At 41.1% G+C, this 269,169-nt stretch overlaps 1 protein-coding gene across 2 annotated transcripts; it reads right to left on the bottom strand.

Moving 5' to 3' along the window:
* Positions 1 to 84,155: 84,155 nt before the first annotated feature.
* Positions 84,156 to 222,168, bottom strand: LOC118905182 (prolyl endopeptidase). 2 transcript variants are annotated; one of them, XM_036871667.1, is made up of 15 exons: positions 221,909 to 222,168; positions 216,672 to 216,746; positions 195,729 to 195,862; positions 194,470 to 194,600; positions 191,755 to 191,964; positions 187,678 to 187,799; positions 169,042 to 169,147; positions 153,537 to 153,815; positions 149,392 to 149,589; positions 143,818 to 143,921; positions 104,388 to 104,524; positions 103,139 to 103,233; positions 99,326 to 99,457; positions 88,351 to 88,507; positions 84,156 to 84,895 (listed from the first exon to the last, which is right to left on the bottom strand). In XM_036871667.1, exons 1-15 carry the CDS (start codon positions 221,951 to 221,953, stop codon positions 84,601 to 84,603), a joined length of 2,220 nt encoding a protein of 739 aa, XP_036727562.1. In that variant the 5' UTR covers positions 221,954 to 222,168; the 3' UTR covers positions 84,156 to 84,600. The 2 variants fall into 2 exon arrangements, with proteins under 2 accessions (XP_036727562.1, XP_036727563.1); XM_036871668.1 differs by having other exon boundaries at positions 153,537 to 153,728; positions 221,909 to 222,164.
* Between the last annotated feature and the right edge of the window lie 47,001 nt (positions 222,169 to 269,169).

The raw sequence follows: 269,169 nt of genomic DNA, 5'->3' as shown, positions 1-269,169 counted from the left end.
GTTCATGGTAGGGGGCGGAGACCAGAGTTGCCCTTTTCTCTCTGTGCTCCTCAAATCACTTCATTGGTTGCAAATTCATTCATTCAACAGATATTTATGAAGTGCCACCATGTGCCAGGCACAGTTAGTTCTGGGTGCAAATGGGTGCAAAGCCTTCATTATGGCTCTATGGTACATAGCCATATGTACCGGGAAAATATACTCAGGAAAAAAGTAGATTAGCCTTTAAATGTATTCTGCCTACATTTCATATTTTTAAACCTGACTCAAGTGACTTGATATAGTTGCTTTAATGTATGGGATTAGTGAATAGGACATGTCTCATTTTCTGCCTAATAGGTAATAGTTGGAATTGAGGCACAATGCAAAGAGAAAAATATATTATGTAAAAGTATCTCACAATAGTAAGCCCTATGTTAGGGCTTGTTTTTGCTAAGATTTTAATTAAGAAAGCACATTTTAAAATTCAGTAGCCTTAAAGGATTTTTATTTATTTATTTTCTTAATATTTATGTATGTAAGTATGTATTTATTATTGAGATAACATTGGTTTATAACATTATTTAAGTTTCATGTGTACAACATTATATTTCTACTTCTGCATACTCTACAGCTTGCTCATCACCAAAAATTTAGTTTCCATCCGTCACCATACAGCTGACCCCCTTTACCCATTTCACCCTCCCCCTACCTCTTCTCCTCTGGTAACCATTACTCTATTCCTTAGAGGATTTTTAAATCACAGATTATCTCTGTGTTCCAGAAGGGAGAATTAGTGTTCAGAGTTAGGAGAAAAATGGAAAGTTGCTGAAAAGTAGAAACACAAACGAACTAAAGTGAAGAGAAAACAAGAGGATAGAAGTGTGGATTCCTCTGTAAGGACTTTGCATTTTGTATTGACTATTTTTAAATATTATACTACATTCCAAGCACAATTCTATTAAGAAATTGTAGGTGAAAACTTTATTGTTTAGATGTGCTGGTCTTTTAAAATTATATCTTCCATAAAGCTTAGTAGAATGTTTGTATTAGTATCATCTTTAATAAGTTACAAGACTGAAAATTACAGAACTAAAAAGGTTAGTAGACCTTTACAGAAGGTCATCAAAATGAAGTGTGGCTTAAGCACAAACTCTAAACAGTTCTAAAAGTAGACAGATAATTTTACTATTGGCCTGGTGATGAGGTGTGGTAGGCCATTGTTGAATTTTCAGATTAACAGAGCCCACAGGGACCTTATAAATCTAGAGGCTTATCATTCATGTCAATTTTTGTAAGTTCTTCTTAGGTTTTAATATTAACCATACCTCTGAGGCTGTAATCAAGATGATAAGATGATCTAGCTGAGGGACTACCCTGGTGGTCCAGTTGTTAAGACTCCATGCTCCCAATTCCGGGGGGCTGGGTTTGTTCCCTGGTCAGGGAACTAGATCCTGCATGCCGCAACGAAGATCCCGCATGCCGCAACTAAGACCCGGCACAGCCAAATAAATAAATAAATAAATAAATAAATAAATAAATAAATATTAAAAAAAAGAAAAGATGGTCTAGCTGATTTTGATGTTCCTGAATCACTAGATTTTTTAGCCTTTTTTTTTTTTTTAAAGAAAGGGAAAAGAAAATATCTGACTCTTTAAAAGTGCCATACTGGGGACTTCCCTGGTGGTGCAGTGGTTAAGAATCTGCCTGCCAATGCAGGGGACATGAGTTTAAGCCCTGGTCCGGGAAGATCCCACATGCCGCGGAGCAACTAAGCCCATGCGCCACAACTACTGAGCCTGCGCTCTAGAGCCTGCGAGCCACAACTGCTGAATCAGCATGCCACAACTACTGAAGCCCGCGCGCCTAGAGCCCGTGCTCCACAACGAGAGAAGGCACCGCAACAAGAAGCCCACACATCTCAACAAAGAGTGGCCCCCACTCGCCGCAACTAGAGAAAGCCCGCGTGCAGCAATGAAGACCCAATGCAGCCAAATAAATAAAATAAATATATAAATAAATTTTTAAATTTATTAAAAAAAAAAGTGCCATACTGGATTGGACCTGGAGGAAGTGTCAAGTAATTCCTGTCCAGATTGCTTTCAATAAGTGAGATGATGCAAATTAAGTCCTTAGCACAGCATTTGGCACATAAGCTATCTCATTATTATTGTTACTATTATCCATATCATAGACTATTATATAGCTGAGTTTTATAAGGAAAAGATATACTATATAGTAAATTCATGATCTTTTAAAATTTATTATTTATTTATTTATGGCTGTGTCGGGTCTTAGTTGCGGCACACAGGATCTTCGTTGAGGCATGCGGGATCTTTCGTTGTGGCACGTGGGCTTCTCTCTAATTCTGGTGTGCAGGTTTTCTCTTCTCTAGTTGTGGCATGCACACTACAGTGTGCGTGGGCTCTGTAGTTTGTGGCACGCAGGCTCTCTAGTTGAGTCATGAGAGCTCAGTAGTTGTGGCGCGCGGGCCCAGCTGCCCTGCGGCATGTGGGATCCTAGTTCCCTGACCAGGGATCGAACCCGCGTCCCCTGCACCGTAAGGTGGATTCTTTACCACTGGACCACCAGGGAAATCCCTTCTTTATTTTAAATTGAAGTATAGTTGATTTACAATGTTGTGTTAGTTTCTGGTGTACAGCAGGGTGATTCAGTTATACATACATATACATATTCTTTTTCATATTCTTTTCCATTATGGTGTATTACAGGATACTGAATATAGTTCCCTGTGCTATACAGTAGGACCTCGTTGTTTATCTGATCTTCTCTATATTGTTTATCTTATTTTATACACTTTTCAGTTTTTTCCTTTTTTGTATTAACTATATTGTATGTATAATCAGGAAAAAAAAGCAATTAAAAGAAAAAGAACCCTTTAGAAAGAGCAAGGCCACAAGAAAGGATCTGACTTTATTGTGGACCAGGGATTTGAGTAATTGGTCTCTTTCACAGGCCTGTTTATACAGAGGGATGGGCTGGTCTGGTGACCACAGGTATATGGCACCGGCCATCAGGAACATTCCCCTGATTACACCCTATTACGTCCCACCCCCCTGGGCCCTGTGCGCGTCCTCTAGGCCAGGGGTAGGCGTGGATACTCCCTGTTGGCCGTGGAGCCGGTGCCCTTGGGGCCGCCTGTCCAGCAAAAGTGCCTGTGGAGCCGTCACTTTTCCCGTGAATCTGGTGTCTGGGCCTCATTTCCCCATCATTAAGTGAGAAGACAGTAATGTCTGGTTCCCCTTTAGAGAGGCATTCTAGGAATCAGCTGAGTAGTGTCTGTAACTAGCTGGTGGGCGAAATCTCTCTAGCTTTGCTCCATTTATTAGTGATGTCCAGGGTGGGTTCCTAGAACTGTGGATGGAAAGGACTCTCGGGAGGCCCCCTTCCAGCCCCTCTTCAAGGAAGGCTGCAACCAAGCCACCCAGCCTGCCAGGGTGCTTCTTCCCTGGCTTCCCTGCACAATTTATTTATGGCTCTAAAACCCAGCAGAGTCAGTAATGTCCTATCTCTCTTTATATCTTTCCACTCTTAAACTGCATCCCTATTGGTTCTATCTTCAAACGGGTTCCTTAGTCTTCTTTGGACTTCCTCCAACTTCTCTGCATTCAATGCGAGAAGCTCTAAACTCAACCTTTCCTCCAATAGATGCTAAGCAGTCTTGCTTGAGCAGAGTAAAGGACAATTTGTATCCTTCAATGTCATACAAAAGTTATTCTCGGCAGAGGGAACATGTGGAGGGAAATTAGGGGCTTCGGTGAGCTGAGATCAAAATTCTGCTCCACAGCCCACCTGCCAGTGACCACAGGCGAGTCAGTTATTTGCTTTGCCTCAGTCCTTAGAAGGTGAGAAAGGAATACATACTAATACATCATAAGGCTACTGTGAAGAGTAAATGAGATAGTATATATAAAGTGCTAGGTTTATGTTGTGCATGTTTTTTTTCATATGAAAATGGCTTAAGTACAAGTCTGTTTCTTCATCTGGTGTTCAGCAGAAGAAATGTCATCTGCTCCAAAGCTGGAGAAAAAAGTGACTATAGTGGATTTACTGACAAACAGAACTATCCTGTGCTCTAAGAGATGTTCAAGAGTAATTTTAACTATGTTTAATATTTGCCTTAAATGCTGATTTTAAAGCCAAGCTCTATGATAAGATCCAACTTCCTTGAGTAAGTGTTTACCTTACAATTTTATAGTTCTCAGAAGTTTACAATGCAGTTCCGACAACTCATTTTTTTTTTTTTTTTTTTTGCGACAACTCACTTTTAAAAGCTTAGTGATTTTGGAATCATTGGCCCAAAGACAGATAACTTAATACTTATAGTCCTCACGAAGGAATAGCTTGATTTGGAAATATCTCCTTTAATTCCCAGAAATCCCTATGAAATAAGAGAAAAAAACATATATGAGCAGTGTTTGAAGTAGTCAGTGCATAAGAGATAAAAGGTATATCCCCAGCTTTGTAGGACAGAGTAAAAACTGTGTTGCAAATAAGACAAAATCCCACAGATTCAATAACAAATAAATGAAGAAAAAAACCCCAAACCTTAACATGTTTCCCATATGTCCATCAAGATAAATAACAGGTAACAACTGCTTTTAATTTAATAGATGAGACACTGTTTTAAGCAAATTGCATGTATTAGATGTTTAACCCTCCTATGAATTTATGGACAAGTATTGTTTCCATCCTCACTTTCTAGGTAAGGAAGCTCAGGCATGGAGAGATTAAGTAATTTTTGCAAGGTTTTACGGCACACGTGGCAGAGCTGGATTCAAATGCAGGCAGGGGGTTCCAAGAGGCCACACCTTCTGCCCCTGTACCACCTGCTTCTCTTGAGTGTCGCTGGCTGGGAACTACTGGCACAGCCCAGTCTTTATCCCTAACTGGGGAAGCAGTTGTAGTACAGTACTTAAATGCACATATTTTGGTGTCTAAAAGATTCCTCTTTTAATCCTTGCTCCACCACTTAGTGGAGAAGCAGGAAGGGAAGTGATTGCCTTCCTTGCTCCCTCCATCTCAAACCCTGGCTGGTAAAGAAACTGAGATCTAAAGGATTTACATATTTAAAATAGAAATCAGGTTCTATACCCAAACACTGAGTTGTTTTGCCACCTCTGAGTCAGCTTGCCATAGTCAAATCATCATGCATTCAGAAAGCTTCCTATACATCAGCTGTCTCAGATGCACTAAGTGGTGTTTGGTTGTCTTGTTGTTGTTGTTTTTAATAATCTACTATGTATACGTGGATAAGGTAGTGTGAATTACAGAGAAAGTTAGTGTATTAACACCTTGAGTTAATTAATTCAAATAAGATAAATTGTTACTATTTTTCTCTGATTTGGTGCCTAACCTTCATTATCACTTGAAGTGTAAGTATTACATTGATTTAATTGTTAAGCAGCTAGTAGGTATGGTTACCACTTGTTGAATACTTACTTTGTGCTGGGAGCTTTACTTACATTATGTCATTCAATTTCTCAGTGAGGTTGGTAAGTATCTTTACCCCTCATTGTTGATGGGACATTGAGGTATAAAGCAGTCTCCAGCAATTAGCTTCAGTTCCCATTATAACCTAGAGTGATGGAGACAGTGTTAAAACTTTGAATCATTCTGATGCCCTCATGTGCATATTTACCACAATTTTCTACTGCTTCCCAAAGAATAAAGGCAAGGCTATATATAGCTTCTGACCTGCTACACTACAGCTTTAAAGGTCAGTATCTATGGAATGTGTATTTTTTTTAAACATCTTTATTGGAGTACAGTTGCTTTACAATGTTTTGTTAGTTTCTGCTGTATAACAAAGTGAATCAGCTATACATATACATATATCCCCATATCTCCTCTTGCGTCTCCCTCCCACCCTCCCTATCCCACCCCTCTAGGTGGTCACAAATCACTGAGCTGATCTCCCTGTACTATGCGGCTGCTTCCCACTAGCTATCTATTTTACATTTGGTAGTGTATATATGTCCATGCCACTCTCTCACTTTGTCCCATCTTACCCTTCCCCCTCCCTGTATCCTCAAGTCCATTCTCTAGTAGGTCTGCGTCTTTATTCCCGTCTTGCCCCTAGGTTCTTCATGACCATTTTTTTTTGTTTGTTTTTTAGATTCCATATATATGTGTTGGCATATGGTATTTGTTTTTCTCTTTCTGACTTCACTCTGTATGACAGACTCTAGGTCCATCCACCTCACTACAAATAACTCAATTTCGTTTCTTTTTATGGCTAAGTAATATTGCATTGTATATATGTGCCACATCTTCTTTATCCATTCATCTGTCAGTGGACACTTAGGTTGCTTCCATGTCCTGGCTATTGTAAATAGAGCTGCAATGAACATTGTGGTACATGACTCTTTTTGAATAATGGTTTTCGCAGGGTATATGCCCAGTAGTGGGATTGCTGGGTCGTAGTTCTATTTGTAGTTTTTTAAGGAACCTCCATACTGTTCTCCATAGTGGCTGTATCAATTTACATTCCCACCAACAGTGCAAGAGGCTTCCCTTTTCTCCACACCCTCTCTAGCATTTATTGTTTGTAGATTTTTTGATGATGGCCATTCTGACCAGTGTGAGGCGATACCTCACTGTAGTTTTGATTTGCATTTCTCTAATGATTAATGATGTTGAGCATCCTTTCATGTGTTTGTTGGCAATCAGTATATCTTCTTTGGAGAAATGTCTATTTAGGTCTTCTGTGCATTTTTAGATTGGGTTGTTTGTTTTTTTTGATATTGAGCTGCATGAGCTGCTTGTATATTTTGGAGATTAATCCTTTGTCAGTTGCTTCATTTGCAAATATTTTCTTCCATTCTGAGAGCTGTCTTTTTCATCTTGTTTATGGTTTCCTTTGCTGTGCAAAAGCTTTTAAGTTTCATTAGGTCCCATTTATTTATTTTTGTTTTTATTTCCATTTATCTAGGAGGTGGGTCAAAAAGGATCTTGCTGTGATTTATGTCGTAGTGTGTTCTGCCTATGTTTTCCTCTAAGAGTTTTATAGTGTCTGGCCTTACATTTAGGTCTTTAATCCATTTTGAGTTTATTTTTGTGTATGGTGTTACGGAGTGTTCTAATTTCATTCCTTTACATGTAGCTGTCCAGTTTTCCCAACACCACTTATTGAAGAGGCTGTCTTTTCTCCATTGTATATTTTTACCTCCATTATCAAAAATAAGGTGATCAAAGATAAGATATGTGCGTGGGTTTATCTCTGGGCTTTCTATCCTGTTCCATTGATCTATATTTCTGTTTTTGTGCCAGTGCCATACTGTCTTGATTACTGTAGCTTTGTAGTATAGTCTGAAGTCTGGGAGCCTGATTCCTCCAGCTCCATTTTTCTTTCTCAAGATTGCTTTGGCTGTTTGGGGTCTTTTGTGTTTCCATACAAATTGTGAACTTTTTGTTTAGTTCTGTGAAAAATGCCATTGGTAGTTTGATAGGGATTGCATTGAATCTGTGGACTGCTTTGGGTAGTATAGTCATTTTCACAATGCTGATTCTTCCAATCCAAGAACATGGTATATCTCTCCATCTGTTTGTACCATCTTTAATTTCTTTCATCAGTGTCTTACAGTTTTCTGCATACAGGTCTTTTGTTTCCTTAGGTAGGTTTATTCATAGGTATTTTATTCTTTTTGTTGCAATGGTAAATAGGAGTGTTTCCTTAATTTCTCTTTCAGATTTTTCATCATTAGTATATAGGAATGCAAGAGATTTCTGTGCATTAATTCTGTATCCTGCTACTTTACCAAATTCATTGATTAGCTCTAGGAGTTTTCTGGTAGCATCTTTAGGATTCTCTATGTATAGTATCATGCCATCTGCAAACAGTGACAGCTTTACTTCTTCTTTTCCAATTTGGATTCCTTTTATTTCTTTTTCTTCTCTGATTGCCGTTGCTAAAACTTCCAAAACTATGTTGAGTAATAGTGGTGAGAATGGGCAACCTTGTCTTGTTCCTGATCTTAGTGGAAATGGTTTCAGAGTTTCACCATTGAGAATGATGTTGTCTGTGGGTTTGTCATCTATGGCCTTTATTATGTTGAGGAAAGTTCCCTCTATGCCTACTTTCTGGAGGGTTTTTATCATAAATGGGTGTTGAATTTTGTCGAAGGCTTTTTCTGCATCTTTTGGGATGATCATATGGTTTTTCTCCTTCAGTTTGTTAACACGGTGTATCACATTGATTGATTTGCGTATATTGAAGAATCCTTGCATTCCTGGGATAAACCCCACTTGACCATGGTGTGTGATCCTTTTAACGTGCTGTTGGATTCTGTTTGCTTGTATTTTGTTGAGGATTTTTGCCTCTATGTTCATCAGACATATTGGCCTGTAGTTTTCTTTCTTTGTGACATCTTTGTCTGATTTTGGTATCAGGGTGATGGTGGCTGCGTAGAATGAGTTTGGGAGTGTTCCTGCCTCTGCTATATTTTGGAAGAGTTTGAGAAGGATAGGTGTTAACTCTTCTCTAAATGTTTGATAGAATTCATCTGTGAAGCCATCTGGTCCTGGGCTTTTGTTTGTTGGAAGATTTTAAATCACAGTTACAATTCCAGTGCTTGTGATTTGTCTGTTTATATTTTCTATTTCTTCCTGGTTCAGTCTTGGAAGGTTGTGCTTTTCTAAGAATTTGTCCATTTGTTCCAGGTTGTCCATTTTATTGGCATAGAGTTGCTTGTAGTAATCTCTCATGTTCCTTTGTATTTGTGCAGTGTCCGTTGTTCCTTCTCCTTTTTCATTTCTAATTCTATTGATTTGAGTCTTCTCCCTTTTTTTCTTGATGAGTCTGGCTAATGGTTTATCAATATTGTTTTTCTTCCTAAAGAACCAGCTTTTAGTTTTATTGATCTTTACTATTGTTTCCTTCATTTCTTTTTCATTTACTTCTGATCTGATCTTTATGATTTCTTTCCTTCTGCTAACTTTGGGTTTTTTGTTCTTCTTTCTCTGATTGCTTTAGGTGTAAGTTTAGGTTGTTTATTTGAGATTTTTCTTGTTTCTTGAGGTAGGATTGTATTGCTATAAACTTCCCTCTTAGAACTTCTTTTGCTGCATCCCATTGGTTTTGGGTCGTCGTGTTTTCATTGTAATTCGTTGTAAGTATTTTTTGATTTCCTCTTTGATTTCTTCAGTGATCTCTTGGTTATTTAGTATTGTATTGTTTAGCCTCCATGTGTTTGTATTTTTTACAGTTTTTTTCCTGTAATTGATATCTAATCTCATAATGTTGTGGTTGGAAAAGATACTTGATACGATTTCAATTTTCTGAAATTTACCAAGGCTTGATTTGTAACCTAAGATGTGATCTATCCTGGAGAATGTTCCATGAGCAATTGAGAAGAAAGTGTATTCTGTTGTTTTTGGATGGAATATCCTATAAATATCAATTAGGTCATGTGTCATTTAAAGCTTGTGTTTCCTTATTTATTTTCATTTTGGATGATCTGTCCATTGGTGAAAGTGGGGTGTTAAAGTCCCCTACTCTGATTGTGTTACTGTCGATTTCCCCTTTTATGGCTGTTAGCATTTGCCTTATGTTTTGAGGTGCTCCCATATTGGGTGCATTAATATTTACAATTGTTATATCTTTTTCTTGGATTGATCCCTTGATCATTATGTAGCGTCCTTTTTTGTCTCTTGTAATAGCCTTTATTTTAAAGTCTATTTTGTCTAGTATGAGAATTGCTACTCCAGCTTCCTTTTGATTTCCATTTGCATGGAATATCTTTTTCCATACCCTCACTTTCAGTCTGTATGTGTCACTAGGTCTGAAGGGGGTCTCTTGTAGACAGCATATATACAGGTCTTGTTTTTGTATCCATTCAGCCAGTCTGTGTCTTTTGGTTGGAGCATTTAATCCATTTACATTTAAGGTAATTATTGATATGTATGTTCCTATTACCATTTTCTTATTTTTTTTTTTTTAAAGAGCCATGTGGAGAGGGCTGTCTTTTTTTTTTTAAATTTATTTATTTTATTATTGTATTGTTTTGGTTGGGTCTTCGTTTCTGTGCGAGGGCTTTCTCTAGTTGTGGCATGCGGGGGCCACTCTTCATCACTGTGCGTGGGCCTCTCACTATTGCGGCCTCTCTTGTTGCGGAGCACAGGCTCCAGACACACAGGCTCAGTAATTGTGGCTCACGGGCCCAGTTGCTCCACAGCATGTGGGATCTTCCCAGACCAGGGCTTGAACCCGTGTCCCCTGCATTGGCAGGCAGTCTCAACCACTGCACCACCAGGAGGTCTCTGATGGTCCAATGTCCTGAGCTCGGCTCTCCCACCTCAGAGGCTCAGGCCTGACACCTAGCCAGAGCACCAAGACCCTGTCAGCCACACGGCTGGAGGATGGGCAAGTCAGAAAGGAATCAGGTTTCTGGCTCTTGGATGGTGGCCAACTTGGGATTGGGGCTCCACAGCTCCGCCTCTGTGGTTGGCCTGGAATATGTATTTAATAATGAGTTTTTTACAAAATTTTCATAGTTGTTTATCCCCTGCATCTCCAAATTTATCTCTAATCTGGTAGATTCCATACTCTTATTCTCACTAAAAAATCTTCAAACTGAAAAAACAAAATGTCTCTCTCAAAAACTATTATGCAGAAAGGAAGGAAAATCAACTGACACTTTGTTCAAATGTGGACAAAAGATTAGCTCTGATTAACTCAATCACTGGCTCTGAGTTATTTCACAGTAGCAAGGACAAAAATTCTTGGCTCTGTTAATCGCATTCAGATGAAACATCAAGTTTTATAGAAATTACCCCCATATCGCTGCTTTTTTTTGGCACATTAATACAACTAATTCATCGGCAGAATGAGCAAGCCATTCTTGCAACAGACCAGAGCTTCCTTTGATGAAACAGAGCCACCACAAGCTGTTCTCCGGAACCTGGGAAAGGATTGTATCAGTCTGTGTTGTACATGTTTTGCTTTTGAATTCATTTGGCCACCAGTGATCATAATAGCTGTTCAAGGCAATAGGAAACCAAGTTACAGCACATCAGTGCCAGGTTCTTGCTGGTTTATTTTTCAAATATGCTATTTCTAAATTACCTAATTAACACACATACACATTCACATACCATTTCAGGCCATATGAATTTCTTCATTGTGTGACCTGTTCACTAACCAAAATGGATGATTGAGAGAGGTAAACACAAATGAGCCAATCCACAGTGGAAATGGGAATCAAAGCAACTGATCTGAACTTGGGAGGCTCCTATTTCCTCTCCATCTCAAAGGCACACACACACATGGGTCAGATCTGGTTGCCATGTGTATAGACAGTGAACAGCAACCAGTTTTTCAAGAAACACCAATTCCCTCTTGAGCAAAATAATAACAACAACAACAAAAACCAAAACCCCCTCCCAGAACTTGTCACCATGTATATAGCTCTATGACACATTTCCTTTTAGGAATATCTCCTACAGCTAGGTAATAAAGTATATATGGTGCATGATTCCCCCGATGAATTGGGCTTATTGGTTTAAAGAGTAAATTGATCTTTGGGACTACGGTGGAGAGGTCCTTTCTGGAAGCTATATTTACATTTCTGAGCTTTAAGGATTGGTTCCTATGGACTAGGGTTAACTACATTGTACACTTGTGTTCTAGGAGGGATGGGAGAACTTGGCCAGAGTCACAACAGGAGGGTATGAGAAGCTGAGCTATCACAGTTGCAGGAAGGAAAGAGGTGGACCTAGGGACTTAAATATACTCAAACATAAAATTGTCTTTCAGAGGGTCCTAGGTATAAAATGCTTGAATTAATCCTACTTAAACCATGTAGAAAAACAAACATCTACCAGACAAAGGAAAAGTCATGAAAATTCATCTAAACAGCTAAAAAACAGAATGTGTAGACTCCCTCTCAATTGTGGCTATTTTTAATCCACCCATGATGGCTGGTTATTCAGCTCCTTTGGCATTCATTCCAAAAACCTCTTTTGTTTCTTGATCTGCACAGAGAAGTCAATTTGCAATGACAAACTGACATGTTAAACACGAATCTCAAATTTAACTGAAATTATTTCATGCCCCCATGAAGCATAATAATCCATTATTTTGTTTTGTCTTGACTATGGAAGGGCAAAAGAAGCATAACTTTAAATTCAAAAAAAAAAAAAAGCTCTTAAACTCCTTTTACCTTGTCAAAGGCATGGGGAGGATGGAGGTTGAGTATTTCCATTTAGTGATTGAGCTACTTGAGAAGATAAATTGGGTGAGACCACACAGAAAAATCCCCATTATTTTGTGCCCTTTGGACATGCTGTGGCTCCCTCCCAGGAGCTCACAGCATGCCCCTTCTGAATTAACTGAAGTGACTGAGTGTATGCCAAAATATGCTCTGAGTAACATGTCCCCACAGAGATGGCTGTGGTGTGACTGGCAGCAAGCCAGGGTTTTGTCCTCCTTTGGCTCTAGCCTCTCCACCCCAGGCTGGGGAGGCCCAACTAGTGAGTGAAGAAACAAAGAAAACACTCCATTTTCTTGTGGAAGTGGAGTGAGCCAGGGAAGGAGCCTCCTCCTCCACTCAAAGAAGGCTCTTTCAAAAGATGAGAACTGCCTGCTTTCTACCTGGGACAGAGGATCTGGTGCAATTAAACATTCAATTTATAAGGCTTTTACTTTCATCACTTTTAAGCCTCACCATAAGCTAGTGAGAGAGGTAGGAGTGGGTGAAATGCAATACATAACCCTGCAATTTGTTGAGCCTGAACCATGGGCTAGGTACTCTGCTGGGATCATGCACACAAAGTAAATGTAATGAGGTCCCTGTTCTGAAGGGAGTGACATGCATTCTAGTGGGAAATTGAGACTGGAAATTGTACATGAAATTGTTGTCAGTATTGGTATCCTAGGAAGAGGCTGTTTTGAACTCAAGGATTCAATCTTGGCAAGAAGATTGCAGGGGTGGGTGGAGGGGTGTTTGGGATATTTCATACCAGTAAAATGATTTGCTATATGTTTTAGTAATCAGTATACATAATTTTTTTCTTCCTATCCATTTCATTCTAAAAAGTATTTGAAGAGTTCCTCCGAGATGACAGCATAAGAAGACCTTGAACTCACCTCCCATGGACACACTGATTTTACACCTACATACAGAGCAATTTCTCCTGAAGAAGAACTGAGGGCTGATTGAACAGCTTCTGCACAACCGACAATAGAGGGACCACGCAGAGACAGGTAGGAGAGATGGAGACACGGTATCAATGGGACCTGTAGTAGGGATGTCACTGAGGAGCCCATGTGCCCTGGGGAAGAGCAAAAAAAAAAAAAAAAAAACCCAGCAGTTTAAAGGGCACCTAGACTATACATGAGAGAAATCCACTTACAAACCCTAGAGCATCTGCCGAATGGGCAGGGAACTTCTGGGACTCTCTCCAGGGTAGGAGGTGCCAGAGATTGCCATTTTTGGCAATCCCCCTCCACCTTGATAGTGTACAAGGGAACATGGTCCACTCATCTAGCCGGCATACCAAGGCTGCCCTAGTGCACCCCAGGTCCTTGGCCTACACCTCCAGCCATCCCTTCGAGGTGGCTCCAGCTTAGCGCACCCTGGGCACCCCACCCACACCTGCCCCAGGAAAAAGTGCAAAAAACACAAACACATGGAAGCTAAACAACATGTTACTAAACAACCAGTGGGTCACTGAAGCAATCAAAGAGGAAATAAAAAGATACCTGGAGACAGATGAAAATGGAAACACAACAATCCAAAATCTATGAGATGCAGCAAAAGCAGCTGAAAGAGGGAAGTTTATAGTGATACAAGCCTACCTCAGGAAACAAGAAAAGTCTCAAATAAACAACCTAACCTTACACCTAAAGGAACTAGAAAAACAAGAACAAACAAAACCCAAAGTTAATAGAAGGAGAGAAATCACAAAGATCAGAATAGAAATAAAAGAAATAGAGACTGAAAAACAATAGAAAAGATCAATGAAACTAAGAACTGGTTCTTTGAAAAGATAAACAAAATTGTTAAACATTTAGCTAGACTCATCAAGGAAAAAAAAACAAAGAAGGCCCAAATAAATAAAATCAGAAAAGAAAGAGGAGAAGTTACAACTGACTCCATGTAAATATGAAGGATCATAAGAGATTACTACGAACAGCTATACACCAATATAAAAGACAACCTAGAAGAAATGAATAAATTCCTAGACATGTACAATCACTTAACAGTGAGTCAAGAAGAAGTAGAAAATATGAACAGACCGATTACCAATAATGAAAATGAATCAATAATCAAAAAACTCCCAACAAGCACAAGTCCAGGGCCAGACTGCTTCACAGGTGAATTCTACCAAACATTTAAAGAAGACTTAATACTTATCCTTCTCAAACTACTCCAAAAATTGTAGAGGAAAGAATACTCGTTCTACAAGGCTAACATTACCCTGGTATCAAAACCAGACAAGGGCACCACAAAAAAAAAAAAAGAAAGAAAATTATCGGTCACTATCACTGATGAACATAGATGTGGAGATCCTCAAACATTAGCAAACCAGTTCAACAATACATTAAAAGGATCATACACTATGATCAAGTGGGATTTATCCCAGGAATTCAAGGAAGTTTCAACATTTTCAAGTCCATAAATGTGATACATCACATTAATAAACCAAAAATAAAAATCATATGATCATCTCAATAGATACAAAAAAGCATTTGACAAAATTCAGTATCCATTTAAAGTAAAAACTTTCAACAAAGTAGATATAGAAGGAACATACCTCAACATATTAAAGGCCATATAGGCATACCTTGTTTTATTGTACTTTGTTTCATTGTGCTTCAGAGATATTGCATTTTTCACAAATTGAAGGTTTGTGGCAACCTGGTGTCAAGTAAGTTTATCTGTGCCATTTTCCAATAACATTTGCTCACTTCATGTCTCTGTTTCACATTTTGGTAATTCTCACAATATTTCAAACTTTTTCATTATTATTATATTTGTTATGGTAATCTGTGATCAGTGATCTTTGATGTTACTATTACAAAAAGATTGCAACTTGCTGAAGGCTCAGATGATGGTTAGCCTTCTTTAGCAATAAAGTATTTTAAAATTAAGGTATGTACACTTTTTCAGACATAGTGCTATTACACACTTAATAGAGTACAGTATAGTATAAACAGAAATTTTATAAGCACTGGGAAACAAAAAATTTGTGTGAGTCACTTTATTGTGATATTTGCTTTACTGCAGTGGTTTGGAACTGAACCTACAATATCTTTGAGGTATGCCTATGTATGACAAGCTCACAGCTAACATCATACTCAATGGTCAAAAGTTAAAAATCTTTTCCTCTAGGATCAGGAACAAGACAAGGATGCCCACTCTCGCCACTTCTATTCAACATAGTACTGGTAGTCCTAGGCACAACAGTCACACAAGAAAAAGAAATAAAAGGCATCCAAATTGGAAGGAAAGAAGTAAAACTGTAACTATCTGCAGACGACATTATGCTATATATAGAAAACCCTAAAGCTGCAACCACAAAACTATTAGAATAAATGAATTTAGTAAAGTTGCAGGATACAAAATTAATATACAGAAATTTGTTGCAGTTAATAATGAACAATCACAAAGAGAAATTAATAAAATAATCCCATTTACAATTGCATCAAAAAGAATAAAATACCTAGGAATAAACTTAACCAAAGAGATGAAAGACCTGTACTCTGAAAACTGTAAGACATTGATGAAAGAAATTGAAGACAACACAAATAAATGGAAAGATATACCATGCTCATGAACTGGAAGAAATAATATTGTTAAAATGTCCATACTACTCAAAGCAATCTACAGGTTCAATACAATCCCTTTCAAAATACCCGTGGCATTTCTCAGAGAACTAGAGTAAATAATACTAAAATCTGTGTGGAACCACAAACGATGCCAAAGCAATCTTGAGAAAGAAGGACAAAGCTGGAGGCATCATACTCCTTTATTTCAATCTAAACTACAAAGCTATAGTAATCAACACAGCATGGTACTGCCATACAAACAGACACATAGATCAATGGAACAGAATAGACAGCCCAGAAATAAAACCATGCTTATATGGTCAATTAATCTACAACAAAGGAGGTAAGAATAAACAATGGAGGACAAGACAGCCTCTTCAATAAACAATGTTGGGAAAACTGGGCAACTACATGCAAAAGAATCAAACTAGACCACTTTCCTACACCATATAAAAAATAAACTAAAAATAGATTATAGCTTAAATGTAAGACCTGAAATCATAAAAATCCTAGAAGAAAACCTAGGCAGTATGCTCTTTGACATAGGTCTTAACAATGTTTTAAAAAATCTGTCTCCTTAGGCAAGAGCAACAGAAGCAAAAATAAACAAATGGGACTGCGTCAAACTGAAAAGCTTTTGTGCGGCAAAGGAAACCATCAACAAAATGAAAAGGCAACCTACTGAATGGGAGAAGATATTTGCAAACAATATGTCCTTTAAGGGTTTCATATTCAAAATGTATAAAGAAGTCATACAGTTCAATATAAAAACCCAAATAATCCAATTTAAAAATGGGCAGAAGAGCTGAATAGACATTTTTCTAAAGAAGACATACAGATGGCCAACAGGCACATGAAAAGATGCTCAACATCACTAATCATAAGAAAAATGCAAATCAAAACCACAATGAGATATCACCTCACACCTAATAGAATAGCTATTATCAAAAGACAAGAAATCACAAATGTTGGCAAGATTGTGGAGAAAAGGGCACCCTCATGCATTGTTGGAGGGATATAAGTTGGTACAGCCACTATGAAAGGCAGTGTGGAGGTTTCTCAAAAAATTAAAAATAGAACTACCATATGATCCTGAAGTTTCAGTTCTGGGTATTTATCTGAAGAAAACGAAAACAGTGATTTGAAAAGTTATATGCACCCCAATGTTCACTGCAGCATTATTTTACAGTAGCCAAGATGTGAAAGAAACCTAAATGTCCATAGATAGGTGAATAAATAAAGAAGATGTGAGATATATGTATATATATATATATACACACACACAATGGAATATTACTCAGCCATAAAAAGAATGAAATCCTGCCATTGCAACAACATGGATAGACCTGGAGGGTATTATGCTAAGTGAAATAAGTCAGAAAGAGAAAAACAAATATCATATGATTTCACTAATATGTGGGGGAAGAAAACAAAACAAACAAACAGAAAACATAAATAGACTCATAGATACAGGTAACAAGCTGGTGGTTTCCAGATTGAAGGGGGTAGAGGGTTGGGCAAAATAGATGAAGAGGGTGAGGGGTACAGACTTCCAGCTATAAAATAAATAAGACCTGGGGATATAATGTACAGCATAGGAAATACAGTCAATAATACTGTACTAACTTTGTATGGTGACAGATGGTAACTAGACTTATCATGGTGATTATTTTGTAATGCATGAAAATATCGAATCACTATGCTGTACACCTGAAACTAACATAATATTGTAAGTCATTTATACTTCAATAAAAAAATAAATAAAAATAAAAAGTATTTGAAGTGTCTTCAAAGATAAAAGATAAATATGAGAAGTATCCAAATTATCTAAGAAGTTGTATTAAATTTATGTTGGCAATGCTGAATTCACTTTTTAATTTTTTAATTAACTATGGAATACATCAAAAAATATTTATAAAATATTTGTCATCCCTGGGAACTTAAAAAATTCTTTTATGAAATATACACAAAAATTAAGAGAAAGATATGATGAACTCCTATACCTACCACCCAACTCCATCAATTATCAACACATGGTCAGTCTTGTTTCATGTAACCCTTATGTACACCATTATTTCAAAGGAAGTTACAGAGTTCATATCATTTCATCCATAAATACTTAAAAATGTACCTCTAAAAGATAAGGACTTGTTTTAAACTTAATACCAAGGTCATATCTAAAATTAACAATATTTCTTTAGTATCATTAAGTATTTACTTAGAGCCCTTTATAACAAATATAGCTGCTGCTGTGGTTATCTATTGCTGTGCAACAAACTACCCCAAAACCTAGAGGCTTTAAAGGAGAACCCATTATTCTCTCTCATGTAGGAAGGTTTTTAGTCATTGAGTCAATTTCTTTGGGAGGGTTCAGATATTTCTTCTTGAGTCAGTTTTGGTAGGTTTTAATTTTCTAGGAATTTGTCTATTTCATCTAAGTTTTAAAATTTACTCTCATAAAGTTGCTCATATCTTTTTAGAATGTCTATAGTATCTGTAGTTATGTTTCCTTATTCATTTCTAATATTGTTTATTTGTACCTCTTCTCTTTTTTTCTTTATTAGTCTCATTAGAGGTCTGTCAATTTTATTAATCATCTCAAAGAACCAAATTTTGTTACTTTTCTCTATTGTAAGTTTGTTTCCTGATTTTTAATTTCTGCTTTTATCTTTATTATTTCTTATCTCCATCTTTCTTTGGATTTATTTTGCTGTTCTTTTCCTAATTTCTTAAATTGGAATTCTTTGTTCAATAATGTGTAGCCTTTTTTCACTCCTAATCTGTGCAACAGAAGCTGTATATCTCTCTAATTATTGTTTTAGCTGCATGCCAAAAGCTTTGATATGCAGAATTTTCATTATTGTTTAGTTCTAAATGTTGTCTAATTTCTTAATTTCTGTTATAATTTCTTCTTTGAATAATTGATTATTTAGAAGTATAGTTCTTTATTTTCAACTCTGGGATATTTCTGGTTATTATTTTGTTTTTGGTTTCTAAACTTTGTGGTCTGTCTAATACCATTCCTTTGAAACTTGTTGAGATTTATGGACTAGTATGGGGTTATTTTTTATTACAACTATTTTTTCTTCTTTCACACATTGGCAATTGTCTTTGCCATCCCCTGGGAGATAGGGGTTATTCTAGTTCATCCTTCCATTGAGGGTGTACGCTTTGGGTCCTAGCTCTACTGTCTGTTCAAGCCCTGGGTTTTATCTCCTCTAGCCCAGCCCCAGAAGGCTGTACATATCAAAGCTCCTGTTCATCTAGTTCAGTGCCTGCCCTCAAGATGGAAGCAGCATCAATGTTCTCTCCTCCCTGCATGCTCTGCTTTTGTTGTTTTTTTCTTTTTTATGGAAGTATGGTTGATTTACAATGTTGTGTTAATTTCTGCTGTACAGCAAAGTGAGTCAGTTATACATACATATACATTCTTCTTTATATTCTTTTCCATTATGGTATATCCCAGGACATTGAATATAGTTCACTGTACTACACAGTAGGACCTTGTTGTCCATCTGTTCTATTCCCTTTTAGTTTTTGACCTGAGTATTCCTTACAGTCTATTCTAGCCAGTTTGTCAATGCATTTAAGAAGATTTTTTAAAAATAAATATTATCCATCACTTTTCATTGGTTGTGAACCTAGTCTGCATACATCCATCAGCAGAAGCCTATACTGACATCTTATTTGACTACTGTTGAATTCCTGTAACATGTAGTAAGTAACATGTTCAAAGAGGTCAAGGATTGGCCATTTCTTGACGCAATCACTAGAAATACTGTTAGGGAAAAATTTAACAGGATATGTAGAGCAAATGTTCACAAGTATTAACCAAACATCGAATAAAAAAAATACACACTGAAAAGAGAAAAATGATATATTTTTAAGTTCCATTCAGAGTCCTCAGAACTACAGCCAATAAATCTGAATAATTCTGAAATGACCCCCATATGTTTGCTAAAAAGATACATAGGAGTGTTCACAGCAGCATCTCTCCTGTCAAAAATTAAAGAAAAAAACAGCAAATAACTATCAATGGTAGGATAGATAAATAATTTGTGGAATGCTTCATAGCAATGAGAATGAACAAACTAGAACCCCATGCAACTATATACATGAATTTCATAAATATAGTGTTGAATGAGAGAAGCTCAATACAATAATATATAAATTTGTATGATTCTATTTATATGAAGTTCAAAAACAGACCAAACGAATTTATTGAGTTATAATTCAAGGTGGTTGTTACCTTTGAGAGAAAATTAGTGAAAGGGATGGGCACACGAGGACTTCTGAAGATCTAGTCGTGTTCAGTTTCTTAATCTGAAAGCTTGTTACATAGGTGTGCTCATTTTGTGAAAATTAGTTGAAATGTACACTTTTAATGTGTGCATTTTCTGTATATATACATCAATAAAATTTTACATTACAAAAAATCCAAAATGAGAGATAAAAAGCCATGAATTTATTTGAGAAATGAAATATCCACCTGATGCTGCTCTTGATTTTTTACAAAAGGATTGTGCTAATAAAGTGTTAACATAATGACATTGTAGCTGTTTAATGACTTCTGGAAAGCTGGGGACCTTGATCTTGAGAAGTGAGAATAGGAAAAATGGAGATATTTTTCTTCTAAGTGTAGGAAAACACTGCTTTCCCTAGACCAAGTTATACTGTAGAATTGTGAAGAGCTTTTCCTTTTTTTTTTCCGTTAAAAATTTTTTTTATTGAAGTATAGTTAATCTTCAATGTTGTGTTAGTTTCAGGTGTACAGCAAAGTGATTCAGTTATTTATACATATATATATATACATATATATATAAATACACACACATATCCATGTTCTTTTTCAGATTCTTTTCCATTATAGGTTATTATAAGATATTGACTATAGTTCCCTGTGCTATACAGTTTTAGAGTGGTTATGTTTACTGATCACCTGCAAAATTCTTGGACATTTAAAAATCTGTTCTTGTGAGCCAGTACAAAAAGGCTCCAGCACAGAAATCCCTTTTCTACCCCTAAGCAGCTGTGTGTGACCTTAAAGAAATTACTTTACTTATGGAGCTTTAGTTTTCTCATCTGAAATATATAACATGTTAGGTTATTGAAAGGATAAAACATTTATGGCCACGCCGAACAGATGGTTAGATCTCTTAGATGGTTAGATGGTTAGAGCTCTTCTTAGTACATCAGAGGTCTGAGCCATGTATTAATCTTCTTCTTTGACAGTTGTCCTCATTCTACTCTAAGCCTGTTTCTTCAACTGTAGAAAGAGAATACATGCCTACCACTCTGACACCTGGTAAGTAATCTTTTGATTATTAATAGTATTATTAAAATATTGTCAAATAGCAAGTTTGGTTCTAGTTGTCTTTCTTAATTTCTGCAGTGACTTATCATCTGAGTGCAGTTATTTCTGTGGGAACCCTAAATTATTCCTCTGTGTCTACCATAAAGAAAAATCTAAGTGGCTTCCATTTTCTGCCTTTGGCCTCTCTGTAAAATCTTCTTTGCCACCAGTAAAGCATCATTATCTTACTAAGAAATGCAGTGGGTCATTTCATTGTAGATCTATGGTTTGCCTTGAGCTAGGGAAAAATTCCAAGTTCTCTAAGGAAGAATTCCAGCTCAGCTTACTTGCCAAAACTTGTCAGTAGATTCGTGGATTCTTTATGAGCAGAATTTTGGTTCCTCATTTTAATTTGTGCCCTAAATTTAAACATAGATTGTCCCTTATTCTGTTGTTTGTCAGGATTCCTACATTTTTCATTTTAAACTCATTTTCTGCATTGTAGTTTTCCATTCTGAGATGGAGATAAATCATATTGTCCCAGCCTGTTTGTAGTGTATTAATCATCCAGTTCTCTTCAATGGGTTTTCACATGGTTGCCCATTTTACATCTGTTCATTCCTTTCTTTTTTTTAATTTTAATTTTAATTTTAATTTTTTTAACATCTTTATTGGAGTATAACTGCTTTACAATGGATTAGTTTCTGCTTTATAACAAAGTGAATCAGTTATACATATACATATATCTCCATATCTCTTCCCTCTTGCGTCTCCCTTCCTTCCAACCTCCCTATCCCACCCCTATAGGTGGTCACAAAGCACTGAGCTGATCTCCCTGTGCTATGCGGCTGCTTCCCACTAGGTATCTGTTTTACATTTGGTAGTGTATATATGTCCATGCCACTCTCTTACTTTGTCCCATCTTACCCTTCCCCCTCCCTGTATCCTCAAGTCCATTCTCTAGTAGGTCTGCGTCTTTATTCCTGTCTTGCCCCTAGGTTCTTCATGACCATTTTTTTGTTCTTTTTTAGATTCCATATATATGTGTTAGCATACGGTATTTGTTTTTCTCTTTCTGACTTACTTCACTCTGTATGACAGACTCTAGGTCCATCCAACTCACTACAAATAACTCAATTTCGTTTCTTTTTATGGCTGAGTAATATTCCATTGTATATATGTGCCACATCTTCTTTATCCATTCATCTGTTGATGGACACTTAGGTTGCTTCCATGTCCTGGCTATTGAAAATAGAGCTGCAATGAACATTGTGGTAAATGACTCTTTTTGAATTATGGTTTTCTCAGGGTATATGCCCAGTAGTGGGATTGCTGGGTCATATGGTAGTTCTATTTGTAGTTTTTTAAGGAACCTCCATACTGTTCTCCATAGTGGTTGTATCAATTTACATTCCTACCAACAGTGCAAGAAGGTTCCCTTTTCTCTACACCCTCTCCAGCATTTATTGTTTGTAGATTTTTTGATGATGGCCATTCTGACCGGTGTGAAATGATATCTCATTGTAGTTTTGATTTGCATTTCTCTAATGATTAGTGATGTTGAGCATTCTTTCATGTGTTTATTGGCAATCTGTATATCTTCTTTGGAGAAATGTCTATTTAGGTCTTCTGCCTATTTTTGAGTTGGGTTGTTTGTTATTTTGATATTGAGCTGCTTGTAAATTTTGGAGATAAATCCTTTGTCAGTTGCTTCATTTGCAAATATTTTCTCCCATTCTGAGGGTTGTCTTTTCGTCTTGTTTATGGTTTCCTTTGCTGTGCAAAAGCTTTTAAGTTTCATTAGGTCCCATTTGTTTATTTTTGTTTTTATTTCCATTTCTCTAGGAGGTGGGTCAAAAAGATCTTGCTGTGATTTATGTCATAGAGTGTTCTGCCTGTGTTTTCCTCCAAGAGTTTTATAGTGTCTGGTCTTACATTTAGGTCTTTAATCCATTTTGAGTTTATTTTTGTGTATGGTGTTAGGGAGTGTTCTAATTTCATTCTTTTCCATGTAGCTGTCCAGTTTTCCCAGCACCACTTATTGAAGAGGCTGTCTTTTCTCCACTGTATATTCTTTTTTTTTTTTTTTTTTAATTTATTTATCAGTAATAGTGGCTCACGGGCTTAGTTGCTCCGTGGCATGTGGGATCTTCCCAGACCAGGGCCCGAACCCATGTCTCCTGCATTGGCAGGCAGATTCTCAACCACTGCGCCACCAGGGAAGCCCTCCACTGTATATTCTTGCCTCCTTTATCAAAGATAAGGTGACCGTATGTGCGTGGGTTTATCGCTGGGCTTCTATCCTGCTCCATTGATCTATATTTCTGTTTTTGTGCCAGTACCATACTGTCTTGATTACTGTAGCTTTGTAGTATAGTCTGAAGTCCAGGAGCCTGATTCATCCAGCTCCGTTTTTCTTTCTGAAGATTGCTTTGGCTATTTGGGGTCTTTTCTGTTTCCATACAAATTGTGCAATTTTTTGTTCTAGTTCTGTTAAAAATGCCAGTGGTAGTTTGATAAGGATTGCACTGAATCTGTAGATTGCTTTGGGTAGTAGAGTCATTTTCACAATGTTGATTCTTCCAATCCAAGAACATGGTATATCTCTCCATCTATTTGTATCACCTTTAATTTCTTTCATCAGTGTCTTACAATTTTCTGCATACAGGTCTTTTGTCTCCTTAGGTAAGTTTGTTCCTAGGTATTTTATACTTTTGGTTGCAGTGGTAAATGGGAGTGTTTTCTTAATTTGACTTTCAGATTTTTCATCATTAGTGTATAGGAATGCAAGAGATTTCTGTGCATTAATTTTGTATCCTGCTACTTTACCAAATTCATTGATTATGTTCATTCCTTTCTCATACAAGATGCACAGCCTACTTTTATTTTCTATTTCTTTATAAAATCTGATGTAAAATAGTGTATTTTTCCCCAGTACATTTCCATTGGTTGAAGATTTATCAGAAATTATTTGACTCCATAATTTCTATTTACATTATTTCTTTGCATTTCATGATATTTTCACCTCCCAAACCCCTAAAGGAAAGCAGCACCGGCAATGACCTCTCAAACTGATTTTCTCAAGTTTTCCTTCTTAGAGCTTAGACAGGTCTCACATTTCTTCAGGGCAGAGATTACCTGTTTTATTTATCATCTAATCCATGGGTAAACCTAGTGATTCTTTTGCTATGGTAGGATATAGAGAGGAATTTATTTGCAAGGCGAATAAAAAAATACTGAACTTTTATACTCTTAAGACAGGACGTTGGAAGAAACTTATTCTTCAAAAATATATATCTTTTCTGAAGGCTCAGCTACTCCTGAAGTGAACATAAATTATAATTTTTACTTTAAAAGTAGAGTGAAGATTAAAAAACCATTACTAAAGTCTTGTATAGACATTCTGCTACTGCCAATTACATTACTTTAGTCGTATGATAGTAACCATGACATCATCGGTATAATCTAATATTCCTTTGCATTTGGAGTTATATTTTGACAGTGACCTTTATCTGTGTTTTTGAAAAGATAGATAAAAAATTTCTGCTTTTTCCCCCACAAGCATTTGAAGGCGATTACTGGTATATTTCAACACATATTGGTATATATGTTGTCATTGAAGTAGACGGTGAAATTAGAAAACTAACTTTCAAGTGCTCCCAAACAGTATATCTGTGTTTCACATGGCTGGGATTCTTAATTTTCTCTGCTCTTTCTCTTTCCCTGGTTCTCCAACTTTCCTCTTAAATGTCAGTTCCCAGGGTTCCATCTTTGGTCCTTTTTCTTCTCATGTTATACACTCTGCTGTGCCTACTATCATCACCACCACCCACACTCCTCAACTCCCACATTTCCATCTCCATCTCACTTCTAAGCCTCCCTTTCTCTATCTCCAACTGCTGGCTAGCCCTGGAAGATGTTTCCCCTTGGATCGCAGTATCCAGGAATAGGTGGTTCTCGGAAGCCACCGACTTGCTTTTAACTTAGGGTCTCGATGAAACGTGTGCTTGATTGTGTTTCTCTCTGTTTTGCCACTAGGAAGCTCAGGGAAGATTTGGTGGCCTATCCGTAGCTGTTGTTTAGGGTCTGCCTTTTACTTTTTGTGTATTAACCTCACCTCTGTCTTAATTCTCTTCACCTCAATTTTTCACCTAGTTGTTTTTATCCTGCTATAATGTATGTATTTATATAGCCTTGGTTTGGAATAGTCAAGGTAAAGTAATATGTTGTGATTATATATATAAATACATCCTTTCTGAATATCTCCACCTTGATGGTCCATGTGGGTATAACAATGTCAACATGTTAGAAATATATCCTCCCCCTAACATTCTCTGTCATGAACTAATCCAACTAGTTTCCCAAACTAGTAGTAATCTCAACTTAATCTTTGACTCTTCTTTCTCTCTTTCCCATCATCACCTCCAATTAGTCACCAAAGTCTCCCAGTTTATCAAGAGATTTCCTCTTCATCCCCACAGTCACTGCCCGACTGGACTATTGCAACAGTTTCTTGCCACCTCAGTTGGTTCTGTGTTCTGCTTCCAGAACAACCTTCCTAAAATATATATCAGATCCTATTAGTGCCCTATTTAAAACCCTTCACTGTCTCCCCATGGCCCATAAGATAAATTCCAAACCACTTTGTATGATGAACAAGGCTCTTCATGATTTGAACAGTGAACTCTTTCCTCTCCATAGTGGGAGCTTATTCTCCTTTCTAGGGGGTCCACCACTCTCTGTGTCACCATTTGATCCAGGTTGGATTCCCTTGGAAGCAGAGCCTGAGACACATAGAATTGGAGTGCAGGAGTTTGATCAGGCCATGGTCTTGGGATCACCAAGATAAGAAGGGAAAAAAGCAGAAAGGGGCTGAGAGAGAAGTCGGGCTGTGACAAGTGATATGCTGAAGCCAGCTTGCATGGAAATCGGCAGATGCTGTAAATCAGGGCTTTCCCTCCTCCCCCAGAGAACCCGCTTACCAGCTCACCTCTGGTTGCAGTGCAATCGCAAACAAGGCCTCAGCTGAACCCACAAAGTGTTTGAAAGCTGGGAAGGCCCTTCAGGGTTGTCCTAAACTTGAGGTGAGGGAGCTGGGCATCTATACCCCTCTGTTATCAGTCACTGGATGTGGACTTTCTCTGGAAGGGGGCATGACCTTGGGCAAACTCTCTTTAGCTGAGGCAGTTCCGAAAGAGGGCTGACAGCTGAAGGCTGTCTGTAGGCACCTCCCCGGCAGCTGGGGCAGCAAGTCCTTCAAGAGAAGCTTGCCACACGTTCCCTACGGCCTCCGCATTTGCAGCTCTCTGAGCACCACTGGCTCTGCTGGGTGGGGAACCACGTGGCAGAACGCAGCTCACGTTTAAGATTGGCCTTTGGCTCTCATAGGCTGGCAGCTGTAACAGGTAAGGGAGTCGTTTGACAAAGTCAGATGGAGCCCCTGGTTTTTCCTCCAACCCTTGAATTAGGAATTTAAGAATTATGGATTGTCTCCTTCATTTTTTTTTTTAAGATAATTATTTTATTTTATTTTATTTATTTATTTATTTATTTATTTATTTATGGCTGTGTTGGATCTTCGTTTCTGTGCGAGGGCTTTCTCTAGTTGCGGCAAGTGGGGGCCACTCTTCATCGCGGTGCGCGGGCCTCTCACTATCGCAGCCTCTCTTGTTGCGGAGCACAGGCTCCAGACGCGCAGGCTCAGTAGTTGTGGCTCATGGGCCCAGTTGCTCCGCGGCATGTGGGATCTTCCCAGACCAAGGCTCGAACCCGTGTCCCCTGCACTGGCAGGCAGATTCTCAACCACTGCGCCACCAGGGAAGCCCTCTCCTTCCTTTACTAAGCTATCCACCGCCCAAAGTCCTTTAATTCATCAGCTTCTTCATGTTCTTTTACGGCAGCGGTTCTCAACTGGGGACAGTTTTGCCATCCAAAATTATACCACAAAGTTGGTCCGGTGAGGACACTGCCACTGGCACCCTGAATACTGACTTGTACACCCTGTGCCTGGGACAGGATGCTGCATCCCTGGTGCCGAGTAGCTGCAGCCCCTTAGCACTGGGTGCTGCGGACACTGTGCTGGCGCTGAAGACAATCTCCTTGCTGTTCCTGCTCCTCTCTGTCCCCTGTGTCAAGGTCTGGAGCCCGTATATCGAACCTTTGAGGCCTGAGATGTTAACTGCAAAGACAGAGAAAGTGTTTAGATGCTGGAGAGCAAAATACCGACTTTTAGGTGAAAAAGGTGTGAATTCCTCCTGACCTTTGCATATATTTCAAGCCATTTTATCATAAACATCTCCAACAGCAAACGCTTGGATGTATGTAGCTCTCTGTATTTTTCCAGTGCATTACCTCAGGTTAATTTCTGACCCTGCCGTAACTGCTCTCTACTTGATTACACACACACACACACACACACACACACACTCATACCTTGGTATGATAGCCTGGTTATTATAATTACTTTCTCAGTATAAAAATAGGTGTATGTCCCCTGAAGATCTTACCTTTGTTATTCAAATTCATTTCAACATGTGTTAGCAGTGCCAGAATAAACAATGCTGGAAACAGTTTCCTAATGAAGTAAAGCTAGACAGCGTGACTTTTCATTTCTGTCTTTGATTAATTGTGTGCTTGTCTCCTCTTTTATGAAAGATAAATCCACATGTAAAGCTGTATCAAGGCAGAAAAACAAAGTCTCTTTTTTTAAGAGTTCTTAGTTCTAGTGTGACATTTTTTTTTTTCTTATTGTCACTTGATGGATCTTTTCGTTCACCTTTTCTGACAACATCCAAGATGAAAAGTTCTGTGCTTCATAGGTGAGCTGATGATCCCCTGACAGGGCTCTGCAAAAGTTTCTGGTTAACCTGTCGCATAAAATACCAGTATTGTCTGGAAGACTCAGAAATTGCCAGTGCAGTAGGGCAATTTTTTAAAGTGAATTTAATGAGCCATTCTAAAGGAAGGATCCAGAGGCAGGTCCATTTTGACTTTCACATAAAGACCAGGGTCAGCCAATTTGCCTGTCACTGTTGGAGATGTTTGGGGATGTTGGTAAGAACCCATTTTACAAGTTAACATCCCCAAACATAGTATTGATTTTTCATTGCTGCTTAAGGTGTCTCTCCATACTGTCATCTGTCATCATTCCGGGTTTATAGATGGAGAAACTGACTAGGAAAAGCAGACCACAGACTCAGAATTAAAAGTCAAGTATGAAAACAAATGATCAAATAAAAACCCAAGGCTTTTCCAGTGCAGGAAGGCGGGAGGGGAATCCTTCCCAGTCAGAGGCGGGCTGTCACAATCCCCAGTTTCTTAACTCATCAGAATGGTGCACTTTGTTTGTCTCTTTTGTTTTTTAAATAAACTTTTAATTTTAGAATAGTTTTAAATTTACAGAAAAGTTGCAAAGATAGTACAGAGAGTTCCTATTTGCCCCACACCTGGTTTCCCCTGTTGTTAACATCTTATATTAGTATCGTACATTTGTCACAGTTAATGAGCCAATACTGATATATTATTATTAACTAAAGTCCATATAGTTTATTCAGATTTCCTTAGTTTCTTATAAAATATAATTGACGTATACGATTATATTAGTTTCAGGCATACAGCATAATGATTTGATATTTGATATATTGCAAAACAATCACAATAAGTTTAGTTAACATCCATCACCATACATTTTTTTCTTGTGGCGAGAACATTTAAGATCTAGTTTTTAGCAACTGTCAAATATACAGTACAGTATTATTCACTATAGTCACAATGCTGTACACTACATCCTCATGACTTATTATTTTATAACCAGGTTGTTGTGCCTTTCGACCTCCTTCACCCATTTCACCACTGCCAACCCCTGCCCCTTGCAACCACCAATCTGTTCTCTGTATCTATGAACTTGTTTGTTTTTTCCAGATTCCACAAAGGGAGATCATTTGGTATTTGTCTCTGTCTATTTCACTTAGCATAATGCCCTCAAGGTCCATCCATATTGTCACAAATGGTAGGATTTCCTTCTTTTTTAATGGCTGAATAATATTCCATTGCGTGTGTGTATTATATTTTCTTTCTCCATTCATCCATCAATTGACACTTAGGGTGTTTCCATGTCTTGGCTATTGTAAATACTGCTGCAGTGAATATGGGGGCATGTATATCTTTTCCAGTTAGTATTTTCATTTTCTTCAAATAAATATGCAAAAGTGGAATTTCTGGATCATATGGTAGTTCTGTTTTGAATTTTTAGCTTGATTTAGTCCTACTGGTTTATTTTTTCTTTTGTTATCTTTGCTTTTGGTTTCAAATCCAAAAAAAATCATTGCCAAGACTGATGTCAAGTAGCTTACTGCCTATGTTTTCTGGTTTCAGGTCTTAATTTTTGTGTACAGTGTAAGATAGTGGTCCAGTTTCATTCTTTAGTGTGTACCTGTCCAGTTTTCCAACACCATTGTATATTCTTGGCTCCTTTGTCATAAATTAATTGACCATGTATGCATGAGTTTATTTCTGGGCTTATTATTCTGTTCTACTCATCTATGTGTCTGTTTTTTTTATGCTAATACCGTAATGTTTTGATTACTATAGCATTGTAATATAGTTTGAAATCAGGGAGTATGATGCCTCCAGCTTTGTTTTTCTTTCTCAAGATTGCTTTGACTATTCAGAGTCTTTTGTGGTTCATTACAGATTTTAGGATTGTTTATATTTCTGTGAAAAATGCCATTGGAATTTTGACAGAAATTGCATTGAATCTGTAGATTGCTTTGGGTAGTATGGACATTTTAACAACTTAATTCTTCCAATTATGCTTTTTGTATTATGTATGAAACAAATCATCACACTCTAATTCATGTAGATTGTCTCCCATGAAGAAATGTAAAGCAGGATCAGGGGATAGAGTGACAGGGACCATTCTAGATAGGGTGATCAGGAAAGGGCTCTCTGAGGAAGTGAGGCGAGACCTCTATGAAGATCTGGGGGAGAAAATACCAGGCAGAGGCAAGAGAGGGCAGAGGCAGTTTATTTCTGAATGTAGCATATGTGATTCTTAGCAACTATGGTCCAGTCAGGTTTGGATTATGGATTCTCCAAATAATTGAACATAACATATATTCAGACTATAGCCACACGTGCCCACACACACATGCACGCACACACACACGTGCATGCAGGCGCACTCTTCTGTCAAGATGCCAACAAGTAACATGAATTAGCTAAATGGTTCTCAAACTCTAATATAAGTGAGAGTCACCTGGGGATCCAGGTAAAAATGAAAAGTGAACCCTGCAGGATGGCTGGCAGGCTGCCAGGCATTCGGTTAGCTCTCACTTTTCATTGTAGTCATCAGGCTTCAACTTTCTCTGAGCTTAGTTTTAACTTTTTCAGTAAAGGATAGTTTGCTGCTGTGGATCCAGGAAGCAGAGGGTTATCACAAAAAGAGCTAAGGGTCACTTCCAGCTGGAAAGAGCAGATGAAGTCATTGGAACAATTTTTCCACTGAAGACAACTACAAAATCTGGATGAAATTTTTAAAAAATGTTAAAGCATCATAGAGATAAATGATTGTAAGGATTTACTAGGCCAGATTTTTGGAGAGGAAAGTGGAGCCTCTTCAACTCTCAGTCTTCTGTCCTCAGTCTGGAAGAAACCACTAAAAATGATCTTATGACAGCAGCGAGATGGTGGGAAGGAGTATCAAAAATTTGAGTCTAAAAAAAAAAAAAAAAAAATTTGAGTCTAGTACCTACCAGCATTAGAAGCTGCTGACCCCCTCCCCCAGGCCCCGGGTTGGGACTGCAAAGGGCTACACCATGGAAGTGCAGCTATACATGGCAGTCCATGGGCTACTAGCAGCCTCGGGGGCTGGCAAAAGAAGTGCTTTCTAGAGGAACAAAACATCGTTGTAGGTCCAAAGTAGTTCTGTAACTATTTTTTTTTAACACAATGCCCTGCAAGACAAAAACAAAAAAACCAAAATCATGGTCAATCCAACCATCTGGACATTTTTATACTGATGATACTTAGATGCATCTAATCAGAATTCAGCAGCTGACTGTTAATAGAGTAGAAACTACTAAGTTTACTACATTGTATTACAAGTCAAAACAGGAACTGGTCAAACAAATAAATTTTGTCCAATGGATAGTAACTTGGCAATGAAAAAGAACTACTTTTTCATGCAAAAACATGGATGACTTTCAGAAAGATTAAGCTGAGCAAGAGAAGGCAGCCAGGTACTGTACCTACGTATGGTGCCATTTATACGAAATTCTAGATAATGCAAAAATAATCTATAGTGGCAGAAATCAGATTACTGGTTACCTGGAGCCAGGGGGAAGGGGAGACTAAATGCAAAAGGGCATGAGGAATACTTTGGGGTGATGGAAATGTTTTATATCTTGATTGTGGTGATTGTCACATGAGTATATGTGTTCGTCAAACTCATCAAATTTTACACTTAAAATGGATGCATTTTATTTTATGTAAATTATACCTTAACAAAGTTGATTTGGAAAAGATATTAAGTCCATCTCACCTAAAACTTTTATTCTATGTACTTTTCTCATCTAAACAATTCCAAGACTCATTTAATATAACGATGATTATTGCATTATTTGTTAAAAATGTGCTCTTATTTACTATGTGTGGTAGTACGCCCAATAATGATAATAATATTATTAGCCTTATTTTATTAAACTGCTACTCATGTTATTTAGTAAATGTCTTCTTTAGGATCTGCCTGATATGAGCATCCACACCTAAACATATGCTCCTGAAAGCCTTCCAACAAAACTTTCTCATTGGTTTATTCTTATCTGCTAAGAAACAATAGAGAGATGTGATAAGTTTCATAATTTTAATACACTATGAAATATACAAATGTATATTTAAATGTGCATTAAAGGAGTCGGGCAGATTGGTGAATGCTGATTTCCATTCAGCATTGGTTGGTTATTATTACAAATGATAACTTATTGAACGTAAGTTCTTTTTCTTATTACAGCTAGGATTAGAATTACATTAACAAAATAGGACAAAAAGGGGAAAAAATGGATAGAAAAAACCCAAATTAAAGTATTTATATTATGAATCTCATAGTAAGAAATAAAGTATGAAACAAACCTGGCATTTCTGAGAAGTCTTGGAAATCACAATCCAAGCTAGCTGATTCTCTTGCTCCCGTTAACAAGCCAGTCACTTTCTGCACTCAGATCGAGAAAGTCATTATTTTTCTTTGTGGGCTGTAATTCTGCTGATGCTGGTGCTCTTGTTATAGCAATCCTGTAACTCAGTTGGCTAGGATGGATTTGTAGACTCTGGGTCTTTACTGATAACCTTTACTGACCTTGTAAGACTCACAGATCCTTATTATGGCAGAAGTCCAAAGTGCTTCATGAATCAAAATGTTTTGGCACAAACATGTGATTCTGAGTACACTAAACTGAAAAGAGCTTGCTATGCAATGAGAGACCACGCTACTTAAACCAACAATTTTCCTTGAAAAGCTCAGTGTTAAATACGCACATGAACGTTTGTTCTCCAGCAGGGCACATCTAGCTCCCTACTCCTGCATCCTTTGTACTCCAAGGAAATTAAGGCATGTCTTGAATTCTGATAATGCCTGAGTCAACACAAAAAACACTAAATCTTATACATATCTGTGCTGACATAGACTGAGATCCTTTCCAGCTCTCATAGCAAAATTGAATCCCTGCATAAGAGAATTGTATGCAGTAAGATGTAATCTCTTAAATCTTTTACCGAGGGTTTCTTAGCATTAATTCAGGAGAATTATGTTTGGGGAATGTGAATATGTTAGTGAAGAAAATAATGTTATAAAACCCAGAGAAGCAGCTTTTTATTGGCATTCATAAAACCAAATCCTTATTTCTTGGAAGACCAAAGCTAATGATGACATTCCCTATAGTAACTTCATCAGTAAGTCCATAAATTTCCTTGAGTGTCCACCCATGGTGTTGCGAAGCCTGTTTTATATACTCTGGAGCACTAGGAGAGGAAACACTGGAGGAGGTGTTTTGCCCTCAAGTTATGTAAATTTTAATTAGTATTAAATGAGAAACATAAAAGAACACAATGTGTGTGTATACACACATATCTACATTATCTATCTATCTATCTATCTTCATCATCATCTATCTTCTGCAGCTAAATACAGAGATTAACTAGGGGTGGTGGTTGTGTTTGGGGCAACGGGGAAGTAAGTGGATTAGAAAGTGCAATTAACACAATTTAAAAAAAAATCTCAGGCTTCCCTGGTGGTGCAGTGGTTAAGAATCCGCCTGCCAGTGCAGGGGACATGGGTTCGATCCCTGGTCCGGGAAGATCCCACATGCTGCGGAGCAACTAAGCCCGTGCACCACAACTACTGAGCCTGCACTCTAGAGCCCGCGAGCCACAACTACTGAGCCCACACGCCACAGCTACTGAAACCCACACGCTCTAGGGCCTGCGTGCCGCAGCTACGGAGCCCATGTGCTGCAACTACTGAAGCCCGCGTGCCTAGAGCCGGTGCTCTGCAACAAGAGAAGCCACTGCAATGAGAAGCCCGCGCAACACAACGAAGAGTAGCCCCTGCTCGTCGCAACTAGAGAAAGCCTGTGCGCAGCAACGAAAACCCAACACAGCCAAAAAAAAAAAAAAATCTCTGCTAGTACTGCCATAGTCGTCTACTTCTTCCTTTTTAAATAAGGGGCTTAATTTGATCATGTGTTAGACATTGAATAGGCACAGGTAACTCCTCCTGCAACAAGAATATAGAAAGAACTTGTTGTATGTGAGTCCCAAAGGACTCACTTGGATCTTCAGTATTCCCCACCAAACTTTTAATTTTAGAGGAACCATAGTCTGAAGTTGACATAGGCAAAAGAATTTAGGATATCTTTTAGTGTACTTGTTTGTTTTTGCCAAGGCCCGTTACCAGTCAGGGTCTGAGACCAAGCTGATATCCCAAGGAGGGCCCTCTGGCACTTGGTACTCACCGCCTGTCTTCATAGGGCCATCTTACAGGAGACTTGTAACCCTTCTCTGCCTCCTAGTCTTCATCAGGAATATCCCAGGCCATCTGTACATGTTTCCATAATCTTGAACCTTGAAAAAATAGGACTGAGGTCTCAATCTTTTCCCTCCAGAAGACTTCTTATCTCCTATGAAAATAACCACCTCTTTTAAAAAAACTTCAGGCCCATGGAAAAGAAAATAAAAAAGAATGTATATATGTGATAACTTGAGTATATGTGTGTATAACTTTGCTGTACAGCAGAAATTAACACAGCATTGTAAATCAACTACACTTCAATTAAAAAAAAAAAAAAACTTCAAGCCCCATGTAATAATTAATAGCAGTGGAGAGGTATATTACATGAAGATACCTGCATACTCACCAGACCCTTACCAAACCAGAGACCTGTTAAATCTGCTCATCTAGATCCCCTCCACCTCGCTCAAACAGGGAGTATAACTCAGGGAAGTTGAAGATCAAAATATAAAGCTGCCTGCTACATGTTTTACCTGAAAAAAAAATTAAGATATGCACTCGAGCGCATATATATTCTCATTTACCATTAAAATACTCTTTAAAAATTTGTTTACTCTCTCAAATATGTAAGTAAAATTGACAGCTTAGGAAAGGCCCTATGTTTACTCTGTGGTTTTGCCTAAATCCTCATCCATTGTCAATGTGAGTATGAATACTTAAGCTTGAAAAACATGGAAGTGATCATTGACTTGCAAAAAGTACAAAGCAAGTGCTTTAGAAACTCATGGGAGGAAAAAATAATTTGTTTGGAGAATATTCAAGGCAAACGATGGAAAAGTTTTCTTTTTTTTTTTTGGCTGCGTTGGGTCTTTGTTGCTACGTGCAGGCTTTCTCTAGTTGCAACAAGCGGCAGCTACTCTTCATTGCAGTGCACGGGCTTCTCATTGTGGTGGCTTCTTTTGTTGCAGGGCACCAGCTCTAAGCGCGTGGGCTTTAGTAGTTGCAGCACACGGGCTCGGTAACTGTGGCACGCAGGCCCTAGAGCGTGTGGGCTTCAGTAGCTGTGGCGTGCGGGCTCAGTAGTTGTGGCTCGCGGGCTCTAGAGTGCAGGCTCAGTAGTTGTGGCGCACGGGCTTAGCTGCTCCGCAGCACGTGGGATCTTCCTGCACCAGGGATCAAACGTGTGTCCCCCGCATTGGCAGACGGATTCTCAACCATTGCGCCACCAGGGAAGTCCGATGGAGGAGTTATTTTCCATCGCGGCATCAATGGCATAGACTTGAGCCAGCCATGCACACGTATGTTTGATCTGTGTAATGCTTCTCCCTTCCCAATCCTTCTGCATACGTTTCAAGATGGCAGTTTGAGTTTTCAAAGAAGGTCAAGGGATGGATATGATGAAGGGTGAGTTGTTGAAAAAGAGCAAGTTGTATTTGTAGAATCGGAGACTGTTTGGGCTGAATTATGTCAGGTTTATGATGTCAGGTTAAAGGAGGGGTGACTCTCAGATGTCAAGGGCACAGATGATAGAAACTCTCCTATCACACGAGTCTTTGTGAGAAGAAAGACCCTTTCTCCCACCACAGAAATCAGAGTGCAGACCTTCTTTCTGCTTGCTTTCATAACGAGAATACAATATCTACTTATCTCTCTTGTGATATTGTCAGCAATTGATAGGTACAAAATAATGGGTCCATTATTTTATGAGAGATTGTGAAATGGTGATATTCTAGTTCTATAATTTCTTCATCATGTTTTAATTTACATAATGCCAATTTTTTTGCTTCTTCATCCATTTGGTTACCCTGTGAATTAACTTTGCTCCCTAGAAGCCAAAGCTTGAGGCAAAGTTTGCATGCTAGAGTTTTATTGGGAGATGCGATTCCAGGACAGCACAATTGAAGGAGAAAGAGAAGTGAGGCAGGGAAGGAGGGAAAACAACTGCAAAGTGGCATGTTCTAGAGCTGGCATAGCCTCACAAAAATACACAGCTGGTTGTTTGATCACATAGGATGTCTGCCAGAGAGCAGTGTGAAGCACTACGTCTTGGAACAGTCCATAAGGGAGAAAGGGAGGCAAACCTATCTGCTGATGGTTTCCCTTATCCTGTCTCTCGCTGGTCAGAGTTCAAAGTTCACTTCAAGGGACGTTAACTCCTCTAACCTTCCAGGTTGACCTATCAGACTGCCCGAGGCAGTGTTTGGGGAAGCCAGAGGCCATACACTAATGTTTAACACAGTATCTGGGTCCAGAAGCAGTGGGACGAGCCAGCCTCTTTATGCCCATCCCCTCAAGTTGGACCTGGGCATCAGAGCTGCTGCTGCCTCCACAGCAGCAGGCATGACAGCTGCCGTGCTCAGAGCCCAGCTCTTATCTCAGGGGAGGCTGAGACAGTTAGCAGTGTTAGGAGAGCATGCAACAGTGGTAGTAGTGGGGATGTCCACCGAAGAAGTGGCCAAATCTCAGGGGCAGGTGGGCTGTGCAAATACGGGGAGGTGCATGAACTCACTTTTGTATGCTCTGAGGCCTACTTCATACAAACAAGGCAGGATAAATGCTTGAATTTTTCCCTTTCAAATCATTTTTCAGAGTAGTGACTTGGTTCCATAGGTCCTCCAAGGGTGACCAGTGAGGATTGTAAATTTTGTTTTGTTTTTTAGGAGGGTGGGCATATTATTACAAATCCACGGATTTTTAAAAAACTGAGTTGATTTACTTCAATCCATTGAAATTTGTATTTCACATAAATGCATATCTTATAAACGTCCAAATTGTCCCTTCTTTGGCCAGTGGAAGCCCTTTCAAGTTGCTTCCTGACTTCTACTGACATATTTCTGCACGTCTTTGAGAGTTTCTTTGCTTTCTGGCGTGACCAGGTATCTTGTACATTTCCTGCCTCAGACCTGGAATCAGCCATGTCTGCAAGGAGCCCTGGTTCATATTTGTGGGAATAATATTCAGAGCCACACTCTGGACACTAGGGATAAAGTAGCAGAATATTGAAGGTAAATATAAGTGTTAGGAAAATTTTATTAAATAAAAAGCAACAAAAAATAAAAAAATTAGATTCTCAAAAGGAAAACTAAATTTTTGACAAATGCAAGTAATGGAAATGTATATATATTTCAAATCTAGAGGAAAATTCAAAATTTTACTTCAGTGACTTGGCAGACTCCTATTTAAAGACTCATTAAGGAAAACCTTTCATTCAGTTAATCAAACAAACATTATTTGGGTACTTTCTGTTGCAAATTTTTAGGCCCTCTGAATGCTCATAGGTTTTTAAAAAGTGTACCTGGTCCTGAGAATGGAAGCTTGAAACTAGCCAGGGACCTTTGTATGTACATTTTACAAAGGAAGCTCTCTTAAATATAATGGTTAAGTATAAATGGGACCAGGGAGAATGGGGTGAGGGGAGCAGAGAGAATTAATTTATTTAGCAAACAACCATTTACCTTCTATGTGCTAAACTCTGCCATTGAGAATTCAAAGGTGAATTTAAATATAAGATTTATCCCTTTAGGTATTTACAGATAATTTGAAACTAAAAGAAGAAAATAACTAATTAAAATACCATGTTTTAACTAGTAACTGAGCTACTAACTTCCAGAGACTGAGAGGGAGAGACCTACAGCCAAGACAGAGTTGGGGGAAGGCTTCTAGGAGCAAGAAGCATTAAACTTGGGCTTGAAGAATGACTTCGCCAGATAGAGAAAGGTTGTGGAAAAAAGAACATTCAGGCTATAGAAAAAAGCATGTGCAAAGCCAAAGAGATGGGTAAGGGAATGGTCCCAATGGAATGGCAAGATGTTCTGCGTGTCAAAAACAGAAGAGAATGTGGAGTAGGCCTGCAATGAAGAGAGCAGAGGGGATTGAGTCTGGAGTTGAATAGAAATAGTCAAATTGCGAAGGGGTTATACATCATGCTAAGCATTTGAACTGTTTAGTTAATTAAACAAGATTGAGTTTGTGTGAGACGTATCATTTCAGAATACAGTTTTGTCATTTCCTTCGTAGATAAGATGTTGACCTTAAAACAAGTTTCAAGCTTAGCCGGAGGGGGCAAAGACCACAGTGTTCTGAGCAGGCCAGGGGGCATTGGGAGGACCGGGGCTCAGGTTGAGGGTATGGGGAATGTAGGTGGGAAGTGGCTGCTCAGACAGCCAGGAGGGTCCCAGAGCTCCTTACTGTAGCTCTAATTTCATGACTGCAATTCCTCTCTTGACTTTCAGTCTTGACCCCATAGTGACTTTTCCTTAGGAACTCTTTCTTTCTTAGTTCCTGACTTTGCTGATGATTTCCGAGTGGCTGAATCCTCTAAGGACAGGGATCTCTAGTTAGTAGTGGGAACTATCTTTGGGTCCTGAAGTCTCACCTGGTAGATCTCTAAGTTGATAAGAGTGCAGGGTCCTGACAGGGTTTATAAATTGATCTATTTGGAGATAGGAACTTCCATGGGAGTTTGAAATAAGGTCTGACAAGTGAGACCCTGTGGAAGGTGTCACACTAGTTGTATTAGGATAAATCTAAACTTCAGTAATAAAGACACTCCACAATACCATGACTTTAATAGTGATAGTAATAATGATAATAACAATAATAAAATTTCTTTCTCTCTCTCACTAGTAGTTTCAAAGTGAGTGTCGTAGGTCAGTGGGATCACTCTGCTCAAGTGAGGACCCAGGTTCCTTCCAAGTCATGGCTCTGCCATCTCTTGGCCAGTGTGCCTCAAACTTTAATGTGCATATGAATTCCCTGGGGATCTTGTTAAAAATGAAGATTCCGTTTCAGTAGGTCTGGGGTGGGACCTGAGATTCTGCGTTTCTAACAGTTCCTAGATGATGCAATGCTGCTGTTCCCTGACCAGACTGGAGTAGCGAGACCCTAGGGCATTATCGTTGTCTGCATGGTCAACGCTGAGTCACTGCCACAGTCAGGGTCTAACCTACCCTGAAAAGGAGATGCGGCGGGAGGGTGGAGGCTCCCTTGACGACCTGGAGGTGGCACACAGCACTTCCGCTCGCGTTTCCGGGATGAAATCGTAGTTACATGGCCACACCTAATGGCAAGGATGTCTTGGAAATGTAACCTTGCTGGGCAGCCATGTACCCAGCCACAGTTCTTACTTTTGGAGAGCGGGAAGCAGATGTTGGCAGACAACTCCCAGTCCCCGCCACATTCCTCTATCTCAAGTCCCCTCGTGCACCTCTCAGAGGCTTCTGGTGGTCGCCCAGTAATGTGAGGTGTACTCAGGGAAGCGTCCGTGATGCTTTCCAGACAGCACTTCACAGCATTCTTTCCTCCGGCACATTCTTGAGATATCCTGCTCTCGGAATTTCCTGGGTACAGAGGTTCTCTTTCTACCTTCATGAGTTTGGAAGTGAACAAGATGACCAAATGATACCTCTTCAAGATCTACTTGTTTAAGGCTTCCTGTTTTTGTGAGGATAAATTGACGCTTCAAACCCAGTATCACATTCTACCAGCAAAGACAATCTTGCTGGGCTGGATCAACTGCGCTGCAGGCTTTCCCATCTGATGAGTGAGATACGATAATAAACGAGTGGAGGCCACTGGCAAGATGCATAGGCAGCCTCAGAGTGAATAATAACCACAGTACATTTGTAATAAAGCCCCAGTTCATATGCAAGCAGACAGCAACATTAGATGGTCAAATAGCTCAAGGATACTGAATGAAAAACTTACTGTTCATGAGTGATAATATTTGCCCTTCTATTTTTATTTACCTGATTGAAAAGTATCTGGCTTATTCACTGAAAGAAATTTTTGCTTCCTGATACTCTTCTCGATATTCAAGCAAGTGAAGTAGAATTAACTGTTTTAGCCAAAAGGCTAGAAGGGCAAAGAATGATTGAGTAAGCACTCCATGGCTGCTTTAATGTGTCCTTAATAAATGTGTAGGAAGAGATACTAAGCTGCTCTCTGAAAAAAAAAAACTAAATGTGTATATTCTCCCCTCAAAATACAGGCCTAGGGAACAATGAGCCCTTAGTTGAATTTTCTCCTCAGCATGACGTTTCTCTGTTATCGTTCATTGAAATGAAAAATTCCAAAGTGAGAAAAAAAAAAAACGGAATATTATTCTCGAAATCAAATAAGGCTACCATGTCCTTCCATTAGCCCCAACAGTTGCTTCCAATTATTGTGAACAGATTTTCTCATTTGTGCTTTTTAGAGAAACAATATTTGAATTTCAGGAGGAAAGCTGAGAATTGAATCATGTTATATACATGCTCAAGACTGTAGCAGCAGTCCAGAAGAGAAGGAAAAATTCTCCCTGGATTCTGACTCAAAAGATAAAGATTTAAACCCTAGCGATTTAGTTTTCAAATAATCGTGATAATGATTAAAATAGTGATGACCAAGATGGTGGTGAGGATGATGATAGCCAGCCTCTGTGGAGTGCTGACTGCAAACGTGGCACTGTTCCAGTGCTTTCCATGTATTAACTCACTTAATCCTCATAAAAACTCTTTGAGGCAGGTCCTATTATAATCCCCACTTTATAGTTGAGAAAAACGAGGCACAGAGATGCTAAATGATCTCCCGGGGTCACACACCTACTGTAGCAGACACCGTTCACGCAAGATCTGTTTCTTCTTTCTGGGCACGTAGCCAGCTGACATCTCCCAGCCTCTTTGCAGGAAGATTGGCCACTGGACTAAGTACCAGCTGATGGAATATGAGTTGATGTGTGCCGTTTCTAGACTAAAGCTTTTTAGAGGCAGGAGTACCCCCTCCATGCTCTTTTACCATGTGCCTGCTGGAAGAAGACTGTGCTGAGGCACTGGGGGATGGCAGAGCCACAAGTAGAAGGGGACCGAATCACTCCCACCCATCAGGGACACCCTCCTTGGAGTATCACAGAGACGAAAAACAAGCTTTTACTCTGTCTGAATCGCTACACCTTTGAGCGTCTACTTGTTACTACAATATAGCCAGCCCCGGTTAACACCCCAGAAAGTGGTGGAATCTGGATTTGAATCCAGGCAGTCTGGCTGTGTCCTCACCCTTGGTTAAATCACTTAACTTCTCAATTTGAAAAATGGGAATGATTGTTACAACCTGTCTCTCTTAGCTTCCGAGCTAGTGTCCTGCAGTCTCCAGTAGAAGACTGAGTTCTGGGTAGCTCCTGAGGAAATCTGGGACAGAGTCAGCAGTACCCTAGGCAAGGTGTTCTGCTTGGTTTTGGCTAATAGTCTACCCAGGATCAAGCCTTGTCGTAGCTAGGGCCAGGATACTCTTTCTGTGGACCTTAGTCATCAGCTGGGCTCCTATAGGCTCCACGAGGCTCTTTCTGTTGTTCACCGTCTTCAGATGAGATGTCTTCTGGTCCAGAGCAGACCCATCTCTTCTCTGCAGTGTGCGCTGTGGCTCTCCCTCTAGGGCGTTTGCCTTTTAACAGTGCCAGTTCTCCTAACTGCAGTCCCCCTTACTGTAGCTTGTTTCTATTTCCCATCTATCTGCCGCTGAGATCCCAGTGTGACATAAACCAACTTGCCTAACTTTTCACCCTGATCGTATTTGCCCTGCCTTACCTGACAGAGTTATTGTAAGGATGAATTTAAGTGTATAAAATTTGTTTCAAATGTGTGGTATAAAATTAGGTATTATTATTAACATGTTTAAATCTTTAATTATCAAGTGAGAGAAGCAATTTTATTTTGTTCAACTAGATATTAGTTGAAGAAATGGCCTAAATATTTTTTAAACAATAGTTAAAAATTTTTTTTATTGAAGTATAGTTGATTTACAATATTACATTAGTTTCAGGTATATAGCATAGTGGTTCAGTATATTTACAGATTATACTCCATTAAAAGTTATTACAAGACAGTAGCTATAATTCCCTGTGCTATACAATATACCCTTGTTGTTTATCTATTTTATACGTAGTAGTTTGTATCTCTTAATCTCATGCCCCTAATTTGCCCCCCACCCCTTCCCTCTCCCCTTTAGTAACCACTAGTTTGTTTTCTATATCTGTAAGTCTCTTTCTGTTTTGCATATACATTCACTTGTATTATTTTTTAGATTCCACATATAAGTAATATCATACAGTATTTGTCTTTATCTGACTTATTTCACTAAGCATAATATTCTCTAGGTCAATCCATGTTGCTGCAAATGGCAGGATTCATTCTTTTTATGACTAGTATTCCATTGTATATGTAGACCATGTCTTCTTTATCCATTCCTCTGTTTTTTGTTTTTGTTTTTGTTGGCCATGCTGCACGGCTTGTGGGATCTTAGTTCCCTGACTAGGGATTGAACCCCAGGCCCTCAGCAGTGAGAGTGCAGAGTCCTAATCACTGGACCGCCAGGGGATTCCCTATCCATTCACCTGTTGATGGGCATTTGAGTTGCTTCCATGCTTCCATGTCTTGGCTATTGCAAATAGTCCTGCTATGAACATTGGGGTGCATGTATCTTTTTGAATTTGTGGGGTTTTTTTTCTAAATATATACCCAAGGAGTGGGATTGCTGGATCATAGTTCTATTTTTAGTTTTTTTAAGGAACCTTCATACTGTTTTCCATAGTGGCTGCACCGATTTACATTCCCACCAACAGTGTACAAGGGTTCCCTTTTCTCCATATCCTCTTCAACATTCGTTATTTGTACACTGTTTGATGATAGCCGTTCTAGCCAGTGTGAGATGATACCTCATTGTGGTTTTGATTTGCATTTCTCTAATAATTGGCCATGTTGAGCATCTTTTCATATGCCTGTTAGCCATCTGTATGTCTTCTTTGGAAGAATGTCTATTCAGGTCTTCTGTCTTTTTTTTAATCAATTTATTTATTCACTTATTTTTGGCTGCGTTGGGTCTTCGTTGCTGCACACAGGCTTTCTCTAGTTGTGGTGAGTGGGGGCTACTCTTTGTTGCGGTGCAAGGGGTTCTCATTGCGGTGGCTTCTCTTGTTGTGGAGCACAGGCTCTAGACACGCAGGCTTCAGTAGTTGTGGTGCATGGGCTTAGTTGCTCTGTGGCGTGTGGGATCTTCCCGGACCAGGGCTCAAACCCGTGTCCTCTGCATTGGCAGGCAGATTCTTAACCACTGCACCACCAGGGAAGCCCTTCTGCCTTTTTTTGATTGGGTTGTTTGGGTTTTTTGATATTGAGTAGTATGAACTGTTTGTATATTTTGGATATTAACCCCTTGTTGGTCATGTCATTTGCAAATATTTTCTCCCATTCAGTAGGTTGTCTTCTCATTGTGTCAATCGTTTCCTTTGCTGTGCAAAAGCTTTTAAGTTTAATTAGGTCCCATTTGTTTATTTTTCCTTTTATTTCTTTTGCCTTAGGAGACAGATCCAAAAAATACTGCTGTGATTTATATCAAAGAGTGTTCTTCCTGTGTTTTCTTCTAGGAGTTTTATGGTTTTGGGTCTACATTTATGTTTTTAAACCATTTTGATTTGTTTTTTATATGGTGTGAGAAAATGTTCTAATCTCATTATTTTATGTATAGCTGTCCAGTTTTCCCAGCACCACTTCTTGAAGAGACTGTCTTTTCTCCATTGTATATTCTTGTCTTCTTTGTCATAGATTAATTAACCATAAGTGCATGGGTTTATTTCTGGGCTCTCTATTCTGTTCCATTGATGTATGTGTCTATTTTTGTGCCAGTACCATGCTGTTTTATTTACTGTAGCTTTGCAGTATAGTGTGAAGTCTGGGAGAGTTATACCTTCAGCTTCTGCATCTCAAGGTCAGGTCTTTCCCCTGGTCCTTGCAGCCCCAGATCCAGTGCCATGCAGTGGTGTGGAATGAGCTGGGCTTGAGTGTTTGCTCAGCTTGGGTTAGGGTGCACAGTGAGGAGGTTGCAGAAAACCTGGCAGCTGCTAGGGTGGACCTCTCTCCATCCTGCACTGGGGGCAAGTCAGCACCTGTGCACTCCTCACAGGAGTCCAGGCTTCTCCAACCTTTCTATCTGTCACAGTGGTCCTCTTAGCAGCCAAGGGGGTTTGTCTCCTCTGCATAGGACTCTAGGACTGGTATGCCCAGTCTGTGGCTTGACCTGCTCACACCCGAGGGTGGGTGTCCACCAGTGCAATCTCCCTTTTCCTCTGAGTCCCCTCCCAGAGGCACAGGTCCCAACCTCATCATTTTTCTTCCCTTCCTACCTGATAATGTGTATATCTTTTTTACAGCCTTGGTTGTACAGGAGTCCTTCTGCTAGTTTCCAGTTAGTATTCAGTGAGAATTGTTCCACATGTAGATGTGTTTTTGATATGTTTGTGGGGGAAGTAGAGCTCCGTGTCCTTTTACTCCACCATCTTGATCTCCACCTGTAGTTTTTAAAATTTGATTTTGCAGGTAAAATTATTCACAATACGCTATGTGTTGTAAGAGAGTTTTAGAAAAAATTAGAGTGAAAAATGAAGGTGGTGCTGGAGAATGGAAGTAATTACCAATGATCACAATTGAGAAGTGTTAATAGCTGCAAATAACACATTCATTAGCAATTCTTAATGGCGAAGACTGCTGGTTCCTTTGCAGTTTCTTTTATGCTGAATTATGGCACTGAAGCAAACTGTTAATTACAGAAGGCTGAGATATAGCCTTCTCAGCGCTGACCTGTAACTTTTATTTGCTCATCTTTGGCAGATGCTGTCCCAGGGCATCACAAGATCTGCCCATGGAGATGAAGTATTTCTATAATATTTATTTTAGTTGTTGAGGAGAAGGCTCTCTTCCAGATCCAGTCACCCTGGTCGATTTCAAAGAATCAGGTTTCAGCTTCCAGGCAAAGCAAATTCAGAATAAATGAAATAAAAGCAGCAGGATGTAGAAGACATTTTTATTTGCTTGAGTCAGTACCCAATACATTATATATACTATATATATGTGTGTGTGTATATATATGTATAAAACAATTTTAGATTTATGGAAAATTGCAAAGGTAGAACAGAGAGTTCTTATACTCTTCAGCAGCTTCTCCTAATATTAACATCTTATATAGCCACAATATATTTGTCAAACTAAGAAAGTAACACTGGAATACTATTAACTAAAGACTTTATTCAGATTTCATTAGCTTTCCCACTATTATCCTTTTTCTGGTCCAGGGTCCTATCCAAGATATCACACTGCCTGTAGTTGTAATGTCTCCTTAAGTAGTTGTAATGTTTCCTTAATCTCCTCTGATATGTGACAGTTTCTTAGTCATTCTTTGCTTTTTATGACCTTGATAATTTTAAAGAGTACTGGTCAGGTATTATTTTGTAGATCGTTTCTCAATTTTTTGTTTGTCTGATATTTTTTCATGACTAGACTGGAGTTAGGGGTTTGGGAGACAAATACTACAGAAGCAAAGTGCCATTCTCATCACATCATATCAAGGAGTGTATATGATGAATTTGACTTATAACTGGTGATGTTAACCTTGATCCTCTTGAGGCAGGAGATAGATGGGCTCCAGGCTAGACATTTACAACTGGCCTCCTGTTCACACTTCCTGGGGTGAGAAGAAGATGGACTGCAGGCTGGACAGTCATTACCAGCCCCCTGTTTACATTTCCTGAGGCAAGAGACAAGCAGGCTCTGGACTACGTATTTATGACCGGACTCCTGTCTATATTTTGAGATCTGCACTTCGATATAAGAAACAACAGGAATAGGGTAGATAACCAGACACTGGACACTCTTATGGCAGGGACAGAGAGGGGCTAAACCCTGTTAAAAGATCAAGAGGTCATACATTTCCCATGCTTGGGGCAAGGGAAACATTGCACATGTGCAGAAAGGTTCCTTGGGGGTCAAAAAGGAGGGGTCACCACCCCATAATATGTGTTGCTAAGGCCATCCCACAGGCCTCTGGGCTGTAATCCATCTTGGAAAAAAAGCTGTGCATGCATGTTGGGGAAGGCCCTAGAGCGGGTCAGGTGTGGAAAAGGAAACCAGATAATTGGCCAAAGGTAAACAAAGACCTGGAAGAACTGCCCTATATAAAAGAATTCACTGCTTCTTTACTGCACTCCTCCTCATTAGGGGGGACACCCACACCCTTTCTCTCCGTGTGCATCTCTGCCTTGCTTCTGTCGTAACTAAACAAACTGTTTCTCTGTGTGCTCTCCCACTTGTTGTGCTATGTCTCTAATAATAAACTTTGTACCTGTTTTTACAGTTCTTGCCTCCGTGAGAAATGCATTTTTCACTGGGGGCCAGAGCCACGGGGTGTGGTGGTTCGGATTCCTGGTTTTCATCCAGGCTACCCAGGTTCAATGCCTGGGCAGAGAATTAAGATCTCACTTCACGCCACCACTCACTGCTGCCTCTCCGAGATCAATCTGGCCAAAGTAGTGTTTGCTAGGTTGCTCCACTGTAAAGTAACTCTCCCCACCTTGCCCTAGTCTATCCTTTGGAAGCAGGCTGCTAAATCAAGGAGGAAAGAACATTAAGCTTCACCTGCTTGAGGATGGAATATCTACATAAATTATTTGTAATTATTTGTAAGGGGGATTTGTCTCTTCTCCCACATTTATTTCTTCAATCATTTATTTATACCAGTATGGACTCGTGGATATTTATGTAATAATGTGGATTATAATCCAATGCTGTATTATTTCTTTCATTGCTCAAATTGTTCCAGCTTTGTCCATTGGGAGCTGTCAGGTTTACTCTTGAATCCCTTTGACATTCCCTGTCTTTTTTACTTTTATTTATTTATTTATTTTGAGCAACTCCATCTTTTCTGGCACTAAAAGAATCATCCCAGCTTATCTTGTATTTTCACATGCCCTACAACCAGCCATTTATTCAAGAAGCTCTGGTGTCTTTTACTGGAGGATCATATCTTGCATTTAATACTAGTCTGGAAGTTTTAGCAGTGTTCTCTGTGCAGAAAACTTTGGCACAAAGTGGATTGACCTTGGGCCCAGACTGAGAATTAAAGTACATTACTATCGGGACTTCCCTGATGGTCCAGTGGTTAAGAATCCGCCTTCCAATGCAGGGGACGCAGGTTCAATCCCTGGTCGGGGAACTAAGATCCCACATGCTGCGGTGCAACTAAGCCCGCGTGCTCCAACTACTGAGCTGGCGCACCTCAACGAGAGAGAGAAAACCCGCAAGCCACAACTAGAGAGAAGCCCGCGTGCAGCAAAGAAAGATCCTGCATGCCTCAACGAAAATCCCGTGTGCTGCAACTAAGACCCGATGCAGCCAAAAAATAAACAAAATAGTGAAATAATAAATAAATCTTTAAAAAAAAAAAAAAAAGTACATTACTATCAAGTGGCCCTACAAGGGACTTCTGGACATGGATCCAGAAGATTGGATATCATGGGTGAGGTGACAGGGATACCTGTTCTTGGCCTTTCAGATTTAATGCAGAGAAAATTGAATCCTTTTGCCCAATCTCTCAACAGGAATTGGGATGCCTAAGTCAAATATATCTATATGCTTTTTTCGTTGTGATCTATGATTGTTAGTTTTCCAGAATTCATCTTAATGCCTCTATTGCCAACAGTTGTTTCAGTTAGAAATCTCTTTGCTCAGTCGTAAATAGTTGTTGGAAGTTGTTGTCTGTGGATGTTGTAAATAAAAAATAGACTGGAGATGTCCTGTGCAGATTGTATATTAGAGAAAGGTTGAGTAATAGTGAATTGTCTTTTAGTAGCAGAGAGATGATACTGAAGAAAAGTTGCTGACTAGTATTAATAAGTAAAAGACTTTGGTCAGAATATTCCTTAAAAAAAGTCAAACTTACCAATTTTGTAGCAGGATAACCTATTGCTATACTATTTTTATGCTTTATTCATACTGTTGTAGAAGATTCAAAGAATAAAAGATTAATTCCCACTCACCCTCCCCTGATATTGTGATATGATAAGAAATATACATTAGGTCTTTGTGCTCAGTCCCAGGCACAGAGCTCCTAAAACCCTTGGAATTTCCTGAGTGATATGGTGTCTTTTGTTATTTATAATAAGCCCCTTTCAACCACACTAGGGTTTATGCTAATGAGGTGATTCCTGGAGGGTGACAGCTGGTCGTCAGAGATGCCAAGCAGGCTGTTAGAGAGATAGAACTTTCAGTCCCATCCCCTGACCTCTCAGGAGGGCAGAGGAGCCGGAGACTGACTGAATCACCAATGGCCAAGGATTTAATCAATCATGCCTATGTAATGAGGCTTCCACTGAAAACCTAAATGACGGGGTTTGGAGAGCATGCAGCTCAGTGAACACATCCATGTGCTGAGAGGTTGACACAACGCAACTTCACAAGGATAGAGGCTCCTGAGCTCAGGACCCTTCTGGAGCTCACCTTGTGTACCTCTTATTTTGGCTGTTCATCCGTATATCCTTTATAATAACCTAGTAATAGTAAGCAAAGTGTTCCCTTGAGTTCTGTGAGCCATTATATTAAATTCTTGAGCCTGGGGAGGAGGCTGTGGGAACCCCTGATTTGTAGCCAAGGTGGTCAGAAGTACTGGAGGACTAGGACTCGTGATTGGCATCTGAACTGGGGGCACTCTTGTGGGACTGAGCCCTCGACATGTAGGGTCTGATGCTAACTCCAGACGGTTAGTGTCAGAATTTAGTTACATTGTAGGACATCCAATTGGTGTCCAGAGAGTTGGGGAATAGATTGGTGTGGGTAAAACAAAACAAAAACAAAACTCACACATTCGGTATCAGAGTGTTGTGAGTAAAGAAACAGTTTTTCTTTTATCCCCCCTTCTTCTGTCTACTTCCTTAACACATACACATGCACATGTATACACACACACACACACATTCTCACCCCCATTTATTAGATATTAGATCTTTGCTCTTGTGCTCTGGCATCCATAGCCCCTGAAAGGAATGAACAGTTATTAGGGACTGAGGACCAAACTCTGAGGAGCAAGGATTTCATCTAATTGTCTGAAAGGGGGAGGGAGGGTGTTCCCTTCAAGAAAGAAGAGGCTGGGATGGAATCTCTAGAAACTATATTTTTCTGGAATTGTCTGAACTTTGGCACAGGGAATGGGAGGGAGGGAGTGGAATGTCCGTATCTCAACTTGTGGACGGCAGGAAGCACCACTGAGAGCGACACGACTGAAAAGTGCCTGGGCCACAGGAAAAGAAGCAGTAGTGAAATTGCAGCAGCCACAGAATGAGAGCTTCTTTCAGGGCTCTTTCGTAATCCTAGGGAGAGCAAGGAACCTCAAAAATGACAACATATATCAGCCTTGGTGAATGATGGATGTGGACCAGAATTGCTTTGATAAGAAAAGTAAGGAAAAATTACGGCATCTGAACTGTAAGAATGGCTATCATGACTCACAGGGTTCAGCTCATAGTTGTACTCATGACTGTGATTTACTACAGCAAAAGGATATCAAGCACAGTCCGCAAAGTGAAAAAGCGCATGAGGCAAATCCTGGGAGACCAGGTGCAAGCTTCCAAGGGTCCTTTCCAGTGGAGCCAAATAGCAAGTGCTTATTCTCCCAGCAGTGAGTTGAGACAGCACATATGAAATGTTGCAAACCAGGGAAGCTCACTGGAGACTCAGTGTCCAGGGTTTTTAATGGGGACACTCTCTGCCTGGCAGATACTCAAATCCAGACTCCCAGAAGGAAAGTATGTGTTCATCACAGACCACATTGTTTGTACAAATAGTTTAGTCACAGTGAGACACTCACTGTTATTAACTGATAAAGTTAATGGTGGGAACCCTCCTGAAATCTAACTTCCCAAACAGCAGCCAAGGGCCAGCTTTGTAAGCAGACCTTTCAAAAGATATCATCAGTTCTGCTACATGAACTCTTTTCTGCACAGCATGATTTTAGATTCTGTTTAGGTAGGACAAGTTGATAGAAGAACCTTTGTACTACTCTTCCTTCAGAATGTATGGATACCATTGGTGGTTTTGACTGGCCCTTTGTCTCACTCGTACCCACAGGATTTTTAATTTATGGAGGTCACTGAGTGAAAACAGAGAGGCGAATGCCATTGAAAGAAGAATTTTTAGGGAGTTCTCTGGTGGTCCAGCGGTTAGGACTCAGTGCTTTCACTGCCTTGGGCCCGGGGTCTATCCCTGGTCGGGGAACTAAGATCCTGCAAGCCACGTGGTGCAAACTAAATAAATAAATAAATTTAAAAAAAGAAAGAAGGAAGAATTTTTACAGTTCCCAAGAGAACTGTAAAGGGGCATGCCATACCATGCCGGGCCACATGGAGAAGTACCAGGTCTGGTGAGGAGGCAGGAAGAGTGAAAAGAAAGCATGGCCCAGAGCTTTTATTGTGTTTCCTGCAGGAAAGGCATGGCAGGGTGGGCAAAACAGCTTAGGATTAGCTAGTTTGGATAATGTCAGTGGGCTCTGGGCTCTGAGTTGGTCTCCGGTTTTCTGGTACCTGATCCTGGATTGATTTAGAGAAGGGGAAATCTTGGCTTGGTGTATCAGTTAGATAAAGGTGGTTGTTGGGGATATGGACTTGGGATTGGTTGGTTTGTATATGAAAGGCATGTGTGCAGGTGAGTTATTCATTATCTCTAGGAAATAGCTAACCCTAGGAGGGAACATTCTCTCCCCAGCCAGCAAGCCCCCTAAGATGTCAAAACATCATAAAATTAAAAAAAAAAACATGATTAACTACACCCTTATTCCAAGTTCTTACTCACACAACAACCATGAGATCATTTACAGTTAGCCCCATCTATCTCTATTGATCAAGTGTCCACAAATAGGCAGACCCGCTTACAAAGACCAAAAGCATTGTTGGTACAGTTTGTGACAACTGGGACTTGTCACAGACTCTTAAGGAAAATGATTTATGAACATTCAAGGAAATGTTTTAGGAACATTTGAGAAGATTGTTGGCAAGAGAGAAACAGAGGCATTCTAACTGGGTAGAAGATCTGTTTTATGAGAATGGGAAAGTCATATGTGAATACTGGTTAACTGTTTGGTTTGCATGAACCAGAGTATAGATTGAGATAAATCCAGATGAGTTGGGGCCGGGGGGAGGGGGTTGTCACTGGTTGTTTTTAGATGTGTGAATTGAGAAGCAACTGGAAGTTACCCTTTTTTTTTTTTTAAACAGGCATCTATTTTTTTTATTTCTAATTTTTAAAAATTTATTTTATTCATTTATTTTTGGCTGCGTTGGGTCTTTGTTGCTGCGCGCGGGCTTTTCTCTAGTTGCGGTGAGCGGGGGCTACTCTTCGTTGCGGTGCGCGGGCTTCTCATTGCGGTGGCTTCTCTTGTTGTGGAGCACGGGCTCTAAGGCACGCGGGCTTCAGTAGTTGTGGCTCTCAGGCTCTAGAGTGCAGGCTCAGTAGTTGTGGTGCACGGGTTTAGTTGCTCTGCGGCATGTGGGATCTTCCCGGACCAGGGCTCGAACCTTCGTCCCCTTCATTGGCAGGCGGATTCTTAACCACTGTGCCACCAGGGAAGCCCAGGAAGTCACCTTTTGAGTTGGAAGATGAAGTGTTCAAAATAGTATGTGAGAAAGAGGAGTCTGAGGGTGAGGTATTGAGAATGATTAAAGAAGCCTAGGGGTAGCTTGTAGGTGGGAAGGTCAGTAACGAGGCTTATAGGGAAACAAGCCAGGAACAAATAGGGGCTGGGTGTTAAGAATAAAGAAAAGGAAGACAAATCCTCCAGTCTTGGCAATGTAAAGGATGGATGACAAAAAGGTGGAAACAACCCAAGTGTTCATCAGCAGATGAATGAATAAACAAAATGTGGTATATACATACAATGGAGTATTATTCAGCCATAAAAAGAATGAAATTCTGATAAATACTACAACATGAATAAAACTTGAAGACATCATGCTAAGAAATAAACCAAACACACAAAGGACAAATGATGTATGATACCACTTACATGAGGTAACTAGAATAGGCAAATTCATAGAGACAGAAGGCGGAATAGTGGTTACCATGGGGCTGGTGGAGCAGAGGGAAAGGGGAGTTATTTTTAATGGATACAGAGTTTCTGTTGGGATGATTAAAAAGTTCTGGAGAGAAATAGTGGTAATGGTTATACAACATGTGAATATACTTAATGACACTGAATTGTACACTTAAAAATGCTTAAAATGGTAAATTTTAGGTTATGTATATTTTACCAAGATAAAAAAAAGAAAAGAAAAAAAAGAAACACAGTTGAATGAATGGCATTTGAAGAGCGACTCTTGAGATGAGAAGCACAGGGAACACGATGGGTAGTGGTAACTCTGAGAGAATTGGGAATTTGATGGTTGGTAGAGCTGATACCCAGGTCATAGACTCTGTATCCATATGGATCTATCAGCTTTCTCTAGTGCCTGGGCACTGAATGCCCCGTTACGCCTGTGTGAATGAGTACCGTGTGAATGAGTGGTTTGGGTCCAACGAAGATGGGAGGGAGTACTGATAGAACAATGTAACTTTATCAGAGCTACTGAAAAATAAAATAAATGCCTTATCACAGTGAATCAGGAGATTGGTCTGTGTGTGTGTGTGTGTGTGTGTGTGTGTGTGTCTAACATAGAAATACTACCATTTATGGTAGTAATAAAACCACGGGGTATCACTCGAAGAACAATAAATCAAAGGACTTGCTGTTTTTTTGGAAAGAGCTCTAGATCAGCCATCCAGATCTGTGAGTGCTAGTTCTCTCTCTGTCTTAACTGCTTGACCTTGGACAAGTCACTTGCCCTCTCTGAATCTCAGTTTCCTAAATTGTCATTCATTTCCATCCAAAATAAGGAAGTTATTCACTTTATTTATATTTTTTAGTAGTTATTGTTAAAAATTTTAATTTATACTGTTAATTTTGTCTAAAACTAATCAGAATCTCCACCTTTGGGGTTGGCACTGTTGATAGCCAACCCAAAGGCTTATCTTCATATCTTACTTGTCATAGAGTTTGGCTCCCAGTAAGCTGTTGAAAATACTAGATGCTCACTTTGCCAGCCTATCTTCCATCAAGAACATGAGCATGTGACAGAATTCTTGCCATGGGACTGAGGGGAATCCTGCTGTCTGGGAAAGGTTTCCTACCTGGAAACAAGAGACATGTGAGGATCAATGCTGCTGTCCCTCATCCATGCCACTCTTCTTCAGTCAGATACTATTACCTCTGCAGCAGCCATCCTACAATCCTGAAGAGACAAGTTGAAGCAAGCCAATACCCTGAGGACTGCACATGGTAATTTGGAAAGAGTCTGGATCCTCGGAGTCACCCTTGAGCTACTGAAAATAACCTGGGACTGTCTTCCTTGGAACTTCTTGTAATGATCCCCTTAATTTAAGCCACTTTTGGTTGGATATTATGCTTTTTCCAGAAAGTATTCTACATGATACAATCTACTTCCTGAAAAATATAAGAACCTTATAAAATGGAAGCAGTTCAAATACGACTTCAATACACCCCCATTAAGTCTACCAATCTGCTCCTCTGTGTACCCACCCCCTGCTTCCCATCTGTTACAGTGGACGAGCCGTCCTTGCTCCTGTGTAAAGACTACGCCTCCATCTGTATGTGGATCCCATCCTCTTCTGCTACTCAAGGACATCAGTCTCTTTCCTCATTGTCCATTTTTTCCTCTCTTCTGGGTTATTCCTATCAACATACAAATATCTCCCATTCAAAACAAAACAGAACAAAAACGAAACAAAACACAACAACAATCTGCTTGACTCCGTCTCCCAGGACAGTCACTACTCCATTTCCTTACTCACCGTTACGCCAACATTCTTTGAAATATTTCTCTATACTTCACATTCTCCACTTACGCTCCTCTCTTGAGACCACTCCATTCAGGCTTTTGTCTCTGCCACTCTTCAGAGGCACTTAGCAAAGTCACCAAAGACCTCTGTGTTACCAAATCCAATGGCTAATTCTCAGTTCACATGTTTTTTCACCCAGCAGGAGCATTTGATACAATTGTCTCTCTTTGAAAGATTTTATTCACTTTTGGCTTTCACGGTTCCCTTCTCTTTTGTTTGTCTTCCTACATCCTGGGGCTCCTCTTCAGTCTCCTTTGAGGGTTCTTTTCAACTTCATGACCACTAAATGTTGGAGGGCTCAGGGCTCAGTCTTTAGAACTCTTCTGCTTCTATCTATATCCCCCAAGTGATTTTATTTAATTACACATATACTACAACTACATATCTCAACTCAGAAAGACAGCTCAGTATACCCAACTGTCTAGTAGACATTTAGGTTTGGTTGTCTAAAGGTCATTTCAAATTTAACATTGTTTAATAGTATACTCTTTATTTTCCTCTTAAAAATGCTTTTTTCCATTCCTTTTCCGTTTCAGTAAATGGTCTGGCCAAAATCTTAGAGTCATCTTTGACGCTTTTTTTTTAAAAAAAAGCAATATCCAATCAATCAGCAAATGCCTCTTGGTTCCACTTCTTCTGCTACCATCTTTGTCCAATCTACTATCAATTCTCACCCATATTATTGCAACAGATTCTAAATCAGTTAAGATTGTATCTGACTATGAGCAAATTGTTCACAAAAGTACTCTTTTCTTGGACTAGGATTGTTCAGATAGTAAAGGGTAGTTAATGCCGAATCAGCTGGATGTAAGATCTCTTTCCCAGCATAATCACAGTAAGGATTTTTTTTAAAGCTTTTCACTAGGAAAGTTTTCTTTTTCTTTTATTTTTTTATTGAAGTGTAGTTGACTTACAGTGTTGTGTTAGACAACAAGGATTTTTTTGGGGGGGGCCGCGCTGTGAGGCTTGTGGGTTCTTAGTTCCCCACCCAGGGATTGAACCCAGGCCAAGGCAGTGAAAGTGCCGAGTCCTAACCACTGGACCGCCAGGGAATTCCCCAACAAGGATTTTTGATTGCTTCTCTTTCCTAACTCTTTTCTTCTTTCTCACCTTTGTGAAATAAGGGAAAGAAATGCTAGGCCTACTCCTCATTTTTCCTGAAGGATTGTTCCTAATTCTTAACCTTGCTTCACCAGGACAGGCCCGTGACCTCCCATTTTTCTTTCCACGTATACAGTGCTACAAAGGGTGCTGCTGAAAAAGGTCTTGGTTTGAGCCTGCTATTTCCCACCTTTAATAAACCTCAGGGGAGCTGAAATTGCAGGAAGCAGCAGGCAGTCATAGCCTGACCCTTGCTTGGCCCCTCTCAGAGCTGAATACCATGGCACTCATTAAATATTCAGCAATCTATTCCCAGTTTAAAACAAACAGAGGTGATCTTTTCAAACCCTCTAGTGGGTCTGCATTACAACTGACGAATGACTTTCCTGCTCATTGAACATTTAGGCTCTTCCTGGGCTTGGTGCATCTGCCTGTAATCGTGACAGCAGATAGAGTACAGCCATGTAGACTCCTTCTTAATGCAGGAAAACTCCCATCGTATTCTTATTGATGATTTTTGGCAAAGATGACAGGAAGGAGGATGGAAACATCAGGAAGATAAATAAGTCCTCTAAATTCCAGCAAGTGGGCACGTGTTCTCAAGAAACAAGTGTTAGAGCTATTTAATATGTAGGTTGTTTGATATTATTATCAAACATTATTACCATTACATTATTACCATTATTACCATTTATTTCACTTTTGAAAGGCATCCTCTCTTGCTCTGTAATCTTGATGAAAGCATGAGGGATTTCTAAGAGCTTCGATAAAACCAGTCATACACTTAACGCTAATACTCATGATGACCTAAAAGACACTAAAAATTTAAGCTCTTCTGGTACCTTCAGCTTGCTCCTTTGCATTTGGAGCTGTTTGGCCCTCCTAAATTTTACCATCATTCTTTGAAGATTATTATTTTGTCATATAATTATTTTAAAAGCCCATCTGTGATTTTAGTTGTAAACTGCTGCTTTTGTAGCGTGTATTCAATGTCCCCAAATAAGTGCTAAGTGCGCTGGGATTTCAAAGAGCCTGTATTCCCACTGAACTAGTTATATAATAATGAAACTAGTAACTGCTGTATATTTGTGAATTGCTTTAAAATTGTGCTCACAACTCTTTTTTTTAATTTATGAGACAACTTTACATTTCTTCTTCCACCCCTAAAACCAATGAAAATTTAAAAGATGTTAAGTATGAAGGAATTCATGTTAAATGTAAGGTCTCAAATTATTTTGTTTCTTTTTCACTTTCTTTCCCTTCCATCAACTTTTTCTTGCACTATAGCCTCTTCCTCATGATCCCATAGAGCCAGCTTCAAAAAGGCTTTGTACATAGATCAAACTCAAATGGAGTTTGAGCTCCATTGTTTGCTCAAACTCTACCTTGGAGAAGGGGTTTCTTTATTGGTTTAATGCAGTTTGTTATAGAAGGCATTTCATGGGATAACTCAGCTTTGGCCTAATTTTTCTGCTTTCTGCTGATTCTTAAATATCATTTAGTAATGACATTTTCAAGCTGAACCTGATCTCAGAGATTTTCTAATCTAACTTCCCTATTTTATAGATGTGAATCTGAGGTCTAAATAGGCAACATGCACTGCCGGAGGATTGTTTCAAGTACTTCTCAATTTTCTCAATCTATTCTCTATCCCATGAGATAAGAGTTTCTTATTTGTCCTCAGCTCCCTGGCCTTTATGAAGCTCCACTTTGCTCCACTTACCATGACCTTTTCAAGGGCATGCTTTTCTGGGTTGTACATATCTTTCTCCCCTTCCATGGTATCTCTCCAGCTCCATCACTTTGTGTCTGGTGGGGGCCGGTGGGGGATGGAAGTTTGACCCTTGACAACCAGATCTTGTCATCTGCCTTAAACAAATTTATTAAACCAAGAAGAAATCATGTGTAAACAATTCCCCACTTCCTCTGATGGTAGAGTAAAGAAATGTTTTCTGAGTCTCTGTCCTCATTTCATTGAGCTGGCGACAATTTTCTATCCATCAAATCTCCATACCTTGTTCCGGTGAGCCACATATAACTAACACACAGAAAGTTGACGCTAAGAAATTGCTTAGTTTGTTTTGTTCTGCTTCCTTCAGTTAATGTCCAAAGTCACCATTCAGATGCTATCCTTTCTACTTCAGTTTTATGCCACAGATTTTATTTTTCACGTTCTTTCTATTTAAAGTCTGTGGCAAGAATTTTCACTGGCCCAGCTCCCATGCATACATCTTCAATGAAGTTCCATTTCTCTACTTTCTTTCATGGTCTTTTATTTTGCTTTGTTGACTCTTGCTTTACATTCTCTGGGTTATTGGATCCGAATGGCAAACCAGAACACCAAGTATTCTTTTGCATGGAGACATAAAACACCCAGAATCAGCATCCTCTTCCCTGGACAGGGCTAGCTAACCCTCCTGGCGTGCCTTTTCTAGACTTTGGGCTGAACAACAGTTTCCTAAGCACGGTACTCCTCACTGTCAGATTATGGTTCAGTGGAGTAAAGTACATTGGCCACATTCCAGGCCCAGAATTGTGCCCTGGTCACTGTGATAGGGCATTGCCAGCTCCCAGCACATGAGGTGAAACAAGAGACCCTTAGGTATTTGTTTAAGTGGATCTATTTTAATTTCCAAGGACTCAGAAAAATTTTCCCAATGATATTAGGGTTGCTTATTCTATCTTTTGCTTGATTTCTCCCATTTTATTTATTAGCTTCCCTCTGAAGGTGCCTTTTCTAGTTCTTGACTCCCTCATCTCCTCTTTAAAGAATTTACCCCAAGCTTATCAAATACAACAACAATTTCTGGATCTAATATTTACGAATGTCAGTGGTTTTTGGTGCTTAATATTCTCTTTATTTTTACAACTAACTCTTGCCAGCTCTCCTTGTTCCATTGTGCTCGTCTTTTGGTCACTGCTTTCTGTGGACCCCTCTCTGCCTTCCATCTGGATGAATTCTGGGGAGAAAGAGTGTGGTCTCAAGTTTCACGGCACAACAGTAACCTTACCTGCCACTTATCTGGTTTCCAAAACACATGTCCTCTCTCAGTCAGCAATGTAGAATAACACAGAGCACGTCAGCAGATTCCAATGCTAGCCATTGTCGTCTCTTCCTGGCCCCTGTGCAGCATCCAGCTTCTAACAAAGCTTGGCATAGAGAAGGGCCATTGAGTCTGAGGGTCTTGCTAGCACTTTAGCCTCCTCCACTTGATCAGAAGCCAATGGACTTGAACCATGATGGTTTGGTTCGAGGTGGTTTTATTAGTGGTCATAAGGAGAACTCAGTTTCATGGAGGCCACTTCTGCATTGGCTGTAAGACTTGAAGGGCTTTTTCCAGCACATGACTCAGTGTCACCTAGATGAGGTCACATGTGAGGAGTGTCCTTTAAGATCCACTATTAGCACTTACATGGCATTTTGTTGTCCATTGTTTCACAGCTAGTTATGTAGTTGCTCATCTCCCCTCTCTGCTCCCTCACTAGACTGTAAATTCCTGGCTTGCGCCCCTGACTTACTCACCTCTACATTGCCTGCAGCCTTGTGCCTAGAAGGAGTTGAATAAAGTATCTGTATAGGGCGTTTCACAAAATATTTCCTAGAACTGTGATTGAGAATGTCCAGAATCTTTTAGGGGTGGTGATGAATTGTTAGGGTAGCAAAAGACCTTCCTGCAGCTGTCAGAGGTTTGAAAATCTGTTCTGAAGTTCTTACAGCAAGGGATGCATCATCATTTGAAATAGTATTTAAAGGAAAGGAGTCTATGTGCTTTGATCCAGTTGTCTTGGGGTGTACACATGACCAAAGAGCAGGGGTTGATGTGGTAAAACAAAAAGCCACATGGAAAAAAAAAAAAAAAAAGCCACATGGCTTTCTTCACCCTCGACTCACCCTTTTCCCTGTGTGTTTTCCCCAAGTTCCCAGTTTAAGCTAGTCTTCTTAGGGAGGCTTTTCAGCCCTGTTTAATCAGGAGAAAGGAAATGTGAAATGGAGAGAGAAACTGTTACAGGGAGAGGTGTGGCTTTCTGAGGAAAGTGTATGTTCTCTGAAAAAATTAAAGTGCAGATTTGCATTTTCTGACCAGAAATATCTGGTTTGCCTTGAGGGAGGATTAGGAGCGCACAGCAGGGACACAAAGGGAAAGATTCAATATCCAGCCTTTGACATCTAGAGCAGGACTTCTGGGTCTGCAGAATAACATTTGTTTTGAAAGACAATCTTTGTGGTGAATTTCTTTTTATTTATTTTTATGGCTGTGTTGGGTCTTCGTTTCTGTGCGAGGGCTTTCTCTAGTTGCGGCAAGCGGGGACCACTCTTCATCGCGGTGCGCGGGCCCCCCACCATCGCGGCCTCTCTTGTTGCGGAGCACAGGCTCCAGACACGCAGGCTCAGTAATCGTGGCTCACGGGCCCAGTTGCTCCGCGGCATGTGGGATCTTCCCAGACCAGGGCTCGAACCCGCGTCCCCTGCATTGGCAGGCAGACTCTCAGCCACTGCGCCAGCAGGGAAGCCCTGTGGTGAATTTCTTTAGCACCTACCAAGAGCCGTGTTGTGGACTAGATCATAAGAAAAGGCAGGGGTGGAGGGAAGGCAATGTGTGACATAGGGTAGGAGGCACGAGTAAAAGAGGAAGGGGAAGATAGAGGGAGAGGAAGCAGGCAGTGAGACACATGTGTCCCAACCACCCCTCTTCGAGCTGATGTCCAGGAGCCACGGTAAATAGGTGGAGACAAAAGCAAAGACAAAACAAAGGGCTTTGTGCTCTGCACCCCTCTGGGTCCCCAGGAGGCTGGAAGATCTCCTGGTTGGCACTTCCTCCACGGTGCAGCCCTGAAGGAGAAGTTGGCTTGACAGATAGGCCCAGGGCAGCTCCCAGCTCTCCGTGGCCTGCAGGAGGTGTGCAGGGAGCCTGAGGTCCTAAGTGGCCCACTGAAGAAATTCAGAGATCCTGGGAGGACAGAGCCTAGGGTCAGGATGAAGAAGCTGCAGAGCAAGGGGAAGCGGCCAGCATGCTGAAGTCAGGGGCTGGGTGACAGAATGGTGTCCCCAGTAGTCCTGCTGAGCCTTAGCTGTCACCAGTGGAGGGCACGAGCAGGGCATTACTGTGTCACAGAGGCCCAGACCCCAGGAGGAGGCTGGAGAGAGACCAGCTAGAGGAAGACTGTCATTAGTCAAGGAAGGCATTCGCCTGTTGAATCCATGTGTATATTGAGCTGAACAGTATTTTTATTTTGTGGCTGAAGAAGCCGTAGCTCCTGAAGTTTAGGGTCATTTACCCCAGTTCATCCAGGGCCCGGCAGACTCAGGACTAAACTCAGGGCTCAGCTCCCGCAGTTCATCCAGGCGCTCAACATCACTTTCTCTGCTCCTTGGAAGCGTTTTATGTTTTCTGGTTTCTCCTCTTAGATGCCTTATTTAATTTTGAAAGATGCCCAGAGTTCTTCCAAGATCCACACTCCAAACAAATAAAATGCAGTGTGGTTTGGTGCTGTGGTAATGACTCAATCCATTACCTTTTCATAAAAATGCTGTCATAATCCCAAATGAAAAATTCCACACAGGGTAAAAGTGGCTATTGGAGAAACTTCTGATTAATTCTCCCCATTGATTTTATGACTTGCCCATTTGAAGCTTATTGGGTTTACATTTTAGACTACAAACTCAAAAGGAGAGAGTTAAACATAGCAGAATACTGAATTTTCAAGGCATCACACTTCATGCATTTTCCGTTTTTCTGTGCTTTGCGTTTGGCCAGAGTCTGATAAAGCTGTATCTCAGTACCTATATTTTCCTCATTAACCAAAAGAGAAAATATTACCCAAAGATACTCCATTCCTTAATCAAGGTTTTGTCATAGTTTACATCAAGTTTTTCTTGCACGTTAAAATGTATACTTTTGTCACAAGAAAAAACTAACAAAGGAAGAGTTGGTGAAGGAATTAGCACTCTGCGTGGAAGGAGGCACATTCTGTGTGGTTCTGACTCAACTTAGGGAACTGAGTGGTTACAGCCCATCACAGGCCGATACAGACCTCTTGGCTCCCTGTCTCCTCTCTCTCTGCCAGCATTTCCCCTCGAAGTTCAACTGCAAAACCCTTCCAGAAGTGGAGGGAGGTACATGTAGACTATAAAAAACAGTCCAACTAAATGCCACGCCTCTTATTTTGTTATGAGATAAAATATGTGCTCACATTATATATTTAATCTGACTTTGTCCCATTGGTATAATATGTATTTTGCTTAAAAATGAGGCTAGGGGGCTTCCCTGGTGGTGCAGTGGTTAGGAATCCACCTGCCAATGCAGGGGACACGGGTTCGAGCCCTGGTCCGGGAAGATCCCACATGCCGCGGAGCGGCTCGGCCCGTGAGCCACAACTACTGAGCTTGCGCGTCTGGAGCCTGTGCTCCGCAACAAGAGAGGCCGCGACAGTGAGAGGCCCGCGCACCGCGATGAAGAGTGGCCCCCGCTCGCCGCAACTGGAGAAAGCCCTTGCACAGAAACGAAGACCCAACACAGCCAAAAATAAATAAATTAATAAATTAATTTTAAAAAAAATGAGGCTAGGGATTACTGTTGGGAATGATACTGGGGCTTACATAAGTCTGACATAGGGTTTTGGAATGTCTCGATCCCTTTGAAAGTATAGGAAACGACATAAATAATTACTTGCTTGGGTTTTTGAAATTGCTCAATTTTTATTTAAATTAGAAAATATTCGGAATGACTAAAAAGACATTATTTAGTACCGGAACTGACCGTATTTGTCTTTCAAACCTCAGGTGCCAACATGACACATAGTTGGCACCTAGGGTGCCACAGCCAGGCACACTGCCCAGCCAGAGTTTTCAAATATGGGGACCAAAGCTTGGTAAATGCCTTTGCTGGACACTAGCAGTGGTTGGGATCTTTAAAATAGGACAATAAGACTTCATATCACGATCTCAAAAAGGTTATATCTATACCGCTAGGGAGTTAAATTTAATGAGTCTTAGGAAATAAAATGATCACCTTTTAAAGTAAGAATTACAACATCCCTGTAATATGTGCAAATTTGACAGAAGTTAGACTACGCCAGAACTTCTTATTTGGCAGACTTTTTAATTTAGAGTAATTTAAAATAAATTTAGGTGCATTTAATAATTACAGCAGGATTGCAACAGCATTACAGGAATTTAGAAACTAGAGAAAATTTTTCTTGTAGCTCCCCCTAAGAACGAATATCATTTTGGTCCTCAGCTGACCCCCTATCTGGATCACCTGGGAAGCATATTACAATGCAGATCCCAGGTTCCTCCTCTGAGTCAGAATCTCTGTGGGTAGGCGCCTGTGGATTTGTATTTTTAACAAGCTCCCCAGTGGATTCTGATTTGCAGCTAGGAGATTAACTTGTTCAGCTACCCAGGGGATCATTTTATCTGCAGTTCATCCAGAGGACACATTCCAGGCTTTGCTACCCAGATCATCTCAGCTTTAGGGCAGTGGGAAGCCACTAAAGGCTCAAAGCAGGAAGTGACCTGATCTTATTTGCTTTTGAAAGCTCACTCTGGAGTTAGTGAGTAGATAGAATTTGAGAGGATCAAGACTTGGAGTCAGGGAGACAAATTAAGAAACATGGTGAGAATGGAGAGAAGCGGACACAGCTGAGGCATATTTAGAAGATGGAATCGGTAGAACCTGGTGATGACCGGATTTATGAAGGAAATATCAAGACCTCTTCCAGGTTTAGGAAACAGAAAAGAGCTATTCTTTGAGATAGGACACACAAGAATCTTATTTGTATATATCTTTTATTATAATTTGTCTCACATACTTTTCTGAAAGGTGGCATTTAAATATGTATTTTAATTTAGGTAAAATATAACTATCATTAAATTATAAGGTAATCTTCAAGATGGAGAAGTGGTTAACTTTACAATGGAAAAACCAGGTAGACACCACCTTAACCAAGCCATCCAAATTAATGTCACCAGGAATAAAACATATCCACACCATGTACCCCCGATATCATGCACTGAGAAGTTACAGCATCATATCTGGGGCATTCTTACCAAAAATGCATAACTTCACTCTACGAGAAAAGATCAGACAAACTAAAAATGAGGGACATTCTACAAATAACTGGCCAGTCCTTTTCCAAGGTGTCAAGGTCATTGAAAGGCAAGGAAAAACTGAGGCACTCTCTCAGGCCGAAGGAGACTAAGGGGACATGACAACTAAATACAATGTGAGACCGGGGAGGAAAAAAAGACATTTAGTGGAAAAACTGACAAAATTTAAATAAGGTGTGTAGGTTGGTTAATAGTACTATAATCAGTGATTGTTTCCAGGTTTTGATAATTGTACTGATTATGGAAGATGATAATATTAGGAAAATCTGGAGGAAGGGCATATGGGTTCCCCCTGTACCATTTTAGCAATTTTTCTGTGCATGTAAATTACAAATAGAAAAAAATTACAGGCAACATTTATTTTTGCAATAATTTTAAAATATTAGTAAAATATACTTTTTCTCAAAGTTATATAGCTTCTGGGATAAAAGGCACTGGTGCTTGAGACTGTATGTAAGGTGGCCAGTATCTATGTGAATTAATTCTGGTTCCTGTGTGTCTAATAATTTTCCTTCACCAGTTTGGACTGGTTCAGGCTGCAAAACCTCTGTACAGTTGACCCTTGAACAACGTTGGGGTTAAGGGCATCGACAATCCGCCCAGTTGAAAATCCATGTATACCTTAAAGTTGCCCTGCCGGATACATTATTCCTTGGTTTCCAAGGTGCCACACCTGTGGATTCAACAGATTGTTGTAGTACTGCAGTATTTATTGAAAAAATACCTGGGTACAAGAGGACCCATGCACTTCAAGCCTGTTTTGTTCAAGAATCAATTGTATTTTTACCTCCTTGATCATTGCTCTCAGCTGGGCCTCTACACCTCGTGGGATTGGGGCGGGGATAAACTCCATGACAGGTGAGGCCGGGTAGCAGCACTCCTGGGCTGAGAGCCAGGAGCAAGAGTGAGAGGTAGGCAAACTCTGCAATATCTGTTCCCTAATTTCCCTTCTGGAATCGTCCCTTCCCAGAACCTACCACCGTATTCTGACCATTCTCTCCCTTGCCAAGTAAACCTGAAACCCACTTCCACCCACATGCAGGCACAGCCGTGCTGTTCGCTAGGAAATGGCAAAATCAACTCAGAAGTTCAGGTGGTAACAACTGATGAAGCCCCTCCCACTCACCTTCCCTCCCCAAGACATTCCCATTTAACAGTTCTCTCGGAGGAGTTAGACGGAGTTTTACACTGAGGCAAAACCAGAGCGGTGGCAGAGCTGGGGAGTTCCCGGTGTCCCTGGAGTTACCAGGTATGTGCAACTTCTGGGGATTGAGGTTGAGGGTAAACCCAGCACTGTGGAAAAGACCATTTGCGGGCCTAGCACCTGAATGTCCTGGGAGAGGTAACATGGTGTTACTTGTGTAAACTTCCATCATTTCCCCCAGAATTTTGGGTTATGTTTTGACGCTGATCTTGTTTTCAGGTTAACCTCAGTTTGACTCCCTCTTCAAAGTGACTGTAAGCTGTTGCCTTTGATACTTATCAAAACCTTTACTACTTCGGAACTAGAGAACAGTAATATATTTTCATTGCCAACTAAATGTAAATCACTTTCTAAATCACATATGACCACGTAGGTGGTTTGTTTACAATTCGTAGGGTTGGTTGGCATTAATAACTCCCATAAATGGCCACCAAGACACTTCCTCTTGAACGGTAGAGAAAATGATAGCTTTCTCAGGCGTTCACCCAGCATTAAACAGAGGCTGCTTGCCTTTGTGTCTCCCGCCTGCCTTCAGCTGCTGCAGAAATGAGTCTGCAGGACGCCCTGAGTTCCTGAAAGAAGTGGATTCAGGGCATGATTCCCAAGACATGGTATCAGCAGTCTGATCTACAGAACCAGACTCAGTAGAGGGCAGTGGGACACCTGTGCCTTTGGGGGGTGAACTCTGACATAAGGACCCTCCTCATCCTCCTCGGCCAAACCTGATGAACAAGCTTTCACCTCAGTTGCTCCCCATCACCTGCCTTTCCTCCGTGACCTCGCAGTCCTCCAGGTGGCTATTCCTGATAGAGCTCATCCAGAGGTTCATTTGTTCCTTTTTATTTCACTATCACAGTCTATTTTGACAACGTCGTTCAAGTATTATGCACATACCACGAAATTCATCCATTTCAAGTGTGCAATTCAATGACATCTTTGGAAATTTACTGGGTTGTGCAACCATTACTATAATCCACTTTTAGAACATTTTCATCACCCCAATAAGATCCTTCATGCCCAATTAGTTACGCCCCATTTCCACTCCCAACTAGAGGCAACCTCTTATCTATGTTTTTCTGTCTTTATAGTTTTGCCTAGTCTGGACACGTCTTATAAATGGAACCATGAAGGACGTGGTCATCTATGTCTGGCTTCTTTCACTTAGCATAATGTTTCTGAGGTTCATCCATGAGGTCGCAGGTCAGAGTTATTTTTGTGATGGTGGGTTCCCGCTACCCCAACCCCCAAATTCCTTAAAGATGCTAAGACCACCTGTCCTTCATATGGTCCTCCTGCTTCTGTTCATGTCCCCTGCAGTCAGCATTCCACGTGGTTGTTAGATCTGACCCTGTTCTTTCCCTGCTCAGCACCTCGGGTGGCCTCACCTGCACCGAACCGTTTAGTCTACTCCAGTCTGTCCTGCCAGGTTCAGGCCTTTGTTCAAATGGTAATTCCCTGAAGTCCTTGCTGAACTCCTTGACTAAAATGGCATCCTTTGTCATGGCCTGTTCACTTGCCTCGCTCTGTTTCTTCAGTTTATTAATTATTTTTTTAAAAAATTGGTTTATTATTATTATATTTTTAATATTTAGGCTGCACCGGGTCTTAGTTGTGGCCCATGGGATCTTCATTGCGGCATGCAGGATCTTTAGTTGCAGCATGTGGACTCTTAGTTGTGGCATGCATGTGGGATCCAGCTCCACAATCAGGGATCGAACCTGGGCCCCCAGCATTGGGAGCATGGAGTTCAACCCACTGGGCCACCAAGGAGGTCCCCAGTTTATTAATTCTTGAAATATATTTTCTGCTTAGTATCTTTATTTTAATTAAAAAAATTATTTTATGTTGGAGTATACTTGATTTACAATGTTGTGTTAGTGTCAGGTGTACAGCAAAGTGATTCAGCTATATATATATATATCCATTCTTTTTCAGATTCTTTTTCCACATAAGTTATTACAGAGTATTGAGTAGAGTTCCCTGTGCTATACAGTAGGTCCTTGTTGATCATCTATTTTATATATAGCAGTGTGTATATGTTAATTCCAACTCCTAATTTATCCACCCTGCACATTTCCCTTTTGGTAACCATAAGTTTGTTTTCTAAGTCTGCGAATCAGTTTCTGTTTTGTAAATAAGTTCGTTTGTATCATTCTTTTAGATTCCACGTAGACGTGATATCATATGATGTTTGTCTTTCTCTGACTTATTTCACTTAATATGATAATCTCCATGTTGTTGCAAATGGCATTATTTCATTCTTTTTTATGGATGAGTAATATTCCATTGTATATATGTACCACTTCTTTATCCATTCATCTGTTGATGGACACTTAGGTTGCTTCTATGTCTTGGCTGTTGTAAACAGTGCTGCAGTGAACATTGGGGTGTATGTATCTTTTTGAATTATGGTTTTCTCTGGGTATATGCCCAGGAGTGCAATTGATGGTTCATACAGTAGTTGTATTTTTAGTTTTCTAAGGAGCCTCCATACTGTTCTCCATAATCGTTGTACCAGTTTACATTCTCACCAACAGTACAGGAGGGTTCCCTTTCTCCACACCCTCTCCAGCATTTATTATTTGTAGACTTTTTTTCCTAACATCTTTATTGGAGTATAATTGCTTTACAATGGTGTGTTAGTTTCTGCTGTATAACAAAGTGAATCAGCTATACATATACATATATCCCCATATGTCCTCCCTCTCGCATCTTCCTCCCACCCTCCCTATCCCACCCCTCTAGGTGGTCACAAATCACTGAGCTGATCTCCCTGTGTTATGCACCTGCTTCCCACTAGCTGTCTATTTCACATTCGGTAGTGTATATATATCCATGCCACTCTCTCACTTCGTCCCAGCTTACCCTTCCCCCTCCCAGTATCCTCAAGTCCATTCTCTATGACTGTGTCTTTATTCCTGTCCTGCCCCCAGGTTCTTCAGAACAATTTTTTTTTTTATATTCCATATATATGTGTTAGCATATTGTATTTGTTTTTGTCTTTCTGACTTACTTCACTCTGTATGACAGATTCTAGGTCCATCCACCTCACTACAAATAACTCAATTTCATTTCTTTTTATGGCTGAATAATATTCCATTGTATATATGTGCCACACCTTCTTTATCCATTCATCTGTCGATGGACACTTTGGTTGCTTCCATGTCCTGGCTATTGTAAATAGAGCTGCAATGAACATTGTGGTACATGACTCCTTTTGAATTATGGTTTTCTCAGGGTATATGCCCAGTAGTGGGATTGCTGGGTCATATGGTAGTTCTATTTTTAGTTTTCTAGTGAACCTCCATACTGTTCTCCATAGTGGCTGTATCAATTTACATTCCCAGCAACAGTGCAAGAGGATTCCCTTTTCTCCACACCCTCTCCAGCATTTCTTCTTTGTAGATGTTTTGATGATGGCCATTCTGACTGCTGTGAGGTGATACCTCATTGTACTTTTGATTTGCATTTCTCTAATGATTAGTGATGTTGAGCATCCTTAAATGTGTTTGTTGGCAATCTGTATATCTTCTATGGAGAAATGTCTATTTAGGTCTTCTGCCCATTTTTGGATTGGGTTGTTTGTTTTTTTGATATTGAGCTGCATGAGCTGCTTGTAAATTTTGGAGATTAATCCTTTGTGAGTTGCTTCATTTGCAAATATTTTCTCTCATTGTGAGGGTTGTCTTTTCACCGTCTTTATGGTTTCCTTTGCTGTGCAAAAGCTTTTAAATTTTATTAGGTCCCATTTATTTATTTTTGTTTTTATTTCCATTTCTCTAGGAGGTGGATCAAAAAGGATCTTGCTGTAATTTATATCATAGGGTGTTCTGCCTATGTTTCCCTCTAAGAGTTTGATAGTGTCTGGCCTTACATTTAGGTCTTTAATCCACTTTGAGTTTATTTTTTTGTATGGTGTTAGGGAGTGTTCTAATTTCATTCTTTTACATGTAGCTGTCCAGTTTTCCCAGCACCACTTATTGAAGAGGCTGTCTTTTCTCCACTGTACATTCTTGCCTCCTTTGTCAAAGATAAGGTGACCATATGTGCATGGGTTTATCTCTGGGCTTTCTATCCTGTTCCACTGATCTATATATCTGTTTTTGTGCCAGTACCATACTGTCTTGATTACTGTAGCTTTGTAGTATAGTCTGAAGTCAGGGAGCCTGATTCCTCCAGCTCCATTTTTCTTTCTCAAGATTGCTTTGGCTATTCAGGGTCTTTTGTGTTTCCATACAAATTGTGAAATTTTTTTTCTAGTTCTGTGAAAAATGCCATTGGTGGTTTGATAGGGATGGCATTGAATGTGTAGATTGCTTTGGGTAGTATAGTCATTTTCACAATGTTGATTCTTCCAATCCAAGAACATGGTATATCTCTCCATCTGTTTGTATCATCTTTCATTTCTTTCATCAGTGTCTTATAGTTGTCTGCATACAGGTCTTTTGTCTCCTTAGGTAGGTTTATTCCTAGGTATTTTATTCTTTTTGTCGCAATGGTAAATGGGAGTGTTTCCTTAAGTTCTCTTTCATATTTTTCATCATTAGTGTATAGGAATGCCAGAGATTTCTGTGCATTAATTTTGTATCCTGCTACTTTACCAAATTCATTGATTAGCTCTAGTAGTTTTCTGGTAGCATCTTTGGGTTTTCTATGTATAGTGTCATGTCATCTGCAAACAGTGACAGCTTTACTTCTTCTTTTCTGTTTTGGATTCCTTTTATTTCATTTTCTTCTCTGACTGCTGTGGCTAAAACTTCCAAAACTATGTTGAATAATAGTGGTAAGAGTGGACAACCTTGTCTTGTTCCTGATCTTAGTGGAAATGGTTTCAGAGTTTCACCATTGAGAACGATGTTGTCTGTGGGTTTGTCATATATGGCCTTTTTTATGTTGAGGAAAGTTTCCTCTATGCCTACTTTCTGGAGGGTTTTTATCATAAATGGGTGTTGAATTTTGTCGAAAGCTTTTTCTGCATCTATTGAGATGATCATATGGTTTTTCTCCCTTAATTTGTTAGTATGGTGTATCACATTGATTGATTTGCATATATTGAAGAATCCTTGCATTCCTGGGATAAACCCCACTTGATCATGGTGTATGATCCTTTTAATGTGCTGTTGGATTCTGTTTGCTAGTATTTTGTTGAGGGTTTTTGCATCTATGTTCATCAGTGATATTGGCCTGTAGTTTTCTTTCTTTGTGACATCTTTGTCTGGTTTTGGTATCAGGGTGATGGTGGCTGCGTAGAATGAGTTTGGGAGTGTTCCTCCCTCTGCTATATTTTGGAAGAGTTTGAGAAGGATGGGTGTTAGCTCTTCTCTAAATGTTTGGTAGAATTCACCTGTGAAGCCATCTGGTCTTGGGCTTTTTTTGGTGGAAGATTTTTAATCACAGTCTCAGTTTCAGTGCTTATGATGGTCTGTTTATATTTTCTATTTCTTCCTGGTTCAGTCTCGGAAGGTTGTGCTTTTCTAAGAATTTGTCCATTTCTTCCAGGTTGTCCATTTTATTGGCATATAGTTGCTTGTAGTAATCTCTCATGATCCTTGTATTTCTGCAGTGTCAGTTGTTACTTCTCCTTTTTCATTTTTAATTCTATTGATTTGAGTCTTCTCTCTTTTTTTCTTGATGAGTCTGGCTAATGGTTTATCCATTTTGTTTATCTTCTCAAAGAACCAGCTTTTAGTTTTATTGATCTTTGATATAGTTTCCTTCATTTCTTTTTCATTTATTTCTGATCTGGTCTTGATGATTTCTTCCCTTCTGCTAACTTTGGGGTTTTTTTGTTCTTTTTTCTCTAATTGCTTTAGGTGTAAGTTTAGGTTATTTGAGATGTTTCTTGTTTCCTGAGGTAGGATTGTATAGCTATAAACTTTCCTCTTAGAACTGCTCTTGCTGCATCCCATAGGTTTGGGGTCATTGTGTTTTCATTGTCATTTGTTTCTAGATATCTTTTGATTTCCTCTTTGATTTCTTCAGTGATCTCTTGGTTATTAAGTAGTGTGTTGTTTAGCCTCCATGTGTTTGTATTTTTTACAGATATTTTCCTGTAATTGATATCTAGGCTAATATTGTTGTAGTCAGAAAAGATACTTGATACGATTTCAGTTTTCATAAATTTACCAAGGCTTGATTTGTAACCCAAGATATGATCTATCCTGGAGGATGTTCCATGAGCACTTGAGAAGAAAGTGTATTCTGTTGTTTTTGGATGGAATGTCCTGTAAATATCAATTAAGTTCATCTTGTTTAATGTATCATTTAAAGCTTGTGTTTCCTTATTTGTTTTCATTTCAGATGATCTGTCCATTGGTGAAAGTGGGGTGTTAACGTCCCCTACTCTGATTGTGTTACTGTCGATTTCCCCTTTTATGGCTGTTAGCATTTGCCTTATGTATTGAGGTGCCCCATGTTGGGTGCATAAATATTTACAATTGTTGTATCTTCTTCTTGGATTGACCTTTGATCATTATGTAGTGTCCTTCTTTGTCTCTTGTAATAGTCTTTATTTTAAAGTCTCTTTGGTGTGATATGAGAATTGCTTCTCCAGCTTTCTTTTGATTTCCATTTGCATGGAATATCTTTTTCCATCCCCTCACTTTCAGTCTGTATGTGTCCCTAGGTCTGAAGGGGGTCTCCTGTAGACAGCATATATACAGGTCTTGTTTTGGATCCATTCAACCAGTCTGTGTCTTTTGGTTGGAGCATTTAATCCATTTACATTTAAGGTAATTATTGATATGTATGTTCCTATTACCATTTTCTTAAACGTTTTGGGTTTGTTATTGTAGGTCTTTTCCTTCTCTTGTGTTTCCTGCCTAAAGAAGTTCCTTTAGCATTTGTTGTAAAGCTGGTTTGGTGGTGCTGAATTCTCTTAGCTTTTGCTTGTCTGTAAAGCTTTTAATTTCTCCGTCAAATCTGAATGAGATCCTTGCTGGGTAGAGTAATCTTGGTTGTAGGTTCTGCCCTTTCATCACTTTAAATATGTCCTGCTACACCTTTTTGGCTTGCAGAGTTTCTGCCGAAAGATCATCTCTTAACCTTATGGGGATTCCCTTGTATGTTATTTGTTGCTTTTCCCTTGCTGCTTTTAGTATTTTTTTCTTTGTATTTAATTTTTGATAGTTTAATTAATATATGTCTTGGCATGTTTCTCCTTGGATTTATCCTGTATGGGACTCTCTGTGCTTCCTGGACTTGATTAACTATTTCCTTTCCCATGTTAGGGAAGTTTTCAACTATAATCTCTTCAAATATTTTCTCAGTCCCTTTCTTTTTCTCTTCTTCTTTTGGGACCCCTATAATTCGAATGTTGGTGTGTTTTATGTTGTCCCAGAGGTCTCTGAGATTGTCCTCAATTCTTTTCATTCTTCTTTATTCTGCTCTGCAGTAGTTATTTCCACTATTTTATCTTCCAGGTCACTTATCCATTCTTCTGCCTCAGTTATTCTGCTATTGATTCCTTCTAGAGAATTTTTAATTTCATTTATTGTGTTGTTCATCACAGTTTGTTTGCTCTTTAGTTCTTCTAGGTCCTTGTTAAACGTTTCTTGTATTTTGTCCATTCTGTTTCCAAGATTTTGGATCATCTTTACTATCATTACTCTGAATTCTTTTTCAGGTAGACTGCCTATTTCCTCTTCATTTATTTGGTCTGCTGGGTTTTTACCTTGCTCCTTCATCTGCTGTGTGTTTTTCTGTCTTCTCATTTTGCCTAACTTACTGTGTTTGGGGTCTCCTTTTCGCAGGCTGCAGGTTCATAGTTCCTGTTGTTTATGGTGTCTGCCCCCAGTGGCTAAGGTTGGTTCAGTGGGTTGTGTAGGTGGAGGGGACTGGTGCCTGTGTTCTGGAGGATGAGGCTGGATCTTGTCTTTCTGGTGGGCAGGACAACATCCGGTGGTGTGTTTTGGGGTGTCTGTGACCTTATTATGATTTTAGGCAGCCTCTCTCCTAATGGGTGGGGTTGTGTTCCTGTCTTGCTATTTGTTTGGCATAGGGTGTCCAGTGCTGTAGCTTGCTGGTCGTTGAGTGGAGCTGGTTCTTAGCGTTGAGATGGAGATCTCTCTGAGAGCTTTCACTGTTTGATATTACGTGGAGCTGGGAGGTCTCTGCTGGACTAATGTCCTGAACTTGGCTCTCCCACCTCAGAGGCAGAGGCCTGACACCCGGCCGGAGCACCAAGACCCTGTCAGCCACAAGACTCAGAAGAAAAGGGAGAAAAAAAAAAGAAAGAAAAAAAATAAAAGAAAGTTATTAAAATAAAAAATAAAAAAATTATTTAAAATAAAAAGATTAAAAAGTAATAAAAAAGAAAAAGAAAGAAGAGAGCAACGAAACCAGAAAACAAATCCACCAATGATAGCAAGCACTAAAAACTATACAGAAAACAAACAAACAAAAAACAGACAGAACCCTAGGAGAAATGGTAAAAGCAATGTTATATGGATAAAAATCATACAAAGAAGCATACACATACACACTCAAAAAAAGAGAAAAAGGAAAAAATATATATATCTATACATTAAAAAAAAAGGAAGAGAGCAACCAAATTAATAAAGAAATCTACCAATGATAATAAACTCTAAATACTAAACTAAGATAAACATAAGACCAGAAACAAATTAGATGCAGAGAGCAGACCCCAAGTCTACCGTTGTTCCCAAAGTCCACCGCCTCAACTTTGGGATGATTTGTTGTGTATTCAGGTATTCCACAGCTGCAGGGTACATCAAGTTGACTGTGGAGATTTAATCCGCTGCTCCTGAGGCTGCTGGGAGAGATTTCCCTTTCTCTTCTTTGTTCGCACAGCTCCTGTTGTTCAGCTTTGGATTTGGCCCTGCCTCTGCAAGTAGGTCGCCTGAGGGCATCTGTTCTTCGCTCAGACAGGACAGGGTTAAAGGAGCAGCTGATTAGGGGGCTCTGGCTCACTCAGGCCCGGGGGAGGGAGGGGTACGGAGTGTGTGGCGAGCCTGTGGCTGCAGAGGCCGCCGTGACATTGCACCAGCCTGAGGCGCGCTGTGTGTTCTCCCGGGGAAGCTGTCCCTGGATCACGGGACCCTGGCAGTGGTGGGCTGCACAGGCTCCGGGGAGGGGCGGTGTGGATAGTGACCTGTGCTTGCACACAGGCTTCTTGGGAGCTGCAGCTGGAGACTTAGTGTTTCATGCCCGTTTCTGGGGCCCGAGCTGATAGTTGCAGCTTGCGCCTATCTCTGGAGCTCATTTAGGCAGTGCTCTGAATCTCCTCTCCTCGTGCACCCTGAAACAATTGTGTCTTGCCTCTTAGGCAGTTCCAGACTTTTTCCTGGACTCACTCCCGGCTAGCTCTGGCACACTAGTCCCCTTCAGGCTGTGTTCACGCAGCCAACCCCAGTCCTCTCCCTGGGCTCTGACCTCCCAAGCCTGAGCCTCAGCTCCCAGCCCCCGCCCGCCCCAGCGGGTGAGCAGACAGGCCTCTCAGGCTGGTGAGTGCTGGTCGGCACCTGTCCTCTGTGCAGGAATCTCTCTGCTTTGCCCTCTGCACCCCTATTGCTGTGCTCTCCTCTGTGGCTTTGAAGCTTCCCCCCCGCCACCCCCCATCTCCGCCAGTGAAGGGGCTTCCTAGTGTGTGGAAAATTTTCCTCCTTCACAGCTCCCTCCCAGAGGTGCGGGTTCTGTCCCTATTCTTTTCTCTCTGTTTTTTCTTTTTTCTTTTGCCGTACCCAGGTACGTGGGGAGTTTCCTGCCTTTTGGGATGTCTGAGGTCTTCTGCCAGCATTCAGTAGGTGTTCTGTAGGAGTTGTTCCACATGTAGATGTATTTCTGATGTATTTGTGGGGAGGAAGGTGATTTCCACATCTTACTCCTCCACCATCTTGAAGGTCTCCCTGTTCGTACACTTTTTGTTTTGTATTTTGTTTTGTTTTGTTTTGTTTTAAAATCTTATTTGAGTGCTTCAGAATTATGGATCTCATTCCCTTTCTCACTTTTTCTACTCAGCACTGCTTTTTTAAAAAAAAATTTGTTTATTTATTTATTTTTGGCTGTGTTGGGTCGTCGTTTCTGTGTGAGGGCTTTCTCCAGTTGCAGCAAGCGGGGGCCACTCTTCATCGCCGTGCGTGGGCCTCTCACTATCACGGCCTCTCTTGTTGCGGAGCACAGGCTCCAGACGTGCAGGCTCAGTAGTTGTGGCTCACGGGCCTAGTTGCTCCGCGGCATGTGGGATCTTCCCAGACCAGGGCTCGAACCCTTGTCCCCTGCATTGGCAGGCAGATTCTCAACCACTGCGCCACCAGGGAAACCCTGTTCGTACACTTTTTCATGATAGCCATTCTGACCAGTGTGAGATGATAACCTCATTGTAGTTTTGATTTACATTTCTCTGATAATTAATGATGTTGAGCATATTTTCATATGCTTTTTGGCCATCTGTATGTCTTCTTTGGAGAATTGTCTATTTAGATCTTCTGCCCATTTCTTGATTGGGTTGTTTGGTTTTTTGCTATTGAATTGCATGAGTTGTTTGTATATTTTGGAAATTAAGCCCTTGTCAGTTACATCGTTTGCAAATACTGTCTCCCATTCTGTAGGTTGACTTTTCATTTTGTTTATGGTTTCCTTTGATGTGCAAAAGCTTTTAAGTTTAATTAGGTCCCATTTATTTATTTTTGTTTTATTTTCATTACTCTAGGAGGTGGCTCCAAAGAGATATTGCTGCTATTTATGTCAGAGAGTGTTCTGCCCATGTTTTCCTCTAACAGTTTTATAATATTCAGTCTTACATTTAGGTCTCTAATCCATTTTGAGTTTATTTTTGTGTATGGTGTTAGGGAGTGTTCTGATTTCTTTCTTTTACATGTGGCTGTCCAGTTTTTCCAGCACCACTTATTGAAGAGACTGTCTTTTCTCCACTGTATATTCTTGCTTCCTTTGTCATAGATTAGTTGACCATAGGTGCATGAGTTTATCTCTGGACTTTCTATCCTGTTCCATTGATCTTTATTTCTGTTTTTGTGCCACTACCATACTGTTTTGATTACTGTAGCTTTGTAATACAGTGTGAAGTCAGGGAGTCTGATTACTCCAGCTGCATTTTTCTTAAGATTGGTTGGCTATTCAGGGTCTTTTGTGTTTCCATATAAATGGTAAAATTTTTTGTTCTAGTCTGTGAAAAATGCCATTGGTAATTTGATAGGGATTGCATTGAACCTATATATTGCTTTGGGTAGTATAGTCATTTTCACAATATTGAGCATTCTGATCCAAGAATGTGGTATATCTATCCATCTGTTTGTGTCATCTTCAATTTCTTTCATCAGTGTCTTATAGTTTTCTGAGTCCAGGTGTTTTGCTTCCTTAGGTATGTTTATTCCTAGGTATTTTATTCTTTTTGATGCAATGGTAAATGGGATTGTTTCCTTCATTTCTCTTTCTGATCTTTCATTTTTAGTGTATAGGAATGCAAGAGATTTTCTGTGTATTAATTTTGTATCCTGCAACGTTATTGAATTCATTGATGAGCTCTAGTAGTTTTCTGGTAGCATCTTCAGGATTTTGTATGTATAGTATCATATCATCTGTAAAAGGTGATAGTTTTACTTCTTCCTTTCCAATTTGGATTCCTTTTATTTTTCTTCTCTGATTACCGTGGCTAGGACTTCCAAAACTATGTTGAATGAAAGTGGTGATGGGACTTCCCTGGTGGCATAGTGGTTAAGAACCCACCTGCCAGTGCAGTGGACACGGATTTGAGCCCTGGTCCGGGAAGATTCCACATGCCGTGGAGCAACTAAGCCCATGCAGCACAACTACTGAACCTGTGCTCTAGCGCTTGTGAGCCACAACTACTGAGCCCACACCACAACTACTGAAGCCCACATGCCTAGAGCCTGTTCTCTGCAACAAGAGAATCCGCCACAATGAGGAGCCTGCGCACCACAATGAAGAGTAGCCCCCACTTGCCACAACTGGAGAAAGTCTGCGTGCAGCAACAAAGACCCAATGCAGCCAAAAAAAAAAAAAAAAAAAAGATGGTGAGAGTGGACACCCTTGTCTTGTTCCTGATCTTTAGAGGAAATACTTTCAGCTTTTCACTGTTGAAAATGATGTTTGCTGTGGGTTTGTCATATATGGCCTTTATTATGTTGAGGTATGTTCCCTCTATGCCCACTTTCTGGAGAGTTTTTATCATAAATGGGTGTTGAATTTTGTGAAAAGCTTTTCCTGCATCTATTGAGATGATCATATGGTTTTTATTCTTCAATTTGCTAATGTGGTGTATCACACTGATTGGTTTACGTATATTGAAAAATCCTTGCATCCCTGGGGTAAATCTCACTTGATCATGGTGTATGGTCCTTTTAATGTATTGTTGGATTTGGTTTGCTAGTGTTTTTTGAGAATTTTTGCATCTATGTTTCTCAGTGATATTGGCCTATAATTTTCTTTTTTTTGTGGTATCTTTGTCTGCTTTTGGTATCAGGGTGATAGTGGCCTCATAGAATGAGTTTGGGAGTGTTCCTTCCTCTGCAGTTGTTTTTTTTAAAAAATAAGTTTATTTATTTCTTTATTTTTGGCTGCATTGGGTCTTCATTGCTGCGTGCAGGCTTTCTCTAGTTGTGGCGAGCAGGGGCTACTCTTTGTTGCAGTGCACAGGCTTCTCACTGTGGTGGCTTCTCTTGTTGCAGAGCACGGGCTCTAGAGCACAGGCTCGGTAGTTGTGGTGCACAGGCTTAGTTGCTCCGCGGCATGTGGGATCTTCCCAGACCAGGGCTCGAACATGTGTCTCCTGCATTGGCAGGTGGATTCTTAACCACTCTGCCACCAGGGAAGCCTCCCTCTGCAGTTTTTTAGAAGAGCTTCAGAAGGATATGTGTTAGCTCTTCTCTAAATGTTTGATAGAATTTGCCTGTGAAGCCATCTGGTCCTGGACTCTTGTTTGTTGGAAGATTTTATTTTTAAAACAATTTTCCAATTTTTTTTAAAGAATCAATTTTATTTATTTATTTATTTTTGGCTGCGTTGGGTCTTCATTGCTGCCCGCGGGCTTTCTCTAATTGCGTTGAGTGGGGGCTACTCTTTGTTGAGGTGCATGGGCTTCTCATTGTGGTGGCTTCTCTTGTTGCAGTGCATGGGCTCTAGGTGTGCAGGCTTCAGTAATTGTGGCATGCAGGCTTGGTAGTTGTGACTCACAGGCTCTAGAGCGCAGGCTCAGTAGTTGTGGCTCGCGGACTCTAGGGCGCAGGCTCAGTAGTTGTGGCACACAGGCTTAGTTGCTTTGCAGCATGTGGGATCTTCCTGGACCAGGGCTTGAACCCGTGTACCCTGAATTGGCAGGTGGTTTCTTAACCACTGCACCACCAGGGAAGTCCCTGTTGGAAGTTTTAAAATCACAGTTTCAATTTCAGTACTTGTGATTGGTCTCTTCATGTTTTCTATTTCTTCCTGGTTCAGTCTTGGAAGGTTGTATGTTTCTAAGAATTTGTCCAGAGTTGCTTGTAGTAGTCTCTTATGATCCTTTGTATTTCTGTGGTGTCAGTTGTAACTTCTCCTTTTTCATTTCTGACTTTATTGATTTGAGCCCTCTCCCTTTTTTTCTTGATGAGCCTGGATAAAGGTTTATCAATTTTGATTATCTTTTCAAAGAAGCAGCTTTTAGTTTCACTTATCTTTTCTATTGTTTTCTTCATCTCTATTTCATTTATTTCCACTTTGATCTTTATGATTTCTTTCCTTCTACTAACTTTGGGTTTTGTTTGTTCTTTCTCTAGTTGGTTTAGGTATAAGGTTAGGTTGTTTATTTGAGATTTTTCTTGTTTCCTGAGATAATATTGTATTGCTATAAACTTCCCTACTAGAACTGCTTTTGCTGTGTCCCATAGATTCTGGATCATCATGTTTTTCTTTTCATTTGTCTCTAGGTATTTTTTGATTTTCTCTTTGATTTCTTCGGTGATCCATTGGTTGTTTAGTAATATATTGTTTTAGTCTCCACGTGTTTGTGTTTTTTACATTTTTTTCCTGTAATTTATTTCTAATCTCATAGTGTTTTGGTCCGAAAACATCCTTGATATGATTTCAGTTTTCTTAAATTTACTGAGGCTTGATTTGTGACCCAATATTTGATCTATCCTGGAGAATGTTCCATGTGCACTTAAGAAGAATATGTATTCTGCTGCTTTTGGAACGTATGCTCTATAAATATCAATTAAGTCCATCTGGTTTAATGTGTCATTTAACACCTGTGTTTTCTTATTGATTTTACTGTCTGATGTGTCCATTGGTGAAAGCAGGTTGTTAAAGTGCCCCACTATCATTGTGTTACTGTCAGTTTCCCCTTTTATGGCTGTTAGTATTTGCCTTATGTATTGAGGTGCTCCTATGTTGGGTGCATATGTATTTGGTGAGCATCTTTATGTTTGTAACTTTGAACCCTTTACTAGGTAAATTTTCACTTATCTCTGTTTCATTAAGGGTTTTTCTGAGGTTTTATCTTGTTCTTTTGTTTGGAACATATTCCTTTTGTTTATTCATTTTCTTTGACAGTCTGTGTTATTTTTCTATTCATTAGCTAAAACAGTCACCTCTCCCAGTCTTGAAGGAGCGGCCTTGTGTAGGAGGTGAACCTTATTGTTCCACCCTGCTCTAGCTCTTGGTTGTCTCAAATCTTTGTGATTGTTCAAGCAGCCTACTTTATTCTTAGTGGTTTCTGGTAGTTGAGGGTGTGCAAAGACCTGTTGGTGTCCCAAAAGGGGTGGATCTCAGTCAGCACCTAGGTGCAGGCTGATTGGAAGCTAGGCCCTCAGGCAGCAGCTTTTCAAATGTGCAAATATAGCTCTTTCAGGGGCAGATGGGCATTTCTGTCTGCCCTCTTTGCACTGAGCCCTGAGGTAATAGCTAGTTAAGAAGTTTCTTTGTTTGCAGCTGTCCCATTAACACAAGAACACAAGCCCCATGAACACAGGCCTTGCTGGCCACCAGACTCAGGCTATCAAGGGATGTAGCACAGCCACAAAAGTTGGGGCACCACACGTATACACAAGCTCTTTTCCTGGAGATGCTGGTGATGTAGGGCAGGACAGAGGGAGAGCGTGAGGATGACACCCACTGGCCTCCGTGATCTCTGGAGAGGATTATAATCAGCCCTTAGATGTGTTTAGTTAGGAGTCTGCTCCTCAGGCCACAGCTATGAAGATAAGCTAATAGGCCTCTTTCACAGGAAGTCTGGGGGTGCATTTCAGTCTGCTGTCTCTGTGCTGTGCCCTGGGGTGGTTAGCCAGTTAAGAACTGTTTGTCCATTTGCTACAGTCCTACAGGACCCACTGGCCACTAGAGCCACGTGATCAGTGGGTGTCACAAAAACCAGGGCACTAGGTGTATGCACAAGGTCTTTCTGGGAGATATTAGCGACCTAGAGTGAGGTGGAGGGGGAGTGCAAATATGGCCCCACCAGCCTGTGTGGACTTTGGAGAGTGTTTCAGTAGGCTTCCAGATGTGTGTTCAATTAGAATCTTGCCCCTCGGGCCAAAGCTTTAAGATGAGCAGGTAGGTGTCTTTCACAGAAAGACTGGGCACTTTTCAGGCGGAGGACTCTCTGCTGGACCCTGGGGGTGAGCCAGATGAGTCTGCGTGAGCCCTTAAAGAACTGTTTTTTGGGTGGTTAAATTGAGTGAAGGTGGTCAAAGGTACAAATTTCCAGTTATAAGTTCTGGGGGTGTAATGTACAGTATGGTGACTATAGTTAATAATACTGTATTGTATATTTGAAAGTTACTAAGTAGATCTTTTTTATTTTTTAAATTAAAAAAAAATATTTTATTTAATTTATTTTTTTTGGCTGCGTTGGGTCTTTGTTGCAGCATGCAGGCTTCTCTCTAGTTGCGGCATGCGGGTTTTCTCTCTAGTTGTGGCATGTGGGCTCCAGGGAGCATGGGCTCTGTAGTTTGTGGCACATGGCCTCTCTCATTGAGGTGCAAGAGCTCAGTAGTTGTGGCCCCAGGGCTTAGTTGCCCCGCGGCATGTGGCATCTTAGTTCCCCGACCAGGGATTGAACCTGCATCCCCTGAATTGGAAGGCCGATTCTTTACCACTGGACCACCAGGGAAGTCCCTATGTAGATCTTTTAAAAAATTTTTAATTAATTAATTGAATTGAATGATAGTTGATTTACAATGTCATGTTAGTTTCAGGTGTACAGAACAGTGATTCAGTTATACATACATACATATATACATGTTCCTTTTCAGATTCTTTTCCCTTATAGCTTATTGCAAAATATTGAGTACAGTTCCCTGTGCTATACAGTAGGTCCTTGTTGGTTATCTATTTTGTATATAGTAGTGTGCATATGTTAATCCCAACCTCCTAATTTATCCCTCTCTCCCCTCCCCTCCTTCCCCTTTGATAACAGTTAAGTTTGTTTTCTATGTCTGGGAATCTCTTTCTGTTTTGTAAATAAGTTCATCTGTATCTTTTTTTTTTTTTTTTTAAGGTCCCATGTATAAGCGATGTCATGTGGTATTTATCTCTGTCTGGCTTACTTCACTTAGTATGATAATCTCTAGGTCAATCCATGTTGCTGCAAATGGCATTCTTCTTTATGGTTTAGTAACATTCCTGTGTGTGTGTGTGTGTGTGTGTGTGTGTGTGTGTGTGTATACACATCTTCTTTATCCATTCATCTGTCGATGGACATTTAGTTTGCTTCCATGTCTTGGCTATTGTAAATAGTGCTACTATGAACATTGGGGTGCATGTATCTTTTCAAATTAGAGTTTTTGTCTTTTCTGGATATATGCCCAGGAGTGGGATTGTAGGATCATATGGTAACTCTATTTTTGGTTTAAGGAACCTCCATACTGTTTTCCATAGTAGCTGCACCAATTTACATTCCCACCAACAGTGTAGGAGGGTTCCCTTTTCTTCACACCTTCTCCAGCATTTATTATTTGTAGACTTTTTGATGATGGCCATTCTGACTGGTGTGAGGTATTTTTTAATATACTAAACATATTAAACTTTTCTTAAAATTAAATTAAAAATGCGACTAGAGAGAAAAAACCAAAACAAATTTAAAAAATTGTTTCTTGTTTGCTATGTCTTGGTGGGTCTCATGGATGCAAGCCCTGTTGGCTTTCAAAGCTAAATATTTTGGAGGCTCGTCTCTTAGATGCAAGTCTTAAATGCTGGGGTGCCAGATGTGAGGTCCAAACCCTTTGCTCCTCATGGAGAAGCTCGGAGTTGTGGGTCCCCTCCTGACTGTGGGTGGCTGTGTCAGGGGTGGGGTGTATCGTGAGATTGTGTCTCAGCCTCTTCTACCTGGTTCCGTGTGGGTTTCTTCTCTTTCACCTCATGTGTAGGAGTTGCTCACCTAGGTTTTAGGTTTCTTTCAAAGCGCATTGTTCTGTATGCAGCTGTTGATTAGCTGTGTCCATGAGAGGAGGTAAGTTCAGGACCTTCCTAGTCACCATCTTGAATGGGAAGCCTCTTGCTTTTTTGTCTTCTTACTAGACTAGTGGGTAAGAGTGCCGTCTCCAGGGTCCTGCTGCCAGGGTTAACCACCCTGCCTGCTTACTTCCTGGCTGGTAAACTTGGGCCTTTGCCAAATGGGGGTAAGGGTAGCAAATGATTTGTAAGGTTGCTTGAGGACAAACATATCCACACACACAGAAAGCTTAGAGCACAGGGGACCGAGGACATAGTTTATCACCTGTTTCCTCCCCCTGGAGTCTCAACTTCATCAGGGCAGGACTTTTTCTCTTTGCACTCCCAGCCCCTAGAATATGAATGGATGCAAAATACAGCTAAATGGTCCTTATTCATTGGCCTCAGCCCTCATCCCACTGGCCTTCCTGACTACCCCCTTATAGTCTGACCTTCGCTTTTTTTACAGCCCCCCTTACAGCTTTCCAGTCTAGCCTTAACTCATCTTTGAAGCTCTGTAAGCCTTCTGGGCACTGGCTATGCGGTCTGCCCAGGGAAATCCCTGAGACTGGTAAAATTATCTGATAAATATGGAGCATTTGGTGACAGACTTTCTTAGCTGAAATGTAACCTTTCATACTGGCAGCACCATTTGTGTGTAACTGCCTAAGCTTTAGTGGGAGTATTAGGAAACATGACTAATTGCAAAGTTTTACAATATTCCAGGTGTGTACATATTAAACATCATAAATGTGACTTTATCTTACTAAGGTAGCAAACGCTCTGTGGCGTGTTTGCAAGGCCCTGTGACAAGGCAGTTAGACCACCTGGGGAACATATGCAGCTTTTTTCCTCAAAACACCAGAGAGCAGCATAAGACAGAGCAGAGGGGCAGAGCACAGGACACAGAGGAAGGTGGCGTCTAGTAAGAAAGACACTCTGAGATCTGCGGAGGAGCCCAACCTCTAAGTTGTCCAATGTTTAAGGTGTAAAAAAGCTACCTTCAGTCTGTGCGCTCAGTTGTCCAGCTAAAATCTCGATATGAAAATTAGCTTGGGAAAGAAAACTCCCAATTGGAGTCCAATTATACACTAGGCGCGTGTAAGTATATTAGCTTGTTTATTCCTCATAATCACCAGTGACTAAATGACAGTTGGGACTTGAACCTGGTCCTGATTTCTCTTGAAAGCTGAGACTCTACACACTGTACTTCCACTTTCTGCTGCTAAGCAGAAAACCTCAGTGGGAAAGTGTAGCTGGATTCTGTGCAAACTTGCAAATGCTCTGGACTGAATGCGTACAACTCAGCTGTCTGCACCTCAAATGACCCAGCTGGTCTAGGATAAAGGCTGCCTTTGCCTTATCTAGACAAATACATTTTTTTTTTTTTCCTGTCATGCTGGTCAGCAGTTACATGGCATTTAGCTAGTGTTAGCTTCTCTCCAGGTAGATGATGGTGGTGTCAACCCCTGCATGCACCGCTAGCTAGTGGCATACTTTTTCTCCAGGGATTGGGTGGAGGGGCTCATAATGAATCGTATGTTCAACGACAGCTGCAGTATATACAGTGCTTATTTAAACCAACAGTGATAGAAAACATAACTGTAGAAGAGAAAAGCCAAACCATGTATCCACCTTTCAGCTGAGCTTGTATGTAGTGATAAGCTGGACAGAAAATAGTGTGTCTAACTTTAGACCACGGTTTGAGAGGTAGAGGTCTCAAGAGAAGCACAGGCATGTATGATTTGGAAAATAGCACTTACCTGGAAAAGAACAAGCTATTAGATTAATGAAGTAATCTTTTAAACTAATTTTTTAAGGTTAAAATACTTTATACAAAATAGTAAGTAATTTTTGTGATATCTCATGAAGCACGACAAAGAAGAAGCTGGGTTATTTTCTCATAAATTAGATCACCACCTCCCAAACTGATACCCAAAGGAATAGTATTTCATAAAATGTTAAAACAAATGCCTGAATTTTTTTTTTTTTTTTATGGACAAGTTTGAGGAATGATATATCCTCCTCTTAACGATTTAAGGCTGGGGAGACACACTTTTTAAAGTATGACTATTTTTATTTCCAGGAAGTGGTCTATGGGGGGAAGAACTGCTTGGCAAATGCTGAAATTTCTAATTGTAAGATAAATTTGGACAGTTCACTCATGTGGTCTCTTAGTTTTCGAATCCTAGGTACTCTGATTTCCACGAATACTTTGTAACCAAACTGACAGACAGACAAATAGGTGAATAATCTGAAGTTTCAGGTCCACTGATTTTTAGGAGGCATCCAAACCAAAAGAGCCCCTGACGAGACGATCAGCTGGCTGAGTGGTTAATATGTAAGAAAGACAGTAAGCCACCTCTAATAGCTTCCTCACCATAAACAAGGGAGCTAGATGGACGCACTCCGCCTCCGTGCAGCGCTTACAGTCTATGACTTCATCGCTTATTCCCATAAACAAGTGACGGGACGCAGTGCAGAATGACTGCACTTCTGGGGTTGCTCCTCAACACAAAGGAACCAGAAATAAAGCCTCTCATTCTTAAATAACATTTATTATTGTTGCAAAGAAGTCTTTTTCAGGAGAACAAGTCTCACATTTATGTAAAGGTATATTGGTTATGGTTAGAGAAGCAAGTTTCACTGAGGTGCTCTATATGAAGTATGCCTGACCATGACTCTGAATTCAGCAATCTAATATTCACAATGTGTTGGCTGCCATTAGCTATTTATCCGAACATGCCTTTTTTTCCTTTTAAAATATGTGCCTGCACAGGGTGGAAAAAGAAACGCCAAGGGCCTGCTAAAAAGGAGAAGCCTAGAAAAGATAAAATTCCCACGGCAGTTCTGTTCAGCTGCAGTCCGCGAGTGCAGGAACAGTGTTCGTGTGGGGAGGCATTACGCCCAGTGGTTTCTCGGTTTTAATGGTGTGAGAGCCCTTGAGGTTTTCCGCAGCGGTCAGAGGGAGTGGGAAATGCCATTTACTGAATCCAGTCGATGTTCAGGCAGCGCGCTATGAATGCAAACATGTCTGACACTTCTTCTATTACTTTGGCCGTGGGTTTCCCAGCCCCGTGGCCCGCCTTGGTGTCCACGTGGATAAGCAGGGGATTGTTCTGCTTCCGACTGCGGCCCACCAGGTACTGAAGGGTGGCAATGAACTTCAGGGAGTGAAGCGGGACCACGCGGTCATCATGGTCCGCAGTGAGGAGAAGCATGGACGGGTACTGGATGTCGTCTGCCTCTGGTAGCTTCACGTTGTGCAGTGGAGAATATCTGAAAGGCAAAGGCACTTTGATGAGGCCGGATATCAAAATGAGAGTTGTGTGTCCACTAGGATAATCACGGGGACCGGTGGGCATAGTGACCTGCGTCGTCTACCCGCCTACCGTCACCAGCAGTGAGGACTGCAGCCAACTGGTCCATGGGTGACCACTGCAGACTAAGTTACATCACCGTTTGGGCTGTGAATGGCCAGGGCTATTGGAAGCTGGGGATCTGTGTCGTTTATTTCGCTCCCACTTTGGAAGCCTGTGTTAGAAAGAAACAGGGCTGTAGAAACAACCCAAAGTATGTGCATACTGACTGTCTTGAGGTGAATATTTTCATATTCTTCAGACTGACTTTTTCACTGCTACAAAGTGGACTAACTGTCCCTTTGTTTATATTTTACATGAAAAGATTTTAATTGAGGTATAGTTGATTTACAATATTCGTTTCAGGTGATTCAATATTTTTATAGATTATACTCCATTTAAAGTTATTATAAAATATTGGCTATATTCCCTGTGCTGTAAAATATATCCTTGTAGCTTCATTTTATACATAAGTAGATTGTATCTCTTAATTCCCTACCCCTATCATGCTGATTGTTCTTTTTTTTTTTTGTACATGGTACTACAGTTACTCTTTTATTTATTTATTTATTTTTAAATTTATGGCTGTGTTGGGTCTTCGTTTCTGTGCAAGGGCTTTCTCTAGTTGTGACAAGTGGGGGCCACTCTTCATCGCGGTGCGCGGGCCTCTCACTATAGCGGCCTCTCTTGTTGCGGAGCACAGGCTCCAGACGCTCAGGCTCAGTAGTTGTGGCTCACGGGCCTAGTTGCTCCGCGGCATGTGGGATCTTCCCAGACCAAGGCTTGAACCTGTGACCCCTGCATTGGCAGGCAGATTCTCAACCACTGCGCCACCAGGGAAGCCCCCTGATTGTTCTTTTAAATCACTGATTGTGAATAGAATGGGTGCAAGCCTTTCTTTTGTTGAAGAACTTGAAATCCACAGCGTACAGCAGCTTTTTGCCTGTTTAGTACCTATAAAACCTTTATTCTGAGCTCAGCTTGGCAGTCTGAGGAAGACCACGGGTCCCCTCTGGGCCTAGCTTCCTGCCTGAAACCAGGGAACCTGAGCCGCTGACCCCCTGCTGGCTCACAGTCCGGCAGAAAGAAACTGCCTTTGGCCAATGGTGAGAAGGTTGGTGGAGGAGACACCTTCTGAAGCACAACATAAGTACAATCAAATTAAACAGCGATTGATAATAGTTAAGTGAAAGACATCTCTGGATATTTTTTCTTTACATTTTAGTCCATATGGGTGTCATGTTTTCCAAAGTGTTCAGTATTAATGAATTAAATAAACTATTTTAGTAAAGTTTTATCTTGGAGAGTAAATAGGCAAAAATAGTAAAATTTCTACTCAGTTAACCAAGCTAAGACTAAAACCTTCTGGGGTTTACTCTCCTAATAGATAAGATGGGGGTGCCAATGGATCTGTTTTCTGATCTCATTGCAGAGTATTTCTGGATCAACCCCAGTCCTCCAGATAAGGGTTAGTTCTATGGGAAAACAAGTCTGGAAACTCTGCCTACTAATAATGCCTCTCCCCACCTCAAGATTGACGTGCCACATTTATACATTCAAGACTCTGAGAAGTTCTGTAGAAAAAAAGTCTGTTAGGCTTTATTTTTCTCAGCCATTCACAAACTTGGAAATTTAAATTTTTGGGGGCATGGGGGACCCCCTTCAATATACTGGATTGAGCTCTCTGCTCATTGGGAGTAGCAAGTAAGAGGAAAATACAGCTCTGTGGGTGCTAGGTTAAAAAATTAAAGTCTGAAATAGGAATATCACGGACATCTTGAGAGAAAAAATATTTAGAACTCTTTTTTTGCTTTCAAATTTAATTTTAGAAGTATCAGGTTCCAGCAAATATTTTGTTGCCTTCAATATACAATTAACTCAGTATTTTCAACCGAGTTTAAATGGGACTTATCCCCCTAAGTGCATATTTTCTTAAGGTTAATTGGAACTATGGCTTCTTCAAATATTCAGCTTTCACCAGGATGTGTCAGTGAGGCTACTTGTGTATTTTAAAAGTTAAACTTTCCCCCTCCTACAGAACAGAATTGAGTAGTTTAAAAGTATTCAATTAAAAAAATTCGAGTCATTTTAGCTGAATTTCTAAGTGGAGAGCTAACCATACAAAGCACATCAAATGAAGGAAAAAACCTGACTTCAGAAATTACTGTATCAAAATTTATAATTGACTGAGAAGACTGGGGAGAGGGGACATAGGCTGCTGGTGCTATTCCAAGAGGAATTCCTAAATACTGCTGGTAAAAATCCAAAAACCCCTACATGTGGGAAGTAAAGAGAGTGAAGAGCCAAAACAGAATGTAGCTTGCAGTCTTGAGAATCTAAATGTTTGCCATTTTCTCACTGTTATCGCCAAAGTGTTGAGGGATACGAATATTTCAGTAATGCAACTTGTAGTTTCAAATATATGTGGTTATACTGAGAGCACAAAAAAAGCTTAACTGTTCTTGCATATATTCCTCTTCATTTCCTTATTTCTTAATTTAGAAAAAGAAATCCCATATATATGTAAGTTATAATGACTTTTTTAAAAAATTATTTTTTAATTGTTGCATTAACAAATTACCACAAATTTAGCAGCTTTTAAAAACAGCATGGATTTCTTATCTCACAGTTCTATAAGTCAGAAGTCTGGCTTGGCTCAACTGGGTTCTCTGGCTCTCTCAAGGCTGAAATCAAGGTGTTGGCTAGCTGGGCACTTATCAAGAAGTTCTAGAAAAAAACCTACTTCCAGATCATTCCAGTTGTTGGCAGAATGCGTTCAGTTCCATGTGGCTGTAGGACTGAGGTCCTTGTTTCTTTGATGGTTGTTGGCTGGGGTTGATCTCAGGTCAAACAGGCCCCCTTCCTTCAGTTTCAAAGCCAGCAATGGTGGCTCTGGTTCTCCTGTCCTCCTCATGTGTCCAATCTCTCTCATCTCCCTTTCTGCTGCATCCCCGACTCCCACCAGAGAAAGTGCTCTGCCTTTAAGGGTTTGTCATTAGATTGGGCCCACTCGATAATCCAGGATAATCTCCTTATCCTGGTCAGCTGATTAGTAACCTTAATTTAATCTGCAAAGTCCCTTCACAGAAGTACCTAGATTAGTGGTTGACTGAAGAACCAGGGGACAGGAATCCTGGAGAACCACCTTTAAAATTCTGCCCATCACATCTTTGTAGTTTGTTGTTTTTGTTAAAGACCAGATCAAAACCAGGAAGACAGGTATTCCCACCACTTGCCCTACTTTTGCAGTAAATTACATGCAAATATGAGATATTGAAGGGCATGGAGTCAAACATTTATCCTTTTGACTATGTTCAGTATTCTGGTATCAAATTGTTAGCAACACAAATATGTCAATATGAATTAAAACCTTACTTGATGAGCCATTCAAAGTGTTGTTTGTTGTCTGAGCACCCATAATCAGTGGTCCAGGCGTGACCAATAGTGTATTTATGGAACTTCAGCATGTCCATTACTCCAACTTGGGCAATAACACAACCAAAGAGGTCAGGACGCTGATTTGCACATGCAGCTAAAAATCAAGATAGAAAAAGGGAGGTGGTCCATCATTAAACATCTATGTAATAAGCAAAACCAAAACAGAACAAAACAACACTTAAATGCTTTCAGAACCCTGGTTGTCTTTTTTCCAAGAGCACAGAAAGAAACCATCAGAAATCACTTGCCCAACAGCCCACAAGCTTTTCCCCCTCCTTCCAATATATCGGAGGGGTGGGTATTGTCATCAGTAGTAGAGATTTACTCCTCAAAGGGAATCTCAGTGGAGGAACATTATATGAAAACCTCTAGGACTTTCTGTACAAACCTGTGTCCCCTCCTCCCATCCCCAGTTGCTTTCACAGGTGATGCAGGAGGCTAACGAACTTGTTCAGGATCTCAAAACTAGCCTGTGATATCGTGACACCATAAGAAATACCTGTTTAGTCTTTGTCCCCAGTTCCTAGAACAGAGCTCCTAAAACTCTTGGAATTTCCTGAGTGACAGGGTGAGAGGAGTGTCTTTCATAATTCATAACTAACCTCTTTCAACCGTATCTGAGTTCATGCTAATGAGGTGGCTCTTGGTGGGTCCCTAGATAGCTTCAGGATGGGAGCTGGTTGCCCAAGGAACCAACCATGTGATTAGAGGATTGGATCTTTTGGTCCCACCCCTGACCTCTGGGCAGAGGAGAGGGGGTGGAGATCAAGTTGGTGATTAACAGCTATTGATTTAATCAATCTTGCCTGCATAATAGAACTTCCATAAAATCCACCAAACAATGAAATTTGGAGAGCTTCTAGGGTGGTGAACACAGGGAGGCGCTGGGACGGTGGTGCGCTAACAGAGTATGGAGGCGCTCTGCGTGCACCTGCCCGCCCATACCTTATCCTATACGTCTCTTCCATCTGACTGTTGCCGAGTTCTATCCCTTATAACAAACTGGTAAACGTAAGGAAAGAGGAGGGGGACATGGGAACCCCCAATTTATAGCTGTCAGTCAGAAGCATGGGAGGTCCAGAACTTGTGATTGGTGTCTGCAGTGGGGGCAGCCCTATGGGACTGAGCCCTTACCCTTTTGGGTCTGTGCTAACTCTGGGTAGTGTCAGAATTGAACTGAATTGTAAGACACCCAGTTGGTGTATGGAGAGTTGGAGAACTGGTTGGGGTGGTATGCCCCCCTTCCCACATTTGGCATCAGAAGTGTTATGAGCAGAAATGGCTCATACAGCCCAAAGCAGAATAGGGCCTAAAACCCAGCTCAGAGCTCTAACCGATATTGACACACCTTCTTGTCCTGTTGTAAAAATACTCTTCTTTGTACACTTAAACACTTATTTTTTGGAAAATTCAATAAATGTTTATTGAACACCTGCCATGTGCCTGGCACTACACCTGGGGATATGTCAGTGAATAATTTAGTGGGAAAGATAAAGAAGTGAACAGGCAATTATAGTGTGGCAATCACTACTGTTGAGAAAATACGGGTGCTATGGAAGTAGGGCATAGGCCAGTGTACGGAAGTTGGGGAGGCTTTGGGAGGAAGTAAGATCAAAGCTGGCATGACTAGCAGTTAGTCAAGGGATGTGAACTTTTCCTGCCTCTGACAAAAAACTGTTCCCACCCCAGTTCTGATTTCAGTGCTTATTCATGATACTGAATCCTGAGTCCTACCCCTGCAGATCCTTTTCTCCCACTCAGAGGTGGGAGGCGCAGGAACCTGGAATCTGTTCTTTTAAATAAGCATCTCAGCATCCTGATGGAGGAACTCCATCTCTGAAGGTCCCTTAAAGGACCTAGTTTGTTAAAAGGCATAAATGAATTCCTGAATATAAAACTCCAAAAATAAAATGGAGTTTTATTGGATGAACCAGTAAGTTACAATTCTCCCACTACTGAAATCAGATGGTATTTTCAACGTCCTTTCCCATTAAAAATTTTAGATTCACCCTTAGTTCTTCTTTCTTTTACACTTCATATTTAATTCATATGCAAATTCAGTTGGCTCAAATTCAAAATATACCCAGAATCAGACCACTTCTCACTACTTCCATCGCCACACCCAGGTCCAAGCCACCATTTTCTCTCCCTGGGACAGAAGCCACCTACCTGGGCTCCTGCTTTTCTGCCCTTGCCTCCCCTTCTGTCTACCCTTACACAGTAACGGGATCAATGCATGATCCTGATTTAAAAAAAAACCATGTCAAATCATGACACTTCTCTGCTCAAAACTCCCCCAAAGGCTTCTCATTTCACAGAGTAAACCATGCTCTCTGCACCGGCCACGAGGTCCTGCCTGGTCTGGCCTCCCCCCACCCCTAACCTCTCCCATCTCTCTCCCCTGCTCTCTGTGCCCAGCCACAGACATGGGCCTCCGGGGCCCATTGCTGGCCTCGGGCATATCGTCTGCCTCCTCTGACTGGAACGAAAGCTCCATGAAGGCAGAGCTGTTGTCTCTTTCGTTTGCTGACATATGCCCAGTATCTGGAAAAATGCCCAGCACTTCTTGGTGCTCTATAAATATTTGTCGAGTGAACAAATCAAATTTGTAGTTATTCGGTATTTAAGAATATTATCCATCTCCTTTCTCCATTTCTTTCCACAAGCCACACGACTTGTGGGATCTTAGTTCCCCGACCAGAGCAGGGATGGAACCCAGGCCCCTGGCAGTGGAAGTGCAGAGTCCTAACCACTGGACCGCCAGGGAAGTCCCTCCATTTATTTCTTTCTTCTTTTTTTAAATTGAAGTATACCTGACTTCAAACATATTAGTCTCAGGTGTAAGTCAGTGATTCGGTATTTTTATACATCACAAAGTGATCACCATGATAAGTCTATTTACCATCTGTCATCACACAAAATTATTAAATATTATTGACTATATTCCCTGTTATCTGTACATTATACCTCTGTGATATTTTTATAACAAAGTTTGGACCTCTCAATCACCCTCATCTATTTCACTCATCTCCCCACCCCACTCCCCTCTGGCAACCACTAGTTTGTTTTCTATATCTAAGAGTCTGTTTATTTTATGTTTGTTCAATTGTTTTGTTTCTTAGATTCCTCATATAAGTGAAATCATATGGTATCTGTCTTTCTCTGTCTGACTTACTTCACTTAGCAAAACACCCTCTAGGTCCATTCATGTTCTTGCAAATGGCAAGATTTCATTCTTTTTTTATATGGCTGAGTAATATTCTACTGTATGTATTATTATACACACATATACACATCTCCTTTATCCATTAATTTATCAGTGGACACTTAGGTTGCTTTCATATCTTAGCAACTGTGAATAATGCTGCAGTGAACATAGGGGTACATACCTTTTTGAATTAGTGGTTTTGATTTCTTTGGAAATAAACTCAGAAGTTGAATTGCTGAATCATACAGTAGTTCTATTTTTAACTTTTAAGGAAACTTCATACTGCTTTCCATAGTGGCTGTAACCAGTTTATATTCCCACCAGTGCATGAGGGTTCCCTTTTATCTGCATCCTTGTCAACACTTGTTATTTGATGTCCTTTTGATACTAGTCATACTGACAGGTGTGAGGTGGTATGTCATTGTGGTTTTGATTTGCATTTCCTTGATGATTAGTAATGTTCAGCATATTTTCATGTGTCTATTGGCCATGTGTATGTCTCCTCTGGAAAAATGTCTATTCAGGTCCTCTGCTTATTTTTCAATTGAGTTGTTTGTTTTTGATGTTGAGTTGTATGGGTTCTTTGGATACTTTGGACATTAACCTCTTATCAGATATATTGTTTGTAAATACCTTCTCACATTCAGTAGGTTGTCTTTTCATTCTGTTGATAGTTTTCTTCACTGTGCAAAAGCTTTTTAGGTTGTTACAGTCCTATTTGTTTTTTGCTTTTGTTTCCCTTGCCTGAGGAGACATACCCAAAAAAATTTTGTGAAGACCAATGTCAAAGAGTGTACTGTGTTTTCTTAGAGTTTTATGGTTTCAGTTCTTACATTTAAATATTTTTTTGAGTTTATTTTCACATATGATGTGAGAAAGCAGTCCAGTGTGACTCTTGTGCATGGAGCTGTCCAGGTTTCCCAACACCATTTACTGAAGAGGCTGTCTTTTCCCCATTGTATATTCTTCCTTCCTCTGTCTTAGACTGACCATATATGTGTGGGTTTATTTTTGGGTTCTCTATTCTGTTGCATTGATCTGTATGTCTGTTTTTGTGCCAGTACCATACTATTTTGGTTACTAGAGTTTGTAGTATAGTTTGAAATCAATGAGCATGATACCTCCAGCTTTGTTCTTCTTGGGGTCTTTTGTGTTTCCAAATAAATTTTAGAATTATTTGTTCTAGTTCTGTGAAAAATGCCATTGGTATTTTGATAGGGACTGCACTGACTCTTGTACATTGCCTTGGGTAGTAGGGTGATTCTAACAATATTAATTCTTCAAATCCATGAGCATGGCACATCTTTTAATTTGTGTCATCTTCAATTTCATCAGTGTCTTACAGTTTCCAGTGTACAGGTCTTCCACCTCCTTGGTGAGATTTATTCCTAGGTATTTTATTCTTTCTTTTTGATGCAATTTTAAATGGTATTGTTTTCTTAATTTCTCCTTCTGATAGTTTGTTAAGGTACAGAAATCCAGATTTCTATATATTAATTTTGTATCCTGCAACTTTACTGAACTCATTTATTAGTTCTTTGGTGGCATCTTTAGGATTTTCTGTACATAGTATGTCATCTGCTAACAGTGGCAGTTTTACTTCTTTTCCAATTTGAATTCCTTTTATTTCTTTTTCTTGTCTGATTGCTGGGGCTAAGACTCCCAATACAATGTTAATAGAAGTGGTGAGAGTGAGCATCCTTGTCTTGTTCCTCACCTTAGAGGAAATGCTTTTGGCTTTTCACTGTTGAGTATGATGTTAGTGGTGGGCTTGTCATACATGGCCTTTATTATGTTGAGGTATGTCCCTCTATACCCACTTTGCTAGGAGTTTTTAATCACAAATGGATGCTGAATTTTGTCAAAAGCTTTTTCCACATCTATTGAGATGATCATATGGTTTTTATTCTTCAGTTTGTTAATGTGGTGTATCACACTGATTGATTTACAGATATTGAACTATCCTTGTATCCCTGGGATAAATCCTACTTGATCGTAGTGTATGATCCTTTTAATGTGTTGTTGAATTTGGTTTGCTAATACTTTGAAGATTTTTACATCTGTGTTCACCAGTGATACTGGCCTGTAATTTCCTTTTTTTGTGATGTCTTTGTCTGGTTTTTGTATCAGGGTGATGCTGCTGGCCTTGTAAAGTGAGTTCAGATGTGCTCCTTTCTCTTCAGTTTTCCAGAAGAGTTTGAGAAGATATGTGTTAGCTCTTCTCTAAATGTTCTGTAGAATTCACCTGTGAAGACATCTGGTCCTGGACTTTTCGTTTGCTGGGAGTTTTTTTTTTTTTTTTACATTACTGATTCAACTTCATTACTGGTAATTGGTCTGTTCATACTTTCTATTTCTGCCTGATTCAGTCTTGGGAGATTGTAAGTTTCTAGGAATTTATCCATTTCTTCTAGATTGTCCACTTTATTGTGTATAATTAGTCATAGTAATCTCCTATGATCCTTTGCATTTTTGTGGTGTTTGATGTAACTTCTTCTCTTTCATTTCTGATTTTCTTTGGGCCCTCTCTCTGTTTTTCTTGATGAGTCTGGTAAAAGGTTTATCTTTTTATCTTCTCAAACAACCAGCTCTTAGTTTTATCAATCTTTTCTATTGTTTTTTAGTCTCTATTATTGCTCTGATCTTTATTATTTTAGTTACTTTAGGTGTTAGGTTAGATTGAGATTTTTCTTGTTTCCTGAGGCAGGCTTATAATGCTATAAACTCCTTTGGCTGCATCCCATTGATTTTGGATCATTGTGTTTCCATTTTCATTTGTCTCCAGGTATTTTAAAATTTCCTCTCTGATTTAACAGTGACCCCCCCCTCCCCCGGTTGTTTAGTAGCATATTGTTTAGCCTCCATGTGTTTTTTGCAGTTTTTTTTCTTGTAGTTGGTGTCTAATCTCATACTGTTGTGGTTGGAAAAGATGCTTGATGTGATTTTAATCTTCTTAAATTTAGTCAGACGTGTTTTGTGGCTTAGCATGATCTATCCTGGAGAATGTTCCATGTGTACTTGAAAAGGATGTGTATTCTGCTGCTTTTGGGTGGAATGTTCTTAAAGTCCATCTGATCTAATGTGTCATTTAAAGCCAGTATTTCCTTAATGATTTTCTGTCTGGAATATCTATCCACTGATATAAGTAGAGTATTAAAGTTCCCTGTTATTGTTTTACTCTCGACTTCTCCCTTATGTCTGTCAATATTTGCCATGTATATTTAGGTGCTCCTATGTTGGGTGCATAAATATCTTTAAAAATTTTATTTTATATTATAGTTGATTTACAGTGTTGTGTTAGTCTCAGGTGTACAGCAAAGTGATTCATTTATACATATACATATATCCATTCTTTTTCAGATTCTTTTCCCATATAGGTTATTACAGAATATGAGTAGAGTTTCCTGTGCTATATATTAGGTCCTTGTTGATTATCTATTTTATATATAGTAGTGTGTATTTGTTAATCCCAAACTTCTAATTTATCCCCCCCCCCACACACACCTTTCCCCTCTAGTAACCATAAGTTTGATTTTGAGATCTGTGAATCTGCTTCTGTTTTGTAAACAAGTTCATTTGTATCATTTCTTTTTGGGTTCCACATATGAGTGATATCATATTGGTATTTGTCTGTCTGACTTACTGCACTGTCTGACAATCTGTAGGTCCATCCACGTTGCTGCAAATGGCATTATTTCATTCTTTTTTATGGATGAGTAATATTCCATTGTATATATGTACCACATCTTCTTTATCCATTCCTCTGTCGATGGACATCTAGGTTGTTTCTGTGTTTTGGCTATTGTAAACAGTGCCACAATGAACACTGGGGTGCATGTATTTTTTTGAATTATGGTTTTCTCCAGACATATGCCCAGGAGTGTGATTGCTGGATCATATCATGGTTCTATTTTTAGTTTTTTAAGGAACCTCCATACTGTTCTCCATGGTGGTTGTACCAATTTATATTCCCACCAACAGTGTAGGAGGGTTCCCTTTTCTCCTGGGTGCATAAATATTTATGAATGTTATATCCTCTTCTTGTATTGACCCCTTTATCATTATGTAATGCTCTTCTTTGTCTTTTGTTACAAACTTTGTCTAAATCTATTTTGTCTGAGTATTGCTACCCCAGCTTCCTTTTTGTTTCCATTTGCATAGAATACCTTTTTCCATCCCCTTACTTTCAGTCTGTGTCTGTCTGTGGATCTGAAGTGAGTCTCTTGTAGGCAGCATATAGTTGGGTCTTATTTTATTATCCATTCAGCCATTCTATCTTTTGCTTGGACCATTTGGTCCATTTATGTTTAAATTAATTGTTGATAGGTATGTACTTATTGCCATTTAAAAAATTGTTTTCTGGTAGTTTTTGTAGTTCCTTTTTGTTCCTTCTTTTTTGCTCTCTTCCCTTGTGATGTAATGACTATATTTAGTGTTATGTTTGGATTACTTTCTCTTTTTTGCTTGTGTATCTACTATTGATTTTTGGTTTTGGTTATCAGAGGCTCATACACAACCACCTATATATCTTTGTGATTAAGTTGATGATCTCTTAAGTTTGAACACTTTCTAATAATCTTGCATTTATATTCCCCCCTGCCATATTTAATGTTTTGTCATATTTTAAAACTTTTTGTTTTGTGTATCAACTTAACTACTATTGTGACTATAGATGATTTTACTACTTTGTCTTTTAAACTTTTTACTGACTTTGTAAGTAGCTGATCTACTATCTTTGTTTACTAATGAGTTTTTTTTCCTTTCATAATTTTCATATTTCTAGTTGTGGTCTTTTTTTTTTCCACTTAGAGAAGGCCTTTTAACATTTCTTCTAGAGCCAGTTTAGTGGTCCTGAACTCTTTTTAGCTTTTGCTTGTCTGTACAACTCTTGATCTCTCCTTCAGATCTGAATGATAGCCTCGCCAGGTAGTGTATTCTTTTTTTTTTTTTTAGGTAGTGTATTCTTGATTGTATGTTTTTTCATCACTTTGAATATATTGTGCCACTCCTTTCTGGCCTGCAGAGTTTCTGCTGAAAAGTCAGCTGATAGTCTTATGGAAGTTCCCTTATAAGTAATTAGTTGCTTTTCTCTTGCTCCTTTTAAGAGTCTCTCTGTCTGGGTGTGGACCTCTTTGGGTTCATCTTATTTGGGACTCTCTGTGTTTCCTCAACCTAGATGTTTGTTTCCTTTCCCAGGTTAGGGAAGTTTTCAGCTATTTATTCAGATAAGTTCTCTGCCCCCCTCTCTGTTCTCCTTCTTGGACCCCTAAAATGTGAATGTTAGTTTGCTTGGTGTTGTCTCAGAGGTCTCTTAAGCTGTCCTCATTTTTTAGAATTGTTTTTTCTGTTCAGCTTGGATGATTTTCACTATTCTGTTTTCCAGGTCTCTGATCCATTCCTCTGTATCATCTAATCTATTGTTGATTCCTACTAGTATATTTCTTATTTCAGTTATTGTATTCTTCACCTCATTTTGGCTCTTCTTTATATTTTCTAACTCTCTGTTAAATGTCTCATTGTGTTCATCCATTCTTCTCCTGAGTTTGTTGAGCATCTTTATAATCATTACCTGAACTCTTTATTAGATAATATTACTTATCTCCACTTTGCTTAGTTCTTTTTCTGGGGTTTTATCTTGCTCCTTAGTTTAAGAACATAGTTCTGTCTTCTAATTTTGCCTAATTCTCTGTGTTTATTTCTGTGTATTAGGTGGGTTGGTTATGTTTTCTGAGCTTGGATAAGTATCCTTAATATAGGTGATATCCTGTAGGGCCCAACAGCAGACTCCCCTCTGGTGACCAGAGTTACATGCTCTAGGGGTGCCTCCTATGTAGGCTGCACGGGCCCTTCTGTTGTGGCAGGGCCAACTACTTTGGGCATGCTGATAGGCAAGGCCTGATCTCTGCATGACCAGAGCTGGTGCCAGTCTGCTGGTGGTGGAGTGCTAATAGCCAGAGAGAGGATCCAGAATGGTGCTTGTCAGCACCAGTGTCCCTGTGGTAGAACGAGTTCCCCAAAATGTCTGCCACCAGCACCTGTGTCCCCAGTAGGAGTCCCAGTTGCCTCCTCCCCCTCTGGGAGGCTCTTCTTCAAGGTTAGCAAATGAATCTGACCAGGCTCCTTTCAAATGACTGCCTCTGTGCCAGGACTCAGAGCATGTGAGATTTTGTGTGCACCCTTTAAGAGTGGAGTCTCTATTTCCCACAGCCCTCTGGCTCTCATCAAAGTAAGCCCCACTGGCCTTCAGAGCCAGATGTTCTAGGGGCTCATTTTCCTGGTGTAGGACCTCTGGACTGGGGAGCCTGACGTGTGTCTCAAACCCCTCTCTCCTTGGGAAGGACCTCGGCAATTGTGATTATCCTCCCATTTGTGGTTTGCCTGCCCGAGGTTGTGGGTCTTGACTATACTGTGCATCTGCCCCTCCTTACCCATCTCATTGTGGTTCCTTTATATCTTTGGTTGTGGAAAATCTTTTCTATTTGTCTTCAGGTTGTTCTCATACATAGTTGTTCTGTAAATCGTTGTAATTTTGGTGTGCCCGTGGAAGGAGGTGAGCTCAGGGGTTTTCCTACTTTGCCATCTCAGCCACATCTCTACCCTTTCCAAATTTAAACAAATTATTTGGACATATATATATTTTATCTCCCTGGGAAAATGTTTTTTTCAAGACTATATTCCATTGGGGTAAAGAAGTAATAAGGACAGGAATTCAGGTTTTGACACAAGTCAGTAAATTTCAAAGACAAGGAAATGGAGTGAATGTGTCAAGATCCCCTGACAACAGTGGATTGAAAGCTAAAAATTGTCTGTCACATGTGCTTTTTAGGTTGAGTCTATTTGTGCTATTCTCCATTTGTACAACGGCCCCTCGTATCCTAATGACACTGGATGTAGGACCCAGCAAGCAAAGTTCAGGACCACTATAAATGTTCATTACAATGTTAAGTACTGTTGAGAGATGAAAAGCAAAGTAAAAATTCATTAACTACCAAAAATTAGGAAAATCCACTTAGAGGCAGTGCCACATAGAGGTTAAAAGAGCAGAATCTAAAGCCACGGTGCTAAGCATCAACCCCAACATTACCATCACACTAGCAAGCTACTCAACCTCTCAGTGCCCCAGTGTCCTCCTCTGTAAAATGGGGATAATACCTGTCCCATCTCCCAGGCCACGTACATGTCAAGGGCTCAGCACTGGGCCTGGCAAGGTGCTCAGCAAGGGTGAACTATTTCATTACTATGAAGCTGTGGATCCATCTTTGCATGTACCTCATTTTCCTTCATGACTTACTTCTCTGCACCCACAGCATCTAGCATCCCATGGCGTAGGTATTCAACAAATGTTTAGTGATGATCACAGCTTACAAGTTCTGGGTAACACAGTCAGAGGTGTGTTATTAGGCTCAGTCATGTGCTGACTGAACCCTAGAGACCTGTGGGTCCAGTCTGTGGGGAGAGGGAAGGGTAAGAATTGCGGTCCAGTCCAATAGAGCTCAGAACAGGGAGGAGGAATGGCTTTTCAGGCTATGATGAGTTGAGTCAGTAGTTGTGTCTTCAAATGTCATTAATTAGATGCCCAATTATAAATGGGTTTTGCTTTTTCTGTACCACTGCTCCCATCCATGAGCCAAAGTAAACCAGAGTATCTGAAAACTCCAAGAGTTAATTAGTAAAGTACAATGAATAAAAAAACCCAGTTCTCACCTACTAAGAGGCCTCCATTTGAACCTCCATTAATAGTCAGCCTCTTGGGAGACGTGTAACCTTCCTTGATAAGATATTCAGCAGCACACTGGAAGTCATCAAAGCAGTTTTGTTTGTTGCCCAAGATACCACCTACAATGTGCCAAAGTGAAAGATAGTTAATTAATAACAAAACATAGAAAAAAAAATCACATTTTAACCTAAGGGGAAATCAAATGATGATAGGGCATAGTTTCAACTACTGATCAACTTAAACACAATGGGCTAACACTACATTTTAGAAAAATGCCTCAATTTAAATTTTGTTATGCATTATGGAAATCCATCATCAGTGCCACAACTGCTAATCCATATGGTGCCTTTGTATTTTTCTAAAACCTCTTAGAACTTAAAAGGCAAATGCCCCAAAGGGAAGAGATGATCTGTTATGACGTCAGACAACCATGAGAATGAAAATGTGAAAGCTTGTCAACAAAAAGAACCTGTGTTTTGGGAGGAGCTGGAATCAAAACTGACACAAGACCCAGAACAGAGTCCAGTCCTCGAGTTCCACACAGCACGTGACAATGGGGATGAGCGCGCTGCCCCCTCCCTGGGAAGATGAAAGTGCTCTGCGCGGACCTCCCTGGTGGCACAGTGGTTAAGAATCTGCCTGCCAGTTCAGGGGATGCGGCTTCGATCCCTGGTCCAGGAAGATCCCACATGCTGCGGAGCAACTAAGCCCGTGTGCCACAACTACTGAGCCTGTGCTCTAGAGCCCGAGCCACAACTGCTGAGCCTGCACGCCACAACTACTGAAGCCCGCGCTCCACAACAAGAGAAGCCACCGCAATGAGCAGCCCGTGCATCACAACAAAGAGTAGCCCCTGCTCACCAGAACTAGAGAAAAGCCTGTGCACAGCAACGAAGACTCAACGCAGCCAAAAATAAAATATAAAATAAATAAATAAATTTTTTAAAAAAAGAAAGTGCTCTGTGCAGAGAGGTGCACTTCTCACCCCTCCTCTCTGCAGGAGTCTGAGGTGGGGATGTGATTACGAGAAAGAAGCTCTCTGACTTTGCCCATGGGTACTTAAAGAACTCAGGTAGGAATTAGGTGGGGACGTGGTGCTGCACAGAGCAGCCCATTAGTTTCTCTAGGCTTGAAGGAAGATCATCTCAAGCATCTCCTCAGAGAATCTGGGCTTTCTCATCTAGAAGCCATTCCAGTGTAGAGCCAAACAAAGAAACTACTTAAAGAGAGGAACATTTGTAAGGCCTTGTAATATCCAAAAGTAAAGGCCAAAAGTCAGAGTCATGCCCACAAAGGAACGGATGTCTGAAATAACTGCCAATGAAATGAACAAAAAGCAGACATAGATCTAATTAGATATTTGAGATTAAGCATTTTTGCAGAAATTCAATTAAAGATGAAGCAGTGCTACTGAAGAAATTTTTTCATATCAAAACAAATGTTATTAAGATTTTAATAAGAAATTATTGGTGAATTAGGATGGCTAGGATTACTTAGTTTCCAGGAATAATAATATTTTGGGTATATGACTATATTTTTTGAAGAGCATTAAATTTTAAACTCAATTAACAGAATGGAATCTAGATTTATCGAGGTTCAATATGCTAGGGTCTAACTAGAAAAGTTCCATTTCAGGCCCTTTCACTGCCTAAATTAGGAGAAAGTTTATGATCAGTCTAAACAGAGGTAATCAACTTTTAGCTTCAGTCAAGCTGCAAACTCCCCTCCCCCCAAGACTTCTGGATAATAACTTGGTTATAATTAATACAGAGATGAGAGAGTTGACCAAGACCAAGGGCACTCTTCCCTACCAGAGCATGGTGGACACCTGAGGACCAGAGGAATTTTATGACGAAGAACTTGGGTTCTTTGAGGAGAAGGCCACTGGGTCAGGAGTCCGTGCAGGTGGGTGTTTAAGTGTGTACATTAAACATTTTTAACCAGGAAATTGGGCGAGTCAAGGGGTCCAGACTTAGCATATGGATTTGGGATGTACATCCAACATAAGGTGTGTAGAGATTTTACTTTTATTCCCCCTTTCTTAGTCATCTCTTGCTATCACAGTTTCATAGTATGATTTTAGTGTAATTAAACTCTAATATCAGGTCCAAGTCAAAATGATACAATGAATTCTATGCTGTTTCAAATACAGTGACAATCAATAAAGCCTTCAAGGATGACACCTGGCCCAATGATGGCTGGCAGGCTGGGGGCCCATGTGTTCATTAGGGACACTCTTTTTTTTTTTTTTAAGAATTTCACTTTTTTATCTATCTATTTATTTATTTATTTTTGGCTGTGTTGGGTCTTCGTTTCTGTGCGAGGGCTTTCTCTAGTTGCGGCAAGCGGGGGCCACTCTTCATCGCGGTGCGTGGGCCTCTCACTATCGCGGCCTCTCTTGTTGCGGAGCACAGGCTCCAGACGCGCAGGCTCAGTAGTGGTGGCTCACGGGCCCAGTTGCTCCGCGGCACGTGGGATCCTCCCAGACCAGGGCTCGAACCCGTGTCCCCTGCATTGGCAGGCAGATTCTCAACCGCTGCGCCACCAGGGAAGCCCAGGACACTCACTCTTGCTAAGATGCTCAAATAGTTTGCTGTCTGACATCAGTCCTTGGGGTGCACGCTGAAGACCGAGGATTTAGGCTTGGGCCTTTCCTGCCTCCCGACATCTAACAGGTACTTATGAAAAAAGCCCTTTACAGCTCTACCCTCATCTTTGCTGATCTGATCGATGCAGAAAACCAGAGCCTGGGCCTCAGCAGGTAGAGAAGAACAGGTGGGTGTACGGATCCGAAGGGTGGTCTCGGCTGCTCCTACTGCGGGAGAAGAGCCTCCTCACCACGTGCTGCTGGCCAAGCCTGAGCCCGGGGGGCCGCCCTCGTGCCCGCAGACTGTCTTACACAGGATGGCTGCTGTTGAGCGGGGAGAAGCAGGGAGCCGGCGGGAGTGAAGCGGCTTCCCACATCCTCCCCCCCCCAAAAACAGGAATAAGGTAAGGGAAGAACATCTTCTTCAAGTTATTGGTTAGTCTATGCATTCCAGATACACAAAAGCCTGGGAGACGGGGTGTGCTCCATATAGAGAGAAAAGGAAGAGAGAGATGGGGCTTTAAAAATAAAGATTGCCATATTTTTTTTTAAAGAATGATAATCTGGGGAATAAAGTTGAATATAGGAGCAGTTTCCTCAATCAACTAGAATACATGCTTCAGGAGGCCAGAGAACAGGGACTGAACCATTAAAACCAGAAAAGAAAAATGGCTGTGTTCTTGTGTTTATCTATCACATGCAGGTTTTATTAGAGTCCCAGCAGCAACGCTAGAAGGATGCTATTTCTTAGCAATGTTGGGAAGATCAGAGAAAGCAAGCAAAAGTTGCCCAAACTGGGACTAGGGAAGCTCTATTTTAGAGTGCTCTTTTCTTTTAAGAGAAAATGGTCTGTTATTGCAGTCTGTTTTGAGATAGCCGATAATGCTAAACAGTAAAAGCCAGGCTAACAGGAGTAGGAGACACAATAAATACCAAAAGCATCCCCCAGACTCACTTCTGACACTGATAGATAAAAATGTACCCTATACATTGCTAAAAAATAAAATTGATTATGGTATGTAGGAGATGCGTCTGAAAAAGGCGTCCTTCATTCAAATAGACTGCAAAGGAAAATAAACTGTGAAAAGACTGAGCTGTTTAAATTGAAAGGGGGAATGGTGCCTGCAATGTGTTTGGAAGCATCCTTTTCTGCCCCTAATCCCCTCGGCTTGGACTATGCCATATTTGTGTTTCTGCAGAGAAAATACCTCACCTTTATGCCACGTCTCTCCGTATTCCCCACCTCCTCTGATGTTGGCCACTGCAAGGACGCCACCCATGTGTCTCACAAAGATGAGCCTGGACACACTGAGAGATGGTAAAAACAGTTAAGCTGCCACTCACTGCCCAGTGAGGACCGCTGTCCTCCTCCACCACACCCGCACCCGCAGCCCTGAAGATGCCCCGCACGTGCTGTCATCTACGTGGAAGCCCAGTACTTTCACGTTGCTCGATTTAAGTGAAATGTTACAACTTCTGCCTAGTGATTAACTGCAAAGCTCATACATTTTCAGGAGCATTCAGTATACCTCATTTTAAACAACTGTCTTGGCAACCAAAATACTGCCACCCATGTGACACAGCCCTGGTCTGAATGGTGCTGTGCTTGTTACACACCCGGTAATGGCCCCTGCTACCATCTCTCCCAGTATCTCTCTCCAGATTGTTCAAGTTGGAAAAAAGAAAGCTCCTTCTGAAATATGAATTTTAAACAGATTTTCCAGTTTTACAGAAATTTAGACGTTGAAACTAGGTGTGAGAGAGGTAGAGGAGATCAGGCACACTGACCAGAAAGTAAGAACGGAGTGCCCAGGGCTGGAGAATGTTTTCTAGAAATAAACAGAAGAAACTACAGCACAAAGCTTCTTTAGAAAGTTTGGATTTTATGTTTTCCTCCCTCTCTTTCCACTCTGACCCTAACAGTACTGAGTGAGGTTATTTTTCTGTTTGCTGTTAACTAAAATTAATTTTGCTTTGAGAACTATTTCTGAACTTTATTCACTCTTCCTTTTAGTAACTGGGGAAACTGTGGGCTTCTGCAACCTGAGGCTCAAGATGGTCTGGCTGCTAATTTCCTGGATGTTGAAGATCAGAGGAAAGGAGAGTTTGAGGTCGGTGATCAGACCATACACCCATGTGGTCCTCTCTTCAACATTTTTCCTATACCTCGGATGGTCTCTACTGAAACTACCAGCATATCCACTGGTTCAGGGAAGAAAATGGTGTAAGGACACTTCCTCACTCATCTCACTTCCCAACACAGAGCAGGCTTAACGAATACTCGTTGCACAAATGAACAAAGATGAGCTCTGCTCAGGAATCAGTGTTGTCTTGATCCAGGTTCCCCTGTGGGGACCAAGGGGATGGGGCTCAGGTGCAGAGGCAGTAGACCACCAGTCTCTGGTTTCTCCTCACTGTCTGGAGATCAGATACACGCTGAAGTTCCGAGGTGCCACGCTTACCTGTAGTTGGGTGTGATAGATATGTTGAAGCCGCCGTAGCCGTATAGGAAAGCGGGATGAGAGGCATCCAATTTTATGCCCTTTTTATGCACGATGAACATTGGAATCTTCGTACCATCCTTGCTAGGGTAGAAAACCTAGAGCAAAAGAAAGCAGAACAGCTAGATTTAGCATTCCTGAGTAAACACTTGCATGCTTTTACATGGGAAAAACAGACAGGTAGTAAATTCTTCAAGATGTAGAGTAGCACAGTGAAAATCCAGTACCACTAAAAGGGCTAGTTGATGGGGGAGCATATTTCAGTTTTTATGGAGACAGTGTGGAGTAGAGAATATAGGGAGACTTGACTTTGAATTCTTCTCCCACTCTCAAAAGCTCGGTGACCCCTGGCAAGTCTGTCCTCACTCAGCTTTAGTTCTTTATCCGTAAAATGTGGCCACCGTGCCCACCTCTTAGGGTCTCCACGAGGCCCACATGAGAGAACGGGCATTCCGTCCTCTGCTGCCAAGCGTCCCTCCCGGCAGTGGGAACTCAGATTCGGCTCTTCTGCCAGACAAGCCAATCTAGGAAGACTCTTTTTCTAGGAAAGACACTTCATATTCAACTTCCTCTCTAAATGTGAAGACACTCAACTCCTCTTCATTTTCCTATGTTCAACTATTAATTAAATGTTAGCAACAACAAAACATATGTTAGCTTTAGAGAGTAGATAAGGAGCAACATAGAAATCCTATTGTTTCTGATTAAACAAAGACACTTTTCTCCAGGATTGATAATTAAGGCTCATCAGACCTTCCTGAATCTGGTAAGTTCAGTTAACATTTCTAGATTCATTACTTTTTGGGTAAAAGGAATAAGAGAAAAGGGACTAGAAAGAGAACATGAAATGTTATTCAAACGGTAAAGCCACAGAATAAGCACTGAGTCACCCAAAGCTGATAGTGGCTTCTTCCACACAGACAATCTGTAAATAGCCTTCTCTGGTCAAACGTGGTGTCTTTATCCCAAATGACACCTGGGAAGTGCCCAGCTTAGAAACGTCTTGCTGACCTCACACATCACAGTCAAGGACATAAACCTCTACAGGTAGTGTGACTTGGAGCCATATTCTATCCAAAGCTTTTTAAGGTAGCAGTTCTATCGTGGAAAGTGCCCACAAAGTTCTTGGGAATAAACAGTGGGGGGCGGGCAGGGGAGAGGGGGGGAGGCGAGGCAGATTTGGAGAAAGGCACTACACGGCCACCGTTAATGCCTGCGAGTCTGGTCGTTTTTTGAAACCTGCCAAGGAACAGTATAACAAGCATTTGCTTCTGACTTTGGAGAGAAATGCTGAGATGTATGTAAAGTTGACTGTTTAGGAATTATGGAGAATACATGGCAGAGTTCAAAGTTATCAGAGGAGACAGGGTTTTAGCTAAAGTTATCTAGGGCCAGTTAGGAGCCGCTAATAGAGAGTAACTGCAGGCGGTACAAGCAAATGCAGAGCAAGATGTACAGGCGACTGGCTGGGGCTAATGAGCTGAAACCCAGGCCCTCGGGTAGGCGCGTTCTAACCACAGAGGAGACAGCGTCGGGGCGGGTGGGCAGGGGAGCAAACTGTCTCACACGATTCTACCCTAACTAACTGAATCATCCGCTTAAAAAATAGCGTTCCCCCCAGCTACCTCCCGACTTCCCACCTATCCTCAAATCCCAGCCCCGGCACCTAATCCCTCTCCAGCCCGGCTGAGCCCTCCTCAGGCAACTCCCCTTCTGCGTCCTACTCTTCACCCGGTCAGCTGGACTGGTGCACTTCTGTCCCTACTAAGCTGACCCTCAGAGCCTCCTGTTTGCAAAGTGCTCTGTCTTCTTGCTTCGGGGCAATGTGGCGTCCTCCTCTGGCACTACTTTGCTTGCTACCACCTGTAGGCTTTCTAGTGCCTGCACCTCGCTTGGTCTGCAGTGCTCCCATCTGGTTCCAGGACGGAGGCATCCTTGAGGAATACAATCAAAAGCACAAAGGCCCCCTTATGCCCATAGCTGCAAAAATATACCCAAGTTTTAAGTTGTTGTGGTTCAGATGTTAAAATAACAGCACTGTGAATGCTGTCCAAAAGTGAAAGGGCACGGTGAGGATGACTACAGTAGAATCACCTTCAAGACAACTCCCTAAAAGAAGTCTATTTCAGACTTGAAATAAACATACACACTTAACATATATACATGTGCACAGACTTTATCACATCTCTATATATACACACAGAGCAGTGTTTTATGCCATTTCCATTTATGGAATGGCAATTGATGACAATAAACCTTAACCTGACTGCAACAGAAGGGCAAACTGAATCCTGAGTCTTTTGATAACTATGGAAGGAATCCATGTGGACATTTTAGAAACAGACATTAAAAATAGCCCAGCTATTTTCCATTATGCTCTTTCCATTCCTTTGACTTTACTGAAACTGATTTCCTCTTGAAGCCACTCCTGCAAAACTTTTCTTTGAGAGGCTTTGTGGGTAAGTTTCTTTCTAGATTTGCCTGGTAAGGAAGAAAAGTTAGCAAACTCCTTGTTTCCATTTGCTTCCCAAACCTGGCCAAACCAAAAAGCTCCACTTCATAATCTACACTAGTGGTTCTTGAACCTTATTGGTTGGGCCTAAGCATCTGTGATAAACATGTTAAAAATGCAGTTTCCTGGGCTTCATTCCCAGAAATTCTGATCCCACAAGGAAATTCTGATCCTATCTTCATGGGGGCCATCTCCTTGGAGTTCTTGAAGAACCTTCTGCCAACTTCACTCACTCTCTGAACCCCAGAGAAAGAAGGATCATTCATTTCTTACTAAGTCCACTACTACCACACTCTTCTGATTACCGCAACTTTTTCTTTTTGTATTGTCTCCCTTTCCTTGGCATACAAACAGACTCAAATTTCTCCTATCCTACACAACAACAACAACAACGCCCCAGATCTTTTGTACCGCCATGTCTGTCCCTCAAACTAAATTTCCGTCTCCTGCTTCCTTCCTGATCAAACATATCCACGGTAACCTACACTCACAGCTCACACGTGCCTGCCTCGTTCAGTCCTGTCCTCACCACTGCCCTTTCAAAGGGCAGTGATGAATTTTTTTGTCTTTGCCCCTCCATCCCTACCTCTACCCTAGTGGTGTAGATCCTTCCGAACTTTTCCACATGCTTATAGAGACACATCTGTTTACACGTATTCACATACATGGGTTATTATTAAAAGGCAATAGTACATAGAATCAGGCCAATATTGGGATAAAACTTACTCGGCTTCTCCCCACTCAGCTACCGATTATGGAATTCCTTCCAGGTTAAAGACACCCAGATTTACCTCATTTAAAAAAGCGGCTGCCTAGTACTTCATCGTATGAAAGTACACGAACTTACTTAACCATTTGCTCACCAAAGGCTATTCAGACTATTCTTTTTCTGTTATTAACAATGATGGAATAAATCCCTTTTACATAAATCTTATACAGTCATGCTATGATTTCTACAGGATATGTTCTTAGACATGAGATTGCTAAATCAAAGTGTATGTGCATTTAAAAATTCAACAGAGGAGTTAGAGCCAAGATGGCAGAATAGGAGGATGTGGAGTTCACCTCTCCCCACAAGTACATCAAGAATACATCTACAAATGAAACGATTCTCACAGAGCACCTGCTGAACACTAGCAGAGAACCTCAGACACCTAAAAAGGACAAGAAAAATCCCCACACAACTGGGTAGGATGAAAGAAAGAAAAAAGAGAGGAAACGGGACGCGACCTGCACCCCTGGCGGGGGGAGCTATAGGAGAGGAAAGGGTCCCGCACTCAGGGAAGCCCCCTCACCGGTGGCGGGGAGATCAGCTGGGACAGAGAGGGGGCTTCGGGGACTCGGAGGAGAGTGCAGCAAGCGGTCTGTGGCAGGCAGGACAGAGTAAGACCCACATGGATGGTCCATACTGTACAGATGGCCAAAAAGCACATGAAAAGATGCTCAACATCACTAATTATTAGAGAAATGCAAATCAAAACTACAATGAGGTATCCACCTCATTGGTGGGAATGTAAATTGGTACAACCATTATGGAGAACAGTATGGAGGTTCCTTAAAAAACTAAGAATAGAACTACCATATGACCCAGTAATCCCACTCCTGGGCATATATCTGGAGAAAACCATAATTCGAAAAGATACATGCACCCCAATGTTCACTGCAGCACTATTTACAATAGCCAGGACATGGAAGTAACCTAAGTGCCCATCGACAGAGGAATGGATAAAGAAGATGTGCTACATATATACAATGAAATATTACTCAGCCATAAAAACAAATGAAATAATGCCATTTGCAGCAACATGGATGGACCAAGAGATTGTCACACTGAGTGAAGGCAGACAGAGAAGGACAAATGCGAAATCTAAAAAAATGGTACAAATGAACTTGCTTACAAATAAGAAATAGAGTTACAGATGTAGAAAACAATCTTATGGTTATGGGGGGAAACAGGGAGGAGGGATAAGTTGGGAGATTGGGAATGACATATGCACACTACTATATATAAAACACATAACTAATAAGAACCTACTGTATAGCACAGGGAACTACTCAATACTATGTAATGACATGGGAAAATCTAAAAAAGAGTGGATATATGTATATGTATAACTGATTCACTGTGCTATACAGCAGAAAGTAACATAACATTGTAAATCAACTATACTCCAATAAAAATTTTTTATATCATTTTATATCTCTTCCTCAGAAAACAAAGTGTGCCCACCCTTTCAGTGTGTTTTACCTTTCTGATTAGTTAATAGAAACTCTTCTTACATTAAGGACATTTACCTTTCTTTCTGTCATATATTTTGTTTGTATTTCCTCCCAGTCTATAGCCTGTTTTTAAACTTTCTTTGTGGTATCTTGAATATATTTACATAGCACATATACAGATAGGACTCCCTCACCCCAAGTTGTAAAAATATTTGTCTATATTTTCATTTTGAATTTTTACATTTATAGTTATCCAAATGAAGTTTCTTTTTACATATGATCTGGTATCTAACTACTTTTCCCCAAATAGCCAACTATTATACACCGTTTACTAAAGAATAATTCTTTTCCCCGTTTTTCAGAAATGCCATTTTTGAATTGGTTTCTTCCCAGGCCTCATCTGTTTCGATCCCTATCTGGCAACTGCTTCTTTGGCTTCCTGGGTGCAGTATTTCTCTAATTCTTTTTCAACCTTCCTAATTGATCCATTACTAGCTCTTCTTCCTGCTGCCAAATGCTACTGTTTTGCAGTTTTCTATACTTGGTCTTCTCTTTTCTCTCTGCAAATCCCCCATTTGCCATCTCAGAGAGTTCCAATAAACTACTCCATGCTAAGGACCTTCATGCCCACATTTGCAGGTCCCTGTGAGGGGCTGGTTTGAAAGCCCCTCAGGTTGCTCCACTGTGAGGGCTGTGATGTCACACGGTGGGTGGCCCGTCTACATCTCCAGGCCAACGTGCTCTAGGTGCACCTTACAGGTTCCTCTGTGGGGCTCTCTCATTTTGGCTAGTAGCAGTGGTCCCTTACTTCACTCTCTCCTCAGCCACCCAACTGCCAGCTCTCAGAATCACATCTTGTGCCAAGGACCCCACGCCCAGGCATCACTCAGCCACTTCAATTCTCAGGCCTCTCCTCGCGCATGTGTGCTGGTGACCCTGCTCAGAACTCTCTGCCATGCTAGCCTCAAACCCACCTGGTCTCCCCGACTCCTCTCACTGGCTAAAGTGAAGCTGTGGTAGGAGCAGTAGAGCCTCGAACTATTATTAGTAACACACAACAACCATAATATATTTATCTATTTATATGATACACAAGCCGTTACTGCTTGATGAGGAGGCAACTGCTGAAGCTTGAACCCATGGGCTATTTTCAATAGTTTATTGCTACACCACCACCCAGGTTCAAGCTAAAAAGCAAAAAGACTTTTCCCCCTCATAATCGTAACCAAATGAGAGCGAGCTGACAATACACACCCATTCATTTTGAGCGTCCACTGTGGGCACAGACCTTTGATGGGATGCCAAAGCCTCTATGGGACCCTGAACGGACAGGACAACAAAGTGCTCCCACGGGATCCAGCAGGCACCCACGTGAGTAACAGAAAAAGTCCGTCCGTCATCCAGGTCCCACAGCTCATCATGTGAGGCTGACGGGCCCCGTCCTCCCCATTCCTGCCAGCAGCAGAGCAAACGGTCCGTGTGATAGATCCAGTCCGACCAGGAGCCTGTGACACCAGTGTCAGCACCAGGTCTTTCCCCTGGCACACCCGTCCACCTTCACAGACACAAGCACCACCGAAGAATCTAAGACGGAGTGTCTCTGGAAGCACCCGTGAGACCACATGAGAGGCACTATTTTATCGTGCTTTGATATGCAGCCTTCACCATGGACACCACAGATGAAAAATAAACATCACGACAGCGATTCAAAGCCACAGTTAGTTCTAGACATTAGTAAGCCAGCCAGAGATTGATCAAACACGGACTTTAGAATGTTTCCTGCCTTAATTCCGTGTTCCTCCTCTTTAAAACTTAAGTACTTCATTTTGTAGACTCTCACAGCAGCATAACAATGTTAGTCCACATTTAAAACCAAGAACGTTCAGCACAACAAGGCAATAAGGAAGCACACCCTCTGGGAAGCCCACGCTGTATCTCGATAGAGGACAGAGATGGGTATTTTCAAGTAGTCGCGAGACTGTTCCACCTGGGAAAGAAAGCTGGTGTCAGCTCTTTCTCAGCCCTGGGGAATCAAGATGATCATCCCAAATTCTGGGTATTTAAAATGTTTTAGGGATTTCCCTGGTGGCACAGTGGATAAGAATCTGACTGCCAATGAAGGGGACACGGGTTCAAGTCCTGGTCTGGGAAGAACCCACATGCCACAACTACTGAAGCCCACGCACCTAGAGACCGTGCTCTCCAAGAACACAAGCCACCGCAATGAGAAGCCCGTGCACCGCAACAGAGTAGCCCCCGCTCGCCACAACTAGAGAAAGCCCGCGCGCAGCAACGCAGACCCAACGCACAAAAAACAAAAATAAATAAATAAATAAATAAATAAATGTTTCAGATACAAGGAGAGAAGGTCACTCTGGGACCTCACCTAGCTGGTCACCCTCTCTTATTTTAGAAATGAGAAACCCAAGATCCATAAAGATAACTGCCAGGTAACACTGCTAGCTTGCATAAAATTAACACCAAGTCCCTGGTCCAGAGTTTTTTCTACCCTATTACAAAGTAATTCACTTCAAGCTATTACTTCCTTGTAAGCATCTTTACTGGGTGTAATTATGCAAAATTTTGCAAATGTTAGAAACTTTGAAGTAGATTTAATATATTCTCCCCACCCCCACCCCCAAGACAATGATCACTGGCCTCTAGGGAATCCAGGGGACAAGTATTCTGGCAAAGATACTATGCTTTATTCGCTTTTTAGTTTTCGTTACCCTCTTGAAAAGGAGATTCATTCAAGCATGTCAAAAGCCATATTCCAGATACAGGAGTTATTACTTATTATTTTTTAAAGCAGAATGGGTCTGCTTAGAAAGATGATCCTTCTCCAAACAGTCATCAGTGTTACCACCTTGAGGACAGATTATTAAAACAATAATAAAAATCCCACTATATCCTGCCATGCCATTCTACTAAAAAAATTCAGTTTCAGTAGTATTTTTAAAAGGCACAATTCACTTCAGAAATGAAACAAAAAATGCTTGAGAGAATATAAGAAAAACTAACCCCCAACTTGATAAGTAATCAATTTAAGCAGCTTCTAATTTTGCACATTTAAAACCATTATTCTAATGAATGACTGACAGATAAGAGCTCACCGATCCTTGATCTGAATCCTTTAAATTAAAAAGCTCTTGAGGAAAAGAGAGGAAAAGGTTTATACTTTATATAAGTAAAAAATGTCAGAAATGACCATCCCTATTGTCCGCATGACTGTGCCGAGGCATCACCAAATATCAGGTGGTCTTTCTCTGGATATGCATGTATATCTGTATGCATGTCCAGCTGTCATAACATGTGAATCTGGCTTCATACGGAGGAAATAAAAACATCTTCCTTTAAAGGAAAAAGAGGAGCAAGTGAACAAAACAAACCAAGGGAACATGACTGTTCTTCAAGAGAATGACATCAGTTATGACAAGATCAGCTCTCTCTGCTGAATGATTACTTTTCTGGAGATAATAATACATTTAGTAATAAAATCAATTTTGCTAACACATTCAAACATGTGCGACCATTTAAGTTCCCCAAACAGACAATCTTCAGCCCCACAGTTAATCTGGTTCAGACTTGGTGCTCTCCGAGGCAAACGCCAGGACTCTCGTTATCACGGGTAATGGGACGTGCTCGTCCACGCAAGGTGAAGGAAAACTGTAAAGGGCAAGCCCTTCGCAGAGAGGAATGTCTGGTGAGAGCGACTCCTGCCTAATTTTAGAGCCTGACGGGCTGAAAGGAGAATGTTCATAAAGGGCGCTGAGCTTCCCTTCCCATCAGACTTGACAGAGCCCCTTGTGTGGCCTGTGCCAAGGATGGCAGACACATGTGACGAGGAGCAGAGCTGCTCAGAAATTCCATGCTCAATGCAAACAGGGAACAAGACATTCCATCACCCACAGAACTGGGCAGAAGGCAACCTCTGTGCCCCCATTAGCTTGCAAAACAAGTAAACATAGAACTTTGGGAGGCGCTGCACATTTCTGAGCTGTGCTTAGGTTAAAAATACTAGCCTGGCATTGGAAGGTTGTAACCCTATCTCTTTTCTAGACTTTTAACTTTGGAGGAGTGGGGGAGAGTTTAAGGGTCACCTTTGGACAGAAAATATAAAGGGAAGTGTTTATTTTGGATTGTTTTACTCTGCTTTCCAAAGGATGGCTGGACATTTTTGTAACGCTGGAGATTTAAAAAACTCCTGTGGGGCACCTCAATGACAGCGAAGTCAGTCTATTTAAAAAATCTGTTTTTTAATTTTTGGGGCATTTCTTGAGCACCAACGATGTGCTAAGTGCTACATGCATAGTCTCTGCAGAAATGCACCGGCTCTCAAAGGCTCAGCCATCTGTTCTTTGGAATAATAAACCTATTCCCGGCCTCAAACTGTGCAGCAAGACGTGAAATAGAAAGTGGAAGGTTCTGAACATGAGGAAAGAAAGCCAGTGGTACAGACACAAGTGGAACATGGCACTTTGATGAGTTTTTAGAGTTTAGAGGTATTCATGTATTTTAAGGTAGAAAGACATAAGGGGCTATGATGAATAAATATGACTTGATTGTGAAACATAAAAGCCACCTTCAGTTCCACTGCCCTGATTTCCTTGTGGTCAAGGCAAACACACAATCAGACATTTTCATAAAAGTGAAGGACCTACTTACTATATGCAGAGGTTCAGAGAAAGCAGTTTCTGTTTTTTAACAGGCATTGTTTCTAAGGTGCTCTCAAAGAATGCATACATGGCCCTGTAATGAGGCTCTCCACAATGGGCTTTTAGGCTGCACGTGGAATGCATGTGTGTTTGTTTTGTTCTTCATGAAAACAGCACGATGAGTCCATCCTCAGGGCACTAGGAGCACTGCACTGTGTGCGTTCAATAAACATTTGTTTATGAATTTATTTGTTGACTGAATAAATGAGTTAGAACTACATATTAAACACTCTCTTTCCGATCCCACAAACTCCTATACACCAGCCAGCCTCAGTTCCTGAGGCTCAAAGTCATCTTGGATGCCTCTCACATGTCATCTTACCTAGCCCTGCCTATCCACACGGTGGCCTTGTCTCCTAACAGGACTCTTGCTTCCAATCTTTGGATACTTGTTACCAGATTAATCTCCCCGCAATCAAAAAAAAAATCTTCCTTTTAATCTAGGTCATTCCCCTACTGAAAACATGCAATGCCTCCCCATTTTCTACAAAATGAAGTCCACGTTTGAGACCAGCAATTGAGACTCTACTCTCCGCCTTCAACATCTGTGAATACTTCCCAACTATCTTCTCCAGTGAGACTGCCATTTCACATCTCCAGACCCTGGCTCCCAGTGTCACATGCCTGAATAGACTAAAGTATGACTTCAAAAAAACAAAATCATCGGCTCTTAGGAATTCACTTGTTTGACCCCCATCTACTCCTACCCAATGCAGGCATCCCCAGAGCTACATCTCAGGCAGGTTCAACCTTTGCTTGGATATTTCTAGTAATGAGAAAGAAATTTACAACAGCACAAATGGCAGGTCATTTCATTTCGGAACTTCCCTAATTGTTATAAAGTTCTTCTCTACCTGAAAAAGTCAAAATAACTGAAAATACAGGGAACAAAAGTTATCCAAGGCTCTGGAGACAGAACCTAGTAATAGTAAATTCCTATATAAGTTAACTATCGACTAAAGTTTCCATACATTTAAAAACAAATATTAAAATGCCTGCCACTTAGTTTCTATATTTTTCACAATAGAGTTTTCCTTAGTCCTTACTTTGGTCACAATATACAGTATTTATTTTACTTGATTTGTTTAAAACACTTATATAGTTTTTCCCATGTACCAAGCACTACTCTAAGGGCTTTATAAATATTCCCTCATTTTAATTCACACTTTATACCATGAATACCGCCATTTTTTAGGGAAGTCACTTTGACACAGAGAAGTAAATAGTCCAAAGCATATATCTCATAAGTGATGGAGTCAGGATTTGAACCTGGGCTGTCTGACTCCGGACTCCATGCTCTTAGCCACTGTAAACAAGGGATCAGCAAATCCTCTGGCCCCTCCCCCAGGGGCTCCTCTTGAACCCTCAATGGCACAACTATTGTGCCCTCATGCATCTCCCTCTTGGGGCCGTGCATCAATTTACATCTATACCTAATACAGTGCCCAGAGGACAGTAGGCACTTAGAAAATGAATGCTGGACAAATGCGGAAGTGAATGCTCAAACTGGACCCCATGCTTCAATCAAACATAAGAAAAAGTATTTTAAGTGGCAGTTCATTAAAAGAAATCCTCAACAAAATATTAGCAAACCAAATCCAACAATATATTGAATTGGAATTTATTCTATGGATGCAAGGATGGTTCAACACCCACAAATCAGTCAACGTGATATACCACATTAACAAAATGAAGGATAAAAATCTTATGCAGAAAAAGCACTTGCCAAAATTCAACATCTATTTATGATAAAAACTCTCAACAAAGCAGGTATAGAGGGAACATACCTCAACATAATAAAGGCTATATGCGATAAGCCCACAGCTAACAACATACTCAATGGGGAAAAGCTGAAACTCTTCTCTAAGGTCAGGAACAAGAAAAGGATACCCTCTCTTGCCACTAATTACTCACCACAGTATTGGAAGTCCTAGCCTGAGCAATTAGGCAAGAAAAAGAAGTAAGTATCCATATTGGAAAGGAAGAAGTAAAACTGTCACTATTTGCAGAAGACATGATATCATATATATAAAAACCCTAAAGACTCCACCAAAACATTGTTAGAACTAATCCACAAGTTCAGTAAAGTGGCAGGATACAAAATCAGTATGCAAAAATCTGTTGCATTTCTTTACACTAATAATGAACTATGAGAAAGAGAAATTAAGAAAATAGTCCCATTTATAATTGCATCAAAAGCAATAAAAGATGTAGGAATAAATTTAACCAAGGAGATGAAAGACCTATATATTGAAAACTACAGGACATGAATGAAAGAAATTGAAGAAGACACAAATAAATGGAAAGACATTCCATGCTCATGGATTGGAAGAATTAATATTGTTAAAATATCCATATTTCCCAAAGCAATATACAGATTCAATGCAATCCTTATCAAAATTGCAATGGTATTTTTCACAGAAATAGAAAAAAAAATCCTAAAATTTGTATGGATCCACAAAAGACCCTGAACAGCCAAAGCAATCTTGAGAAAGAACAAAGCTGGAGGCAATCATGTGTCAGATTTCGAACTATATTATAAACCAAGAGTAATCAAAACAGTATGGTACTGGCACAAAAACAGACACATAGATCAATGTAACAGGATAGAGAACCCAGAAATAAACTCATGCTCATATGGTCAACTAATTTACAACAAAGGAACCAAGAATATACAATAGGTAAAGGACAGTCTCTTCAATAAATGGTGTTGGGAAAACTGGACAGCCACATGCAGAAAAATGAAAATGGACCACTATCTTACACTATACACCAGAATTAACTCAAAATAGATTAAAGACTTGACCATAACACCTGAAACCATAAAACTGCTAGAAGAAAACATAGATGGTAAGTTTCTTGACATGGGTCTTGATGATTTTTTGAATCTGACACCAAAAGCAAAAGGAACATAAGCAAAAATAAACAAGTGGGACTACATCAAACCAAAAAGCTTTTGCAGAGCAAAGGAAACCTTCAATAAAGTGAAAAGGCAACCTACTGAATGGGGGAAAATAATCGCAAATCATGTATCTGGTAAGGGGCTACTCTCCAAAATATATAAAGAACTCATACAACTCAATAGCAAAGACCAAATAATCCAATTAAAAAATGGGCAAAAGATCTGGATAGACATTTCTTCAGAGAAGACATACAGATGGCCAACAGGTACATGAAAAGATGCTCAACACCATTAATCACCAGGGAAATGAAAATCAAAACAATGAGATATCACTTTACCTGTTAGAATGGCTATTATCAAAAAGACAAGAAGTAACAAGTGTTGGCAAGAATGTGGGGAAAAGGGAACTCTTGTGCACTGTTGGTGGGAATGTAAATTGGTGCAGCCACTATGAGAAATGGTTATGGAGGTTCCTCAAAAAAATTAAAAATAGAACTACCACATGATCTAGCAATTCCGCTTCTGGGTATTTATCTGAAGAAAGTGAAAACACTAATTTAAAAAGATATATGTACCCCTATGTTTATTGCAGCATTATTTAAAATAGCCAAGATATGGAAACAACCTAAGTGTCCATCAATAGATAAATGGATAAAAAAATTGTGAGATATACACACACACACACACAGAGGAATATTACTCAGCCATAAAAAGGAATGAATCCTGCCATTTGCCACAACATGGATGGACCTGGAGGGCATTATGCTGAGTGAAATTAAGTCAGACAGAGAAAGGCACATACCATATGATCTCTCTTATATGGGGAATCTAAGAAAACGAAACAAAAACAAAAACTAAGCTCATAGATTCAGAGGACAGAGTGTTGGTTGCCAGAGGTGGGGGGTGGGAGAAAAATGGGTGAACTATTTTGTTTTGTTTTTAGTTTAAATAAATTGAATAAAATTTTTTAAAAAGTCCATACAAACACAGCAATCTAGAGTCTGGCATCACAGTGCTTGAAAGCTGAAAAGTAAAAAAAATATAGATTAACTCTGGTTGAGGTACTTAAGAGGCTGTATAAGCATGGATAAGGGATCCCAAACTTCCAACTTATCACTAATGAAAAATATTTAACATCTGACATTTTCCTGTGTGTAGCTGTTAATCTATTAATTTAGCAATGCCACAGTGGATGAGCTTCATGGCTCTTGCACTGTTTGGTTCTGGTAATTGACTCATGAGATTGCAACTGCACCATAAACACCCGACAAGAATGCTTGAAATCCATTTCAAATTCTCATTAACTCACACCTACAGCAGACCACTTATTTTATTGCACTAGAAAAATAAAATTAATAACCAATGTTGAAAAGACAAACTCTAGCCAGACTGTTCAGTAACAGAACAGAAGAGAACTTCGCACCTTAAACATTTGTGGCTGGCCATTATGCATTCTTAAGAGTGTGAACTATTAAAGAGAGACAGATGTTAAAAGAGGAGAAAGGGGAGCGGTGTGTCTGCAATCAAGCAGTTTGCAGCTGTGGGGTGGGGGATAGAATAACCTGCACAAAGCCAAGGGTGGCCCCGAATCAAGGACAGCATTGGCAAAAGCCCCCGAACCAGGAAGCTGGCACAACTGTCCAAGTACCATTTCTCATTTGTACATCCAAGGGGAAACTGAGATGCAGCAAAACACTGCGAGGAGCAAATGCATACAAAATAATTTTGTTGTAGAAAAATGAATGACTGGAATACTGAAAAGGTGAATTTGCAAGTAAAATTCACAGGCACAGAGACATTCATGTGGGTTTCTGTTGGACACATCCAATGCTGCTATTACCCTCTGATCTACTTCTACCTAGAGTCTCTCAGACAATAAAAATGCAAATCATCAAAATAGACCCCTCAGGTGAATAAGAGGCAAAAAAAAGAAACCCACCATAGATGATTTCATGTTGCTTAAAAAACAATCATTAGGAAGCTCACGAGTACACAGCGCATTTCACTCCCCCACTGGGACGCATGGGGCCAGAAGTAGACTCGCGCTGGCGAGGGCAGGCTGCAAAGAGATGGTCCGTTAGAAGGGACAGAACAGAGGCTTAGACGAGTACCACAAACAGTTACTGGGAGGCAACTCACCAGGGGGCGGAAAAGAGAATGGGGAAAAATGAAGGCAAATCACAAAGTTCAGAAATCCTACCGTGAAGGTACAAGCACCAATTCTTCTTTGCTTTCTGTTCTAAGCTTGGCTGTGTGAATGTTTTATATTTGTGCAGTAGAATAACAGTAGCAAAAATCTCATCAATGAAACCATATACAATTTTTTCTGATGGCTACGAAATGCCTCCCACTACCTTGTTTACCCCAGCACTATCATGGACGGACGATCTTGTCTATTCATTTAAAAATGTTTTAAAATGTGGAAATAATATACTTTTGATTACACACACACACACACACCTTTTTATTATCACCTGTAATCAAGGCAGCGTTAAGGCAGTGAAGATCAAAGTCTAAGAAAAATGAAAGCTTAAGATGAATAATCGAATCATGTTCATGGAATCATGTCCAGTCGAGTCATGTTTTCATGTTCAAGAAAAGAACATTGTGCTGTAGTGATGATAGATGGCATTCAGGATGGTGGACGGAGAACATTTGATGCTTATGAAGCATCAAGGCTGTGTGTGCAGAAAAGCTGGCTACAAAGCCAGCACGCTGAGTTCAAAAGTTTTTATTTAGTGCGTTTTGTGTAATACCTCTACTGCCTAGGAATGAACACACAAAGCCCAGGACTGTAAGGAGACCCCCCCCTCACTCCATTAAGGCGGCCAGGCTCACAGGCTCCACTCACAGCCTTTTCAGTCCACTGCTGCCAGACTTTGGCTGGCTGTTCTCACCACCAAATGCTCACGGGCAATCCCAACACTGCCCAACCCACAGCCACTGTGACTTCCCTGCAAGACCATGGAATTTCTTGGAACTTCTCCCCCCGATGCAAGCTTTCCTGGCTCCTCTTCCCCACCTCTTCAACCCTCCTGTCCCTTAAACCTTGAAGCTCCCTTGAGACTTTGTTCCTCTTGCCCCTTCTACGCACACCACTGAGGTGCTTAAGCTGTGCCCATGGGTTCATTCACCACCACCCCTGCCAGCCCTCATGACTCTGCCTGACTCTTGACCCTAATTCTCTGAGCACCTGGCAGATGCCCCGTGTGCATCTGGCACAGACCCTTTCAAGGGCTCCCCACTATATACAGGATAAAAACCTCACCCCGTTTGGGTGCACACCAGACCCTTAGGGTTTGGACCCGTCTCCCTTTCCAGGCCCATCTCTTGCCACTAGGCTCCAGCTGTGGTGCTGAGGTTACCTCTGCTGTATAGGAGCTCTCCTCCCTCCAGCGCCCTTCCCCGTCTGCCCAAAGTTCCTTTCCAGGAAGCCCTTCTTCCCAGGAACAGTCTTAGATGCTCCTCTTCCTCTGGGGTCCCGTAAGACCTGTGATCAACTGAAAGCAAACTGCTAAAAATCTTTGATTATATCCCCATTTCCCTAGTAAACTCTATCCTCCCTTATATTCCCAGCACTGCCAGATACAAGGTAGTTGCTTAATAAATGTTTGTGAAACAACCAGATACAAGGTAGTTGCTTAATAAATGTTTGTGAAACAATTATGTTTATTTACTTAAGCAATCTTTTCACCCAGTCATTCCTAGATACTCACTGCAATTTCTTACTTGAAAATTCCATTTTATTTAAATCTGTATTAATTAGTAAAACTGTCTTAAGCATCCTTTGGCTTCTCTCTTAGGCACAGGGTCTTCTGGGACCTCACATAGACTAACACAGTGTGGAAAGACCTTATAAAAACCATATACACAAATCAATAAAGATGTTGAAAAGTGAAGAAGGAAAGGGAAATTGAATGCATGAAATAAGAGGCTGCTTTAGAAAACAAGTTAGATTTCCAAAATCTGGGAAAAGTAATAAAAAAAATCCAAAGTAATGATCACAAACTCTCATAAAACATAACAAGGAATGGGTCAATGGAATTTACATGTTAGTAGAACTGCTTTTTTTTATTGCTCAGCTTGTCTAAAAGATTTGCAAACATTTGTAAGCAGGTAACAACAACACAATAAATGTGTGCAAGGAAAATATAAAGAAAAATTTACTTTGATGCTGTAAAAGGGAAAAGTAGTGCTATTTCCTGCTTTTGTCAGACTACGACCCAAAATAGTCTTAAAGATTAGATCACGCAGAAAATTTCACAGCAGTTCAAATGGTGGTAAACATTCATTTTCTGACATTATTTGTTGGTTTTGAACGGACAGAACCAATTATCATAAGAGAGGAGAGGGAGATGGTCTGACACAGAAATTTTACAGAAAGGAAATGTTCCATTAGTATAGGTTTCTGGCAATGGTAACTAGACAATGTAACACTGCTTCATCTATTGTGGCCTCTCTCATTCATTTGTTAAGTATTTACATGTATCTACTCTGGGCTCTGGGGACATAGCAGTGGGCAAAACCACTTTCTAAGGGGAAGAGGAATGAACACAGAAGCAGATGAGGAGATAATGTCAGCTGGGGATGAGTGCAGTGGGGAAGCAATAAAGCTGGATGTGGGACTGGGATGGAGAGGGGCAGGGAGAGGGAGTGAAGGGGTGGGCCAGGAGGGCGGCACACATTCCAGGCAGAGAGAAGGAGTGGGGAGAGGAGGGGGTGCTGGGGGGCGGGGAGTGTGAGTGCGTGCAGGCAAACAAAGTGAGGCGGCCACTCTGCAGCTGAGTGGACAAGGGGGAGAGGGCAGGGGCCAGACCGTGGGCGTCCGTGGGCATTTCTCAAGGCTGGTCAAATAAGGGATGTGCTATTTAATAAGAAGCCACACTAACCTATGAAACAACAGCAAATAGTCACTGCCTTTTGACCACTGATCTCAGAACTGGCTGCCCTGCCTCCTCATACTGACCCCAGCCAGGAAGCCTGCCCGCCACTGTATCAATAACAACATCAATCGTTCACGCAAGCTGACATCACCCCAAACCCTCGATACTGCGGGGTAACGTATTTACAGAGGGCTGTAGCTCACCAACGTCACCCCAAGGGAAGACACTGGCTACATCACACGTGTATTCTCCCGCTGAAGAAAGAGGGCCACATTAGGGGCAGGCGAGCAGAGCGTGTCAATTTCATCTCCCACAGACTCATCCTGCTGTTGGCCAGCCCTGTGGCCGTGGAGGACAGAGCGGCCACGGAGGGGATCCAGCTCTTGGAAGGGTTGGGGAGAGAGGGAGGAGGCCTGAGGGGTAAGACAAAAAGGCAGGGGGCAAGGAGGGGCTGGAGCGGACGGATGGAAAAATTAAGGAGAATGCGGACAGGCCAGCGGCTGGCTAGGCTGCGATGCAGCCGAGGGGGTCACGAGTGGCTGCAAGCCCCCCGGTCTGCTTCCCTGCCTCTAGCATCATCCTGCCCTCCTCTCACAGACCCGTGGCATCCGAGAACCGTGGGCCCAATCCCAGCTCCTGGATCCAGATGGGTCCACAGAGGAGTAACGGAGGTCCGAGAGCTATGGGCAGCATTTGGAGAAGCCCAGTGGGAAGCAGACCTGTAAGACGAGGCTGCACAGATCAGACTGCGGTTATCAGCAACTCGGGCTGTGCGGCTGATCGGCAGTTCTGTGTGTTCTTTATTAAGTAAAGTAGGAAAGTAAACATTACTTTAAAAACACTGCGTTCAGGATACAAACTCTCCTACAACTTCGAGTCCACCAGAGAAAATAATAAAGGTCCTTGGAGAAAACAGAAACGTTGACTATTCATTAGGTTTTCCAGAGCTGTTTGTATTTCTGAAGAAAATACTTGGAAAAATGAAAGCTTAAAACTAACAGAATGGATTTGTAGTGACAGAATTTTAGATGCTGTGGTCAAAGGATGAGGCTGGGTGCAGAGGCAACCCTACACTCCACGGAGGGCCTACTCTGCCCTCTCTGGGGGGTATGTGCGGTGTCCGCAGGGCGGGCCCCCCAGTGCTGTTCTCTCTCCTCCCGGCACATGGAGGGTGGCCATCGCCATCTGTCCACTCCAAGGCTGGTCTGTCCCCAGGACATGGTGTTGCCCAACAATGTGTGGCTGGGTTGGGAGGTGACACCTGTACAGAAAAGGAAGTCATCACAGCAGATGCGTGATACACTTTCCCTCTGCAGCACGGGGACAGGCCATGCTTGGGTGGAGAGGCTCCTTGGGCAGGGCCTAGAGGGAGCCCAGGCTGATGGCCCACAGACAGCATGAGATAAAAGCTTTCCTGAGATTTTAGAGGTGCCTGTTAACTGCAATGGCCTAGCCTATCCTGACTGATAGAAAAGAGCAATTAGGAAGGAAGCCATTCGTAGTGAGTAGAAAATCCTAACACTCGATATTTGAGTCTTCCCACTCCTAAACTGAGTACATAACAAAATGTATGTATTTCAAAATTTCAAAACTACTTTTTTTTTTAACATTTTTATTGGAGTATAACTGCTTTACAATGGTGTGTTAGTTTCTGCTTTATAACAAAGTGAATCAGTTATACATATACGTATGTCCCCATATCTCCTCCCTCTTGCGTCTCCCTCCCTGCCACCCTCCCTATCCCACCCCTCTAGGTGGTCACAAAGCACGGAGCTGATCTCCCTGTGCTATGCGGCTGCTTCCCACTAGCTATTATTTTACATTTGGTAGTGTATATATGTCCATGCCACTCTCTCACTTCATCCCAGCTTACCCTTCCCCTTTCCCGTGTCCCCAAGTCCATTCTCTACATCTGCATCTTTATTCCTGTCCTACCCCTAGGTTCTTCATGAGCATTTTTTTTTTTTCAAAACTACTTTTTGATTTTGAGTTGAAACTCAAAAATTGTTTGGAGAAAAAAAAAAAAAAAGGCGAGCAGACAGAGAATTCAGGGCCTAGGGAGTTTCACAGAAGTAAAGTGGGGAGCCAGTACTTGGAGATGCCACTCTGAGGCCCCCAGGCACTCTCGCACACATATTCTCTTCCTTCCCTCCTGGTGGAATGGAGGAGATGTCCCTCCTTATCTGAAGGCCAGTCCCTCCACCAGGGCTTGAGATCCCCTCACCTTCTCAAGAACTCAGCTCCTATGGTGGTTCCCTTCCTTCTGGAACCAACCCATCGACACCCTAAAACAATCTGGTTTCTCCCACCTTAATAACATGCCACTGGACTTCTCAAAAGACTGTGTACACATGGTTCTCCATTTCCTCTTCTCTCATACCTTCTCCCTGATCCTGAACTCACGGCCATGAAAGCTATGGAAGGCTCCATTTGTAAATGTCTTATAAAATTTTTTGGATTGATTTGCTTTTTCAGCACAGCTATATAAATTATTCTACAGGAAGAAAATGACAAATTTGAAAAGTAGTCTGGAGAAGGAGGAAGAGAGTGTGAAGTATAAACCACAGCTGTTAAAAGTCAGAGATGTTCAGTTAACCAATGGGGGATTATTTTTTCTAAAAAAATTGTTTAATCAATTAAAATGTAAGCCTTTCAGATTACAGCATTAATAGAAGATTGTTACAATTAGGAAAATAAGGCAATACAAAATAATATATGAGAGCAAAGCTAATCCCCCAATCCCTCAATAACACCCACCCATAAGAAAACAATACTTAAGTCTTTTTCAACTTACAATGGGGCTACATCCTGATAAACCCATCATAAGTTGAAAATATCTAAGTCAAAATGCATTTAATACACCTAACCCACCGAACATCATAGCTTAGCCTGACCTACCTTAAATGTGCTCAGAGCACTTACATTAGCCTACATTTGGGCAAAATCGTCCAACACAAAGCCTATTTTATAATAAAGTACTGAATAACTCATGTAATTTATTGACTACTGTACTGAAAGTGGAAAACAGAATGGCTGTGTGGGAAGAGAATGGTTGTAAGTGTATCAGTCGTTTACCCCCTTGATCACACGGCTGCCTGGGAGCTGAGGCTCAATGCCGCTGCCCAGCATCACGAGAAAGTATCTTACTGCACGTTGCTAGCCCAGGAAAAGCTCAAAATTCAAAATTCGAAGTACAGTTTTAACTGAATGTGTATCTCTTTCACACCGTCATATAGCTGAACCATCATAAGTCGAACCTTCGTAAGCCGGGGACCGTCTATATATGAACACCATCTACACCCTCTCTCCTCTTTCTCAGTATACCCTGTTCAGCCACCACTGCTCACTGCAAGTGTTCTTGTCAAGACCATCAATGAACCCACCTTGTCAAATCCAAGAACTCCTCTTTCTTCCTTATTGACCAACCGAACACATTGAATGTCGCCTGCCACTCCCTCCTTTTCATGCACCGTTCTTGGCTTGCTGGTCTACCCGGCCTGCGGTTTGCTGGTTTTCCTTGCATCTCTCTGGCTGCTTCTTCTCCAGCTCTTTGCTGGCTCTTCCTCTTCCAACTAACCCCTAGATGTGGGGCTCCTCAGAGCTCAGCCTTGAGCCTTCTCCACTCTTACATGTTCCTCCATGTGACTCTGTTCCTGCCCCTGGATTTAAACAGCACACTCATGCTGAAGATGCCCACATTTATGACTCCAACCCTTAGACCATAAGACCCAAATATCTAACTCCATACTTGACATGATTGCCTGGATGAAAATGTAACAGGCACCACAAACTCGACAGGTCCAAAACATTGTTCCTCTCAAACCCATCCTCCCCAACCCACTGCTGACAACTTGATCCATGATACCAGCTACTCAGATTCAAAATCTCAGAGTCATCGTTGATGTGTCCCTTCCCCTCTCCCCTGCACGTTCAATCCCTTACTCTATCCTGCTGACTCTACCTCCCAGGTGTATTCCAAACACACTTTTCCCCATGTCCAAAGGCTACACTTTAATCCAGGCCACCTTATCTCTTACCTGGTCTGTTGTTACAGATGTATATCAGCTCTCTCCATGTCTACACCTTGCCCTTTACATCTATTCTCCACAAAACGGACGATGGTTTTCTTAAATCAGAACATGTCACTTTCCAGTAAAGACCATGTAGGGACTCCCACCGCACTTGGGATCCCAAACAAGCTCCTAACATGGCCACAAAACCCTGCCATCCCCCCCCATCCCCCATTCTCCTCCACTCACCATTCCCCAGTCTTCACTCTGGTTCTCTCTGAAGCCAAGTGCTTTGTACTCGGGGCCTTTGCTCCAACCTGCTGGGCTCTTCTTCCCTCATTTTCACATGGTTAGTTCCTTCTTAGCTTTTAAGTTTCCACTTAAATGAAGTCTCAAGGGAACTTTTGTTGACGACTGGCCCAATTCACACTGGGCCCCTCTGTCATTCCCAGCAACAGTCATTGTTTACTTCATTCACAGCCCTTGTTCCAACTTGCAATGTTCACATTTATTTTCTGTTCACTTGCTTTTGCCCATATTCCTCATAAGAGCAAAGACCACGTCTCTCTAGGTCACTGCTACATTCCCAGTGTTTAGCCCAACGCTTGGCACAAAGTACATTTTTAATACGTACAGGGACTGCATAAATGCAGTGGTTCTTCCCCATCCCACCTCCACCAATCAATGCAGACCAAGAATTTCTGATGCAAGGTGAGGAGGAGAAGGAGACCAGCTGGCAGTCGTAAATGAACTTGAACAAGGTGTCAAAGTCTAGATGGGTGAGTGGAGGCAGCTCTGGCAATGCCCCGTAACACTCGCCTGTCCTTCCTATCTCTGAAGATTCTGAGCAACGTATCAAAGTCGGTGCTTCCAACACAGCCAGACCTGCACATTCTCAAACACACCAGCCACAGTTCAGAGCATTTATACTTTTCTCTAATCTCTTCCAAATATTTACATTAGCTATATTCACATTAAATTTTACAGTTGAACTAGACATATCCTTTGCAAAACACACAGAAGCGGAGGGTCCAGATGTAGGCAGCATGTATATAATGAGTTTTACTTGCACCCTCGACGGTCTTCTGTTTGAGATTCACTTTCAGAATTCCCCACTACCTTAACTGGGATCAAAGAGTATATTCTGTTAAAAACATGTCTGTATGCAGATTAATATTTATGTTTATACACATATGTATACAAACGAAGGCAGCTGGAGGCAAGGAGGACACAAGGCATCATCCACTACTTAGCAGACTTGAGTAGCAGATGATTTTAAATGCATAAGAATCTGGGCTGCCTTTATCAATACAGCCTGAGTAGATGATTTACAGTTCTTTCTTTTGAGACATTAACCAAGGTCAGTGATGAAGCTTTCTCTACAGTCTTAATAAAACCACAATGTCTTATGTTGATTTCTACATGGAGACCTAGAACTACCGACCTCAGGGCGCTTGGCTGCTGAGTTGTGGCAGCCTGACCAGGGAGGTGGGCACAGCTGCTCAGATGCTCAAGAGCACTGCAGAATCGGAGACCTGGCTTACGCACCGGTTATGCCACCGTGTGACTTGGGGCAACTCATCTAACTTCCCTACACCATAGGCTCCTCATCCAGAAAACTGAGATCACAAGAGTATAGCTCTCCAGGGATGGTTCTTCTCTAAAGCAATGAGATAGTGCAGAGAACCCTGGCAAGGAGGCTGGCATATTATGTGTACACACCCATGCTATGTTTTCAGGCACCAGCTGAATATCCCCTCTCCCTGTGTTTTGCTTTTGACTGAGTTCCCAAGGGCAGGAACAAGAAGAGGCATCTATGCAGGAGCTGGGACTTGGCTGAATACTGAAAGATGTGTAGCGTTTCAGAGAACGAAGTAAAGAAGACAAGCAGTGCCAGCATGGCGCACAGAGGAAGGAGAGCCAGGCAGAGGCGGGTCTGGGAATGGTGGTCAAGGGTCGTTTAGGAGCTGAGCCTGGGTGGTGTGCAGTGTTTGGGGTGGGGACTCAGGGTGGTGAGGCGGTACCTTTGTGGGCTGGATGAAGGATGGCACCAAGAGTTGGTACAGGAGCTCACATTTGACACTGACAATGACCAGGAGCCTGTGTGTGTCCCTGCTTAATACCCTCGTGATGCCTTCCACTTCGCGATACTGCACCATCACGCTTATCATTGTTACAACATTTCTAATCTACTCCTTACATGGAGTCAGCATTGGGAGTGCACAGTAAAGGATCAAGTCTGCTTCACTAAACCCATGTCAGGGCACACTTGATCCACATCAAAAGATTATACTTAGGGAAAAATTTCCTCCCTCCTTCACAGACCAGTGATAGGCCAGAAATGGCTTTTCCTCCAGGGAGGTAACGGACTATCCACAGGGCTTGGTATTCCTGCCATCAACCACTGACCATCCATGCAGCTTCAGGCAAAGGCAGAAGGCAGGGAGGAAACTGTGTGGCAGGTAAAGAGCCCACACTATGGTCTCTTCTCTCCTTTTGCCCTACAGGTCGAGCAGAACAGGAAGCCAAAGAACACTTGTCTAGCTGGCAACCTACATAAAATGCACCCTGGGGCTAGCAGTGATATTGTCACAGAAAAGCCGGAGAAAGATAAGCCCCAACTCTCTCCTGCTGAGCCTTCTCAATGCAGAGGAAATCTGAACAATTATCAGACTTCTAGACACCCTCCCGAATCTATTAACTCTTTGTCTAACTTCACCGATGAAGAAGGCAGCAATCTGCAGACAGACACTGGAATGGATACCCCTCTCGAAGAAAAAGCCATAGAGCAGGTCTCCTGCTCTGCACACTGAAGTTGCTTTCCAGGCTCACTGCATAAGAAGCAAACATCTCGGGCTAGAGTTTCCAAAATAAATCTGTGAATATTCTTCTGATTTTGAATCAGAGGCAACCGAGTGCCAGAATTAGCATTACTGCCAACCCCTGAATAATATCTTGGGGGAAGTCCAGCAAAGATGACAAAAGCAAAAACATAAATACTTAAGATTTTACTTCTGAACAGACTTTAAATGGAGTTTCAGGTTGCCACGTGGTGACCAACATTTAAGACTTAAATAAAGCCCCTCTGTATATTTTAATACATTAAAACATAAATGTATAAATGTTTATGTGTATAATATATATGACATAAATAAATGGATAATGCAATGAGGACCTCCATTAAAATGCAGCAAGGAGACTGGAAGTGAATATTTAAATAAATCATAACAATATTTATAAGTCATTAAAAATGAATTTATGGGCCCTTCTTGCCTCTCCTTTCACAGAGAGAGTATTTTTATTATTTAATAGGTCCCATAAAATTCTACAAAGTACTCACTAGATCTTTACCTGATGTAGAAACATACTTTTAGAGGTAAGGAAGCTTAGGGATTTAGAGGCTTTTAGGCTAATTTGTTTATTTTAAAGGTGGAAAAAACAAAAACGAAAACCAAATCCCAACTGAGGATAGAGAGAGCAAACAACTTATCCTCATAACAAAATGCACAGGATTAGCACAGCTCTGGAGTTCTGTGTTCTAGTCTTGGCTCTGTCAATTATTGATGGTGTGACCTTTGTTAAAACACTGAGCAGACTGAGCTTTAGTTTCCTCATCTTTAAAATGAGAGGGTTCAAACAGACGAACCCTAATGTATGTGCAATTTGTCCAGAGCCCAAAACCATTAGTGGAAAAACACACCATCTGCAAAAAAGCAAGAGGCGGCTATGAAATTCGGGACCTAACACCTGCCCAAAGGCTGATTCGTGCCATGCTTCCGTTCCAAAAAGCAGGCTCTTGAGGCTGGCCTGTGTCCACATCCTCTGCAGGGAAAGGGCAGGGGGGGTGGTTGGGAGTTGGTACCCCAGGCAGGAAGATGACTCCAGCACACAACAAAACACCTGGAGAGCCATCTGGACACTGCTTACCTGGCCTCCTCATCATGTCAGAGATAGCCTCTCAGTTCATTTTGATTTTAATGCTCAGATAGTCTCATATACTCTTGCATCACTTCTGCTAAAGTCAGGACAAGTGTTCAGGAACAGCGAATACTCATGTCCTAGAGGCGATATTAAATGTCCTTCTTCTTGGGACAGGAGAGCCTCTTTACAGGGTGCTTCTATCTTTGTAGTGTGTGACTTCTACTGTTCACAATGATAATATTTGAAAATTCAACTTTTTTGGAGTCTTAGTTTTTCCAATGGGAAACCGAGATTTAGAAACCTGGCCACCAGGTGGCGTTTGGATTCCTTGGTTTCGGGGTCCCCACCAAGTTTTTGCTGAGGGCCTGTTTTGCTTCGTGTGGCAGATTGCTAGTTGTCCGCCAATATCCATTCGCATTTCCTTGATAATAAGGTCCTAATTTTTAGCTGGTACATTTTTTCTGGGAATAAAACTACATCTAATTTGTAGTTGCTAGTATACGGGTTTTGCCATTCAGAGAACATGTTCTCAGAACATTAATTAGTGTTTTAATACTCATTAACTCCTGTGCTGAGTGCATGGCATCAGCACTACATCTCTAAACCTGCTTCTGCCAAGTGTGGCCACGTGAGTACGTTTTCGCCAATAAAGTGAAAGCAGACATAATACACGTCACCTCTGGCAAACAGGGCAAACATCCGCCCTTCCCTCTTCTTCCCTATTGCTGCCTTCATGCTGGCTGGAAAGTGGATATAAAATGGCTGGAACCCCTGCAGCCTTCTAGGACCATGAAGTGATGGTGGGAACGTAAGCCATGTATGGATAAAGCAGCAAGAGAGAAGGAGCTTGGATTTCTTACACCTTAGACACCAAGTTGTTCCTGGACTGATTTCCCCTGCACTTCTTTTAAGTGAGAGGGAAAAATAAACATCTCTTTCCTTTAAGCCATGGTTATTTTTGACTTTTTCTCCTGTTGCTCACAGGAGAAATCTAATCTAATCTGAATAACACACCTTGAGATTCAGACTCATTTCTAAAAACAGAAATAATTATTAAAATGGTAAAAGATAAGCACCATTAGCACATACTATTCATAGATGACAACTACACTACTCATTCAGTACTAATAAGAGGGGAGTGACTTTCTACTTTGTTTTTATAGGATAATGAAATAGAACTTTCTTTTTCCCAGGATAGTTTTCTAGCAAGGAGCTGGAGCTAGTTGTTAGCTGTGAGTAATCTGAAATCTACTGACCTCAGTATTAGCAAAGCTCAGCAACCCGCAGCTTTTATGGATTTCAAAAGCCATGACTCTTGGAAAAATTTAAACAAAAACTGAATATACTTAAGTGGGCACTATTTAAGTGCCTCAAGCTGTTTTCCACCTTGCAACAAGGAAGCCCGCAGGAGGCTCAAGGAATCTCCCCAGGCTATCATTATGGGGATTTGGTTGCTCAATTCTCAAGGCCACCTTGTGATTTTTACTCTAAGTGGGTTACATATTCTCAGGTTGCTGCAAAGCAATGTCCTTTTTCAAAACATGGAAGAGGATTTATTTATGGTATGGAAACTGCACCAACCACGCACTTGGGCCCCATAACCTATTTCTCTGTTATAAGATAGCAAGAAAACCAAGACTCTTTCTTATCATCTTTTACAGTCAAATTATTTTAACACAGCTGCTATCTAAAGAGGAAACAGATACAAACATATGCCCTCTGAATATGAATATTATGCTATCAAGCTAGGATGGCTGGGCGACAAAGAGAATTCTAAAGAAAGGCAGGAATCTGTTTATGCAAGAATATGTCACTGCGAAGCGTACTATAAAAAATAACATGAAAGCTTAGGCACAAAATCGTCAAGAACAGCTGATTCAGTTTAAGGCCATTTCCTAATCATATGCAAGCACTGTATCCTCTCAAAACGTTCTTTTTGAAAACATTCCCCCATTCACTCTTCACTAACATGCTCTGAAGATTTCTGACCTATTCCTAACTGTGAGAACACAGCGCTACAGAAAAACATTACCGTTAGTTCAATAGTCAGCTCACCAAGGGTGTGGATGAGTCAAACATTGCACATGCCATGCCCTCAGCACAGAAGTTAATGAGTATTAAAACACTAATTAACGTTCTGAGACCATGTTCTCTGAATGGCAAAGCCCGCATACTAGGAACTACAAATTAGATATCGCCAAGGTTAGAAAAAAACCTAAAGAAAAAAAATGCCACTCCTTCTACCCCAAGGCATCTTGGTAAACCCAAAGAATCATCTAATTTTAGCATTTCTGGTCGGCTACAATGCAGACTGTCTTTGGGATGTTCTTGATGTCTCACATGCATTACCGCAGGTAAACCTCAGAAGGTAAAATTCCTCAGTTTAAGAGGACAGGAATCAAGATACTAAAATCTGTGTTAGGGCTTCCCTGGTGGCGCAGTGGTTGAGAATCTGCCTGCCAGTGCAGGGGACACGGGTTCGAGTCCTGGTCTGGGAAGATCCCACATGCCGCGGAGCAACTGGGCCCGTGAGCCACAATTACTGAGCCTGCGCGTCTGGAGCCTGTGCTCCGCAACAAGAGAGGCCGCGATAGTGAGAGGCCCGCGCACCGCGATGAAGAGTGGCCCCCGCTTGCCGCAACTGGAGAAAGCCCTGGCACAGAAACGAAGACCCAACACAGCCATAAATAAATAAATAAATATTTATTAAAAATCTGTGTTAAATACTTATAATTCTTACTATTTCTGAACTCTACTGCCTTAGGTTTGCTATCGCCCCATAAAACTGAATATTCCTTCTAATGTATTCTTTTATGAAATGTGGAAACTGTTGTTAAGGGAGTTGATTCAGAGTACACTGTTCTTTTTCAGGTCTGTAAATTTTGTCTTTCATTTTGGGAGGAGAAAATCCAATCTCTCAGCTGGCTGAACAGAAATGAGACAATGAGAAACCAAAAACTGCATTTCTGCTACACTACATCCTTTGTCATGCCACGTTCAACCACAGTGCAAGCACTATTCCATCCGCAAAAGACAGCTGCCAAAGGCAACCCTACCTGCATAGGATGTTGAGGGCATGATTCCTTTCTTCTCGAACTTCCTGTGAAATTATGAAAATACTGCTACAAAAAGGCAGAGGCAGTCTCTGAATGAAGGGTTGTGGTAAAACTCTTCAGGAGTCCCAGGAAGGACCTGGGAATTACGGAAGCAGCCATCCCTCAAAGCCCTGCCCAGTTTCCACCTCTCCTGTGAAGACTCCCTCCACGACCCTGACCAGGACATGGCCGTGCTGATGGAAGCTTTCACCTTTCCCTTGATCACTGGGATAACATCCTTGGGGGTGTCTGACCTTTCAGATCTCTGTGTCTCAACTTTCCAGACTGACTATAAATTTCCCAGGGACAGTGCCTCTGTCTGGAACGTCTCTGTATTCAAACAGTATTGCCTGGCATTGCATGTCACATCATAAATATTTGTTGACAGAGTAAATTTCTCTATTCCTTCGCTTCTGTTTAAAATGAAACATATTAATGATTATAAATGTAGACAGATTTTTCAGGTAAATCACTTATCACCAAACCTGTGTTATTAATGTAATTTCTAATGCTCAGTATTTCAATTTCTTTTTAAAGACACGGGCACAGATGTTCTAACCAATATTATGTGGTCATGTCATTCACAATAAAAGGAGGAAAAAGATCAGTCAATTGCAGATTTGATAAACCTATCCAAAACTAAATTCTTATGTGTACCCCAGATCGCAAGAGAAACAGTTTTTCCAGGATCAGATTTTCAAAATTGTATTTCCGATACAGATCAATTTTCTACCCACAGCTGTAGTCAGGACTGGATAAAGACTACACAGACAGTAGCTCTGTTCTGTGTCCGTCAGCAATCTAGACCACTCCCACCCCCTACCCCGCCACCATTCAAGATGCTCTGGGTCCTGAATGAAAGAACAGCCCTCTGTGGCTTATTTAGCCATGTGTTTCTTCGACCCTCCTCTTTTTCCCTCCTTGGTTTGGTCCACCTGACCAGCTATACCACCAGGTAGATGTTCATGGCTGTGACCACCATTAATTGCACTGCCTAACCATGCAGGGTAATCTGTGCTGCAGTATTTGCTTCAAAACGATAATGTGCCTCACAGAATGTCAGAAGGAATGACGACTAGCCCAAGGGATTTTATTTTAAAATCACATACAGAATAAATATAAACACCAGAGTCAAGCAAAATCAAAAGCAGCATTACCCTGAAGTAACTGAAAACAAAAACAGTATCTTTTTTTTCCCCCCCAAAATGCTGTGGTTTCTATTACATACTATAAGGAATTTTGCCGTTCATGCACAAATCCCGCTCTCGGGTCTGCTTTTACAGTTTGATCATTGTTGGCAACACCACTGACAGCCTGATCAAATTGTGAGCACATCTGTCACGCTCACATTTCCTGTCAAAGCTCAGCTGTGTACACCTGAGCTAAACCACTGCAAAGTGGATTTTAAGTCGACGGTGTTGTGACATCAAGGTACATTCCAAAGGCACCTTTACACAAAGAAAGAATTCTATTTAAATAACTCAGTGCAATATGTGTGATGTATATAATCAGCCGATTAAAATCTTCTCTTGCCATTATACTAGAGAGGCTATACTCTGCCCCCAGGCATACCTCCTTAAGATCTGTAAAACCAATGTGTTCTGTCCAGTTACTCAGTTACTATTTCCTTAAATATTTACCGTGAATCTTTTAATCTTTTTTTCCTCCTATTGCAGCAGTACAAATAAAAGGTTGTAAGCACTTCAGTAGCTCAACGTCAGAGAAGTGGAGAGCCAGACACAGAGGAGTTCAGTGAGTTTTCCAACGGCATAGCAACTGGCATCACCCAAGCACGCTTCCTCCCCAGTTTAATCTGGAAATTTCAGGCTGCTATGCACACGGCTGAGGGATTTCTACTCCACACAAGCACGTGCTCAACTGTAAAGTTTTACCTTTTCATTTATAAATGAAAACAATACATATTAGGTTGTAACTAGTTTCTTGGTGTATCATCTGTGAAGAACAGAAAAAAACAGCTACCTGATAGGAAGAACAACTCCACCATCCTCACTGAGAAATAGAAGTCACTTCCCTAGAAGACGCTGCCTCCCTGGAAGCTGTCATGATTACAGGTCCCCCTCCCTGCCCCAAACTCCAAAGGTAATTACTCACTTTGGCAGGAATTGTGGGAAGCAGGAAAAAATGAGAATAATGTTTTTTGAAAATATACACCTGAGGGGCTGCACAGTAGAGATGAGAAGAAGATGGGGGGTGGGATGGGGGTTGTCTCTCATGGGCAACTCTGCCCAGTCCTAGGGCAGCCAAGGCTGTACCCTTGAGGGCAGAAGGCAGGGACAGTCACTGGTTGCTGCCTGGGCGTCCTTTGCATTACTGATGGGAGAGGCAGTGGCGTGCATCACTCACACACACACACACACACACACGCCTGAGGATGCCCAGGCAAGACTAGAAGTAGTCCCTGAGAAGGCCAAATGTTACAGCTGATAGGGACATATTTTTTACACGTGGAGAAAACGGAAAACAGCAAAGAATGACAGCCTACGAGTGATTTTAAAAGTCTAATGCAGGACTATGGTGAATTAACGAACCATATAAGCACCAGACAGGGGCTACTGGCCCCTAAAAGATACCTCTACAGGCAATGGCTCACCCTGAAAATGAAAGAAGCCAAAATAGCTATGGAAAACAAAAAGTCTGCTGAATTTACTTCTAACACTGATTATATTCTATGTGCCAGACACTTAATATGGGCATACCTTGGAGGTATTGCAGGTTCAGTTCCAGACCACCACAATAAACCAAGTATCAGAATAAAGCCAGTCACATGAATTTTCTGGTTTCCCAGTGCAAAGAAAAGTTACATTTGCGCTATACTGTAGTCTATTCAGTGTGCAACAGCATGAAGTCTAAAAAAACAATGTACATATCTTAAAGAACACTTTATTGCTGGAAAATGCTAACCATCACCTGAGCCTTCAGTGAGTCATAATCTTTTTGGCAATAGTAACATCAAAGCTCACTGATCACAGATCACAACAAATTTAATAATAAAAATGAAAAAGTTTGAAATTTTGCAAGAATTACCAAAATACGACACAGAGACATGAAGTGGACAAACGCTGTCGGAAAAATGGCACCAACACAGATTTGCTCGACACAGGGTTGCCACAAACCTTCAATCTGTTAAAAAACACAGTATCTGCAAAGCGCAATAAAGCGAAGCACAATAAAACAAGGTATGCCTGTATATATCATCTCACATAATCCCACAGGAAGGCTGCAAAATACGCACTCTGTTTTACAGCTGAAAAAACTGTGGCAGAAAAGTTAAATGATTCCCCCAGTGTCACCCAAGAAGGACATGTAGATTTCAGGCCCGACAGAGCTTCAAGACAAAGCCCCTGTATGTCTACTGAGAACACTCTGATTTTATAAATACTATTTGTACAGACTAAGGAGCAGAAAACTTTGTCTTAGAGGGCCAAATACTAAGTGCTTTAGCCTTTGTGGGCCAGGCAGTCTCTGCTGCCCAGTCAAAGCACTAAGGCACCCACAGACACCATGCGAACAAACAGGTGTGGCTGCTCTCCAATAAAACCGGAGGCCGGTATGTTGACCTCTGATACAGAAGAGGGGTTGGCAAACTGCAGCCCGCGGCCAGATCCAGTCTGCCACTGGTTTTGTAAACAAAGTTTTATTCACCTGGAAAAAGCCTGGACCTGCCTAAGAGGCAAGAGACCACTGTTTCGGGGTGCGCGAGGAGAGGGGATTCAGAGCACCGCCTAAACGAGCTCCAGAGACGGGTGCGAGCCGCGGCTATCAGCGCGGACCCCAGAGACGGGCATGAGACGCTAAGGCTGCTGCTGCCGCCACCAAGAAGCCTGTGTGCGAGCACAGGTCACTATCCACACCTCCCCTCCCGGGAGCCCGTGCAGCCCGCCACTGCCAGGGTCCCGTGATCCGGGGACAACTCCCCTGGGGAACACACAGCGCGCCTCAAGCTGTTGCAAAGTCATGCTGGCTTCTGCCGCTGTAGGCTCGCCCCACACACCGTACCCCTCCCTACCCCCGGCCTGAGTGAGCCAGAGCCCCCGAATCAGCTGCTCCTTTAACCCCATCTTGTCTGGGTGGGAATAGACGCCCTCAGGCGACCTACACGCAGAGGTGGGGCCAATCCAAAGCCGAACCCCAGGAGCTGTGCGAACAAAGAAGAGAAAGGGAAATCTCTCCCAGCAGCTTCAGGAGCAGTGGATTAAATGTCCACAATCAACCTGATGTACCCTGCATCTGTGGAATACCTGAATAGACAACGAATCATCCCAAATTGAGGAGCTGGACTTTGGGAGCAACGATATATATATATATTTTTCCCTTTTCTCGTTTTGTGAGTGCGTATTGTATATGCTTCTGTGTGTGACTTTGTCTGTATAGCTTTGCTTTTACCATTTGTCCTAGGTTTCTGTTTTTTTTTTTTTTAGTATAGTTTTTAGTGCTTGTTATCATTGGTGGATTTGTTTTTTGGTTTGCTTCCTCTCTTCTTTCTTTCTTTTTTTATTACTTTTAAAATTTTTTTATTTTTAATAATTACTTTTTATTTTAATAACATTATTTTATATTATTTTTTTCTATCTTTCTTTCTTTTTTCTCCCTTTTCTTCTGAGCCGTGTGGCTGCCAGGGTCTTGGTGCTCTGGCTGAGTCTCAGGCCTGTGCCTCTGAGGTGGGAGAGCCGAGTTCAAGACACTGGTCCACCAGAGACCTCCCGGCTCCACATAATATCAAACGGCGAAAACTCTCCCAGAGATCTCCATCTCAACGCTAAGACCCAGCTCCACTCAACGACCAGCAAGCTACAGTGCTGGACACCCTATACCAAACAACTAGCAAGACAGGAACACAACCCCACCCATTAGGAGAGAGGCTGCCTAAAATCATAATAACGTCACAGACACCCCAAAACACACCACCGGATGTGGACCTGCCCACCAGAAAGAAAAGATCCAGCCTCATCCTCCAGAACACAGGCACCAGTCCCCTCCACCAGGAAGCCTACACAACCCACTGAACCAACCTCAGCCACTGGGGGAAGACGCCAAAAACAACGGGAACTACAAACCTGCAGCCTGCGAAAAGGAGACCCCAAACACAGTAAGTTAAGCAAAAGGAGAAGACAGAGAAACACTCAGCAGATGAAGGAGCAAGGTAAAAACCCAGCAGACCAAACAAATGAAGAGGAAATAGGCAGTCTACCTGAAAAAGAATTCAGAGTAATGATAGTAAAGATGATCCAAAATCTTGGAAACAGAATGGACAAAATACAAGAAACATTTAACAAGGACCTAGAAGAACTAAAGAACAAACAAACAATGATGAACAACACAATAAATGAAATTAAAAATTCTCTAGAAGGAATCAATAGCAGAATAACTGAGGCAGAAGAACGGATAAGTGACCTGGAAGATAAAATAGTGGAAATAACTACTGCAGAGCAAAATACAGAAAAAAGAACAAAAAGAATTGAGGAGAGTCTCAGAGACTTCTGGGACAACATTAAATGCACCAACATTCGAATTATAGGGGTCCCAGAAGAAGAAGAGAAAAAGAAAAGGACTGAGAAAATATTTGAAGAGATTATTGTTGAAAACTTCCCTAACATGGGAAAGGAAATAGTTAATCAAGCCCAGGAAGCACAGAGAGTCCCACACAGGATAAATCCAAGGAGAAACATGCCAAGACACATATTAATCAAACTATCAAAAATTAAATACAAAGAATAAATATTAAAAGCAACAAGGGAAAAACAACAAATAACATACAAGGGAATCCCCATAAGGTTAACAGGTGATCTTTCAGCAGAAACTGCAAGCCAGAAGGGAGTGGCAGGACATATTTAAAGTGAGGAAAGGGCAGAACCTACAACCAAGATTACTCTACCCAGCAAGGATCTCATTCAGATTTGACAGAGAAATTAAAAGCTTTACAGACAAGCAAAAGCTAAGAGAATTCAGCACCACCAAACCAGCTTTACAACAAATGCTAAAGGAACTTCTCTAGGCAGGAAACACAAGAGAAGGAAAAGACCTACAATAACAAACCCAAAACGATTAAGAAAATGGTAACAGGAACATACATATCAATAATTACCTTAAATGTAAATAGATTAAATGCTCGCACCAAAAGACATAGACTGGTTGAATGGATACAAAAACAAGACCCATACATACCCCATACGTTGTCTACAAGAGACCTAGGGACACATACAGACTGAAAGTGAGGGGATGGAAGAAGATATTCCATGCAAATGGAAATCAAAAGAAAGCTGGAGTACCAATTCTCATATCACACAAAATAGACTTTAAAATAAAGACTATTACAAGAGAAAAAGAAGGACACTACATAATGATCAAGGGATCAATCTAAGAAGAAGATATAACAATTGTAAATATTTATGCACCCAACATAGGAGCACCTGAATACATAAGGCAAATGCTAACAGCCATAAAAAGGGAAATTGACAGTAACACAATCAGAGTAGGGGACTTTAACACCCCACTTTCACCAATGGACAGATCATCCAAAATGAAAATAAATAAGGAAAAACAAGCTTTAAATGACACATTAAAAAAGATGGACTTAATTGATATTTATAGGACATTCCATCCAAAAACAACAGAATACACTTTTTTCTCAAGTGCTCATGGAACATTCTCCAGGATAGATCATATCTTGGGTCACAAATGAAGCCTTGGTAAATTTAAGAAAACTGAAATCACATCAAGTATCTTTTCTGACCACAACACTATGAGACTAGGTATCAATTACAGGAAAAAACTGTAAAAAATACAAACACATGGAGGCTAAACAACACACTATTTAATAACCAAGAGATCACTGAAGAAATCAAAGAGGAATCAAAAAATACCTAGAAACAAATGACAATGAAAACACGATGACCCAAAACCTATGGGATGCAGCAAAAGCAGTTTTAAGAGGGAAGTTTATAGCAATACAATCCTACCTCAAGAAACAAGAAATGTCTCAAATAAACAACCTAACCTTACACCTAAAGCAGTTAGAGAAAGAAGAACAAAAAAACCCCAAAGTTAGAAGAAGGAAAGAAATCATAAAGATCAGATCAGAAATAAATGAAAAAGAAATGAAGGAAACAATAGCAATGATCAATAAAACTAAAAGCTGGTTCTTTGAGAAAATAAACAACATTGATAAACCATTAGCCAGACTCATCAAGAAAAAAAAGGAGAAGACTCAAATCAATAGAATTAGAAATGAAAAAGGAGAAGTAACAACTGACACTGCAGAAATACAAAAGATCATGAGAGATTACTACAAGCAACTCTATGCCAATAAAACGGACAACCTGGAAGAAATGGACAAATTCTTAGAAAAGCACAATCTTCTGAAACTGAACCAGGAAGAAATAGAAAATATAAACAGACTAATCACAAGCAGTGATATTGAGACTGTGATTAAAAATCTTCCAACAAACAAAAGGCCAGCGCCAGCTGGATCACAGGCGAATTCTATCAAACATTTAGAGAAGAGCTAACACCTATCCTTCTCAAACTCTTCCAAAATATAGCAGAGGAAGGAACACTCCCAAACTCATTGTACGAGGCCACCACCACCCTGATACCAAAACCAGAAAAAGATGTCACAAAGAAAGAGAAGTACAGGCCAATATCACTAATGAACATAGATGCAAAAATCCTCAACAAAATACTAGGAAACAGAATCCAACAGCACATTAAAAGGACCATACACCATGATCAAGTGGGGTTTATCCCAGGAATGCAAGGATTCTTCAATATATGCAAATCAATCAATGTGATACACCATATTAACAAATTCAAGGAGAAAAACCATATGATCATCTCAATAGATGCAGAGAAAGCTTTCGACAAAATTCAACACCATTTATGATAAAAACCCTCCACAAAGTAGGCATAGAGGGAACTTTCCTCAACATAATAAAGGCCATATATGACAAACCCACAGACAACATCGTTCTCAATGGTGAAACTCTGAAACCATTTCCACTAAGATCAGGAACAAGACAAGGTTACCCACTCTCAGCATTATTATTCAACATAGGTTTGGAAATTCTAGCCACAGCAATCAGAGAAGAAAAAGAAATAAAAGGAATCCAAATCAGAAAAGAAGTAAAGCTGTCACTGTTTGCAGATGACATGATACTATACATAGAGAATCCTAAAGATGCTACCAGAAAACTACTAGAGCTGATCAATGAATTTGGTAAAGTAGCAGGATACAAAATTAATGCACAGAAATCTCTTGCATTCCTATACACTAATGATGAAAAATCTGAAAGAGAAATTAAGGAAACACTCCCATTTACCACTGCAACAAAAAGACTAAAATACCTAGGAATAAACCTACCTAAGGAGACAAAAGATGTGTATGCAGAAAACTATAAGACACTGATGAAAGAAAATAAAGATGATACAAACAGATGGAGAGATATACCATGTTCTTGGATTGGAAGAATCAACACTGTGAAAATGATTATACTACTCAAAGCAGTCTACAGATTCAACGCAATCCCTATCAAACTATCACTGGCATTTTTCACAGAACTAGAACAAAAAATTTCACAATTTGTATGGAGACACAAAAGACCCTGAACAGCCAAAGCAATCTTAAGAAAGAAAAACGGAGCTGGAGGAATCAGGCTCCCGGACTTCAGACTATATTACAAAGCTACAGTAATCAAGGCAGTATGGTACTGGCACAAAAACAGAAATATAGATCAATGGAACAGGATAGAAAGCCCAGAGATAAACCCACACACATGTGGTCACCTTATCTTTGATAAAGGAGGCAACAATATTCAATGGAGAAAAGACAGCCTCTTCAATAAGTGGTGCTGGGAAAACTGGACAGCTACATGTAAAAGAATGAAATTAGAACACTCCCTAACACCATACACAAAAATAAACTCAAAATGGATTAAAGACCTAAATGTAAGGCCAGACACTACCAAACTCTTAGAGGAAAACATAGGCAGAACACTCTATGACATAAATCACAGCAAGATCCTTTTTGACCCACCTCCTAGAGAAATGGAAATAAAAACAAAAATAAATAAATGGGACCTAATGAAACTTAAAAGCTTTTGCACAGCAAAGGAAACCATAAACAAGACGAAAAGACAACCCTCAGAATGGGAGAAAGTATTTGCAAATGAAGCAACTGACAAAGGATTAATCTCCAAAATTTACAAGCAGCTCATGCAGCTTAATATCAAAAAAACAAACACCCTATCCAAAAATGGGCAGAAGAACTAAATAGACATTTCTCCAAAGAAGATATACAGAATGCGAACTAACACATGAAAGAATGCTCAACATCACTAATTATTAGAGAAATGCAAATCAAAACTACAGTGAGGTATCACCTCACAGCAGTGAGAACGGCCATCATCAAAAAATCTACAAACAATAAATGCTGGAGAGGGTGTGGAGAAAAGGGAACCCTCTTGCACTGTTGGTGGGAATGTAAATTGATACAGCCACTATGGAGAACAGTATGGAGGTTCCTTAAAAAACTAAAAATAGAACTACCATACGACCCAGCAATCCCACTACTGGGCATATACCCTGAGAAAACCATAATTCAAAAAGTCATGTACCACAATGTTCACTGCAGCTCTATTTACAATAGCCAGGACATGGAAGCAACCTAAGTGTCCATCGACAGGTGAATGGATAAAGAAGATGTGGCACATATATACAATAGAATATTACTCAGCCATAAAAAGAAACGAAATTGAGTTATTTGTAGTGAGGTGGAAGGACGTAGAGTCTGTCATACAGAGTGAAGTAAGTCAGAAACAGAAAAACAAACAACATGTGCTAACACATATATACGGAATCTAAGAAAAAAAAAGTTTATGAAGAACCTAGGGGAAGGACAGGAATAAAGACGCAGACGTAGAGAATGAACTTCAGGACCTGGGGAGGGGGAAGGGTAAGCTGGGACGAAGTGAGAGAATGGCATGGACATATATACACTACCAAATGTAAAATAGATTGCTAGTGGGAAGCAGCCGCATAGCACAGGGAGATCAGCTTGGTGCTTTGTGACCACCTAGAGGGGTGGGATAGGGAGGGTGGGAAGGAAACGAAAGAGGGAGGAGGTATGGGGATGTATGTATATGTATAGCTGATTCACTATGTTATAAAGCAGAAACTAACACACCAGTGTAAAGCCATTATACTCCAATAAAGATGTTTAAAAAGAAAAACCAAAAATAAATAAATAAAAAGCATAATTCATAAAAAAAGGTTTTATTTATTTTTGAACTAGATCTAGCCCATCGTCTAGACTAATCCTAGACAGGTGAAGGGCAATTCACTAAAGTGAAATGATGCCCTAGTTTCACAGAAACATTCTCGGGGGCATCAGTGCTCCTTTTTCTAACTTTCCTTCGCGAACAACAGTCTGATTGTTAATCTGTGGTCTGTGTGGTGCAGCCCCCTGGTGGGAGAGCCCTGATAAGCACCTGGTGCCTGACAGGTGAGCTCTCACTGCAAAGGAACAGAGTCACCCTGCATCATCCATTAGTAAGTGATTCGGCTTCTGGGAGACTCAGTACGGTTGGAGCGCTAAGAAAACAAAAATGGAGATTCTTAACCTGAAAGGATGGTGACTAGAGACTGAACTGGTGGTGCCATGACAATGAAACAGTTAATTCATCCATTCTAATATTTTACGGCGTGCTCACCCTGTGCCAGGCAGACATACAGACGAATTTCAGACTGAAAAGGCTGACTCCTAGCACTTGAGTATTTTATGTAGAGCGGATCTATGTTGTTATTTATGATACCACGAGACCTGAGCCAGAAAACAACCCACTTTCAAGCAAGCAGACAAACTGTGTTGCCTTGATCACCCCAGACAAGGGACTCTGGCTTCCTGTCAAGAGTAGCAGTTCCGGGAGCAGAACCTTTAAACTCTAGGAGGGCAGGGACCGCGCCTGGCTCAATGCCCAGAAACCGCAGGAGTTCCCCAAATATCTACTGCCCGTATTGTGGTGGCTTACCTCCACGGCTCCTGACAAAGCGGGGTGTGCATGGCCTGGCCTGAAAGTCAGATTTTCCTGACTCACATTGTCAGGATCAAATGCTCCATACCTGGACTGTCTGGTAATCGGAAGCATCGATTCCTTTCACAGTCACCTCTCGGAAGACTCTGGGCTCCAGTTCCTCTTTGGTCAGATCACAGTGATAAATGATACCTAGAAGGAAGTGGAAGTCTTAAGTTCAGTCCACAAACTCACTAGATACAAGGGGGGCAAAGATCACAAAGCACAGTCAGCAGTGCCATGTAAGGTCACTGCGGCAAGAGAGCCCAGAACGGTCAGGCGTGCGGAGTGCCTGACTTCATCATCACCAGTTCACACTTCATCATCACCATCGTGTCCGGCCTTCCTTTTTACAACAGTCACCTGGGTATTCGTTTGAGAAGATTCTAATGCATTCCATGACTACGAGAATAGTTAAACCTAACTGCAGAAACTTAACAGGACTTCCCCATGCCAGGTCACTTAGGAGAACAGGTCAAAGACGATGGGAAACTTCATGTAGGGCCATTTTACCTGAGAAGTGATTAAGATGGAAAACTCAAATGACTTGCCCAAAGTCAACAGCCATTCAGGGGTCTCTTGATGGGAACTCTGGGGCGCCTGCTACCTGATACCCACCCATCTGTGGACACACATGTGGATAGCAATCAAGGACCAAAGACAGCCTTTTAGGGTAGCCTTTTGGACTTGCCTTTAAAATTTTGATTATCCCAGTAATTGTGCACAACACAGATTGAGGAACACACAGCACAACATTTTAGCTTATTTTAACCACTAATTAAAATTCCATTTCCTTAATTTAACGCTACTACACTCTAGCATTCAAGAACTAAACCAAAGAAACAATAAGTAAGACGAATCATTACTGTTTGAAAACAACAACATTGCTATAGTTTATGAAACAGAATTAGTCATCTGGAGTGGCTGGTGTGGAAGGAGCCCTCCCACAGAATACTTTAAACATATGCTGTCAAGTATATGAAAAATCAATTTAGAGATCCTGATACTTGCTGGAAAACCAGAAACTAAGCGGTACTCCCACAGGGCACATTCAAATTGATTGATCATGTGTTAAAATGGCAGCTTGCTTTCTTTGCAGCTCCTCTGTGTACGGATGAACTTCACTAACAGCTGAGAAACAGCACCCTGCCCCCCACTGGCAAAAAGTAATACATTCAGATTCCTTAACAACAGGACTGCTAACCCCTATGAATGTTATCTCAATTCTCATGCTTACAAATTATTTTAAGGTTTATAATAGGGAATATGATTCACATTGACAGTGGGGAGATGTGTAACATGACCGAAGTCCTGGCTTTCTTAGTTTAAGTTATAGTTGGGTATTTGTTGGAATATGTCTTTATATATAAAATACTTCCAGACTACACTCTGGGCATACATGCTAAATCACCAGATACACTGAATACTGTACTTGCCCAGATAAACGTAATCTTGAGGGCAAATTGCTATCTTCACACGTATGTTAATTTTTGAAGAGCTTCTTCATTAGTGTACCTGCCCCAATTCATCCAAACACAAAAAGCATCTGAATCCTTGAAAAAAAACTCCAGACCAAACAACAACGACAACAAGAGATTGCAGAACAAGCATGTGCCATTTGAGCACTGGACTCACCCTGGCATCACCCTGGCATCACTGTTACCTGGACTACAATGAACGACAAAGGACCCTGGAGCCAGGATTCCCAGCTCTGACCAGTTACCGGGGCAGTGACCCCAGTGAAAGACAATGAGTAGGAAACACACTCTAAATGCCTGTTTATCTAGAAAAATTGAGACATCAAAGCCTCCAACAGCAGAATGAAATAAGTATAGGACACGGGCTGGCTACTCTTGGGAGAAAGGGTGCCAAGTGCCTGACTTTAATTCTTCTGTTTGGGGCAGAAGTGGCACCTTGGGGGAGGCTGGGTTAAACCTAAAGGTACTGGTACTTAATATATTTGATGGATACTTTCTATTTATAGATCCATCGGGGTCAGTCACACTGTAACATGAATTCCTATAGTCTAATGATGCTTTGTGTCCTGTCTGAATTGGTTTGCTTAAGTACAAGGAGCGGGGAAGGGATTGGAGAAACCATCCTAGAATCATGAATCAGAGAGGACTGGTCAGGTGATCTCTGGGGAATAATTTCAAAGTTTAAGGGCAAAAGAGAACTGAATTATGGAATTCCCTTAAGACCACACGAGGTGTCTGGACTTGAGAAGATGGGTCTCCTGATGAAAACAGTGTTTTAACAAGGCTATTCTAGCAATAGGAAAGAGGCAGGGACGATCAGTTCGAATATTCCTGCTATATATAATCTGAATAAATGTAAGGAGGTGAAAGAAATGGGAGTTAGGAGGAAGGGGCAAACCTAGAGGTTGCAAAAGAATCATCAGAGGAATCTGGAAAATCGGATATGCAAAAAGAAGGCAAAAGAACTTTGTGAAGATGACCCATGTAGACACTGTTTCATCCGATTATAGGTTGGGTTTTAAGGTTATTAAAAGAAAAAAAAAACACAAACTAAAACAAGTCTCTGAAAAATTGTTTGCACTCCTTGGTTATTTACCCAATGGAGTCGAAAACATGTCCACACAAGAACCTGTACACAGATGTTTACAGCAGCTTTATTAATGACTGCCAAAAGTTGGAAGCAACCAAGATGTCCTTCAGTGGGTGAATGTGTAAATAAACTGTGGGACATCCAAGCAATGGAATATTACTCAGTGCTAAAAAGAAATACGCCATCAAGCCATGGAACAACCTTAAACTCATATAACTAAGTGAAGGAGCCCATCTGAAAAGGCTACATAATCTATGAGTTCACTACATGACATTCCGGAAAAGGCAAAGCTATGGAGATAGTGAAAAGATCAGCGGTTGCCCGGGGCTTGGCGGGGGGAAGGGATGAAGAGGGCAGAGCACAGAGGCTTTTAAGGGCGCTGAAAATACTCTGCATGGTATCACAATGATGGATACACGTCATCATACATTTCTCCAAACTCAGAATGTACGGCACCAAGAATGACTCCTAAGGTAAGTCACGGACTTCGGGCAACTAGGATGTGTGCCCATGCAGGTTCACCCGTTGCCACAGGGGATGTACCCTGTAGCAGGGATGCTGATGACGGCGAAGGCAGTGCATGTGTGGGGCAGAGAGTGCACCGGAAATCTCTGTACCAGCCCTTCAGGTTTGCCGTGGACCTAAAACTGCTCTAAAAAAAATAAAAGTCTTGAAACAGTTTTATGCCTTTCCCAAAGAGCCTGGGAAAGGTTCTTTGATTTCTTCTCCCTGTCTCTCAGAGCCATGCAACTGGGACGCCTATACTGGATTATCACAACACACGCAAGTCTGGAGTGAGCCTTAGACAACCCTCCAAGGTTCCATGAGTACAGAATCAGTCGGCTCGACCACTAAGTGGTTTGAGCCACAGGGAATAAGTGCATCGTGCTCCAAACTGCCCTGGCTGCCGCTTTTCTTCCAAGTGCGACTCAAGGTACAAATGGCTTGGCCCAAGACGTGTCTTCACCGTGTACCTCCATGGAAAACAGTCAGCTGGTGTTCACCTGCCAGACGTACCACGTGTCCAAAGCAGCTGGCACTGCAGGTATTTTTGTCCCCAGGGCTTTATTTATAATTTAGTGTCTCTGCTGTTTACTGCAGTAGTGGACAGCCAATCGTCAGAGACCAGCGCCAGACAGCCTTTGAGCGGACATGCACGTATGTGGGCGTGGATATGTACACACTGCCATTCCTGCTTTCAAGGAATCTAGTTCAATTATCTGATGGCCATTTTTACATTTGGATAAGAAGGCCTGAGTCTGGAAGCCCCGTTCTCTGGTTTTAGATATCAGATTACATGAAGGAGAGAAAAGAAAAAGCAGGAGGCAAAATGTATAAGAAAAGACGAAGGAGAAGAACAAAGCACTGCAGTGACGAATTAAAGCTTGCTCAGGAGCTGCCTGGCCATACAGAACTAACAACGCACTTCTCTTTCCAAACTTCACGGCCACAGTCACGGATAGTATTTCACCGCTTGGTACAGAACTCATCATTTTACGCTGGGACAATGAGCCCTTTCATCCCTGGGTAATGGTGAACTTGTTCCTGAAATAAATGGCCACATGGGGTCACTGAAGGTGGTTTACAGGCCTTTGGGGACGCTGGCTTTTATGAAGAGCAGGTAAGTCAGCCCTGCTCTGTTCTCTTCATTGCCCTTTATCCATTATCACTGTTTAAAGGCTATGAGGTTTTCCAAAGTAAAATTTCCGGAACCAGTGTAAGTTGAGGGAATAAAGTGTGGATCCCGCGGCAAGTGGTTGACATGGCTATCTGGAGGAAAGCTATTTTCTCTTGGTTCCTGTGCACTGGCTGCCACTGTCCCCCAAGCCCCAGGGGACGAGGGGTGAGGCTCGAGACACCCTGACATGAGGTTCTTGACCTGTCAGTTCCAGACTCCTGGCCCTGGGCATGGTTTCCACATCTCTGTGAGATCCTCTGAAAGGCACATGGGCAAGAAAAGCTTGCTAGGTGTTCCAGATGTACCATCAGTCCTACGTACAGAGCATCATTCCTTTTGGTTTTAATAACCCTGACTGCAACCTGTCACGACGATAAGATTCCTTAAAGACTGCCTGCTACTGTGACTCTGAGGCACGAAAAAAAAAGTGGATCAGGCATCACTGTCATCCGCCAAACCCCAGGAGGAGAACAAGCCACTTCCGCACCTGCTGGGCTCTCCCCTACGTCTGCTTTATTTGCTGAGGACCAAACTATTGCAACAAAACCGGGTAGGACAAAAAGGACGATGAAGGAGCTCAAAAAAACAAACAAGGAAAGTGCAGACATCTTTTCAGCCAGATTGCTTTCAGGATAGGGTCTACCCAGTCAACTGCGAACTGCCAACTGAGCCAGGCTCCTGGGACAAATCAGGTTATGTGTTACGGCTTCAGCTATAACAGAAACACTGCAGCCAAGTGGAGAAACGGGAAAAAACCAAAACAAGCAAAATGAGTGTGACCAACTTAAAAAAAAAAAAGTTATACAGAGAGCTATGTTTACTTTGGGGAAAATTAACTGATACCATAAAATTGCAATTTACAAGTGTTTCCTTTTCTACTAGAACCAAGTAACAAATTCCGCCCCCCCCCACCCCGCATATGATGTTAAGACTAAACTTTCACAATTATATTTTAATCCAGTTTAACAAGAGCAGAATTTAGTCTCAGTTTTAAAACAATTTATTAATGTCAGATGTGACTACAGATTTTTATTTAACACTTTTAGTTATTTGCACTGTGTGTGTTTTGTAGACCAAAGGCTGACTCTAAGGTTATACTTGTTCATACTAATTTTTCAAATCAACCTAGAACAACAGATGGTCCTGTCCCTGGAAGAGAGGCTTAGGATATAAGATTAACGAGAGTGCAGTTTTAGGTGTTCATGTTTCCCTTTGTTCTGAGGGTCTGTTTTACTGTTTTATTCCCACTAAGTAATTTTGGCTGTAATACAGCATATGTGATTTTCAATAACACAGCATTATATTTCTATTTCTCAAAAGAAACCCAAACATGAGTCTGACTTTTAAATTGGACAACGTTGGTGGAAAGACTCTCACCTGGAGATAAAAAGGAAGTAAACTGATAGAAGATTTCGGTGTCCTTCTTCTGACCGCTGTACCCCACGACGCTGCCGACCTCAAGCGGGAAGGTCTTGAGGAGAGCACCGGTGGCTAGGTCGTGAAGCTGCAGAATGTTCTTTACGTTATGGAGGTAGCATAACACCAAAAAGTTGGACCTGACGCAAGCTACCCACTCTGAAAAGATAACGACAGATAAAGCATAATGTAGTTTTGAAAATTAGCCCAAAACATATTCATTTCACCGAACAATAGTTCTTGAGTTCTACTCTGTGCTCTGCGGCAGTGAGACTTGCAAGTGATTTTATAATTGGTGTTAATCATGCATCATGTTTTCAGCGTATCCCTTTAATAAATCACTGCCACCGTCATCTCCAGAGGTAACAAGATATTCTCCACCTGGGGCCAGGAGCTTTTGATGATCTAGATAACGTGTGTAATACAAATAACCCTGCTTACCTATTTTGTGTCCAATATCATGCTATAGGAGGTATAAGAAGGAAAACAACAAAGCCCGAATCATGATCCACATCCGTCAGGATTGTTTACTCAACAAAACTGTATTAAATGTAAATGTAAGTGCCAGATACCCTGCAGGGTGCTGGATGGACCAGCAAGAAGATGAGGTCATTTCTGCCCTTGAGACACAATCGTGTAAAAATACAAGTAGTAACTTGTAAACAAGGGTGAGTGCGTGGTTGGTTGGGACCCCAAATAAGAGACAGCACTTGAGCAAATGCTGAATTATGTCTGGAGGGCAGGGGTGTGAAGGCGGGGGACCTGGGTGCTGGTGTCGGGAACAGGACAGCTCTCTGGGGGACAAGAAGGTGGGAAAACATGACTCAAGGAATGAAGGCCAGAGCTGGGGATGAGGAGAGAGAAAAGGAACATGAATGAACCAACAGCAGGAAGGAAGGAAGGGAGGGAGGGAGGGAGGGAGACTGGGAGAAAGAACAAGGTAGAGATCCATTTTCAAGAAGAAGAAAACCGCTGTTCCATTCGGGGGTGGGCAGGGGCAGTAGTGGTGGTTTGATGGGGGATTGGGTGAGCCAGGTAGGGGGGAGTTTAGGCCTTTCTGACTCAGCCGTTACTGAGGAGCTACTGTTGGAGAGAAGGGTGACACACATAAAGATGACATCAGATGTATGCATCCGACGACTGACCAGAGAACAACAGAGGTGCACAGAGGGTGGAGGGGAGACCCGAACACACAAGCCGGGCAGAACACCACATCAAGCTGGGGATAAAGTCTGGAGAAGGGGGCAAAGAAACAAAAGGCATCTCCCAGGAAGACTCACCAGGACGTGGCAAGTGTGGGGAGAAGAAAATGAGGCAGAGACACGAGGCCCCTCGGTGTCCAGGGCTGCAGCTTCAGTGATGGTACCGTCCGAGACGGAGCTGGGAGAGTGGAGGTGAGTGAGCAGAGGAGGAAAGCAGAAAGCAGGGGGGCAGGCACCAAGCACAATCCGCAGTGCTGTGGACGAGATGGGCCAGCGCTAAGGACAGGCCATCCAGAGGGAGAGATGCTTTAGTAAATGGAAGCAAGGACAGGGCTGCAGGGAACAGCTCTAGCGCGCGGAAAAGAAAAGCCTTTCTTGGGTTTCATGGTGGGACGCAGGGCAAGGGGCTCTTCACACTGCTTATTTTTAAACCCAAGAAACTAGAGGTTCACGCATATAACGTTATCAGTGATCAACAAGACTCCGGCCAGAGGCAGCTCTGAGGATCACCAGGGGCCTCAGGCCCATCGGGTGGTTTAGATTGCTACCGCGAACTTCTCCTCAAGTCAGGATATAAGGAAGAACGCTTACACCTGAAAGTAATTTGCTCACCCAATACGACTTTTTAAGTGCTTCAATCAAGCAATATATTTCATGTGGCTTTAATGTTTTAAGGAAAGTTAAGGGGAAAAAAACTGAAGTAAATTATTTCTGTCCAAAAATAATCAATCTGTGTTAACTACGAGTACATCAGAATTCTAAAACAAAGTGAATAAGAAAAGGACAAGGTGATTTGTAGACTGTCGTTAATAAAAGCTCTGACTTTACAGCTGTACTTTATGACTCATCTCTAGTTTCTATTCTCAATAGGGCATTCTGTGCTAATGACACACTGCAAATTCAACTGTGCTTCTCTTTGAATTGATGAGTTCTGTGAATATGGAAGGTTTCCCCTTTCCAGTCTAAAGAACTTATAACCTTTTAGAGGAAAGGTTATAAAAATATAACCTTGATTTGCATTTCATTAGATCTGCAAGTGAGATAGGATGTCACCTTAAGGTACAGTTAAAACTGCTTTAGGGGGGCTTTAAAAGGCAGAAAATTCACATGCCTTGGGAAATATTTGCATCTCTGATGGTACCCTACATGAGAATCACTGTTCCAACCTGACTCGAACCTGAAAAACACCCAGGGCACTCACTCTTCAGGACGACGTGTGCCACAAGTCTCCCCTTGGACCCACCAGGCATGAGGGCCCCTCCTGTGGCACTTAGGGAAGACTCACTAAATGCGGCTCTTACCACCCTTAGGGGGGGACATTCTGTCTCAGTTTGGACAGAAGTCATCAGGTTACCAAAGTCGCATGAAGGTGTAAAGGAAAAGGCAGAAAATCTGTTCTAGGACTCGTGGGTCCCTCATCCAAATATACAAGGGTCAGAGAGTGAATGGAAGGTTTTGAGGAGACAGGTGAAGCGATTTCCTTGGAAAGAGCCCCTGTCATGCTGTAAGTCCCCCTCCCCGCTGGGGAAAACCCCAGCCAGAGAGAGACAGAGCACTGGTGCCTAATCCAAAGCTGAGAAGCACGTGTGGACTGTGGAAGAGCCCGGGACAGGCTGCTGCCCTGGGGCTGCAAATGGGGGTTGTGTAGGAAAAAGCACGGATGGGGCTGCCTTGGGTCCTGTCTGACAGAACTGCCTGAGGTGTTGGAGACCTCTTTACAGAAGTGGGCGGAGGGATGAGCCAGAAGCCCAGGGGTGAAGGGGATCCCAGACAAACACCCAGAGCAGTGCTTCCTCCAGGGCCAAGGGAACTGCCCAAGCAAGGGCCCGGCGGGGAGCACCCTCGGGAAGCACTCAGAGACTCAGCTATAATCATCTGCCCACCTTCCGCTCTACCCGCTAAGCAAGGCCAGGCTGAAATATCTGCAGGCACAGAGCACACTGCCTTGAGCCAGTGGGGAAGGGGGTCCTTACTTTTCCAGGATGTGCACCTGGATCTGACTCCAATACTTGTGCTTTAATTCACTGAAAAACCCATGTCAGGACTGCTTTATGTGACACTGGGCCACTCTGCAGCTCTCAAAAGGAATTATTTTCCTAATTATATACACCTTACACCTTCCCATTTGGGGATGGCCCTAGATTTTATCCCCATTCAACCCATCAGCAGAAGTTCACCTCCACAAGCAAACTCTTCACTGGCTTGAACGTACTCGACTCTCCTTTTGTGTCAAAAAGTGTAACAAAATTAGAGAGTCTCATTTTAAATCAAATCCAGCTTTCAGGCAAGAAGTAACTTATAAAGCAGTATATCATTTTTGGAAAATCACCAAGAAAATCAGTGATGGGAACTTAAAGGCACTCTGAAACATGACAGATAAAGAAGTGAGGCTCTCAAGAGGTTACTGTAGTGCAGTGCACACAGCAGCAAGTGCAATGTATTTCAACTAACTCTGACAAGAGTCTCTTCTCTTTTCCGGTAAGAGGACTGTAAATCCACCCTAAGATCTACAATAGGTGTAATATAAACAGCCAAAGGTTATACAGAAGCTAAAAGCTAAGGATTCTGAATCCAAATGATTTAAAAAAACTAAACATTAGTGCTTATTATCAGACAATAACTACACAAAGACAGCCGATATTTAAAAAAAAAAAAAAAAGAAAAGCACTACCTTTGAAGGTCTGGATTCACACCTTCACAATTTTTTGAAGACCCCACACAGTATTGTACTAACTACAAAGATGTCACACAGTAAACACCTGGTTGCGCTATTGAGACATTTCACAGTTAGAGGCTGAAGGTTCTTCACCTTGTAACCGGTCACCAGAGAATGAGAGATGCACCAGCTTCTTGACGTTCTTATCAGAAACAAAAGCACAACTTCCAAGCAGCATGTACTCTTACCTAAGACGTCTTTCTCATGCTCAGGAACAAGCACCTTCCACTTGGACTCCTCGGGATCTGTGAAGTCAATGTTGATCAGGCGGTAGTTGGGAGAATGGCGATTTGTCTTGAACGTGAACACCGTGCCCTCGTTGGTTACATAGTCATATTCCCCTTCGAAGTTGTCGATCAGTTTCACCCACTTCAGGATTCCTGGTGAGAGACCAAGCATCTCTGTCACCTCTCCAGGGTCTGAAATGGTGTGGTTTGTATGTAGTGGGGGGAATGGATCTTTTCTGTCTATGGAACACAAAGCAGACACAATATTTGGAAGACCTAAGGCATGAGAAAGAGCGAGGACGAATGTGGGTGAATTTTAAGGTTTCCGAATAACGCAAAGGAAGTTTTTCCAGAAAAACCTGGCATTGAAGGAGAGTGGAGAATTCTCTCAGCCCATTACCCCGCATAATCCGGCACATCCCCTTCTACCTGAGAGGGTCTCAAATCCGAGCATGTCTTTCTACCTCTACTGCCATCACTCCACCCCAGGTCTTTATTTCCCTCTGGTTATGAGCAGTGGCTCACAACGGGGGATGATCTCACCCCCACCAGCGGACTTCTGGAAATGTCTGCAGACCTTTTGGTTGTTACAACTTGGAAAGTGAGAGGAGGGCTACTACGGGCATCTAGTGGGAAGAGGCCAGAGATGCTGCTTCAAGGCACAGGATACCCCTTGCACAAAGAGTCAGCTAGCCCCCGATGTCAGGACGTGGCTGGGACACCCTGGTCTGCAGCATCAGCTTCCCACCTGCTCTGCCTACTGCCACTCTTGTTCTTCTCGGTACCAGCCACCACCACGTCTTAATATCCTAAATTGGTCCCTGTTGGTCCCTTCCTAGAAATGTCCCCACTGCTCTTTTTTTTTTTTTTAAATTTATTCATTTAGGCTGTGTTGGGTCTTCGTTTCTGTGCGAGGGCTTTCTCTAGTTGTGGCGAGCGGGGGCCACTCTTCATCGCGGTGCGCGGGCCTCTCGCTATCGCGGCCTCTCTTGTCGCGGAGCACAGGCTCCAGACGCGCAGGCTCAGTAGTTGTGGCTCACGGGCCTAGTTGCTCCGCGGCATGTGGGATCTTCCCGGACCAGGGCTCGAACCCGTGTCTCCTGCATTGGCAGGCAGATTCTCAACCACTGCGCCATCAGGGAAGCCCCTCCCCACTGCTCTTTGAATAAAGTCCAAATTCCTTCTTTCGGTCTCCATGGTCCTGCATGTTACAGTCCTTGCCCACTTGGCTAACCTCAGATGTTCCAACTTTTGCCTCACTCCCTGCCCTCTGGCAACACTGGCCTTTGTTAGGTTCCTTAAGACATGCTTCACTTCAGGTCCTTGTCACAAGCTGTTTCCCTTGCCTACCCCACTCTCAAATGGCTAGGTACCTCTCACCTGCACCCAGATCATTTCTTCACAGCACTTCTCTCAAGATACAAACACCTGAGCCTTGAACAACACGGGTTTGAATTGCGTGGGTTCCCTTATAGGGGGTTATTTTCAATAGTAAACACTGCAGTACTACATGATCTGCAGTTGGTTGAATCCATGGATGCAGAGGGACCATGTATCCAGGGGGCCAACTGTAACCTCCAAGTGGTTCAAGGGTCAACTGTACCTAATTTGCTTGTTTATAATTTGTCTTTTTTATTCACTATTTAATACTCAGCACCCAGACAGAGGGGCACCTTCAAAGGTGCAAAATAAAATTGGTGTTGAATGCAAGGACGAACACTTTCCAGTCCTTCTCTGTTCTAAGAACTAGTCGGGAGAAGGTCACCACTACAAAGAAATCTTAAATGTGTCCACCATCATCATCATTTAAACGGCTCACTAAATGTCACTTTTACTATTAAAAAAAAAAAAATCCACTGGGAAGACATCTGGTTCACAACGTATCAGACATAAATGTTTAGAGGACATCTCAAAAATTTTATAAATGAAAAAGCTCTATGACTTCTAAACTGCTCAAAGGCAATGCCAGATCTCAGCTATTCTCCAATTAATCTCCTACCTTCGATTTCACAATGAAATTGCTACATTATTTTGGATAGTTCATTTATATTACTGGCGATTTTACATTCATTGTCTCATTCATCTCTATAACATAATATCTTTATATAATTTGTTGTTGAATTAAATTAATCAGGGAAACTATAATCCCATGGTAGAGAGTTTTTCAGTTAGATATAACTGAATTAAAACCCCACCTCCAACGACAATTTAGCTGTGTGACCTTGAACAATCTCTTTATCCCTTGCTGAGCCTCATTTTCTCAACTGTAGACGAGAAACAGTAAGTAAATGTGAAAATTATTATAAAGTGACTCATACCTACCCTACAACAAAAACCTCAACAAATATTATTTTAAAATAAATGGCTGGAATTAAAACTAATAATAAGATAGGCAGTTAAAAAAAATCTACAGCTTTTCCACATGTTAGCAATAGCAGTTGGAAAACATTGTGAGGATGGGGGACCTCATTTACATTAGAAGTAAAATTAATGAATACTTAAGAATGTGCTTAACAAGAAATGTGGACTCTATGAGAAAAGCTCTAAAATTTTTCTAAGGAATCTTAAAAAACAACAACCACAACAAACAAAACCTGGATAACTGGAAACACATACCATATCCCTAGATAGGAAGACTCAGTATTTCAAAGGTGCAAATAATTCCAGAAGAAATCTACAAATTTAACACAATTCCAATTCCAAAATCCAAATGAGCTTTTTAGGGAATCTGACAACATCATTCTGAAGTTCATCTGGAAGAATAAGCACTTAAGGACAGTTGATATATTTTTGATGACAGAACAAGAAGGAACTTCTTGTGCTATGATGCTCTGAACAAGCCCCCTCCCTCCTGAAGGAAATTATCACCCTTTTATGATAATCATTTTCTTATTTTCCTTTGTTCGTTTTCTGCCTTAACATGCAGCCACAAACACTATAGTCTAATTTTGCCTCATTTTTGAACTTCTAATAGAATGAAACCATACCACATGTATTCTTTGGTGTCTGATTTCTTTCTATTCTTGATATCTGACCTTACATTATGTTTGTGAGATTATTCATCCTCTGGTTATTGTTACTGACTTCTGGTTAAATCTTACTGTACACAAAGAACATACTCTGTATGATTTCAATCTTTTTAAATCTGTTGAGAAAAGCTTTGTGGCCTAATTTTTTTTTTCTTTAATGATTTAAAAATGTTCCTGTATGTGACCAAAAAGAATGTGTATTTTGCAGACTTTCCCTGTGATATGCTAAGAATGTCTACTAAGTAATTTGTTAATCTTTTGTTCAAATCTATATATTAACTGATTTAGAGGGCCATTTTTTCTATCAGTCAAAGAAAAGGTCTGTTAAAATGTTTCTCTATGATTGTAGATTTGTCCATTATTATTTGTAGTTCTGTTAACTTTTACTCTCTGTATTTTGAAATCATGCTCTTAGATATATACACAGTTAGAATTATTATATCTAAATAAAACTGAATTGATCCTTTTATGATTATAGAGTTTTATCTCTAGTAATGCATTTTGCTTTGAAGTCTACTTGGCTATTAAGACAGCTACATCATTTTCATTTTTACATCTTTGGCCAGTTGTCTTCTGCAGTGTGGATGGCCCCAATTTGCTCTTCTCTGTGTCTCTTAACCACTCATATGCTTTCCACCTCTTGGTGGGCTGCATTCTATGTAATTTCTTTTAATATTCACTTTCACTAATTCTCTCTTCAGCTATGTCCAATCTCTTCTTTAATCTAATAACTTAATTTTTAATGTTAATCTTTTTTTATTTTTAGAAGTTCTACTTCATCCTCTTCCAAATAGGTTTGGTCATTATTTACAATATCTTGTTTCTTGCTTATGCTTCCAAGCTTCTCACTTATATTTTTTAAAAAGCAGCATCACTATTTTTAAAAGTGTATTTACACACTTATTTTACATTAGAAATCTGATAATTCCACTCTGGTGTGAATCTGCTGGCTCTACTTCTCATGCTGGTGAATTTCTTCATCTGATCTGTGATTTCTGATTGTGAACTGACTTCCCCTGAAACACTATCTGTGAGAATTCTTGAAGGCCTGGGTTGAAGTGACACTATTTCAGACAAGATTTGTATTTGGCTTCTGTTTGCCTCTTGGGAGGCAACCAACCTGGGAGCACTTTAAATTAAATTCTTGGCATGAGGATTTTTGGACCTCATCGAGACAATCAATTCAACTCGCACCCACGTGAAGGTCAGCCCTTCTCATGTTTTAGAATTCACATCCTGCCTCCAAGGTAGAGACAAACCTCCAAGGCAGGTTTCCTTACTATACCCTGCCTCTCCTCTACTCCCTGGCTCCAACACTGGCGGGTTTATTTCTCAATAATCCTTGCACCACCACCAAAGGGAAGCTCAGCCTCAATGCCCAGCAGAAAGATTCTGGGACAATCCAGCTTACATGCCAGGACTCCTGCTTTCATTTTGTCTTTGGTCTTTATGATTTCTCTTCCTTTGTGCCAATTAGCAATATACTTAGTAAGATGCTTTATTAACTTTTTACAACATTTCAGTTGTTTCAATTGGGAGATTATTCAGAGTGTATCATCTGCTATACTCCTACAAACAGAAATACTTACAATTAATTTCCATAAACAATTAAGTTCTGCATCTGAGCCAAACATTTTTTTTTTCCAGTGACAAACTGCTAACCTCAAAAGCAGGTGATCCATTCAAAGAAAACTGCATCTTAGTTTACATAAAACAATATTTTAAAAGGAAAAGAAACCCAAAGACTATTCCTTATAAGAATAAGTTAAAAAATTAGTTGGCAATACAAAATTTGCAGATAGTCAGAAAGCTACATTTGTTTATAATAAGAATGATGAAACACAATTGTCTGGACTGTGACATTTGTAGACACAGAGTCTTGGTTCAGGGAAATGTCAGATTCTTTAAATGTTCCCCTGACAATAAAACATCTTCTGATGTGAAACCTTTATTTCTCAAAGTAACCATCTTATGGTTTCTGCCGAAAAGGTCCTTCAGCCATTGCAATGGTATTTATTATGACCCTACCTCCCCCTGCCTGCAAAAAAGTCACTGAAACATCCACCAAAGGCAAAACACAGCAGAAATTTCCTTCGGTACCTCTGTATAGTCAGGTGAGCCTGAAGATGTGGTGCACTTGTTTTAAATAACCCAGCTCCAAAGAGCACCAAAACAATAAAAAAGTTTGTGGTCATTACCTGCCACCAATTTCTGAAGCATTAACTTTAGTCATAAATACACACAAGTCATATATTCATGCAGACTTAGGAATGTGGCTGGATTTTTACAAATCCATTAAAATCTGAAAAGCTGTTCAAAGTACAGGCTCACAGGGCAGCATGTTTAAAATGAGGACTCATGAAATCCTTTGGCTCTCCGGAAACCCTTGCTCCTCAGGCTTTGGCCACAAGATAATTTAAGAGAAAAGGTATTCCAGTTGAACAATGGGGCTCATTCAGGTTTGCTATTCACACGTTAAAACACTGTTGATTTAATGGGAAATAGGAAAGGTACTTTAAAAAAAAGAGATGTGGGGGCTTCCCTGGTGGCGCAGTGGTTGAGAATCTGCCTGCCAGTGCAGGGGACACGGGTTCGGGCCCTGGTCTTGGAGGATCCCACATGCCGCGGAGCAACTAGGCCCGTGAGCCACAATTACTGAGCCTGCGCGTCTGGAGCCTGTGCTCCGCAACAAGAGAGGCCGCGACAGTGAGAGGCCCGCGCACCGCGATGAAGAGTGGCCCCCGCTTGCCGCAACTAGAGAAAGCCCTCGCATAGAAACAAAGACCCAACACAGCCATACATAAATAAATAAGTAAATAAAAATTAAAAAAAAAAAAAAGAGATGTGGCTAGACTCTCCAACCATCTCACTTTTTGCCCACTTTTTCTGAGGTCTTTTTGTCTGTAAGTGGTATTCTTCCCTCTGAAGCCAACAGAATTCGATTCCCAAACTTCTCCACATTCAAGTTAAAATTACTTTTTATAAACCTGCTTCTTGGTGGGGGAATGATTTGTTTACTGAGTGAAGGCGAGCTTAAAATAAGTCATCTGAAGCTTTCCCTACAGCAAAGTCGTTACTTGTATTGCTTTCTTTGAAAATCAATGGTATTAACTACATTGCTTAGAAAACGTTTTGTAAGCTCTCTTGTGATAGGAGCTAAAAAAGTACGCTTACGTTTGACAAAACAGAGGGTCTGGCCTCTAACAACAGTAACTAATGCAGAGCACGCACAGCTCGCACAGCTCGTGCTCTAGGGCTGAGGAGAGCAGAAGTCTGCTGTCCTCTCTGTCCTGATGCCTTCGTTCTGTCACAACTGCCACATGGCGATGGTTAGAGCACGGGCGTGGAATTCAACTGACCTGGGTCTGAATCTTTCAATGGCATCAGGAAAGCTAATTGGCCTCACCAGCCTCAGTTTCCTTGGAATAACATGTGCTCCTCAGAGGTTGTTTAAGAAGACAGTGAAATATCTACACGCATAGCTCAGAACCTGGCACACAGGAAATGCTAAATAAACAATACTTACTACCATCCCAAATAACCCCAGCATTCTTCAAATGACAAAAATAAACGGAATGTGGCTTCTGAACAGCACTGTTTGCTAACGGCGAACTAATAAAATCTAGTTTCCATCTCTCAGGGCACATAGCCATTTTCCTAGAAAAAGCCTTTATAATCACTAACTTAAAAATTAGTAAAATTATTAATTTTATCACTAGTACTTCATATTTTACTTCAAAATTCATGTGTTGCTTCTTATTTTTATACTGTCTTTCGACGTTCCAGTTCTTTTGGGTTGTTGGCATTCCCACTCTGAAACACAGACTTGTTTTCTAATAATTCCCTGCCTTTCACGGAAGCCCTCCTCCTGTTGGTCTGACTTTTAACACCCCGATGACTTTGCTAAACTTTAGACAACTCATCTGTTTCAAGCTTCTTGAATGTTTATCTCCTCCTTTCCTCTCCATCTCCAAAAGATGTCCAGCCCCACCAGGCATGAACATGGGAGTCAAAATTGTCCCAGCTACCTAGAAACAAGAGGTCATCTGCCTTGCCCTGCCAGAGATGGCTGAGTGAACAATTTAAGTGTCTGATAAACACTGAGCTTCCTTTTGTAGTTCTATGTTAGCATGTAGGGTAGATTGATTTCTCATGCAGGAGAAAGCCAGTTTTCTTTAAAGACATGAAAGCATCAAAATGAACACACGGTGAGTGCTGAAAATGATCAAACATTCAGCAAAAAAGGAAAAACCTGAGAGACAGGTTAGTGAAAGTCTGGGTGAAGTATAGGATAAACTGCTATTTCCTTACAAAATTCAGTATGTCAGCATCACCCATCTTTTCCCCCTAAACCCTTCATAAGTGCTGTGACATGAGCAAAGACCATTTCAGGTCCGTTTTAAGGATAGCTACACTGAAAAAGAAGGGTGTTAAGTTACCAACAACAAGGATTTTAGACACTTATAGTTCTTTGCACCTAACAATTACTTCCTACGGATTCTATTTAAAAACCTCTGATATAGTTGTACATTAATTCAGAATAGGGCCAAATGGTCAGTGTCTCTTGCTGCTGACTATCCTATAAAATAGAGAATAAAGTTATCTGACCTTCCACAGAAAAATGAAAGAACCCAAAAGAAAAGAGAACAAACAAAAGAGACAACAGAGGGATTTTCCCGGTGGTCCAGTGGTTAAGAATCCGCCTACCAATGCAGGGGACGCAGGTTCAATCCCTGGTCAGGGAACTAAGATCCCACGTGCTGCGGGGGCAACTGAGCCTGTGCGCCACAACTAGAGAGAAGCCCGTGTGCTGCAACAAAAGATCCCGCATGCCGCAACGAAAAACCCATGTGCCTCAACTAAGACCTGACGCAGCCAAATAAATAAATAACACAAATAAATAAATAAATATTAAAAAAAAAAAAAAAAAAAAAGAAGACGGACAACAGAGAGAAGTGAGTCTAGAGTTTCCGAACTCCAGAGAGGTCCTAACTCTGAGCCTGGGCATGTATGCTTGATGACAGCACGACTGATAAGACCTGATGCTGTGCACTGGCCGTGTCATGGCCTCCGTCCAGCCGGCGGGGAGCACACACCCGGCGGGGATGGGCTGTCTTCACTGCCATCACCCAACACAGCGCCTGGCACGAAGGGGGCACCAATTAATGTCTGCTTCGTGACTAAATATAACATTCACACAATCCTACATTTCAGACTGAACCTTACATACACTTCTTGATAATGTAAAGACAATAGAAGGAACCAGATTTAAAAGAGGTTAGTAGTGTCTTCCACTTTTCCAATAAGAATAGTTAGAAATTAATACACTAAGTTAAATATGTGTAAGTGTTGAAAACCATCTTTTATATTTTTAGGGTATAAATTAACTTTTCTTTCTTTTCATTTTTTTTTAAATGAAACTTTATTAGGTGCATTGATTTGGAATTCAGAAACTTTTAAATTGTGGCTCTTCCTCAAGGTATTTATTTATTTATTTATTTAATATATATATTTTTGGGCTGCGCTGTGTAGCATGTGGGATCTCAGTTCCCTGACCCGCGCCCCCTGCATTAGAAGTGTGGAGTGTTAACCACTGGACCGCCAGGAAGTTCCTAAATTAAGTTTCCATTAAAAATTTTAGAAGCCCTCATACTGGAGTGAAAACAGACAACTCTGAGGCCTGGTATTTAACTGTAACGTAAAAAATACGTGAAAAGTTATTCTAAATTTAGTCTACATGAAGCAACTTTATGTATTCAAAATATTTATAACAAATTTAGGAAACAAAGTGTGTATGTGTGTGTGTGTGTATGTATATATATATATATATATATCTCAAAAGAAATAGTAGTCTTGATTTAGAAAGGTACAGAAAATATAACTAAGAAAATCCAGACAAAATCATTTTCTTGCAAGATTCAGGATGATTAATTTCAACTAATCTGCATGCATGAATCACATTAAGAATCACAGGAGTCAAGACACAGCTGTCTTTTCCATTGCAGAACGAATAAAATGTCATGCCTCCCCGGTGTCCTAAGTGATACCTTGATACCTTTTTACTTTCAATTTTAAATAAGAGAAGCAGAAATCTTCTGCTCATATAATACACAGGACTGGAGAAACATGGCCTGTACTTTTTGATCGTTCTCAGGGTTAAATAAAGGACAAAAATTTAATTTAAAACAGCTTGGAAGCCAGAAGGGTAAAGATTCAAAATACAAGTAAATTAACAGTTACAGATGGAGGATGGCTTCTCAAGCAGGGCCCCCTGAGCACGGGATCCCTAAAGGGGCAAGGGAAGTTGCTGGAGACAAGCTGGTGCTCACTTACTATGAGTCTGTGTTAAAGAAAAGTTACTCTGACACTGGTAAAAAGGTAAAGAAGACTATTCAGGACTATTGTGATAGGTGTCAAGACTACTGCAATTAGGGACAGAGGTCAGGCTGAACTCAAATACAGAAAAGACAGATGGAGATTTACAGCCAATGTGCAGAATGAGGGGATTGGTGATCAAAAGTTACTAAGAGAAGATATCAGGGTAGGGGGATTCCTGTTGAAGGCAGGTCAAGCATGTGGGGAATGGACAGGGGAATGAGGAATCTGATCAGATATCAGGGGTAAGGGACTGTCTTTAAACAGACTTAGCAGGATTCTCACAACGACTGGGATATGCAGGCCAAGCAGGGAGGGTGGGGGGCAAGGAACTAAGGCTGAGACCTAATTGAGAAGAGGCTCAGAGGAGCCTGACTAAAGTCTGGTCAAGGAGAGAATCTTTGTTGTCATCAGGCACTGCTCTAGGTGCTGGGGACTCCAAGAAGAGCAAGACAGTCGAGATCCCCGATCTCAGGCAGCTCAAAAATACTCACACACAGTGTTTTTATATGGAGAGAAAAAGAAATCAGAATAGGGGAAAGGGGAAGAAGGGCCAACTACAGAGGGAAAAGTATCAACCAAAAGCATGAGGAAGCATGGTAACTTCTAGGGCAGAAGTTCCTCTTCTCCCAGAGAAAGCTGATAGTGACTTGGAACACGTCTCTGGCAGCCAGCGCAAAAGAGGGTGCGATATTCTTTGGAGGGGGCCTGCTTAGCCGTTTTGAACACGTGGAAAATTATGCAGACTTCTAATGCCCAGATGATGGGCCTAGTGCCATTTCCATACAGTGGCGAGTGAAGTGAGTCAGGGGAGTTACCTGTTCAGACAGGTAAGGACAGGAGCAGCTACAGGAACTGCAGTTCCTGCGGAAAGGCTACGGCCCATTGTTTGCAAGAAATGTGTCCGTGTTACTACTAAGTAAAAATACTGCAAATGTAAATGGCAGAAATGAGGTTCTCCGAAGAGAGGCAAAGGGTAACAGGAGAGAGATTAAGCTTACAGAGCAGCACGTAGTAAGAAGGTCAGTTAGTCCTTGAACAGAAAATCAAATTGACATGACGAATGTAAATCATAATCAGAGAGAACACTTTTAATTCTCAACATTCTAAGATTTTTTTCCATTCTGTATTTTTTTTTCTTTGAATTTTTGAATTTTATTTTAATTATTTTTTATACAGCAGGTTCTTATTAGTTATCTATTTTATAAATATTAGTGTATATATGTCAGTCCCAATTTCCCAGTTCATCCCACCACCCCCACCCCCACCCCCCAGCCACTTTCCCCCCTTGGTGTCCTTATGTTTGTTCTCTACATCTGTGTCTCTATTTCTGCCCTGCAGACTGGTTCATCTGTACCATTTTTCTAGGTTCCACATATGTGTTAATATACGATATTTGTTTTTCTCTTTCTGAATTACTTCACTCTGTATGACAGTCTCTAGATCCATCCACGTCTCTACAAATGACCCAATTTCGTTTCTTTTTATGGCTGAGTAATATTCCATTATATATATGTACCACATCTTTAACCATTCGTCTGTCGATGGACCTTTAGGTTGCTTCCATGACCTGGCTATTGTAAATAGTGCTGCAATGAACATTGGGGTGCATGTGTCTTTTTGAATTATGGTTTTCTCTGGGTATATGCCCAGTAGTGGGATTGCTGGGTCACATGGTAATTCTATTTTTAGTTTTTTAAGGAACCTCCATACTGTTCTCCATAGTGGCTGTATCAATTTACATTCCCACCAACAGTGCAAGAGGGTTCCCTTTTCTCCACACCCTCTCCAGCATTTGTTTTCCTTTTATCTTTTTCTATGATATTAAGTAGCCATTGGCCACTTTTTTGTGTTTCTTACTTCAAACTGCACACAGGCAGAAAGGTTTCCTGGGAGACAAAGATGATGGAAATGTTATAAAAGAGCTTCAGTGAAATTATTTAGCTCTCCAGACAGGCAATTTAGTGGTGCCCTAATAAATAAAAAATTAATGTACAGTAAAATACTGATAAATCTCCCTGACTTTAAGGTAAAAATGATTAAAATTATAAAAGAAAGACCTGAGGTTATCAAAAGGGATATCAATTTCAGCAATATAACATTAACGATTTTATAACACTGGATTTAGTTTTCAGTCACCAGCTATTCAGGTTTAACTCACCTAATATTTCAGTTAACTAGCGTATTTAGCATTTAACTTAAATGTTAATTGTTCTTCTCCTTAGTTTAAACAGGGTAACAAAAATGGGGAAGCAGTATGGAAACAGCAAGAAAAAGATCCTAGGTGGCAGTCATAGTCACCAACTGGGCATATGCCCCCTGGAATTTTCAGTTATCAACCTGCAAAATTAAACATATCTCCCATGAGAGGCACACCTCTTCATGTTTTCTTTGATGTAAGGCCTCTTTTCTGATTATGAATCGGGTTTTACAGAGAACAAGTCAAAATCAAGATCTGTGTTTGGAGCAGCTTCGATACTGAAGATAAATTATTTTTAGGGCATCTTCAATCTATTTTAATCCACTACCTAAAACCATTGTGTAGTAATTCCAAATATTCCCCTTTCAGTCAAAAAACAAAAGGATAAAGAAGGTATACTTGAGAGCCCACCGTATGCCAGGAACCCTGCTAGGCCCTTTTCTATGCATTTTCATTATTCCTCAGAATTCCTCATGAAGTAGGTATCACTGCCTCATTTGTAGTTGTGGAAATATTAAGAGAAAAGGATAACTTTCCCAAGGTCACAAATTATTTAGAGGTAGAGCTGAGATTAAAATTCACATCTGATTTGAAAGTCTTAAGGTTACTGTCTCAATATACTCAACTGTAATTAATAAGAACTATCTAAAAAATTTTAATGATTATGATATCCATCTGCTATGTCTCCCCTGTTATAAACCAAATATACTTAGTGTCTCCAGCAGTTAAACTCACACACAGTACTTGTTTTTTTAATCAGTTATAATCATATTATTAACTCATAACGAAGCAGCAATCAATTAAAAAAACAAAAAAACCAAAGACCTCTCTAATCTTGACCTACACAATTGACTTTTGAACACAAGGATGGGAACTGATTTCCGGTTCCTCTTCTTAGTACTGGTCAATCATTGCAACTGTTGAGAGCTCTCAGAATCCCACGACCACCGTTCAAAAGAAGAGCTCCTCTGAGGTTTATGTTACCCACAAGTTTAATACTAATAAAGCAATAATTTAAAAAAGATTACAGGCCCAGCGTTACACCCAGAATTTAGCAGCTATCACTGGGAACAATCTCCAAACTGATCTAACCCATCTGTGTGCAACTCAACAGCTTAAATTCACCTATCTTACTCACTTAAATTCTGCTTTCTTGTCAACAGTATATTATGTATTTTTCTGAATGACACAATGAATTCCACATATTGGTCAGTTTAGTAACCTTCTTATAAAATGACATCAGGTTAGTGTCATAAGACTTATTTGCTCTATTGTCTTCCATGTGGTTTTCCACGAGCTCACTGGGATGGTCTTTTTGCTACTTCAACTTGTCTAGGCTGATGTCCTGAGTTAATCGATCAAACATTAATCTAGGTGTTACTGTGAAGGTATTTTATAGATATGATTAAAGACCATAATCAGTTGACTTTAACTAAAGGAGATTATCCTTGATAATCTAGGTAGGCCTGAGCCTTCCCGCAGAGCTGAGGCTTCGATGAATAAGAAGAAATTCAACTTGTGGACGGCAGCCTGCCCTTCCTGATAGCCTGCCCTACCGGTTTCAGACTTATCTAGCCAGACCCATAATCGTGTAAGCCAATTCCTTGCAATAAATCTCTTACTATATATATCCTACTGGTTCTGCTTCTCTGGTTAAACAGTGAAGATACAGTCACAAACCATCAATATTTCACAAACATAAAACACCTAGAAATACCTTTAGTAAGAAAGATGTAGCTCCTACGCAACTCAGAGATACAGTCCCAAATAAATTTATAGATTTACACATAGCTCTAGTCAAACACAGCTGGATTTTTTTCAGATCATGGCAAAATAATCTTAAAGTTCTTCTGTAAGAATTTTTAAAGAAAGAGAGAAAAAGAGAACAATTTGGACAAGAATAATTGCTAACGTTTACTGAGTGCTTACTCTGTGCTGGGCTCTTCACCTAAGCTACACAAAACCATCTAGGAAACAGAGAAGACAATGGTCACATAAGCTAAGGAAAGATCAAGTCGGGAAGGGAGGCCAGGACCTGGCTTATGTGGTAAATAATGCCTTCCAATCTGAATGCATCCTAGCCAGTGGGTTTCTTGATGTACTTGTGAGGAGGGGCGGATTCTGCGTCCTCCTATCCCGCCATCTTGACTCCTCCCCGGCCACTAGGACTTCTTAGATGCTTCCCTGTTTCTCCCTCATGCACCTCTAGTACACCTGTGCACCTCTGTACTGCCTTCCTTCTGGAATCCCAATCTCTGGGTATCACACCCTCTTCTCTAATTCCTCATGAGTGCTGAAAAAGTGGTGGGGGGAGAGATAGTGAAAAAAAAAAAAAAAAGGTAAGGGCCAAGAGGTCAGGGAGAAAACAGAGGCGCCAGCACTTGCTAAGTCTCATTCAAAGTATTACCATCTATTATTAAAGTGGACGGAGCAATTGCAGTTCGGTATATGAATATGTGGATGAAACTGCTTAATTTACTCCTGCTGCAGAGAAGACAATTTGTGTACCTTTTAAAAACTAGCCTACCTAATAATTTAAAGATATAATGAAGTTAATAAATACAAAACGAAAGCAGCACTCTCTGGAGGGAGAACACTGTAACTGAAATTTTTAATAAACTGGAGAAAGGCCAAGTCCCTTCCACCATCCTAGACCCACAGAGGAACACTGGGCAGGACGGCAGCACAGTAACTGCTGTTGGCTTCTTTCAGATTTGACCTTCCATGCTCAGCTCTATGCAGACCTAGACTTGCAACTCAAGTGAGCGATTCTTGGGCGGTGGTGTGCTCCTGTCAGAGAATGTGAAAACTGATGCGGTGGATGCAATTTTCTTGAGATCAAAATGGGTGTATCTTTTTTTTTTTCCAAACAGAAAGAAAAAATGTAGCTTTGTTCAATGGATATATATTTAATATTAGAAGAGAGATGACTTCATCCTGCTGTATGTGTGAATGGTGCTCTGTAACAGCTAAGAATGTTAGGATACAGACCTTGCTCAGAGAAGTTTAAAAATGATGCAGTGTCCTATCAATAATAAAAAAAAGGTATATATTTTCTGATCATAATATAGATTAGATACTAATAATGAGGTAATCTAATCAACAATTAGAAATGTACTCAATATTGTATATTTTGAAAATTTGTGTCAACTATCTCTAAAATATATTTATTTTACATTAACCAGAACATGGTGTAATTGTATCCTCGTCCGGGTGCTAGTGTATCCCTGATAGAGTGTTTGGGTCTGAGAATTTTCAGCATAGTAAGTAGTGCAGCTGAAAAGCTTTAATGCTTGATGATGGTGCTAGTATGATAATAAATGTTGGAAGAAAACAACATTTAAAATGAGCCACATCTAGAACTTGTAACTGGCTGGTCCTATGCTTACTATCTTGATACATATGGTTTCAGCAAGCAAAATCAGGCTGACACTGTATGTGTGTTCAGTACTGAGCAGTTGTCCTGTGATCATCTTTTAACCCAATAAATTGTCACTGGTGTCCTATCTCTTTCCTGTGACAGTTTGCACCATTACATCTAGAGAGTCATAATGCTTTACAGACCAAAGGGCCAGTTTCCCCCAAACTCTTCATGTGCAATGTGGACGGGAAACTTTCACACTCATAAGCATGCAGAAAATATGGTTAGCCTCAATCTACAGAGAAAATGCTAAAGCCAACAAAGAGCTTCATTCAATTTCTTTTCATTTTAAGGAATAATATTGAAAGAAAAAAACCATATGAACTGAGATGACGTGGTTAAATGGAAGAAGGTTTCTTGGGAAATCAATTAGAAGACCAACGTAATCGCTTTTTAATGGAGCTTCCTGGAGTAACCATCCGTGTTTGAAAGACAGCTTACCGGTGATGCCACTGGGTTCCCGCTGGAGGTCACAATACCAGAGTCGGTTTACGGGATCACACCCCTCCCTTATCGACAACAAGACGTAGCGACCGTCGTCAGATAACTATGAAGGGAACAAAAATAGCACACGGGGCTGATTAGAATATATTTTTTGTGAGAACACTGTTAAATATTAATTAAAAAATAAAGGTTCACCGCAAATGCAGTATCTTTACCCCAAACAGTTGGATTGGATATGAAAGTTATCAGAAGAAAAGGTGAACATCAATTTTTTAACTTATTTCACTGTTAATCACAGTTTATTTTAACAAAACACAGTGAAATATTTAAGTTGAAAATATTTATATATAACTGAATGCCATGACTCAGTGTGACTTTTATTTAAAGTCTATTCTTTATAGTCAATAATACTGTAATAATTTTGTATGGTGACAGATGGTTACTGGACTTGTCACAGTGATCGTTTGTAACGTATTTGTTGGATCACTATGTTGTACACCTGAAACTAACACAATAGTCTATGTCAATTACACTTAAATTTTTTAAAAGTTAAAGAAAATAAAGTCTATTCTTTAACTGAAAAATACACGCAATCTGTCATTTTGAATATAATGTCCCTGAATTTGAAATCTTGTCACAGGTTACACATTTTAAAAGCTGTTCTAAATGAGTAAGAATTAGCAAAATGGGCACAGATGCACAAACGTTCATCTGTGGTTCATACTGGTCACATTAGCAAGTTTCTACTGAACTAAACAACTTATTTATTTATTCACTCATTCATTCATTCATTCATTTATTTATTTATGGCTGTGTTGGGTCTTCGTTTCTGTGCGAGGGCTTTCTCCAGTTGCGGCGAGCGGGGGCCACTCTTCATCGCGGTGCGCGGGCCTCTCACTATCGTGGCCTGTCTTGTTGCGGAGCACAGGCTCCAGACGCGCAGGCTCAGTAGTTGTGGCTCACGGGCCTAGCCGCTCTGCGGCATGTGGGATCTTCCCGGACCGGGGCACGATCCCGTGTCCCCTGCATTGGCAGGCGGACTTTTAACCACTGCGCCACCAGGGAAGCCCTAAACAACTTTTAATGCGTATCTTTAGTCCCCTATATATCACAAGGCAGCAGAGATAAAAGACCTGTGCTTCAGTGGATTTCTTTTAAAATATTTAACGGGAGAATCTTAGGTAGCAAAAAGAATCTTGATAAAAAATGAATGCAACAAATAATACATTATGGTTTTGAGTTGTCAAAATTGATATAAGTAGTATCAGACTATATACATCCTTTTGCAACTTTTTTCATTCAATATAATTTAAAAAATTAATCCATGTTGATACATGTATATTTGCTTCACTTATTTTAACTGCTGTAAAATATTCCAATCTAGGAATACATCACAACTAATTGATCCATTTTCCTACCACATAATTAGATTATTTCCATTTTCGTCCTTTGTGGTTTTTGTCCTTATTACAAGCAATACTTTAAAAAATTCCTGAACATGTTTATCGTGGCCTCATATACCTGTTTCCCGGGGTACATAACCACAAGTAAAACTGCTCAGTGGTATGATATGCACACACTCAACTTTACTAGATGTTGCCAAATTATTTTCCTAACTGGTTGTATTGACTTACACTCACATATCGGCTGTCCTGTTTTCCACATCCTACTCTGAAGGTGAATTTTATGTGTCATCTTGGCTAGGCCACAGGACCTATATATTTGGTTTATTCTAGATGTTTCTGTGAAGGTGTTTTTTTGGATGAGGTTAACGTTTAAATTGGTGGACTTTGAGTAAAGCTGACTACTCTCCATAATGTGGGTCAATCTCAACCAATCAGTTGAAGGCCTTCATAGAAAAAGACTAACCTCCCCTGGCCAGAAGGAATTCTGCCAACAGATGGCCTTTGGACTCAAGCTGAAACTCCTCCCTAGGTTTCCAGCCTGTCAGCCTACCCTGTAGATTTTGGAAGTGTCAAGCCCCTACAATCATGTTAGCCAATTCCTTTAAACAAGTTTCTCTCTCTCTCTCTATATTATATATACATATATTCCATTGGTTCTGTTTCTCTGGAGAACCCTGACGAATGCACTTACCAACAACTGCTATTCCTTCATTTATTCATTCAATAAATAGCTGCTAAGCAGCTATTATGTGCACGACATTTTCCTAGATGCTAAAGATAAATCAGTGAATAAATCAAGGGGGAAAAGTTACACCCTAGTGGAGGACACACGCCCATAAATATGGAGTAACGTAGTCTATTATAAAATGCTAAATGCCGTACAGAACATGAACAGGTCTGGGTAAGGGAGGCAGGATGTGTGGGGAGGGACTGCAGTTTTAAATATGGCAGTCAAGGAAGGCTTCATAAGAAGGTGTCTTGCCAACTGATGGGAACATGCTGTATAGCACAGGGAACTCTACCTAAATGGGAGGGAAGTCCAAAAGGGAGGGGATATCTGTATGTGTATGGCTGATTCATTTTGCTGTGCAGTGGAGGCTAACACAACACTGTAAAGCAACCATACTCCAATAAAAGCTTTAAAAAAAAAAAAAAAAGGTGCCTTTCCACTGTCTTCTGACTTGAATTGTTTCAGATGAGAAGTCATTCATGTTTTTCTCCCTATGTACAATGTAATGTGTTTTCTTACCTGGCTGCTTTTAAATTTTTCTTATTATCTTTGGTCTTCTACGAATTGATTATAATGGGCTTTGCTGTAGTAGCCTCTTTCAGATTTGTTGAGCTTCTTGAATCTGCAGGTTTGTCTATTTTACCAAATTTGTAACATTTTTGACTGTTTTTTTCCTCGTATGATTTTTGTGTCCCCTCACCCCTACCCTAGGACTTCAAATACATAATGTTAGATCACTTAGTATTGTTCTACAGTTCAGTGAGACTGTGTTCATTTTTGTTTCAGTTTTTTTCTGTGGCTTAGTTTCAACTTGCTGTCTTCAAATTCAGGTATTTTCTTTTATAGTATCTAAACTGCTATTAAACACATGCAGAAAATTTTTCGATTCAGATAGTTTATTTTTCACCTCCAGAAGAATATTTGGTTATTTTTATGTTTCCTATTTCTTTGTTCATTTATAATTCTTTAACATTTCCTAAAATCCTTTAAAAATTATTTTTATAATTGCTTTCAAAAAGTCTATGTCTGCTAATTCTACTACCTGTAATTTCTAGATCTGTTTTATTGACTAGTTTTTCTCCTGGTTATAAGTCACATTTTCCTGCTTCTTTACATATTGAGGAATTTTTTTTATTGGATTTTGAACATTTTTAATGCTATCTGGGTTTTTTTTTTTTTTTGGTCTTTCTTTAAAATGTTTTGAGGCAGTTAATTTGGTGGATCAGCTGGATCCATCTAAGGTTTACTTTCAAACTTTGTTGGGGAAGGTCTACAGCCCTCCTGCAGAGGCATGGATGGCCTTTCTGGGGTCTCTGCTGAATACCCTGGGTGTTCACAAGGCCTTTCTACTTTCATGGCTAGAATGTGAAAGTCTCCCAGACTTGATAAACGTCTGGCAGTTAACAGCTTGCAAGTCGCTGGTGGTTGTTCTCAGCTTGAATCATGGAGCCTCATCCTGTGCATGCACCGCTCAACAGTCAGCCTAAGATGCAGGGGGATGCCAAGGAGATTTCTGGGACTCTTAGTGGGTGGTTCCCCCTTTGGGCACTGTGCCTGCAAATTCCAGTGGCTTCAGTCTTCCTGAATTCCAATCTTTGGAGCCTTAGTTCAGTGAGACTGTAATATTCTGGGGGTTCCTCCTTCTTGTGCCAGAGTTCAGAAAATTCCTCCAGGCAGAAAGCTGGGGCAATCATATGACATCTCTCTCACACGTCACAGTCGTATGATACCTGCAGACCAATATCTGCAAACAGATGCTTTGTCTACTTTGGATAGTTTTCTAGCTGTTTACGGCAGGAGGGTTAGTCCAGTATCAGTTACACATCATGGCCAGAAGCAAAAACTTGTCATTATGCTTTTATTTGTTTAACTCATTTTTAATTCTTTATTGGATAATTACAATTTTAGGGTATAGTATTATGTATGTTTAAAATACAGAGATGTAAGAATTAAGAATGTAATATAAGACTAATTTAAAAGATAATATTTATGATTAATAAAAAAGTAACAATGATATAGTTTCTTTTGTCTTATTACATAGTAGGCTATTTTTAGGGTTTTACTTACTAGCAGCATGGAGTTTTTAGACTTGGAGGAATTAGATTCCAGCTCTCCAGAAATGCCCATCCACTTTCTATCAGCAGGTTTGTTTTGGTAAACCAGCTGTCTGTCAGTCGGGCTCTCTGCATTTGTAAATTCATCACAATGGCTGTGTGTGTCTACAACATCCAGTATGTTTAAGAACTTGGCAGCACACCGGATGTGAAACACCTCTTTCTCAGAACAATTATTTTAAAGCACAGAGGTAATTTGTACTTGTGAAATAGAAGTGGGATTCCAACTGAGTACAGTTTTATAAAAGATTCTAGAAAAGTCCCATTTAATTTGGCTGTTCTTTCTTGGTGACATTTTTTCTGAGTTCTGAAGTTGTCTCCTTTCCAAAAAATGAATCATATTTTGCTGTATGAGTTTTGGTCACAAACTACACATGACACCAAACTACTCAGGTGCAGTCTCTTCATCTCTTTCCAGGCTCCTTCTAGCCTTTTCAAAGACTGTCAAATGGTTTTGGAGAAACTGCATATACATTTATGATTTCCATGTATTATTTTCTCCATTCTCATCCTCAGTGTATTTCCGAAAATTACCTGTCATTACATTTTAAGTGGGTTTCTTAAAAATGAACATCTGGCTTGACGGAGTTTAAAAATTCACTCTAAGAATCCATATTTTGTCTTTATTAATTGTTACTACTTCCACATCTTAATTTTGAACATTCTAGTCACCTTGCTTGTCCCTTCTCCTTTTCTCTTTACACTGTATTAATATAAATTTCTTTATAAACTTTTTCCCTTCATTGACTGCATTGGGAGTTATATACTTTATTTCTAGTCTTTTATACATTTTCCTTAAGCTTTTCATATACATACCTAATAAACCAGTGTCTAGAAATTCAGTTCCACCTCATTTTTTTTTTTTTTTAATTAATTTATTTATTTATTTTTGCTGTGTTGGGTCTTCGTTTCTGTGTGAGGGCTTTCTCTAGTTGCGGCGAGCGGGGGCCACTCTTCATCGCGGTGCGCGGGCCTCTCACTGTCTTGGCCTCTCTTGTTGCGGAGCACAGGCTCCAGACGCGCAGGATCAGTAGTTGTGGCTCACGGGCCTAGTTGCTCCGCGGCATGTGGGATCTTCCCAGACCAGGGCTCGAACCCGTGTCCCCTGCATTGGCAGGCAGATTCTCAACCACTGCGCCACCAGGGAAGCCCCCACCTCATTTTTAAACCATCCTATACTAAGAATATCATTAGCAACCTCACAATTATAACTTTATTAAATGTTATGGAAAGCATTAATAATACTTCATACTTTTGTTCTTTTGTCCTTTAAATAAAGACAGACTCTTTATAGCTTAGTGCTTAGAGTCATGCTACATCAATCATAAATGATGGCTAATTCAGTTGCAGTGATTCAGCCAACAGAATGACAGGGCAGTAAAACAATGCAAGAACCACACCAAACCTTCGATGACAGCTGTCTCAAGCACATCTAATGAGTTTTTCTCAGTATTTCTGCCTGCACCAAATGGTTGCCGCAGTTTATATTTAATCTAAGGCAGGAAGTCCCAAGGGAATTGCTGTTGGGATGCCAATTAAGTCAGTCTTTTTCTCTATAACTCTCTTCATCACAACACAGAGATATTCCATAGCCACTAAACAAATCTGCTAAACTGCAAACAACTCTGAATTTCAAATGCTCAAGGTCTCAAATTTCAAAATCATTTATAAGTCATTGTTGCCCTAAAATATATAGTTTAGAAATATACCTTTTTCCACTAAAATTTAATCAGTAACAATGCATTCAACCACGGCCTCACATTCAGACTATTTCAAGACAATTTAAGAAACGAATTTTGGGAATCACTGGGAGGGGAAGACAAAAATAATGTTGATGATGAGGAGACTTAAATCTCAACAGAAGAAAGTGACTTTCCTGAAATCCAGATAAAAGAAAGATAGAAAACCAGGAGAGCCAAGGGCCCCTTCAGGCCTTCATGAACAGTATAAATTCCAGTTCACAAAACATTGTTTTTCTTTAAACAATAAGACACAGGCTAGAAAAACCGTGTTCTCTAGAAGCAATTAATCTCATTCAAAGGCACTGACTTTTCACAACAGGGTTGCAATAATGCTAGACTGACCAATTATGAAATTTGTAATTCTTAAATCACAGCTTCCTTTTACTTTACGTCTATATTAAACAAATTTTCCTTAAGTCAAAATGATTTTGTTTCATGAAATCTACCTTTTATGTAAATAAATATTAATTAACAAAAACAAAATTCTAAGAACTATTGTAAATAAAATATTGACATTTGCTGATATTAAGTCCATTGATTGCATTTCAAACAATACCAACAGGATGAAAGTTAAAACTCTTTACCATTCTTACTACTGACAATTTTTTTAAAAAGTATTTCCCTTTAGACACAAGTTACTTTGACAACCTAATTGTGTGAAGTCATTTGCTGAATTACATTTAGAGTACTGATTAAATATCTTTAGAAAATGTTAATTAAGGGAGACAGGAATAACATCTGTATTGATAAAAGTATCTGGAAAGAGAAAAAATTCAAATGTACAAAGAATGTGGTATTCACAGATAGGCTACATAACATTTGGAAATCTGCTGGTACTTAGCTATTCATTATCCATAAGCAGATAAAAAACAAAGCCAAAAGCCATCCTCCCTTGCTCCTGGGGTAGATGAAGTTGGAGATAAAACTGTCACAAAAGGTGGCTGGTTTTAACAGGAGAATCTGCCGCCAGCCAACTTTCCATCTCCTTTACCAGAGACACAATTTAACATGTGTCACCAAACACAGCCGTCCACTATCTGGGGGAGTCAGAGCTGAGGCTGTTTATTCAACCAACATTTACTGAGAATCTGCTGCGGCTGAACCAGGTTCTGGAACACACAGATCAATAGCACAGGGCATTCAAGACCTTATGCTTAGGTGGGAGAGTTAGACACTTAGACACACACACACACACACACACACACACACACACAGTTATATTGTAAACATTAATAGTGAGAAATACAAAGCATTGACGAGAGTGCCAGAGAGGAGCATCTAACAGGGAAGGGAGCTGGGAGGAAGAGTGAGATCTGAGAAGGCTCTTGGGGGGACTTCCCTGGCGGTTCAGAGGTCCAGACTCCGCGCTTCCACTGCAGGGGGCGTGGGTTGGATCCCTGGTTGGGGGACTAGGATCTTGCATGCTGTCCTGTGCAGCCAAAATAAATACATAAATTTAAAAAATTCATTTGAGAAGGCTCTTGGGAATGGATGGTCCCTAACTGATTTTTAAAAGGGAAGCAGAATTCCTCTAAAAGTGATTGCTTGACTCTTTCCATTCTTATAGCTGCTATGCTGGCATAGGTATCTGGTTCAGAGAGCTATGTCTAACACACACTCAAGCTACACAGACACTCATTCTCAAGTGTACATCTCACCAACAGACATCAGCACGAGTAGCGGACACTGGGGTCTGCTGAAGCGCTCACTCCCCCAGCTGCCGGGCGCTGGGAGCAGGCAGCTCTCAGCTGAGCACCTTGGGGCCTTGTCCTCCAGGTGAAGAGAGCCACCTCTCCCAAGGTCACACATTCTTTTCCGTTCATCCCACATGCAGTGACTGATTAATGCATAAAGGTATAAAGGCCCAGGCCCCTCACCGCTAGTTAGGAAAATGCTGAAGGGCTAACCCAGCTCAAGAGCTCCCTATAGGACCGGCTGAGGCCCTTGTCATGATTTCATTCAACTTCTCCCCCTTCTGCCTTCACTCCCCAGCACAGGAGAAGGTTCTGAAAGCACCCCCACTGAACTTCTGGAGGCTGCTCCCCAGGGAATCTGACCTGTGACAGCATGCAAGGCATCATGTCATCTGGTTTCTCATCTTGGCGTATTTTACGCTAACTGAAGGAAACCTTTTTAAGTGGTGGTTTCTAGTTTTGGAGAGGGGCACCCAAAAAGGGGCACCTTTACAGTTATCAAAAGGTCGGGCATAAGGTATGGGGTTATCAGACTTTATACTTTCATTAAAGAAGCCACATGAGTTCACTGAGAAATTCTACCTGTGCGTATTGTGGGACACAGTCATATTTACCAAGGAAACCTTTGACGGACATCATGCAAACTATTCGACAGTGTATATATTTTATACTTTATTCTGTTAGATTCACATGTGCTGCTCCAACACACACATGACTCAGCACATTCAGGAATGTAACCCTTACAAACCCAGAAACCATCAGACACGAAATTTAGAGATAAGCAGCAACCAGAGCAAACCTCTGGGGAATCTACTCCCAAATAATACGTTTTTATGAAATTTCTTCTGTTAATGCCTCATGTAGGTGTGACGGTGATCCATTCAGACCAGAGTCTGGGTCAAGCTGCACCGTGTTCACAAGAGGTCACTGGCTCCACCATCGGCTCATTGGAGGCTCTTTAAAAAAATATGAATTGACGGAAATAGGTGTGAAATAGAACATATGTTCTATGTTGATAGAACATAAATAATAAATATGTTGATAATAGTAGTTTCTCTAGAGAATGGGATCTTTGTATGTTATTTTATTTATTTTAAAATTTTTTATTTATTTATTTATTATTATGATTATTATCTTTTGGCTGCCTTGGGTCTTCGTTGCTGCGCTTGGGCTTTCTCTAGTTGCAGTGAGCAGGGGCTACTCTTCATTGTGGTGTGCGGGCTTCTCATTGTGGTGGCTTCCCTTGTTGTGGAGCACAGGTTCTAGGCTCACGGGCTTCAGTAGTTGTGGCACATGGGCTCAGTAGTTGTGGCTCACGGGCTCTAGAGCGCAGGCTCAGTAGTTGTGGCGCATGGGCTTAGTTGCCCCGCGGCATGTGGGATCTTCCCGGACCAGGGCTTGAACCCATGTCCCCTGCATTGGCAGGTGGATTCTTAACCACTGCGCCACCAGGGAAGTCCCTTGTATGTTATTTTAAACAATAAACTTATTTATTATTACTAGCATAAAAATTTTAAAGTAGATGAATCTGGCTATTTTTAGTCTCAACACTATATAGTAAAAACAGCTGGGCTTTCCAGCTGACCTGAATAAGCTAGCTTTTCTTCATGCATTTCATATTAAGAGAAAGTTAACAGAAGATCACTTTATTAATGTTTTAAATTCGCAACCATTTAACTATCTACAAAGTTGTCTTTCAAAACGTTGCGACCCATAACTAATATTTACATATACATAGAATACGTGGACTTTCATCAAACTTATTATCCTTTTCAAAGAAAAGCTCATAAGCTGTTTTATACTAGAGCTACTAGACTCCATGGTTACATGGTCTTGTGTTAATAACCAAAGCTTCACGAACATGAAATTTCTTTAATATATGTAATTTTTTCCACTTAGAATCCAACAAGAGGGTGGATAAAAGTCTTTTCATAATTTGAAAGTACATGCACTTCTTCAAATCGAGGAAACTACTTTCTTTTATATATTATGACAAAATAATTCATTGTGTGTATAAAAAAAGTACACTAAAAAGCAGTGAGACTTAAAATTGCCTGGGAAATTAACAAAAGGCATGAAAATGGATTTTAATAGCTTTGAGAGTTAATCATGTTTCTCCCAGAGCAGGAAACTCTTATCAGTTTTATCTCACAGACTCTTGTGGATTCCTTTCATAACAGTTGTGAATCATGACAACATCTCTTTACTAAGTATGTTTCCAAAACATAATCTAGGAAAACTTTTAAATGTCAAACTAATCACCTACAGTGATGGCTTTTCATGTATGGGACTCATTAGGGATTTGTAATAAAAACAGGAGACAGTGTCAGTAGCAGAAGCACGGGATAGTCTAAGCAATATGATGTGCACTGACATAAACATTTCTAATAGGTAGTCCTTAAATCAGCTTTCCCAATACTGGGTGCTACTACGGCAATGCGGGAGAAAGGAAATCAACCCCAGTACTCTATGATGTGTTGCTTGGTATGCCAGAAACAGATATACCAGAAAATGCTAGGAAAAGAAAACCCATCCAAAGTAAAATTAGTAACGGAGGTCTCGACATGCTATAGCCACTCTTGTTTCTCGTCTACCTGATTGTTTCTCTGGCACATAAGCTCGGTTATTTCAGAATCGACTGTTTTTTTTTCTTTTTTCCCCCACTGAGCAGTAAGGGGGGTAGCTGAGAAAAGTGACTGACCAGCAAATCCAACTTGTACCACAAAACCAACTCTCTCCTATCAGGAGCTGTTTTATGAATTCAGAGCAGCGCTACCTGCAGCCTTGCTCACATCCAGGTCTTTAGTTTGGCTTCCTGACTTTCTGCCTTCCCCACCATGCTCTGAGATGTCCCTGCGTGCCCATCAGCCTGATGGAGATTATCACTTCATGCAGTGCTGGGGAAAGAGAGGACGTGGGCCGTGAGCCTCGGACACACACAGTCCAGGGACGAGTCCCCCTGGGACTGATACAAGGACTGCCACTCCTGTGATGAACAGAAGGAATCAGTCTCCAGGAGCCAGTGCAAGTGCAGGACTCCCTGGGACAGCAGGGTGAAGGGTCACCAATCAGAACACATGCTGGCAGCCTCAGGTTCAAGCGCCGAAGTTAAGGTCAAGAGGACAACGGTGTCTTTAGAATGAAACACAAACTGAACGTGGTGGGAATTCTGTCATGGGCCCCCAAGCCTCTATGTGTTACTTAAAAATGTTTATATAGAATAGTTTACTACAGCCAAAACATCTTCCATCAGGGCCAGAGCCTGCCCATCTCTGCTCCTGAGTACCAGCTGGCCCCGGCACAGTGGCGGACCCGAGGTAATAAGGGCTTCTAGGTATTTGGGGAGTAAATGCATGAACTGTGCCGACCAGGAAGAGGGCAGCCGAGCAACACTGCTCAAGCGGAAACCATCCAACAAGAAAGCGGCAGGTGAGGCAGAGTTTCCTGAGGGACATCTGACTTTTGTTCGTATGCTCTGTAAGGCAACGCTGGGTGCACCAGCGTCTACAGGGTCTTTGTGTGCGTGAGCCTCAGCGGGGGAAGGGGGAGTACAGAAATTAACATTCTGGGGCTTCCCCGGTGGCGCAGTGGTTGAGAGTCTGCCTGCCGATGCAGGGGACACGGGTTCGAGCCCTGGTCTGGGAGGATCCCACATGCTGCGGAGCCACAACTGGGCCCGTGAGCCACAACTACTGAGCCTGCGCGTCTGGAGCCTGTGCCCCGCAACGGGAGAGGCCGTGATAGTGAGAGGCCCGCGCACCGTGATGAAGGGCGGCCCCCGCTCGCCGCAACTAGAGAAAGCCCTCGCACAGAAACGAAGACCCAACACAGTCAAAAATAAATAAATAAATAAATAAATAAATTTAAAAAAAAAAAAAAGAAATTAACATTCTGAGTGCCCACCATGAGTCAAGCATTAGGTGATGTTCATATATATGTAACACACATAAATGTGTACAAGTTCCTATATATGTAATATACATAAATGTGTACACAAACACAGTTGACCCTTGAACAACTTGGGTCCGCTTACACACAGATTTTTTTCAGTAGGAAATGCTACGGGTTCAGAGTTGGTTGAATCTGTGGATGTGGAATAGTGGATACGGAGGAACCGCATATATAAAGGGACGATAAGTTATAAGCACCCCTAACCCCTGCACTGTTCAAGGGTCAGCTGTATATGTATATTTTAATTACTAGGGATCACAGTGAACATATAAAGATGGTTTATGGGGATATGTGATAAATATTAAGATCAAGATTACCTCTGTACAATAAAATTAGGTTCTCAGCGTAGGATTCAGCTAGATAATCACAAAGAGGCTGGGCATTTTCTTCTTAATCCTTTCTAAAGGGACTTGATATATTTTCAGAATCTACACTCTAGAGCACCCTCTGCTGGGAAAAGTGCCTCAAAATGCTTGCTTTGTGGGGTTTTTTTCCTCCAAATGCTCTACAAGTCACTTTAAAATAGACTTTTTTTGTCCAAAAGAACCTTCTAAAACATGATTATTTCTATCCTCCCACAATCCTGCCCTCCATCTGAAAGCGCACAGTCTATCTTACATAATAACTGACATCACTGCCCCTCCAAGCCCAATGCCAGGTATGTGTTTCACGTTACCCCCAGGGGCACAGCAGCTGGAGGTGCAGGAGGGACCAAGGGCAGGAGGCCCTGGGCTGGCAGGTGAGGAGGGCAGTGGTGAACACTGCCTGCACGTCCAGGATGGAGCGACCCACGGACGTGGCTTCCCCTGGAACAAGAGGCACCAGGAAGGTAGCTGGACTCCAGTCATCTGGAAAGGAGCCTGCTGAAAAAGGATGGAAAACGGGGTGCCAGAGAGGCATGAACCTCAAGGGAATCCTGCTGGCAGTAGAAGCTTTGAGGGGAAGGGAGGACGATGCAAAAGGTCAGCCAGAGAGTTTACTGTCCACACGAGGGAACGACAAAGTACAGAGGTTCCCAGAGTCGAGGGGATCTCACTACAAAAGGATCACAAAGAGCTGGTACCTAGACACCCCTCATGACCACAAGCTGCCAGGAGACATGGACAAACAGCTCCGGATGAGCAAAAATCCTGTTCCCCTTCTCCAACTCCTCCCCCTGCACGGCCACCGTAGAAACTAAAACACGATGAATGGCTGAGGGGAGGTAGCAGGCAATCTTGTCACTGCTCAGAATGGCCACTCCCCTGCCCCCTCCCCCGCCCCCCGTAAAACTTAAATTCCAACCTTTCAGTCTGACCATCCGCCAGTTGCCTCCTGCCCCTTTATATTCCCTCCTTCCTGTTCCCATCCCCCAATTCCCAAGCAACCACTGATCTGCTTTGTGCCATTATAGACTACTTTGCATTTTCTAGAGTGTTATATAAATGGAATCAAATACTGTGTACTCTTTCTTTTCTAGCTTCTTTCACGGAGCATAATTACTCTGAGATTCATCCCTCCTGTTGAGTGTATCACTAGTTCATTCCCATAGTGGTGCAGCTACTATGGAAAACAGTATGGAAGTTCCTCAAAAAAACTAAAAACAGAATTGCCTTATGATCCAGCAATCACACTCCTGGCCATATAGTCAGACAAAACTATAATTTGAAAAGATACATGCACCCCAATGTTCACAGCAGCACTATTTACAATAGCCAAGACATGGAAGCGACCTAAATGTCTGAGAGATGAATGGATAAAGAAGATGTGGTGCAGAAATAACTAAACTTCCTTGTCAATTGCATTATTATGAACTTTCATCAAATCTTTAACCGTGGTCATTTTTAAGTCTTTTGTCATTTACAGACAATTCTGGGTGTACTGTGATGCTTTTGCAAATATGTTCATATAAAAGGGTTTCATCTTCAAGGAATTCATGGAAAAGACTCTGACAAGTACAGGTTTCTGGTAACTGACTGTACTGCTGAACTGAATGAATAAGCATTTCCAGAACTCTAATGAAAAACTGATGAACTCATAAAAGTGCTAACAAAAGATCAAGATGAAAAAAAAAGTTAATTACATGGGACTGAGTGAACTGATGAGGATGATTATAATTTTTGTGACTTTCTGTTTGAATTAAAAAAAAAAAATTCCACAAGGACTCAGAGGCAAAGAATATACAAATCAATTTTCACTGCAAAGTAAAGGAGCTGTTACAGTGGAGGATTAATGGACTGAATGTCAATATTATGACATAGCATGAGTGTGTTTCGTGTTTGGTAATTGCAATCATTGTTGCTTTTGTTGTGGTCATCCATTTACAATGCTTGGTGTCAGTCTATTTATCTCTTGTAAAAATAAAATACGGTGTGTGTGTGTGTGAAAAAAAAAAAGAAGATCATGCAGCACACTTCTGTGAAAAAAAAAAAAAAGATGTGGTGTACATATACAATGGAATATTACTCAACCATAACAAAGAATGAAATAATGCCATTTGCAGCTACATGGATGGACCTAGTGATTATCATACTAAGTGAAGTCAAAAAGAGAAAGACAAATACCATATGATATCACTTACATGTGGAATCTAAAACATGACACAAATGAAATTTTCTACAAAACAGAAACAGATCATGGACCTAGAGAACAGACTTGTGGCTGCCAAGGGGAAGGGAGGGGAGGGGAGGGATGGATTGGGAGTTTGGGATTAGCATATGCAAACTATTATATATATATGTGTAACTGAATCATTTTTGCTGTACACCAGAAACTAACACAACATTGTAAATCAACTATACTTCAATAAAATAAAATTTAAAAAAAAATAGTTCATTCCTTTTTACTGCTGACCAGTATTCCATCATAGGGATGTACCACAGTTTATTCACTCATGCACTTGTTAATGGATACTTGGGGTGTGTCCAGTTTGGGGCTATCATGAACAAAGCCACTATGACTACTCATGTCCAAGTCTAGGGAACAAATATTACCTACCCCACCTGCTAGTCCCCCACGTGCTCACGAAACCTGAGCTGGGGAGAGGGAAGAAGCAAGTACATCGGAGAGTTGATATTTTGTTTTGAGCTGCAATGGACCTTTAGTAACAGTTCAAATACTCTAAAGTGTCCAGAAGGCTATGGGTTCTGCCGGGTGGAAGATGCTGTCCAGGGGAGAGATGTCCTAGGCCACAGTGGGAAAACTAAAGCTGCTTCGTGATAGTAACTTGACGGGCGGCTCAAGGCAAGAAGGACCTGTCCATGTAGGAAGGCAGAGGAGGTATCTGTGAAGGAAGGAGATGAGTCACGAGGAGATAGCATCTAGGATATAAAGGGAAGTCCTCAGTGAACCTGGACTGCGGCAGCCAAAAGGGAGGAGGAGGGCAGCGCACCCAAGAAATTCAGAGACATCCACTCACTCAGCCACACCCACAAAGCCCAACCCTCCAGGGTCTATGAGATGCTGCGATAAATCCTCCATCCACAGACTGAAAAAGGCTCTGAAGGAAACTTAGGTGAACAGACTTGGAGAGATGACGTGACTTGCCCAAGGCCACACAGACAGGACTAGAATTAACATCTCCTGATTCCTGCTCCAGTACACCCCCATCATGATAGTGCTGGCCCTCCATTCAGAGACACTGTTAAGTGAGTGTATTCACGAAATACCAGATTCAAAATGACGATCCTAAAAGCAACAACCGCAGCACGTGCATTTGGTGTGCGGTTATGATCAGGACTACTGCTTTTCTCTAAGGTGTGGGTCACTAAATAAAGCCTGTTAGGAAACCGTCTGCTTCACTTCCAGTGAATGCCCTGAGCACTCATTCGTACACCAGGCGTGGGCGCTTCTGGTCCAGCCAGCCGACAGCACACCAGCTTCTTGGACCCCCATGGGCTTTATCACACTTCCTTGACAGGTACAAGAAACTCGTACATCACGACTTTTTGCACGACCTAGATTTTTCTGACCTGGAACTGAATCAATTTCAGGGCATACCTGAGGCTTCTGAAGGCTCAGAACTATAGCACCCATGTTTAAGTGACAAAGTTGCTCTTCCACATAGCAAGAAGGTCCTCTCAACAGACCCTGCCCAACTAACCCTGGCCACTGGGTGACGTCTAACAAGACCCCCCAAGCAGCTGGAATACAGCTTAATGAAATCTATACCCAGTTTGTGTCTACTAAGCCTACTGGTTTGCTTACAGACTTCCACTGTATCATTTGCTCATCAGGGCCCTGATCTAGTATAAAGTTCCTTAGGACTCACTGTACACATCCCATTAGCTTTGTTTTTTTTTTTTTTTTTTAACAACTTCATTTATTGCTTGTGTGCAATACAGATGCATCTCTTCATTTACTGCCATTCTTTAAATGGTCATTCCTGCTGTTTTCACACAACTTCTTACCTTTTGACGAGGGAGGCAGAGTGCTGGAGGTTAAGAAGATACAGGTTGTGGGTGTAGCATACCCAGCAGGCAGTTCCAGCCATGGACCTGCAAGTTAATCACCCTCACAGGTATTTCACTTTGTCCATGCAATGGAATGATCACCGCCCTCCCACGGTTATGGTAAAGATTATATTAGACAAGTTACGAAGAGTGAATATCTACTGAGTGAATGGTAAAAGGATCACCCAAACTATTTAAATTTGCTTTTCTTTTCAGTTGCCTAGTAGCAGAATTGAATATACATATATTTTAAATGCATACAAGCTATGTTTCCACTGTATTTTAAAAAACTGGCGGCTCACAGCAGCATTATTCACAATAATGCTGTGGAAACACCCCAAGTGTCCATTGACGGATGACTGGATAAACAAAATGTATATGCACACAATGGAATATTATTCAGTTTTTAAAAGGAAGGGAATTCTGACACATGGTACAACACGGAAATAAACCTTGAAGATGTTATGCTAAGTGAAATAGTCACAAAAGGACAAATACTATACAATGACATTTACATGAGGTACCTAGAACGGTCAGATACATAGAGACAGAAAGTAGAATGTGGTTACCAGGGACTGCGTGGAAGAGGAGATGCAGAGCTATCACTTCATGGGTTCAGGGCTTCAGTTTCTCAAGATGAAAAAAGTTCTGGAGACAGACGGGGGTGATGCTTGCACAATAATGTGAATGTACTTAATGCCACTGAACTCTATAAATGATTAAACTCATAAACTTTATGTTGACGATTAAACTGATAAGTTTTATGTTAGCTATATTTTACCATGATTTTAAGAAGTAAAAAAAAAACAAAAAACTAGCTGTTTCAACCAAATGCTAATAAAGATATCTGAGCAACTAGTTACACGTGTATTCTACTGTGAAGCTTGTTTTCTTTTAGACTAATATGCTAAAATAGATCAGTTATTCTGGCACTTATTTTCAGTTGTATTTCATTTTATCAACCATATAATTTTACCTTGATTAAAACAGGTCTGCTGTAATGTTTCCCCATCAACATCTTTCCCCCCAAAAAGGTGAAAAGAAACACATGACCTAACATTACAAATTTTTTTTGGTAGCATATTTACCTCCCCTAACTGCTTCACTCAGATACACATAAAAATGTGTATTATTTTATAAATAAATACCTACTATCTGCGGAATGCAGAAGCCTCAGGTATGAGAAGTTGGACTAAGAAGAAAACTTAGTAGAAACAATTGACAAATAAAGTCAGAAAAGCCATGAAAAACAAATGTGGGAAAAATGACAACAGTAACTACACAAGAAACGCTTGTAGGGTGGGGAAGAAGAAGTATGAAAAAAGGGCACAGTTTCAGGCAATAATATGCAAGTCTTATAAATTCACTTTTAACATACTGCATTAAAGTCTGGCAAACCTTTTCTATTAAGGGCCAGAAAGTAAATATTTTCAGCTTTCAGGGCCTCCTTCTGTGGCAACTAGTTAAGTCTGCTGTGGCAGCTTGAAAGCAGCCACAGACAAGTAAACAAATGGGCGTGACCGTGCTCCAGCAAAACCCAATCTACAAAAGCAGGCAGCTGGCCAGATTTCGGCTGAGGGCAGTAGGCTGCCAACTACGGTTCTAGAGAATCAAAATAAATAAAAGGACAATTTGGAATAAGGTATAGTAACGCACGTGGACTAAAAAACCGTGGATTCATATTCTATCCCCCAATGAATCAGACCCATGCACAGAAGTTCAAATCTAAAATACCCAGTTCTTACCAAAGTTCTAATTGTAACCCCGAGAAGGGGTAAGAGGCTCAATGGGCTAAAAAGTTTCTAGTGGATTCCTCATTCCCACTAAAAATGGGATGATAGCCCACCTATATGAAAACATTCAGAATGCTTTTCTTTCTTAAAAAAAAAAAAACATATATATATATATATATATATATATTTCTTAGTACCCAGAAATGAGCTAACAAGAGTCCAATTCTTACTCTAAGGACCTCTAAGTTTTTTCACAGGTGATTCGCAAGATACAGAATAAAATCTGGGACTGCAACTACAAAGACGTATCACTTCAACAGAGGTTGGTTATTATCAACACCCCTAAGGAACGTATGAACCACCTATGAGACGCATAAATATCCAAAGGATACATATTTTAATGTAAAAACAAGAGAACAAGAGGCATGAAGAGCACACTTGTGTAAAAAAGAAAAACACACACACTCTCTCTCCCCCCACATTCTCACCTGTGTATACAAAGAAAAGCTTTGGAAGGAAGCTCTCCTCACCTCTGAGAATTAGGATTCCAAGTGTTGAAATGTTCATGTTTTACTTTATGTTATTTTGTACTTTTACAATTTTACCATAAGCATGTATTACTTTTAGTATTAAGATTTTTATGTTGAGATTACAGTTAAAAGATTTATCACCTTCATTATTAAGAGTCCATTTGAGTACTAATATTTTTAACAAAAGAATATTCACTCAAAGGACTTCCACCATCTGTAAAGATCACCACATAAGAAGAATATTTATATACACAATCCAAGAGAGATGGTGTTTGTGGGTAAAATCTCAGGGTAGAACAATACCTCAGCTCCACCCATCCACTTAGGCTCATCAGGAAACTCAGCACACAAAATATCTTCTGACTGATCAGTCCCCAAGACATGGTAGCAGAGCTTTTGGTGGAGATTGGTGGATGTTTCTGTGCCTAAAGGAATTAAAAACGTACACTGAAATGCAGCTGACAATTTTAAGAAAACCTATTCCTCCCATACTGTACAATGCTAGAAATATTTAAAAAGCTAAGTATCTGGTTGCGGGACTGTAGGATACAAGGTTAATATACAAAAGTTAATCACTTTCCTATATACTAACAATGAACAAGTGGAATTTGAAATTAAAAACACAGTACCATTTACATTAGCAGCCCCCAAAATGAAATACTTAGGTATAAATCTAATAAAATATGTGTAAGGTCTACAGGAGAACTACAAAACTGACGAAAGAAATCAAAGAATAACTAAATAAATGGAAAAACATACTCAATACATTATGGACAGAAATACTCAATATTGTCTGGATGACCGTTCTTTTCAACTTAATCTACAGATGCAATGCAATCCCAATCAAAATCCCAGCAAGTTATTTTGTGGATATGGACAAACTGATCCTAAAGTTTACGTGGAGAGGCAAAAAACCCAGAAGAGACAACACAATACTGAAGGAAGAAAACAAAGGTGGAGAACAGACACTACCTGACTTCAACATTTATTATAAATAATCAAGACAGTGTGGTATTAGCAAAATAGACAAATAGATCAAGGGAACAGAGTAGAGAGCCCAGAAACAGACCCACATAAATACAGTCAACTGATCTTTGATAAAGGAACAAAGGCAATACGATGTAGAAAAGACAGTCTTTTCAACAAATGGTTCTGGAACAACTGGGCAACCCCATGCAAAAAATGAATCAAGACACAGACCTTATACACTTCACAAAAATTAACCCAAAATGGATCACAGACCTAAAAATGTAAATGCAATTATAAAACTCCTAGAAGATAACACAGGAGAAAATCTAGATGACCTTGGATTTGGCGATGACTTTTTAGATACAACACTGAAAGCATAATCCATGAAAGAAATAACTGATAAGCCAAACTTCATTAAAATTAAAACCTTCTGTTCCACGAAAAGACACTGTCAAGAGAATGAAAAGACAAGCAAATATTTGATAAAGGACTGTTATCCAAAATATACAAAGAACTTTTAAAACTCAACAATAAGAAAATGAAGAACTCAATTAAAAAAATGGGCCAGAGATCTTAACAGATCTTAACCTCACCAAAGAAGAAATACGAATGGAAAATAAGCATGTGAAAAGATGCTCCTCAGCATATGTCATCAAGGAACTGCAAATTAAAGCAATGAGATACCACTACACACCTGTTAGAATGGCCAAAACCCAGAACACTCAAAACACCAAATGCTGGCCAAGATGTGGAACAACAGGAACTCTCATTCATTGCTGGTGGGAATGCAAATGGTACAGCCACTTGGGAAGACAGTTTGGCAGTTTCTTACAAAACTAAACATACTGTTATGATACAGGAACTGTGCTCCTTGGTATTTACCCAAATGAGTTGAAAACTGACATCCACACAAAAAGCTGTACACGGATGTTAACAGCAGCTTTATTCATAATCGCCAAAACTTGGAAGCCACCAAGATGTCCTTCAGAGGTGAATGGATAAACAAACTATAGTACATCTAGACAATGGGATATTATTTAATGGTAAAATAATGTTTTTTAGTGTTTTTATCAAGCCATAAAAACACATGGAAAAAACTTAACTGCACATTACTAAGTGAAAGAAGCCAATCTGAAAGGCTATATACTGTATGATTCCAACTACATGACATTCTGGAAAAGGCAAAGCTATAGAGATAGTAAAAAAGATCAGTGGTTGCCAGGGGCTGGCAGGGGAGGGAAGGATGTATGGGTGGAACACAGGATTATTAAGGCAGTGAAAACACTCTATGATACTACAATGGTAGATATATATCATTATATGTTTGTCCAAACCCACGGAATGTACAACACCACGAGTGAACTCTAATGTAAACTGTGGATTTGGGGTGATTATGATGTGTCCGTGCAGGCTCATCTCCCGTACCCTCTGGTGGGGATGCTGATAATGGGGGACGCTATGCATGTGTGAGGGGCAGAGGGTGTATGGGAAATCTTGGTACCTTATGCTCAGTTCTGCTGTGAACCTGAAACTGCTCTAAAAGATTAAATCTATTAAAAAAAAAGAGAGAGAGTTAAGTATCAGTTGGGTATCACCCTGGAAATAATCACATATATTTGCTGATTTTGGAGGCTGATTTTCTTCAATGAAGAAAAAAAGGAAGATAATACCATAACATTAAAAAAAAAAAGCTTTACTTGGTGATTTTCCATGGGTTTTCCAGGAACACTGGTAACAAGCACACAGCCAGCATTGCTTAGCCTCATTCATAAGTCCTTCCACCACACAACCTGAAAGGCTGTTGAGGTCTTCCGAACAAAAGGACAGCAAAATTACAGCTGGGAGAAGATGCTAGCTTTCTTAAATCAACCACAATTACTAATTATTACTATTTCTGCCAATGGAAATTAAGGCTAAATAATAATTTCCATGTTTTTCACAAGTTAACTTAATAACACTGTTCTCTAACAAGAAACGGCCAGTTATATACTTTTTTGGTCTCCTAGAACTTGGAAACAGCCAACATTTTCTAACTCAGCAGCACTCTTAATACAGGCAGCTAATTCAGTGTACAGAGCACAGAGGTCTTTCTTTAGCCAACATCCTTGAATAAAAAGCCTACTCTTAGCTCCTCTTGTAGTTCATTGGTGAACTAAGAAAAAGGTACTACAGAATCTAATCAAAGGCAGCAAAAGCTATTGATAAATGCAGCTGAAAGAGATGAAAAGCATTATAGCCTTATTCCCAACTCAACTGGGGGGAAAAGAGAAAAGAAAGCCTATCTGAAGATGACAAAGATACAGCAATTCATGATAAGGGGACAGCATGTGCAGGAGAAAGCACTGGACTAGCCGTGCTTCCTGCCAGCTCTAGGCCCTGCAACAAGTAACTGAGACTCTGCACCCCAGCTCCAAATCTCTAGCAAAGGGAATGGTAACCCACCTGTAAAGATCAACCAAGACAACATGAAAATGCTGTACACCACATGGAAATATGGAGTAGCATAAAGAAGATGATGTCGACAGCTTGTACCAGCAAGGTACAAGCTACGGGGCCCTTCCTGCCTGGGAAGGTGACAGGTGAAGGGGAGAAGAAAGAGGGACCACTTGCACACAATAGGATCTTTGTGCAATTGAGGCGGAGAACAAAGGTGTGTCCTGGAAGTTAACAAGGACAAAAGTGTCAAGACGAGTGTGACCAACAGGTGACCTGTAACTTCTGAGCAGAGAAAGAGATGTGATCCCTGCAAAATTTTATCATCACTCAACATCATTAAATAAGTTGGTTTTGTTAAAAAAAATCCATCTTCTCCATGATCCCCTTGGGAGAAAGAATGCGTCTGTGAAGAATGGACAGCAATAAAAATGGCCCCAATTTTTCACAGTTCCCTGTATCTCTCTCCCAACACCTTGAAAAGCAGTTGGTCCTGTGACTTGCTTTGGCCAAAAGAATGCAGTGAAGTGATGTTCCAATAGAAAGCCCAGGCATCAAAGAAGTCGTGCCTTTCAGCTCTCCCCCTTGGAATCCTGCTGAGCTGCCAAGCCTGGACTGGCCTGCTAGAGAATGAGAGACCACATGGAGCAGAATTGACGCCCCAGACATGTGAAAAAGTCACGCTAAGATCAGTCAACTGACCAGCAGGTCATCACAGATACATGATAGAATTCAGCTAAGCCCAGAAGAACTGCCTGGCCAACCTGCAGACTCACAGCGAAAATAAATGGTCGTTATTCTGAACCACAAAGTTTTGGCAGGACCTGTTACACAACTATGCTAACAGATACAACGTCCTTCGAGGAAACATGATTCTAGACCAAGCAACCTCTATGCAGGGTTTAGCTTCTTTCTTTAGTCATGTGAAGTCACGCTTCATTTCATGAAAAAGGTGCTTCATCTGAAGTCTCAACCTACCATCACTTTTCCCATCCTGTTGTGGGTATGCATTGTAGAACATTCCCTTCCCATCGTGGGTCCAGGCCATACAGCTGAACTTGACTCTTTCGAGCACATCTGGAAGCTCTTTGGCACCATCGACTTTCATGAACTTGATCGTCACCCAATCTGAGCCACTGGCACTCAGACCATAGGCAAAATATTCACCATCTTCACTGAATGCATAGCCTAAGGGACACATGAGAAATTGTCAAATGGTGAACATGGGGACACAACTCCCAGCCTTGCCCACTGCCCACTGTGCTGTCTGGCAAAGCTCTCTGTCACACATGGAGGCAGAATATGGCAACAGGAGGAGCACACAATTGGTTGTGAGGAATTCTGGGGGCTCACCCAGGTCTCCCAGGAATTTGCCTTATGACCTTGGACAAGTTTCTTAACCTTTCCAGGCCTTAGTTTCTTCATCTGTAAAATGAAGTTAATAGATTATATGACCACTAAGATGCTTCCATTTAAAACTTTTCTATAATTCAATAAGCAGTTCATTTAAAAGCAGAGCTCATCTAGGACTTTCAGCATATTTTATTTATACTTGGAAGGAGGGGGAAAAGGAGTAAGGAAACTGCTTTTAGAGTAATGACTGAATGTAACAGAACTAAACTGGAGCCATTATGTAATTTTTGGAATGGACTCCAAACTACTTGAAATCCCTCTTTACAACCTCGTTTTCTGAGCATTGCTGGCACTCCAGGATTAATGTCCACACCATCCGACAACTAAAAGCCCAGGTAAATGAAGCCTGAGGGTTTGCAATAAAGACTCATGCAGTGCACATTCCAAAAGTGACTGTGAAAAAATAAGGAAAGCAACACCACTGATGGACTAACGCACTGTCCCCCATTCTTTGGGGCCATCACAGAATGTTCTAACCACTGTGGAATGTTTCTTGACAAATATTTATATGTTTCTATTAGCTTTATGATTATAAGGAATGTGTAGTGTTTGGTACCAGATACTGACACTAGAGATTTCCTCTTATGATGTCTGTTAAACTTCACTGGGGGTTAAAAATTATCCTAAGAAACCCAACTATTTTCACGGGTTTCCTACTATTTTACATGGAACTTCTACTAGTGAAAAATAAGGTTAAAATTTCATAAAACCTTCTTAATAGTCACTTATAATTCCTATAAAGTATCCAGGCTCAAATGTATATAAACGCAGAAAAGAGTCAAGAATGTGATGAGGAGTAAATATTCACTTTTTACTCTATATAAATTATATATAATTTAAAAATTTTCAGGGAAAATGTAAATAAAACACTTTGACTTGAAATATATGTTTAAAAAATCATATACTATCAAAAGAATCTGAATGTCTACCTATACTGTGACTTCCCTATAATATCATTTTCAGAAAACTCAAAGACTGAGACCAAGTCCCATGTCTAATTTACCTTGTCATCCATCAGGGTCCATACATGATAAGCATTACATAAAAACGTTACTGGAATGAATTATCAAAGTGAGAGGTGAGACCCCGTTATAATGAAGTCCTCTGGATGAGTTGCAAGATAGACCTTGGTTAAAATGAAATAAACTTCTATTTAGGGTATATTACTGCACAGAATCAGTGTATTAAATTCACTCACAACTGGTCTTCATTTCCAAGATCAAATTCATGGAAGAATACTCACAATAAGCTGGCTGGCATCTTATTTCCAATACTGATTACTCTCAATACTAATGAGATTAAAGATCATCATGTACATACACAGCCTATTGGGGGAGAGGAGGAGGGAAGCACTAAATGACTGAATGCCTTTATAAAAGGGTCTTCTCACACAGATCTGCTGGAACAGGCCTCTTTAATTCCTACCTAATCAGTTACAGGACTTCAGCATTCCAACTGCTCAATTCTGTAGGGCTGAACCTACACTTATGCTTTTTCTACAAAACACAAGATGCTACAGAGGAAATGCTGAGCCAATTTAACTAAAAACATCTAGAATACTAGCCAGAGATGATTCTCAGAGTGTACAATTTTTAAACCACAGAACCAGAGTGTAGACAACTTCCTTACCCCAGAAGTGGTGCTTATGGTACAAACCTGGGGTAATCTCATGGCCCGTAGAGGAGGTTATCTCGGGGGAAGTTATTTCGGAGACATACGGCAAGTGCGTACATATTTTTGCATACAGCAAAACTTATTTATTCAGCTTTTAAACTTGCATCCTCAGGGGACAAGGTACCAAGTTGTCTAATTTCTACAAGACTGTGTTTTATACTTTTTATTCTAACATGCTAACAATTAACTAAATTTGAAAACATCACTTTTACCCCTCAAGGAAGCAGATTTCATAAATATTCTTTCCTGTTTTATATTTATAGTTAAAACATTCTTTGTACAACTTAAATTTCTTACAGAAGAGAATTAATTTTTTTCCAAACATAGACAGGTCTCAGAGAAGCTACAGAAAGTGATGATGATACTTCAAGATCCCAGAAGCCCTAGAAGCTAATTTAGGTCCAGTGTGAACTATTCTCTAGTCCTGCTTCATGCCATCAGAAGGAGATGTGACTACCCATGTGTACTGAATTTACCGTGCATAAATCAGCTTTCCTGACACTGCGTGTGCGTCTGTTCTACAATACGGTCCACACTCTGTCTGGTCTTTCAGAGCTGCGAGCGAGGGCCCCGGGACTCCCGCGGGCCTGGCTGTGTAGCCCTCACCTCGGAGCGCCACCGTGCCGTCATCGGAGAGTATGTTGGGGTCAAGGAACACTCTGGCTTCACCCTCTAAGGAATCCTGTACATATAATACTCGTTGGTTCTGCAAACCTGTATTGTAAAAATAGAAATACCTGGGGGACAGATATGGTCTTTATTCAGCTATGGAGTTTTCTATTTGTGGAGTAAAACCAAATACATACAAACAAATAGAAAAAGGAAAACAACATACAAAGGTACAACTGCCAACAGGCCATACCAGGGACATGGGGACTAGAGAGGAAAGTCCCACCATCTCCCTGTAGCTAGAGTTTGTTCCCTGAATTGCTTTAGGAATTCAAATAATATATTGTAATTCTACACATTAGCTAAATAAAGCCTGCTTTATTTCCTAAAATGAAAACGGATATTCAAATAAAGCAGTAACTTTTTCTTTTCAATGGAGAAGACAGCAGATTTGCTAAAATGAAGTGCTGGTTCCCATCCCTAGCCAGGGTGCTAGGGTAGGGGGTGGGCAAACCTTTTCTGTAACGGGCAAGACTGCAAATTAATTAAGCTTTGTGCACCATACAGACTCTGATGCTACTACTCAATTCTGCAGTTGTTGTACAAAAGCAGCCCTGAATAACACACAAACAATGGGCATGGCTGTGTGCCATTTAAACTTTATTTACAAAACAGGGGGTAGATAGGGCTTGGCATGCAGATCATACTTTGCTGATCCCTATGAAAGTGAAGTCTAACAAACTCTAAAGTAAATTTGTGGTAGTGGTTCCAAAGAGAGTTAAAAAGCAAACAAGAGACTATGTTTTAAGTGGGTGTCAGAGGGCAAGGAACAAGAGAGGTGAATTAATGGGTGCTGCATCCTGGCCCATTTCCATTCCTGGATGGAAGAAATGCATATAATAAAGTCTTTTCAAGTAGTATAAGCTAAAGAGAATTAATTTCAGAGGCAAACAAATCTCCATTGCTGTCTATGAATCCTGCTATCTCACCAATTACTAGCCACAAGACAACAATCATTTCCTACAATCTAGATTTCGTCCTAGGACACATCTCTGCTAAATTTCTTAGTCCTTCTTTTAAGAATTGGTCAACAGACCAAAAAATATTATTCTCATATTCCAGCATAGAAATGAATTGATTTTATAATGAATTAAGTTTATAAACTGATAAGTTATTCAGAATTTGTACTGTAAAATTTAAGAACGTATTAGATCAGAAAAGTAAAAAGAAAATTAAATGAAAGCAACTTCACATACCTTTTCCCTTTCTTGAAGTGGCAGCTATACTTGGGATAGTCATACAATTCAGTCATTCTCTCTTTGTATAAACCTCTGATAGGACACTGCTCAAGAAATGGCACAGTAATCTTGTTCTGGGCCTCCACAAAAGCCTGGAGAGAAAATTTAAATGAACAAAGCAAGTCAGACATGAAATTTTCCATGGGGAGTGTTATCCATTAATATGTATCCGCAAGATTCAGCAATTTTACTCCTGGGAATATATCCTAAGGAAACAAAAACACTATGTCGAAGAGATATCTGTACCCCCATGCTCACAGCAGCATTATTTACAATAGTCACGACATGGAAACAACCTAAGTGTCCACTGATGGATGAATGAGTAAAGAAAAGGTGTGGAATATATATAGACAATCAAATATTATTCAGTCATAAAAAAGTAGGAAATTCTGCCATTTGGGACAATATGGATGGACCTTGAGGACATTACGTTAAGTTGAATGGAGAAAGACGAATACTGTATGATCTCACTCATATGTGGATTCTTAAAATATAAAACAAAACAAAAGCCCCAAACTCATAGAAAAATCAAATCTGTGGTTACCAGAGGCAGGGGATAAAGGAAGTAGAACTGGATGAAGGTGGTCAAAAGACACAAACTTCCAGTTTTAAGATAAATAAGTCCTAGAGATGTAATGCACAACACGATGACTACAGTTAACACTGCTATATGATATATATGAAAGTTGTTAAAAGAGAAAAATCCTAAGAGTTCTAATCACAAGGAAAAAAATATTTGTTTTTCTTTCTTTTGATATCTGTAGGAGACGACGGATGTCAACTAAACTTGTCCTGGTAATCATTTCATGATACACATAAGTCAAATCATTATGCTCTACACTTAAACTTATACAGTGCTGTACCTCAATTATATCTCAATAAAACCGGGAAAAAAACGATTTAAAAAATGTATCAGTGAAAGCATATTTTCCCTCAATAAATAACAATAACTAATACTTCCATGGCACTAAGTATGCACCAAGCAGGTATTAACTCATTTAGGACTCATAATCCTATAGAGAAGGTTCTGTTTTAGCCCAGCTTTCTGGATGGGGAGACTGAGTCTTAGAGTGGTCAAAAAGGTGCCGAACATCACGCAGCTGCAAAGTGGCAGAGCCAGCTCCTGAATCTACGCTCTAACCAAGCACAGTATCAGCTACTCAGATCACGCACTGTTAAGAAACTACACTCACCCTGTGCAAGGCTCCAGGCCTCTTAGCAGCTGGTGAGCCCCAAACATCAGAGTTAAAGAAACCAAGTTAGAGATACCTAGGTACTATTTCATCAACTTTTTTTTTTGGCCGCATTGGGTCTTCGTTGCTGCGCACGGGCTTTCTCTAGTTGCGGCGAGCGGGGGCTACTCTTCGTTGCAGTGCGCGGGCTTCTCATTGTGGTGGCTTCTCTTGTTGTGGAGCAGGAGCTCTAGGCGCAGGCTTCAGTAGTTGTGGCTTGCGGGCTCTAGAGCGCAGGCTCAGTAGTTGTGGCACACGGGCTTAGTTGCTCCACGGCAAGTGGGATCTTCCCGGACCAGGGCTCGAACCCGTGTCCCTGCGTTGGCAGGCAGATTCCTAACCACTGCACTGCCAGGGAAGTCCCATATCAATTCTGTTTTTGACAATCTTTCTAAGACCTACTACCTTTGTCAACTCCAGAGAACTTTGCTAAATGTTGAAACTAAAGAATATTTAAAACAAAACTGAAAAGTGAATTGAATAAGTATATCAACAATAATGGTTTATAAGATGAACAAGAGATGGCCTGCAGGCCATCAGGAGACCCTGGCAGCAAAAGCAGGGGAAGGAGCAGTTTTTACAACAGATCAGTTGTATCCAAGAATAACCTATTTATAACTAAGCAGTTAGAAAGTTTATAATACTATAATAATACTATAAAAACTTGGCTTCATAATAATTCACATCTGGCTATTAGAAATGAAACAAGAATAAATGTATCAGCTCTAAATTCAATCGAAGGTTTAATCAGATGTTTATACAAAGGTTAAACCCTTTTGATAGGAGAAAACTTCAGGAAATTAACAACTTACTATATTTGGAATGGCAGGCAAAAATGCGTTATTATCAGAGTTCATCCAGATCTAAGCGCCGACCCCAGCTCCAAACGGTCTCTAAACGGTCTCTCCTGCACAAACCACTGACCCCACCCTGGAGAACCACAATTCTGTGCTGAGAGAAAGCTGTTCTAAAACTCAAAGTTTACAATGCACTTGAAAACAAGTGAGAAAGAGTGTGAGGTATGAGTACAATGATGAATAACAGCTTTGCAAGAGGATCAATTCAAGAGAAATAAAACTGTTATGGGTCACATTTCTTATTTCATTCAAACAGAAAATAAAATTGACCGAGTCCCACAGAAATACAACTCCAACTGCTTATCACGAGGGACTGGCAAACCTCGCCCTGGCCTGCTTTCCTATGGCACTCAAGCTTAGAATAGTTTTTATATTTTTAACTGTTGGGCAGGTGGGGGGGGGGGGAGGGGCGGGCTGCAAACCCAGCAGTGACCTACGTGGTTCACATCTACAATACTTCCTGTGTGGCCCTTCACAGGAAAAGTTTGCTGACCCCACTCTATCTCACTAAAAAGTGTCAACAAGGAGATTAACTCTTGTTTTTTAGTTACAAAATCAATGCACAGCTGCGAAGCCACGCGGGGGCAGCGTTCTGGAGATTGCTAAGTGTGTGCAAGAGCATCACCTGATTTCATGGGCGAAGCAAACGCCAGGCCTCCTTTACAGACGTGGAAGGGGAGGCAGGTGGTACTGAAGGCACTCGGCCAGCGCCACACAGCGAGTGAGCGATACTGCTGAAGCGGAATCATGTTCTTCCAGTCACTGTAACAGTGACCGAGGCCGACTCCTTGCCTGATACTGGATGTGGAGACAAAGCAGACCCGCTGGGGAGAAGGCAGGCAGCCTGGGCTTCCTCTGATCCCCTCCCGCTTGGGCTGGGCTCAGCAGGGCAGGCCCATCAGGGTGCTGGAGTGTCGACAAGGATTTAATATGAACCTAGCGTGCGTCAGTACCGATCCTGGCATGGTGGGTGGAGGGGTGAGAAATCCAAGACAAGATCCCTGCCATCGTGGAGCGAACATTCTACCGGGGAGAGACAAAACACAAGCCAGAGGGTTGCAGAGAACAGTTAGTCCTAAGGACACACACAGGGTAGCCGTGGGGCGAAGCTGCTAGTCAAAGTAGCATCCACGACGCGCGCTGCCCCTGAACCGCTACTGCCAGCCCACGGTGAGCGCAGGGACTGGGAGGGGGGCGCCACAGCAATGTGGCACTGCTGTGACACCTTCGTTACCTTTAACAAAAATATAAAGCCCCCACGGAAATTTGAAACCCATCACTCACCACCAGTCCTGGGCAACACTGGGATGGGAGTGTCCTTACTTCTAGCAGGATGGCCAGGGAGGCTCTTCTGAGGCTCTGAATTGAGATCTGATAGGCAAGAGGGAGCAGCTCTGTAAAGACGGGAAGACGGGAAATGAAGGCAACTGCAGGTGCCGGGCCCTGGGCGGAGGAGCTTGGCAGGTGAGAAGAAGAGTAGGGAGGTCAGGGAGGCTGGGGATGAGTGAGAGAGACTGAGACCCAGGCAGGAGCTAGATCACGTGGGCCCTGGTGGGCAGATGTGAAGTTTCAATCTTCATTCCAAATGCAAACAAGCTATGACTGGGCGGGGAGACAGTTACATAGTCTGGTTCACCCTTTCAAAGGACTACTCTTGCTCTGGGTGGAAAACAGACTATAGGGGAGCAAAAGCAGAAACAGGGAAGCCGGTTAGGAAGCCGGGGCGGTGGTCCAGTGAGAGACAAGGCCAAGTGGAATGGCTGGTCTCTAAAGGAGCAGGAACGACCACTGTAACGGCAGTGGGACAGAGAAGATGGGCACAGCGCATGCTCACGTCTAGATTTGTTGGCTATTTCCCAGAAGGGCCTCACCAGAACATTCTGGCTACTTAGGGCTCCCACCCTGAGACCCCAGCAGACTGAGGGTCTTGGCTGGCCCCTTCCCCTTCCATTGGGGGTCCTCTGAGGAGGGAGCCCTGCAGACTTCGTTTCCCTAATCCTTCTGATTTGTGTTTGTACGAGGCTGCATCTAGGCCTTATACCCTGGCTCTTGGAGGACCACGGCGGGTCCATCAGTCATAGATCCTCAGTTCATTTTCCCTGGAAAGGTGGAACTGCACCCTCCCATGGTTTCTCTATCTTGCTTTGCTTCTCAGGTACAGTTACAACTGCTGCAGCAGAACCCATCTCACACTAAAGCAGGCACACTGGCTTTTCTCATTTAAAATGTTCAGAAAACCATTAAGCCAGCCATAAGAATGCTACTAAATAACTAGGCTCATTATATACAATCTTGCTACCTCTCACCCACAAGTGTTAGTCAATTACTTTAACTAGAGCAATATTTAAAGACTGCACCCTTCCAACTCCAGTATCTAGATGCAAACAATGTTCAAGTTCTTAAAAGTCTAAGTTCTGTCATAATGTACATATTTATAATTTGGGCAAGTCCTTTTCATGAAGGCGGGGACAAATTTTCTGTAAAGGGGTTTTGTGAAATGCAGGGTTCCAAAGAATGCCAGTAATGCCTTCTTGGTCATTTATGGATTTAATAGCCTGGCTTCTGGGTCTGAAAATTAGAACAAATTTGGGGGAAAGGGAGAAGAGGTATAAGGATAAAGAAAAGAAAAACTGGAGGAATTGCAGAATGGTAAAGAGGCCGGGTGAGGAGAATGAAATTCTCCTTGTCCCTCAGGAGTCTCAGCATCGAAAGTCACACTCCAGGATATTATTAAATCACTGAAACCTGAAAGCCCATGAAATGACACCAGCAGCTGAGCCTTTAAAGAGGATCACCAGTTTAGAGTTTAGAGCTATGGATGAGTCTGAAAATATTTTTCTAAGAACAGCTGCTCAAAGCTAAGAAATCCAATTCACATTTCATTTTGCCTTGACTATTAGAAACCTTCAAAGCGAAGTTTCAGTTATGCAACACGATTAAATCCGAGAGCTCTGCTGTGTAACACTGCGCCTGTAGTTAACGATGTCATACCGTACTTAACGCGTTAAACACTGTTCAGAGGGCAGATCTCATGTTGAACGTTCTTACCATAATCTACAAAAAACAACCACAACAACAACAACAAAAAAACAAAGCTACCTGGCAAAGGGTGGCTCAGTTTGGGAGCTGGAGATGCCTTTACCTTCACTGTCTTCAGAAAGAATTTTTTTCAAGTTGTCCTCATATGTACTACGCTTTAATCCACAAAATATCTCAAGTCCTTTTACAAGCACAATTTTTACATATAGGAATAAAAAGGATGCATACAGCTACTCATTAAATAGATATGTATTCAGAACATCATGACGGGCAACATAGGATTAAACAGATGAATCACATGGATAAAGATAAGAGCTACAGGAGAACAAATGAAGGGGAAACTACTTCTGGGATAGGGTGGCGTAGGCCTTGGGGAGTGGGGCAGGCAGGCAGTCCAATGCCCAGGAGGGACTTCCAGGTGGGAGACCCACTCCAGCATGGGTACCACCCAGGTGAAACCAGGGATGGTGCTATCTACAACCCACAAACTTGGAGGAGTTTCTGTTGCAAATTATATGTAGGTGTGCGTAAATATATTATTTATTTAAATATATAGATACACACACACACACACACACACACAAAGACACGCACACATGAATGAGCTGGTTAAAGCAACTGGTTGGTGCCACAGCACCGCCTGGCAGAAAACCCCGATCGTAGTCATGTGTGAAGGGCTGAGAGCATCCTGGAGGCCAGAGGAGGAAGCACACCTGGACCCCCTCTCCCTGCTGGGAGTGTAGCAGAATTCGGAAATGACTCTCCAAGTGCAGGGATATGCCTATAAATGAGAAGGCAAGAGGTGGCAAAGCTCATCCCGGAGGCTGCAGGAGGACCCAGGGCCAGGAGGGCTGGACGGTCACATGGAAAACCGGAGGCATGTCAAACAGAGAATGAGAGGTAGCTGCTTCAGGAGACAGCTTTAGAAACGGAGACTATGGAGGAATGGGGTAACGGACAAGACAGATTTAGGAACCTACACCCAAAAGAGAGAAGAGTGCCCCTTATTTTCCAGTGCGCTCCTAACTCTCAAACATTAGCAGTCCATCAGACGACAAAGAAAAGCTTGCTCGGGTCATGGTTGTAACTACAATGCCATTACCTCAACCCAGAGAGGGGCCTTTCTCTTCCTGGTCCCACAAACCCCTAAAAACCCCAAGGACGAGCCACGTCAAATCCAACAGGCGAGAGCCCAAAACCCATGGGGCTTGTCTTTTAACATTAAAAGCCCAGAGTGGGTCCCTCTCTTCTCTCTGGGACCATCTGCTCTCAGGTCAGGAAGGCTCCCATTGAGCTTCCCGCTGCATGTGGGAACAGACCAGGTGGGGCCTTCCAGAAGCCCTGCCAGGCAGGCCTCTTTCCACCATCTCTGCCTGTCCCCCTGAAGGCAAATCAACTTGTTCCCTCACTGGGCTAGTTACTGTCAATCAAGGGGGAAGGAAACAGAAAGTCTCATTTCGACCTTAGATTCAAGCCTTGTTCTCAAATCTCGCCATTACCAGGGAGCCCATTCAAAGTTGGAACACTACCCCTTTTTGGCTCCGTTCTTCGGTGTACACACTACTGACCAGAAGCCTGGCAAGGACAGAGGTGATCTGCACATCAAATCCAAACCTAACTAAAAATCCAACCAGGAAGAAGTTAAACACGTACAAATCCTCTCTTGAATAATTTTTGTATCAATGAGGGAATCCAAACTATAACAAGAATATTTGAAAAATAAGAAAAACAAAAACATTAAGAATTAAAGTTCTTAATGCAGATCAAAACTACAATGAGGTATCACCTCACACCGGTCAGAATGGCCATCATCAAAAAATCTACAAACAATAAATGCTGGAGAGGATGTGGAGAAAAGGGAACCCTCTTGCACTGTTGGTGGGAATGTAAATTGATACAGCCACTATGGGGAACAGTATGGAGGTTCCTTAAAAACTAAAAATACGACCCAGCGATCCCACTACTGGGCATATACCCTGAGAAAACCGTAATTCAAAAAGAGTCATGTACCACAATGTTCATTGCAGCACTATTTACAATAGCCAGGACATGGAAGCAACCTAAGTGTCCATCAACAGACGAATGGATAAAGAAGATGTGGCACATATATACAATGGAATATTACTCAGCCATAAAAGGAAACGAAACTGAGTTATTTGTAGTGAGGTGGATGGACCTAGAGTCTGTCATACACAGTGAAGTAAGTCAGAAAGAGAAAAACAAATACTGTATGTTAACACATACATATGGAATCTAAAAAAAAAAGTGGTTCTGAAGAACCTAGGGGCAGGACAGGAATAAAGATGCAGATGTAGAGAATGGACTTGAGGACACGGGGTGGGGAGAAGGGTAAGCTGGGATGAAGTGAGAGAGTGGCATTGACATATATACACTACCAAATGTAAAATAGATAGCTAGTGGGAAGCAGCCGCATAGCACAGGGAGATCAGCTCGGTGGTTTGTGACCACCTAGAGGGGTGGGATAGGGAGGGTGGGTGGGAGACGCAAGAGGGAGGAGATAAGGGGATATATGTATATGTATAGCTGATTCACTTTGTTATACTGCAGAAACTAACACACCATTGTAAAGCAACTATACTCCAATAAAGATGTTAAAAAAAAAAAAAGAATTAAAGTTCTTAGAATGTGGTAAAAACACTATGAGTTGACATCTGTCTCGTTTCGGTACCTTTAGGAAGCCCCCCTTATAGACTGGGGGTGGGGTGGCTGAGGTGTGACCTTGGCTAGCCATCAGAGTGCCCCTCCCCGAGATGCAGGGATTGATCCAGAGCCGGGCAGGACATCCGTGCAGGATGAGGCTCGAGGCTGATCTAAGGGCTTGTTTCATGACTCCCACGCACATCGGGGCAGCTGACCTGATCTAGTAGTCCACAGTACGGATTCAGGAGCGTACCTGGAACAGGCTCGGGGGACGGTGTTGGCGCCTGAGTGTGCCATGTGCTGAAGGACAGCGCCCACACTGTGATTGACGAGGTACATCTGGCCCAGGGGAGGTGCTCTGCACCCAAATAAAAAGGCTGGGCCTGGAAAATGAGTTACAACTTCAGGAAGTTTGGGGTTTACCCTCTCTCTTGATCAGATTTTATTATTTCCGGGTGCCGGCAGCTTACATTAAATGTCATAGATAATGTTCGTGATAGCATGTTCTAACTATGCTAACTCCTTTCTACATTCTTCACATAAGTAAAACCCTGTTCATTTTCATAAGCAGAGTCTTTCATCAATTCTTCTCTACATGTAACAGTCAGTAAAGTAGCTATGAACCCAGGCTAAGTAACCAGAATCCTTTTTCAGGGACTGAGGTGAACACTGGAAGGAGAAGTTATCTTATGAGATCTGGGGTTGTCAGGACTGTGTAAAACCTGAAGGGGCAAGGCCCATCTTTCCCTACCATGTGGAAGAGGCTGCTAGAAAGCAAAACAATCAGAGAAAAGCAGATGACCTAAGAGACAAAGAGAGACAGGTTTCCAGAAATATCATGTGCGGTCCCGGCTCAGGCTGTGCCTAAAGGCATGTACTGATCTTCAATTATGTGAACCACTCAGCTCCTTTTTTTTTTTATATGAGCTAGAGCGAGCTGGCTTTCAGGTGCTGCTCGTCAAGAGTCCTGACTGATACAGCTCTTCCAGGAGCCGCTCAGCTGGCCAAGCATGGGCAGGCTAGAAGAGGAGGAATCCACCGGAAGCTTGCCCAAGGGCTGGAGAGGGAAGCCTGGAAAAGGTGATCCACCAATGAGACAGAGTGAAATTTAACTAAACGTTCAAACCAAAAAGTTTTAAAGTAACAAAGCGAAATAAAAAGAAATTAATTAGCTAGAAAATTAAAGAGTACAACTTATAAGTCCTAGAACCATTTCTTTCTAAAAAAACAAACAGCAACCAAAAAACTCCCATGCATTCAACCAAAGTGCTGGCGGAACTAATCAAAAGGGGGAGAGAAGTTACAGATGCTGGAAATTTGAAATAATAAAGAAATAGAGACAGGGACTTCCCTGGTGGCACAGTGGTTAAGAATCCACCTGCCAATGCAGGGGACACGGGTTTGATCCCTGGTCCGGGAAGATCCCATATGCCACAGAGCAACTAAGCCCGTGTGTCACAACTACTGAGCCTGCGCTCTAGAGCCCACGAACCACAACTACCAAGCCTGCGTGCCACAACTACCGAAGCCCACGTGCCTAGAGCCCGTGCTCCGCAACAAGAGAAGCCACCGCAATGAGAAGCCCGCGCACCACAACGAAAAGTAGCCCCCACTCGCCGCAACTAGAGAAAGCCCGCACGCATCAATAAAGACCCAGCACAGCCAAAAAAAAAAAAACAAAGAGAGACACAAACAAGGAGAGTAAAGTCATTAGAAGAACTATTTCACATAATCCCCTGCTAGTAATTTTAAAATCTCAATGACATGGACAATTTTCTAGGAAATACAGATGACTAAAATTGATCCAAAAAGAAAGCAGATCTAAACAGAGCCCAAGAAATAATTGCAATAAAAGAATTTGTCCCAAATAGCTCTAAAGATGAGGCCTTTTAAATTATCAAGCAGATAGTTCCTGTGCTATTTAAACTATTTAATAATAAATGCAATGGCAAGCATTTATTAAGCACTTACTTGTGTCAACCACTCTGCTCCACGGTTCAAAAACATTATCACTTAATTTTCCCCACAACCATACACAGTAGTTGTCTCCAGATTATAAATCAGAAAATTGAAGCTTAGGGGCTTCCCTGGTGGCACAGTGGTTAGGAGTCTGCCTGCCAATGCAGGGGACACGGGTTCTAGCCCTGGTCTGGGAAGATCCCACATGCCGCGGAGCAACTAAGCCCGTGCGCCACAACTACTGAGCTTGCGCTCTAGAGAGCCACAACTACTGAAGCCCGTGCGCCTAGAGCCCACGCTCCGCAACGGGAGAGGCCACCGCAATGAGAAGGCCGCGGACCGCAACGAAGAGTAGCCCCCGCTCGACGCAACTAGAGAAAGCCCGCACGCAGCAATGAAGACCCAACGCAGCCAAAAATAAATTTTAAAAAAAATTAAAAAAAAAAAATTGAAGCTTAGAGAGGTTAATAAGCATGACCAATGTCACAACTCTGATAAAATTGTGGAGTTAAGATTCAAACCTGTCTTTCTACCTCTAAAGCTGTTCATTAAATGAATATACACTACTGCTTTCCCATGAATAAACAGGTTCCAAGATCTCGAAGGGTTCTTATCAGCTGCTGGGGAGAACAGGGTAGAAAAAAATTCTGGAAGAAGGGAGACAAGTTAGGAAGCTACTGAATGCCTAGCTCAGTGGCAATGCATGCCCGAACCAGGCAGTGCCAGCAGGGATAAAAACAAGAAGCGTATGAGATTTTACACAGGCAGAACTGGAGCTCCAGAGAATGGTGTGCATGATTAAACAGAGCTGATCCAAATGGTCAGAGTGCCATCCAATGTTATACAGGAGAGACCCAGAAGTCTTTACTGTGACACATGCCTTGATTTCCCCCAATGAGAAAAATTAGAATCACAAACACTGTCCCTCTAATTTACAAAGATTTTATGAACAAGTGAGGCATCTATGAGAACCTTAACTCCTTGAAAGTGCCCTATATAAATCAAAGGTGTTATTATTGTTCTCTAATCATGTCTAAGCATTCTCTAGGGCAGTTTTCCCAAGCTTTCTGGATCTTAAGAATTACCTGGTGAGGTGCTTGGGAAATAGCTTTCTACTCAAATCAGATGCTACAGAAGTAGACCTTGGGCATGTCTCTTTTTAACAAATACCCAGGTGATTTTTATGACTGAATGCTTTCCCCCTGGACATGGCAGCATGGGCTGGTGAATGGATTCCAGATACCTAAGAGAAAAGAAAGAGGCTCAGAGAAGTCAGTTATCTTTGTTCTTTAGTTGTTAGTTCTTTAATAACTGTTTTCCCAAAGATACCATGTCTGACATCAGCATTTCTCATAGAGGACATGTGGATTATTGGAACCAAAGCCGAGTAGCTGCCTACGGGGAAAATATTCATGTTAAATGTACACAAGTACCTTAAGAATTTCATCAATGGTTTGGGGTCTGCTTTTCTAAAATGGAGCTTTCCCTGGTGGTGAACAAATGGGGCGAGACTCCCAGCCTCTACTCAAGATGTGGCTCGGCCTCCTTTCGGCGCTGACCTCTAGCAGCTCGAAGGTTAAGCGGCTCACCCAGCTCCAATCTCTGGTCTCCTAGGCTGATGTGTGAGTCCAAGCCGGCATGGGCCACATCTGTCTTGCTCATGACAGTGCATCCCTCTCCTCACCCCCATTTAACCTACTGCTTGGTGCAGTGGGCACACCGGTAAACCCAGCGCAGGGGAAGAAGGGGAGGGCATGAGCACATATGGACAAGGAAGGGGAATGAAACCAGTGGACCTATGGCATTAGGGCCAGTCAGCATCCATTCTCCTCCCCAGGGCTCCACCCTGCTTAGCGAGACGCTAACTTCACATAGCTGTCCTGCCACTACAGAAGCCAAAGAGGGTCCCTAAGGCTTTTTACCAAATCTTTTTTCATTGCCACAGTACAGCCAAGGAGTGAGCACACATCTGGAGCCTGGCCAATCCAAACTCCCTCTCCTGGGATGCAGTCACTTGAACAAGTGACAGAGGGCCGAATCACTGTAATCACTGATGCCATCAGCAGTGCTGGGTGAAAAGTGGAAATTCCCACCACGGAGTCCCACAACTGCCTGCTCCAAGCCTGGCCCTCAGTGCATCCCAGGAGCTGGCCTCATATCCTTGCTATGGATTCCTGATTTGCCTAACATGGCCAGAATTCATTTCTACTGCTTGCCTCAAAAACCTCATTACAGAAAGCAAGAGAAAGAGGACAGAAAAAGACAAGAGAAAGCACTGCTTAGGAAAGAGGATGGCCCAGGACCAGCAGATTCTATCATACTTTTGACAATTACCCCATGCACAGATCAAAAGGATGTTGTTCCCTAAATACATATTTCAACTGTGGATTCATCAGAAGTACGTTTGCGAACATACATAAGGCTAAACATTTCTGTAGGAGGTGGTGAGACCTTTAAGACCTGAGACGCCTTGCAGATTGAGATGATATGTGGTAACAGATTTACCTAGAGCATTTCCTGTTTCCACTAGAGGAGGAACAACACAGTAGTAATTCTCAAGCCAGGTCCTTACATGAAACATTAATGAATGGATGACAGGGCGTTTCACAGGCCAGCTTTGCCAGTGGGTTCAGAAAACACCAATTAAAAGAGGAGCTACCATATAGCTTTAAGGTAATGTTTGGCCTAGTTCAGTCATCGTCCTTCAGAACAACTAAGCCACACTTAGATGCCGCAGTTCCGCTGGCGGAGGTGTGGGGAATTCAATGCTTAGAATTTAAGTATCTTCTTCTAAAAAACTAGAATTCAAAAGGAAAATCCTGCTTCGTTTTGTGGATGAAAATAAAAAGACAGAGGCGTCTTTAAAGTTCAACATTCTGAGTAAGCAAATAAGAGGACTAGATTCTGAAGGTCTACATCTCAATACATTGAAGCAGCAGTGCCTAGGATGTATCACCTTTGCACAGAGCTCTGCTGTGTGGGGAAAATGAAATTTTTTTAAAAATTTTATTTATTTATTTATGGCTGTGTTGGGTCTTCGTTTCTGTGCCAGGGCTTTCTCTAGTTGTGGCAAGCGGGGGCCACTCTTCATCGCGGTGCGCGGGCCTCTCACTGTCGCGGCCTCTCTTGTTGCGGAGCACAGGCTCCAGACGCGCAGGCTCAGTAATTGTGGCTCACGGGCCTAGTCGCTCCACGGCATGTCGGATCTTCCCAGACCAGGGCTCGAACCCGTGTCCCCTGCATTGGCAGGCAGATTCTCAACCACTGCGCCACCAGGGAAGCCCGGAAAATGAATTTTTACATGCATTTTCTCAGTTGGGTGTCATTAAAACCTTGGAGCTAGATGAATTGAGTGTGACTATATTCATTTTATAGATGAAGAAAAGGAATCCCAGGTAAGGTAGCTGGCTGTGCTCAAAGGCCAAGAAAATGAAAGACCAAGGGCTATGACTTCTATTCCCATCTGGCAAATATTCTGTTCCTCCACCCTGCCTCCCAACAGAGGTGACATGGGAAACAGCTGGAAACTCACAGGATGAAGGAACTACTTAAAAAGAGGATATTCACAGTTTGTCCTAAAGTCTTCGAAAGAACACCATAAACCAAAACCAAAACCTAAAGTCTCTTATGCTGTTAATTATATCCAGTATTCCTCAGTTCCCAGTCAGCTTCATCTGCTGTCTGTTGGCTTAGAGACATCGAACTGGCCCTTCATGTTAGTGGAAGTCCTGGGAGCAAGCTTCCACGGTTGCCTCTGAGGCCTGACAGCCTGAGGGGGAAATGCAAGTGGACGAAAGGATCGTGGCTCACCCAGCTCCCCCACCAGTTCTTGCCCACGCGGGCTCTGCCCCACTTTAGGAAAGCACACCGCCCAGGGAGATCTAGGCCAGACTGATACCAGCACAGAGCAGCAACTCCTCACGCTACATGCTTTTAGGGTTAACCTCAAAGACCAAAAACAAAAGCAAGCAAGCAAAGAAAAAAAACACATATTAGGATAGGCAGAAAGGATCCCAGGGAAAGGTGTTGACTGCCCTCAACTTTGTTCTCCACCGACCTCTGTGACATTAAAATACCTACACAGAAATCCTAGGCTATTTAAATACCCTAGAGATGATCAGAAGTCCTTTGAGATTTAAATCTTTCCTGCCAAGGAAGGGAACAGTGCAGGCAGGGGAGGAGAAAGGTGACGTTTCCAGCTTTTTTTTTTTTTTTTTGGTCTATAGAAACTTTATTACTAATAGCCCCCAAATGGAAACAATTCAGATGTCTTCAGTAGGTAAGTGGTTCAACAAACTCACATAGGACTTAGCAACAAAAGGGAACAAAATATTGATACATGCAACAATCTGGATGAATCTCCAAAGAGATGCTCCGTGAAAAAAATCCATTCACAAAAGATTAAATACAGTATTATTCCATCTATATAGCATTCTTGAAATAACAAGTTATAGAAATGAAGGCCAGGGCTTCCCTGGTGGTGCAGTGGTTGAGAATCTGCCTGCCAATGCAGGGGACACGGGTTCGAGCCCTGGTCTGGGAAGATCCCACATGCCGCGGAGCAACTGGGCCCGTGAGCCACAATTACTGAGCCTGCGCGTCTGGAGCTTGTGCTCCGCAACAAGAGAGACCGTGATAGTGAGAGGCCCGCGCACCGCGATGAAGAGTGGCCCCCGCTTGCCACAACTGGAGAGAGCCCTCGCACAGAAACGAAGACCCAACACAGCCATAAATAAAAATAAATAAAAATTTAAAAAAAAAAAAAAAAAAAAAAGAAATGAAGGCCAGATTACTGGTTGCCAGGGGTTAACAAGGGGACCAGGAGATGGGGAAGGGGTGGATGAGAGGAAAGTGGATGTGACTATAAAAGGGCAACATAATGGATTCTTGTAGTGATAGAACGTTCTGTATCTTGACTACACTGATGTTGCACAACACTGGTCGTGATACTGCACTACAGTTCTGCAAGATGTTACCATTAGCTGAAACTAGGTAAGGGATACATGGGATCTCTCTGAATTATTTCTTACAACTGCATACAAATCTTTATTTTCTATCGAAAATAAAAAGGTTAATTGAAAATAAAAAATTAGGGCTTCCCTGGTAGCACAGTGGCCAAGAATCCGCCCGCCAATGCAGGGGACACGGGCTCGAGCCCTGGTCCAGGAAGATCCCACATGCCGCGGAGCACCCAAGCCCACGCGCCACAACCACTGAAGCCCACATGCCCGGAGCCCATGCTCCGCAACAAGAGAAGCCACCACAGTGAGCTTCTTTACCTGTAAGACTGAGGGACTGTTCTGCTCATTACCTTCACAGCCCTTTCTCAGCAGGTGTAATGGGCGACCCCTAACTACTCAGCCAAATGGGGTATGGGGAAGAAGACCTACGTTCCGTATTCCTTTGATCCTCTCTGAAACAAATGGTAATGTAATTTTTTAGAAGGACTGAACATAAAAACCATTTTTTTTTTCTTTTTTTTTTTGCTGGTTCCTATTAAGAGTTCTTCTCTCATGATCCATGAGGGATGGAGCTGTTGTTACTGTCGTTTTGCCCGAGGCAGCTCTCAGAGAGGGAAAAATAAATTAGTCATTTGATATCTGCAGCTGGTATTCTACATTTGCTTACCTCCTGTACCAAAGCCCCAGGACAGAGCTTCTGTGGAAGCCAGACTTGACAACTAGTTACAATGACAGCAGCTATCCCATGAAAGGTGTAAATTCTTCCTTTCTGTATCTCCCCTTCACTAACTCAGTAACAAGTTCTGGAATATTCAACCAAGAGGCTGAAGCCACAATAAGATGGAGTAAAATGGGGAGACTCTTCAAAAGGCTACAAGGACATTGCTCCTATCTGGACTTCAGGGCTGCAAAACAAAGCCCAGAGATGCAGAGAATTTCTCACTATCAGGAAGGGGCACAGATGGTGCCACGTGGACTGACTGCACCACGATGGACGTGGAGGCCAAGGGAAAGAAATACGCATTCGGTACTCTCACAGGGACCCGACAGCGAGACGGCTGCTTCTGTAAACTGCAAGGGATTGGGAGGCAATGCAAAGCTGAGGGGGCAGAGCAGTCCCCTTGCTGGTGACACAGAAGTCTCTACTATTCCCCAGGACGTGTGGTCCATCTGCACAGTGAAGAACACAGGACCATGGTAAGGTCACTGGATTTGGCAATTGGGCTGCTGCTGATCACGAAGAGAATGGTTTATACTGATGGGAGACAGGACAGAGGAAGAAGGGGTATCAGCTACATGGAGGGGCATGCAGAGTGGCTTATCGACAGGCAAAGAGGAGATGGCCCGTGATAGTATCTGAAATGAGATCTGAACAGGGCACGCCCAAAGGGGCCAGGACACCAACTGAGAGGAAGAAAGAGGCTGCAAAGAGCTAAGGCCGAGCGTGGGGTTTGGGGTTCACTTGTTTGTTTGCCACAGGAAACTTAGGAAGTTAAAGATTAGGAGGTGAATCACATGCACATTACTGTCAGTGGGTGGGGGATGGGTGTCTTGCTATTAGTAGTCTGGAGGCTCAAGTTACCTCGGTGTCAAAATATCGGGGTGCATTGAGGCTGCTACACACTTCCTTCCATGACCTGCAAAGGACAAGCTGGCAGAGCCTGCTGAATGGGAAGTATGGACTGACCACCTGTTGGGACCTGCCTATCTGTCTTCAAATCCTTTTTAATGACTGCAAACCTCCCTCTCTGCCATCTCACACGGGAAACTTCCAAGGTTGCCCTGGTGTCCCACTTACCCCAGTGAGATTTCACTATGGTTCAGACACCTCAAGAGTATATCACACTTACGAGATGTCTAAAGGGCTTTTAACCCAGAGCCTTCCCTTTATCTTATTATTGTTTAGGTTGTATTTCCATACAGATGCTCCTAGAATTACAAACATACTTTATAAAGTTGTAATCACTGGGAGCCCTACAATCTTGCATCCTTCTCCCACTTCATGTTCTACCATGAGCACTTTTTCACTTAGTAAGCAATCTTTACAGCCCAACATTTTAATAGAGGCATGTACTATTTCGTTAAGCAGATCCACCAGATTTGACTTCAACAGTAAACTATCGTTGGAAATGGCGATTTCCAATTTTTCACTATTAAAAATAATGCCCCAAACTGGCCCTTTTCTAGATCTGCCTATTTCTGAAGTGACACTATTACTCTCCCAGTAGGCCTGAAAACTCTTCTTAAGTATTTGCTTTTTGCTATCAGATGGGTTGATTTTTCATCATTGCTACTGATTTTACATTTATTTGGTACATACTCACTTCACTGAACGCATTAATTCTAAAAAGTTTTCAGTTGTTTCCCTGAGGTTTTCTAGACACATAATCATAGAATCTATAATTAATGATAATTTTATTTTCACCTGTACAAATTTCAGTTCATGTTTTATTGCACTGGTCAAAGCTTTGCAAACATACAAAAATAGTAGTGACAGAGATATTCCAGCCTAGTGCTTAGGTTGTTTTGAATATTTATCTTATTAAAGTTATTTCTATTTTTAGCTTTGGATTTTCTTTAATTCTTAAAATATTAACTAGGTTAATTATATAATATAGGTTTACTTGATCTATGAATATAATAATATTAAATTGTTCTTGAATTCCTGTGACAAATTCTGCTTTCTTTTTTTTTTTTTTAACCTGCTAACATTATTTATAGTCTTTACATCTATATTCACAAGAAAGGTTGGTCCCTATCTTCACTGTCCAAAATGGTAGCCACCAGCCACATGTGGCAAATGAGTACCTGATTATGTGGCTGGTCTGAATTGATATGTGCTATAAGTATAAAATATACACTGGATTTTGAAAACTTAGTTTTAAAAAAAAGAATGTAAAATATCTTAATAATATTTTATATTCATTACATGTTGAGATGTTAATATTTTGAGTATACTAGATTAAATTATTATAATTAATTTCATGTTTCTTTTTACTTAATGTGTTTCTTTCTACTTACTAGAAAACTCTGAATTATCTACGTGGCTTACATTATATAATCTATTGGGCAGTGCTGCAACACTGTTTCCTCTTTACAAAGGTTGAATTGACCTCAAAGAAACAACTGAGTTGTGTAGGATCTTCTACAAACTGGAACACTTGCTATAAAATACGGTTACATGGGGCTTGACAGCTTGAAAGAATTCACCCAGATTCAAGTCCCCACCACCACTGTCTTTGAGAATTTTCTAAGTTACAAGTCTGCTCTGAGATTCTTTTATAAAGGATAAAGCCTCAAATGCCAGGAACTCTCAGAGTTGGATAACCTATATTAAATACTAGATTAAATCAAAGACTTACCGATAGCATTTCAGATCTTAGTATAAATGAGCTATTAATGTTCCTCACTTCTGGGCTGGTTTTTTATTGAAAATGTAACAAGCGGTTTTTCTTTGTTTTAGAGGCTACGTGAAGATTTTCCTCTTTACACCGAGGTATGGCTAATACACCTGTGTGTACATGCCTCTAACTGTGAGTAGAAAACGTTCCTGCTGCTCTTCTGAGCATTAGAGAAACACACTCTGTCTTTTCAGTCTGAGACCAAAATTTCACTCATCAGATCTCAGATGACAGCTAGCTTGCGTCAATAACGAGGTTGTTTAGGGGGGACTGGGAAAGGTGTGTATGGAGGGTGCAGGGGGAAGGCACGAGCTGCACAGCCCTCTGACACCTGAGGTACACCGTCTGACCGTCTGAACAGGTTAGTGTGGGAGGGGGGTGGGGGGAAGCCGAGGGTACCTGCAGGAGGACACACAGAGTCCCACAGCAAGCACAGACATGAATATATTCCTATAGCTTGCATTTCCAAAGCTATTACACCCAGAGTCTTTGATCTTTTATCATTTCTTTAATGTGAGGTTGATAACCATCTGGACTGCCTGGGTTCCACTCTTACGTGAACTTGGACATGTTACTTAATCATTCTAACTCAATTTCTTCATCTGTGAAATGGGAAAAATAAAAAGGCCTATGTCAGAGTTTGAGAACTGAATGGGATAGGGTATGCAAAGCTACCAGTGAAGTGCCCCGCACATAGTAAACATCCAATAAATGTATACCACGAAAATAACAGTGTATACATCAACGTCATTAGCGTCTATCCAGTGTTGACTGCAAGATCACCAATTAGCAAAGTTTCATCTACTAGTAAGTGGCTTGTCAACCACAGGACCAGCCATCATCAATTAAGGAACAGCAAAGTACGCATCCATTAACACGTAAACAAAAACTGGGTCATTCCAACATAGCTGCATCACTCAATCACCACCAAAGGCTGAAGGAATCCAGGTTGTACCCAATACCTCAGACAAAGTAATCGTCATAGAGACAGTCCTTGGGGACAGTTTTCCAGAGATGCACAGGAAGTTCATCTCCTTCCCTCCATTACAGGCTACGAAGCTGCCTGTGACTCTCCATTCCAAGGCTCAATCCCTGTCTCAGCTCAGCCCAAAGCTGGACGGTCAAGGTCATCTGTGGCAGAGTGGAGGCGAGGAGGCAGCCCACACCTGCTCCCTGCTCCTCTTGCCCTCGCCTGCGGAGCTCGAGGCTTGGCCTGCACCTCAAGTTACCCATTTGCTTCTCACCTGGGGATGGTTACCGATCAACCTCTATAACCCACTGCTTCACCAAAGGAAAATGAAAACCCAAATACCAATCATTCTCACCCATGAGACCTCTGTCTTTCTTGAAGGGAATCAGGAAAGGGTGAGAATGAGGGAGTATAGATAGAAGTAAAAACCATAAGAAAATCTCAAAATGGTGGTGTGCTTACTTCAAGGGAAAGGATAGGGAAGAAGTTTTAAGAGTTTCTGCAGTGGGCAGAGGAGGAGAAAAATGCTGGCCACGAAGAACAGCTGAGGGTGGCAGAAAGGAAAGCAGGCAGGCCTCTACTTTCTCCTCCTCCAGGTATCATCGTGCCTGGCTAAGCCCTTCCCTCCACTCCGTTCCTGGTGAAGCTTTTCCCTAAGGACATGAAGGTGGTGGAGCCTGCAACCCCACGGACCAGGGAGTGTGCAAGGGTTGGGGATGGGGGATGGGCAAGGAGAGAATCCCGATTCCACTAGCCAGGTCCACATCAGAAGGGAATGCCTTCCTGGAAAATCTGAATTGCCTTGGAAATCTGAGTTCAGTTCTCCAGAGAACACTGGTATATACGGTGGCAAGGGACCACAAGATATAAGAGCAGCGAAGACATAGGCTTTTAGAAGCTGGCTTAGAAAACTACTCAGCTTGCATTAACATTTTTTTTTTAATGGGAAATGTACTCTGGGATTCTAAAGAAGCTCAAATAAACTTCTGGAATGCTGAGCACATTAGAAATTGTATACATATTTTTACATACTAAGTTAGCATGGCTATAAATAAAAGAGTCAAGGAACTTGGAGCGGACTGGAGAAACACTATTCCCTCAACCAAGCAAACCTAACCACATAGAGTATATGTAAATAATGAATCTCAAATGACAAGTCTTGGGCACTCCAAGGAGGAAAAAATATCCAGGGGACATGGCACTTAGAGGTAAGCTTCGTTAACGAAATGAGACTTCAGCTCAAAATACGACGTTTCTCCAAAAGAATAGGAAAGCCTCATATTTTTAGACAGAGTAGAAGATTCTCCCCCACCCCCTTATAAAATATAAGAAGATGCTTAGAATTTAGTTTACCTATAATTTTATTGTTGTTGCACTAAAATCAATAAGTAATCTATGACCAGCATTCAGTTTTCAGGACCTGGTACTTCTTAAATATATACGATTTTCTTTCCTTTGGAGAAAATGTATTAGGCAATTTTTTCCTTCACATAATTTTTCTGTAGGTTTTCATTTTCCTTTGGTAAAATTCTGTTTTCCTTCTTTCAAATATTTTCATTTCAAATAGTTGGTTCATTAGTGTCCCTATAAACCACAAACATTATTCAAAACAGTTACGTGATCTTCTATGGGACTAAAAATGCTTTCACCTCTTTCCCATGAATCATTTCACAGAAAGTGGTAGTACCAACATGTCTATTCACCCTCTCACTGCAGACAACACAGGATGATACCAGAAGGGAAACGCCACGGTTACTGATGTCTAGGGTTTGGTCTGAGCTATGAAGGCCGCCTTATCTTTAATCATAAACCCTAATTTACCTTTGTCTGCTCGCTGTCTGGGTCTTCAAGCCAAGCGTAAGGGTCACAAATTTTATGCCCATGATAATCCTGTACCTGCAAAAGACAAAATATGGTATTAGATAACTAGTGTCTAATCCCAATTAAGCTACTACTTTCCGAATGTGGTAGAGAGATAGGAAAGGGGCAGTCAGAAATAGCCCAATTGGCTCACTGGCAATGTGTCTGCCCAAATTACCACATGAACCGAAGCTGGCAGGTTCTCAAAGGTGTCAAGCCACCCTTCATGAAAAGAACGTTTTAGCTGGAGAGGGAAGAAAGATGAAAGGTCAGAATAGGAACCGCTCCATCTGTACAACACAAAACAAAGGCCTGCCGCTGTGCTAAAGAAACTTGAAAACGTGTTGTCGGCAGCAAAGCGCAGAATTACACAATGCGGTGGGGATGCCGGAAGGGCACGCTTGGGAGGGAGCCACCACACGCGAGTGCACTGCCCTGTTCTTGCTAAGCTGACTGATGATTAGAAAATCTCCCTACAATGTACAATACGATCCGTTGTGCCCTTAAGTCTGAACTGCCAAAAAGCAAGTTAACTAATGTGCAATGATGCTAGCTGATGTCAGCTGAGAAAGCTGACTTACATGCCATAAAAGAGCGCTTCTAAAACTGAAGCTTTTCTTCCATTTAGTGCATTGTTATGAAATGCTTTCTTTCACTGTGTAGAAAAGGAGGCACGAAGGCATCATGCATTGGGACTACCCTGATATTTGATGAATAAAACTGCCGAGTGCAAGAAGGGGCTGGCTGAGGGGACACTTTCAGGAGAACTCACAGGAGCTGATCTTCAGAACCACGTGGGAGCTTCTGAAAAACCACATTCCTGGGCCTGCCCTCAGAGACTGACCGAGACCAGAAGGATGACAGGGAGTTGCCACTCCCCAGGTGATGATGCCTAAGGAAACTATCCACAGGTAAATGTCGCTACAAAACCTCTCCATTTCATACTCACGTGATTAATCTAATCAAATGAAACCACATGGACAACGTCTTTCCAGTCAAGTCTCTCTCAACAACTCAATAACATTCCGGCTAAGGCTTCTTATATGAGGTTGTCCAGAAGACTACCAGCGCCTCCAATGAGTTTTGCGTCTGTCTCCTTGTTTTGTTCTATAATACCAAAATGTAAGGGCTATTTCCGAAGGAAAGAGAACACTCTCCTGGAAAAGGAAAACCTGCTGTTTCTACTGCTGGTCAAAGTTTCAGTGTGGCTGCTGGCCAACTGAGAAGACTCTCCCCCCAGCCTCAAACCTCAGGCTTTCTGCAAGGGGTCAGCATCTGTCCTCGTCTGGTGCCAGAGGAGAGCACCTGGGGAAATGCACACCTGGAAGAACGGGCAGTTCAGAACGGGCAGTTCAGGTGGAACACAGGAACCGTTCTCAGCAAACAATGACTGACAAGTGCAACTGACACAATCAGATGAAAGCCTTCCTGATGAGTCTTCCTAAAATTACCAATTTTCAATCCTTACCAAAAGCCTCTCTAAATTTTAGCTGATTATCATCACTGAAGAAAAGCTTTCTGTCTTTTCTTCTCATCTGCAAGTCTCTTACATTTTACACACCTTGGAATGGTTACAAAATACGCTTATAGTAACAACCATCTTTTCCTCTGTCAATAAGGAATCAAACAAATTTAAACTTGTGAAAGATCTTCCAATCCAGTATTTTTAGGAGCGATGTCAGGCACAAGATGGCAACACGCCCAGGGCCATACCGAGTTCAGAATCAGCGCTGTGACTCCAAACAATCTGCCAACAGCTTTTCCCCAAATATTCCTTGGAGGGGACAGACCGGACACTTTAAAAATGTTCCTCGATTATGATGCTACTAAAACTCAGACATATCCAAAGACTTAACTTTTCACAAAGAAGGGGAAAAGATTAACTGCAAGTCATCTTAGTTTTATGGCTAAGTGAAGGTGTTGCCAAGTGCTAGACCCAAAGCAATGAACATTAGCTGAATATCCATATTGTTGTGCCTGATGCTTTAAAGCAACCCTGTAAGAGAGCTGATGATATTCCTATTTTCCAGACTGCAGAATGCAATTCACAGAGACTGGAAGGCCACAGATTTACTGCGGGCTAAACACTGAGCCACAGCCACGTTATCTGATTTGGTCCTCACCGGGAGGTTATTACCGACTCATTTTTCCAGATGAGGAAACTGAAGCTGGAGAGAATTAAAGCAATTGACAAGGGTCAGATTGTTAATAAGTGGGAGGGAGGACTGTGGCCCACCCTGAGCCGACCTCAAAGCCTGCGGACTCAACCTTTGGCTAATGAAGCAGGCCAGTTCTGAACTGGCAGGTGCACAGCTGGACCTTGACTCAGAACCCAGTGTATCCTACACTGGACTGCCTCCTGAATGGTGTTTACCTCTGAGCAAACAGCCCCATCGCCATCTAAAGCAGACTGAAGTTAAGTTATCAAGCAGACATTTTTAACCAGGACAAGAAACTGATTCTCTCCAGGAGAATCCCGGGAGCCAAGTGCCCTCTCCCCATCCCGCCCGCTCCCTACATTTTTCTTTTACAAGACGATACCCTACAAATGGGGTGATCTCATAGCTACATCCCCTGAACTCAAGTTGTGCAGTATCTGATTCTCCCATCTGATTTAAGTTTGCAAACCATGCCTTATTTTCCCAAGAGGCTTTAAAAATAGAGTCCTGATAAGACACTGTTACTATTCAATATTTCACTTGTATTGTTCAACAGCTCACCTGCTGCCTTCAGGACGAAGTGCAGACTTGTACACACAGCGCGCAGAGCCCATCAAACCTGGCCCCATTTTCTTTTTTTTCCCTTTCCAGCCCCCTTCCAAGCTCATCCACCCATGGATATTCTGGTCACAATGGCCTTCCTGCCATCCTAAAACAAATGCAATTCCATGACTGTACAGCCCTACATAACGATGACTTTAAGTCACACGCCAGGAATATCCTTTCTACCTTAACCAACTGGCCGACTTCCAGGCTCAATTCACATACTGTCTCTTCCTACTAATGGAAATTAATCTCATCCTCCTCTGTGTTCTCCACTCACCCTATACATTCTTCTAACTGCTGCAGCAGGCCCGAATTCCCTGAGGGCAACACTCTCGGGGGACGGGCAACGGCATTACAGTGGAATGGCAAGGTTTCCAAAACTCTGCTCACTAAAGCAGAAATCCACCACAAAGGGCTGCATGCTCCAACCCCACGGTTCAGCAGGAGACTGCCCAGTATGTAGCTGGAAGATGCTCAAGGGAGAGAGACAGAGAGCTACAGCAATCTCTAGCACCTGCTGGAGAGAAACGAACCCATCCTAGAAATCAAGGCTACAATTTGAGCAAATGCATAAGTCAAGCCTAGGGTTAGTAATCAGGACTCTGTCCCAGGAAAAAGATACTCCATGCAGGCTTTCAGGGCTGGGATAAATACACTGGGATCCACAGATCAGGGTCCAGGCTGGACCAGAACTACATTTCCTTGGCCTTGAGGTTGATCATGAGTTCTCTGATGAAAAAGGAACTGGAGAGTATTAAAATCCATGGTATACTCTTTCAAGTTAATTGTTCATAAGCTTTCTAATGTCTTCAAAAAATCCTCACTTAACCCTTTCAAGAACTGTAAAACACAGATAAGTGAACTGTAGGATTTTGGTAACCCGAAAAGGGAAAAACTAAGCAAGAAGCAACCCCGCCTTATAAAAATAAAACAAAACAAATCTAAAACAGCACTTATCAAACCACATAATAGTTCTTTATAATTTTATCTCTCCTGAAAACTCAAAGATCCTCAAGAACCAAACTGAGATATTCATGTCTTCCCATTACTAAAGTCCATTACACTGCAGGGCTAGACCATCATGTGAATGAATGAATGATGGTATTCTTACTACAGCAGCAAGTAAGCTCTGTGATTAGCCAAGCCAGCCCTAATGGTTCATATATGGGAGAGAAGGCCTGTAACAGGTAAGTGATCTGCCAAAGAGCATCCAGCGAGTGAGTGACAAAACCAGAACTAGCGCTCAGGTCTTCTTACTTGGTCTCTCCTCTTTTCCATTCCGGCTGGATCACTTTTCTCCCAGACACAAAGGAAACAACTCTCTGAACCACAGGGATAGAGCTTCTTGGGCTGTCAGAGTAAATTTAATAAGCAAGCAGCTGAACAGGCTGAGAAAACACGGTTACCAGATGACCACAGGTCAAAGAAACCATGGCTGCATCAGTGTCACTTGGAAGTCTTAATTTAATACAATACGTCCTTTACTCTAAAGCCCCAGTACCCTTTATCCCCAAATGAGGCTGCTTTAAAGTACAGACTTTCTGGCATTAATCGGGTCAAAGCAAATAGAAAAAACCTAGAACTGTATCGTACAAAAATCTTTTTTATTTGGATTCCATTTTAAGTAATCTGAAGAATTTGGCTATTCCTACCACAATCATGCCCACAACATTTGGATTTACTCCAGTTCTTAAGATGCCAAACTAATTTTTACACACACACAAAGTGTTTGCCCAGAATTCCACCCTGGGGACCTCAACAGTGACCCTGAGGTCATCTACAGCTGAGGGAAACGGTGGCTAACCCCTGCACCAGGCAAAACTTCATTCTTTAAAAGGCCATCGTCTCCCCTTCTAAGACCTCGTCTCGCCCCCACCAACTCCTGTTCTAGTTTAGGAACACTCGGATCAACACCGCCACAGCTCGGGGCCCTGCTCCACCTTCCCCAGGACTCTACCTCGGCCCTGCATCCCCAGCGCCCGTCGCCCAGCGCTCGGCCAAGGGCAGGGGAAGCGCTCGATACACGTTTTAAAATCGAATGAATGAACTTCAACTCTAAGTATTTTTAATTTGTGAGTTGAAAAAGTTTGCTTTTGTTTTATAATTGGACATCACCTACACGCATACACACTTTTTCCTACCACCATATTTAAGCAAGAGCTTCCGCCAGTCAAAAAGCAGTGATACATTCTGTCTTCCCACGCCCTTAAGATGCCCATTCCCACCTGGGCGTCTGCCCTTGACCCCGCTGATCTTAGGAAGCGGCCCAGCGGCGGCTGACCACCGACTCCGCCGCCAGCAGGCGGAGGGTGACGGCCACCAGGGCCCCCTCAGCTAGGGAGGAGCCCGGCGCCCCCCGCCCGGCCTTGCAAACAAAGGCCGAGGGGGAGGGGAGGGCAGGAGGGGAGGGCAGGGGGCGGCGGGGGTACTCACGGCGGTCTCATCGCGGTACACGTCGGGGTACTGGAAGGACAGCATGGCCGGGGGCGCGGGGGCGGCGCGGGCTCCGGAGCGGTCGCGAGGGGGACGGGCGGGCCGCGGGGCGAGGCGGGGGCGCGGGCCGGGCAGCGGCGGCGGCGGCGGCGGCGGCGGCGGGCAGCTCTCGGCCGGGACTCACGACCGGACCTGCGGCGCGGCGGCGAGGACGTGCGGGAAGCAGGAAGGAGCTGTCGGCGAGGCCGGCAGCCCCTCCCCGGCGGGCGGGCCCAGCGGCTGCGGCGGCGACAAGAGGAAGGGGGCGGCGCCGTGCGTGAGCCAGGCCGGGCGCACAGCTCCCTCTGCAGGAGCGCCGGCCGCGCCCGGGCCGCCCGGGCCCAAGGACTACCGTGCCCGGCGCGCGGCGCACCCACGCCGGGACCACCGCCCCGGGCATCCCCGCCACACCCACCATGCCACGGAGTCGGCCACACGCCCCACACGCCGGCCCCGGCCACCGCGCCGGGCACACGTGCGGTCACGCCGGCGGGGCCACCACGCCTCCTGCCCCCTCCCGCCCTCCCCGAAGTCCCCCCGCTGGCCGCTTCGCCATTGCCGCGCTCGCAGGGCCTCCCTCGAGTAGAACGAACCGCAGGGTTTGCGTATTCGAGTCCCCCATCTTCCTGTTCCCGGACTGGGTAGGGGAGGCGAGGAGAGACCGGGCCTCTCCCCAGCCTTGAGAGCAAAGGGCTTGAGGTGACCTAATTTACACTGCCTGTGACCCTGGACTTGGGAAGGAAGGAATAATGGGTCATGAGGACCATAAAGGAAACACACCTCTTTTCTCAACACCCCTGGTGGGCGCTGTGTGGTCGGGCAGCTGGATTATTTAGGTGCGATGAGGTTTGAGTAGGACAATGGATGAGCCCTTATTTGAGATTTACCAGTTGAGAGGGGACCAAGGTGGGAGGACTGGAAATCATCTAGGGTCTTTTGTTCATCCTGCCTGTTCCTTTATCGGCATCTCTTTTCTGCCAGTGTGTTTGTTTATTGAGCATCTTTTATGGGGGGAGGAGGTGCGGGGAGGTATTAGATGCTTGACCTCAAACCCATGAAATTTTAATAGTTATATTTATTCATCCTCGGGCTAGTGATAACGTGTTCTGGCCTTGCTTTCCGGACTATCAGGAAGAAGCTTTATAGCCCCAGTTATCAGAGCCATGGTGTGTGCCCAATGTGTTTTGTACTCCTAGCTTCTTAAAAGTCCTGGGAGGAGGGTATGGGTGTGACCAGGAAGTCCTTCACGTCCTGAATTCCAGGTGGGCACGGTAGCTATTGTAAACTTGTGTCTTCTGTTTCATTTTTATTACTATCCCAATTCCGTGCCTCACCCACAGTTCAGCGTTTCTGTTAGTGGTGGGATGTTGGATAATTATGTTTTGCATCTGTTTCCAGACCCATCCTCCTTGGGCAACCTGAGAATCCTCAGTTGTGAGAGAGCTCACACTATTGATGCCAACTTTGTGCAAAACAAACACAGGGACTTAGCACTCTGTAGCCCAGTCACCACCTCCCGCCTTGCCTGCCTGTCACCTGGCCCAGGGGCTGCCAGGCATTACCTTATGCTTCTGCCACTTGTGGTTCTTTTTTAAGGGCAACCTAGGAACACCTGTCCCAGGAGATTCCCTAACAACAACAACAACAATAGTTAATGCTTATTAACTGCTTCTTATATGCCAGGAAATTACCTCATTTTAACTTTATTAGATAAGAACTAATAATATCGCAATTTTGCAATTGAGGAAAATGGGCTGTCTTTAGCCCAGGACTTCACAAATAATGGAAAAAAAAAAAAAAAAAGATTCAAGATTCCCAGATTGCTCTGATGCCAACACTCATTCTTAACCACTCTCTGATGGTCTCCCTCTTCACAAATAAGTAGCATTCTGTGGTCTAACGCCCACCCGTTAATAGGTGGAATCTCCCTAGGACTTCATTTTATCAGGACCTGAGGTAGACATTATAGGAGTTGTGGTACCCAAAGGACAAATCACAACTCAAGTAACATCCTCTGTTTCCCTCCAGGCAGTTATCCTGGTGCCCAGCTCCTCTGGTCGCTGAAAGCCAAAGGTTTGTACGTGGCCCAGGCAGAGCAGTGAGCTGCTAGCAATAGACAGTCTGCACCTGCAGTGAGGTAGCAAGGAGGGGAAGACCGGATAGCCCTGTCCGCCTCCTGCTGGCCTGGATGATCGTACACTCCCTACATTTGCCATGTACTTGATACGTGTTGTCTGCTTTCATCCTCCTAACACAGACATTTTGCAGATGAGGAAAAGGAATCTCAGTAGCTTTAAAGGAAACTGTCCGATGTCATCACACAGCTAAGACAGAGCCAAGATTCAAATTCAAATCCGTCACTTGACTGCAAAGTCCCTGCTCTACCTTGACCATAGAAAATGAGGAGAAGGGAAGTATTTGGGTCATCTCAGAAATGGAAGTGCTACCTCCAGAATAAACCCCAGAGTGCCGTTCGACATCCGTCACTGCACACCATTTGCAGGGGAGTTACAGAATTAACACTGTGACAACTCATGCTCTAACCTAGAACTCATTACCACAGCACAAGGCCTTTGGGGGATGGGGACTAGCAGAGATACAGAAAGACCTCCAGGGAAGCTGGCAGCCCCTGCTCTAGTGCCTGACCTCAAACTTTGCACCCCACTCAGTTAACCAGAGTCACCCTCCTAAGGAGGCAGGCTAGTGATCATTTACTGCTGCTTGGCTATCTCAACCCCACTCCAAGTTCTTGTCAAAGTATTCCTCCCCACCAACCAGAGTTGATTTCTGGTAAATGCACAAGGATGCTTAGTCAATGGGGTAAGTGTAGACTGAAATCCACCTCACCCTCCGCTTGCCACTCTGCGTACATGGGCTGCATTCACCTGGAGGAAGGGCTGTCTTTATTGTCTCATAAAGGTCCGCCAGCAAGGGGCTGCATCTGCCCCGGGGGAAGCCTATTTCTCTGATTCACACCAAGAGTTCCGTCTTGTTAGCTAGCACCCCTTAAAGCCTGATACCTCGTGTGCTTGCCCCGATGAGCCATCCTTTAATTTGACTTCTGGTTTCCAGGTAACTAGCTAATTACCCTGACTGACTGGTGGAGTGCAGTCATTTACGACTGCTTTCCCCCAAAGATTTATATTACGTTTTCCAGTGTGACTCAATGAAAGTTCGTATATATTCCTATATGCAAAGCATCATGCAGCATGAAATAGCACCTGGAATAAGAGTGAGGTTCTCTTCTTGGCCCTGCCGCTGTTTCACTGGCTTTGAATGAGTCCTTACATCATCACTGTTTTTAATCTACAACAGGAGAGAATTGGGTCAGGTGGTTTCAAAGAATTCTAAGATTCTTTAGTTCTAATTAAGAACTCAAATGAAGATGTAGGAGCCTCACAACTAACTCAGGAATTAAGAATGAAGTTGCCCTGGGGGAGTGCTGGCCATACCTTGTGGACAGATGAAGGTAATTGTCTATCTACTGAAAGAAAGGGCTTTCTCTGTAGTTTTCTTCTGTTTTCAAACAATCCACAAGCACAGATTTGGCTCAGAGGCTATTGCTGGGCCTGCGGTTCTTAATAAATTCATAGATCTTATCTTTTTAGGAACTGTAGCTGTTCCCTTCTAATACTCTTCTCTCAATATAGCCATGTGGTTAAAAGGTTATGTGAGGTGTCTGGAATTACAGCTGTGAAGTCTCCACTCCCTCCTCCCCTTCTCAACTTAATGCCTAACTGAATTTAATACCAGAATGAGAGGAGAGGGCTGAATTAAATCCAGATAAAATTGGGTGGAGAACGTGGATCAAGAATGAATCTGGAGTATTTTTCCACTTCAGCTTATGGAACTTATTTATACCATTTCTAATGAGGTTCCCAAGTTAGGTGTGTTTCCAGATCAGGAGAGAGAAATCTTTTTTCCTATTCTGTTATTAGGAGAAAAATCAGGTGTGGCCCCTACATGTTAAATGAACTTGTTTCATTTAAGCAAAGAAAGGTGTTCATCTGTTCATCTGTTTTAAATTTAGAACTTAATACCTTTCAGCAAATACAACATGCAATACAAAAATGTGTCTGTTCAAAATTCTTGGCTATAAAAGTAGAGACAGGAGATTAGGAAAGAACAGAGAGGAAAAGAAAATGAGATAGACAAAGCAAGATGGAGAGACAGCATCCCAGATATGATATGAAGGTAAAAATAAGCACAAAAAGATAATATGGAGACACAATAAACACAGGACAACACATGCAGAAAACCAGAGCTGGACAAACAGAGAGAGAGCCTTTCACAGAACACCTCATTATATGACATTTAGAATATTAATGTTAAAAATTTTAAGTTCTGTTGGAACTCTTACAACTCTGGGTAGTAATGATGGACCTGTTGGTGTTTTTCCTCATTAATCGACACTAAGCAGTGTGTCTGACCTGTGCACTAGAGGCTCTCCGTCCTGTTCAGTACCTCTGAGTCTCTCTGGGCTTACTGAGTAGCAACCAGACTGTTTTTCCATATACTACTGCTTCTCTCATGCAGTCCTTACAGGTATCATCTTGAATTAGCTAATTCTGAAGAATTAAATCTACATTCGACTTCACTGTGCTGGTCTTCCTTGACATTTATAGTTTAACCGTTGCACTGTATGCCATAGCATAGTATTATGGCCTCTAATATATAATTAGCGCTGGGAAACATTAGTCTTCAGCCCATTACTCTCTGCACCTTTGGAGATTCAGGGTCCTATAAAACCTGAAGAGTTTGGCGCCCAGCTGGTTTAGAGGTTGCCTCATCCCCTAGGGCAATCTAAGTTCTCGAAGCCCTGCCTTGCTGATAGCTCACGTTCCATTAAGAGGTAGCTGACAGATTTCCCGACTGTATACTGGCCTTACCATTTCCCTCCGTATTTGTGGGGGAACGGGGAAAGAAAATCTCTTTATTGTCTTTATAAAAGTACTACATGGAGACTTCTAGTTTGGGCGATAGGGTACACTAGATAGTTCCTGCTAAAGAAAGGATTGTTAATGCATCTCCAGGCTCCCAGGGACACCTTGCTCACTCCCTCCAAACAGACTGGCCATTAAAGAAATATGAGCAAAAACAGGAGAGTGTGAAGCAATAGAGTCACCAGGATAAAGAATTCCAAGGGGCATCATTTGCACTACATTCTATGTATACGTTACTCTTTGGAACTGTGCAATTTAGTTTCCATGTACAGACTCCAGAAAGATTGCCCTCAAAACAAATGACTATCTGAGTTGTCTGTTAAAAGGGGTCATCTTTGAAGGAAAGCATCCTAACGTAGGCCCAGAGGTTTTCTACTCATTAACTCAACCACGATTTAACTCACAATCACAGATCATGCAAGGAAACGATGTTGGCTTTAGTCTGTTAGCATTCAGCAACACTTTCACATTCCTTTGAAATCCTTTGCATTGCTAGAGGCTGTGAACCTGAAAACTGCATTTCCTACATGCCCTCGTCAGGTGGTTTCTGGCTAGGTTCTATCAATGGAAGAAAACAGAGATGAGAAGGGGTAGGAGGACAGACTACTTTTCTCTTTTCTCTTAGGTGCTGGTAATGGCAGGCACCTGCAGGTCACTGCAGGTTGCTGGAGCTGCAGCATAGTTGGATCTGTGGTAGGGAACCTTCAGCGCCTAAGGGGTCAGCAGCAAATTCATTAATATCAAAGGCACTGCGGACTCCCAGGCTCTTGCAGCATCCGTGGGAGTGCAGGCTGTGGCTTCCTATGAAGAAATGGCAGTAACCAGTGACGGTGCGGCTGGTGTAGCACCACAGGGTCTGCATGACACCACTTCACCCTTTGCTCCTCCAACCTTAGGAGAAAGAGTGGCTTGTGACAGTTATTAATCTCCAGGTAACATCACCTTTCCTTTTTCAATCCTCCAGGCCTATCCTACTTGTATAACAAATTACTTGCATTAAATTCCCCATTGGAATTATCTAGCATGATTATTTTTTTTCTATCTAGACATTTTTTAAACCATAAATAAGAGTAAGAACAAGTAACAAGCAACATGTTTAGACTCTCTGAGGGTTTTAGGTATTGGAAAGATCAAATACATAATATAGAATGCCAAGATATGAAATGTTTCAAGAAAAAAATGTCATCCCCTGAATAGTAAGTTGTAAGAAAGTATTAAAATGACCAACTGGATTTGGAAAAAACAAAATATAGCTTTTAGAAATGAAAAATAAGTTGGTGAAATAAAAGTCATGGATAGATTAAATATCAAATTAGAAAGTTAATTAGTGAACTGAAAGGTAGCTCTGAGGCAATGACACTAAATGCAATACAGAGAGACAAAGAGATGGAAAATATGAAAGAAAAGGACAAGTATTAAATATGATAGAAAGTAGAAAAACCATTTGATCATCTCTATATGTTAAGAGAACAAAATTCCATACTCATTCATGAATAAAATCTCAAGGAAAAGCAGGAATAGAAGAGAATGGCCTTAACCTGATTTAGGTAACTATAAAAAACAAAAATAAAGACCAAAAAACCTAACCCCTAAAACCACAATCATTTAAAATATGGAAACATTAGAAGTATTCCATGTATAATCTCAAAAGAAGAATAAGCATGCTGCAATACCCACTTCTACTCTACATTGCACTGAAGGATTAGAAAAGAGAAAATAAAACTGTCATTATTTTTATACGGTATAATTGTTTACTTAGAGCACAAAAATTCTGCCAAAAAATTATTCAAAATAAGAGAGTGGCTCACTGTGGCTGGATACATGATCAATGTGCTAAAGTCAACTGTGTTTCTAGGTACATGAACAAACAAATAGAAAAATTAATTTAAAAAAAACCCACTTAGCAACAGAAAAGTATAAAGGAGCCGGGAACAAATCTGAAAAAAGATGTGCAAGATCGGACCATAGAGAAACAGAATACCTTCTTAAAAGACATGAAAGAAAACCTAAATAAATGGAGAAATAGCCCATATTCATGGCTTGCTATATTTAATATTGAAAAGATGTCAACTGTCCACAAGTTGATTTGTAGATACAATGCAACCGTAGTTAAAATCTCAATACTTCTACTTATTTTTTTTTTTGGTGGAACTTGACAAGCTGATTCTATAATTTATACAGAAGAGTAAAAGTGTAAGAACTGTCAAAACACTTTTGAGGAAGGAAGGGAAGCTTTTCCTATCAAGAATTAATATAAAGCTACAGTAATTGAGATAGGATGCTATATGAACAGGGATAGAAAAATGGAATACGCTAGAATAGCCACAAACGATCGCACAAATACAGGGAACTTTGATATGTGACCCTGGTGCTATTGTATGTTAGTGGAGAATGGAGGAACCACAGATGATCCTTGAACAACATGGGTGTGAACTACACTAGTCCACTTATATGTGAATATTTTTCAATAAATATATTGGAAAATTTTTTGGAGATTTGTGCTAATTTAAAAAAACAGATGAACCAAGTAGCCTAAAAATATCAAAAAAATTAAGAAAAAGTATGTCATGAATGCATAAAATGTATGTAGATAGTGGTCTATCCTTACATAGGCATAAGGTAAGTAATATTTAATATAACATTAATAGTGTGTTAGCTTTCTTACTGTTTTATAACTTTGCTTTCAAAGAATCACATTACTGTAGAGTATGCCTCTCTCATAGTTGGACAAACTGCATATCAGTCTATTATCACAGGTAAGTGGTTTTAAAAAAAAAGGTAACAATGTTTCTAACTCATTCATATGACTGTAATACTGTATGTCATAAAAATTTTATGACCCATTCATTAATGTGTAGCCTGCCGTGAAGCAATCACACTGCTTACACTAGGCTATCACATTGAAGCTTTTTCATTATTAATCATGAATTGTGAACCTGTAAATAAATATGAATTTCTTTTTCATATTATCTCTTCATTTTTGATGCCTAATGTTTGTAATATGTATAACATCTACAGTATTTTGTGTCATATAAGACAATATTGATGTAGGTACTGACAAACAGATGATTCATCTTGCAAACAAATGATGTAAACTTACGGTATCAATAAATACACTACAGTACTGTAAAGGTATTTTCTCTTCCTTATGATTTTCTTAATAACATTTTCTTTTTCTCTAGCTAACTTTATTGTAAGAATACAGTATATATAATACATATAACATACGAAATATGTGTTAATTGACTGTTTATGTTATTGGTAAGGCTTCCAGTCAACAGTAGGCTATTAGTAAACTTTTTGGGGAGTCAAAAGTTATACATGGATTTTTTTATTGCATGGGGGTCAGTGTCCCTAGCCCCTATGTTGTTCAAGGGTCAACTGTATTTAATAAACAGAGTCAAAATAAATGTTTATCTATGAGGAAAAAATAAAATTGTTTTCCTACCTCATATCATACTGAAATAAACTCCAAAAATAAACCAAACAATAAAAATACCCCAAAATAAACTCCAAAAGGATTAAAGCCTAAATTTGAAAAGCAAAATGTTAAGACTTTTAAACAAAAACACTGAGAAATTTCCTACTTAACTGGGGCCAGAAAAAATTTTCTTAAATATGGCACACAAAAAGATCACCATAAAGGACATATTGATTGATTTGACTGCATTAAAATAAAGAACTTCTAGACATCAAATGACTCTTTGAAGAGAGTGAAAAGGCAAGACACAAACAGAGAAAAGATATTTGCTACACATAAAAATAACTTCCTCTTGGATTGAAAAATGAACAAACAATAGAAAAATGGATAAAAGATACAAATCAGATACAAATTCTGATACAAATCATAAGGTTAGGGACAGAATGGTAACACATATGGTCAATAAGCACTCAGAGCTGAACAATAGTATTAATAATCAGGGAAATAGAAATCATGATCACAATGAAGTCTCATTTTATACCCATTCAATTATCAAAATATAACAAATGTGACAGTACTAAATATAGAAGAGGATGTACATTCTTAAACAATGCTGGTGGTATGAACATACAATAAAAACCTCATACTACCCTAAAATATAAAGCAAATATTAACAGAACAATAAACAGGAACAAATTCACAATCAAAACAGGAGTTTTAAAATATTTCTTAGTAATTAAAGAGCAAGCAGAGTCAGTAAAAATACAGAAGAATTGAACACAATGATTGACAAATCCGATGTACTGTTTTTTTTTCTTTCCCCCAGAATGTAAATTTTATACTCAGTGAAAATTAATCAGCAATGCTGAATTTTCTCTCCTTTGAGACCCTATTAGCCCTGGGGGATTACCTGCCCAACGAGCCAGTCAGCACCAGTCCTGGGATGCCCCAGGTTGAGCAGCCAGCTGTGTGGGGACCCAGCCCCACCCACCAGTGGGCCAGCACCAGCACTGGACTCCCCCCCGCCCCATCCCCAAGCAATGCCCAAGGACTCAGCCCTGCCCACCAGCATGCTAGCAGACTTTGCATGAGGCAGAGCCTGGCAGCCAAGTGGCCAGGGGCCAGTCCCACCTTCCAGAACACCCACAGTAGTCAGCCCCAGCACAACAGAAGAGCCCATGCAGAGGAAACCCCTATAGCATGTAGCTCTGGTGGCCAGAGCAGAGTGTGCTGCTGGGCCCCATAGGACATCTCCTATGTAAGGCCACTTCTCCAAGATGAGGAAACATAACCAACCTACCTAATACACAGAAATAAAAAATCAGAGAGTTAGGCAAAATGAGGAGACAGAGGAATATAGTCCAAATTAAGGAACAAGATAAAACCAGATGAAGAACTAAGTGAAGTGGAGATAAGAAATTTACTCGATAAAGAGTTCAAGGTAGTGATCATAAAGCTACTCAATGAACTTGGGAGAAGAATGGATGAATACAATGAGAAGTTTAACAAAGAGTTAGAAAATACAAAAAAGAACCAAAAAGAGCTGAAGAATAGGATACCTGAAATTAAAAATATACCAGAAGGAATCAACAGTAGACTATATGATATAGAGGAAAAGATAGGTGAACAGATTTCAAACTATACTACAAAGCTACAGTAATCAAAATAGTATAGTACTGGCCCCAAAACAGACACATAGAGTAATGGAAGAGAACTGGGCTATTTGCTAACGCCATACACAAAAATCAACTCAAAATGGATTAAAGACTCAAATGTAAAACCAGAAACCATAAAACTCCTAGAAGAAAACATAGGCAGAATGTTCTTTGACATTGGTTTTAGCAATATTTTTTTGGATATGTCTCCTCAGGCAAGGGAAATAAAAGCAAAAATGAACAGATGGGACTATATCAAACTACAAAGCTTTTGCACAGTGAAGGAAACAACTAACAAAATGAAGAGGCAGCCTACTGAATAGAAGATATTTGCAAGCAATATATCTGATAAGGGGTTAATATCCAAAATATACAAAGAATTCATATAACTCAACATCGAAATAACATCAAAACAAATAACAAACAAAAACAACATCAAAACATCAAAACAAAATAACATCAAAAACAGCAGCAACCCAATTAAAAAGATGGGCAGAGGATCTGAACAGACATTTCTCCAAAGAAGATATACAACTGGCAACAGACACATGAAAAGATGCTCAACATTATTAATCATCAGGGAAATGCAAATCAAAACCACAGTCAGATACCACCTCACACCTGTAAGAATGACTATTATCACAAAGGCAACAAATAACAAGTGTCGGGGAGGCTGTGGAGAAGGGGAACCCTCGTGCACTGTTGGTGGGAATGTAAGTTGGTGCAGCCGCCACAGAAAAAAGTATGGAGGTTCCTAAAAAAATTAAAAATATCAGTACCATACAATCCAGCAATTTCACTTCTGGGTATTTTTCCAAAGAAAACAAAAACACTAATTTGAAAAGATATGTGCTCCCCTATGTTCACTGCAGCATTATTTATAATAGCCATGAGATGGAAGCAACTTAAGTATCCATTGATAGATGAATGGATACATAAAAAGTGGTACATACATATACAATGTAATATTCTTCACTCATAAAAAAGAATAAAATCTTGCCATTTGCGACAACATGGATGAACCTAGAGGGTATTATGCTAAGTGAAATAAATAAGACAAATACCATATGATTTCACTTATATGTGGAAGCTAAAAAACAAAACCAATGAACAAGCATAACAAAAGAGAAACAGAGTCATAGATACAGAGAACAAACAGGTGGTTGCCAGAGGACAGGGGAATTTGGTGATAGTGAAATGGATGAGGGAGATTAAGAGGTACAAACTTCCAGTTACAAAATAAATAAGTCAGGGAGATGAGATATATGGTGTGGGGAATATAGCTCATAATATTGTAATAACTTTGTATGATGACAGTTGGTAACTAGATTTATCATGGTGATCTTTTTGCAATGCATAAAAATGTAGAATCACTATTGTACACCTGGAACTAATAGAATTTTTTTGGTCAATTATACTTCAATTAAAAAAATAAATAATTAAAATTAAAATCACTAAACTGTACACCCCCCAAAAAATTCAAAAAAGTCAGTTAATAAAATTTGCCACATTAGAATAAAAAATAAGAAAAGTCATGTGATTATTTTAAGATTATAGAAACATATTTATTGAAATTCAACATCCATTCATGAGTTATAAATAAAGATAGTAAGACTACATATGTATATAATTTTTTAAATATCTATGCATAAATTATTAGAATTAATAGAATTTAGGGAACTGCTGGTTACAAAATGGATATATAAAAAACAATTGTATTCTTAGAGTACAATTGGTTTTTATATAATAAATGATGCTAAAACATGAAATATAATAAACGATGTTAAAACAATCATCTTAATATAGAAATTTTAAATTTGGACTTATAGCTCATATTATACATAAAAATAAATTCCAGGTAGATTAAAGACCTACCACAAAAGAAAGAGCAGTAAACTTTTTAAGACAGAAAGGGAAAAAAATCCCCTTAGTTTTAGGACGGGGAAGGATTTCTTAAACAGAAGCACCAACTGTAAAGGAAAAGAATGATAATTCTAATTACATTAAAATTAAGAACCTCATTCATCAAAATACAACATAAAGAGAGTGAAAGGAAAAGTCTACGTTAAAGACAATCATATCTATAGCACACATAGCTATCAAAATCTAGTATGCAGAATATATTTTAAATATTCTGAGAAATCAACAAGAAAGCATTTATCAGCTCAGTAGAAAATGGACAAAAGGTTTAAATAGGCTCTTCATAAAGAAAGAAATCCAAATCACCAATTAACACACAGAATGGTGCTTAACTTCACTAGTAATCAGGGAGATGCAAATTAAAACCACAGTGAGGTACCATGACAAACCCAATAGATTAGAAAAATTAATTCTGAAAATATCAAGTGAAAGAGAGGATGTAGAGCAAGGGGAACTCCGCTCATGTACTACTTGAGGGGGTCAGAGGGGGCTGGTGGCAGGGGTGGAGCGCAGATTTGTAAAACCATTTTGGAAAACAATTTGGCTTCACCTGGTAAAGTTGAACTTGCACCTACACTACAACTGGCAATTCCATTAAAATTCCAGTAACGTTCTCCATTCTTTAGAGAAATGTTTACATGTGCACCAGGATACATGTACAATAATGTTTATAGCTGTATTTGAGCATAATAGCACCAAACTATTAGAAAAAAAATATGTCCATTAACAGTAGATTGAATAAACTTTGGTGTACGCATGCAATAGATTATACAATACATATTACTTTAAAATAAATTTTAAAAATTAGTATTTGCTTGACTTTAACAGAAGCAAAAGAAATTGAAATAAAACTGATGGTATTGCTGAAACGCAGGTAGACATTTCTTTAAAACTGGAGATGTTACTTCTCAAAGGAGCCCTTTGAAGTTAAGGGGGTAATATGAAAAAATGAACAGACCTGCATCTCCTCCCCCACCACTTTTTGCAGAGGCAGCAGTTGAATAAATAATTCATTACAGTTTGAAGAATCAACATGTCATAGTCTTTATGGAGTGTGCTTGTGTGTGTGTGTGTGTGTGTGTGTGTTCTTAACTACAAGAGTAAATCTCAGACAGTATTTATTGATTTCTTATTCTCCATCCATTCTGTTGAAGTCATTGTGGAAATTGATGGTTTTAAATTCATGTTTAACTGATCTTGAATTTCTTGGCATAACCCTGGTATCAAAGACACTAGTGGCCTAAGACTACTCTTTGGGCTTGTTCTGTCAACTTGTCAGATTATGGAGGGAATCTCTTCACCAGATAGCCCACGAAGCTCGTGCCAACTCACAGTTTCCTTTGTAAGCTCAGAGACTGACCAGATTGTCACATAAGCACAGGGAAGGAGTGGAGCCCTCCTTTGGGCCAATGGGTGCCCCTCAGGTAGGACAAAGTGGTGGACAAACCACAAAGTCACTCTATGGGATCAAGATCCTAGAATGGGGTTAAGAGTTTGAAGTCTGCCAAATCTGAGCGATCCAAAGGCAGACATCAAAGTGAAGGCATGAGACCCAGAGTTTGGGGCCAGGGAAATCAGAGCTTGTGTGAGTCTGAACTGTTAGGATACAGAGAGGGGCAGGAGGGCCTTGGAGAAGGTCTTGCCTGATTGATTACTGCTCATGGTACCCAGGGAATTCACAATCAGCTATGTGGTTTATTTAAGGGCCAGCAAGAAAGCAGGGCCTGGGTGTTTCGACAAGATGTAAAAGCCCAGGGGTGAAACACTAGTAAGCACACTGATCGCAGTGTAATGTAAGGAAGTCTCCATTTTTATAAACAGTATTCAATAAGCTGCCAGTAGGAAGGCTATGGAGCAGTGGCTCAGAGCCTCAGGGTGTCTTTCTGCAAGCATTTCTTCTTAAGAGCTAGTTGCTGTCCAGGGAGGCTTCCGGGTTTATACTGGAGTACCTGCGCCCCCTCTCAACCCTTTCTATCCACCGAGTCCAAGGACAGCAATTCTGGCTGCTCCTAGGACCTCTTTTCACATCTTAGACTGGGTACTGGGCTCAAAAATAAACTTTCATAGTAAATGTAGCTCACTTGTCCTCTCTTTCCAATCCACCTATGGGGGCTCAAACCAAACTGATCTCTGATAACACATGAACTTTTTTTTTTCTTAATATTCCTTTGATATGCATCTTTTTTTAAATAAATTTATTTATTTATTTATTTATTTATTTTTGGCTGCGTTGGGTCTTCCTTGTTGCACGCGGGCTTTCTCTAGTTGCGGCAAGCGGGGGCTACTCTTCATTGCCGTGCACGGGCTCCTCACTACTGTGGCTTCTCTTGTTGCAGAGCACAGGCTCTAGGTGCGCGGGCCTCAGTAGTTGTGGCACACAGGCTTAGTTGCTCTGCAGCATGTGGGATCTTCCCGGACCAGGGCTTGAACCCGTGTCCCCTGCATTGGCAGGCGGATCCTTAACCACTGCGCCACCAGGGAAGCCCTTGAGTTTCTTTTTAAGATAGAAGCCTAATGATTTGGAATCCAGTAGGTAAACAAGGAAGCAATATCTTCACGCTCTTCGCACCTTGGGGCAAGGTAGGATATCCTCCCATCCAGGTGGCTGGCAGTAGATGGGGAGTAAGGGTTTTTTGAGGTCCGAGGTGCCACTGTGCAGGCCTCCTGCCTATCCTATGTCAAGAGGGAGTGTGCCAGAGAGAGCAGAGTGGCAGGATCTCCCCCGGGCCAGAAGGACCTGGGGTGCCAGTTGCAGATTCCTGGAAGAGGGTCTGGGGCACAGTTTGCTGTGGTCCTTTTCTCCTGTCTCTGGTGTTAGAAACAGGAGCCAACTGCTTACTGGTCCATATTCTTTGAAGTGAAGTAGAGACTAATTCGTAATTGCACACTTCTAAAGTCTACTCCTCAGAAGCCTGGACTCAGTCCTGATGGTTTCTTTATGTTGTCAAGGCAGCTCCAATTTCACAGGCAATCCCCTACCCCTTATTCACTATCTGGCTCCAGTTCATGCTCGCATCTGCCTAACTCTCCTAAGCCCGGGCCACCGGCGTTTCAAGGTTCACTGCTCTGCCCTCTGCTGGCCTGACTCAGAGTTGGCAGCTCTGCTTTTAATTCAAGCAGGGGCAGCTCTCGCAGTTAAGTATTAGACTTCTTATCTGGGGAAGTTTCCAATTTATAGAGAACTTGGAAATGCTTATGCTATGGTACAGTTTCTGCGAATGTTGCATGAGGCTCTCGGGAGACTTCCCTTAAGTCTGCTCACCGGCTAATGGCTTAATCCTTCTGGGGAACGTTTTCTTGCAAGGCCAACTTCTGAGACTACTTTCTAAGCTACTGATCCTCTCTTAGTTCTCAAGTACATTGTCCAATACTTCACCTAGATCCTTAAAGTGGAATTAGATATCCCTTCCCTGAGGTACTAAACCCAGGAAGTTTGCAGTGATACCAATTGCTTCCATCTATTCTGATTAAGACCATTCTCATGAAAACACATGTGCATGTCACCTACAACTGCCAAGAGCACTCAGCCTGTGTGTACAGCCCAGGACTGCCTGCCTTTAATCTGCTCTAGAAAGAATGTACAGATATTAAAAATATATTATCTACTATAGTGTACAAATATAAAAAATATATTATCTACTATAAGGCGATCTCTCATCATGATCAGAACAAACACAAAGTGTGTTATTGAGAATTTACCTGGAAAATCAAGATTTGCCATAATAATTCAAAACTTTAACAAGAATAGGATTTTTTTTTTTTTTTTTTTTGCTTCCTATCCTTAGCTCTTCAGAATCCATTCTCTTAGAATACTTGAGTGTGTGGGTGCATTCCATCATTGAAATCAGCTTCTCTTCAACAGACTTTCACAAGTCTAAGAGTTCCTGATTAGATTTTTATTTGCTGGCCTAGAGGATTTGACAAGCCACTAAAATCTTCTATCCTTCAGATTAACACCTTAGCCTCAATTCTAAACTTGACCTGATGTGTTGCTCTATTTATCTAAAGTATTTCTTTTGCATTTGTGTCAGTTATTAGGGACATCCATTCCTCACAGATATTTAATTGTTTCAATTGTTATACTGACCTTTCTGGAATTATTCCAATTATCATTTAGGAAACATGTTACTTCTTATGCATACAGAAGTACAACTAGGAAAATGGATAAAAGTCATTTATAGGATAAAATGCAAATATTGGGTCAGGCACCAAAATTTTGCCCAGTTTTCCCTTAAATGAAAAATACAAGTCTTTCTCAAAGAAGATAATCACTTAGGTGTGTACAGGCAACATCCATGTACAAGGGATGGAATTAAGCAATGGAATTATAAAAAGATGTCATATATATTGTCTCATTCTCAAACATTATCTCAGATTATTATATTAGGATTTTTATGGCCACTTCAGGAGTAAGTTTTTCATTTCATAAATATTTATTGAGTGTGTGCCACATTCCAGGCGCCATGCTAAGATCCGAAGGTTCAGTTACGAATATGACACAGTTCATGTTCTCATGGAGCCTAGATTCTGGAAGGGAGATGAGTGCAGTAAGACCTGTAGGATAGGGGGCTGTGAGAGTGCAGAGGGCACCTAACTCAGTCTTGGAGGGAACAAGAAGGGTTCCCCGAGGTAGTAATGGCCAAGTTGCAATCGGAAGATTGAGTAGGAATTAACCAGGTACAGATCAGGAGGGAGGAGGTGGGGTGGGAGGGGTAGGTGAAGGGTGTTTCAGGGAGCATCCTATGGAAATGCTGAGAGCTGAGGAACAGAGATGCATGTGAGGGAGCATGGGAGTTCAGTATGGTTGGAGCACATATGACAATGTAGGGCGTGAGGAGAGATGAAGCTGGAGAAGAAAACTGGTCAAACCAGGCAGGTCTCCTATATTCATTGTTGATAGGGAACTAGGAGAATCGTGCACTGGATTGATAGTAAATAATAGTGTGTGAGTCAGGTCATATCATGGATGTGATAAAAATGATAAGAGCCAGGGTAGGCTTTGCTGCAGCAACAAAGAAGTCCTAAAAATTCAGTGGCTTAGAGAACCACTTAGAGTTTCTTTCTTTCTCACTTTACAGGACTGAGTAGTTTCAAGTTAGCGGGTAGAGGGAGAAGGTGGGCTCTACTCCCGGCAGAGATCCAGGCTGATCGCAGAGATGCTGTTATTTACACGTGGCTTCCAATGTCACCACCACAGGCAGCTAGAAGGGGAGAAGGGGACTGTGAGTGGGCGGGCCAGGCCTGAGAGTAGCACGTGGTGCTTCCTCTCACATTCCATTAGTCAGAGCCCAGTCACGTGGCTACACCAACTGCAAGGAACCAGGAAAATGGAGCTCAGCTACATGCCGGGAAGAAGAGGATTTGTGGGGAACAGCTGGCGGTCTCTGCCACAGTGATGGGGGGAAGAGCTGGTGGACGGTGAATCGGAACTATTGCTCACATTTTCCCTCAAAGCCCTTTTGTCTGCTTGCCTCTGACCATCTCACAGTCTTTGTCTTCTTTCATTTCCTAATTCCCTCCTGCAGATGTACCTTGGTCCCCTTGGATTATTTATCTCAACTCTAACCACCAGTCTTTCCTCAACTGCATCCCATACTTTGATCAATCCCCTCCGACTCTCAGCATGACAGGTCGTTTGCTGGCCCAGCTCAGTCTGTTTGAAGGAAAGAGTCCAGCCCTGCTGGTCACTTGGGGTAACCAGAAATGCTGGTTGGTGAATCAGTAGGTGGCACTCTGGGTCAGCAAGACACCAATTCCAAGGCAACGCACACATAATGAGGGCAAGGATGTAGCCACGCTCAGGAGAGCACAACAACAGTGGCTCACTTGACCTACTTCCTCAAGACTCAACTTTCAAAAGGAGTGACCACACCCAGACTGACCAGTGGATTGCTAAAAACAGGGATGTCAACATGCTCTGGAGTGACAGCCAACAAAAATATTTCCTTTGTGTGGATGCTTTCTTCCTCTTGGGCTCAGGAAGGGCAGAGAAGTTCGACCTGTCTCGGTTGGAGAGTGCTGTGAGCTGCTCTCCTCGAGGCTTCTTAGGAAGGCAGAGAAAGAGGCGTGTGTGTTGTTTTAATGGGAGCTGCAGCTGCTGCTTTCATAACCACTGATTTGTCCGATTTGCTATTAGGAAATCCTCAGGCTCCCCATCAAAGGCCTCAGTGTTGGGTTCTTTCTTTCTTTCACTTGTGTCACCCTGGTAAGGTATCCTTTCACTCAGCAATGTCTTCTGGGTCATTTTTCATAACACTGTGAAGGTGTGGACAGAAGTGGTAAAATAGAGATTTGGAGATACCTTTCCCCACTGAGAGTTTAAAATTGACATTCAGCAGAGATAAGCAGGGATAGAAATTTTGTTCATGAAGAATTTGTTGTTATCTGTTTATGTCTCTTGGATCTGTCTCCTTTTTGTCCAGATTCAGATATTTAAAGATCACGTATCTGTGCTCCTATTCATAGAGACCGCCACTGGCATGATAGATAAAAAAGGTGCTACCTAGAAAAAAGACGTCTGTGTGTCAGGCTTTTTATTTTTCTCTTCATTTAATAGACAAGCCTCATAGAAATGCAGGCAAAGAATTAATTTTCCTTAAAGCCAGTTCAGGTATTATAGTGTATGAGCGATTAGTATTGGATATTGTCTAAAAACATCACATAGTTATTATTGACCATCTGATTCTTAGCCATATTTCAAATTAAGCTAGCCATATGCACATGATAATTCTTTCATTAGTAATGCTTATCTCTTATTCTGTTAGACTTTTTTTTAAAACCATTCCCTAAAACACGTCTTCCAAGAAGCCCTCCTTCAGTCACCTCCACTTGACTCATACTGTTTCTTTATATTTTACATTTGTATCCCAGATATGGGATAGGCCCAGGGATCAGTCAGGATAGACCAGGTAGTGTTGAGGTAGTAATCCCCAAATCTCAGTGACTTAAATCAACAAAAGTGTGTTTCTTGCTCACATGCCATGTCCAGTATGGACCAGTAAGGGGCTTTGTTCATGTGTAGTACTCATGGACCCCATCCAGACTGATAGAGTCTCCATCCTAATGGGTGTTCCATAATTATGTTAGGGTGACAAGAATGTAGTGAAATACACACTGGCTTTTAAAGCTTCTGTCTGGAAGTGGTGGGTCACTTCTGTTTATATTTTATTGGCCAAAGGAAGTCACGTGGTCACAATTAACTGCAAATCAATAAGAAGCAAGGATAGGTTAAATTAACAAATGCTGCCTTCCATTTGAATAAGTCTTACAACTTTAAAGCACTTTCTCAGACATCTCAGGCAAGTAGAAAGGGTTGGTTAATAACTTTCTCATTTTACATATGAGGAAACCAAGGCTTGGAGATATTAAATAATTTATTTTAAGGTCAAACGCCTTTCCTTTAGATTAGGTTAGGGTGACTGCTAGGGTTTTTTGGTTTTTTTTTTAAATTAACTCTCCACAATTTCATATTTATAATGTTTGAATGAACAAGTGTCAGTGCTGTGGCACTAGCCTGGTGCTCAGAGTAAAAGAAATCAAACAGCATCTCTCTAGCTATGCTGCCGTTAGTAATAAAGAGAACTCCAAGTCCTTAAAAGTCTCCCCTCTCAACTAATTATAGGAGTTGCAGGGGATATTTACTCTGTGCTAATAAATCTGGTCAGACAGGGGCCATGTGGTCCTCTGCCCTTGTCCTGACTCTCCATGGTGACAGCTCCTGCAAGCATGGGATGCCTGTGTTGAAGAATGCATGCCCCTCCCCGAGAGATGATGGTGCCTGTGAAATGGGCTGAAGACTCAGAGGAGCTGTCTCCTTTCACGAGGAAGCCAGCGCCCACAGAAGAACTCTTTAGGTTTTATTGACTCTTTTGTTTCAGCTCTTTCTCTTTCAGACTCACACACGAGCCTTAAGCCACTTTGGGACACACCCAGGATCTCATGTCCTCTTGGGTCAGACTTGTGACCCTCAGCTCTCTTCTCTCAGAAAGAAGGACTCTTTCCCAGAAGGCCCTTCGGTCACTCCTGCAGACACCTGGTGAGTCCACCTTACCACCCCATCCAGACATGCCCATCCTGGGTTGAATGTCAGATCAAATGGACCTACTTGCTACTATGTATATATATATTTTTTAATGTATTTATTTTATTTATTTACTTTTGGCTGCTTTGGTTTTTTCTTGTTGTGCGCAGGCTTTCTCTAGTTGTGGCGAGTGGGGGCTACTCTTCGGCGCAGTGCACGGGCTCTAGGTGCGTGGGCTTCAGTAGTTGTCGCTCGCGGGCTCAGTAGTTGTGGCTCACGGGCTTAGCTGTACCGCGTCACGTGGGATCTTCCCGGACCGGGGCTCGAACCCGCGTCCCCTGCATTGGCAGGCAGATTCTTAACCACTGCGCCACCAGGGAAGCCCTTGCTACAATATTTTAAAGAGACATAGACTTGTTCCTCCATATGGCAAAAAATATTACTAGTTAATGTAACGGATTGAAGCACAACAGTATTTCAGGAAGCGTGCAGAGGACCATGCATTTCAGGTGCTCTGTTACCTCAACAAGTGAGAATAAATGGTACAGGAAAATCAACACGGAACTCCAAGGTCCAAACGTACAGTCTACTCTCAGGTCTGCCCCCTTGGAGTGACCTTGGGAAAATCACTTAACCCTTCTGAGCCCTTTCATTGTTCATAAGATGAAGTAGTGGAGATGGATTTCTAAGGACTTTTTCAACTATGGAAGTTCGTGATTTGTGGAGACGAGATTTATTATTTGCAATTATCGTCAACAGGTGGCAGCAAAAATTCAATCTTTAGTGACTTAAGAAAAGAGAAAGCTAGCTCCCTTTGACTTAGCCTCAGAATTTCAGAGAACATTTACTTGATTTTTCTCATTTTCAACATGATGAGAAAATTAAAGCTCCACATTTTAAGACGCTGGGATAGAAAGAAAATATGGACAATATTTGTTGTAAAATGAATGGAAAACTAGGGCTTTAAAAATGAATATGTCTTGTAAACAACTGAATTTAGTAATTTCTTCCAGTCACTTTGAATGTGGCCGTGGCTAAAGGTCTTAGGATACTAAAACTGCCATATAAAGTAAAATTCAGACAGATCTTTTATAGCTTTATTTTTAACATAGATATAGAAGGGTGGACTAACATCTGTAGGAGTTTCTTTTTGCATGTTGTATAAGTTTGGCATTTTTGTATTAAGTGTGTTGGAAAAGTTAATATATATGACAACATGCAATGTCATTACATTTTACATTTTATCATAGCTCAGATCTCATCAAAATGAATCCCAAATAATTATTAAAAATGTAAAGCCTTTTTCATTTATTAAAATTTTGCCGATTTTAACAGCTTAAAGTGAATGGATCAGGGTAAGCACTAGTCTAAGTATAAAAAAATAAATGTGAAGTTTGAAGAGTATGGGGCTTTGTACCATCATATCACCATTAAACTCTTCAGCTGTAAAATAGGAGCTTATGGCTCATCAGAAGTTTGAGCATTTTTCAGAATTTTATATGAATCATGTATTCCTAATCCTAACAAGGATTATACTTTGCATTTTTTTTCGGTCTTCCTCTGTCTATTGGGTGCTCTGTAATCTTGATGGTCAACGTGATGATGGCTGATTAAAACTAATGTATTTTTTTTAATACAAAGAATTTTATAAAGATTCAAACACTGTGAATACATAATGTAATCAAATCTCCCAATCAAGGTACCTGATTATCTAAGTCACTTGAAGTTACATGTTCACATAAGATTCTCTTTTGTCCATCCTCAGCCTAAGTAGAGATGTCAAGTGGGCAGCTGAATGTACAAGTCTACAATTCAGGAAGAGCTCAAGACTATAGTTTGTATATCCTCTCTTCAATTTTCAGAGTAACATGCTATCTAAATATTCACATTATTAAAATTGTAAATTCCTTTGAGAGACTGCCTACCAAATGGCTCCGATTTTCAAGAGTTTTTTCCATAGCATTTTACCCAGTTCCATATATCATTGGTTTCTTAACAATATTAAATGAAATGGAATCAAGTGGCATAAAATACATTCATTCATAGGATTAGGAATACATGATTCATATAAAATTCTGAAAAATACTCAAACTTCTATTGAAGTTCATCCTTCTCTGTTGAGCCATAAGTTCCTATTTTACAGCTGAAGAGATTTAATGATGAAATGATGGGCACAAAGCCCCATACTCTCTAAACACTACTGTTTACCTTGATCCATGTGCCATAATACTTTTACTTCTTCCAGAGAGGATATAACGTAGTGTCTGTAGCTGCACTGCCCAATGAGGTACGCACTAGGTACATGTGGCTACTTAGTGTAAATTAAATACAATTAAAATTTAGTTCCTCAGTCACACCAGCCACATTTCAAGTACTCAGTATCCACATCTGGCTATTGGACAATATAGCACAAATAGAGAATATTTCCATCATTACAGAAAGTTCTACTGGATCGCACTGGTCTAGGATGGGGAACACTGTGGCCCTTTACATGTGTAGGTGTCGTTTTTCCTGCACGTAATGCCCAACTTTTACAACTGGCAAAATACGAAATACACCTTGGAAGGAAATCACACACTTGCTTTGAAATTACTCTCCTCAAAAAATGATTTCTCTCTGTTTGGTGAAGTTGACGTTAATAATTGCTCGGCTGGAGTGTGTCACAAGAAATAAAATATCATAACATCTTTAAAAGTTAATGTCTCAATGAAATCCTCTTCTAAGGTAACTTTATATTATCTAATATAGGAGAATTTTTTTCTTCTATCTAGACTGTCTTCTCTTTTGGACCTGATAAACTGTATCTATCTAGCTGTTACTGGACAGTTGTGCCACCAAATAGAAAAGTTAGACTGTAGTTGAATAGGTTGCCCTTTGACCCAGTTCATCTGGGACTGTCTTGACTGTCTGCATTTCAGAAGTGCAGGCCCAGGACATTTAATTATAGCAGATGCTGTGATATCTCCTTCTCGATCTATGAGTGAATCTTATCAATGTGACTACTAATTCTACTTTAGAATAGTTGTGTTATAGAGAATAGACTTGTGGTTGCCAAGGGGAAGGGGGTGGGGAGGGATGGATTGGGAGTTTGGGATTAGCAGATGCAAACTATTATATATAGGATGGGTAAACAACAAGGTCCTATTGTATAGCACAGGGAACTATATTCAATATCCTGTGATAAACCATAATGGAAAAGAATACGAAAAAGAATGTATACATATGTACAACTGAATCACTTTGCTGTACAGCAGAAATTAGCACAACATTGTAAATCATCTATACCTCAGTAAAATAAATTTTAAAAAAAAGAATAGTTGTGTTGAATCAGCCAACTCAAACAGCTACTTATTCTCCTTTGGGACCTGGAGTTGTGGAAACAGTTAAATTGAAGTGTTTTCTCCACTGGAAATATCTACCACATTATTTTGGGTTGGCATGATATTGTAGAATAATACTTCACAACACTATTGTCCCCGTTTTCCAGGTGAAAATAACTCCGAGAGAGGCTCTTAGTAAGGATGAATACATCTTTGCTGGATGGCAGAATAGTTCTACTATTTCAGATGTAGTGCATAGTGAGCATAGTCACAGAAAATCAGACTGGTCTCTAGCATGGATTCATTTGGCTCTTGAACTGAGGTGCTATAAAATCTAGTAACGTTGCCTAAGCACCAGGATGTCTATGCCTCTTTGTCTGGGAGAGTAGGAGGGGTTTAGAAAGCTTGCTGGACATACAAAATTATGAAGGAATATCAGAGGCAACTTCCTGCATGTATTTTTTTTTTTAAATAATAAACTTATCAGAGCAATCACTACCTAACAGAGTGTTACCTGCATGTTGGAAAAGGTAGATAACAAAGAGCTTTAGCGATCATAAGAGCTAAAGGAAATATAAACACCTGGGCCTCTTCTCATTTTAAACATCAACTCTGATTCACGACTGGCTTGGTGTCAATCCTAAGCAGGGCAGTTGTGTGTGGCTGTGCTCATTGTACAAGGGACAGTCTACACAATCATAACAGATGGCCTCGATGAATGCATTTTAGTTACATCCTCAGAGATCCTCGGCCACTCCAAGAGGTGATGGGAAAAGAAAGAAGAAGGTTCTTTCCCTGAAGCTAGTGTCTCACATCCCTTTGGGGTCACCAAGGTGGGACGCACGTGGCTGAAAGGTACAGTAAGCCCTTTCTCGCTCAGGGATGTTCCTGGATATAAGTTGAACACTTGCTCAGACTTTGAGCCGTAGAAGTCTGAATACACCGGCTGTGATACTCCAAGGCTATAGAGCAGCTTTAAAGCAAATCAAGAAATATCAGTGATTTTTAAAGTACTATATTCAGCTATGCCACTATCTGGATCACTTTAAATTCTAAGTTACTTGGAAACATTGGGCAAATATACCAAATTTCAGCCTGCGAGACTGAAATTCCTAATCTCTTCTTAGGAACTAACTGATCAACAGCAGGGGCAGATTGCGAGCTGACTGCTAGATACCTGAGAGATAGACTACTTGTGTTCAGTTGGCATTTTGTTGTGTTGGGGTTCTCCATAGTTTGGGGGCTTGGAGTTTGGGGATTTGCCCTCTGGCTCTGCCTCTCAGTCCTGTACTAGCTCACTCATAAAAGGGTTTGGGTGAGAATATTTCCAATGTCTCTTCCAACCTTCCGATATAACTCTTTTTTGTTTTATTCAAATGCATCGAAAGGGTGCGTCATAAAAGAACATTTTTAGATTAACACTAACCCACAAAGACTGGCCTATATTTCTCAGACAATCAGAACGTTCATGCTTGAAGAAGTCTTTAATTTCTAACATTGGTATATTAAATTGCTTCTCCCTTATCCCTACTTTATTTATTTTTAAAAATTAAACCTTTTATTTTAGAATAGTTTTAGATTTACAGAAAAGTTGTGAAGATGCTACAGAGAGAGCCCACGTACTTTGCTTCCGGTTTCCCCTATCGTTACCATATTACATTACTATGGTACATTTGTCATAACTAATGAGCCAGTTTTAATACACAGACCTTCACTAAAGCTCTTACTATATTCAGATTTCCTTAGTTTTTACCTAATATCTTTTTCTATTACAGGAAAGATCCCATCCAGGGTAATACATTACAGTTAGTTGTCATGTCTCCCTAGGCAACTCTTGGTTGTTTCTTAGAGTTTCCTTGCTTTTAATGACCTTGACAAATTTGTGGAATACTGGTGAAGTATTTTATATTGATAGAATGTTCCTCAGTTGGGATTTGTCTGATGTTTTTCTCATGATTATATTGGAATTAGGGGTTGGGAGAAGAAGGACCACAGAAGTAAAGTTCCCGCCTCATCACACTATCTCAAGGGTACATGCTATCAGCAAGACTTATCATAGTTGCTGTTGATCTTGATCACCTGGGTGAGGTAATGTTTGCCAGACGTCTCCTCTATAAAGTTACTCTTTCTCCCCCTGTCTTTGGAAGAAAATCACTTTGCCCAGCCCACTCGTAAGGGGATTTAACTCAGTTTCAAGTTGCCATAAATTGAATATCAGAGTAAAATGTACTCAGTGTTGAGCCACAGTTCTGAGACCATTAGGTAAGTTTGGCAGCCAACAGTCTTGTAAGTTCTTACTAACCCTGAACAAAATTGCTGGGGGGAAGAGAAGGGCTATGACTTGTCCTTTAATATTTTTTTCCTCCCTTCTCCTGAGGGGAGTTGTACTCACTCTCAAGAAGTGCAAAACAACATGGTTCCCTGCCCCTGTCCCCGCCCAAGGTCTAGTGATAATAAACTATTACTTTATTTATTTTATTTATTTTTGGCTGTGTTGGGTCTTCGTTGCTGCACGCGGGCTTTCTCTAGTTGCAGCGAGCGCGGTCTACTCTTTGTTGCAGTGTGCGGGCTTCTCATTGCGGTGGCCTCTCTTATTGCAGAGCACAGGCTCTAGGTGCACAGCCTTCAGTAGTTGCAGCACGTGGGCTCAGTAGTTGTGGCACACGGACCCAGTATTTGTGGCACGTGGGCCCAGTATTTGCGGCACACAGGCCCTAGAGCACGCGGGCTTCGGTAGTTGCGGCGCATGGGCTCAGTAGTTGAGGTGTGTGGGCTCTAGGGCACACAACTTCCAGTAGTTGTGGCACGTGGGCTTCAGTAGTTGTGACACGTGGGCTCAGTAGTTGTGGCGCATGGGCTTAGTTGCCCCGTGGCATGTGGGATCTTCCCGCACCAGGGCTCGAACCTGTGTCCCTGCATTGGCAGGTGGATTCTTAACCACTGTGTCACCAGGGAAGTCCCTAAACTATTACTTTAAAGGTGGAGGAAAATGTGCTTCTTTTTCATTGCTTTAGCAAAGGATTGGGGAGATCTGGGTCAGTAGCATTTTTCTGAGGTCTAGCTATATGAATCTTAACATTTACATTAAACAGTTTCTGTGCTTCAGCACCCTTGACACTTCCTTTTGTTTCCACCCCTGCAGGAACAACAAATTCCTAAAGTGTGAATGTTCTTGCCCAAACCAAATATTTTCAGCCTATCATTTTATCCTATTTTTTTATGTTACAGAAGTAATATATGTTTTTCATAATAAAAAATTAAAACAATCCAGAAGTATACAAAATATAAAAGTAGAAGTCTCTGGCTCTGCATATGGTAGAATTTACTCTATTAATAAACGATGGATTCTTTTTGGCTTTTAATCAAAGATGCTGGTGTTGTTTTATTAAACAGTATATAGACAATTAAAAGAGGAAAAAGATTTAAAATTTGGCTTGGCCTGTTCATTCGTTACTTATTTAAGCAAGTATTTTTTGAACAGCAATCATGTGCTAGATGTGCTGGCACATCTGGGGGGGTATAAATGATGCGAAAGGAAATTATCTGTCCTTAAAGGAGCTTCCAACCAAGAGTGAGAGGCAGACTTCCATAACCGACAAGGAAGTCAATAAACATCTTCATGCAAGCATATTTGTCACCCAGAGAACTTTAAGAAACTAAGTTTTGCTTTGTTAATAAGATCATGCTCTATTCACAATATATTTATTAGTTTATTTAGTTTGGTGAATTTGGAACACTATTAAAAGCTCTTGAGCTGATTTAAAAAATGAGTGAGAACTGATTCTGTTCAACTCTATAGGCACTTTCACTGTTTTTCTGAAACTGCATGGAGTAATTCTGTGTTGTTGTTTTTTTTCAAGATGATGAAAAAAGATATTTTCCACTGATCATGCCATGAAGGGAGGATGGTGAATCTAACATTTTAATCTTTTCAAGTATATCGAGTATACCACAGTTAAAAGCTTTGATGATGAAAGTATTTCTACGTCATTCTAGGGTAACTAATCTCCTAACAGCCCTTTGTCTATAATGATATAAGAAAATGTACCCTTGGCAATACTTAAACTCACTAAACATGAATTAATCTTATTTTATTAAAATATTATATTAAAATTTATTGTGATAAAAAATATTTTGCTGATTAAATCAGCTTTGAACTATTTTATCAAGAAATTCTAAAAGATAAAAAAAAAATCCCATAGAATTAATTTCCATTTATTTACAGACCCTTTCCATGTACATAAAAATTATTTCATGATTGTAGCCTTTTGTACATACAGAATTTTACATTATTTTTTACTTTATGTTTCATAAGTATTGTTCCCTGTCTGCCCATCATACTTATTATTTTCATAGTTGCCTAATATTCACAGTATTGATATTTTATTATTCGATTAGCCTCTTTTGTCAGAAATTTAAAGTCTTTCCAGTTTTGGATAGTATAGGTAATGCGGCTCTAAGCATATCTCTTTATTTAGAGATACTTTCCAATAATATGCTTTTCTCCTCTTAGATTGTTTTCTTAAGATATATTTCCAGAAATAGGATATTATATTGTCTGGTATTTGATATGCGTTTGTCAAGTTGTTCTCCAAAAGAAATGCTACCTATTCACAAAGTCTAGAACAATAAACGGACAAAATTCTTTTTCTGTAGCCCTGCCAATACTATAATGATGAAATTCCATTAGTGCTATGCAACAAAACTCAGATTTATTTCTTATTTTACTGGTAAATCTTGGAATTATTTGGAAATCGCTCTTTGCTAATGTAAGACACATGACATCAATCTGTAGATCATGCTCCTAACTATAGGACTGTTCACAGGGAGCAGGACCCCACCGCAGGCCACCTGGGAACCTCCACTGAGACTAGCCCTATTATCTCCTTCCCTCCCTCCCTCTCTTTCTTTCTTCCTAAATTAGATTCTGAACTGCTGACAGGAGAACAGGACCAATACAAGTGAAATAGAATAGTGAGCACCAAAGTCACATGACCTCAAAGGGCCTCTGAGTCCCTGAGAGTAGCCTGTAGTTTTTGGTTTTCTACAGGGAAGAGGAGAGGATGGCACCATCTTCCAACCCTGGAAACCTTGCCTAATGAGAAGAGTGAATGATCCTTTTCTGGGGGAAATCTTGTACGGTCATTTGTGTCTCTCATAAAGAGGATCAAACTAATACAAAGGGAAAAAGAGTTCCAGGATGTATGGTGAGCAAAACAAATTGCTTAATAAAGTATCAACAATATCAGCTCAGATAGCCTGGGACATTCCATTGCTACTAAAATACAAGAAGCCTTCCTTTTCAGATGTAGCTTTCTGAAGAGAGCTCCGAAGCGAGCACTAGGTCTCACAGTCTGAACTTCGACAATTATGTGACATAAAGAACAAAGAAAGGGTTATCGATAATAATAATTTATCAATGGGAGTGTGTTCTCTACCTTTCAGTGTGTCTTGAACCCTTCAAATGGCACCATTGTTTCCTTGGATGAAGTCAGCCAGGCAACCCCCCCACCCCATCACCGGGGAATCTTTGTTGCCTTCCTTGAAAAACATTTAAAACAAACAAGCCCCTTTCTCTTGCCATAGACAGTACAAGCAATATTAATGGTTATCTACCTGTGATAAGCACAACAGTCTCATTTTACCTGACTTGAAAGGGTCATCTGTACTGTCAAGCCCAATTAACTTGTCTTACTCTCACACAAAGAAGGAAGGTTACCGAAAGGCCACATCTTGCCCTGTATCTTGGCTGCTCTGGTACAATGGCCTGATCAAAGGCCATCAAAGCATCAGGTCAATAAAGGCAGACCCTGCTTTTTGAGGATACTGGCACAGTGCCACATGGAAGCCTGTGGGTTCTTACTGGAAGGCCCAGACACCAAGACAGGATTTTATACATACAGGGCCTCCCAGAGGTTGAGAGAGGCCCTGGGCCACTTCTCAATTTTATAACAGGATTATAAATAATTGTGGTACATTTTAAATGTTTATGGTTAATAAATTAATGCTTTTCATACAAAAGCAGTACAATATAATTTGGCTTTTCATAAGATAATTACAGGATTTATAAAAAATACTTAATTTAAAGTGTACTACAGGTGGGATACCTGTAATGGAACAGAAGCTTAAATTCGAATGATGAACATCTTCTGTCAATCAAAGACCTCCTTTAGGGAAAAAGAACCCAAAGTCCACATTTGAAGCCCTGGGTGAATGAAAAGTCTGAGTCAATTGCATGTCCAGGGCTCCCTTGGCTCCCCCGAGACCTGTGTGTGCGTAATTCAAGCAGGTCCCAAGACTCACATTACTTGTCTGGTTCACAAAGCCTATGTCACGTCTGAAAATCTATTGGACACTCAAATATCTGTTGGTATATGTGATTCTGTTTCATAGATTTCTACTGCTAATAGGAAATAAATGAAAAAGTCACTTATTTATTCTCTGTTTCTAGGAAAGCTTGGCTTTATGTCACCCTAGCTGTTTAGCTACGGTGTGGTTCTTACTTCCTTTAATGGCTCTTTTCAGTGTTTATACATTTGAATTTCTGAAGAAAACTTAAATGGAACTGAGATTATTTGATCTGGAAAAAAGGGGAATTTAGTAGAGTTTCCAGATGTCCCATATGGCTGGGGTTCTCTTGTAATTCTGTTTTTAAAAGAACACACACACACGCCCACGCACGCACACTCACATGCACTTACACACACAATGTCTGAGTCCAGATTAGACAGCACAGGATTAGCATAATTCTCGTCAAAATATGTACCATATTCTCCAACTTTAGCTCTGGCAAAACTAGCAAGGATGAACATTGATAAGAGTCTTTAAGTATCTAAATGTTTTCTGTATAAAGTTGAAAACCAGATTTTTTTACACTTCAACTAAGAATATAAAAGAATAAGTGGATTTAAACTAGGCTGGACCAGGAATACATTCTGGATAGGAGAACTGTTAAACTTCAGAATATATTGACAAGAAAATTTGTGGAGTTGTGTCCTCCTCTGGTGGGATGAAGATCTTAAAAACAAAACTAGATAATTTCCTTTGATGTAAGTGGTTCGATCCTTACTCTGGTACAGAAGAGGAATGAATGAAGAAAAAGCATTCATGGTCTCTCAGAACTTTAAAAATATTTTAATGTACAACTTAAAAATTAAATTTAATTGTCCTGAAATATCTCTAATACCTTCTTGTGGCTACTCCTTTCTGATGATCGCAACTCAACTGGATAGACTGAGTCATGACTTGAACTTTAAAAATATAACTGAATGTATGACTTTTAAGCAGATCAGAGTTGGAGTTCTGTTGTCCTGGGGCATTTTGGAAATGAAGTTCAATATCTAGGAAGGATGGAAGGCCAACAAGAGACGAACCTGGGATTATTATGACCCACTTTTAGCTGAAGTTAGGAGATGGTAGGTGGGCACGGTAGAACTTCAACAGAACTTTGTATAGAAGCTCCTGATGTGTGATCCTTGGAGTGTGAGATGATGGTCCTTTTGAGCAAGGGAGGCTCTCAGTGCATGTAATAAAGACGAACAAAAGGTTGGGTGACAGGAACTGAGCTTAGGACATAGCACCTTGACTCTATTTGTCTTCCTTCCTTGTCTCTCTCCAAGTTAGCAGGCAGAGCGGCTGTTCCAGATAAGTGCCGACACCAAGGTGTCCACGTCTGGTAGGCTTAACAATTTTAGTAGATATTTTGGGACAAAAGAGAGGCTTATAACCTAACTACTCAGTGGATCTGTTGAACAAATGGTTTTGAGGATGTCTTTTGGCACCAGTGTCTACTCTGGTAGTCAGGTTTATGGTTCCCCAAAGATGTCCATGTCCTAATCACTAAAACCTATGAATATTTTACCTTACATGGAAAAATGAAATGAAGGTTGCAGATGAAATTAAGGTTGCTAATCTACTGACCTTAAAAATAGAGATTATCCAGGTGGGCCCAATGTAATCACAAGGGTCCTTATAAATGGAAGAGAGAGGCAGTAGAATAGGTCAGAGTGATGTGGTATGAGACCAACTAAACCTACTTTTGTTGGCTTTGGGGAGAGAGACAGAGGACCAAAGCCAAGGAGTTTGGGCAGCCTTTAGACGCTGAAAAGGCAAGGAACCGAGTTTTGCCCTTGAGCTTTCAGAAAGGGATGCAGCCCTGTCAACATCTTGATTTTAGCCCAATGAGACCCATGTTGGACTTCTGCTCTATAGAACAGCAAAATAATTAAATTTGCATCGTTTCAAACCACTAAGTTAGTGGTAATTTGTTACTGTAGCCAGAGAAAACTAATACACCTATGCTGAAATTCCCAATGACATTCCCCCCACCACATTAAGCAGTCCTTCGAGGAAGAAAAGCAGAACCATGATTATTTAGTGACCTGTACGCAGGTACCGCTCACTCAGAGCAATGAAGACTATTTGTGACGCTCCATTCTCCCACCCCAAAATAGAGACACTGATCAACCTCAGAGCAAGATATACTCACCTCTCCCATCTCTCTAACAAAAGCCCTCCTCACTGGCCCCTAAATCATGATTTCATTTTTCTTTTTGTCCAGAGCACACTTGATAGAAAGCTTTCACACACAACACATTTTGCTGGGGATGCTCAAGGTTAAGATCAAGTCCCTGTGAGTATGTGGTGACTCCAATCATACCCCTTATGCCTAATTCAGGAGTGGGGACACAGTGAAAGGTGAGTTTGATAGAAACAGCCGTTCTAATTTAAACAAAATGCAAATCATGCACAACAAATACCCCAAACCTGCATTTTAAGATGGAAAGTAAATGGCAGTTGAGGCCAGTTAAGAAGCTGATATATTTTCCTCTCCTACTGGTTTTTTTGTGTGGGCAGTTTAGGTTCCTTGAACTCACTAATATTCAACTGTGAGAACTAAAATTATCTCTGTGGAAGGGATAAGGGGTTTATCCACCAGATGATTCCCCAGTTTCCTTTCCTGTAAAACGAGAGTGAAATTAGAATGATCTTGTGCTTTAGCGCAAGGAACTGGCGGCAAGGCTAAGAATGCTTTTGAATCATGTCCTTGGGAAATAGAAAACTGAGATACGAGTTAGGAATACCCCCCATCAACTCTTTATTCTTACTAAAGGCATTTTTGGTACTATGATAACTAATGTTTATGGTGTGTTTACATGAATAGTTACATTTAATCCTCTCATGTTACAGATGAGAAAATGAAGCAAAAAGAGATGAAGGAAATTGCCCAGGAGATTACAGTTAGTACTTGGTGAATCCAGGATTTAAATCTAGACTTCTGGAACTTCATAGCCCTAGTTCTTAACCATGGAACTTTATCACGCCTCCAAGGATGGATGCCCTCTACCATGAGAAGAGACAGGCTTAACATGTGATGATTTTACACAACATACATTCACATAGGCAGGTCCCCTCACACCAGGAATGTTTCTAACTTTCTCCTCCACCTGCCCAAACCCTACTTAACAATCAGAGCCCACATCTTTCCATTTCCTCCCCAAGACCTTTCTCCTTACCTCGTAAGCAGGTCTTTGGGAGTGGAGTACCCATCCTAGTATCCTTTGCAACACTTGGCACAGGGCTTTGCATGTACTAGGCAGCTGGTGGGGAACGGAAGTGCCCCTGGTCTTTGTCTCAGAAGAGCCGGACTTGAATCTGCTTTCCCACTTATTGGTAGTGTGGCTGGAGATTCAGTGACCTCATCTGTAAAGAAAAAAAGGAAAGAAAAGAAAAATGAGTAATATTTATCTCACAGATTTGTGATCCAGATAAAATGAGCTCTTGTTCATAGAAGTATTTTGTAAATTAAAGGACCATTCCAGTAAGAGGGATAATAGGATTATCAAGTAGGACTGTTAAATAAATTTTGTGTTGCATTTCTTGCACTAGTCCTGAGATTGTAGAACTGTGACCAATTTTAAACATGAGCACATTATCACGAATGCATTATACTGCTATTGAGGAAGACTGTGAGATCAGGATTATTTACCCTGGGAAAGAGAAGCAAGTTTTCAAAACAAACTCCAAGTGTTTGTCTATTCAATAGACAATTGTGAGCATCTCCACAGAGTCTCTGGCCTCAAATTAGAGCAAAAATGGATTTGGTCCAGACATAAGGAAATGCTTCATGAATATAGGGACTGTGAAACCTACTATTAAGGGAAATTGTGGAGACAAATAACAGCCACAAATAAGTGACTTCATGCTGCCAAATTGACCAAGGAGAAAAAGAAACATGTTTATTTTTCAAAATGTGCATGTTCTGAAGCAATTATATCTCTTCCCTCACTAAATTGACATAGTTTTGGTCTTAACGGCACTATAAAATTAAATCCTTTAAAAGAGATTTAAAATATAAGTGATGGCATCTCTTCTAGAGAAGAAGGGAAAACAAAATGAAGAAACTCTTAAAAACAGAATTATTCAAGAATACATATTGCAGACTACCATAAAAACTTATTTAAAGATAATAAAGCCTCCAAGAAATGGTCTCAATGAAATTAAAACCATCCCACATAGATCCCGTCTCTTTCCCCCCTCAGATTGTCTCCCCCACCTCCTGCCACAATCACTCTTTCTACTTGAGCACCCACCACTATTATGGTCAGATTGGGGACCACAGCACCCTACTTGGCTTGGTAAGTGGTCAGTGTTGAGAAGGTAGAGTGGCTTTCAATACCTATACGGATGTTACACAAAACAGGTGAAAACCTAATGCCATTACAGACGTGGTTCCTATCTAGTTCTACTTCGTATGTGTCTTTCAAAAGGATGGGACCATTTCTGTGACGACTGAACACTGACAGCAAATGTAATCTGAGTCCAGTTAAAGGTCACTGACCGTGCTCCACGCTCTGCAATAAGCTTATCAGGACATCTCTTGAAATAATAGTCACTTCCCGGTCTCCTTCATCTTCTTTGCTCTCTGCCTTCCTCCCTCCTCCCCCAGCAGTGCCCACCCTTCCCTTTCGGGCATGTATCCTTCAGCAAGGTTCTCTCTTTTCTTGGGCTTTTCCTGTTGCCATCACAAAGCCCTCAATGTCCTGTACGGGGTATCTTCATCTAACCTGGAGTCAAAGGCCATTCTTGCCTCAGGAAAAAAAAGAAAAAAGAAAAAAGAAAATCCCATAATTTAAACGTCTTCCTTAAAAAAGAAGGGGATGTAGTTTTAAAATAAACACTAAATGAATATATACTGAAGAAAACTTCTACACGAAGCAATGCCATTTCATAATTTTCTTAGAGAATCTGAGAGTGAAAAGTGTTTCTATCAACACATGGAATCTGTCGTGCAGGCAGCATTCCTTTGCATTTCCTGGGTCACTGACTCAAGACTCAATTTTCCTAAAACACAGAAGTAGATTATTTAACAAATGCTTCGAAGGAGTCTGCCAAAGTGATTACTAAAATAGACATGTGCCATCGCTGCTCCAGGTCTCAGGACATTTCAGGCACTTATTATCTTGAGCGGTTGCCTGCCAAGTTCCAAGATCAGCAATTATGTGGAAATAAGAACGACTAGTCTTTTATTGTAGCAAACGTAACTAGCTGATTGCCAAAGATAAGCTCATTTGTGCAGAGAATTGCCAAAATCTCTAAGTAAACCTGACACAGGTATTTTGCACGGCTGGGGGTACCTAATGTGCCTGTCTAGAGTTTATTCCAGGGTAGTTTATTCGCAGTTATTAACCGGTTTCTTTGCATAGTGTCTACAGTGTGAAAGTGCCACAGGGGCCTTGGGCTGAGTGAGACCCAAGCCCTGGGCTCAGTGATCGGGAACTATTCTGAGAGCACTGAATCTGGGTCCTTCACTATAAAGCAAAAGGCCGTTGTCATCCAGTCCCCGACCCCGTCTCTGCCCACATCTCCACTGACTTTCCTCCTACCTTGCTACACTCCCGCCACACCAGCTTCCTTTCTGTTCCTGAAACTTTCCAAGTAAGTCCCTGCTCAGTGCCAGGCAGGAGGAGTCTCAGTCCTAGACGCTCCGCCTGCCTGGCACTCCCAGATATATATCCACAGGGCTCCTGCCTCACTTCATTCAGGTTTCCTGTTCAGATATTCCCTCCTCAGAGAGCCTCCCTTATCATCCTATCTGAGAACACGACTGTCACTCATCATCTCCTATCTTTGCTTTAATTTTCTTTTTTTTTTTTTAATGAATTCAACCATTAAAAAATTTTTTTATTTTAGTTTTTTATACAGCAGGTTCTTATTAGTCATTTATTTTATACATATTAGTGTATACATGTCAATCCCAATCTCCCAATTCATCCCACCACCACCAGCACCCCACTTTCCCCCCTTGGTGTCCATACATTTGTTCTCTACATCTGTGTCTCACTTTCTGCCTTGCAAACCGGTTCATCTATACCATTTTTCTAGATTCCACATATATGCGTTAATATACAATATTTGTTTTTCTCTTTCTGACTTACTTCACTCTATATGACAGTCTCTAGGTCTATCCATGTCTCTACAATGACCCAATTTCGTTCCTTTTTATGGTTGAGTAATATTCCATTGTATATATGTACCACATCTTCTTTATCCATTCATCTGTCGGTGGGCATTTAGGTTGCTTCCATGACCTGGTTATTGTAAATAGTGCTGCAGTGAACACTGGGGTGCATGTGTCTTTTTGAATTATGGTTTTCTCTGGGTATATGCCCAGTAGTGGGATTGCTGGGTCATATGGTAGTTCTATTTTTAGTTTTTTAGGGAACCTCCATACTGTTCTCCATAGTGGTTGTATCAATTTACATTCCCACCAACAGTGCAAGAGGGTTCCCTTTTCTCCACACCCTCTCCAGCATTTGTTTGTAGATTTTCTGATGATGCCCCTTCGAAACGGTGTGAGGTGATACCTCATTGTTTTTTTGATTTGCATTTCTCTAATAATTAGTGATGTTGAGCAGCTTGTCATGTGCCTCTTGGCCATCTGTATGTCTTCTTTGGAGAAATGTCTATTTAGGTCTTCTGCCCATTTTTTGATTGCGTTGTTTGTTTTCTTAATATTGAGCTGCATGAGCTGCTGATATATTTTGGAGATTAATCCTTTGTCCATTGATTCGTTTGCAAATATTTTCTCCCATTCTGAGGGTTGTCTTTTTGTCTTGCTTATAGTTTCCTTTGCTGTGCAAAAGCTTTAAGTTTCATTAGGTCCCATTTGTTTATTTGTGTTTTTATTTCCATTACTCTAGGAGGTGGGTCAAAAAAGATCTTGCTGTGATTCATGTCAAAGAGTGTTCTTCCTATGTTTTCCTCTAAGAGTTTTATAGTGTCTGGTCTTACATTTAGGTCTTTAATCCATTTTTAGTTTATTTTTGTGTATGGTGTTAGGGAGTGTTCTAATTTCATTCTTTTTCATGTAGCTATCCAGTTTTCCCAGCACCACTTATTGAAGAGACTGTCTTTTCTCCATTGTATAGCCTTGCCTCCTTTGTCATAGATTAGTTGACCATAGATACGTGGGTATATCTCTGGGCTTTCTATCCTGTTCCATTGATCTATATTTCTGTTTTTGTGCCAGTACCATATTGTCTTGATTACTGTAGCTTTGTAGTATAGTCTGAAGTCAGGGAGTCTGATTCCTCCAGCTCCGTTTTTTTCCCTTAAGATTGCTTTGGCTATTCAGGGTCTTTTGTGTCTCCAAACAAATTTTAAGATTTTTTGTTCTAGTTCTGTAAAAAAATGCCATTGGTAGTTTGATAGGGATTGCATTGAATCTGTAGATTGTCTTGGGTAGTATAGTTATTTTCACAATATTGATTCTTCTAATCCAAGAACATGGTATATCTCTCCATCTGTTTGTGTCATCTTTGATTTCTTTCATCAGTGTCTTATAGTTTTCTGAGTACAGGTCTCTGACCTCCTTAGGCAGGTTTATTCCTAGGTATTTTATTCTTTTTATTGCAATGGTGAATGGAATTGTTTCCTTAATTTCTCTTTCTGATCTTTTGTTGTATAGGAATGCAAGAGATTTCTGTGCATTAATTTTGTATCCTGAAACTTTACCAAATTCATTGAATAGCTCTAGTCGTTTTCTGGTGGCATCTTTAGGATTATCTATGTATAGTATCATGTCATCTGCAAACAGTGACAGCTTTACTTCTTCTTTTCCAGTTTGTATTCCTTTTACTTCTTTTTCTTCTCTGATTGCCGTGGCTAGGACTTCCAAAACTATGTTGAATAATAGTGGTGAGAGTGGACATCCTTGTCTTATTCAGGATCTTAGAGGAAATGCTTTCAGTTTTCACCATTGAGAACGATGTTTGCTGTGGGTTTGTCTTATATGGCCTTTATTATGTTGAGGTAGGTTCCTTCTATGCCCACTTTCTGGAGTGTTTTTATCATAAATGGTGTTGAATTTTGTCAAAAGCTTTTTCTGTATCTATTGAGATGATCACATGGTTTTTATTCTTCAATTTGTTAATATGGTGTATCACATTGATTGATTTGCATATATTGAAGAATCCTTGCATCCTTGGGCTAAATCCCTCTTGATCATGGTGTATGATTCTTTTAATGTGTTGTTGAATTCTGTTTGCTAGTATATTGTTGAGGATTTTTGCGTCTATATTCATCAGTGATATTGGTCTGTAATTTTCTTTTTTTGTAGTATCTCTGTCTGGTTTTGGCATCAGGGTGATGATGGCCTCGTAGAATCAGTTTGGGAGTGTTCCTTCCTCTGCAAATTTTTGGAAGAGTTTGAGAAGGATGGGTGTTAGCTCTTCTCTAAATGTTTGAAAGAATTCACCTTGAAGACATCTGGTCCTGGACTTTTGTTGGAAGATTTTTAATCACAGTTTCAATTTCATTACTTGTGATTGGTCTGTTCATGTTTTCTATTTCTTCCTGGTTAAGTCTTGGAAGCTTATACCTTTCTAAGAATTTGTCCATTTCATCCAGGCTGTCCATTTTATTGGCATAGAGTTGCTTGTAGTAGTCTTTTATGATGCTTTCTATTTCTGCGGTGTCCGTTGTCACTTCTCCTTTTTCATTTCTAATTTTATTGATTTGAGTCCTCTCCCTCTTTTTCTTGATGAGTCTGGTTAAAGGTTTATCAATTATGTTTATCTTCTCAAAGAACCAGCTTTTAGTTTTATTGATCTTTCCTATTGTTTTCTTTGTTTCTATTTCATTTATATCTGCTCTGATCTTTATGATTTCTTTCCTTCTACTAACTTTGGGTTTTCTTCGTTCTTCTTTCTCTAGTTCCTTTAGATTGTTTATTTGAGATTTTTTTTTCTTGAGGTAGGATTGTATTGCTATAAACTTCCCTCTTAGAAGTGCTTTTGCTGCATCCCATAGGTTTTGGATCATTGTATTTTCATTGTTATTTGTCTCTAGGTATTTTTTGATTTCCTCTTTGATTTCTTCAGTGATCTCTTGGTTATTTAGTAACGTATTGTTTAGCCTCCATGTGTTTGTGTTTTTTATGTTTTTTTCCCTGTAATTGATTTCTAATCTCATAACATTCTGGTCAGAAAGATGCTTGATAAGATTTCAATTTTCTTAAATTTACTGAGGCTTGATTTGTGACCCAAGATGTGATCTATCCTGGAGAATGTTCTGTGTACACTTGAGAAGAAAGTGTAATCTGCTGTTTTCGGATGGAATGTCCTATAAATATCAATTAAGTCCATCTTGTTTAATGTATCATTTAAAGCTTGTGTTTCCTTATTAATTTTCTGTCTGGATGATCAGTCCATTGGTGTAAGTGAGGTGTTAAAGCCCCCAACTATTATTGTGTTACTGTCGATTTCCTATTTTACAGCTGTTAGCAGTTGCCTTATGTATTGAGGTGCTCCTATGTTGGGTGCATATATATTTACACTTGCTATATATTTCCTTGGATTGATCCCGTGATCTTTATGTAGTGTCCTTCCTTGTTTCTTGTAACATTCTTTATTTTAAAGTCTATTTTATCTGATATGAGTATTGCTACTCCAGCCTTTCTTTTGATTTCCATTTGCATGGAATATCTTTTTCCATCCCCTCACTTTCAGTCTGTATGTGTCCCTAGGTCTGAAGTGGGTCTCTGGTAGACAGCATATATATGGGTCTTGTTTTTGTATCCATTCAGCAAGCCTGTGTCTTTTGGTTGGAGCATTTAATCCATTCACATTTAAGGTAATAATTGAGATGTATGTTCCAATTCCATCTTCTTAAATGTTTTGGGTTTGTTTTTGTAGGTCTTTTTCTTCTCTTGTGTTTCTCACTTAGTGAAGTTCCTTTAGCATTTGTTGTAGAGCTGGTTTGGTGGTGCTGAATTCTCTTAGCTTTTGCTTCTCTGTAAAGCTTTTGATTTCTCAGTCAAATCCGAATGAGATCCTTGCCGGGTAGAGTAATCTTGGTTGTAGGTTCTTCCCTTTCATCACTTTAAATATATCGTTGAACTCCCTTCTGGCTTGTAGAATTTCTGCTGAGAAATCAGCTGTTAACCTTATGGGAGTTCCCTTGTATGTTATTTGTTGTTTTTCCCTTGCTGCTTTTAATAATTTTTCTTTGTCTTTAATTTTTGTCAGTTTGATTCTTATGTGTCTCAGTGTGTTTCTCCTTGGGTTTATCCTTCCTGGGACTCTCTGCACTTCCTGGACTTGGGTGGCTATTTTCTTTCCCATGTTAGGGAAATTTTCAACTATAATCTCTTCAAATATTTCCTCAGATCCTTTCTCTCTCTCTTCTCCTTCTGGGACCCCTATAATGCGAATGTTGTTGCGTTTAATTTTGTCCCAGAGGTCTCTTAGGCTGTCTTCATTTCTTTTCATTCTTTTTTCTTTATTTGTTCCACAGCAGTGAATTCCACCATTCTGTCTTACAGGTCACTTATCCGTTCTTCTGCCTCAGTTATTCTGCTATTGATTCCTTCTAGTGTATTTTTCATTTCAGTTATTGTATTGTTCATCTCTGTTTGTTTGTTCTTTAATTCTTCTAGGTGTTTGTTCTTTAATTCTTCTAGGTCTTTGTTAAACGTTTCTTGCATCTTCTCGATCTTTGACTCCATTGTTTTTCTGAGGTCCTGGATCATCTTCACTATCATTATTCTGAATTCTTTTTCTGGAATGTTGCCTATCTCCACTTCATTTAATTGTTTTTCTGGGGTTTTATCTTGTTCCTTCATCTAGTACATAGCCCTCTGCCTTTTCATCTTGTCTACCTTTCTGTGAATGTGTTTTTCGTTCCACAGGCTGCAGGATTGTAGTTCTTCTTGCTTCTGCTCTCTGCCCTCTGGTGTGAGGCTATCTAAGAGGCTTGTGCAAGTTTCCTTATGGGAGCGGCTGGTGGTGTGTAGAGCTGGGTGTTGTCCTCGTGGGCAGAGCTCAGTAAAACTTTAATTTGCTTGTCTGCTGATGGGTGTGACTGAGTTCCCTCCCTGTTGGTTGTTTGGCCTGAGGTGACCCAGCACTGGAGGCTACAGGCTCTTTGGTGGGCTAATGGCAGACTCTGGGAGGGCTCACGCCAAGGAGTACTTCCCAGAACTTCTGCTGCCAGTGTCCTTGTCCCCACGGTGAGCCACAGCCACCCCCCGCCTCTGCAGGAGACCCTCCAACATTAGCAGGTAGGTCTGGTTCAGTCTCCCCTGGGTTCACTGCTCCTTCCCCTGGGTCCCGATGCACACGCTGCTTTGTGTGTGTCCTCCAAGAGTGGAGTCTCTGTTTCCCCCAGTCCTGTCACAGTCCTGCAATCATATCCTGCTAGCCTTCAAAGTCTGATTCTCTAGGAATTCCTCCTCTGTTGCTGGACCCCCAGGTTGGGAAGCCTGATGTGCGGCTCAGAACCTGCACTCCAGTGGGTGGATTTCTGTGGTATAACTGTTCTCCAGTTTGTGAGTCACCCACTCAGCAGCTATGGGATTTGATTTTATTGTGATTGCGCCCCTCGTACCATCTCATTGTGGCTTCTCCTCTGTCTTTGGATGTGGGGTATCTTTTTTGGTGAGTTCCAGTGTCTTCCTGCCGATGATCGTTCAGCAGTTAGTTGTGATTCCAGTGCTCTCGCAAGAGGGAGTGAGTGCACGTCCTTCTGCTCCGCCATCTTGAACCAATTTCCTGCTTTAATTTTCTTTATACACTTTCTTTTGTTTCATTCACAGATATGTCTTCATTGTTTCCTACAGTATCTGGTACATGGTTGGTGCTCAGTAAACATCACCAATCTAATGAATGAGTGAATGGATGGATGTTCAACCTAATGAGGGGACTGGACAGATTCACAGATAATTACAGTACAGTCATTGCTAGAAGCCACATCTTCTGTCCTTTGCTAGTTCCTTTTAGTCCCACTCTCCTTAACCTCCAAACTCCCCACTCCCCCATTTGTCCAACATTATGTGCTCCCTGTGATGTTGTGAAACCTCCTTTTGCCACTAGCTTTATCTAAGCAAGGTGGGTTTTTTTCTCCCCTATGGATGGAAAACTCAGCAGTTTTCTTGGCTAGGGTCCATTGAAAGATTGCAGAAAGATTTCTTTCCAAAAAGGATTGAAACGTAAACCAGGACTCCATCTTTGCAAGCATTCCACCTAAACAAGTTATATATTTTGGGAATATGTACAGTATATAATTGAACAATACATATATATGTATATATATACACACACACTCATATGGGGCGGGAGAGAAAGAGAGAGAGAGAGATGCAAGCTTAGTTCTCTGCTTTTACCTAAATTCTTATCTGAGTAAATTTAAGCTGGAACCTAGCTGTGACAACAGTTTGGTAAATTTTCTCTGTGAGTATTTTTAAAAACATTCCCAAGGCCCACGTAAGGCCAATAATATTCCTTCAGGACACTCAGCTACCATGATTCTTGAGAAAGAAGGGTCAGAGAGCTACCTAGCATTTATTAAGTGCTTACTATATTCCATGTACTGACCTGGAGTTTTACAACTTTGCTTAGGCCCACAGCAGGGTTCCTGTTTGTTATGCATTACTTGCTAAGGCAATCAGAACACCAGTAGCCTATGAGCCTACCTCTAGTACTTCAGGCATCTTAAGAGTTCCAGAAACATATGTGATGTCTCTTGAATGACTAAGCATATTAGATAGTGTGGAGCCTAAGCTGCTGTAACAGAAAGTCCATAAAATACATCACCTTAATAAGAGAAAAGTTATTTTTTTTCTATGTAACAGCCCAAAGGTGTTCTAATAGGGCTGAAAAGGCAGCACTGCCCTGCAAGTTCACCTAGGAACCACGCATGTGGGTTGGTTCTGACAACATCAACATATGCATCTATATCTAGATTCAAAGTAGCTTGTCCAGTTGTTGCCGTTTCTAAGCCAGAAGGAAGAAGAAAAGAGGAAGTGTAGACTGAGCACTTTCATCTTTAAGGAAAAGATGGAGGAGTTGCAAATGCCATCTCTTCCTTACATCCCATTGGTGAGAATTTAGTCACATGGTTATACTTGCAAAGGAAGCTGGGAAATGTAGTCTTTAGCTGGGTGGACATGTGTCCAGGTAGACTTGGAGAGAGTTATATTACTAAGAAGAAGGGGAGTGAATGGTCCTGGGGGATGGTTGGCAGTCTTTTACCAAACTAGGTTATTAACTGGTTGAATTTGAGGCCTGAGGAATAAGCCCTCTGGGTGATATAATGAACACTGGCATATTCTGCCTGACTAGAACCTTTGAACAACTTTCCTGAGTTTGGGGAATTTCCTGATGTTTCCCCATGAGCAAAGGCAATAGTTTATTCTTCCACCATCTCTGGCAGGTAGGGCCCAAGCATGTGCCCCAGGCTCTGCTGACCAGATATACTGTACGAGACTTCAGTTCAGAGGCAAGCAGCATGAGGAGACTTTCAGAATCCATTCTCTAGTGGGAGGTAGCAACAGAGACATTTGATTTGGGGACAGCAGTAGCACTGGTTCTAGTGTCAGTTATTTAAGCACAGATCACTCAGAAGAGGAAATTTGGCTGCTCTGGCCAATGAAAAGAGTTTCCTTCCCAATTGTGGACTTGGTTTGTGTTTCCTTTGCTTTGGACCTTGCAGTTGGAACACACATAGAAACTGTTTGTGTGTTTATTATTCCCCTGAGCCTCTTCCTAGAGGTAAGGGTTCTAACTTGGGATAGAGATTTCAGTTAGCTGTTTAATCAGTTGTGTCCTGGTAATGGTTTTTGTGGGATAAAAGCTCTACTTGTATCTCAGTCATTATGGATAGTGAGTCAATTCAAGACTTTAAGTGAGGCTTATTATCTTCAGAGATTAAAGCAGTAGTTTCTGAAGAAATTTAAAAAAAAATCTTGTTAGAGAGCGTCACTGGATTGTGTTTGTCATCATCAGAGAGCCCTGCTGCTGGCTGCTATATCTTGTGTCAAACTTCCTCTCATCCCTCAGGTTTGCACTTATGACAATTAGAAGGGCTGTGTCTCAGCCACTGCCACCCACACCTCTTTCCCACTAGCACTGATTGGACGGAATGTCAAAGACAACTCAGAACACATGACCTGGGTGGGAAGAACTAAGGGGTCTCATTATGTTCTGTCTTGTTTCATTTATTTATGTCTCATCATAATCTAGGCCGGCTATTCCCTTTGAATCTTCCATAGATTCCAGTCATAGGCCAGGCTCATAACTGGACCCAAATTAGTGGACATAAGAAGCATAAAAGGCATCTAATAAATATTGGTTGAATTGAAGTAAATGAGATTGAAAAATGCCCCCACCGAGGTACAGACCTCTTAGGGATTGTTTGGTTGAAAAAGCCAGAAACCCAGATGACCAGCTAAAGCCAAAAAGGGAAATTTATTGGAAGGATATATGGATTTCTTTATGAGAGAATGCACGAGAAGTGGAAACTCATCAGGGATGAAGGAGAATGCTCTTTAGGGTGGTGAGTTCCCTCATTTCTGAAAAGTTGGTCTATTCTCTCTCTCTTATTTTCTCTTTTTCTCTGTCTCATTCTCTTTCTCTCTTTTTTCCAGACTGACTTAAAATTTTTAAAAAAATTTTATTGAAGTATAATTGACCTACAACACTATGTTACAGACTGACTATTTTTTGACTTTTCAGAGTGTATGACAGAAAACTGCATCTCCAGCCCCACATGAAGTCCACTTTGAAGTGCTCAGTATATGTCACTAGAGCCATTCTGTTCCCAACACGTGTAACATCTGGGCACTGGCTTTCTTTCATGTGTTGGACTGACATCATTCATTGTCAAGCAGAATTCCTTCCCACTGACCTAGGATGTTGCCTGACATTCTTTTTAATACAGAACTCCAGACAGCCATTACCAGTTGTTTGAAAATGCTCATCTCTGTTCTAATTCCTCTTTCACTGGACAGTCCTCCGAACATTTTAAGGTAGCTATGGAGTCTTCTGTGAGTGTGTTGCGCTAAGACTGAGAACCATTAATTTCTTGAGTTATATGACATGGTTTTAAGCCTCCCTTACTCTCCTGGTAACAGCAGAGTTGCATCAAAAGCTCATTTAACTTCCAGAGATTCAGTGATATCTGTGTTATACCAAACCACAACAACAAAAGCTTTGGCAGGAAATCCCTTTATGCTACCCTTCTTATTTACACTCACCATTCCCACAGGATTCACAGTGAACCCGGGAAGGGGAGCCTTAGAAAACATACATAGGGAAACAAAAGGAGATCATTCATGGCTTTTGACCTTTCCATGACCCAGGTGCTGGCAATGTAAAATCTACTTAATGAATTTCCAAAGATAAAGTTGACTCTACATGATTTATAGTGTGGTGACTTTGGAACTTATACCCCAACTAGAATGTGACTTCACTCTATTCTTTCCTGAAGGTGGTCCTCTTTGCCCTCCTTTCACTTTAGAGTTGGAAGCAGGACTCCCCATGTGGTCTCAGCAGCAGAAGAAGTTATCATCTTATAAGTTCTAGATGCTATAGTTCTACATATGCAGCATGTCAGCAACACAGGGCTTACTGAAAACTAAAATCCTGCATCTCCAAACATGTACAATAAAACTCAAAGATGATGCACCCACTCATAGTGTGAATGCAAATAGAATAGTCAGCTCCCACCCAGCCCCATTCTCATTTACCTTGCATTATCTTACCCCACCAGGTAAAATCATACTCCAAGTGTGTGATTTAACTATCATTTAGAAGATGACTCAAGTGAAAAGCACATTGAAGAGGATGCAGTACCAAGATACTCAGTAAATGTTAGCCTCTTCCGACCTCAGCAGCAGCGCTATCCTGCACAGGTGCAGGCCTTTACCTGAATCATTATTATTCTCACCTCATCACCTCATCAAGCCTGTCATGAAGTTTCTAGTCCAGGGTCCCATTGCCCAGTGTATTTGCTAGTGTTCCCAGGTTTGCATGCTTCTCATTTGCCGACTGACTTTTGGACAGCGTTTTCCTTTTTACGTGTTCAAACCGGGTGGGAGACAGTTGACTCTGTATAACAGAGTGCCACCTGGTTAAAAATATTCTAAAATGTTATTTAATGATTTTCTAAAAATTACGTATGTTGAATTAACTTTCTAGGCCCCAGATGGAGCTACTCCTGACTGGGGTGTCAGGTCAGCAAACTGAAACTTAGATGGCTTTCCTGCCCCTGTAAATGCTTCACTTGACTATAAACATAGCCTATCCAGTCAGCCAATCCCCAAGGCCCACCTCTGGGCCTTCTCACCCCAAACAAAGGTAACTATGTGGCCCTAGCCAATCAGATATTTTCTATTTTTCTCTTCCTTGTTCTTGGTGCTTCCTGCCTCCTGCTCCATTTTGCTGTTCTGGAAAAGGAGATTGTCTGCTTCGTTTGTAACACCTAAACTGTCTTCTTTAATCATTTTTTTCTTACAATTTTATTTATTTATTTATTTATTATGATTCATTTAATTAATTAATTTACTTATGGGAGTATAATTGCTTTACAATGTTGTGTTAGTTTCTGCTGTACGACGAAGTGAATCAGCTATATGCATACACATATCCCCTCCCTCTTGGACCTCCCTCCCATCCTCCACCCCCCGCCCCCCCCCCATCCCGCCCATCTAGGTCATCGCAGAGCACTGAGCTGAGCTCCCTGTGCTATACTGCAGGTTCCCACTAGCTATCTCTTTTACATGTGGTAGTGTATATATGTCCATCCCAATCTCCCAGCTCATCCCACCCTCCTCTTTCCCGCCCTGTGAAACACATGTAGCAAGTTGAAACAATAGCATGCAATCCCCATCGCTGGTCTCCTGTTACACGGTAAAGATTCTCAAGTAGCAGAAGAGAAATAAAGGAACAAGAGATGTAATATTTTGTTGTTCTTCATCCACTTTGTCTCAAGTTTAAGGTGCACTGAATTTAAGAATCTGCCTCCTCATCCTCCACCTTTGGCTCAGCTTCTAGCAGCTTTGGTTGTAGTCATGCCTGTACTAAGCCTGCAGATACAATAAAACAGGAAAGTACAAAAAATTCACCAAAGGCTGTCAGGAGATCCTCCAAATGATTAAGGATGACGATACTATACAGAAAATGAAGCCATTTGAGAGATCTGAGATATCCTGAAGGAAGAGAAAGTTTACCTGCAGTAGTTCAGGAAGGCTTCTGATACCATGTGATACCAAAGAACAATGCCGAAGTGCAGGATAGACAAGAAATGAAAGAGAAGAAACCGGTTTCTCAAAGAGGAGAGAGAGCTATAAAGAGCATCACGAACCTCTACAAACATCAGGCTTAAAGGGATTAGATTTACATATAGATCATCCAAAAATAGAAAATAGGATTGGCATACGAAGCTCCAATATGCCCCTCCCTCCTTGCAGTTTCTAAAGGTGAAGGTCAGTATTTAACAAAACCACAGAAGTTAATAAAACACACACACACACACTTGCAGATGCATAGATAAATAATGTTTTATATATAAATAAAACATTACATACTTATAATGTTACAATTAATAATAATGTTATAAATAAACGTATATAAAACATTATAAAGGATCAAGATTAAAATATAT

This window comes from Balaenoptera musculus, chromosome 12, assembly GCF_009873245.2.
Source record: "Balaenoptera musculus isolate JJ_BM4_2016_0621 chromosome 12, mBalMus1.pri.v3, whole genome shotgun sequence".
In the NCBI taxonomy this organism is placed as follows: Eukaryota; Metazoa; Chordata; class Mammalia; order Artiodactyla; family Balaenopteridae; genus Balaenoptera; species Balaenoptera musculus.
The sequence above is the reverse complement of the archived record's forward strand: the minus strand, read 5'-3'. Positions and strand labels throughout refer to the sequence as shown.

Bases quoted from the DNA above. Each gene is read 5' to 3' on its own strand.
- LOC118905182 (XM_036871667.1), bottom strand. From the start codon at position 221,953: ATGCTGTCCTTCCAGTACCCCGACGTGTACCGCGATGAGACCGCC. The intron at 187,800-191,754 runs GTAGGTTGAGAC...TAATTCCTTTAG, and splicing joins ACAGGATGGGAAAAGTGATG to GCACAGAAACATCCACCAAT. The intron at 84,896-88,350 runs GTAAGGTTTTAA...TTTGCCTTTCAG, and splicing joins CACTTTGAATGGCTCATCAA to ATATTCTCCACTGCACAACG.